A 216,794-nucleotide genomic window follows, 5' to 3' on the forward strand; every position below is an offset into this window, starting at 1 on the left:
GTAATTCCTGGGGAGCAAACAGTTGTGCATCTCTATCAGTGTTATAGAGGGTGGATAATTTATGAGTTTACCCTGTATAAGCTTTATACAGAGTAAAATGGATTTATTTGGGGTTTGGACCCCATTGAGAACTGGGTATCTGGGTGCTGGAGACAGGAGCACTTCTGAAGCGGTTTTCAGTTAAGTCTGCAGCTTTTGAGGGATGTGGTTCAGACCTGGATCTGTGTTTGTAGCAGGCTAGCATGTCTGGTTCAACAAGACAGGGTACTGAAGACCCATGCTGCCAGGGAAAACTGGCTCAGAGGCAGTCTCGGCACATCAGGTGGCAGTTCACAAGGGGGTTTCTGTGACCCAACTCGTCACACCTGGGTCCAATCCGGTACTGCCCAAACACAAGTTAGAGTAGCTTGATGACTGCTCTAATAGGACCAACAATGACACACAGGCCACTCAGGCCTTTCCCCAGGCCACTCAGCACTTGCACATTATCTATGCTGTTGGTGAGAGGAGAAGGTGGCATTGAGCTAATTGTAGTGGCTTTATGCTGCTCCAAAATAACCACACACCAGATGGAAAGGGAGGGGCAGAGGATCCCTATTGTCCATGGACTTCACTGTGCATTGGATCACACGCTAAGTCACCCGTTCAAATCTGACCTTTGTCATTATTGTCTTATAGCCATTTGATACCATGGATTATGTAAAATGTGTTAGTGGACATAATACCGTAGATAATGTCCACATTAAAAAAAAACAGCCATAACGCTTGGTGGTGGTGTCAACAGAGGCACTGCCGGGAGTCTGGATCATCAGCTAAGTCATAGGTAGTCCCTGCTAATGAGGCTGAAAGTAACTGATCTGCCTTGGTGATGCTTACCCTGCCAGTATACATGTCATGTCTGACTTGTGGCTAAACGGAAGATTTCAGTGTCCAGGGCCATCAGTCTTTCACAAGCAGAAAATAAATAAAAGACAATGGGAACTTGAGTTACTTTAGTATATTGGGAAGGGGGACAGTTTGTTGTTTAGTCCCTAATGATTTTGATTAGAAAAAGCCAACCTATACTATGATTTTAGGGCTTGCCTTAATTACAGAATTACCGTAGTTGCTCTTCCTGTGGTTTAACTTGTTGTTTGTGGCTTTACTTTGTAACTCATTAAATTTTATGGCATTAGCAGGGATTTGAAGCACCAGCTTTAATCAATACTTCTTACATCAGCACTTTGGTTCACTTCACTGTATAGTAAGTAACATTTTTAGTACATTATCTGACCTTTTCTTCCTGAGCCTGCACTTCCTAATTATAACTTTCCTTGTTTTTATATGATCTATAAGCAAGGTCAAGTATTGTCACAGCACTTGTAATTTTCTCAAGGGGGATCACAGAGATGGCCTTTCTACTTGCACAAAACATAATTGCAAATACATTTGGATTATTTGCATATTTTTGTATTCATGTGGTTTACAGTTCAAGGATGCAGTCAGAAAAGCTGCTTTGATTTCTTTTTTTGTTTGTTTCTTTTCAATCAATATGCTTACTATCACACACTTTTTTTTTTTAAACTCTAACTACATTTTGCCTGACAATTCCCTTTCTATCAATCCCTCTGTCTGAGGATATCTTTTTGAAATTTGCTGACATGGCAGTAAAAGATGTTTTCTGGCTGACATCTTTGAAGTTTTAATTGGATTAAAAGGTAGGGTTTTTTTCCTTTTTAATGCCTTGAAATAATTTTCATTTCTGTGTCAGAGAAAGACAAAATAAATGAATTGATCTTTACCTTCAACACATCATTATTTTGAAACAGTGGATAGGTTTAACTCTACAGTGTAGAAGTGTGCCTTTGAAGCTCAAATCCTGGCTCAAGTAGTGACTAGCTCCCAAGTCTAATCAGAGGGGCAGTGGAATAGAAAGCACAAATAATTCCATCAAGCTGCTACAGAGGCACTTAGGAAAATGGAAGCTAACATATCTGGTGCGGAGAAAGAGACCAGGAATCTGATGCTGCTGAAATAAATCTAGATGTGACTGAAGAGAGCAAATCAGACATGAATTTCAAATTATATATATGACAGCAAAAGAGATCAGTGCAGGTTTGGACTGCACATGTAAGGATAGCGCATGAGCAAGGAGGAGATAGTCCCTCTCTAAATGTCTCTGGTAAAATGCATGTAGATATTATATTCAGCTCCAAGTAGATATGAGTAAACTGGAAGGAATTCAGAAAAGACCTCCTAAAAGGGCCTGTGTGGGGCTGAGCACCCTCAGTTCCCATTGGCTTCCATGGGATTTGAGGGGTGCTCAGCATCACTCCAGTCATCACAATATTGGGCCCAAAATTATTAGGGACTTGGGAGGGACTGGTTTTTAACTATATATTCTGTGGCTTGGCTAAAAATAGTTATTGTAGGCCAAATAACTGTGTTTAAGTGTCACTGGTGCACAGACTCACCCAACAGCACCTCCTGCTGGTTGTCTCAGAGAATTAGCATCCAGCCTCCAGAGCACCTCCTTCAGGCCAGTGTCTCACCACCGTCTTCCTCCCAGACCCCAGTGCCCTTGTCTTGAGTGATTCCCCCTGGCAGTACCCCCACAGTTCTGGGTCTCCCCCTCCCCGGGGAACCCCCACTCACTATCCCCATCTCATCTCAGTCTTAGGCTACTACCAGTCACCAACTAGCCCCCCGCTCCCTGGGGCAGACTGCAGTATAAGCCACTCATCACAGGGAAGGGGGTTTGGACCTGCTGCCTCTGCCTACCCATGGCTGCCCCTGCAACCCCTGTACCTAATAGGCCTTCCCAGGCCTGCAACCTAGAGCTTTCCTAGGCCTGAGCTCCCCGGCTCCCTTAGCCTTCCCCAACCCTGCTCCCAATCTACGTATTTTTCTCAGCCCTTACAGCCAGGTCCCTCTCTCTCTCCAAGCTAGAAAGAGTCTCTACTGGAATGTCTGTCTCAAAGCCTTTATAGAGCCAGTTGGGCCTGATTGGGGTGTGGCCCCCAGCTGCCGCCACTTCCCCCAATCAGCTGGGGTTTTACTTCCTTCCCCAGCCCTCTGCAAGGTTTTTCCAACCCCTTCAGGGCTAGAGCGGGTCCTCATCCCGCTACACTAAGTATATGAATGGTGTAAGCACCAAGAAAGTAGTGGACTTATTTAGGATGATAAAAGGACCAAACAAGATTTCATGAAGTGAAATGCTAAAGGCAAACTTTAAGCTAAATATCAGGGGACAATTTTCATAACAAGGCGGTTCTAGGGTGGGATAAGCCCTGTCATTTGGGACCATTAAGACTATATTTGTCAAAGTTTGAAAATAACACATTTTCTAATACTAGATTTCAGAGTGACAGCCGTGTTAGTCTGTATTCGCAAAAAGAAAAGGAGTAAGATCTTCTGTACTTTCCACAGTATGCATCCGATGAAGTGAGCTGTAGCTCACGAAAGCTTATGCTCAAATAAATTGGTTAGTCTCTAAGGTGCCACAAGTACTCCTTTTCTAATACTAAGTTCTCTAAGTATGATTATATGAAATGGTTAATGATTCTTCAAATGAAGCCAATTCGTTATAGACTGTGACTGTTTTGACTTCTGGTGCCTGTATGGAAGTCATGAAACCTAGACAGCTGAAAAATTATTTTGACCTTCTTGGCAACTAGCAAAAATTGGCAACAATGGGGTCACTCTATTGAAATTCAATAATTGCCATAAGTATCAGGGGATAGCCATGTTCTTGCATCTGAAGAAGTAGGGTTTTTACCTATGAAAGCTTATGCTCAAGTAAATCTGTTAGTCTTTAAGGTGCCACCGGACTCCTTGTTGTTAATAATTGCCATACTGGCTGAAATGAGAGTTTTAGAGTGGGATGTTCAAAACAGCCTCTGGGTTAGGCACCCAGTTGCCATTGAAAGTCAGTGATAGCCTCTGGCTGCAGGAGGATAATACTGTTTATATATATTTTTCTTAAATCTGATTTGAAATGTGGGAAATGTAGGCCATGCCTACAGTGGTCTGAAGCAAAGACTGAACCTGAATGGCTGTTCAGAGCCTCAAGCTTTCAGAGCAGTTATACCAGATATGAATTTGACCCTCTGACTTATGTTTGCACTATAACCATGCTTTAATAAAAGAAAGTGCTTGCTTAAAGAAACCAAGGGAAAGTGGCTTTGATTTTGGTTTTCTATTTGGAAGGACTTCCAGTAAGTACAGGACACAGAGTGCTGAAGCTAAAAGTAAAAAGGCTGCTTTCCGAAAAGCACAGGATTAAGTTCATAGCTGTGTACTTACAACATGAGATGATGATTTGTTAAGGACAAATACTGTGTTCGGCACTGTAGCAGACACAGTCCTTGCCGCAACAGCTTAAAAGCGAAACTGACAATATAGAATACAAAAGGAGAGCTACAAATCAGTGCTGCTCGCTTCATATTGTTATTTGTTAATGTCTGGGGGGACAATATCTTTCATTATTTGGATTAGCATTTATGGGGTCCACAGAAGTGAATTTAAAGAAGGGATCTGAAAAAGCAAAAAACTCAGAGCCTAATACTCTCTAATGGGGGGGGAGTTCCATGCATAGGGGGAAGCAATGAAGAAGGCAAAAAAATTAGAGTAAGATGATATGAAGGAAGTGATAAGGTGAGCTCCAGGAGTGGAGGAAAATGGGTCAGGAAAATTGGGTCAGGGTGGAATTGTGCAGAGCCTTGAAATGAGGTGAGAATCCTAAACCTAACATGGACGGTGAGTAAGCCAATGGAGAGATTCAAATAGGATAGTAACATGTTCGCAATGATGGGCAAGGAAGACAAATGTAGCCAATGAATTTTGAATTGACTGGAGGTGAGCAGGATAGGAATCAGAAAGGAGGAGGATAACCAAGATATAGAGAAGTATACTAGCAGCAGGAACAGAGAGGAAGGAGTCTGATTTTTGAGACGTTATGGAGAAAACCGACAAGGATTTGGCAAGTACCTGAATGTCAGAGAAGGAGCATGAGTAGACTAATATGAGTTTGCAAGTCTGGGTGATAGGGTAGATGGTGGTGGTCTCAATGACACGTAGAAAGGACGGAGAAGTGCGTGCTCAGGAGCAAAGATGAGAAGCTCAGGTCACTATGTTTACTTCACAGTGGCACGCTATGTCAGAAAGACAACTTTAGAGATGCATGTCTGGACATCAGGGGTGGAAAGACAGATTTGTGAGTCATCAGTACAAAACTGATAGTTGAAGCCTTTTGAGCAGAGGAAGTTGCCCACATATAAGGTCAGGAAAGGATCAGGGACATAGCACTGAGAGGCACTGACAGAAAGAAAGAGTGGGAAGGAGAAGAAACTATCGTTGAGGAGAATTTTGGTGAAATACAGAGGCAAAAGACGTATTGAATGGATATACAGGAGGAAATTAGAAAAGGTAAAGCATCAGGTGTATAAAGTATATGCAAGGATCTAGAGGTAAAGGTGAGGAAAGAGATGGGGTAGTTGCTAAAATCAGACCTTAGTACAGAGTTGTTATTCAAGGTGACATTTGACCTGGCTGAAAGGAAAGCCAATCTTGTATTTTTTTTCAGGCATATTTTTCTTTAATACAAGCCATATGCTGTACTCCTTCAACTGCTTTGTAACTTGTTAGGAAACATTTCAGTAAATAACATATGGACAGAAAACAGACTGAGAAATTTGAAGTGTTTTAGTAGAGTGTAAACTTTCAAAAGCCCAAGAATTGCTATTACTCCACTAATAATAAAGTCTGATTTTAGGAAATGAAAAAGCTATCTGTTGTCATAGAAACAATGGCAATTGGTCCCAGTGTGTAAGCTGATGTTGGAGAGTATCACTGGTTGGCCATTTTCCAAGCATCCAAACTGAGAAATGCTGAATGGCTTAAAAATAGCCATTTAATTTCTGCCAAATAAGCCAATCTACCACTTCCTTCCTCATGCACTTTCAAATATTGCCAATTGTTGTGGGTCAATTTCAAAAGCCCTGGATGTGGGAATGGTCTGAAAAAATATTTTCTTGGCCCAAAAAATCTAAACATTCTATTAGGCAAGAGTTTCAGATAGCCTTACAGTCTATATTCTGTTGCAGAAAGGTTATTAAACCTAAGCACATTGTTTCCAGTGTTCATCAGTGAGGAGATGCGATCATTTTAAGGGGCCTATAATTAACCCTGTGATTAGCTTTTGAAAAGATGTCCCAAGGGTGAAGAAGCAATGGCAAGGACCACCACTATCTGAGTAAAAGGCAATGTGTTCATGACTTCTCCCTTGATTTATGACCATTTTGATGTCTCTAAATGGCTTCACCTGTAAATCATTAAGACAACATGTAATAGTGGATCGAACCATATGAGGATAGGTCTAAATAGCTACATTCTCCTGATGGCTTTAGGGATGCAGAAGGCTTATTACAGAACATCAGGAGACAAGATAAGTGAGGTAATATCTTCTATTGGCTCAACTTTTGTTGGTGTAAACAAGTTTTTGAACTTCACGGAGCTCTTCCTCAGTTTCTGAGCTAAATACACAGTGGAACAGATTAAGCCTAAAGGTGTCACACATGCTGTAGAAGACCATTTTAAAATGATGTAGGCTATTAAGGGTTAGCAGACAGTAGGGTGTATTGCAAATTGTTGTAATGAGCCATAAAAGCGGTGTCTGCGTCTATGGTTTTTAGTGTCCAGAGCATCATAAATTTAAGTTCCCAGGCTTGTCTTGTGACGGTGTTATCTATGAAATATGTGAGTGCTTTGAAAGGTCTTATTTTCATCAAATAAATAGGAAGATCACTTGTGCTGGAGTTTAAATATACTTTTGGTGTCTCTTTCCAACTCTTGGGTTCTTTCACCCCCACTTCCCGAGCAATGCCTCTTGCAGATGGTAAAGTGAAATATTTCTGCAGGTGTTACACCATACAACACTTTTTTTAACATACTTTTCAGACAAATGTCTATGACTAGAATAGATTATACACAAGCAGCAATATCTTGGCTTCATGCAGGCTATGAAAATTAAAACTGATATTGAGTAACAGGTTAGGGTTAGAGTATATGGAGCTCTTCTTGGAGGAGAAACCAGCTCCCTCTTTGGAAGTGATCTTCTACTGGGATGGTGCTCTCCCCAACTCAGATATCATGGTATAAAACCATACCATGAAATATAGCCTAGACGAACCAACTATAAGATGGGTGCACTCCTCATTGGAAAGCCATTTTCAGTAGTTATCAATGGTTAGCAGTCAAGCTGGACCAAAGGCTGAACGTAGGAGGATGCCAGAACTTCTTGTGTGTAGAATCTGCTGGGAGCTTGAAAGAATAGTTCTAGTAAGCTCTGGATAACTAAAACCAAAGCTCTAAAATCCTGAGGATCATCATTAATGATCACACATTCTTCTCTTACTAGAAAAAAGACAGTGGATGATAGTGAGAAAGAACATTTCTGTGCCTGAGTCACATGGTGAGTGCTGCAGTCACAGCTGGAGAATGAAATCAGGCAAGTATATCATGGGTAACCCCACTGGTGCTTCTGAGGGGAGGAGGGGAAATATCCAGCAGAATTGCTCTGCTTTCTCAATGTAAGATGTGCTGGTGAGAACATTGAGGCCTGGAGTTAACTTGTGTTTATGCATCATTTATAAATGTTAAAGCATTATTAAACTAACCAAAGAGGAGCAACTGGAAAGAGAACAGTTGATGTCATGGCTTTCATATATCAAGGGTAATGCACTACAGGGTAATTCTACATGTCAAGTGAATGGCTGATGCTGTGCGTTTTGGCTCCTCTTTAGCTCTGCTTTTATACTAGAAGCTTTTTTACGGTTTTATAATTTATTGCAGCAATACATAAAACTTGCTGCTACTGGTGTTTTTATGATGGAGTTTTGTTTTGCAACTACTTACAGAAGTTGTGAAAGACAAACAGATTTGCACCCTCTGCTGGCAATATGTATCACTGCAGAAGCTCTGCCAGATACTGTAGGTCTTTCTCAGCACAGAAACAGGTAAAAATCTGGTGAGGATGATAACTTTCCTGTTAGAACAGATTGGGGCAATTTAATCTCTAGAATAGTTACACCAGGGATGGCTTTTCTCTGATATATTGAGTGATGACAGATATATGTCTAAAATGTCCAGTATCATATTTATCTGATATGTAAATATTTAGTGTAATACTTAAATGAACATCCAATTTTCTTCTCACTTAAACCAAAGCAAATCAAGAGTAACTCATGGAAGTCAGTCAAATTACACTGCTATAAAGTTGGTTAAGTGAGAGCAGAATCAGACCTCTAGTGTTCTATAGGTATGTGTCCTATCAGATATATTTCTATGCCCTGAGTTATAATGCTTCTAAAAGTTTATCTCCATGTGCATAGTAACAAAGTACTGATCAAAGTGCTTATAATACTTAATCTCTGGAAATAAAAACTAAACTGAAATTTATGAACATGCTCTGGATATTCAACAGCCCAGTCAGCATGCTCACAAAGGCTTCCCACAAACATGTGGATTGAGGACCATTAAGAATGGCTGATTGACATTGAGAAGTGGTGTTGGGAGATGCTGGTCCCAGGATATGAGAGACAAGATGAGTGAGGTAACGAAGTTGGTCCAATAAAAATATTGTCTCACCCACCTTGTCTCTCTCATTAAAGAGAAGAGCACAGGAAGAAATGTGACTCTGCCATAACTAGCATTTGGAAAGGAATTTATCTTCTTGGCCTGATATGGGGGCTGATGTAATGGGAATGTTGGTGGCAGTGGGGAAGCTCTGCCAGAGCTGGGCCTCATCTTCTGTACATGTTCAACACTAATCATCTTCCTTTACACTACATTTTGTGAGGATGCCCCTCTCCTGAGTCAATGTTATCAGAAGATGGTACTTTTGCCTATGTATTTTTAAGTACGTGCTCCTAGATTTTACTTGCTTCTCTGTCACTATCCACAACTCTACATTTATTTAGCGATCTGGGTGACTGAGTGCATGTACCTTATTTCCCAACAGACTTACAATATGACAGAATAACAGCATTGGTGGCAGAGATGAGACAGTACATTATCTCCAAATTTCTTTCAGGCCTGCTTTTTTCTTATCTCACTTTACCCCCTGACATCTGACATTCTACCTTCAAAAGACCCTTGGTTGAGCAGATTTTACTAAAACCACGAACTATCAATCCACTAATTAATATTTAGGATTTGTTCTAAAATTACTGTGAGTCTTTAACCTACTCTGCATTCATCTTGTTTACCCCAGGCCAGGCAAGCCCCAGGGAGTCCTGATATTTTTTCTAAAAATGATCTTATCTGTGGGAATGTTGCTTTAAGCTTTGCTTTCAGGAGTGTTAGAACAATGTGTATAATGGTAGTGCTGAGAGCCATTGAGCCAACCTGTAAACCCTGTATATGATGGAAACCACTTCAAGCCAGGGGGTACAGCAGCACCCCTAGTTCCAGCACCTATGTTAGGTGTGTACCCATGGTCCATTTGTTGTGAGTAATGGCAAATCTTTGATTTGATTATTCTGAGTATATGCTATCATTAGGGCCTTACCAAATTCACAGCTGTGAAAAACGGTTCACGGACCGTGAAATCTGGTCTCCCCGTGAAATCTGGTCACTTGTTTGCTTTCACTCTACACTATGGGGTAAAAGTATACAAAAGTACAGTTTCTCAAGGGGGGTTCCGACCCAAAAGGAGGTCATAAAGCTATTATGGGGCGGGGGTCACAGTATTGCCACCCTTACTTCTGTGCTGCTGCTGACGGCGGCGCTGCCTTCAGAGCGGGGCACCCAGCCAGCTGCTGCTGCTCTCCGGCCACACAGTTCTGAAGGCAGGGCAGCAATACCATGAACCCCCTACAATAGCCTTGACCCCCTTTTAGATCAGGACCCTTAGTTTGAGAAATGCTGAGTCTTACGGGCTTTACATGTTTATATTTTGCTGTTTTTAAATAAATATTAATGTTTTGTTACAACACCGTGAAATTTAAGATTTAAGTATCTGAAACCATGACATTCAAGATTTTTAAAATGCTATGACTATGAAATTTACTAAAATGGACCATAAATTTGGTTACAGCCCTAGCTTTCATCATCATAAATGCAAAAGTATTGTATTTGTCATCATGCCAACACATCATTTCTGGGCTTGGTTTCATCCATTCCCAGCCTTTATGTTCTATTTTATTTACAGTTTAATTCTTCTTGTACTTCAGGAGAAAAAATAATTTAAAGGAGTAAAGTTTGTTTACTGATTGTTACTTCTCTTCAAAGTTTTGATCATGCCAGGTTTAAGACTGAAAAGGAAAATAGAGTTGCTTTCCTCAGGAAAACTTTGCTCCCTGCCATGAGAATTCACACACTCTGATTGAATTGTATCTGGCAGGTTTCACTTTCACAACTAAACCCATATTACAGAAACACAGGACAGTAAATCCATTTTAAATAAAACATCAGTCTTCCTTGACCTCTCCTACCTTTCCTCCTCACCTTGATTACATTAATATTTAATCAAGCCCCTTCCTGAAGCTTAAACCCCAGATGAATTTTCTGCCTTAAATACACCCTTCTCCATGTACTCTGAAGAGGGTTTTCTAAAAGGGCAAGTTAAACACAATGCTGTTTCTCAGACGTTTTCTCCTTCATATCTGTCTCTAGCCTCAGTTGCTAACCACCCTGCTCTTCCCTTTTACAGGCTTAGGGGTGTGCACTGGGTTACAATTCATTTCTGCTTCCTGGGCTGACTAACAAGGATTTGTGTGTTAAGCAGGAGATTTTCAGAAGTACAAAATCCAGTTAGGGGGTCCAACTCCCATTTCTGCTTTAGAACATCTTCCCCTAACTTCTTATGTTTTGAAGACATACAAGTCTCACAAAGCAGATGACTATCTTTTGATATCCTGCTCCATATGACATAATTCCCTTTGACTTCAACTGGAAGATGATTGGGGCCATGTTGTACAGTATATAACTGTTACATCGCCAGCTTTCAGAAGAGATTATTATGGGCAGCGCAGGTAGCAAAACTTACTGTTAAGAATGCCTAATGTTTTCCATTATGAATCCCTATTTTCAGTTGTTTGTAACTTGGCCAAATTTTTACCATTTGGGCTTAAGTTTTCAATGCTGGGTATATGTCTCATGCTAAATATTTTGGAAACGTTCAGCAACAACGTTCAAATATTTCTCAGAATGAGGCTTGAGGAAGATACAATTACCCACAATTAAACATTTTTACAATTATTTCATTGAGACTGTCTAGTGCCTCTGTTCTAGAGCATAGTCTTGGAAGCTGGTAGAGGGGTCAACTGTTGTCATGGATATGCCTTTTGCCATCCCCATCATAAGCACTCAGATTTAGCAATGTTTTATATATATGCAAAATATAAACAAAGGTTGAAATAACAAGTGACTAGTTGATTATAACATTCTAACTTCTAGCCTTGGAATCCATTTTCAATATACTATACCACAAATTTATACTAAATCTCTGCACAGCATTAGGTCTACGTACACCCACTTCAACATGTAAGCTTATACCACCACAGAATTGATTCTTCGCACCAAATAGGTCAATGACTCATAAAATATCCTCCTGCTCCATCAGCACATTATTACTAAGACTATAATTTTGGCATGGCTCCTCACGGAAGTGAGGGGGAGTCAAAGAAAAAGGTGGGGAGTCTGAGAGTGAGTCCATCTTGCATTCACCCTATAGTGGCAGCTCCTGTCTTATAGGGTTGGGCCTGGCTCCCCATTCCAGGCATTGCAACCTAGAGCATGAGGTTGCAATGTCACTCAGATTTGGCCCATGTGTCCCTCTCCCTCCATCTAACGAGGGAGGGATGGACCAAATCTGCATGGCCTTGTGACCCCATGCACTAGGTTGCAACACCTGGAGTGAGGAGCTAGGCCCAGCCCCATGGGACAGGAGCCTCCGCTGCAGGGTGAGGGTGCAGTGGGCTTCTCATGGACTTTATTGAAGTTCACGGTTACAATGAACACAGTCACCTCTTGCCGAAATCATAACCTTAATTATCACACCACCGGAAATCATACAGACTTTGACATACCTTCTTTTTATCCAGGAACTACATTTCTTTTGAAATGTTTACTACATGTTTAGTAAACAACATGCAGTACAATCAGCAGCTTATTTCCCCTACAGAAAAATGAAATGAGGGAAATTTAGGCTGGATTGGTGATGTAAATCAGTGGGAGATAGTGAATGATGGAGTATGTGGCAATGGGAACTGTTAATTTCCAGACATTCCAATGGCTGGAAGATGCAGAATTTTTGCAAGCTGAACCTTAGAATATGAGATGGAAAATTCCTTTTCAACTTCCTAAGTTAAATTTAAAACACCTGGATCAGAGGTATAGTTGGAGAAGTGTCATGACAAGTGCTGTACTCCAGCTAGTGCCAGACACCTAGACATCTTACAATGTCCAACCACAAGAGAATAAGAAGTTGAACTTATTAAGCCGTTCCTTCAGATGGCAGTGGAAGAAAGGTTCAATGGGATTGTTGAATCACATACATGAGTATCTTTCTACAGTAAAGTTCTGTATTATGTCTGTGTTTACCAGTCCCATTTTCTATAACATGCTGTGTCTGAAACTCAAACCATAGGGCCTCTTTCTCTTTCTATGCTTCTTGCCCTTCAAGACTTTCCATCATGACAAATTCAAAAAATTTTCCTGTGACCATCCATTATTACTTAATTTCTGACTATTTTCGTTGATCATTTACCCAGGTTCTTTCTCTTTGACTACTTCAGACTCTCTTTATATGCTGTTGACCTTTTATACACTAGCGGTCACATTCTTATGCTGCAGGATACAAGAAATGTTTACTGATCTCAGTGGGACTTTTCCCTATCCTGCCACAGAAGAGTAGGGCTTTTGGGGTTACAGGCATTGTACGCCTTGACTGCTATTAGCTGCCAAATAAATGGATTCCTAGGTATTTGACTTGCTAAGGCTAGTACATAAAGCCTTGGTATCAGCTGTTTTTGTCTGATATGTAAGAATACTGGGCAATGCCATGATGAATTGCATACGTTGTAAGGCTTTTAAAAACTCTCTGCCTGTGCTCTTTATTGGTAATTAATCCAGACGGGGAAGACAGATACCTGGGAGTATTTAATCAGTTCAATAACATACCAAATAGAGACAAAAAGGGCAGTTCAATAAATAAATAAGGGCACATCCAATAAATAAATAAATAAATAAGGTCACGTCCAATAAAACTGTTCTCATAATTCTGATGTACTTGGTTAAATATTCTCTGCAGCCATAAATATCTGCATTTCTGCAAAAAAAAACCCAAAAAACGAATTTAACTGGCCCCAGAAAAAAATACAGGGGAACTTTAAAAAGCTGTTACTGATTTTTTTTATTTAAAAAAAAAATCCTTTTTTCACTGAAATAATAAGAAGTGTGCCTTTTTTTCTCCATAAAGAGATTTCAGTGCTGTAACCATTTTTTTTTCTTTTCTGGCTTATTTTACATCTTGTGTAAGTAAATTACAACAAACCATAGATGTAAAGCTAAGAAGGCTTCCTAGTTTCAGGCTTTCCTCTCCTTTTGGCTACTTTGATATATAGTACCACATTTTTATTTCTATGAGAGAGAGGGGAGAGTGTGTGTATGATGGTAGGATTCCCCAAGAGCCACTGTTCCACATAGTCTTCCATGTCTCTTTCTTAATGTGTGAGCACATGTTGAGTCTTGGGAAGATATGCTGTTTTGTTAATTTTGATTATGCAAGTTAGAGGGCACTATGTAAGTATCAGAGTTTTCACTCTGCCGTCATCTCTAATTAGTCAATTCGGGGCAGAGTTGCTGTCTGGGAACCAGACATTGGTGTTAAGCTGAGATTCCTGAAAGAAAAGATCGCCTGCATACAGTTTTACCACCTGTGTTCCAAGACTGCTACATATATATAAATAAAATGTTATAATTACAGTATACCAGATTCTGTGTCACTGGTTTCTCCTCCACTGGGAAGACTTACCAGGCTCCAAATTTCTACTGCCCTTTTACCCCGTATTGTTCCCCGTAAAAGAGCTTATCAGATGAAGGGAGAGAAAGTAACGAGAATCCATTTGTTGTCTCAAACTTGATGCTGACTATAATAATAAATATGATCCAACAGTAGTGTTCAGTATTGGTTCAATACAATAGTGCTCACCCTTATTTTACTACTAGGTCCTGTATATAATTTATATAGGAGCTATCAGCAGTGTTCTGGGTGACAACTATAAGACACTATCCTGTTTTCAAGAGAAGCCTAGAAATCTGCACTAACGCATTAATCTGCACAGTTCCAGGCATTTGGCACAAGAACTTGGGTTTGGATCTCAGAGGTGGTGAATAAACTCTTCCTAGCTGTTGGGAGAGAAGGAATAGAGTTTGGCAAGAAGGACCACAGCTGTGTGCCTGCCCTGAAGGCAGAGAGGAGCTGACCAACTATGGAAAATTAAAGAGGGATGTGCTGTGTGGAGTGGTAGCAGCAGAGTCTGACTGTGAGAGTCAGGGAGGAAGGATCTGTAGATAAAAAGCAAATGCTGTAAGGAGAGCAAGGGAAAGCCTCTGGAACTAGACTGAAGGGGGTCCTGCCTTATACCTGTGCTTTGAGCTTTGGTGATGAGAAGCCCTAGTGTAGTGACTGACCCTCAAAAGTGCAGGACATGTTTCAGTGTGCCATTCTGTTCTACCACCAAGGTGTGTATGCTCCTGCAAGGCCTAGCAGTATTGCCAACCACAAATGTTCAAAAATCATGGGTCAGGCTCACCAAAAATCATGAGATTATGTAAATATAATAGATTTGGTGGTTTTTTCTTTGCCTTCTGCTTTTTGAGCCTGTAGGGTGCACTGGGGTCACATTTTGAAGCTTTCTCCACAGCTATGAGAGCTAGAAACTTACCTTTGCTTTAAGCACGAAGGTTGAAATCATCTCATATCCACTTCACTCCAGGACTTGGGGCTTTAAGGAAAACAATAATGATCATGAAACTCATGGCAAAATCATGAGAGTTGGCAACACTGGGTAACCTGTCTCTGTCTCACCCATTAGAGAGAGAAAAGCACAAGATGTGTAATGTGCCTCTAGATCCAAGCTCTTCCATGGTTCAGTGAAGTTTGGATCTGGGATTCTGGTTTGGCCCTACTTCCAATCATTAATTATTGTGAACAAGAGAAGGGGCTGAATGTATTTTCCATTTTGTAATACACTCCTCACTACCCTGGAAAGTAATTCTCAAGAGTTAAAGACCAATTACACATTTTCTTAGAGTGACACAGAATGTAAAATGAAAGGGGGGGAAGGAAAAGTGAGGATAATAGAAAAGACTGTGAAAATACTACTGTTCACTTTGTACTTCAGAGGGGCTGATAGAGAGGATTTAGGGTAGCCTCCCATCACCATATGAACTAAAGTTACAGAGTTTGCTTAGATATGACATAGAAAAAGTCAGTAGGGTTAGCTACAGCCAGTTTTTAATCCTGCAGTCCACACTGCCAGCTGCATCTTCGGAGACGAATGTTCTCCTATTGGGGGGGGAGGGTGTCACTGACTTTATACATCAGTTACTGTTGCCTTTGATTTGCTTAATGAAGGAGATAACCTGGGAAAATAAGGAGAATAAAAGGAAAAATGAGATCAAATAACATATGCAAAGTTAGCTGCTTAAGTGTGAATTTTTGTGAGTATCACGTTCGTTTACACCTGCATGAATCAGGTGGTATTGTGGCCCCAAACCCCACTTAAATAATTTCCTGTAGAATTTGCGGGCCAAGTAAAGGAGAAAGGACACAAGTCCTTTTTCACAGACTCTAAAAGGATTCATGCATCTGATCTTCTCTGATGCAATGTCCTGGAAATATCCACTCTTCACAAGTAAAATGGAGACCGATCCAAAGAAAATCTCTCAAATTTAGTACATGCTGGGACAGAACACTCAGGATATGTCTACGCTATAAGCAGTACAGCAGCACAGCTGCAGCACCATAGTGTAGACACGTGCTACAGCACCGGGAAGGGTTTTTCTCACTGTTGTAAATCCACCCCCTCAAGAGGTGGTAGTTAGGTCAATGGAAAAAGTCTTCCATAGACATAGTGGTTTGTATACCAGGGTTTAGATCAGCTTAATTACGCCTCCCAGGGATATAAAAAATTCACATCCCTGAGCAATGTCGCTAAATTGACCTAAGCTCTAGGTATAGACCTGCCCTTAGGGTCTGAACCAAAACCCAGTGAAGTTAAGGGGAGTCATACCAACGAGTTCAATGAGTATTAGATCAGGACCATAGGGAGTTCATTAGCTGTGAACTAATTCTCTAACAGAGCTGCGTGTAGTTCTTATAGCTGTTTCTTATTTTCTTTAATTCTGAGTCTTCAGCACGTTAAAGCGTACTAGTTACATGGAAAGCAGCATCTGCATTTTCCCCTTTTTATAGCCTATATTACACACATAACTATGTTTAAAGAACATTATTAAGGTTGCAAAGTCAAGTACTCAAAAACTGGGAGATGCCAGAATTAAGTTTGCCTGTGCAATATTACTTCAGTGCATGTGTATTATGTTACTTTTACTCAGTTGGAATTACCTCATATATTTTTGCCACTCTTGAGCTGATCCCGGAACAGCTTGCCCTTCTAAGTGCCCCCAAATGTGGTGCATACAGCCCTGACATCAGGGGCACTCTTTTTTTTTGGGGGGGGGGGGGGCAGAGACTTTATTATATGTAGGCTTGGCAGAATTCAATTTTACCATTTTGAAAATATACATGTTCTTAAGCATTTTTATCAATTTAAATTTTCAGTTTTGGGAAATTATGGGGGAGTCAAACAATCATTAAATGACTGTGAGATTCAAGAAGTTAGTTTTATAACTGTTCAAACTGTCATCGTATTTCAAAATTTTAAATTCTCAAGCAGCATTTTTCTTTCTGCCTTTCTATACATTCTGATTCTTACTGATGGAAATATTTTTTCTTGGTTTTGTGTGTGTATGGTGGAATCAATGGGTATTGACACTTACCAATAAAAATGTAATCCTTCCAAACCTAATTATGCATGTGTCAATGTCAGCATAATGGGGTTCCAAGGTGGATAAAAATCAATTTTTTTTAAAAAATATAAAAAGATTTTTTTAATTTAAATCAGATTTTTTTTTATTTAAATTGGAATTTTTTTTATAAAATGCTTTTTGAGGAAAAAAACCTACCTAAAGATAGTTTTAAAGATACAGTATAGCTCAAAGATATCTCATCATGGACGAGAGATAATAAATTCTAATTCTATAGTATGAGACAATATATTCACGTAATGTTTAAGAAAAGTTTTGTAAATAAGTTCCAATAGTTCATAGATTAGGGACCCAATCTTATGGGCTTCCACAAGCATCTGTATAGATTATTTAGTTTAATCTTTTTCTATCTACCCAATGGGACTCGGGGCTCAGTCTGGAAGATACCATCAGAGATGCTTTGTAGTTCTCAAACTGTGGATTTGTGTCTCCAGAGGTAACATGCTTGTTAACAGCAAAAATGTTTTAAAATAAATTAATAATATAGAGAGGTGAGAAATAACAGACCCTCAACTCTATTGTCCCTCTGCAAATCTGTGTACACAGAGTCAATCCCTTACCTCTCTTTAAAAGTGCAAAGTTTCAAAATGTCCAGTAAATAGAATATTGTTGGGGGAGGAATAGATCTGGACAAGGAGAAGAAGTCTGGAGATAAATGTGAGAAGCGAGGGACATATGCTTGTTTTGTTAAAATATTATATGTTTGCTTTTGAAGAAAAAAAGTCCAGAATACTTAACATTGTTGTCTTAGTTAAATAAAACAATTCAAATGTCTGTCTGGTGATGTTCTCCTCCTAATACAGGATGGCAATGCTCTGTTTAGGGGGCTCTGTACAGGTTTAAAGCAAACACCCACTAGGTGGCCACCACGTCTCATTAACAGTGAAACTTCCTGGTCCTGGAAACCTGATTAGGAATCACCCAGACACTTTGCAGCAAGACCCAAATACCAATTACTTAATTATGCTAGAAGGCAGTTAAAAAGCAATCCGTGTTTGTTATGTTATTGCTAGTCTGCCACCAATGTGTCTGAGGTATTAAGGCTAATCTGCCTATCCATTTACTGGCTGAGGCCATGTGGAATATTGCTGGACAGACTAATTCTAACATACTGACTAGTTTCTCTTGAAAGCTGCATTTCTTCAGCTGCATAAATTCCCCCATCATGGTGCAGCATTCGTAATAGGCTAGGGGGCGTAGGAAGGGCTTTCTCCTTCTGAAGCAGGGCTGAGTTTGGGGAAGGGGCAGGAGGGGTGATGATAGTAGTAGTAGTAGTCTTCTGCTAAACTCTGTCCACAAACCATGCTTCACTTAAAATGCCAAAAGTAGATTGTTTAGCTCCCCATAAAATTATTACCCCTCTACTTTCTTGTGTGCAGATCAGTTAACAGTATAGACATGCGAACTACATCCCTGGGATTCAGGGTGAACACACATTCGAATGATGAGACACAAGCACACAAATGTAAGTATCTATTGTATCAGGCTGTGTGAAGACTAAGGCAGGCATCACTGAATCAATTTAGACTCTGGTTCAAACTCCGAAGGTTGCATTCACAAAGAAAAGCGCTAGAGATTTCATAGTATTTTATTTTGGTTTTATTTTTTTTAAAATTATACTTAAATTCTGAAGCACCAGATAACAGCCCCCGAGAAAAAGTTCTCCAATTTGCCAAGCTGTCATAGGCTGGCCCAATGCAAACTTTTCTCTGAAGTCTCTGTAGGTGAGAGCCAGGGACAAACTGCCAAACTAGACTGATCATTAGTGCTAGTGTTACAGTTCTTAAGTCTCCATGCCTCTACTAGACAGGCAACCTCCTGTCCCAAGAGATGACCCTAAAGCAACTCCCAATGTACTGAATAAAATTGGATTCTAACTTTATTAGAAGATAATCTCTATTGAGTAACTATTTCTTGTCCATTCCTCCAAATGGATAGTTATGATAGATTTCACTGTGTATATGTAGAAGTCTGCGACATTTGGAAAAATGTCCTGGCTTGCCATGCACTAAGTCTCTCTCTCTCATGTCCACACACACATTCCACCTCTCAAAGCCCCAGCATTTAAAAACCCTTTGGTTATGTGTGATTCAGCTTCTACTGAGTGTTTCCATGTGTCTGTGTTTTTGAGTGCTAATGCCATTGTTTCAGCCACCCAGTATTAATGGCTTCTTTACATTTATTGTGAATAGAAGGTGGTAGCCATGCCTGACCCATAACAGTGCTTACCTGAACCTCGCTGACCATCAGTTTCTTCTCATTACAACACTTTGCAAATTCAGTATCCCTGATATTACAAACTATGATTTTATGAAACTCCTGATATTTCAGATCCCACTTTGAGTTTACAGGGCTGACAGGAAGAAAAATCTCTACTTGTAAACTGATCACCTTCTGTATGGAAATCACTGGGGACAAAAAAGATGGAACCCCATAATACCATTTTTACAGAGTAATTTGAGAAACTGGTTAGAGTTGAGAGAGAGCCATGAGAATGATTAAAAGATTGGAAAACATTCCTTACAATGGTAGATTAAAGGAGCTTAATCGATTCAGCTATCAGATTGAGAAAGTCAGGACCAAACCGTGCCATGCTCTGGAAACCCCCAGTTCATGTACAATCTCTTGGGAACTGTTACCATCTGGGGGGAATTTAGAACAGTGCTCAGACTGCCCCTAACCCACCCACTTTCCTCTCGGTGAAGGACACTATTTCACCCAAAGTCTGCAGACAACTTAAAGCACATCAGACTTTCACTGAACAGAGCAGTGGTTGCTTTTAGCTGCAAATCCAGGTTTTCTCCTTAGTAGATCTAGACAAATACTACAAACAATTTTCTCCAAACAGTTGGGAGAATATTAAAATCACTTCACTTTGGCCATGTTCATGCCCATTTTGTGTTCGTTTCTAAAACATTTGAAAGACCACTTTACTGGCACAATGGCCATGAGGAATGAATTTTAAAAAATGTGTGAGTGTGGGAGGAGGGATAGCTCAGTGGTTTGAGTATTGGCCTGCTAAACCCAGGGTTGCAAATTCAATCCTTGAGGGGGCCGTTTAGGGATCTGGGGCAAAAATTGGGGATTGGTCCTGCTTTGACCAGTGGATTGGACTAGATGACCTCCTGAGGTCCCTTCCAATCCTGATATTCTATGATTTGCAGAAACCCAATTTTAATATGCATAGGAAGTCTGGGTTCACTACTCAATCAAAGAAAAGGAACAATGCCATGTGATCTCTGACCAATCACAGGAAACAAAAGTAGCATTAAGTGCAAATACTGAATAATTGTAAAGAACTGGTCATGATCAGTCTACTGAATTAAAAGCAGCCACATACACAATGAATAATTCTGAATAATTCAGGGAAATCATGATCTGTAAGTGGCAGGAAAGGGCTTAATCACTGAATAAATTATAGGTTAAAATTATTTATTCATTTCCAGTCCCTAACATACATGAAAGTGTTATCATGAGCAGGAAAAATCCATGTTTGATTTCTAGTTGACATTGGAAAACTAGGAAACAGATCTGAGATGCCTAGTAGACCTATGTTTATCGTCTTGAGCATGAATACCCTGTGTCTAGGCTAAGAGTTTCCTTTGCTAAACAGGATACTGCTGAACAAATTAGCTGGGGCTATTCAATGATCTCTAATACCCATTCATGTGCACATGTAACACCTAAAGTTGAATAATGCTAAGGGGTGACACAAATTGATGCAAGAAATGGGAATGGAATGCATGATTAAGGAGGAAACATGACACACATCCTTCAGCAACAAGGAGCACAATGAGAACTGAATTTGGCACATCATTGTGATTTACAATATGCTAGAAGAGAGACTCCGAGGAACAATTCAATATTGGCAGAGGGTTTTCATTTCTAACCCATACAGGGAATATTTTCCAGGAAGAGCACATGACTCGGGAGCATGAGATATGGACTCTATTCCTAGCTCAGCATTCCCTTTTTGGGTGACTTCGGGTAGGTCACTTAGGGCCTGAGACTGTGAGACGTTGAGTGCCTCTGCAAGGTTCTGAGCTCCTTCAAATCGTATGGATTTCAGGGGAAATAAGCATGCTCGGAACACTGTAGGTTCAGGCCCTGGGACCTGACTTTTCAAAAGTGCCCACCAGTTTTGAGCACTTAACTTAGGACACTTGAGCATTGACTTCAGCTGGAGCTGTGGATGCTCGCCACCTCTGAAAATCAGACTCTAGCTGTTTCAAATGTAGGCACCCTAAATTAGCAGAGCGGGGAGAGGCTCCAAGGAATATGCTTTTCACTGGTGACATGATGTTGTGTCATGAAGATAAAAATGAACTAGAAAGGGCCTTAGAACTATGGAGAGCTGTATTAGAAGAAAATGGCTTATGAATCAGCTGACAAACAACTGAATACCTGTGATGATTTGTTAAAAGGGACAACGAGAAGCCAATAAAACTAGATGGTAAAACTAAAATACCTTCATTCAGTGTTGAACCATGATGGGAAGGAGGGTGTGGATGTTAGAAGCCACATGAAGAACACTTGGTGTAATGAAGAGAGTTGATGGGAATTCTCTGTGATAAGAATATGCTGAGTAAACTAAAAAGCAAAGTATATACGATCATGATTGGGCCACCTTATGTATATGTAAGCGGGGAAATGGACCCGCTATTGTGGGGAACTTTCCTTGCTTATATACTACCCTGGTGAAATGGGCTAGCGAAAGGATCTGAGTCCTCGCTCCCACTTCCTTACCCGGAGGCCTGCCTGACCTCAAGGGCTCCCGTTCCACTCTCCTGTGTGCCAGAGTCCTCGTAACCCCAACAAGGCTGGGCCCAGGATTCCTGGGGGGCTCGAACTCCAACCTTGTTGTGGTCATTTAGGGCAGGGCCGTGGGTGCCCCCCCCTCCAGGGTGCTCTCTTTGCACTGGATGCTTCCCTGACCCACTGATTATTACATACAGTTCAAAGCAAATACAACTTATTGACCAGCAATAAATTTGAAAAAAAATAAGGAAAAATGGGAAAGGTTAAAGGAAAACACATAACCCCACTCTGTGGCACAGGAACACCACAACCAGCATCTCTGGAATGTAAGGGAAGTTCAGTCTGTTCTTCACATGTCCCAGGCCCCTTCTCATGCCCTGGCTGTGCTGCAGGGATGTTGTGGGTCGGACACTTGCTCTGGTGGTGGCCACACACCCTCAGGTTGTAGGTGGCAGGACCCTTCTTCCGAGCATCACCCCAGCCCCATCGGGGTTACGATCCCCCTCCAAGTCTGGCCTGCAAGGCCTATTGGCTGGGGGCATCTCCCTGCCCTGGGCCTGCTGCCCTGGGTCCCCCTCACTCTTCCCAGCTGCTCACCGCACCCAGCTCCGGACTGCTCCAGCTCCACTCTGCCTCAGCACTGGGGTTGCTCTGCCTCCAGCTCCCTGGGCTGATTCTCTGGCCCCTCTGGCTCTGGTTGCTGCAACTCCCCCCCAGCACAGGTCTGCTCTGTGGGCTGCTTCTGTGACTCTGCTCCCAGAACTGACCTGCTTCCTGGGCTGCTTTTCCTGGATCTGGCATGGCTCTGCTCCCCAGCTCAGCTTGGGCCCCTGCTTTCTCCTTTCTCGGGCCCACTCTGTCTGACTCAGGCAATTCCAGCTCACATGGAGACGGGACCCCCTGGTCTCCTGACTCCATGATTAGTCTGCCTGCCCTGTCAATCAGGCTGACCTGGAGCATTAGCGTCTTCCCATTGCACCAGGGACTGTCAGTCTCAGGGCCCTGATTTCCCATCGACCCTTCCCCTTTCTTTTGGTGCTGGGAGCTAGCCAGCCAAAACACCCCCAGTGAGTTTTAGTAAGGGGACAACAGTCCCCTTACATATAGGTCAGATGGTGGAGAATGAGAATGCATCAGTGGAGGCTGGGTAAAACGAGAGCTGGTAGGCTACGCAACGAAACAGTATGAGCCATGATGCAGGTAGGCCCCATCATGGAATAGCTGAGGGAGTATCAACTGAGATGGCTGGGTCACATGAGATGATGTGGGGCATATGGTGGCTGGGGAGTACAAGAGCTAGTAGTCACTGGGAAAAGACCACAAGGAAGATCTAGAAAAAGGTAGCTTGCGATGCTGAAGGATGACACAAAGAAGGTTGGTGTCCGCTTACAAGATGCACTTGACAAGGGAGTTTGAAGGTGAAGAATAAGAGTTGCTGAACCTGATTGACAGGGCAAACCAAAGGTGATGAAGACATAAGCAGAAACTTTAGAGAATATGGGCCTTAACCTTTGCGTGTCAGTTCCCTATCTGTGAATTGAGGATGATAACCCTTTCCTGCCTCACCAGGGTGTTGTTAAGCTTAACACACTAATGCCTGTAAAGCAGCTTGAGATCCTCAAATAGAAGGCACTAGAGAAATGCCAACTATTATATTCTTGTTTTATTACTTGGGGGGGGGGGTGCCTTTCCTGTGTGCTAGAAACAAGAAATAATTGCAAACACTGATACTGAAGATATTGCTTTCTCTGACCCACAAGTGTCATTCATAATACATTTCAATATAACATGCAAGTGGATGCCCACTTCAGCTGTTAGTCTACCAGTCAGACAGCAGGCTAATAATCACTGCATTCTGGCTATGTTCGTATGGCAGACAGAACCTTAAGAGAGTGGTTGTCAACCAGGGGTCCAAGGTCCCCTGGGGAGCCATGAGCAAGTTTCAGGGGGTCCGCCAAAATAAACTAGAGAGCAGGGCTGCTGTTAGTCACTGTGGCCCAAGTCCAAGCCCCACTGCCCAGGGTGGAAGCTGAAGCCCGAACCTGCTGCGTGGAGATGAAGCCAACTTAGCTTTGTGGAGCCCCCTGTGGAATGGGGCCTCCACCAATTGCTCTGCTTGCTACCCCCTAATGATGGCCCGGGCTGTTAATCTACTGGCTATGCAGAAAAACATTTTTTTGTGGCACAGGTGCACTACAGAGCTTTTATAGCATATTGTGCAGGGCCTCAGAAAGAAAAAGGTTAGGATAGTGCTGGAGCCAAGAACAGTGCAAACCTTCTTGTACTTCTGTCACATGGTGGATCACTCAATAATTGCCCTGTTCTGTTCATTTCCTCTGGGGCACTTGGCATTGGCCACTGCTGGAAGACAGGATACTGGGCTAAGATGGACCATTGGTCTGACCCAGGATGGCTGTTCTTATGAAACCATAATCACCATAGATTAGAAAATGCTGCATTTTTAAAACATTTAAATGCGAATACAGCTCTGAATACTGCTACTCTGTCCTGTGGATGAAATAAGCTTTGTGGGCACGGGGTCTTTGCTATATAAATAAACTTCGAAGAGAGGAGTTTTTACTGAAAAGCAACTCATTTGAGTCTATTTTATTTTCTATTCTGCTTTCAGGAGAGCTTGCAGGACCACAACTATATTCTAATGAATTTTTTTTAACCAGGTGACCTTTGAGGTAGCTGTTACACTGGGAATACATCTGGGTTGGTTACCAAACTCAGGCTCCTTTTTTGCTGATTTGTATTTCCACCACAACACCCCTTTTAGTGCTGATTTCATTACCGGATAAGAAATCATTTGTAACTGATGCGTGGCTTCTTTCTCTGATAAGGGTAATTTGAGGACAGCACTTTTGGAAGAAATCCTTTTAAGCTATCACAGAGATGTTACTCAAATCTGTCCCACGAAGAGTTAAAAGCACTTTTATATTTCTCACTGGAGATTCCTCTAAACTTAAGATAAAGTTTGCAGTGCCCCTTTTTCCTGCCAAAGCTCTTTTTTCTCAGTAGTTAACTAACAGAGTGGAAGGGAAGGGAGCGCAAAGATTATTTCCTTATCTGTACAAATGAAATAATATGGTAATATGGCATCTCTAGTTGGAAATCAGACTAATCTGTCAGCAAAAGCAGGTCTTGTTCAGATTCAACAATAATACAGTGCAGAGTTTTTTGCTTTTCACTAAACTTGCTGCAAAATGCTGAGGCCTTGAAGAGGGTCCAGGGAAGACTAACAAAGCATAAGAACTTTAATAGGATGAGCTAACATAAAAGGCTCGCTGAGCACAGCCTTTTCCCACCAAAGACAAGGAAAGCTGGAGACCTTTATTATTCAGGCCTACTGATACAACGGTTACAGTGGAGTGCATAATACAGAGAGAAATAAAATTATTCAGATGAAATACCCTCAAAATACAGACCAAAGTCTCAGACTTGGGAAACCAGAGACCTTTAAATCAAGAGTTTTTCAAATTAGACTTATCTGAACTTTTGAGGTATTTTTTTTAAATGACAATGTCTTTAAAATACTGTGTTTAAATACCAAAGACTTTTTTTTTAAAATGTGAGTCTAGTTTTTCAACATGGGTCTCTCTATATTTGGGAACTCAAGCCAGCACTTGGATATATATAACAGGTATGTACCAACCTAAGTGCTTAATTTGAGTTCCTAAATGGGGGCTGGGGGTAGTATTAGAACATTTTAGTCTCACATGTGGATTTAGTGCTTGTTATAGGTGATGGATTGACAGCTATTCAGTCCTTCATCTCTGTCATGAGGCAGCCAGCAAGGTACAAATCATTGCCATTGTAAAGTAGCTCCTTGTTCACTAGGAACAGGATTTAAACCACTAAACAGCCCTCAGATGATAACTTTCAGCCATTACAAAGACATGGACTGGATTAGACCAGTGACTTGGAGATGAAAGGCAGTCCCTCTGAGCACTCCAGTCCATTTTCAAGACTACTTAAGTAATTGCTTTCCCCTTCATCCCCTGCCCACTGCTGTCCTTTTGCTCCCCTCTAATTTTTTTTATGATCCTCTCTTCTTTCTATGCTGTTTTTGGCATCTCCTGTATTTTGTTGCCTGTCTCCCTGCCCTCAACCTTTCTCTTCTGCTTTTCCTTTCCTTTCCCCTCCCCTCCTGTGTTGTTTTCTCCCAGCTCTGCTCTATTCTGTGTTGGCAGAAATAAAACTTGCTAGAATCCTGATCCCTGAATCACTGAGCTACAAAGAGCAGGCTCCTTTGAAGTTTTGCTTTGCTGTGTTCACTGTAACCCAGTGGTATTCACTGATTTTACAATTGTGCCCTTGTACCATTTGGAGGTAGGAGGTGGGAATGTAGAGTCTGCTGGTGTATCTCTTACATTGTGAGGCTTTTCATGGAGATAATGAGTCAGGAATTTACAAAACAGAAAGAGACTTTCACTGAAATGCACTTGTACTTCTTGGGGGTGGGGGAGAGCGTTTTGTGATGGGGAGATCAAGCTTACTTGAAGAATTTAAAGATCTTTAAAACAAAAAAACACTAAACTTGCTGATCATTTTAAATACTGATTTTTCCACGTCCACCTGAAATAGCAAAATCAGATCTTTTGTGTCATTTTAAATGGTGATCCTGAACTGCACAATTATTTGCCTCTTGATGTCATATGAGGTATATGTAGGAGAAAAGTTTTTTCTATATGACTGGCACATGCTAAAAAATTCTGCTAATTCAAATTTAGTGTGATGGCTGAACTCTGCAATGCAGTACAATATCATTCAATTCCACCATAGTACGTCATATAGTGTAGAATCTAAGCTTTTGGGTTTTTAAAAAATAGTTTCTAACCCTTATGGTTCTGAAGAAAACTTAAAAATGTGACTGGCACTTGCATCTGCAGAGAACCTAAAACAATCACTCAGAGAGACATGAATGGCCTCTTAAATTCAATGGGGTGTTAACTCTGAAACCTAAAGGTGACTGTGTAAGTGCAGTACTTGCAAGTATTTTACTGCTGATCATTTTAACAGAAACATCAGGCTAATGTGCTTAGCCATCCTTGTTTGGGAAGAGTGCAAAGGGGCATCTCCTTTCTGTCAAGAGCTGTGAGATCAGCATGAGAGTGGGAGCAAAGAAATCACCTTCCCAACTCCGCTACCAAGAGCCTCAACTCACTCCTGGATGCCAAAACCCCAAGCTGCCTCCCATGCCTTTCTGGTGCTAGAAGCCTCAAATCTTCCATGTTTCCCTGTGAAAACCTCCAGGTTTCCTCTGACAACTTTTTAATGTGTTTTCTCTTCAAAAATCTGAAAGATATTGACTATTTGGAGCAGTGTAAAATGGAAAATATCCATGTGAATAACGCAATGGATGCTTTTGTGGTCGGGTTATTTATAATCAAATTTAATTCATTTAGAACCTCTATTTTTGCATTTAGCTGAATCGACCACACAATTTCCAGTTTCTCATTCCATGGAAACCTGACCGCAGACATTAGTTCAGTTTGCTGCACAGCACAAATAGCTCAGCAGGTCTGTAACAGTAGAGGAGCTACTTGGGGAGTATGGAGAAACCAAAGAAAGCCTCACTCCTGTGCTCTGAAAGAGACCAGCATGGAAAACTGTAAGGCTCAGCTCAGCAAAGGCATTTAGGTTCCTAATTTCCATTGAATTCAGTGGAAGTTAGCAGCCTAAATACTTCTGTGGATTTGGGCCTATATGTCCTTTAAGGTGGTATCAGTTGGCAATGGACAGAGATACGGGCAGTGAGTGGGACAGGGTTAAGTAGGACAGAGCTGCGTAAATCCAAGGTCCCTGTGGTATCATTTAGGTTCATGTATCACACAGGAACCATTGCCTTGAATATGGCCTAATTTCTCCATTCAAGTAGCACTGAAAAAGGCTCTGCATATTGTGCCATGTGCGTGCCGCGGCCTTCTCTGTTTTGTTTGTTCAGAGATGGTACCACTGTTCAGAATATGGTGTGAAAAGTGTCAGAGTAGCTAAAAATAAACTCTGTTTAAACACTTCAGAATGTTTACTCAGAATGTGCAATACCTTTACCATAGAACCTCAGAGTTACGAACACCTCAGGAATTGAGGTTGCCTGTAGCTCTGAAATGTTCATAACTCTGAACAAAATGTTACTGTTGTTCTTTCAAAGTTTACAACTGAACATTTACTTAATAAAGCTTTGAAACTTTACTATGCAGAAGAAAAATGCTGGTTTCCCTTTATCTTTTTAGCAGTTTACATTTAACACAGTAATGTACTGTATTTGCTTCTTTTTGTTTATTTGTTTTGTCTCTCGTGCTGCCTGATTGTGTACTTCCGGTTCCAAATGAGATGTGTGAGTGACTGGTCAGTTCATAACTGTGGTGTTTGTAACTTTGAGGTTCTACTGTATTTCAAAATCACTACTAGCAAAAAAATAAAGGTAATTGCCATAATACAGCTGTCAAAAGAGAAATAACATTAATCACAAAATAACAGCAGTCTAATTCCCAGCCTGAGTTTTACTAGGGTAAATTAGAAATTCCTTCACCTAACAATCATCTGCAATACCATTAATCTGCATTGCTTCTTTCCAGGCTCATATTGCAATGAAGCAGGAAGCAAAGGCATTGCCATTGAATCAGAGGTAAGATTGTCAATGATATACTTGCATGCACAAGTTCTTACATTCCAAATCAGGGAACTGAGAGGGAAATTTCGTTAGTTATTGTAATTCCTTACTTATATCAAGCAGCTTGAAGTCTGCTTGAGGTCTAGGGGTTTAGTAAGTGGTACAGTATTGCTTTTTTAATGTATTCAAGGATTTGATAAACCACTATAGTAAGCCTATGTTCTGTGTTTGACTATAACATAGCATCCCCGAAATGTGAAGATCAAATGAATGATCTCCATAGATTTTTGTCTCTCAAAATAGCTTTATGGCTGTGACTGTAATATGAAAATGGTTGCCAGTCCTTGCTATTGATTAATTTTGGTCTACTCCAGACATTCAGCCATAAGCAAACAAAACATTTTTTTATTTTTGCTAATGAAGACTTTTTGTTTCTAATGACAGTTAATTTTGGTGTGACACTGAAGGGTGGAGCTGTGGTTTAAAACGTCACAGAGTCTCATTCTGAAACTCACAGACACAATCAACTTTGCTCCCAGCATGGCAGAGAAATCTTGTAGTGAATGACAGGAATGCAAGCAAAAGTAAGAATTATTTTTTAAAAACAGAGTGATATTCAAGCAACCCAATGGATCTTTATTTTTCACTATGGGCCTGATACTGTTCCCACTGAAGCCAATGCTAAAACTCCCATTAACTTCAATGGTGCAAGATCAAGACCTTTAAAGCCTCAACTAACATCAATATATCCGTGGTTAAACACTGAATATTTAGGGTATGTCTACACTGCAATTGAAAACCCATGGCTGGCTCGTGCCAGCTGACTTGGGCTTGGGCTAGGGGCTGTTTAATTGTGTTGTAGATGTTTGGTTTCAGCCAGACACCCGGGCTCTAGGGTCCTGTGAGGCAGCTCCAGCAGGAATATCTACACCACACTTAAACAGTCCCTTAGCCCGAGCCCAGCGAGCCAGAGGCAGCTGGCATGGGCCAGGTGCAGATGTCTAATTGCAGTGTACATTTAGAGATTCAGACGCCGCTCTGGTAAGTGTCATTCACATAGCTACAGCTTTCACTAGCTCTTCATCCATAGCCACATGGCTGTCAGCTTTTGCTTTTCATGTGTAAAAAGGCTAATTGAAGTGTGCCCTTTAGGGGTTTGTGGACAGCACCTTGTGGTAGAGTGCTTAATGAGAGTTATTATTAGTGGAGTTCCTAAGTGATTTACCTGCAGTGCAAAGAACTTTGGTGGGGGTGAAAAGGAAAAGTCTGATTACCAGGTTCCTGCAGTGTTAATTTCATTTTCATGGCTGACAGGTAAGTAGAGAACAACCAAATTTTGGGGAAACTGAAATTATACTTATAATAGCCGCTCTGTTGACATAACCACAAATAAAAACCACAGATGGAACTGCAGTAAGACATCTGCAATGAAAAAAAACTATATGAGAAGAAGAAAATTAGATCCATGCACCAGAACCTCACGTGAAACTATGGGAGGAAATGTACAGTGCATCCTGTTCTTGCCTTTCTTTCATCACATTTATTCCTTACGACACTTTAATTCTGTGACCTCTAAAATATATGCAAGAGTAACATATTGCGTACACAAGAGTGGCTAAACCACTAAGCATAGTCTCTTTCCTTGAGTTCATTTTGCACAATGGCTGCCTGTGGGACAGCTCATCCTGCTGTGAATTCTAGCACTGGGAAGAGAGCAGTTCCAGGATAGCAATTCCAACTTCAGTAGAGGTGACTTGTAATGTGAACTACACTTGGACTGTCTGGACACTGGTTGGCAGACAAAATTAAATGCTGGAAAGACCTCGTACTGTGAGATTCTAAAGACAATGTAATTCTCTCTACATACTTGGAGAACTGTTAGCTCTGTAGTTAGTTACAATGAGAGATGCCTTAGGGTGGATTGGAGTTGGTGTGGGGAAGGTGGTTTGTCAAGGGGATTGGATGATGTCAAGACCATAGCTACCTTTGTGCCTCCTCAATTTTGGCCCCCCCTTCTTAGCATAATTTACAGCAGCTGCAGGGGTTGCGTTTCCTTAGAATAACTTTGAACATCCCACGTTGACTGCTCCGTGGGCCCCAAACATCTGGAGTATAGAGCACTCTGACCACAACTCCTCCATTACACAATATTCCCACTACCATCCCCTAAAACACTGGTCACTACTGGAGGATGGCACAGCAACTTTGTTCACCCTACCTCACCCAGGGAACTCTGCACCAGGAGAATACCCAGGTGCCAAGATGCAGCTGTTTTCAACCCCTTTATGGCCCAGAAACAAAATGTAAAGGGGCCAGATCACAGCCCTTGGTGACTCCTGTGAAACCCATTGGTTTTGCAGAGGTAACTAATTGGAATGGAATGTAAAATTCTGTTGATGGTGCACAAGGAGGAATACAATTCAGCTCCCTCTCTTGTTGCTGTGTTGGCTCAGCCAGGCTAAAGGAGTAAAAAGCAGTGAAAACTTATTTTTGCCATGAAAGTGAAACGGATCTGACTCCCCGTGTACAGGGAGCAGCTCTGTGGAGTAGGAAGGTGCACGTTCTGCAGCGTAGAATGCTCAGTAGCTGGCATAAACCTGTTGATTTATTGGAATAGATGTCAGTGGCCTAGAGAATCCACATAGAAAAGGGAGAAGGAGGTTAAGTAGATCTGTACGTCTCACTTCCTGACATGAACCCCTAGTTTTTATTATATACGACATCACCTCTATTCCCAAAGTATGAATCTCTTTGAGAATGAGCGGGTATGTCCTAACTAGCCAGGAAGTGAGTTACCAGTCATCTGTATCAGGAGAGTTCCTTCATAAAGGCTGATATACACCCATGTGCAGAGGGGGTTAGTATGAGGCTAACGCATCACTTTCCATTTATTGCATAAAATGCAGTAGTGCCTAGAGGGCCCCAACCAAAACTGGGTCCCCACTGTACAAACACATCATGAAAGGCAGTCCCTGCCCCAGAGAGCTTACAGCTTAAATAAACAAGACAGAGAAAGGGTGGGAAGGGGGAACAAAGGGACAGTGAGAGGAAATTACTTGCCCATGGCATACAGCAGCTGGAAATAGAACCTAAATCTCCATCAATTGCCCTATCTGTTGAGAACATCAGTTCTCATTCCGAGGGCTTAAATGTAATTTAAGTAGTGCATAATCATCATTCCAGCCCTCTGCATGGTGGGGAGGGGAACAAATCATACACAGAGCATTTAGCTTATGTTCCTTATTGCCTATCAGTGCCCTAAGTCACTGCCAAAATGTAGGCCTAAGCCAAGAAAAGTTTTATCTTTTGCACAAATACAGATTTGACGTTTTTTCCAGCTTTGCTCAGGACAGTAATTAAAAAGCCTAGGAAGTGAGTATACATGAAATCATTCCTTCCGTACAGGCAGACAGATGGAGAGAAATTCCAGTCTGTTTCCACTCTTTTGTCTTCAGAGCATTTTTGGAATTTCCTTCAGGAAGTGAGAGGTTCTGACCTAAAGCCTTCCTCAGTTAGTAGGCTCCAGTTTCCCACAGTAAACCTTGCACAGAAATGACGTACTGCATAAGAAGGTGAGGTTTATCTTTACGCCCCAACTGTATCCTGTATAAGCTGAATGAAACTTTTAAAGTATTACCTAGAGAGAATGGCAGCAATAGGGGAAATGGAAGAGTCAAATCTTGGAAGAAATACAGTAGCTACTGAAAAACATTGGCCAGATCCTCAGCTGACAAAGTCAGTGGAGTGACATTGATTTATGCCAATTGAGGCTCTAGCTTTATATTTTAAATATAAACCACCTTGATGTTTGTAATAAGCTAACAGCAAAATTCACAACTATTTTTAAAGATTTTTTCCCCCATTTCCATATATAATTACAACAGAAATGGGACTGATTAATATATGACTTAATTTCTAATGCATGATCTCCTGAATTATATGGTATTTCACTTACTCCCGTCTGGACAGTAACTGCAGTAATCTCCATTATTTGCCATAGTGAAATTTCTTGCTTTGGAGCATAGATATATTCAAGTTCTTTTACTGGCACCCATCACCTTTCTATTGGAGCACCTAAACAATCATGTTCTTGTATCCTTTTATATTGTTTTGTAAATAAAGGTGTCATTATGGATCTATGTCCTTAATTGAACAGAAATGTCATGCAGAATCAGCTTCATCCAATGTCTATTGAAATCAATGAGAGTCTTTCCATTGACTTCTATGATCAATTAATCATGCTCCATATCTTTATGATAGTACAAAAAAATTGTGATAGTAGCATCTTAAAAAAATCAGTTTATTAATGTTTAGAAATCAATAAAGCTATGTGCAAATTGAACAATAAAAGTCAAAACATTTTAAATACTATTTTTTAAAAACAAAGAAAAAAATCAGTTTAATTGCACTGGAAATCATACTACAAAGACAATATTTTTATAGAAAATCACTTCTAGGTTTCGACAATAACTGTACATTAATCAATTGTTCAGCTACCCCGATACACTTTTTTGTTATAGTAATGCTCTAGGTGTTTGAAGACTTCTGCATCTCGTTAATTATATCTATTGAATACATTCAATCCCCTTAATGCAGGTTAGAAAAATACCGTAATAGAAATGATGCCATAAAACAAATACATTCAATTTAAATTAAAGGTATTTCTTACGTGAATTGATAAAATACAGATATCTTTCCTGAAATTATGAACATTCTAATCAAAGAACACAAAGTAAGTGTCAAAAAATGTCTTGCATTTTGTTATGGAAGTACATTTATATGTCATCAATAGCCATTTCACTTGGACAAAGGTCCTTTTTTATTTCTCTGAATCTCATGGTATTCTATACAGACTTTCTAATCAATCTTTACTATGGAAACACTATGGGCCAAATCCTGAAGTTCTTTTTCAGTTTTTACTCTGTCCTTACTCAGGCAAAAACACTGATGCCAATAGTACTTGATATTATATTTATCTTGTCAAATATCACACGTTAATTTTCTCTTTAACTGTAGTTTTATCCTGTAACTATTATGGTCATGTAATTTATTTCATACTCAATATAACAAATCAATAGATCTATCGGGCCAAATGCTATTCTGAGCTCCTCCCATGCAATCCTGTTGACTTCTTTGGGGTTATATGAATGTAATCGAATGCAGAGTCTGGCTCATGATCGTAAAAGTAATATGAATTTTCAGCACAACTTCACAGAACTGATCTTGCTAAAGAAAAGCTTTGGACTCCGCAGATGAAATCTTATTACATCTAAAAAACTCAGGAAAGTGATGCCAGCCTATGGTTGTCAGTGATCTAGATTACATTGGTGTAATCTCTTTCCTGCTGTGTGCCAAATGGCAAACGCTTGTGACCCAGGATAGTAGAGCCATCCCTAAACTTGGTACAGAAAGGTCTTTTGTGTCAGGGCTTTTTCTGCAAGTGAAGAAATAATAACTTCACGTTCTTCACACAGAAAAAAAAATTCATTTTCCCACCCTCCTCCTTCTGCCTCTCAGTCATGCACATACTCGCACACACACACGGCACCGTTTCACCAAGGCATCAGTCTTTCCGAGTTATGAATACTCCTGGCAATCCTGAGTCTGCCTCAGTGCAAAGACAAAACATGCTCCATAGGGAAATGTTTTCAAGCCAGAACAGTCTGTCCCACTTCCTGAACTCCACCCTTGCAAGTGCCCTGCTTGCCTCTTCAGAACTAATGCTACCTTGCTCACTTAGGCCATCTCTTTGGAGTTGCTACAGTGAGCAGGTAGCTTCTTGTCTGTCAGGTTTCAAAGGGGAGGCTTTTAAATATGCCCCCGATGGATACTTCTAAGAAGATGAGTTGACATTGCCTGAAGACATGATTGTCTCCGGGCAGTCACCCTCATCCTTCTGTGGGTGGGAGGAATTGTCAGATTTGCTTCGGCTAAACTCCATCCCTCCTATGATTGGCCTCTTGAATTTGGCCCCAGAATCTGCAGAGGGGCATTTGCAGCAGCACAGGATCTTGATGAAGGCCCTCCGCATCTCTTTGTTGGTTAAGGTGTAGATGATAGGGTTCGTGGCTGAATTGAGCACAGCCAGTACTAAGAAATATTCAGCTTTGAAGAGGATTGAACAGGCCTTCACTTTGCACCCCACATCCAGCAAGAGTAGGATGAACAAGGGACTCCAGCAGGCAATAAATGCGCTCAGGACAATGATGACTGTCTTGAGTAAGGCTAGGGATTTCTCTGAGCTCCTTGTGGCTTTGGTAATGTTTTTTCGAAATGTCAGCCTGCGGCTCCGAGTCCTGACCATGGAATAGATCCTGCAGTAGAGGACAACGATGGATAATAAAAGACCAGTGAAAACTGTAGTGCAAAAGAGAATATAGTGCTTATGGTAGAGAGGCAGCACAGTGGAGCAACTCTGCAGGTGGTCGAGACAGTTCCAGCCCATAATAGGGAGCCCCCCTAGGATCATGGATATCACCCAGCAGGCACTGATCAGTAGGAAGGAGCGGAAGCTGTTGCTCCCATTGTGGAGTTTCATCTTCAGCATAGTGATATACCTCTCAATGGCAATGGCCAGCAGGCTGAACACAGAGGCTGACAGAGCTACAAACATGCTGCCTTCCCTGACAAACCACTGGGCAGGGGTGAGACTATAGGTTTTGTGTCCAGATAACAAAAGGTTGGCAGTATAAGCCACCCCAGCCAGCAAGTCTGACAGAGCCAAATTCCCAATGAAATAGTACATGGGTCGATGAAACTTCTTGGTTTTCCAGATGGTCAGCAGGACAAAAATGTTCTCTAAGATGATAAAGCAGCAAATGATGATAAAAACCACTGAGGTCACTTTTATTCCACTGTCTGCCTTCTCGTTTAACTTCCCTGTGAAGTTGTAATGTTTCTTAATGATTTCAGAGTTGACATAATCGCTGACTGAGTCATTGAAAACTTTCTTCTGGCGGCTGCTGGTAGAGTCCATGGTTCCAGGCTGAGTGGCACTTCTCCAGCCGCCCACTAGAGGGTGAAGTCAAGTAGAAACCTCACCGGCCACCCTTGTGGCAGTATCTTTGAGGTGGAGGCTCCAGTGTCCGGTACTCCCTGGGTAACCTCAGACACCACAGCCCTTAAAGCAGGGGCATAAACAAAGCAAAGAGTCAGAGGAAGGGATGCAAACAAGGTGGCAAACTGAAAACAATGTAAAACAATCTGTTCATTTCACTGCATGTCAGGTTTAGATATTAGATCACAAACGAATCACTAAGGTCCATTCACCCTCTCCCCCCACCATGTAAAAAAAATGGCTCAGCAAAGTAAATAGATAAAGCTCATCCAATAAAATTTTTTTCTTAATGCAGATTTGCACAAATAAGTAAGAGAAATGGGACTTGCACTGAGTGTCTATATCTCACCCAGTGCGAGGGATCCCAAGGTAAGCCAGTGGAAAACACAAGTTCCATCTCTCTCCCTCTCAATTTCTCAAACTTTTGACATAGGAAACACCTTTTAAAAGTTCAGGTTTAGAAAGAGAAAAGGCTTGATTTGTTTTAAATGCAACTGAAAATGCACAAAATGAGTCCGGCATGAAAATCACTTGACTGGAGCGACCTCACTGTTTTTCCACTATTAACATTCTAAATGTGTTGTGAGGGAGGGCAGTTCTGCAATTTACTGATGCCATCTTGAGAAGAGGTAAAGGGGTTGGTGCTCACTGATGTGTGTAAAGAGACCCATCTCAAAGCTGTAAGCAGAAAAGCTGCCCCTACTCACTTCTATTTGGCAACATCATCCTTTGCAAAAGTTGTGCCAGTGTAAAATTCAGAAAAACAAATAAAATAAGCTATCAAACACATTTTGTAAGTCTGTCTGAAACAAAGGAATGAGCAAATGTCAGTTTGGAATTTAGTTATGGCAAATACAAATATAACTTGTATAAACACACAAAAAAGAAAATTTATAAGGCTTGTAAAATTATAGGTGCCACTTAAGGGTGGAAGTAAAACAAAAGCAAATGAATTAGCTGTGTTAAATAATGCAATGAAAGCAGAAAAGAAAAGATTATAGAAGTAGAGAAGCAGAAAGTGGAATCCCAGGTGCCTAGCATGTTAAGGTGTGATATACAAGAGTGATCTATTGAGTGATCAGATCATTACTTCTCTATCAAATTCTCCCAGAGATCTCACTAACAAATTTGTGTAGTTTTACTGTGAAATATTCTTTTGCCTACTCCTGGCCAAACACAGTTGCTGATGCTGAGTAGTTAACAGTTGCTAAGGACACTGGCTATTCTACTTCACTCATCAAAATGAGAATCACAAAGCAGAAACTCTGTGTTTGTATGGTGCTTGGCACAATGGGTCTCCATTCCTGGATGTTTCTGAGGTACACTACTGTAATAAACCTGAGTAATAATAATTAAAGCTAAACCCACATCTACTCCGGCAGAAAGTAAGGGGAGGCTCAGCTGCCGATGAAGGAAGCTCTTGAGTCAGTAATCCAGTATTTATTCTGGGGAAGACTCACTCAGAGCATTGATTTTTAAACGGGGATTTATACCAAAAAGCTGGTTTCTAGTGCCAGCGTCCCAAACTGTGCTCCCAATGCTTACCTTGCTCAGAAAGCGTTCAGTCTCTGAAGCCACTGCACTCCGCATCTCTACTGCCCCAGAAGGAACTCCAACTTGGCTTTGTTATGCAAGTGGCTTTAAACGTTTCCTTTAGCTAGTGGTCTCCACCCCTTCGGTTTCCTATTTTTCTAAAGAGACGATTTAAGCAGCTTTTTAACTCTTCAGTAACCACAGGCTGATTTCGTTGCATCTGCCCTGCTGGGTTCCTTGACACACACAGCTGAATTCGAGATCTGAACCCTAGACAGGGTGCGGTGCCCTAACTGAAATCAGTCAAGCAGAGAAGCTTCGGGCCGCCAGGCTCAGCTCTCCTCCCACCCTTTTCTCCGGTGCCCGAGCCAGCGCTCCGCTGCCGGCGGGGAAGGGTTAATCCCATCTCCCTCCTGCTGCAGGGGCTGTAGCAGCTCGGGGGCTGGGTGTTTAACACAAAACACACATGGGAAGAGGCGCTGAGGAGCCAGCCTCAACGCTGGTGGAAGCCCCTCGAGGAGTCACTCTGGAGCTAGCCTGGTACAAAGCAGGGCTAGCCTCTTCCTCTCCCTTCTACCCCCAGATTTCATAGTCAAGTCAGCGACAGGATGCAGAGCTGGGGAGACCCGAGATTTCCGCCAGAGGAGGTGGGGGGAGACCTAGCACGAAACGACTTCATTCTTTTAACCTTTGAGTGCCTAAAAGACATCCCAGTCTCCCACCTCCCAGAGGCCCCCTGCTTCAGGCACTAGGCAATGTCACCCTCTCTGGGATCCTTGCTCCCCCGGGGGCATCAGTGCCCCACAGCGGGAAAGGCTGTGTCTTTGAATCGTGTTGGCTCCCTCTAGGTGGCTTAGCATGCTTGAAATGCCTGTCGAGATGCCCGCTTTGCTAAGCAAACTGGATTGAGCTAACAGACCCTTCTGCCCGGCAAGGCGGAGCAAATGTGAGGTGAGTGGAAACCTGTACATCAGCTCCCCTGGGAAAGCAGCAGTTTGGCCAGGAGAACGCAAGTGATGGCATCGCAGGTCTTCTTCCTTTTCACTGCTGCCCAAGGAGTACCACAGCAGCAGCCGGGACCCCGTCCGCCCTTCTGCCGCCAACACTAGGATAGTGACGACTGAGGCCTGGGCTCCCCTCTTCCACCAGCAGACATTGGCAGGCTCCTGCAGCTCCAAGTGTTAATGCCAGGACCTGCCTGTCTCCTGAGAGCAGATGGCCTATGCTGTGCGCAGTGTGCTCCACTTGCACTCCTTGACCGTGTGCGATGACAGCATCATCAGTTCAGGGGTGGCAGGTTTGTATAATTTTTGGTGGTGCCCAGAATGGGTCAAAGTCCTGCCTCCCCACCCCCACCTGCATATTGGTGCACATAAAATTAATGGGGTGGGGCCGAAGGGTTTGGGCTGTGGGAGGGGCTCAGGGCTGCGGCAGAGGGTTAAGGTGCAGAGAGTGAGGACTTTGGCTGGGGATGCGGGTTCTGGGGTGGGACGGGGCTGGGGATGAGGAGTTTGGGGTGCAGGCAGGCTGCCCCAGGGCTGGGGCCAGAGAGGAGGGACTCCACAGTCCCTGCAGCCCTCTGCTGGCAACAGCAAGCTCTGAGGGAGGGGCCCCCTCTGCCCCATGGCAGCACACTGACCAGGCACTGTCACTGCATGTGCTCCTAAGGGCCTGGCCCCTCTCAGGTCCAGAAGCCTCCTCGCCTCCCCTGTGGTGAGTGCCGGGGTGGGGTGGGGGCTGCCATCACACATGTGCCTTCTCCCTCCTCAGCCTGCTGCCCCCTTTTGTAGCTGGCAGTGGCCAGCGAGGGAGCGCAGTGCGGAGCAGCAGGGCAGCTGCCCAGGGCGCAGGCAGAGATGCTCCAGGGGAGACGCACAAAAGCAGCAGGCGGCGCTGGGGGATGCTCCAGGGGAGGTGCCCGGGGTGGCTGGCAGGGCCTGAGGAAGAGACCTTGCTCCAAACATTGGTGGAGCCGGGTCCCCGGACTCTGAATTTTCTGGAGCACGGGCACCATGGGCCCATATAACTTGCCACCCCTGAGCATATTGACCCCAGAGCCAACAGTCACAGTCATGAGCCTTTTATGCCAAATAACTAATCTGTCCCTGATTCTTCCCCCTCCTGCCCATTAATTCCAACATCTACCTTTCCTATGCCAGCCAACAATAGAGGACCACGGGTTCCAAACTAGGATTTGTCACAGATGAGAAGGAAACTCCAGCATCTCTTCTGTTCTTTCCCCACCAAGAGATTCTCTAGACGGGGTTAAGAGGTAAAGAAATCAGGATGACAATGATGGAGACCATATCAAAAAATAGTGTCACAGTGTGCCCTTTGTATGTCATTTCATATGCTTCTGTTCCAGCTGTGGATTTTAAAAATAACACTTGTGGAATGAGTTGAATAAAAGGTTTGTTGTTATTGCCTCTAAAAATGGAACATTTCTCATTGTTTTGTGCCACACGGTTGTACTTGACCCCTTTTTGTGGTAACGTTCTTATCTACAAAAGGCAGTGTGGGCTAGTGAAATGACCATATTTTGGGTAAATAATAGCACTTGAGATCTGACACAAACTCCCTGTGTAGCCATGAGTAATTCACCTAAATTCACTGTGTATCAGATTTCCCATCTGTATAAAGGAAAAAAAAAACCACTTACCTTTTGAACTTCCCTCACTGGGTGTGGTGGTGGTGGTGGGGGCATCCTGAGGATTGATTAATATTTGTAAATATCTGAAGATGTGAAGCACTTTCATTCTGAAAAATGCTAAATATTGTAAATTCATTATTTATTATTAGAACAAAAAAGGCAGTGACAGTGACTGGTGCTGAGAGAGAGTTGGTGGATACTCCATGGATAGAGAATTTGTGTGTGTGTGTGAGAGAGAGAGAGAGTGAGTGTTACATGGGGTTTATTCACTCTCCTTTTAAACTTTTGAAATAAATACTATTCTGTAGTGTTTGGAATATTAACCCTTACTTGGGTGGTCAATGTGGCTAACCATGCAGAAACCTTCTTCCCCTCCCTTGCACTGTTCTCTTTACCCCCACCCAAGATCACAATACAAAGGAACATCACAACACGCAATAAGATTTTAATAAATTAGGTCTTTTATTTCACAATATTACATGCAATTCAGTTGGCAATAACACTGCCACACAGACCAGAGCATCTCATTTTATTTACGTTGATAGTCATGTTTCAATTGCTCCACACCTCTCCCTGAATGATTCAGCTGAAATTGTACTTGAAAACAGACATTTACTCATCTACCACAAAACTAGAATCATGAAAGTTCTTGAGACTGGAGGAAAATACAGCGGTTAAATTGCAACTGTCAGAAAAGTCATGCAAAAATAAATCATGCTTGAGGTTGACATATGCATCCCCTTGTAACTGCCTCACATACACAAGTTGCATATTTTAGTGACACCCCTTATTTAGCTTATTTATGAAGACAACTAAGTGGAAGTGAGTTAATAGATATCTTTTTAAATGTGTTTCTTTTCAGGAAATACATTCTCCTGTAACCTTACTCTAAGGTAGCAGTACATGAAAGTAACGTGCTGTACTTGGGGATGACTCAGGGTATCTCTGTACTGATTTTTATGTGTCTGGTCAAAATCCAGCCTAAAATGGTCCTGACTGAAAGTTGTTCTCATCTGACTATTCAGTGGCCTGTGTAAAATGGCTTCGTAATCTCAATCCAGTTCTCAGGAATCAGGTGCCCACATCACAAAATCCAGCATCAATGCTGGTTGACCATCCCTACTTGACATCCGTGTTGGCAGCTCAGCAAACAACAAATGGTACATGGAGGCTGAATTATCTTCTTACCCTTTCAGATACTCTCCCTAGAACAGGCATGACGCATGTTATTTGTCACTATCTTTCCTACACTTCTTTTGTGATCTTTTTGTCCTCCAGGTGCATCTCCTCCTTTTCTTCTCTCCCAGCCTTTTCCTCTGCTTCTGCACTTTTTCCAAGGCTGATTTCTAATGAGTCTTTTTGGTGCATTTCACTGGGTTACAGACTACAGGAGCACAGGCAAAACCAAACTTTTCTGTTTCTGGCTATATTGAACAGGCTGAATAACTCCGGTTCTTATTCTGATATCTGAGAATAAGCACTTTGTCTCATGCAAGCATTATTTCTGAGTCACAATAGCTGATACAGTACTGGAAAAGAAGCAAACTCCAGGGCTACTTTTGGTTTGATTTTGCTACAGGCTGTTTACCTAGCCTGAATCAACTGTGAAAAGACAAGTGGAGATTCAAAGAAGCCAGAGCTAGGCAAGAGACAAAGACTTGTTAATTCTGCTGTGCACCCATTTGTCCAAGGATAGGTTCTCTCCCTAATGAATCCATATGGACAAGGAGAATTCCCCACCCTTCCTTCAGAGGTTCTTACCCCATTCTACTCCCTTTAAACTGTACACTTTCCTCTCTTGAGACAATAAGAGTGCATAAAAAGCTAATGAGTACCCATCTCCAAGGGGCACTGTTACTGCTCCAGGAATTGGCCCGCAGGAGGTGACTGCATATCTAGTGAGTTCCCCATCTACTGAGTTTATCACCTTTGTGATCTCAACAAGATATCCCAAACTGGTTCTGAACCTGGGTACTCCACATCACAACATGAAGTGTTACTGTCCTGTCACTTTTTCAGTATAAATAGTTTTGTTTTGCGTGTATACCAAAATCACCCCAGTAAAGCCAGGCACAATTGCACTGATGTGCTTGCTATTCCATTGCAAGTCACAGGAGAAGCACCCATGTATATCAGGGCTAAGTTTGGCCAAGGTCTTTCTTTTAGCTGTGCTGTGACTTTCTTCTTTTCTTTCACTCTTATTGTACCAATCCGAAATGTAAATGAACATTTTGTGTCAAAGTAAAGCTGCAGGCCAATTCAGATGATTAAGTTCTTGTATAATTGATATCAGGTAAATTTCAGAAGATCTACTGAGATAACGGTTGCCCCATATTTTTTTAAGAAATGAGACTGAAAACGATGACCCAAAGCTTATGTATTACTTAAGGAATGCCATCTCAAAAACAGTGTGAACAGAGATATTGTGAGTTTGTATATTGAATAGGAAATGGCCAGAAATTTCTCTCCAGCTACTGATGAGTAGCTGGCTCTTAGAGGGATACAGTAGGTCACCTGAATATGTATCTGCACTATTTACCATTGTTGTTGTTGTCTATTAATGAACTAGTTTACACTAGCATTTCATTCCGTCCTGGTTAACGATAGAAAGGGAACTTTTCTGTTAGATCTCTTAACTTTCCTAAATTTAAAATGACTGCCGGCTCCACTGTGAAGGAATGCTGTATTGAATACATCCTAAATTATCCTGCTATAAAATCTAACATCTCTGAAATTCCATATATATGGCTCATTTGAACTTTCTGCTCTGGAATCACCTGTGTTCAAGATCAGGAGAAAGGTTATCTTTAGCCCAGAATTAGAGAACAAAGGGACATTGTCCCTGAATCTCAAATATATCAGAAAGCAAATTTCAGTGGGATGGATGTAGTATAGTTAAATGTCTAGCAGTGGACTGTTACAGAGCAGCCACTTCACCCGTATGTTTTCTTAAAAAGTTGGGTGTCAGGAAACCATGCGACTGGGAAAGTTAACTACTGCTTCCAGTAGTTAGAGCAGTGGTTCTCAAACTTCTGCATCAGCGACTACTTTCACACAGCAAGCCTCTGAGTGCGACTCCCCCACTATCCACTCTGTACATTTTTTGTAGACTGCCCACAATTTTTTGCACACAATCATTTGTGCAGCCAAACCTTTGAGTCTTTGAATGCAAAAAGTGCTTGTTTCTTTAATAAGACAAAATGAAGACTGGAGATCAGGCACCATGAGAGCTATCAGGGCTGTTCCTTCAAGTAAGTCAGGACTTGATGGTCCTTGTAAGAGTGCCAACAGCGTAGCTTTGCCCAACTGAGGAAGAGTTCAGATAATGGCCTGCAGTGTCCTGGAAGAATTTACAAAATTAAATGAAAACGGGAGAAATGTAAACTACAGAATGGAGACTCTGAGTCAGATTCTGATCTCTGTTGCACCACTGTAAACCAGGCGTAACTACACCCAACTTCAGTAGTTTCTCTGGATTTGTACTAATGTGACAAAGATCAGAATTTAGCACTCTGTTCACAGTCCAATTGCGGAATCCCAGATTACAAATCAGGATATACTGGTTCTATTCCCAGCTCTGTGATTGACTTGCTATATGAGCTTGCACAAGTCACTTAACCTCTTAGTTTCCTCATCTGTAAAACAGAATAGGGCTACTTACTTCCTTATGGAAAGCACAGATGGATGTATTAAGTACTGTTTTATTTTTTTATTAAGAAACTCACTTTGAACACGTTATAACATGCTGAAGTGAAAAGGAGTTTTACCCATAACTAAAAGCTGGATTGAGGAGACAGTCCTGCTTCCACTGAAATTAAAGTCAGATTCCTAAAGGTATTTAGATTTTTAAAATGTAGCTTTCGAAAGCACGTAGGTGCTTAACTTATTGATTTCAACTAGAGTTAGGCACCTTAAATGCTTCTGGAAATCTCACTATGTGCCTATCTCCATCTTTAGGTGCCCAAATACCTTTGAAAATCTGGGCCGGAGTGCCAGAACTCCAATAGATATAAACTGGTTCAAGTCTTGACTGAAGCAGGGTCCCAAACAGTAGCAGCTGAATTCAAATATGGTGAGGTTGAACAGAATAACTCAAACTATCAGAAGAAAATATTACATAAAGACCTGGACGTCAGAGAAACAGAGTATTAAGAAACGTGTATGTGTGAGAAGAGAGAAACTAAGCCACATTTAATTCACTTTGTGCATATAATAGTCAACATCATAAGCTATTGACAGGAGCTTTAAAGGTAATAGAACAATGTAGATGTGAAACAGTTCTGTGCAGTTCAAAATGTATTAGTGTTTCAGTTGTTGCAGGTTAGAACAATCTGGTTTGAAGTTATCCTTTCCATAACGGATAGGTTAGGTGAATCAGTTTTTTGTTGATGTTCAAAGAATCTAAAAATTCCAGATCTTCTTCCCTCAGACTAAAATCAAAAACCTGGGTTTGAGGGAAATAATACAATGATTAGAGTAAAGCAGGTAAAGATAGATTGTTTACTATAAATATGCTATCAAATAATAAAATCAGGTTTCATTCTATTGTTAAATAACATAATAATATTCATCATGATTAACTTATTTAATGTGTATATGGGTGCCATAAGACCTCTGGGGGGTTAGACTGTAATTTAGCATTAATTAAACTGACTTCTATTTCAAAGTGATATTGAAAAACATATTTCACTTATTTGTTGCAAAGCCTAAATTAGTGTTTTGTGTTTCCATATAATACAACTTATTTTTGTGAACTAGACCAGTAAAAAATGGGTGAAACCAGGAGCAGCTTAGTTCCAAAACAGTAAGAATTAATAAGCGTTAGCACACTAGTGTCTGAATTACAAGTACAGCACTGAGTTTATTAATGCCACTGCAATAGACAGAGAAAGGGGGGAAAAAAGAGAAAGTCAGCAGCAGGAAATGAAAATAGGATTGAAAGGAGTTCAGTAAGTGACTTGAAATACTTTTACCAGAAGTCACTGCATCCTCAGAAACTTTACTATATCCCATCACTACGTATCTTTTTTTGCACTTATTAAAATACAACAGAAGTGCCCTAGTGGTGCAACTGGATAACATAACACTAACAAAAATGTAGTGGAAAGATATTCTCAAACTCACTTTTACTCCAATGATGCATATCAGTCCAGCAAAATTCTACTGTTAGCTTTCTCTGTCTCACCAGCAAACTTGACATTACTGGACAGAGCATCAGAGCTAAACACTGAAGTCAAAGGAGCAAGAATATAGTCTTAATTGAAATATCTGCCACTAATTGGAACCTTGTTTATGTGTAATTCTGAAAGAAACTGAGCAAGAAGACAATTCCCTAGACAGAATGAATTGTGATAATCATCTTCCAGATAAATCAAAGGTGTGTATAGCTGTAGACCAGTATTTTATGATAATCGTGCTACACTGGACATATTATATGATTAACAAAAACATTTGCTGTGCCATTAATATAAGGCCTCTATTAAAACAGCCTACTCTTTCTATGCCAAGAAAGTCAATTTAAGCCACAGTACAGGACTTCCATCTCTATACTCCAGAGAGTGATCATTTACCAACCTTGCCATGCACCCAGTTGAATGATTTACCACAAATTCCTCCAGCAGTGTTAGACTTAATTTATTTTAATGGGATGGATCTATGCTGTGGAGAGCCATTGGGGAATAAAGAGCTCACAGAAAAGAACTCTCCCTTCTCTCTCACCATGAAACTGTAAAAAGTCAGACGAAAAAGGGAAAAAAAACTGTATTTCATAGCTAAGTTATGGATTTATTTAAGGTCGGCGCATCCTTGGTGGAATATTGAAGCCTTAGCTAAAAAAACCTGGAACTCCCTTTTATAAAAATTGGGTGGGGGAAGAGCTAACTATTTATGGAACTATCATACAGCTGATATAAAGTCTTCTTTAGTAGTTCGGCGTCTGAATTGCTCTCAGTCAGCCTTGAGAAGTCCACTCTCAAAAAGTACATCAAAGATGCCCCTGTAAAGGGCTGGCTGTACAGGCTGAGCAAGAGGGCTACTGATGGCAACATGTTAAAAGCAGCAAAGTTTTGTGAAGTTCTTTGCATGGGTGACTGAGATCTGGTACAAGTGGCTTAGGGCAGTAGATCTCCTAATGCTGGCTCTGTTCTGTCCACACTTAGCAGAGATCATTTGATGTTATCACTAGTGGATATGTTAAACAACCACTGGGTGGGGGATGCAGCAGTATTAAAATTGAGCCAAATTAATCTGACGGTCTATGTTGGCTTTTATTTCAGTGGGTTCTGAAGGTACTCAGAATCCTGGAGGTTTGAGCTCTTAACCCTTAAGCCCTGGTCCCCTTGCAAGTCATGAGAGATGTTCTTTAATCGTTCGGCAGTAGTTGTAATTATTCCTGTTTGGTGCTGAGGATGGATAAGTGGCTGTTGAATAAAGATGGCGAGTAAAGTCATGTTTATGTCATAAATATCACATGAGCTCATTAGAGGGAATACAGTTCAAATATCCCTTCAGAAGCATTGCATTCTCAAGGGAGGTTGAGAAATGTGTGCAAGGATTAAGTTCAAGTCTACCAAACAGTATCACGAAATGTTACCACTAGGTTGACCCATCTTTAACTTCTATTGTGTACATTGAAGTCAGGGACCTATTTCTCAGATCTTCAAAGCACTAGGAGGAGATTTAACCATTTTGTCTCCAATTAACGTCAGCAAGAGCAGCGTCCTTCTAGTACAGTGCTTTGAAAGAGTGGTGTTAATGTTATCAGAAAGCAACTACCTTTAAAAGGAAAGGAGATGATGTTTACCACAGTGCACAAGGGTGGCAATATATATTTCTAACTTCTTGACATTGAGGACTTTTGAACTTATAATTATGACAGCCTGTTTATTACATGTTGTTCAGAAAAGCAATACAGATACCTTTAAGTTTAGACTGTGGGGAGAGATGTTATAGAAGCTCTGATTTTATGCAATCACTTCTGCAGCTTGGTCAGAAATGCTTTGTGTCTGCACTTAACATAATGACCACCGGTATTTCTCAACTAAAGGGTCTGAGATGCCTTTAAGCCACATAGTATATAAGCTGCCAAGAAAACAGACAAGCATAAAAAGAAAAGGTTAAAAAAAGCCACTCTTAAAAGATCAGACAGGAAGCTACTTGACTGGGCAGCTACCTCGCCCTTCCCCTTCAATTTTTGTTTATTTTTCTCCTTTCCTTATTTATTGTTTCAAATTAGTTTCCATTCCCTGAGTGATCAGCGTGTTCTAGCAAAGATGGTTGATTAGACGTACATATGCAGTACTTGATTCATCAGTATTTCAAATCAGGTGATACTTAACCCCAATTAAAGGGTCCGCTCTAATAGCTTAGTGTGTTAATAATATACTGTGACAGGGTCGGGCCGGATGGCTACAGGAGAGTAATAGAAGGCAGATATATTAGCCCCAGGTTAAGTAGGTCCCTTTCCCCTGGGTAAGGTAACAGGGAAGGTTCCAGAACAATCAGGAACCTTCTGGAGACAATTAAGACAGACAAGCTGATTAGAACACCTGCAGCCAATCAAGAAGCTGCTAGAATCAATTAAGGCAGGCTAATCAGGGCACCTGGGTTTAAAAAGGAGCTCACTTCAGTTTGTGGTGCATGTGTAAGGAGCGGGGAGCAAGAGGTGCTAGGAGCTGAGAGTGAGAATGCATACTGTTGGAGGACTGAAGTACAAGCATTATCAGACACCAGGAGGAAGGTCTTATGGTGAGGATAAAGGATGTGTTGGGAGGAAGCCATGGGGAAGTAGCCCAGGGAGTTGTAGGTGTCGCACAGCTGTTCCAGGAGGCACTCTAGACAGCTGCATTCCACAGGGCCCTGGGCTGGAACCCAGAGTAGAGGGCGGTCCTGGGTTCCCCCAAACCTCCCAACTCCTGGTCAGACACAGGAGGAGTTGCCCTGGACTGTGGGTTCATGAAAACGGCCAAACTAAGGGCTGTCGTGAAGCTCCAAGGCGAGAAAATCTGCCAATAAGCACAAGACCCACCAAGGTAGAGGAGGAACTTTGTCACAATACATAATATTGGATAACAAGTGCTGCCCTCATCTTTATTTCAGCTCCTATTGGCATGGCTGGGGACTACAGTGACCATGTGCAACAATTTTCTAAGCCTTAATGTATGTCTGTATGAAGGTGAAAGCGTTTACTCTTTGGAGACAGTTGGTCTTACTGCATTCCATCCATTCTTTTTGTGTATTTCAGCCTTGACATTTATCCTTTATCAAAGAGGCACACCATAACTCTGAATGTGTGTGTGCATATACATGCATTTTGAGAAAATCTGCAAAAGCATCCTCTACTGCTGCCCTCTTGGGCGTTGTAATAAGAGGAAACAAGAAGTGGAGTTGGCTTTCAGTTTTCATACCTTTCGTGCTGCTTGTTTTCTTGGTAATTGAGTCGGAGTACACCTGCTTCTAGCACAAAACACAGTTACTCATATCTTGAAAGCAATGCCAAGTGATGCCTTTAAACTAACAGCTCATTTGCCCTCTTTTCCTTCCCCACCATTTCTGATTAGTTGGACAATACTTTAAAGAAATAAGAACACTGTAAGAATATTAGGATATTGGTGTAAATACATCTATATGGAGTTCTGATTCAAGAAAGGCTGAAAGAAGCGCAGAAAATGACAAGAGTTCCCTTTTTAAACAGCATAAAGTTAGTTGTAAAGTCAAAAATGTAAAATATGAAACCAATGAACCCAATTCTTTCATGGTCCAACATGACTGAAGCCAAAAGAGACAAAGAGAATTTGCCCCAGTGAATTAAACTAAATATTTTAGTATTAAGCTTGAGAAAACAATTCACAAGGGAAAGAAAGCTACAGTGGTAACATGCATTATATTCCCAGCAGCTAGGAGATAACAGGATTCCATTCTTATGATACTGCGGGAATTAGTGTTTCCCAAAGGAAACAATGGGTGGTGATTAGTGATGGCACAACGTGCAAAACTACATATCACATCATGCCTGCAAGGAAGATAACATGTCAACTTTGTAACAGCATTATGAAACCTACATAAGCTCAAAGTACTGTGCACTTGACTTTAAAATGATCAGGCAAAAACCAAAAAAATCCTTACACCCATGACAACCAGGTGTAAGGGTAGTTAGAGAAATAAGAATTATCAAGTAAAATAGTTACTTTTAGTAACTGTTCCTTAAAAGGAAGTGGGCTAGCAATGAGCCTTTCCCATACATATTATTTCTATCTGATAATTGACACCCAAGCCTTGTGAACATGTTCCTTGCAAGCAAAAAGAGATTTCATTTTGTACATAAACCAGCCTGTAAATTTAGAAGGCATGATTTTATGATTAGCTGGTATTAAATACTATTCAAGCCACTCAGTAGAAATAAAATGTCTGTGACTAGTTCAGCTGATTAAATGGGCATACCCTTGATATCTAGTCTAGTCCATTTAAAAAAATCAATTAAAAGCAGTTTCAAGTACTACACCTGAGATCAACCCTCTTCACCCTCTTCAATGTTTGGGGGTGTAAAAAACATTTCTGTTCCTTTCAGCTGTGATAAAACCTACTCAACCAGAAGTAAACTGACTATTTGTATCCCTACAGGGAAACAGTGAGACTGTCACAAAATGTATTTAGATTCACAAAGAAATCCCCCCTCTAACTCTTTCAGGGATAGTAATCTTAATTTTTGTTACTTGCCTTGTCCTATGATGTGTCCCCATGTCCTGGGGAACTTCTTTCCACTACCCACCTAAGCATTTGGGTATCGCTATTGGAGGCAGGGAGAGAGCTGATGGTGGACTCTCTTGCTTGACCCCAGATTTGAGCAGAAGTAGAGGCTATGTCAGATGTACAATAGCCTCAGAAGAGTGAATAGTGAGCTACAGCAAGGAAGCAGGAAGAAAGCTTGCCTCTGAAGTGATCACTGCAGCTTGTAATGGGCCTGGAGAGGACACTACAATGAAATCATGGCTTAGTTCTAGCTGCTCAGAACAGTGAGACAAACCACTGGGAATGAGAGCAAAAAATAGGTCCTGTTCTGGCCTAACTAGAACTGTTCACCAGTAAGCTCCCTCGGTCCTTACTCTGACAAACTCCATCAATGGGAGTTTTGCTCGAGTAATGTAACTAAGCAAAGACTTCTATATCTGGCACATTTTTTTTTCCTATGCATCACTATGCTTGAAAAAAGAGGCAATATTTTGGCATGATGGTTGTTTTTTCAAAGTAACTACTGGTAAAACTCCAAACTATTTCCTGTAGTTTTTGAAATATTCCCCAGTGACGATAAGCAAAGCCTTGCAATAGGAGGTATTGGTTCACTTGGGTGGTTCTCTTATGTCTCTCAATGCATATGAGGCCCAATAAATGCATTAACAGCTTATTAGTGCACAATATGTTTTGTTTTATTGCTTAATTTGAATACTCTTTAATGAATTCCATTATACTAACTTATTGTTCTATAAAATGACTTTTCAGAGGTGCATTAGCTGACGCTCACTGGCAGAAATATTTATTTGTGCTTTCTTTCAGAGAACTCTCCCATGCTCACTTTGCCACTGAATTCATTCCTGTCCTCCTTAGAAGATGACTAATAGGCCCAAACTAAAAAAAAAAATGGCTTCTCATTTTGGATGTCTAAATTTTATGTGCATAGAGCCTACTTTGCAGATCTCAGTAACTCTGAAAATCAGGGTCCTAAGCATCTAAAGTTGGGCATCTAGAAACCGAGGCAGCCAAAATTAGAGGCTACTTTTGAAAAGTTGGCCTTTAATTGTTGTTAGGAAGGTTCAAAATCTTTCTTCGAACACAGAGCTGTACGGGTGTAAGTGAGGGCAGCATTTGACCCAGTAAGCTTTACTTTAAAATTCTGGCAAATGATATTGTACTTTCGGAGACAGGCCTCGGCATATTTTTCTCTTGAATGTTTGCAGAACTAGCCAATAGTTCTGAAGGAGCTATAACCAAGAAGAAAACTGTGTCTATATTTCAATTAGCTGTGTAGAAACTAAACTTTAAGGACAAACAACAATGCATGGCCAGAACACATGCTTTGCTATAAGTTGGTTCTTGATAAAAACCAAGGAGCTTTGTTTCATGATATAACTAAAACTGAATGGCAGTGGGAAAACTGCATCAGGAAGTCTAAACACAATGTAAATCATAGTCAGATTTTCCATACCTTTCTAGACACAGGAACTCCTAAAATATCAGACCAACGTGATTATATGCTGAATGTTCTGTTTATAAGAGCTTGCAAATATATTTCCCAAAATATATCTGTAAACGGTATGTACACATTTTTAGCAAAAAAATCAAAGGAACAGTATGTGCTGTGAATGAGATTTCCTGAATGACTGCACCAAAGAGAAAATTAAACTAATTCTTGCTGCACAAAACACTCATGACTGCAGTATGAATAAGAAAAGAGAAATTAGGCAGATATTAGATCTGTCCTGTTTCTGCTAAGTGGATTAGCTGGTTACAAACAAACAAAACAAACTCCTGTGTCAAATTTCAGTTACTAAAAAAAGCAAAGGAAAGAAACAGACATATGCATTTTTGCTGTTTATTGACAATGATTGCGGCTGTGCTTTAAATATTATGGGCCAAATCTGGACCCTGTGTTATGAGGTATCCTGATCTCTTGATCCCACACACATAGCTGTGCACCAGCCTGATTGGCCCTAAGGATGTTCAAGCCAGTGCAGAAGTGAGCCATAGAGAATTGGCTCAAGGGGTGTGAAAATAAGGTGATGTGATGTACCTTTTGTGTAATGGCTGGAGAGTGTGTATGTACATTTTTTATTTAATTTCATTGTGAGTTGAATCTTTCTTGCTATATGCACACAGATAAAACTACTGAATGGACACTCACATGAATAAGGACAGCAGGATCAAACCCTATATTTGCAACGGTGTCAATAGGGATATCCCTATTTCCTACAGGAGTCTATGCCTGGCATTGGTGATTCCTTCATTGCTCTCCCTCACATGACTAAGATTCCCACAGTAGATCTGCCTCAGGAGTAGTTTAACTTGTACATTTTTTGTTCTGTGTTCTGTTTTCTAATTCTGTTTCCACACTACTTCTTAGATTGTAAATTCTCCGGGGCTGGGACTGTCTCTTTTGTTCTGTGTTAGCACAGTGAGGGGTCCTGGTCCATGACTGGGGCTCCTAGGCCCTACTGTAATAACAAATAATAATACAGCTTGTTTTTTTAACTCTCACCCAGCATTCTCTCCTTCACACTTCTAACCATCTGCCTAACAAGTCACCTGAAAAATCACCTGACAAGTCATTTTGCACTGAATCATGTGTTTCTATTAATACCACTTTCCTTTCATTTCTAAAGAAGAGGTGTAGCCTAATATTTTCTGTATAAATGGTCCAGTTCAAAGCCTAATGAAATCAATGGGAGACTTTCCATGAACTTCAGATCAGGCCCAAAGAGCACAAAACACTAAAGTACAATATAAATCATACGCAATTTACCAATAGAGCAATATTTTAGACTGAAATTTTTCACATCTGTTTGACAATATTATCATAAGAAAATGTTCCTTTTGTATGTTACAGATTTTAAATCAGTTATAACTACTGATAGTCATCAAGATAACAATTACGTTCTACTATGAGACTACAAATTTAAATTGAAGCGTGTGGATGGCTGATCACTGACGCAAGAAAAAAAGCTCAAACCTTGCAATTTACACAATAGAGCTTGGGTCCCAGGAAACATGCTGCCCATCATGCATTCCATTTATAATTGCAACATCATCTTCTGCTAGTATAAAATCAAACACCTATGGGAATGCATATGTGGTTAATGTAATGGATACAGAGACAAAGCTGGACACTTCCTATTATTTAAACCCAGATTTAATTTTGTAGCAGGCTTTTATATTTCCTCTGCCCTCAGAATGATTCCTTTTCTGTTTCACAGGAATAGAACTCTAGTAAAGTGGGGTTGAGAAGCTTTCTTAGGCCCTTTCCCCTTTCTTGTGACGGCTATTTACATTTAAACTTTGCTCCACTATTCCCCAGAAGGGGCAGGAAGATAACAAAAAGGTAACATGAAAGCTGCTTGTGACAGCACTCCATATGGCCATCAGGAAAGATAAGTGAATAACCTGATTGCTATCCCTCTGCAAGCCGAAGCTCATCACTTCTCTGTCACATACAGACACTAGGTCCAGGGAGTCACAGCACCTCCCCACAGAGAGTCTCTAAAAAGTATTGGTGCTTTAGTCAAGCCAGCAAACCAAAAGCTTTACACGGATTCCAAAGTACGTATATCCTGTCAGTACTCTTGGGGAGGAGGATATACATTGTGATCTACTAGCAAAGTGTGTCATTGCTTCAGAGCTGGACTTCCCCTATGGCCCACTCAGTGCTCACCAGAGCTCCGTAAGCACAGTGGAATAAGCTGCTGCCAGGCAAACTCCTCCCTCATCCTGCAATCTCTGGCTGCTGGAATGATCCCTTGTAGCCATAAACTCAGTCCTCAGCCTACTTAAACTTAAACAGGGGACCCACCCTAGGACTGAAGATATGTACTGCTGGCTTAAGGCTGTCTTTGCTTCTTTCTCATTCCACTGTGCAGAACGCGGATCAATCATGGTTGGGGGGGCTGGGCCAAAATGTGGAGTGAATGAAGAGACAAAAAAATAAGAAAAACAAAAGCAAGACAGATGTAGTCAATTACATTTAAAAATTACTTAATAGAAAGTTAAATGTGACAAAGTGGTGCATGTGACTAATTTATATCTACACATACCCAGTGTTGTGACTGAAGGGGAATTGATTCCCTTGCTCTGGTAACGTTCATCCTCTTTTCTGCTAACCAGTCTCTGCCAGAGAGATCTTTAGGAGCAAGGCTAAAATTTATTTCTGAAAACTTCTAGCTTTTGTAAAGCACCAGCTGACGCATATTATTAAAAATGGTTCCTGGGGGAGGATAGATGGAAGGACTTCTGCCCACAATTTACGTGTTGAAACACTGACATGAAGGAAAAGGAAGAATCAATTACAAGACAGAATTCTGTATAAAACAAACACTGGATGTCACAAGCTGAGATGATGTCAGTCCCCCTTTGGTTCCAACACCACCTGCTCTGTGCTGGGACCTCCTGCAGAAGGATTGGGAGAGTGGGAGGGAGGCAGCTATGCCAGCTCTGCAGCTTCCACACACACGGTTTCCTGAACCTGGGATATCCCTAAGATAGCCTTTGCAGCCCCCTTTGCACTGCTCAAAGGTGGGTCTCAGTACTACAGTGAAATCCTCCCACTGTCTTCCTATGTGCCTAGTGCAATGGGGCACTGATCCTGGTTGGAGCCTCTGGGTGCTACCATAAACCTAATAAATAATAATAATGAAAACAAAACTCAAAACTTTATTGTTATAAATGATTAGGGGACTGGAACACATGAGTTATGAGGAGAGGCTGAGGGAGCTGGGATTGTTTAGCCTGCAGAAGAGAAGAATGAGGGGGGATTTGATAGCTGCTTTCAACTACCTGAAAGGGGGTTCCAAAGAGGATGGCTCTAGACTGTTCTCAATGGTAGCAGATGACAGAACGAGGAGTAATGGTCTCAAGTTGCAGTGGGGGAGGTTTAGATTGGATATTAGGAAAAACTTTTTCACTAAGAGGGTGGTGAAACACTGGAATGCGTTACCTAGGGAGGTGGTAGAATCTCCTTCCTTAGAGGTTTTTAAGGTCAGGCTTGACAAAGCCCTGGCTGGGATGATTTAACTGGGAATTGGTCCTGCTTTGAGCAGGGGGTTGGACTAGATGACCTTCTGGGGTCCCTTCCAACCCTGATATTCTATGATTCTATGATTCTATTCCTTGATCAAATTGTTTAGATGCAGTGGGTCATCAGACAATGTGTTTTATACGTAATTATGTCTTCCAATTGATTTCTTACATTTGTGCACATCAGAGAGCTGATTTTTCCACTGTCTTACAACAATTTTATGTTGCAGTAGTTGAACTGATTTTAATGGAATTGCACTGGCATAAGATTGGTATAGCACAGTAAAGAGTCAGACCCGAAACATTTTATCTAAAATAATTTGGGCATTAGTCATACGAAGCCAGTAAACCAGATCTTACCTCACAGTTTTCCCGTATCCTTTCTATTTTTGTAGATTTTGGAATAGTGACAATCCCATTCTGAAAAATGTAATCATTTTCATAATTAAAAATAAAAGTTATTTAAAACAAAAACAGAATCACTTTTGAAAACATCTCTTGGAGCAATAGTTGAACCTAAATTTCCTTCTCAGGTTTTGATTCTACTATTCAACTTCACTGGAATTTCTGTGCAGCACTATTTATAATCACAGTTATATACACTATATACAATTCTAACACACTTCACACGGTTTTCTGTTCAGTATCAAACATTAATTCATATTCACTGGTTAGTGCTATATGTTGAGAGAAAGGAAGAGAATGATTAAACTCACTGACTGTAGCATTTATATTGGAAAAATAACTCTTTTCATTTGTATTTCCTTTTATTTTGCTGAAACCAAAGATTATTTCCATGGTAAAGATACTGTCATGGACAGCCTAGTATATTCCCACTACCCAATATAAGCACTTAGTTCATGGGACCACAGCAGCAGAAGATCAGAGGTAAAATCACAATTTTCTGCATATATTTTGGTTTGATGCACAACAAATATATTATCTGAACAGAACTATTCCTTTACAGTTACCTCTCTGAGTAGGCACCATTATCTTGCTGCCCTCTCTTACCTGTATGCTCCAGCGTATACAGATCTGTGCAGGGGTTTTGCCATATTTCTTTGCCAGCTGAATTATATTAGGATGAGTAAGAGCTTCGCCTTTGGCTAATGGGCAGTAGCCTTCAAAAACAATGTTTCTACTTCTACAATAATCCACCAGCTCTTGGGGCCTTTGGAAAGGGTGATATTCAACCTTTGATAAGTAAGCAGAAAATCTAAGTAAAAACTTTGATTAGAATATATTTAAAAGACAGTTTTCTCTTTGATAGTAAAATATGATTGATCTTTCTTTTTTTAAAAATATAATAGAATGACCATAAGTGGAACCACAGTACTGCTGTATAAAATGTATATATATAGCCTTCCATCATCTTTAGAAGACAGTAAGAGGGCATTAATGCACAAACCCACTACATTAACTTACACAGCAATTTTCTTGAATATATTAAGGCCCTTTCCCTTGTGACCATGCCATGTAAAGCAGCTGCTTCCCCATGCTGCAACTGGAGTTGCACTCCTGTTCACATGGAACTGATATTGCACAGTATTCCTGAGGAGGCGTACAAATGGTAACACAGAAGGGAAGAGCCCCAGATCTAGGCATATGTGACTTAAAGCCCCTTTTGCTTTCCCCCATTCCACCTCCTTGCCTCATTTCCACACTTTTAATCCTCTTTTTGATGACACACAACTGAGGGGAGCACAGAAGTCTCTGATCAAAAGTGAATACCTAGCACCATGGCTTGGAACATCAGAGTAAATGCAATGAGCACTGAAACTGCTGGTGCATAGGAAAATCCTATATTATATGTTAATGAGGTGTCAGAGAGAGAAGGTGGTGGATAACAAGGAGAAGTGCTGAGACTAAGTTTTCAGGGTGCCCAGCCTGGGGATAAAGATTGCCAATAACCCGTAAGTGGCTGGTGAAGAGAGGAAGTAGCTGAGAGACAGTGGTATAAAGGAAGGGGAGGATGAAGGGTTAAGGAAAGAGAAGAAACCCTTGGATAAACAATCAAACATTTTGCTGCCCACCTAGCCAAATTGAACATTTGAAGGTTCATCCTATAAAGTTCATCTTTGAAAAGTCATGGAAGACAGGAGAGATTCCAGAGGACTGGAAAAGGGCAATAGAGTGCCCATCTCTAAAAAGGGAAATAAGGACAACCCAAGGAATTACAGACCAATCAGCTTAACTTCACTACCTGGAAAGATAATGGAGCAAATAATTAAGCAATCAATTTGCAAACACCTAGAAGATAATAAGGTGATAACAGTCAGCATGGATTTGTCAAGAACAAAAAGTGTCAAACCAACCTAATAGTTTTCTTTGACAAGGTAACAAGCCTTGTGGATAGGGGGCATCACTAGATGTGGTATATCTTGACTTTAGTAAGGCTTTTACTGTCTTGCCTGACCTTCTCATAAACAAACTAGGGAAATATATCCTAGATGAGATGGAGCTACTGTAAGGTGGGTGGATAACTGGTTGGAAAACCATTCCCAGAGAGTAGTTATCACAGAATCATAGAATATCAGGGTTGGAAGGGACCTCAGGAGGTCATTTAGTCCAACCCCCTGCTCAAAGCAGGACCAACTAAATCATCCCAGCCAGGGCTTTGTCAAGCCTGACCTTAAAAATATCTAAGGAAGGAGATTCCACCACCTCGCTAGGTAACGCATTCCAGTGTATCACCACCCTCCTAGTGAAAAAGTTTTTCCTAATATCCAACCTAAACCTCCCCCACTGCAACTTGAGACCATTACTCCTTGTTCTGTCATCAGCTACCACTGAGAACAGTCTAGATCAATCCTCTTTGGAACCTCCTTTCAGGTAGTTGAAAGCAGCTTTCAAATCCCCTCTCATTCTTCTCTTCTTAGACTAAACAATCCCAGTTCCCTCAGACTCTCCTCATAACTCATGTGTTCCAGTCCCCTAATCATTTTTGTTGCCCTCCGCTGGACGTTTTCCAATTTTTCCACATCCTTCTTGTAGTGTGGGCCCCAAAACTGGACACAATACTCCAGATGAGGCTTCACCAATGTCGAATAGATGGGAACGATCACGTACCACCATCTACTGGCAATGCCCCTACTTATACATCCCAAAATGCCACTGGCCTTCTTGGCAAAAAGGGCTCACTGTTGACTCATATCCAGCTTCTCGTCCACTGTAACCCCTAAGTCCTTTTCTGCAGAACTGCTGCCGAGCCATTCGGTCCCTAGTCTGTAGCGGTCCATGGGATTCTTCCATCCTAAGTGCAGGACTCTGCACTTGTCCTTGTTGAACCTCATCAGATTTCTTTTGGCCCAATCCTCTAATTTGTCTAGGGCCCTCTGTATCCTATCCCTACCCTCCAGCTATCTACCTCTCCTCCCAGGTTAGTGTCATCTGCAAACTTGCTGAGGGTGCAATCCACACCATCCTCCAGATCATTTATGAAGATATTGAACAAAACTGGCCCGAGGACCGACCCTGGGGGCACTCCACTTGATACCGGCTGCCAACTAGACATGGAGCCATTGATCACTGCCCGCTGAGCCCAACAATCTAGCCAACTTTCTATCCACCTTATAGTCTATTCATCCAGCTCATACTTCTTTAACTTGCTGGCAAGAATACTGTGAGAGACCGTGTCAAAAGCTTTGCTAAAGTCAAGGAACAGTGGTTCACAATCAAGCTGGAAGGACATATTGAGTGGGGTCCTGTAGGGATTGGTCCTGGGTCCAGTTTTGATCAATATCTTCATAAATGATTTGGATAATGGCATAGAGAATACACTTATAAACCTTGCAGATGATACCAAGATGGGTGGGGTTGCAAGTGCTTTCGAGGATAGGATTAAAATTCAAAATGATCTGGAAAACTGGAGAAATGGTCTGAAGTAAATAGGATGAAATTCAATAAGGACAAATGCAAAGTATTCCACTTAGGAAGGAACAATCAGCTGCACACATACAAAATGGGAAATGATTCACTGGGAAGGAGGATTGCAGAAAGGAATCTGGGGGTCCTGGTGGATCACAAGCTAAATATGAGTCAACAGTGTAACACTGTTGCAAAAAAAGCAAACATCATTCTGGGATGCATTAGCAGGACTGTTGTAAGCAAGACAAAATGTAATTCTTCCGTTCTACTCTGTGCTGATTAGGCCTAAAATGGAGTATTGTGTCCAGTTCAGGGTGCCACATTTCAGGAAAGATGTGGACAATTCTGGAGAAAATCCAGAGAAGAGCAAGAAAAATAATTAAAGGTCTAGAAATCATGATCTATAAGGGAAGATTTTTTAAAAAATGGGTTTATTTAGTCTGGTGAAGGGAAGACTATATGTTTCAAATACATAAAAGATTGTTACAAAGAGGAGGGAGAAAAATTGTTGTCCTTAACGTCTAAGGATAACATCATAAGAAGCAATGGGCTTAAATTGCAGCAAGGGAGGTTTAGGTTTGACATTAGGAAAAACTTCCTAACTGTCAGGGTGGTTAAGCACTGGAATAAATTGCCATGGGAGGTTGTGGAATCTCCATTGTTGGAGATTTTTAAGAGCAGGGTTAAACAAATACGTGTCAGGGATGGTCTAGATAATACTTAGTCCTGCCATGAGTACAGGGGAACTAGATGACCTCTCGAGGTCCCTTCCAGTCCTATGATTCTACAACAAATGTTATTTTGAAAAACATTTCACAACTAGTGAATTGTAAAAAAACCAAACCAAACTAAAAACGCCTCCCTGTGCATTCATATCAAATTGAGTGTAGTTTTCCCTTACATAGCCACTATATAATCATGTGACATGACTTCAAATCAAACAGTCGTCACTGTTGTTCCAATGATCTAGCTCTTCCGTATTTTGAGAAAAAATATTGTTTAGAACAATTACATCAACATGTGGAATCTGGAAAAATTCCTCCACCATAAGGACAAATGAACATTTCCTGTTTCTCATCTTTAGTACATGTTGTCTTTCAGACAACAATAGGCTGGCATTTGTTCAATACATGCTAAGAAAAACCCTGCCCCTTGAAGGCTGGGCTGAGTCAGCCTAAAAATGCTATGATCTAAATTACTGTGCGGACTGTGGACAAGGTTCAAACAACAGACACATCCATTTCTTCAATCTTTGATGTTTCTTAACCTTTGAGTGGCTTTTGTATTTAATGTTTATATTTATATGGCCAGGGTTCAGGTCACTGTTTTATTCGTTGGCTTACACCTGAACAGACTAGAAAAATACTTCCATTGTTTGTTACACAGAATGTGACAAGAAAAAGAATGAGCCAGCAGTTCCTCGCAAAATACTGTTTAACACAATCCACAGCATATCTACCATTTTTGTTACTTACCAGACAGCACTACAATAAAAACATTTAGAGAGGCAATAAGTGATCACTTGAGGGGCAGGAATGATTTTATACTAGTTATTAAACACTTATTAACTCTAGTGCAGTGTCTCACAAAAAGTATTCCTAGTCGGTGAAATGATAAAACCTTCAGATGCAGTATTCTAAGGATGCATTATTTAATTAATAATACTGTAGTAAAATTAAATAAAAGTAGGAATTGGATATTTAAGTTAGATTCCTACTGGGTAAGTGTGATCAATATGTTACGAGAAATTAAATAAAAAAGTGACTAATTTTCTAATTCAGGACCAAATTCTACTCCCAGTTACACCAGAGTAAATCTGGAATAGCTACTGGCTTCAGATGATGTAGTCCACATTTAGATCAATAAAACTTCAGGGAGAACCTGTCCTTTGGTCTTTTAAGGCTTCAGAGTTACACAGTTCAAGGTTATTTCACAAATATTTAGAACAAAAGTATGGTATGCTGGTATGTCACCCACCAACTTGATGAACTGGATACAGAGCTAATGTTGCCTTTCTTCTGGAGACAATGAACACCGTATCATCCATTGATTAGAGAATCCCAGACGTCATGAGCTGAGTTCTGGGAATTCGTGATATTCAGCTGCATGGCTGGCTAGAGCAGGTAATTTCTTTACAGTTTTTTTTTAATTCAGCCCTAAGCATTTTTTTCTTTTCAAACATTTATGGATGATTTTTTGGTGCTACTGACAGTGAGGGACAAATAAGCTTTGGCTAGAGGAGGCACAGGGAATGACCACTGTGCAAGCTTCTCCTCTACTAATAACTCCTATTTCCTGACCTGCAACACCCCTGCTATTCTAGTCCTAGAGCTTTCTCAGGCGAAGACTACCAATCATAGTTGATGGAGCAAGTCCTGCTGTTCTCTGGCACTGCTCTTTACTGAGCCCTTGGATTTGTGTGTGGAAACCTGGCAGGGATTTAATAGAGGAGCTTGCAGCTGAATGAAATCCTCCACCGTTGCTATTAGTTAAATCACCAGGGAACGCAAAGTCAGCATGGTTTTTGTATAAGCCATACTGTCACGGGGAGGGGATAACTGGGGCTTCATAGACAGCTCCTGTCCCGATGGGTCCAGAGAGTCCATTCCCCATATATATCTCAGACTGCAATATGCAGAGGGGCTTTGCCCCCTCTCAACTCTGTGCTACCTGTGTGGGGCAGCTGCCCCACCACAACTGGTTTTACATATTTCTTAGTTGTTAAGGACCAAATTCTGCCACCCTTATTCACCTTTGTAGTCCATTGAAATGAATGCGAGTACATATGGAATAAAGTCTTGCACAACATGAGGAAGGACAGCAGAATCTAGCCCATACTGGGGAATACCAGTAGAAAGAGTAAAGAGTTTCAAACCAAAAGAATCTTTAAAATGTAACAACTGTATACTGTCATCAGGATTTTCAGTGCTGCCTAAGGGAGTTAGGTCTCTACTTTTTAAAAAGCAGTACATAAATGTGCCAGTACATCCTCAAGTATCTTGTGGCTTTGATGGTGATTTGATACTCAGTATCTAGTTGAACGTTGTTTATTTGCAAACTATCATCATCTGAAATCGAGCCATTGGCCACAACATCAGTCACAAACAGGTCTGGTAAGAAGACAGCTGACCATGTGGGGAAATTATTTTAAAGTTGTGTTTTTTTCTTTTTTTTTTTTTCTGGTCTAACATTAATTTTGACATTTGGATTTGCTGAAAGGGACTGGAGAATTAACGTTTTTTGGGTGATGGGGTTTACTCTAAAACAGATGTCTTAAATGTATTGCATACATACTCACCTGATTAACATGTGGGGTTATCTTACAATCTTCCTTAAGTTGCTCCAAATGATTAATGAGAAAATTGCTTACACCAATAGACCGACATATACCTAACAAAAGGAAAAGGAAATAAAGTAAGGCATTGTACAGTACTCTAGAAGAGGAAAAAGTGCTCTAAGTTTGGGGAGGTGGGGAACAACTTGAGAATATAGCTTCTGAGGGGACAAAATGATTATTCACTAACATCTGCATAACAGACTACTGCAGAGAGTGACAGACAAACCAATACTGAAATCCAGTTTGACAGCATTATCTGAAAGCATGGTACTATCAGAGTTCTATTACAAAAATGTTTTATAATCTAAACACACAGGAGGCTCCCCAGTGTATAAAAACTCCAGGCTAAATTCTGGGAAACGCTAATGTAGTATAAGCAAACAACAATTGGACTTCACCAGAATGAAAGGAAGGAAATGGTGTTCTTAGCAGCTTGCCAAAACTAAAGAAAGGCGGAACATTTGTAGAAGACTAATAGGTAATGAGTAATAAAACACAAGGACACACAGTCTAAACGAACTGCCCACTACTTATATTTAAGGTAGGTTGATACTGTGACAAAAGTTTATATGAAATTCAGTATAAAAAAACTACACTTAAAAATGAAATGTATGAAAAAGTCCGGAAACTCAGAGGATCGAGTAGAGTGTCTGCATTAACACTGGATTTCTTGGCTTCTGTTAGTGTACATTTAAAATATATTAACAAAATTTAAAATGAGTGTGTGTGTGCAAATTCAGTGCTGACTGACAACCCTGGGGAGTCAAATGTCCTCTTTTACCCATGGAAATGGCATAGCACACTTCCCAACACTACCATGCAACAACCCTGACCAGTCTTGGGGGGGCCTGACCAGTCCTGGGGGGGGAAGGGGTCAGTCTTTGGAGTCTCTGTTGAGACTGTTAATACAGGATGTCAATTGCGGTGATAGTTTTTGTGATGTAGACTGGGCTAATAATTCTTTAAATCACTAGTCAGGAAGACAATTTAATCATGGATTTCTACATAAAAGTGCATTCTTGTTGGTTGTTATAACATTAATACATATTCTTCAAAATTCAGAGACAGATGTAGGTTTCATTTTTAAAAGGTACACACTATACATTTTTAAAGTGATTTATTTTGAAAACTTGTCAGATTAGTTTTACAGCTATATCAGAAAATGAACGATTGTTCGGTTATTTCATTTACCAAAGGTAATTGAAGCAGATATTTATGAAGTCATTGGGAGGTGAACTATCTCCAGTTCAACAGGTTAATCATTAATATTTGGAGGATTTTCTTGCCATGCTGCATTAGGAAGAGAACATCACCAGACAGACATTTAAATTGTTTTATTTAACTATTTCTCACCTCTATATATTATATTATATATTTATTTTAAAACTTTTATTTTAAAACATTATATATTTAAAAGCATGTTATCTTGGAGACACAAATCCACAGTCTGAGAACTGCAAAACTAAGCATCTCTGGTATCTTCTACACTGAGCACTGAGTCCCATTGGGTAGATAGAAAGATTAACCTAAATAATCTATACAGAAGCCCCTGGAACCGCATAAGATTGGGTCCCTAATCCATGAACTACTGGAATTCACTTATCAAATTTTTCTTAAACATTACATGAATATATTGCCTCATATTATAGAATTAGAATTAATAATCCCTATTCCATGATGAGATATCTTTCAGTTATAATGCATCTTAATTAAAACTATCTTCAGATAAAATTATTTTTGAGGAAAAAACCTATAAAAATCCGATTTAAATAAAATAATCTGATTTTAATAAAAAGTCCAATTTTTAATTTTTTTTAAAAAACATAGATTTTTATCCATCCTGCTGGTTCGCCATCAGATGTTAACACTTTCACTTGTTACTGACCTTAGTGGATTAGAGCTGGCAACCTTAGAGCTGAAAGTTTCTATGAACCTTTTACCAGTCTCCTGAGCCTTCCAGTTCTTCTAATGTTTGCATTTCTCTTTTCACATTCGTGTGAATTTGGAATTTATGAAACAAACTTCTTTAACCCTTTAGGGCTAGGTCAGTAACGACTAAAAGTCATTACTATCTGTCAGCTCTTTAATGGGGTTTCTGAAGTGAACTGCATCCAGTTCTTTATAGACTGGGATTTATATAACAAAATACATAACCACAACTAGCTTCTTCACTGGTAGTTGGAGAGACCAAGGACTGAATGTGTGGAGAGAGTTTTCTTTTCCCCTCCAAGTTTGTGTGATGGCTGTTGAAATCTCCGACGTAGACAGCTGGGTGTGGCAGGCTTGGTAGAACCTTTTGGTTCCAGCTGACTCTTAGAGGCTTCTAAATATTTGCCAGCCAGAAACCACCAACCTGGATGGTGTCTCAGAATTCAGCAGACATGAGCTGAATGGCATTTGCAATATCGGATTGAATGTATGTGGCTCGGCTGTACCTCTGATACTGTAACGCCTGGCTTCGGCAGTTGCTACGTGTGTCTCTTGCAAGCAAATGATGTTGATAATATGTTGATGAGCAAGAATGCCAAGTAAATCATGCTTGGCAACCAACAAACCCTCCACATTAAGTTGTAACACGCATAGAGCTGGACCAACGACACAGAAGTCACCGGCTGCATGTTGGATTTCTCGGTGACGATAGTGCTGGGATTCGTTGAGCTGGTGCTTGCAGAATTCGGCTCGCTGATTGGAGCATTAGCTTCCCTGACTGCTGTCAGGTACTGGTGGGTGGTGTGATGAGGACGCTGATCCACTGCCTGTTCGTGAAAGTATCACGGGTCCTGCTACCTTGGGTCACAGGCGCCAATGAACTGTTCCCACGATAGGCAGTTCAGAGTCCATATGGGGGAGAAGACAAGTGCTTGGAGATGACAGAGCAATGGGTTACCCCAGGGCTCTGTGCTTTCTCCAGCCCTATTTAACTTTTACATCAATGACTGGCCGACAACGGAGTCACGGAAGTTCATTAATGCAGACGGGATCTGTTGCAGTACCCTGATCCAGACATTTCACGAGCTTGATGTCACCTTAAACCGAGACAAGACAAAGTTAGCTGACTACTGTAAGACTTGGTGCCTCTAGCCAAGCATCATAAAAACAGTCTCCAGTTTGTTCCATCTTCATCACACCAGTGCAACCCGAGAGTTGAATGTTTATCTGAATGGTCAGAAGGTGAAGCATGAAATAGAACGGTCTATCTAGGTATGACCTTAGACTGCACACTGAGTTACCATGCCCACCTGAAGAAGACAGCAGCTAAAGTTAAGACACGTAATAATCTTCTTAGCAAACTGGCAGGTTTCTCATGGTGTGTTTGTGCTCCAACTTTGCAGACGTCAGCTCTTGCCACCTCATATTCGGTTACGTAGTACTGTGCACCAGTTTGGAGTCAATTGTCACACACCAAACTGATGGATACGCAGTTACATGTTGCCATGAGTATCATCTCTGGCACCCTACGTCTGACTCCACTCCCACGGCTTCCAGTTCTGAGCAATACTGTTCCTCCTCATACCAGACGAGAGATACTGGAGAAAGTATGTGCCAACTTAAGCCTGCTGCTGCACAATGACCCTTTTAAAACACCAGCTGCATGTTTGCTGTCACATTGCCCATTATGGTCTCATCTGCCACGCCAGGATGTTAGGGTGGAAACACTCTGGTGAGAGGAATGGATATCTGCTATAATCCCCAATCAGTCCCTCATCGCCGACCCCACAATTTGCCTGCCTAGTTTTGACCTGCCCCGTCATCAATGGTCCCTGTTGAACAGGTTCCGGACCGGGCACGGTCTCTGTGCAGCCAACCAGTACTGCTGGGGCCTTCATGACAGCCCTTTGTGCAGCTGCGGCACAACACAGACGATGACACACACTGTTGATGAATGTCTGCTGACTAGGTTCAGTGGTGGCCTAGAAGAACTGCATCACGCCACTGAGGATGCCATCGCTTGGCTAGACGACTATGCACACACTAAATAAATAACCTCCGGGTCAGGCACATTACTGGGCTCACGCTGCCATTACCCTGGATGGGCCTGCCCTGTGAATAATCAAAGGACTCCAATCACTACTTCTGTTAAGCCAGCATCTCTTCTGAGCACTATTTCAAAAGAAGAAAGAAAACAAAAGCTATTCTGGTCTCTCCAGAAAATACTTCATCAGGCAATTTCACACAACTGATACTAAGGTAATTACGGATTAATGGCCTGATTTTCAGCCGATCCATGCCTGGAGCTGTCATTGTCTTGACTTCAGTGGGAGTTGTGCATGGGGAACAGCCATGGAATTGAGCCCCACAGAGGTATACTTGCCACTCAGTGCACATATATAGCTGTCATTAATACTAATAGGATTCAGGAATACATTAAGGGAAGAATTTACCTTGATTTAGAATTTAAAATAAAGTTAATGGAAATGTGTGAGGAAATTTTGCTACGTAGCTATCTCGTTTTACACACACACACACACACACACACACACACACACACACACACACACACACAATATTTTAAATACCAAAAAATCATAATCCACTAGCAGAGTAAAAGTCTAACTGATTTTGAATTACATGACTTCAATAAATTATCCAGAATTAGTACATCCATTACTTAATTATGTTAAAGCAAATCCAATTACATACTACTATACTGAAATTTTGTAAATCAAGTTACATTATGGTGCTAATTTGTATATCCCTGGAAAATGGCCTATGTAGTGGAAATGCTGATACTTCTTCAACCATACACAAACTCTGCAATTATGTAGCTTTTACATATTCAAGTAGGACAAGTGGATACACTGTAAAGCAGTAAAACCTTGTACCATCATTTTTTCTAACGTGACTTTTGTTTTCAACTAGACTGCTAGATAGCTCTCATTTAGAGAAATGATCATCTGCTCAAGATGTGTAACATTAATTAGGTTATGACCCACACCACAGCAGTTTGCATAATTTGTATTTAATCTGCCAGAAGGGGTCAATCCCTAGCTTTAGTTCTCTGGTGACAAACAATCCTGCAGCATCAATACCAATAAATCATTATGCCAAAGAAGTCTGAAAAACGTTTTCAGTTTAAACACAAAGGGGACACCAAAATATTATACACTATTGTTGTCTATGAAGGATTTAAAAACCTTTCTTTTGTGGTTTCTCTTTTGCAAATGAAAGCATTTATTTGAAGCTATAGTACAATGAAACTCAGTATCATAGAAGCCAAATATGAAAAAGACTTGTGAGATCCTCTAGTCCATCCCCAGAACAAGCTCCCAGGATGTCTTGGTGTATATTTTCAAGTGTTTTGTCCACTCCGGTTTCAAATATCTCAAGCAATAAGAATTCTATAACTTCCCTTGGAAGGCTGTTCCAGTCTCATCAACTTCAATGCTAGAGAGATTTTTCTAGAGCTCTTCAGTTTGACTGAGCTTTGCCCTTAGTTACACTTGACTAGCACCACTGAAGTCAACAGGGTTCCACAAGTATATTTAAGAGGCAGAATTTAACCTTTCCAGTGAAACATCTCAAGGTGGGCAACAGAGCTGGTCAAAACGTTTCTAATGGAAACCTCTGATTAAATCAAAAAGCTTGGTGGGAACATATCACTTTCATGAAAATTGTTGACAGGAAATTATTGAAATGCTTCATTTCAATAAGAGCAAAATGTATTGTTTCACTATACTCAGAATGTTTTGTTTTAACTTTTATGTTTTATATATATAATGAAAGTCAAAATATTTACATTATTATATTATAAATTATAACAAAAATCAAAACAATGAGGTGAAAAACAATCTGATATCAAAACAAAGTTCTATTATAAAAATTAAACATCTGACAAAGGCATTTCAATGTTTCTGAAACAAAATATTTCAGAATTTGTGCTTGGTGGTTAATTTCTAAATTGTGACTTTTTGTTCCGATTCAAAATGAAAAAAATGTCAAAATATTGGAATTTCCCATGGAATGGAAATTCCAAGTTTTGACTAGCTTGAGTAGGCAATCAGCATGGGAATCTGGGTCAGAGAAGACAGCAGTTGTACCAACCCATCAATGGCTCAAATCCTGCGAAGACTTACGCAATATCTTATATAAAGTTACTCACGCGCTTAAGTCTTTGTAGGATCAGGTCATAACCATGAAGGATCAGGTGGAAAATGATGGACCGAAAATCAAGGGGTGGTCAATCCATAGTGTGAGAGACCACTGGTTGGGGCTACATGTACCCAGAAGAGGTGGGAAGGTACCACCACAATGCAAGAAACACAAAAGAAACTAGTGAGACGCTAAGGTGTTTGACGTACATTAATTCTTTCAGTTCCTCAAAATGTACAGAGCCAGATCATAGGCCTTTCTTCCAGCTGGTATGCACTGCTCAGGCATGTCCTGCAGGTGGAGCTCGGGATTCTGTTGGCATAGAGGAATACCCAGATAATTTTGCTGGCTCTATAGCACCTGTCCCTATGCTGGCATAATGGAAACGTCATAGTAGAGTATGCAGAAGGGGAGTAGGGGAATGGGCAGAGCCAGAGTCCATTTGGTTCCAGCCACTCCTTGCTAGTAGAGACAGAAAGGTGGCTTAGGACTTGTCTACGCTTAACACACTACGACAGCACAGCTGCGCTGCTGCTGCAGCACCACTGTAGAGCTTAAGTGTAGACACTACCCATGCCAATGGGAGAGATTCTCCCATTGGTCAAGTAATCCAGGTCCCCGAGTGGTGGTAACTAAGTTGATGGAAATACTCTTTGGTCGACCTTGCACTGTCTATACAGGGACTTAAGTCTGCTTAACCATACTGCTCAGGATAGTGGACTTTTTCACACCCCTGAATGATGTAGTTCTAGTGTTGACCAGGCCTTCAATAAATGTAGCTGAGAACTGAGGCCATATTAAAAAACCACACAAAATCCCACTTCAAATAAATGTATTTTCCAATAATTATATATCACTGAGGTTCAAACATTATGTATCTATGTTTAATCTCAACCCATTTAAAAGTGCATGGTAAAGCTTTACATTGTTTAAAATAAACACATGCTTCCATCTCTACAAAACAGAATCAATGTCCGCAGTCCAGCATTCATGAACAACACCTACAGTAAAAGAGCAATCTGTGCATGCAATGGAGAGGGGGAAATATGGAGAGAGGACACAGATTGTGGCTGCAAGTTTCCAAAGGGCTGCTCTACAAAAACAGTGAATTACAAAGGAAAAGAGGCTTTTTATATAATGGGCTTAATCCTATGGTCTTTACTCAGGCAAAATGCCCACTGATTTCAAAGGGAGTTTTGTGCGAGTAAAAAACTAAGGAAAAAACTAAGTAAAAAATGTGGGTAAGTCATGTTCCTACATGAATATATCTGCACTGGGACCAGTGATCTACTCTCAGGCCTTATTTAGACTGGGGAAAAGATGCTTTTTTCAGTCTAGTTACCATCTTAACTTGATTGAAAATCCCACTTGAAACCAATTTAGCACCATATTAGTAGTTGAAGTTAAAACCTAGGTTTCCCTGTAGCCTTCAGCTTTACCAGGTTAGCATGTCCTAAAGTACAATTGCTTTGTTCTGAGTAGAGTTTTAGAAAATGCTAGGTAGGTCCAGTTATATAGCACAATCTGAACACAAACCTTTACATTGTGTTGACAAAGCCACAGAATTTACGCTCCAGTAGGGGAAGGACTAGTGCACATGTTAAGCAGATTTTGGGAACCACCAGGGACCCTGGCTCATCTGCGTAGAAGCTCTGTGACTCCCCATTAGTTTTGGCCTCACTGGAGTCGTTCCCCCTTCTTTGGCAACATGGCTTCAATGGTCTAAAGGAAAATGTAACAATAATGCCTCTTGTACACATATTAAAAAGTGACTAATAAATGTACAATGGAGAAATGAAAATATTTATCCCGCCTTGAAAAGTGGTCAAGAAATGTTACAAGAGCAGTTACAAAACGTACTGGCCTTCATAATGGTGACTGATGATAATGAAAAAACTAATGCTAATGAATACTTTACTCACCCATCAGGAAAAAAATTCCTTACCCCAAGCAAATGTGCAAGTAATCTTGCTGGACTGTATTAGTCCCATCTGCCATGAGGCAATACATCAAGCTAACAGACTGGCTACATAATGTATCAGTATATTAAGCTTAACACACTTTACCTGACAGCCTAAAAAACTGATAGAGTGTTTTCCTTTACTTAGCAGAAAACCGTTTGAGGAAAAACGTCTTACAAGATCAAAACTCTACAGAGCAAGATGGGCACTGTTAATCTTACCACAATAATCTATAAATATGCTGTTGTGGCACAATAGCATTGTTTTAGTAAAATAGAGCACCTTATCTTTCTTAAACACTGCTATAGGTTTTTATCAGACTCTTGAAACCTTTTGTTATATTAACTGTACAAGGTTCGATCAAAATGTTTTTGAAAGCACGTATTCAATATATTGTGACAGAACTAGATGCTACTTTTGTGGTACCAAGTCCCCTATGTGCTTTAGCCTGTCAGAAAAGGTCAGGAGTCCACTACATGTGGAATGGTGCCCATTCCATTATGTTGGCTCTGGCTAATGCCACAGAATAAAAACACAAATGGATTCACTTTTCACATGAGACCAACTGCAGTAAGTGTGCTTTTATTAAAGAAGGATACACAGGCTGGAAGGCTCAAATTCTGTGTTCCTTACTCACATGAAGACCCTATTGAAGTCAATGAGACTACTCACAGAAAGCACTCTGAGTTTGGTCCAAAGTGGCAACAAAACTCTACGGGATGTTTGGGGGGAAGTCTCTGTTGAGTAACTCTCCCCACAGAGACAACTTTCCCTTCTGCTCCTACTTGTAGTTGTCATTCCCTCCTCCATGAAACACACTGATCACCCTATGAAAGAGAAACAGACATAAACACACCACCATGAAAGACATGTTTCTTCCACATGCTTCCCTGAATCTGTGAAGCACCCAACAGCTCATGTGAAATGTCCAGGCCCCCCAACTCAGACTCAATGAGACAACTTCCCATGAATAAAGTTCCTTGTCTTACACCCATCTTCTCATGCATGCTCCTCTCCCTGTGAATCATAAGGAAAGACCCTTTTAACCTGAGACCCCACTGAAGAAATAGAAACTGAGGAGAAACTCCCATGTCCTGACTTCCCCTTGACACCAGTGAAGTGGGACATCTCCCAGTCTGATCAAGTTCCACCCAATCCTCATGGAAAAGCAGAAGTTATGGGGAGGCGGGGTGGAGCCTCTTCCAGTATGAGCCTGCTTGTCCTCTGATAAGTAGCAGCAAATCCTTTTGTAGCTATTAGATCAGGGCTACACAAAACAGACATTAAAGCTACCAGATCTCATCTCATATCCATGTGGCTTCCCCAGCCCCACTTAGACAAGGATATTCCTGATTCTTGGGTATTTGGTAAAGAGCTTGAACTGGACAGTGCACATCTGGATGGGGTCATCCAGCTGCTGCTCAGCCACCAGAAGGTCATAGAGTTCCTTCTCCAGCACCTGGTGCTTACTAGTGTTCCCCAAACCCTGACTGGCTGCCCAGCCACTGGAGAAATCTAGGGGATTAGGGTTGAGATCTGTACAAAAACAGATTTAAGTGGTTCCAAGTAATAACAGACAGAACCAAGTAAGTCACAAAACACAATAAAGCAAAAACATGCAAGTCTAAGCCTAATACATTAAGGAATTGATTACAGGTAAATCTCACCATCAGAGATGTTTCAATAAGCTTCTTTCACAGACTAGACTCCTTCCTAGTCTGGGCCCAATCCTTTCCCCTGGTACAATCCTTGTTAGTTCCAGCAGACATTTTAGGTGGAAACTAGGGGTTTTCTCGTGACTGGCAGCCCCCTTTGTTCTGTTCCACCCCTTTTTATAGCTTTGGCACAAGGCGGGAATCTTTTGTCTCTCTGGGTCCCCATCCCTCCTTCTAAATGGAAAAGTACCAGCTTTAAGATGGATTCCAGTATCAGGTGACATGTTCACATGTCCTGTGAGACCCTAGCCTCCATTCTTCCAGAGTTGGCCCGCACCTACCCAGGAAGGTTTGCAAGTAAACAGAGCCATTTACAGGTCATTGATTCTGAAGCACCCTTAATGGCTTCCACTTAATATGTTTACATTAGTAATACAAGTTAAAATCTTATTCTCCTAACTCCAGACATAGAAATATTACATGCAAACAAATGGAATAAACACACTCAGTAGATCTTAAGCTTTGCAATGAGACCTTACAAGAGACCTTTTGCATGAAGCATATTCCAGTTACATCATATTCATACTCATAGGCATATTTCCATAAAACATTATGGAGTGCAACATCACAGAGAGGAAGGATGATCTTTTGGTTAAAGTCGAGTAACTCCTTGCTTAATGTTGTAGTTATGTTCCTGAAAAATGCTACTTTAAGCAAAATGATGTTAAGCGAATCCAACTTCCCCATAAGAATTAATGTAAATGGGTGGGCGGGTTAGGTTACAGGGAATTTTTTTTTTCCCGACAAAAGACTATTTTTATATATATATACATACATACACAGTATAAGTTTTAAACAAACAATTTAATACCGTACGCAGCAATGATGATGATTGTGAAGCTTGGTTGAGGTGGTGAAGTCAGAGGGTGGAAGAGGGTGGGATATTTGCCAGGGAATGCCTTACTGCTAAATGATTAACTAGCACTCGGCTGAGCCCTCAAGGGTTATCCTGTTGTTATCCTGTTGCACTGTTGCAGGGTTATCCTGTTGCATTGTTGTTAATGTAGCCTCATACTCTGCAAGGCAGCACAAATGGAGGGAGGGGAGACAGCATGGCAGAGGGAGATAGAGTGTGTGTGTGTGAGAGAGAGACGTGCATTGCCCCTTTAAGTATGCTGACCCCACTCTAAGTACACTGCCTTTTAAAGTAGATCAGCAAGTTGAGACAGCAGCTGCTGCCAGCATGCTCCCTTCATCCTGAGCCCTGTCCTGTCTTCCCCCCCCCCATCGCTCTGTGGAAATGGGGTAAAGGAGCGGGGGGGGCAGGAGCAAGGAGACACCCTGACATTAGCACCCCTCTTCCCCTCCCCTTGCACAACATGCAGGAGGCGCCCGGGAGAAGCTCCAAGGCAGAGGGCAGGAGCAGCACATGGCAGTGGGGGGAGGGACACCTGAACTGCCTGGCACTTGATAGCCTGCTGGGCGGCTGCCGCACAGGAAACTTAGGGGAGCTGATGGTGGGCTGCCGGCCCACCCTGGTTCCAATCCCCCACCAGCTCGCTCCAACAGGCTGCTCTTTCTTCAAGCAGTGGACAAAGCAGGTGGCTGCCAAAGAACATTATAAGGGAGCATTGCACAACTTTAAATGAGCATGTTCTCTAATTGATCAGCAATGTAACAATGAAACAACATTAACCGGGATGACGTTAAGTGAGCAGTTACTGTACTGTGTTGGGACTCAGATCCAAGGTAAACTCTTGGCTCTGCCGTATACTTTCTAGGGTGACCTAGGCACGTTACTTCATCTCTTTGGGTCAGCACCTCAGCTGGTATAAGTTGGTGTAACTCAAGCGATGTCAATGGAACTGTACTGAGTTACATCAGCTGAGGATTTGGCCCTCTGTGCTTCAGTTCCCCATCTGTAAAATGGGGATGATAATACTTCCTTTCTCCCAACTTTTGTTTGTTTTGTTTAGTTACATAAAGTTCTTCAGAGCAGGGACTTTCTCTTTCAATATGTTTGTTCAGTGATTAGACCTATGGGGCTCCAATCTTGGGTGGGAATGTCTAGATACTACTATAATACAAATGATAAATTAAAAAAGTCCTTCATGTAGGTTCACTGTAGTGAGCTCAATAAAAAAAATCATTTAACATTTGTCAGAAAGGGGATTCACATGAAAGTGTACACGAACAGGATGTTGCAATAAATCATTAAACAGAGAGGGCTGAGGGCTCATTTTTGCATTAAGAATTCACTGTAAAACACATTACAAAAAACGATTGCTGCAAAACATGGCATAAGAAGGTTGATATTTCTGTTGGTTTAGATTAGTTCTCTGAACCATACCACAGTTCTAGATTCATACCACAATGAGCCATATATATATATATATATATATATGTCAGTTGCTTATTTTGAAAATGAATGTTTAGGGTTTTGTTCATATTGCAGTTTAATAAAGGCTAATTTCCAATCATTAACTGTAAAAAAAAATGTGGTTGTTATATTTTCTTTCCTGCATATCAACATCCTGTTGTCTTATCTGATCAACAGGGTGTGGTGCAGTCGACATCCTCCCAAACCACATACCTTTGGAGGCCATGTGAAAATCTGTTTGATCATGTTTGACTGGTTTGGTGTTATAAAAAAAGGAGGACCATCTTCTTTATCGGCCTGTGCAAAGAAAGCACTGCTAATTTTAATGTGAAAGAGCCCCTGTGCTGTCACCAAAGTTAGTCACTTGCTTTTAATGACTAAAGCTGCAAGGTGAACACACATACACACTTTATATAGATATATATACACACACACACATTATATGGGGGTGTATGCATGTATATCAACATCCATCCATTTTTAGGACAGAAATAGTTTAGCATTTGGGAATGGTCACAGTTCTTTAGGCTCTGGCAATAAAAATGTAGATATATAGGATTAGAAGAGATGCACTGTCCTCACTAACTACATTTTGTGTTGCCTACACTACACAAAACGGCTGTAATATGTTTACTCAGTTTGTTGCTGTACTTTTGAAAACTGACAGACAAAGGAAGGAAAGGTGCCGGCTGTACTGATCTACACACACAGAAATAAAAGGCAAGTTATCCAGTAAGGGTTAAAGATTTCCACCCTCGATTAGGCAAAACATTATCATGGTCTCCAAAGATACAGAGACCCTGACCTCCGCTATAGGCAGCTAGGTCTAAACAACCTCTGCTAGTCTATGAGGGTGTCTTGAGATAAAACATGGGGAGAAGATGAGAATTTAAAAAATAAAATTCTAAGGTCCTGCTCCTTTTTAAAAAAGCACTTCTCTTTTGTTCATATTGCAGTTTACTAAAGGCTAATTTCAAATCATTGTAATAAACATACCTATGAAGCTGAAATTGACCAAAATGGACTGTGAATTTTGGTAGGGCCCTACACATGAGCTATTCATGAAGTAAGAGTAGTTAGATACAACATCCTCATCTGCCACCAAACAGATCCTCCAATAGCAACTCTGCCAACACTCAAGGGAATGTTTGACTCCATAAATGTTTCTTTGAATGTGCTCTAAAGTCAGCCAAACCAGCATTCTGTTGAATCAGAGAAGATAATTCCACAACTCAGAATGCTCAGACACCAGCCCACAAAAATTCAAATCATAGGACTGACACTAAGAGAACGCTAGGTTAAATCAGCTGTTGCAACAGAGAACTGGGAAATCCAGTCTCTCTAAACAGAAGCCTCACTGTTGAATAATTATGATTTTTTTAAAATGCTGTTCTTTTGGAATGCAGTGTCAGTGATCCCTTGAATAAGCAGAGAGTCTGCACCAGACTGGGGCTCAGAAGATCTGGGATCTATTCCTAACTCTTCCATGTATTTTTTATGTGACCACTGGCAAGTCACTTAATATTTCCGTGCCTCAGTTCTCCCATATATAAAATGGGGATAATACTACTGTCACCTCAGAATGAAAAGTGCTACATAAAATCCTAAGTATTATGATTATTACCATTTAGCTTAAAATTTTACTTCAAAGTGTAAGGCCATATTTTCAAATGCAATACCTAAGATACACCCCCAAATTTTGTGCCTGGAGTCACTTTTTACTAACAAATTATCTGAGTGCACAAATTTCAGGAATTTACAGATGCAATTTAGCCATCTGCCTTTAGGTCTGTTACCTCAATATAATGCTCTATTCAAATTAAGAATAGTGTATCAAAAAGTACTCTCCCTGCATCTCTGAAATAGCTGCAAACAAATTAAAGTGCTATGTTCTCAGGCAGAATACCACATAAAGAAACTACTTTTTAAAAAAAATGTCTTGAATTAAAAATATTGGACCAGATTCTCCTTTAGTGTAAATCTGCATAGCAACATGACCTGTTGTGATGGCAAGTATGAACCCCACACTGGAAGGAGTTAAGGGGCAGTTCTGGGCCCAGGAGAGATTTATCTTGGGAGATCCTGAGTAAGGATATAGAGTCTTGGCTGTTGAGGAAAAGGGTCTGCAAGCAGCAGCTACCCAAAGCACTTGAGGAGGGACTATCCTTTTTCTAGGACTAGGGAACCCTTCACTCTAATTTCTGGTGGATCATCTGAGGGGTTTTTGACTTCACCCTGGTTTGGGAAAGTAAGTGGGAGGAAGTAGCTGAGAAAGGCACCCCTAAAGCAATATGGGGTGTTTGCTACCGCTGCGTCTTGTGGTGCCCTGGGTCAGAGCCCAATAGAGAGGGAGGGCTTGGGCTCTCCTACCAACCACCTTCTCATGAAGGGGGAACAAACCCCTTCTTCCACCCTCCCGGAAGAGAAGGTGGCGATAGAGACACTGTAAGTCCTAAGGCAAGGGCATGCAATCCACAGGAACCTGGAGGTGGGCTGAAGATGCTTTATTTTGCTGGACTCTGTTACCAGGGGTAAGGGGGCAGACTTGACTGGTGACCTGTCCAGAGGGCTGAGTTGCTACCTACCAAATGCCACAGAGAAGGAGTGATTGCTGGTAGGGGACACTGAAGATGGGGGAGAGCTGGGAGCCAGTGATCTAACCATTAGGTGGCACCATTGGTAAGCCCAGCCTCCTCACACCTGTTCTATTATGAATTAACTAGCAATCAGTTTAGTTCTATAGAATTAGCTTATTATCAGATACCATCTCACATTTTAAAACAGTAAAGATAGTTATAAGGCAGGGAGGATGGGGTTAGGTTGCATTTACCTGATATTGTTGGAGACTTCAGATATAAAAAGCTGGGGTACAAAATCCATAGAGGAACTATAATGGGGCACTCAAGCCTCCACGCAAGGCAGGAAAAGGTTAATCAGTTACTGAAAGCCCAATTAGTCTAAACTGAGAAACCTGGAGCAGGAGCTATGCTTCCACGGAGGAGTGAAACAAAAAAACAAACAAAAAAAGGAGGGCCCAGCTCAGGAACAGGCTGAGAGAGAGTGTGTGTGCACATGCGCACAGATATGGGACTCTCATGATGGGAGAGAAGGCTAGCTACAGCCAGGGACTCTGGGAGACTAGTTCTTAGCAAATCTCCAGGAGGAATGGGAAGAACTGATGACACGAAGTTAGCAGGGTGTTGCCAATACTTGGAAGGACAGAGCTAAAATTCAGAGGGATCTTGATAACTTAGAGAACTGGGCTAAACAATGAAATGAAATTCAACAAAGACAAAAGTAATGTGCTACACTTAGGGAAGACAAATCAAATGCACAAATACAGAATGGGGGAAACTGGCTTAGCAGCAGTATAGCTGAGAAGGATCTGGGAGTTGTGAGTTAGCAACATGAGTTAGCAGCGCGATGCTGTTGCAAAAATGCAAATGCATTTTTGGGTTGCATTAACAGAGCTATAGCATGCAAGTCATGGGAGGTGATAGTACCACTCTACTCGGTACTGGTTACGCCTCAGCTGGAGTACTGTCTCCAATTTTGGTCACCAATGTATAGAAAGGATGTAGAAAAACTGGAAAGGATCCAGAGGCAATCAAAAAAGATGATCAAAGGGATGGAATGCAAGCCATATGAGCAAAGGCTGAAGGAACTGGGTATGCTTTAGTTTGGAAAAGAGGAGATTAAGGGGGAATATGATAGCAGTCTTCAGATACTTGAAAGGCTGCCATAAAAAACATGGAGAAAAGTTGTTCTCTTTTGCCACAGAGGGCAGGACAAGAGGCAATGGGTTCAAACTACAGTATAGCAGCTTTAGATTAAATCTCAGGAAAAACGTCCTAACTGTAAGAACAATAGGACAATGGAATAAAGTGCATAGGGAAGTCATAGAATCTCCTTCACTGGAGGTTTTCAGAAAGAGGCTGGATGGCCATCTGTCTTGGATGGTTTAGACACAACAAATCCTGTATCTTGGGAGAGGGTTAGACTAGTTGAACCTTGCCGTCCCTTCTAATCCTATGGTTTATGATTCTATGAAGTCAAAGCACCTCTGGACAGGCTCAGTCAGGGGTCTGCCTGCATGGATCCAAATGCAGGACCGGGGTCTAATGAACTAGACACAAACATAAATAATCAAAAGTGTCAAATGTGTGATTACATTTAAATTTTAAATTTAGCATATGTCTTCAGCACAAATCTGCATTCCAACAACATTCCACCCACGTAGAGTTCTTTAAGAATATGTTAGGACAGTATTATCAACCTTTACAGGCTGACAACCCCTTATTCACAATCTCCTTACATTTGCTATAAAAGTAAAAAGAATGTATCAGTGGTAATAATGATAAGCCTGTATAATTATGTGTCTGTATTTCAAGAGGCTGACAGAAAATACTTGACATTGAAGGACATGATTGTATGAGGAATGGGTGAGCGAGAATTTCTTTGCTTTACATTGTAATAAATTTTTCAATGCTTCAAAACCCCCTGATTGCCTTTCGCAGCCCATCTGGGGGTCGTGACCCATTGATTGAGAAACACTGGGTTAGGAGTTGGAGGTCTTTTTCAGCCCTGTTATCCAACTTTGATACTTAGGAACTTTCCATGGAATTGTAAATGAGGTCTACTACTATTGCTTGAAAATATCATTACTGGAGAACCTCATAATAATACTGCATACATTAGGGGCAAAATCCTCCTCTTAAATTCATGACAAATCTGAATATTCTAATCTTCCTGGCTCTGGAAAAACTCCCATTAAATGTGAATGGGGGATCGGTGCATGCAGAATAATACAGTTGAGAGTCATAAGGATCTGAGAGAAGAATTTTCTCCTTAGCTTTGTAACTCCTTTCAAGGTTAATTAACAAAAACCCCGCAGCTCAATTTCTGTCCCTCATTCAATCAGCTTGCTTGAGTTGACCTTTTCTAAACCACAGACAACAAAGATCCACTAACTACTGCTCTATGGGTATGTCTACACTACGGAATAAGGTCAAATTTATAGAAGTCGGTTTTTTAGAAATTGGTTTTATATATTCGAGTGTGTGTGTCCCCACAGAAAATGCTCTAAGTGCATTAAGTGCATTAACTCGGCGGAGCGCTTCCACAGTACCGAGGCTAGAGTCGACTTCCGGAGCGTTGCACTGTGGGTAGCTATCCCACAGTTCCTGCAGTCTCCGCTGCCCATTGGAATTCTGGGTTGAGATCCCAATGCCTGATGGGGCTAAAACATTGTCGCGGGTGGTTCTGGGTACATATCGTCAGGCCCCCGTTCCCTCCCTCCCTCCGTGAAAGCAAGGGCAGACAATCATTTCGCGCCTTTTTTCCTGAGTTACCTGTGCAGACGCCATACCACTGCAAGCATGGAGCCCGCTCAGGTAACCGTCACCCTATGTCTCCTGGGTGCTGGCAGACGCGGTACGGCATTGCTACACAGTAGCAGCAACCCCTTGCCTTGTGGCAGCAGATGGTACAGTACGACTGGTAGCCGTCATCGTCATGTCCGAGGTGCTCCTGGCCACGTCGGCTGGGAGCGCCTGGGCAGACATGGGTGCAGGGACTAAATTTGGAGTGACTTGACCAGGTCATTCTCTTTAGTCCTGCCTGCAGTCAGTCCTATTGAACCATCTTATGGTGAGCGGGCAGGCGATACGGACTGCTAGCAGTCGTACTGTACCATCTTCTGCCGAGCAGCCATGAGATGTGGATGGCATGCAGTCCTTCTGCACCGTCTGCTGCCAGCCAAAGATGTAAAAGATAGATGGAGTGGATCAAAACAAGAAATAGACCAGATTTGTTTTGTACTCATTTGCTTCCCCCCCTCCCCTGTCTAGGGGACTCATTCTTCTAGATCACACTGCAGTCACTCACAGAGAAGGTGCAGCGAGGTAAATCTAGCCATGTATCAATCAGAGGCCAGGCTAACCTCCTTGTTCCAATAAGAACGATAACTTAGGTGCACCATTTCTTATTGGAACCCTCCGTGAAGTCCTGCCTGAAATACTCCTTGATGTACAGGCACCCCCTTTGTTGATTTTAGCTCCCTGAAGCCAACCCTGTAAGCCGTGTCGTCAGTCGCCCCTCCCTCCGTCAGAGCAACGGCAGACAATCATTCCGCGCCTTTTTTCTGTGCGGACGCCATACCAAGGCAAGCATGGAGGCCGCTCAGCTCACTTTGGCAATTAGGAGCACATTAAACACCACACGCATTATCCAGCAGTATATGCAGCACCAGAACCTGGCAAAGCGATACCGGGCGAGGAGGCGACGTCAGCGCGGTCACGTGAGTGATCAGGACATGGACACAGATTTCTCTGAAAGCATGGGCCCTGACAATGCATGCATCATGGTGCTAATGGGGCAGGTTCATGCTGTGGAACGCCGATTCTGGGCTCGGGAAACAAGCACAGACTGGTGGGACCGCATAGTGTTGCGGGTCTGGGACGATTCCCAGTGGCTGCGAAACTTTCGCATGCGTAAGGGCACTTTCATGGAACTTTGTGACTTGCTTTCCCCTGCCCTGAGGCGCATGAATACCAAGATGAGAGCAGCCCTCACAGTTGAGAAGCGAGTGGCGATAGCCCTGTGGAAGCTTGCAACGCCAGACAGCTAACGGTCAGTTGGGAATCAATTTGGAGTGGGCAAATCTACTGTGGGGGCTGCTGTGATGCAAGTAGCCCACGCAATCAAAGATCTGCTGATATCAAGGGTAGTGACCCTGGGAAATGTGCAGGTCATAGTGGATGGCTTTGCTGCAATGGGATTCCCTAACTGTGGTGGAGCTATAGACGGAACCCATATCCCTATCTTGGCACCGGAGCACCAAGCCGCCGAGTACATAAACCGCAAGGGGTACTTTTTAATAGTGCTGCAAGCTCTGGTGGATCACAAGGGACGTTTCACCAACATTAACGTGGGATGGCCGGGAAAGGTGCATGATGCTCGCATCTTCAGGAACTCTGGTCTGTTTCAAAAGCTGCAGGAAGGGACTTTATTCCCAGACCAGAAAATAACTGTTGGGGATGTTGAAATGCCTATATGTATCCTTGGGGACCCAGCCTACCCCTTAATGCCATGGCTCATGAAGCCGTACACAGGCAGCTGGACAGTAGTCAGGAGCTGTTCAACTACAGGCTGAGCAAGTGCAGAATGGTGGTAGAATGTGCATTTGGACGTTTAAAGGCGCGCTGGCGCAGTTTACTGACTCGCTTAGACCTCAGTGAAACCAATATTCCCACTGTTATTACTGCTTGCTGTGTGCTCCACAATATCTGTGAGAGTACGGGGGAGACGTTTATGGCGGGGTGGGAGGTTGAGGCAAATCGCCTGGCTGCTGGTTACGCGCAGCCAGACACCAGGGCGGTTAGAAGAGGACAGGAGGGCGCGGTACGCATCAGAGAAGCTTTGAAAACCAGTTTCATGACTGGCCAGGCTACGGTGTGAAAGTTCTGTTTGTTTCTCCTTGATGAAACCCCCCGCCCCTTGGTTCACTCTACTTCCCTGTAAGCTAACCACCCGCCCCTCCTCCCTTCAATCACTGCTTGCAGAGGCAATAAAGTCATTGTTGCTTCACATTCATGCATTCTTTATTCATTCATCACACAAATAGGGGGGTGACTACCAAGGTAGCCCAGGAGGGGTGGTGGAGGAGGGAAGGAAAATGCCACATAGCACTTTAAAAGTTTACAACTTTAAAATTTATTGAATGACAGCCTTCTTTTTTTTGGGCAATCCTCTGTGGTGGAGTGGCTGGTTGGCCGGAGGCCCCCCCACCGCGTTCTTGGGCGTCTGGGTGTGGAGGCTATGGAACTTGGGGAGGAGGGCGGTTGGTTACAGAGGGGCAGCAGTGGCAGTCTGTGCTCGAGCTGCCTTTGCTGCAGCTCAACCATACACTGGAGCATACTGGTTTGGTCCTGCAGCAGCCTCAGCATTGAATCCTGCCTCCTCTCATCACGCTGCCGCCACATTTGAGCTTCAGCCCTGTCTTCAGCCCGCCACTTACTCTCTTCAGCCCGCCACTTACTCTCTTCAGCCCGCCACCTCTCCTCCCGGTCATTTTGTGCTTTCCTGCACTCTGACATTATTTGCCTCCACGCATTCGTCAGTGCTCTGTCAGTGTGGGAGGACAGCATGAGCTCGGAGAACATTTCATCGCGAGTGCGTTTTTTTTTTCTTTCTAAGCTTCACTAGCCTCTGGGAAGGAGAAGATCCTGTGATCATTGAAACACATGCAGCTGGTGGAGAAAAAAAAAGGGACAGCGGTATTTAAAAAGACACATTTTATAAAACAGTGGCTACACTCTTTCAGGGTAAACCTTGCTGTTAACATTACATACATAGCACATGTGCTTTCGTTACAAGGTCGCATTTTGCCTCCTCCCACCGCGTGACTACCCCCTCAACCTTCCCCCCTCCCTGTGGCTAACAGCGGGGAACATTTCTGTTTAGCCACAGGCAAACAGCCCAGCAGGAATGGGCTCCTCTGAGTGTCCCCTGAAGAAAAGCACTCTATTTCAACCGGGTGACCATGAATTATATCTCACTCTCCTGAGGATAACACAGAGAGATAAAGAACGGATGTTGTTTGAATGCCAGCTGCATTGCTTTGTTCTACATACACTACAAACATACACTGCAATGCTTTGTTCTACAATGATTCCCGAGTACGTGTTACTGGCCTGGAGTGGTAAAGTGTCCTACCATGAAGGACGCAATAAGGCTGCCCTCCCCAGAAACCTTTTGCAAAGGCTTTAGGACTACATCTAGGAGAACCGCAAATGCCAGGGCAAAGTAATCCTTTCACATGCTTGCTTTTAAACCATGTATAGTATTTTAAAAGGTACACTCACCAGAGGTCCCTTCTCCGCCTGCTGGGTCCAGGAGGCAGCCTTGGGTGGGTTCGGGGGGTACTGGCTCCAGGTCTAGGGTGAGAAACAGTTCCTGGCTGTCGGGAAAACCGGTTTCTCCGCTTGCTTGCTGTGAGCTATCTACAACCTCCTCCTCCTCATCATCTTCTTCGTCCCCAAAACCTGCTTCCATATTGCCTCCATCTCCATTGAAGGAGTCAAACAACACGGCGGCGGTAGTGGTGGCTGAACCCCCTAAAATGGCATGCAGCTCATCATAGAAGCGGCATGTTTGGGGCTCTGACCCAGAGCGGCTGTTCGCCTCTCTGGTTTTCTGGTAGGCTTGCCTCAGCTCCTTCAGTTTCACGCGGCACTGCTTCGGGTCCCTGTTATGGCCTCTGTCCTTCATGCCCTGGGAGATTTTCACAAAGGTTTTGGCATTTCGAAAACTGGAACGGAGTTCTGATAGCACGGATTCCTCTCCCCAAACAGCGATCAGATCCCGTACCTCCCGTTCGGTCCATGCTGGAGCTCTTCTGCGATTCTGGGACTCCATCATGGTCACCTGTACTGATGAGCTCTGCATGGTCACCTGCAGCTTGCCACGCTGGCCAAACAGGAAATGAGATTCAAAAGTTCGCGGTTCTTTTCCTGTCTACCTGGCCAGTGCATCTGAGTTGAGAGTGCTGTCCAGAGCGGTCAGAATGGAGCACTCTGGGATAGCTCCCGGAGGCCAATACCATCGAATTGTGTCCACAGTACCCCAAATTCGAGCCGGCAACGTCGATTTAAGCGCTAATCCACTTGTCAGGGGTGGAGTAAGGAAATCGATTTTAAGAGCCCTTTAAGTCGAAATAAAGGGCTTCATTGTGTGGACGGGTGCAGGTTTACATCGATTTAACGCTGCTAAATTCGACCTAAAGTCCTAGTGTAGACCAGGGCTATGTAAAGGCGAAATGGCACCTTACAGTTAAAAAAAACAAACAAATGGAAGTTAAATTAAATGGCATGGCTTTGAATTTATACCATTTGCAGCCCAGCACAAAATGTACTGTAATCTACAGAATATAGACAATTTCAAAAAAATCATACATAACAGCATTTACTTCTTCAGGACCACAACATGGCAATATGTTATTTACAAGCAGCAGCTAACTCTTTTTGCTTAGCTTGCCACATGGATAATATTGAGTAAGGCTGGGATTTTTAAAGGTGCACAAGTGATTTGCATACCCAAGTGGCATAGAAAGACAATGGGATTTGGGCACCTAACTCTCTCAGGCTCCTTTGAAAAATCCCACCCTATCACAATGTTATTGGATTCCTGAACGTTTAAATCAGTTACAGTCCCTCCTGTAAACAGTGATTTTTTTTACAGTCCTCCCACCTTTCTCATATAGGTCCTCCATGGCTCTCCAGGTTTCAGCTCGGACCTCACGATTACTTTTACCAGGAACTTGTGCATCGGGCCAGTGTACCAAATAAAGATCTAAAAGGGAAACACAATCAATTTGTGTTTATTTATATAAAAATAAAACCCTCCAGTGGTGCAGCAGAGTACAGTAGTTGAATGGCATTCTTCACCCCTTAGCAGTACCAAACCACTCCTAATCTATCTCTATCAAAAAGTTTATGACTATTACTAAGTGACCAATAAATATATTTCCTTTCTTGATTTCATAAACAAAACCCTTTACCACTTTATGCCCCAACTCTGCAAACATTTAATTAATTAATATTATTTGTATTGCAGTAGCATCTAGGAGCCCCAGTCATGGATCAGGGCTCTTACATACACATAGGCATGATGCTAAACTTTGAACACGAGTAGCCCCATTGAAATCAAAGGGCAGTACTGTAATAAATATGATTAATAATAATAATGCTAAACCCACACCAACTCCAGTAGAAATTAACAAGAGGCTAGAACAGTAGGATCAGATGGTTGCCCGAATATCTCAGAAGTGCCCAGCACCCTCAAGTCTGTGGGAGGTGAGGACGCTCAACACCACCGGTGGTGCATAGAACTTTCACAGGAGTGGGCCTTTGTTGCCCACTGAAAAGAATACTACTGTTTATACATTTCTATGGGAAATTATAGTACAATCATTCCTTCATGCCATTGTGTACTAGAATTGGCAGCACTTACATGTTTCTAATGCCCTTTTACCCTAACAGTGTGTTGCAATTTTTTATGCAACACCATTATATATAGATAGATAGATAGATGTTTTGTTAACCTTTTTATGAAATGTCAACACGTTTTTCCAAAACAACTAACATTTATTGCAGAAGAAATTACCCAAATTGGTACCATAGCCATGGGCACTGAAAAAATTAAAATAAGAATGGGCATCCCAGATAGATTTTTTTTGCACCAGATCGGGTACATAGAACCTATAGCGCAGCTCTTTCACCAAAAATGACACATTTCCAATATAGTTTAAAAAAAAGGAATAATTTATACATACTGGCCAACATTTTCAAGCCTGGTTGCCTAAAGTCTGGCTGGTGAATCTGTATTTAAAAACATAACTAGAAATGCCCTCAATTTCAAAGGTGATGAGCAAACTCAGCTCCCTCTGAAATCAATGAGCACTTGCATCTTTAGCGCTTCTGAAAATGGAATTTGGAGTTGCTCAGTACCTTTGAAAATCAAGCCATTTTTATTTAGATTCTCAAATATGGATTCAGGAGCCTAATTTCAAGCACCCAAATTTGAAAATGGTAGCCACTGCCTTGTACTTTTAGTCCACTGATACCCAGACAGCAGCTTGTGAGCTGCACGTGGCTCATTAATGTGTTTCCTGCGGCTCTTTGCAGCACATGATATTAAAACACAGTGTGATTTAATTATTAAATTATTAACCAATCCGGATGCTTTTCTATGTTATTAACCAATTAAATTATCAACTTGCATTAAGTTAACTTATTTGCTATGGTAATTATATATATATAAATTAAATATTCCCCGTCATACTGTTTAAATATGAATATTATAGTAAATTAAACAATGAAGTCACACTACTGTGGCTCTTTTGGGTAATGTTGATCTCTAATTTGGCTCCTGAACCACTGAGTATCACTATTCTAGTCTAAGACACAAACAGGAAAAGGAAACAAGTGATTGGCTTAAGTGTGTGTCATTCATAACCACAGATATTCTTTGTGTTTAAAATAGATGTCTCTTGCTGCTAGTTTCTATCTAGCCTAGATGAAGGAATAGAAATTGTAATTCTTCACAGTGAAAGTATTTTTCAGAATACACCACAACAATCACTTACAATAACTGTTTGTGGAAACAGGACTCCTTTGGCCTATTTTTTTTTTAATCTCTTAAAACTTCAGCCAAAGTATTGAGGATAGCTGGCACACTGAATTGGTACATTAGTCTTTCATTTCTAGGCAAGATAATTCAAAGCTTGATTTAAGGGGACAAATAAAAATAAGTTTGATGTTTTCATCCTGGTCTTCATTTGTGCACAACCTAGCAAAATTATCAAAATATGTGTCTCCTCCTGATAGGTACATGACTAGAATAACAAAGGGTTTTGCATATTAGGACTAAGATGCATTGGCAGATGTATGTAGGGAAAGCTGCATACAAAACCATGAGCCAATACTTCAAATTCCTACTGAGGTGAGTAGTCCAATAGGCTTTCAAATAAGACTGTGCATGTGAGTAAGGACTATATGTAAGGATTTGAAGAACTGGGATCTATCCCCAATTCAGGGATAATGCTATTAGTTCTTTGCTCTTTTTATACATTTATTCCCAAAGTTAGAAAAGGAATTTAAGATCAGTAAATAAAATCTTTAATTTAAATATACAAGACAATTGCCACAACTGAACAGGGACAAGTTATTAGTACAGTTAGAGGCTGACCTCATCTGAAAGAAGGAAATTACACATCTTTAATTGCTATGTTCTCCAATACAGAATAATCAGGACTGCTTGGCAATGCCAAAAAAAGTATGCAGGGAAAGCTCAATATAACTACTAACTGCAACAGTATTCTTGCAAAAGCCTAAATATCCAGCTGTGCACCACAGTCTGTAAATGTTCATGAAAATAGCTGTTCTGCAGATTTCCACATACAAAGATGCTTTGTATTCAGCCCAAGAAATTGCAACACCCAGAGAAGAATGACTTTTAACAGCTTTGAGAACTGTAAGACCTCTGGCCCTGTAGATCTCAGAAATGCAGTACATTTATCCTTCCTTGTGTTAGTGTCTCAAAGACTTCTTCTGATACAAATGGGATTAGCTGTCTTTCAGGAATCTTTTGTTTTAGAAGAGTGATGTTTCCACACCTGTGATGTCTATATCGTATCATGATTTTATTTAAATATAGTTCAGAAAGTCATAGGTGAACTTAACATAAGTTTAGAGTTGGCATGATAAAGCAATACCACTTGCAGATTTTCTTAGTTTGCAAATTCTTTGTGAAATTTACTTCAGTTCAGAGATGATCAAGGCAATATTCATCAATTAATACCTCTGCACTTAAGTGAATTTCAGCCTCTATGATAAAGTAAATGCAATCACAGCAAGCTTATTTTAAAAAGCAAAATATCAAAAGGTACTTAGATGTTGAGAAAAAAATCTATGAAAGACTGTACCATACTGAAATGTTTGAAATATACTTTAAAAGGCAGATTGTGGCTACTTACATGATGGTGTACAAAGGGTGGTGAAGCAAATAAGTAGTCTTCTGAATTCTCCTTCTGTCCTTGTACAGGAACCAGCCCTTGACGCCCTTTCTCTCCTAGGGTAAAATTCATCCCAAAGCAGAGCACTCATACAAAAGCGTATGCTCTATTTAAGGGGCAATTCTGATCCTAAGGAAGTCAATGGCAAAAATCAATAGGGCCTGGATCTGGCCACAAGAGATTAACTGGTACTCTGTGCTCTGGGATGAATATTCCCACCAAGTGCAAGAACCCTTCTAGGCTGGTGCCTTTGACAATGCTTGACATCTCAAAGGTGGATTGCACTTGCTATACCAGAGAACAGAACTGGTATAGCTGGAGGGAGGGAAGTGCATACTGTACCCTTTCAAAGAGCAGTGGTGCTGCCACTCCAGTTTCATCTTTTACAGTTTATTCAGTGGTTATATTTCTTTATTAGTCATTGAAATGGAGATCTGATTATGGTTTATGGCATAATCACTGTGAATGCTGAGCACTTGAAAAGAGATCAAGTCCTGAAATTTCATTTACTATGTGTATGTATTAGGGCTGTCAAGCGATTAAAAAAATTAATCTCGATTAATCGAGAAACATTAAAACGTTAAAACATTAAAAACATAATGTCAATTAATCGCACTGTTAAACAATAATAGAATACCATTTATTTAAATATTTTGGATGTTTTCTACATTTGCAAATATATTGATTTCAATTACAACAGAATACAAAGTATATACAGTGCTCACTTTATATTTATGTTTGATTACAAATATTTGCACTATAAAAACCAAAAGAAATAATATTTTTCAATTCACCTCATACAAGTACTGTAGTGAAGTCTCTTTATCATGAAAGTTGAATTTACAAATGTAGAATTATGTACAAAAAACTAACTGCACTCAAAAATAAAACAATGTAAAACTTTAAAGCCTACAAATCCACTCAGTCCTACTTCAGCCAATCACTTAGACAAACAAGTTTGGTTACAATTTGCAGGAGATAATGCTGCCCACTTCTTGTTTACAATGTCATCTGAAAGTGAGAACAGGCATTTGCATGGCACTGTTGTAACCAGCGCTGCAAGACATTTATGTGCCAGATGCACTAAAGATTCATATGTCCCTTCATGCTTCAACCGCCATTCCAGAGGACATGCATCCAAGCTGATGAGTTCTGCTCAATAATGATCCAAAGCAGAGCGGACGGATGCATGTTCATTTTCATCATCTGAGTCAGATACCACCAGCAGAAGGTTAATTTTCTTTTTTGGTTGTTCGGGTTCTGTAGTTTCTGCATCGGAATGTTGCTCTTTTAAGACTTCTGAAAACATGCTCCACACCTTGTCCCTCTCAGATTTTGGAAGGCACTTCAGATTCTTAAACCTTGGGTGGAGTGATGTAGCTGTCTTTCGAAATCTCACATTGGTACCTTCTTTGCGTTTTGCAAATCCACTGTGAAAGTATTCTTAAACCAACAGGTGCTGAGTCATCATCCGAGACTGCTAACACATGAAATATATGGCACAATGCGGGTAAAACAGAATGGGAGACAAGGAGTTCAGTCACAAATTTAATTAATATACCATTTTTTTTAACAAGCATCATCAGCATGGAAGCATGTCCTCTGGAATGGTGGCCGAAGCATGCAGGGGCATACAAATGTTTAGCATATCTGGCACGTAAACACGTAAAGCCGGCTATAAAAGTGCCATGCGAACGCCTGTTCTCACTTTCAGGTGACATTGTAAGTAAGAAGCAGGCAGCATTATATCCTGTAAATGTAAACAAACTTGTTTGTCTTAGCGATTGGCTGAACAAGAAGTAGGACTGAGTGGACTTTAGGCTCTAAAGTTTTACATTGTTTTGTTTTTGACTGCAGTAACAAAAAAAATCTACATTTGTAAGTTACACTTTCATGATAAAGAGATTGCACTACAGTATCTGTATGAGGTAAATTAAAAAAATACTATTTCTTTTATCATTTTTACAGTGCAAATATTTGTAATCAAATATTATATAAATTAAGCACTGTAGACTTTGTATTCTGTGTTGTAATAGATATCAATATACTTGAAAATATAGAAAAACATCCAAAAATATTTAATAAATTTCAGTTGGTATTCTGTTATTTAACAGTGCAATTCATCGTGGTTAATTTTTTTAATCGCAATTAATTTTTTGAGTTAATCACGTGAGTTAAGTGCGATTAATTGACAGCTCTAGTATGTTCATGTGTTTGCATGTGTGTATATATATGATGTTGTCTCCTGCTTTTTATATATAATGTATATATGATGTTGTCATAATATATATACACACACTACCAAGTGTATATACTGTGACAGGGCATGGCCAGATGACTATAGTAAAGTAATGGGAGACAGATACATTAGCCACAGGCTAAACAAATCCCTGTTACCAGGAGAAGCAAATGGCAGCTACTCCAGGTCAATTAAGAAACCTGGGGCCAATTAAGATCTTTCCAGAAGGCAGGGAGGACATCTAGGTTGACTGGGACACCTGAAGCCAATCGGGGCTGGCTGAAACTAGTTAAAAGCCTTCCAGTTAGTCAGGTGGATGTGCCCGTCAGGAGCTGTAGGAGGAAGTCGCACTGTTGGAGAGACTGAGCAGTACAAACCATACCACGCACAAGAAAGGAGGCCCTGAGGTAAGGGTGAAGTGGATCTTGAGGAAGTGTGGCCTGCTGTGGGGAAGTGGCCCAGGAAATTGTATGCATCCTGTTTCTAAAAGGTCAGCTACCATAGCTGATACTATTAGGTTCTCTGGGCTGGAGCCCGGAGTAGAGGGTGGGCCCGGGCTCCCCTGCTTGCACCCCAATTAATCACTGAGACTGGGAGACAACAGAGACTGTGCAAGGGAGAGTATCTTCTCCTCACCTCCCTTGCTGGCTTATGGTGAAAATGGCTCAGTAGGCTGTGACCCTTACCTCTAGAGAGAGAAGGGGTATGTGGAGGGTCACAGTGAGCCTCTGAGGCTAGCGCAATCCGCCAGGAAACGCGGGACTCATGGAGACAAGGACGGAGCTTTGTCACAATACACATAACACACACACTTTGATTTACCCAAATGTTTTTCTCCTTTGAGGATTACATGAACACAAACATTATTAATTTAACAAATTTATGGTAGGAAATTAGTATTAAATAATACAACAAAATACTCTTGGTCCACTGGACTGGCACATTTTGAGAAGAGCTCCCATGACCAAAATGTTTTGTAAATTGTGAGTGGCCATTTACTAGTTAGCTGTAAATTAAGTAAGTAGCAATGTTAAAACACAGTCTGTTAAAAAAGCAGGAGACAACATCATTTCTAATATTTCTGAATAAAGCAACAGTGTTGAAGATTGAATTCTGCTTCCTGGCCAATAGTGCGAATGGAATCACTAGCTAATTCGTTTTCAAAAACGCTTGCTTAGAAAATCCAAATTAATTTATTAATGTATGTCACTTAAATGCAGAATTAAGTAATAGTTGCTATGATTCCTAGCTGTATATAAAAGAAATAACTTTTTGCATCAAGGAAGAAATCAAAGTCATTAACCACCATTAACTACTGTTAAACACAAGACGCTTTGGCTATAAATTTGTTTCAAGCACCCTTTAAAGGCAATCAATCTGGAATAATGCTGCAGTAAATATGACCCTGAGGCTGGAATATCAAAATATGGCACTGTAGGTAACCCTAATAAAAATCAGTGTATGGAGTATTTTTAGATTGCGATACTTAAGTCACTTGGTGGGTCATTATTTCTTAGTTGTAGTCACGTCCAGAGACAACAAAACCCAGAAAAAGCTCATCTTCATTCAAAATGCAGGCCTAGTTCTACACAGTTAAAAGTCAGTAGCATGCTTGTTAGTGGAACTAAAGTTTGTGATTACACTTGAATTCTCAACCCAATAAAAAGCATACAGCTAACTAGAATCTGAGGTTCAACAGACATGAGGAAAACAAAATAGTTTATGAATTCAGTAACGCACAAACCATACTCAAAAATAAATTATTTGGGGGGCTGTGTCCAAATCCAAAGGAATGTGTTCTCTTATTGCCAAACCTATAAGATTTGCTGCTATTCCATACTGGTTTATCATGGATGCCAGACACTAATCTTAAATGGAAAGAGCAAGGACCACATTTAGAAAACGCAAGCAATGGAATATTTGTTTTAACCACTGCCCATAAATAATACACATTTCTAGCTTCTCATGGATATATAATCCATTAATTAAAATAAAATCCATGAACACTGAAGTCAATGGGGCTTTGTATGGAATCAGGAGTTCCAAGTGGTTAAAGTTTCTGGGGCTTTAGTATCTTTTCAATTTTCAGTCATATTAGTCAGATTTGCGCTATAATATAAAAATATAAATTGTAAAAACAAAGGCATTGTTTAAGTATCTTCCATCTTATTGCATCATCCATGTATCTTTTATAGAAGCTATTAGAAGAAAAGAATTCTTGTTATATTCTAATACAATCAAGAAGATTTCATTTAGTATTTTACCCTGCTCCTTATTCCATATATCCTTCTCTCACAGAAGAATTGCTGGGTTTCAGCAACTGTATCAGAGATGCCCATAACAAAAACAATTTGCTTTCCTAAATAAGCTTGGACACACATTGCCTTATCATCACCAGAACTTTTTTCATCATATATTTTCATACCCTGCCTGTTCATAAGAATGGAGAAGACTGGTCTGTGGAATGCTGACATAAAATAAGGTGCATGCTCATGAATGAAAATAGAGCTGATATATCTAATTTTAAGTCTACTAGCTTTTAACTACATTCCTTTATGTAGGTCTCTGCATTGTTGTTACATTCATAGGATTTGTGAGAAGTTTCAAGTTTGGGGGGGGAAATGTATTCTCAGAAGATTTCATACTTTTGCACTGTCAAAAAACTTGTAATTTTATGCCAGAAGATGCTCCTGATGGTATTTTTTGCCTCAAAGTCCATCAAAGCACCCTAGAAACAGAAGTAAATTGGAATAATGGGAATTCAATCCAAATTTATTCCAGCTAATAAATGTGAAATAATCACAGATTTGCCATGACAAAAACACAGTAGCTCATAATTTTATCTGAGTCTGCCCACCCTCAAAAGCCAGGGCATACACTTTGTCAAACGTATTAAGTGCTTTAATTTAAAAATTTACTAAAGGTATAATAAACCATTCAAATAAGAAAGAACCATAATACACTTAACTTTTTTTATGAGAATTGTATCAATAATCTAACAGGTCTTGTTTTCCTAAGGAATGTTACACGTTCCTACATTATATGGTGTTACAGAATTATCGTAATTTCTAAATGCATCTTATTAAAAAAGGAACCTTCTGCAGAAGCATTATTTGTTGATAAGACAGAGAGAGATAGTGCAGCGTCCGTTTTGACTAGGTTAGTGTTTAGAAGGCTACCTTCACAACCGTAAGGACTATAATCATAAGGCCTGATTTTCAACTCCTATTGACTCTAATAGGATTTGTGAATGTTCAACTTTTCTAAAGGTCAGGTCCCTTTTAAAATGAAAGTTAAAATGTCTCTGAAGGAATAGCCATAATTTTTTTAATTTAAACTGCAAAAAACCATGGAATCTATTAACAAAATGACCAGCCTGAGTTATGACTATGTAACTGAAAAGAGCAAACTGAAAAGAGAGAACTTATATCAGCTAGATTCTGCCTGGCTTTTAGGTGGGTACACAACACACTTAAGAGATGGGAACTGCAGTCTCTGTTCTTTCCAGTTACTCTCCTGGGGTACAAAGGTGGCAGGGAGAGGTGGAACTATGGCTGGAGCTATGGCTAGTCAACTGTCAGCAGAGATGGCTCACCATGCAAAGGGAGTATGCTTCACCCCTTAAAGTAGTGCAGCAGTGTGTGTGCTCCTGTGCACAGTGGGGGACTCTGGGAGACAGTTGCCTCTCTGAGGTAGAATACTTCCTGTGCAGCACAAGTGAGGTCTGGCTTTCTCCTGCCCTCAAAGGAAGGCTGTAGCTAAATATCACAATCTTAAAAGTAAAAGACCTGCTCCATACCTCATTTACACAAGGGCAAATCAATATCTCACGAGATGTCAATGAAATTACACTAGTATGAACATGATGTTAACAAGAGGAGACTCAGCCATGAGGCTCCCGAATGAAAAGATTTGAACATATCTAACAAACACAAGCTATCTCACTCGCTCTCTTTCTCTCATGCCATTCCAAGAACTAGATGGTAACAGCATCTAAAATACTTCTGCCACCTGAAAATAAGCTTTTTTTCAATGCAACCATTCCTGGATCAGCAAACCAAAAAATAATGTATCTGCTGATTATTTGTACAAGTTCTCAGTCTTATCAATTTAGTACCCAAAAAGGATACAAAAGTTTGCAGTATTCAAACAAATGATCTAAAAATTATTTTCTGGAGTTGGATCAAGTTTTCGCTCATCAGCATTCAGCACCAGTGCCACAGCAAGCAGAATAACAAGAGACGAAATACAAAACATGAAGAGCTACTAAAGGGAGAACAGTGATGAAGAAAATATGTTCCTTCTTAATTTAGACAGAAAGTACAAAGTCATGGACTGCAGTTCCTTATTTATGAGAGCATCCTTCCAGTGATCAGTATCTGTACTGCATAGAAGTATGGAAGTGGCTTTAGAACATTTCACATTAGTCTGTAGGAAACCACTGATGGATACATTTGCACAGCTAACAGAACTAGAACACACCATGTTTGCATAGACATATGCCACAATCTTTTAATGCATACACTATGGTAGCTTTCATAAATTATTTGGATTTTCTTTTTGTTCACCTTACAACACACTCAGGGGGAAAACCCTAAGCCCAGCACTCAGTAGGATATTCCACAAAACCTTTGTGTGTATTTTTTTTTTTTTTTTTACAAAAGCTGTTTGTTTCTGCCTTACAGTTTATTTATTGGTGCTGGTGCAGGAAGCGGAAGAGGAGCAAAGGGAAGGTTTTCAGTGCCACCACTGATAAGTTTGACCGTTACATTTATTTTCTTTGGCAGTCAACACTGACATTTTGGTCTAAGCTTCTACAATAAGATAATTTTAGATTGCTATTTTTCATTTCCTCTCCCCTTTCTTTTCCTCCTTTCAGCTAGGAAAGAGAAAGTGCCCCCCAACCCCCCAAAAGCTTTTAAAATACTCTCCATTTGCATTTCTATGACATCCCCCTATTGCTATCTAAAGATAATGGGCAACTAACTAGTGTCCCCTCTACAGCTTCTTCTTGCCTCAGATAATATTCTATGTCATGAACTCTGGTGGCAGCCATTTCAGTTTTACTAATTATGATATACTATACTGTAGGTACATCACTAGGATAAAATTTTCAAAAGTGCCTAAATCTCATTGATTTTCAATGGGACTTAGATGTCTAAGTCACTTGAGCGCTTTTGAAAATTGTACCCAAAGTTTATGGCATCAGATAGCAAGCAAGCAAGACAAATCTTTTAAAACACATTCATAATTTTAGAGAAAGTTTAAAGGGTGACATTTTCAAAGGTGACCCCATATTTTCAAATTGGACATTGCAGAAATTATCATACACCGTGCAAGCAACCAACACTTTAAGAGTGACCTTATTTTAAAGTTTATACAGCAATCTTTGTTTCCTTAACCAAAACTCCTGAACTGTTGTATAGCTGATCCCCAACTTGATTTAACGATTAAACGTAATTTTAGAAAATTCATTCTAGACAATTTAAAAGAGATCTTGCAACAGCTACAATTCTAGGGCCATATTCTGTGCCCTCAGTTACATACATGCAACCCTCATGAAGATCAGTTGGGACAAGAGGTTTTCAGACATATAACGAAGAGAAGAATTTGGCACCTGTGGTCTTCTCTCTGTTATGAAGTCCATCCTAGAATTTATTGATCTTCCCCAACACTCACATGGGAGGCACAGTATATCAACAACATAAAAATGTCATACCGAGGTACTGAACACCAAGTCTTTTGCATGATTCCAGGCAGGCTTGTTTTGTGTTTTCATAGCCATAGTCGGTATGCCAGAGTTTGGTAGTTATCCAGAGGTCCTCTCGCTTCACATCACTTTCTTTGATAGCTTTCTGAAGGAGTGATTCACAGCCGTATCTTTTTGCTGTATCAATATGACGAATGCCACATTTTTGTAGTGCATACACCACAGCATCATGGGAATATCCACCTTGATGGGATGTACCTAAGCAAATGTTAATAGGCATGAATTGTTATTACTTAGTGATAAACAGAATTTTGTCTGATTTTTCAGTGTGCAATTTTTGCTGTTGTGACAATTAACATATTGAGTCCTCAAATAATTATACAAAAGAAATGGGAATTGAACGAGAGAGTATACTAAAAAAAATACAAACCCTAGGAGAACACAGAGTCTAATTCTGATCTCAACATTGGTGTAAATCAGGAGCAACTCTGCTGAGAATATTGGTATTTCAGCAGCGTACAACTGTAAAAAAGTGAGATCAGAATCAGGGCTATAGGATTGCATGACCTATGAGCATACACTACTATAATTAGTTACTTCTGAAACCAGTATCCTTAGAGAAGGACAGAGACCAGTTATATAGAGTATGGCAAATAAACCACATTCATTTGCCATGTGGGGTGTAATATAAATATTTATATGGTGAAAATATTAATTAAATATTAAAGTAAAAAATGAAAGTATCAGTATGTCACTTCTTAAAAAGAATAGTTAGATTCAGCAATTTGCTGTGTAAGAGACAAATCCTGACGTCTTTACTCCATCAAATTCCATGGAGCCCCAGGTAAATATTATACTACAATACTACATACAGGGCTATATTAATCTCCAGCGTAAACAGTGTAATTCCCATATAAATTTCCCAGCCAAATTCATTGAACAGAAACAGTAGTGTAAGTTACAGATGGGATAGCACAGTGTTCAATTGGTAGTCCATGGCCCCCTGGGGGGTCCGCGAGCCCTTTCAGGGGGGCCGTGGAGCTCCGCGGCTGAAACCCAGTACCCTGAGTCCCAGTGCTGAAGCCAGGAGCGGCACGGGGCTGAAGCCAGTGCCTCCCCCACCCCAACCCCTGAAGCTGAGAGCGACATGGGGCTGAAACCGTCAAACTCCCTCCCCCCACCGCCCAAGCCAGGAGCAGCAGGGGGCTGAAGGCGGGAGCCCCAGCACCCCCTCTCCTCCCCACTGCTGAAGCTGGGAGCTGCACTGGGAGGCCACCCCGCCCATACACAGTCCCTAGCTACCCCCCTGCCTGCACACACCCCTACCTACCCCTTGCCTGCACCCTGAGCTACCCCCCTGCCTGCACACAGCCCCTAGCTACCCCCTCCCTGCACCCTGAGCTACTCCCCTCACTTCACACAACCCCTAGCTACCCCCTGCACTCTGAGCAGTTTTCACACTTTTTGAACTGAGTCCCCCCCTTGGAGTTATATATTTTGGTTGCATTTTCCCACAGCTCAAACAGGCTAGGTGGCCTCCTGAGTGAGTCAGGGAGTGGAGGTGGCGCTTCCTCCCTGGACGGTCCTGTGCGGAGCTGGCTCAAGTCCTTCCAGCCCTTGCCCCCCCCCCCAAATAGAAGTAAAACTATTCCTATGCCCAAGGGTGCCCCCCTGGCCTGATCCCTGCACCACCACCCCAATTCCCCTGCCAGGCGAGGGCGTTTTTACAGCATGTTGAGTGGGGCCTCAGCAACAAAAAGGTTGAGAACCCCTGGGATAGAAAATGGACATAAATGGGGTTTAAATGATCAGACAATGTAATTAGCACTACCTAGGCATTCACTGGATGTACTAAATAAATGTATTTTACATGGCAAGGGGATGGAAGGATCAAACTACTTAGCAGGAAAAGCCACTGGCAGAAGGTCTATTAGATAAAGAGTGTTTGTGAGTGTGAGGAGGGGGCTGTTTTATCTTCTATCTTCCTATTAGTAGTTTTTCCTGCTAAGGGCCACCCACCCCTTCACAGTTGTTTCCCAACAGCAATATTTTCCACAATCTCTGTTTGGGGACATGCTCAGTCCACTCATAAAAGTAAGTTTCTAAGACTATGGCTGCTACCAAAGACCCTAGTCCTGCAACTGACAGTGGGCAGGAAGATTGCTGCATCTGCATTAAGGCTCCTCATTGGGGCTCTCCAGGGGCACAGCAGTCTGCCTGCAAAATACAAATTGCAGTATCAGGCCCTAAATGATAACCAGGTCACTGTTGAACCTAAAAGGGATAAAGGACTCCGGTTGCAGAAGAATATTATTCAAGTGACGTATCCCCTGCTGGTTTTCTCCACCCTCCAAACCTGCTTCATTCTACACTGAACACAAAGATCCACACCTTTACCAGATGAGTATACTGTGTATATCAGGGGTGGGGAAACTACAGCCCGCCAGCTGTTTTAAGCTGGCCCTCGAACCCCAGCTGGGAAGCAGGGTCTGGGGCTTGCCCCCCTCCAGTGCTCCAGCTGGGGAGCAGGGCCAGGGACCACTCTCGGAAGCAGCAGCATGGCCCCTCTCTGGCGCTCCAATGGGAGCTGCAGGGGTGGTGCCTGCGGATGGGGCAGTATGCAGAGCTGCCTGGCTGCACCTCCACGTAGGAGCCATAGCAGGGACAGGCCGCTGCTTCCGGGAGCCACTTGAGGTAAGTGCTGCCCAGAGCCTGCACCCCTGAGCCTCTTCTCATGCCCCAACCCTCTGCCCCAGCCCTGATCCCCTTCTCGCTCTCAAAACCCCTCAATCCAAGTCTAGAGCACTCTCCTGCATCCCAAACAGCTCATCCCCAGTCCCACCCCAGAGCCCACACCCCCAGCCGGAGCCTGCATCACTTTCCGCAACCCTGCCCCAGCCATGATCCCCCTCCCACCCTCCGAACCCCTCAGTCCCAGCCCAGAACACCCTCCTACACCCCAAACTCCTCATCCTCAGCCCCACCTCAGAGCCTGCACCCCCAGCCGGAGCCCTCAACCCCCCACCACCACCCACCCTCCTCCCGTACCCTGAGCTCCTCATTTCTGGCCCGACCCCGGAGTCCGCATCTCCAACCAGAGCTCTCACCCACTCCCGCACCCCAACCCCAATTTTCTGAGCATTCATGGCTCGCCATACAATTTCCGTATCCAGATGTGGCGCTCGGGCCAAAAAGTTTGCCCACCCCGGTATATATCATTACTTGGGTTATCACAAGGGAGAATTAAGGGAAATATATAAAATAACAGTGTTTTTTTCTACCCTCACCCTAGTGTCTACTGTTCCTGGATAGGAGCAAAAGTGGGAGTCACTGCCCACCCTGGTCCATGGGACTCTGCCTCTTGGAACTTTCTGAACCCCAGTGCTTGTCAACCCCTGGCCCAAGGGCTGCTTGCAGCCCAATCAGCATACAGATGGGGCCCACGTGACATCCTCATGCGGCCCACATAACACACAAAGAACAGCATATGCAGCCCACAATGGTAAATACGTTGGGAATCACTGTTTTAAACAATTGGTGTTGGAATGAGGGAGTTTAGGGAATTCCTATGTTGCATGAATAAAGCAAGCTAGATTCTCCTAAATTCTTGTCACAGTATGTCCAATCACTATCTCAGAATGAAGGTCATGATACTGTAGCTATCTAATCTCTCCCATTACACCATGCCAATTTTAAACAAAACGGGTTTAACCTGATGTAACACCACTGACTTCAGTTCAAGTAAAATCATAATCAGGCCTAATGAATGGATAATACTGTATTGTAGCACAGCAAATCTTTTACTTCTTCAAATATGAAATAAAGTTTTAATATTTTAAAAGTGGGGAAAAAACATGGGGGGGGGTGATTTAAACACTGGCAGTAAATATGAATAATATGAGAGTGTTCACAGAAGATCAAGAAATGAGTATGCATATATTTGTTTCACATTAAAATTCACAAAGCTAAAATAAATTATGTTCATATACTAGATGTTGCAAAAGCTTCATATTAACTGTTTAAAAATGTAAAATGAATATATATTACCACAATTTAACCATTTAAATAAAATATCCTTATATAATTACACCATAAGATGTTAAAGGAATGTAAATTATATAACTACCACAGAAAAGTTACTACACTTTTAAATAATGATCTCTTCACTTTTAATAAGCTACTCCTGACATCAAAGAAATTAGGTTGTAACTATTGTGTCTGTGGTTGAACAGACATTTCCAAGTACGGAATGAATGAAGTTCATTCAGAGGTCTTGCACATGGGCTCAAACCCTTTTCATGCATAATGGATTCCAGTAAGAACATTTAGGACACACAAACTTTTACTTTTTTTAACCCTCTTATGATGGGGAATTTCGGAAATTTCAGTTTGTTATTGTTTCTCTTCTAATGATGGAGTGTGTAATATGTTCAGATAAAATTAACAGACAATAGGGAGGAATTCTCTGAATATCTGTAAATTAAAATTAGCCATATCATATAGCTACAGTAAATTTAAAAAGTCCCTCAACAATTAGAGAGAGTAGTAAATACTATGAACAACTGAAATCATGAAAACCAGGAATTACAGAACTAATAATGCTACTCACACTAGGGATTCTATGAATTGCAGGCTTCTCACATTATTCATACTGTTGCAGTACCATATGTGCTTTAATTCAGAAGGGTACAAAGATGAGTTAAGGATATAACCTTAACTCTGAACTTATTTTTTCTTTATTTTTGGTTGGTTGGGGTTTTTTATTTATTTTTATTGTTAAGACCGACTTTTACCATTATTTGAATGTACTATCTGGGTCTGGTGTTGTTTAACATCTTTATTTACTACCCAGATATAGGAATAGAGACCACACTGATCAAGTTTGCAGATGACACAAAGCTAGTGGGGGGTTGCCAATACTTTGGAGGATAAAGCAAAAATTCAGAGGGATCTTGATAAATTAGAGGACTGGGCTAAACAATTAAATGAAATTCAAAAGTAAGATGCTACACGTAGGGAAGAAAAACCAAATGCACAAATATAGAATGGGGGGGGGGGAAGCGGCTTGGCAGCAGCACTGCTAAGAAGGATCTGGGAGTTGTGGTGGATCACAACCTCAACATGAGTCAGCAATGCAACGCTGTTGCAAAAAAATGCAAATACAATTTTAGGTTGCATTAACAGAGACGTAACATGCAAATCACAGGAGGTGATAGTACTGCTCTACTTGGCACTGGTCAGGCCTCAGCTGACGTACTGTATCCAATATTGGTCACCAATGTATAGAAAGGATGTGGAGAAACTGGAAGGATCCAGAGGCTAGCGACAAAGATGATTAAAGGGATGGAATGCAAGCCATATGAGCAAAGGCTGAAGGAACTGGGTATGCTTTAGCTTGGAAAAGAGGATATTAAGAGGGAATATCATAGAAGTCTTCAGATACTTGAAAGGTTGCCATAAAAAAGATGGAGAAAAGTTGTTCTCTTTTGCCACAGAGGGCAAGACAAGAGGCAATGGGTTCAAACTACAGTAAAGCAGCTTTAGATTAAATCTCAGGAAAAACGTCCTAACTGCAAGAACAGTAGGACGATGGAACAGATTGCCTTGGGAGGTTGTGGAAGCTTTTTTGCTGGAGGTTTTCAAAAGGAGGCCAGATGGTTTAGACACAACAAATCCTGCATCTTGGCAGGGGATTAGACTAGATGACCCTTGTGGTCCCTTCTAACCCTACGGTTCTATGGTTCTTTAAAGTAATTTCTTTATGGAGCATTTGGGGCTAACTTTTGTTTCAAATTTATAACTAATTCCCACTGAGCTGCATGTATGTATTTCAAGAAAAAATGTGGCCCTTTATTTTTAAAAAGAAAATTAATTGATGCAAAACAAGTTTAAAATAATAATCTGCAAGACTAGACAATCATTCTACCTCTTCTTCACCCAAGAACCTCTTTGCTGTCAATGCATTTTTGCTTTAGAATCCTCTCTGATCAACCCAATATATGAATTAATTATATCTGATTAAGAGTCAACACCAGACAAGTTTGCCTCACTTAAAGAAACCACATGCATGGGTTTTCATGCAATTTGATATTAGCAATTCAATCATTAAAATCTGTTCAGTCAAGCCCTTGCTCTGGCACTCCACGAACAGTGCCGCACAAGAATCCAACTACACCAAAGTTCAGGTGGCCAGAGGAACTATTTTTATAATGTCGTTGGTAAAGGCTGAAGAGCAATTATGAGAGGGATAACATGCTAAAGAGCAAAAAATAAGTAACCTCCACCCCCTTCCCCCTCAGAGTTTGATGTCCAAATCTCAGCAGGTCTACCAAGCAGCTCCCTTACCCTTCTCTCTCCTCCTTCACTGGAAGTTGTAGATATTTTGCTAGAGATGCTTTGGGTCAATAGTAATGTAAAGGAGTACCAGGCACTACTCTTTTTCCTTGGAGAGCTAGATCCTAAAGCTGTGTGTGCTAATATGAAAAATGACCCCATTTCATATTAATTTATAACCTTGTAATATCTAAAATAATAGGGTCTGATTCTCCACTGTACTCTTGTTTTACTAACTTTACGTATTTGAAGTCAATGGGTCTACGTACATGTGTAAGTCTTTACATGACACTGACCATGGGAAAGAAAAGCATATGTAGAGCCCATGAGCATGCTAATTTATCTGACATTATCTGATCTGGTATCTGATTAATTACTCAACCAGAACATTCTTATTACATCAAACTGCATTAAAATTAAACAGTGATATGTCTATTTTTGCATTACTTTTAACATAATGTAAAAAAGTTTAAAAAGTGTAACTAAAGATGCTATCACAGAGCCAAACAGTCTCATGTTAACTTTCTACACCTATTGCAGTACAAACCACAAACACTCTTATCGCTATACGATGGTTTATGTTTCAATTTAACAGGGTCACTTACTACGAAAGCTGTATTTAGCATCCCAGCATAAGTAGTTCATTGTGTCTTATCTACTTTGGAACAGCACAGAGATTTCATATGTACCAGCTGGACTCTGAAAGTTTCATTTTGTTATGAAATTGTCACTCTGTATAATTTTCACATAATATTTATATATTAATCTCATTTTAGGGCTCAATATATGTTCCAAATAAATCTAGATTTTGCTCAAGTGAGGAATACATTGACAACTTGCCAGAAATCCAAGAGCAGCATCTAACATACATATAACGGAGAACTACAGCTCCTCTCTTCTTTAATAGAGAAGTGCAACCCAGAGAAATGATAAGGCTGTAGTAGAACTGGTAGGGACATTTCAACAAAAAACCAGAAACAAATTTTAGATCATTTTCATGTATTTCCCCCCTCATTTCCAAACCAGCTTTAGTGTACAGTCTCTATATGCCACAAACTCTATATTATAAATGAGGAAAGACACTGGTCAGATTGTGTTATATGGACAATGCTTTGGCCAACCCTGCAGAAGTAAATCAATTAAAAAAAAAAAGTGCACAGCCCACACAGATGTTAAGTTATCAGAGGTATACTCAGGCACAGCAGAACTACAGTCCTTTTTTTTTTCCCCTGAGCAGGAAGTTCCCTTTTGTGAGGATAGAGCACTAAGATACCAATGCATTGTTCAACCTGCAATAAAAGTGATGATATGCTCTCATTCCCAAATCCCATTAATGGGGCTTGCCTCCCTTCCTTTCTCCTCTCTGTGTGAAGGGTGGAGGTAAAAGGTAGTAAAGGAGTAAGGAGAGGAAAGCCAAGGGTTACAACAATAAGATCTTGAAGTTACTTTAAGTTAGGCAGGGACACATCTCAAATGGCCAATTACATCTTTTTTATTGTAATTATTATTCCTTACTCACTTCTTGTGGCCATTGTGAAAGATATTAATCTTAAGGAGGGTTCTGAATGAAGAGAATGCAGTGGTTTGGTATATTCCAGTTGGTAGGGTATTCCACATGTAGAGAGCTGTGTAGATAAAGGCACATGGTGACTTGTGGGAGAAATGGACAGTCAGGGTATCTATGGCTGGTGTCATTAGCAGATTGGAAGGGGCAGTGCAGGAAGAAGATTGAGAAGTCAGAAACTAGGTAGGCGGGAGGAGAGAATCAGAAAAAGGAGAGACAAGAAGAGGAAAAAGAGAGCAGAGTAGGCAAACAGGACAGAAAATGGCAGAAAATAAAAAAAAAGGAGAGGTGCTGCAAACAGCAGCTTTTATCCATAGAGACAACGGGCACTGCCTCATCTATACCCAATCCATGCATTTACGCAAACAACATGGAAAATCTACATTGTTCCACTTAAGATAAGGATAAAATCCACTGGGGAGAGGATTTTTGGCATTGAGGCTGCATCTTTTTCAATAATATTTCAGGGAAGGGCAGCTAGATCTCCCCCACTTGTTTTTCCTTCTCTTCCCACACACACATTTAATTTGAAAATCAGCACAATATCAATGTTTATGTGAAGCTCCTCAAGTGGACTTTACCTTATTAAGGGCCTGAACCTGGCAAACTCCTGCTGTGCTCTTGTTTAAAATAAATATTATTTTCAGTTGGTGGGCATAGATATTCCAAACTTCCCAACATAAAAAACTGCTGTTACAGCCTGGCTGCTGTTTAAAGTCTTGTCTACACTACGGGGGAAATCCTGCCCTACTGAAGATGGAGTGGGATTTCAGCCAAGCACACCAAGCCTTTGCTCACAATGGTTTTCAGCAATGATTCCCCCTGAAGTGGTAATGAAAATGGTTTTCAATACCATTTCCAAGGATAGTTGTGGTCTTGTTGGAAGCCAACCTTTTTTTAATCTAAAACTCTTGAGAGAAAAATATTTCTCCTAAGGAACAATGAAGAAATATGTAAAATATAACTAGAGAGTCCAACCTGAACTTTCTTTCACCTCTGGGAGAACTTGAGGAGGAATTTTACATGAAAATCTATTTTTTTTCCAGCTCTGTTTGCAGGATTTAATTTACTGTTGAGTGCATAGATGTATTCTAGAATGTTTTCCTCCTCTGGAGCCCAAGTTAAAATAAAATGGTAGAGGAATATGAGGAGGAATAAAAGGAAGCAACAGGGCGTCTCTACAACTCCACTCAGCCACTGAAAGGCAAAAAACAGTTTGATTCTAGCTGTGATAATGCGGGAGAAGGAAAGACCCTTTTCCCACTTTTTGTGTATCCATGCTGGGGAAAGCCAGAAAGCTGCTGTTTATGCTTCCGGAGAGCAATGGGGCAAAGGGATGGGGGCAAGGGGAGCCATTGTTGACAGAGGCACTCTAGACCCCAGGACGTGGCTGGCAGGGTAGGATAAGGACTCTGAGGGCTGGTCTACACTACTGCTTAAGATGTAACTTACATCATTCAGGGGTGTGAAAAAGACATCCACCTGAGTGACACAAGTTACATCGAGTTAAGCGCTGTCCCCACTGGCGCTATATCGGCGGGAGATGCTCTCCTGCCAACATAGCTTCTGACTCTTGGGGAGGTGGAGTAATTATGTTGACAGGAGAGCACTTTCCCATTGGCATAGCGCATCTTCACCAGATGTGCTATAACGGCATAGCTGCATTGGTGCAGCTGCACCAACGCAGCGCTGTAGTGAAGATTTGCCCTCAGATGTTCTTCTACAAGATTCAGCCCATCTCTGCACATCAGCTAGCATTTCTCTAATCAGGACTTTTGAAAAGAACATATAAAAGCCACTTCTGCGAGTACTCCCCATAGCAACCATAGAGGCCCCGCATGCCTCAGCATTCTTCAGGAAGAATGCCTTCACTCACTGTCACTGGACGCTACTCAGCAACCACCAACCCACTAACGCAGTTCTGTTTTTAAAAGTCACAGTGTGATCCAGAGCAAGCAAAGACTTTTGCTGCAGGGTGACATGGGCTCTGATATGCTATTTGAAGTATCCAGCTTTCATATACAAATGTTTCTTCCTATTGCTCATAACCTCTTTGTAGAGTTTATCTATATAGAAGAACAGCTCTGAAATCAGACCTGGACATTTGAAAGGCAGGCTATGAATGTGTAATCCATGTAGAAATTTCATAAGATGAACTGCCGCACACATTTATTTAAATGCCTTTATGGACAGACTGCCAAATCTTGCAGCCTTTTCTTTCACTCAACACTTTCCCACCATCGTGAGAACTATTTCTCATTAACAACCAAATTGTTTTCAGATGCTCTGCTATAAGATGTTTCCTTAGAAACCATTTGGTAAAAGACTGTGGCTTTCTTCCATAGAAATCTCAAGCAGTGAAAAGGCAGATTTTCTGGCATAAATCAAATCCAATTTCTAGGGTTCACTAAACCTTTTCTTCTAGGAATAATGTTTTGTGACTAGATCTTAGCTGTTAATAGTGCACGAAGAATTGCTGGTGTGAGCCAGTTTTAAATGATTTTCGTTTTATTCCTTTTGTTAACTCAATTGAAATTACTTCCAGTGCTGCTTATACCTTGATGAAACTTTAACTTCATAACTGATAAGGATGATATGTGCAGCACACTGGCAAAAAGTATAAATTAACAGTAAGTAAACTGAACACAAATAATATTAATGTTTTTTTTTTCCCTCGGATACCTTATTTTAGGCTTTTAGTAAATCAACCTGTATTACTCTGATGAAGATCTTGTATGCACTTATATAAGCTGTTACCAAGTAAATTAAAAGAGATTAACTGTTGATCAACAATATTAGATTTTGGAATCCTTCTCCTAGTAAATGAGGCTTGTGACTTTTTGGGGGTGAGGGGGGAGGGCATTTCACATAAATGTATGAGGCAAATGTGATCAATCAAAAGGAGATAATTACCTTTGAGGACAAACATTCCCAGCAGAAATAAACTTTGTATGAGACTAACCATTTTACAGTATAAACTATGGATTTAATATTTGCATAAATGTTCAATGTATCATTTATTGTTATGCAGCTACAGGAAAGAAGGCAATATTTTTAAAAATATTGAACAGCTGCAGGAAAGAGAGTTGATTTAATATGAGGTCAATAATTACAAAACTAATATTTAAAATATCTTTATACAAAGAGAGTTAAAATCTACAATGCTAATATATCTAGATACCTTAGGAGCTGAAAACATAGGTACAATAACGATCATCATAGTATACTTGAGAGCTACTGCTGGTTTAGACCCCAGTTCAGCAAGATACTAAAGCTTGTGCCTAACTTTAACCACAACAGTAGTGCCCCTGAAGCCAATGAGACTACTCATGTGCTTAAAGTTAGGATGTGCTTAAATACTTTGCTGAAACAAGGCAGAGACCCTAATCTGCAAACTGATGCAGTGATGCAGGCTCTTAGACTCACGTGGAATCCTGCTGAGGTCCACTGGAGTTACTGTGTTTGGGGCAAAGATCTGCATCAGCACATCTGTTTGCAGCACTGGGGCCTAAAACTGAGCATTAAAGTTTGACAATAAGTTACCCTTCTGATTAAATGTGTTTTGTTTTTAGTTTCAAATAGGAAAACGAAAAGATACATTCTCAATGTCTCTAAGATGAACTACATTTTTCATACTTCCTATTACATACAGCCTTAGAATATAATTATGTACTAGAATGCAAAGGACTTCCTTTCATGCACTGAGTATAAGGAACTGAGCATATTGTATATGAAACTTCAGTAAATGTGAACAGCAAAAAAAAAAAAAAGTTTCTTCTCTGTTTCTTTAACGTATAAAGACTACCTCAAAGATGATTTGCAAATAACTCTTTTATCCTGTTTTTCCTCTTGCCTGTGTTCTGTATAATCAGGTCTTCATATCACTCTCTTTGCTGGAGGTCCTTAGCAAGAATACTAGAGGACCCGAAGAAAGTCTATGAATCAGCACCCCTTCTCTCTCAGTTGTGGGGGAAGAAGATAGATGAGAGACTGCTGCAGCTTAGGTTACAGCCTCATGTGACATCACTATTCAGCTCTTCCAAAGAACTTGCCAAGGATCTCTGTCAAAGAAGGAAGTGGGGGCTCTATACTCCAAACATGATATGTAAAAGGTGAAAAAAGGGGGCAGGACAGTGAGATGTTCTGTACCTCGGAGGAACACCCTGCACCCCCATGTTCATCCTTATAATATGATTGTGTGGTATCCAATGCAAATATTGTCATGTCAGGTGTCTTTGGAAGGCTCATGATGCACTGAGCATTGTTGTTATAGGTTGTAATTTTGTGTATATAGTTATGAGGCTGAAAATGTGTCCTCATGGCTTAAAAAAAAGCCCAAGCAAAACTCTCCAGGAACTGAGGGGCAGTTCACATCTCATCAGAGCATGTATGGGACAAACCCAGCCCAGCCTCACAGGAACAAAAGACACTGGCCTAGGCAGCAACAAAGGATCTGTAGGACTCTCGAGTGCGTCACCCCCCTTCCCTTGGTCAGTTTGGGACAATGATGAAGTAATGCTCACCTTACCCTAAAGAGGGAGAGGGGGCACAAAGCCAACAGGGAAGAAAGAACATGCCAAAAGTCTCTCCCTTTTATCATGCTGACTCTCTTTTCCACCTCCATCTACAGACACCACCACCAAGTGACTGAAGCGCTGATCAAAGGGGAGAGCCTGGCTGAAGGGCAACCAGCCAGCCTGTGGCGAGAAGCATCTAAGTTTGTAAGGGCACTGAAAGTGTTAAGATCACCTTAGAATGCGTTTTGCTTTTATTTCATTTGACCAAATCCAACGTGTTGTGCTTTGATTTATAATCACTTAAAAGCTATCTTTTTGTAGTTAATAAATTTGTTTGTTTATTCTACCTGAAGCAGTGCATTTGGTTTGAAGTGTGTCAGAGACTCCCTTGAGATAACAAGCCTGGGACATATCGATTTCTTTGTTAAACTGATGAACTCATATAAGCTTGCTGCGTCCAGCGGGCATAACTGGACACTACAAGACGGAGGTTCCTAGGGTTGTGTCCCGGACCAGAGATATTGGCTAGTGTCATTCAGTTGCACAATCCAAGCAGCGGCTGGCCAAAAGTGCTTACTCATGTAACTGGGAGCGGCTTACATGCTAGAGGCTATGTGTGAACAGCCTGGGAGTGGGGGTTCTCACAGGAGAGCAGGGTAAGGTGGCTCCCAGAGTCGAGGATTGGAATGACCTAGCAGATCACCGGTCCAGATAATACCAGGGGAACGTCACAGGCAGAAAAACACTTTTTTAAACAAGAAATTTTAAAACATCTTTCTATATCATAAAAGCACAGTGAACGACTAAAATTAAATATACTTGGTTTGTTTTACTATTCATTTCAAAGTTTTTATGTTTAATTCTTACCACTCCATTGCCCATCTGGAGATTGCTTTATATTTTTTCTTTTATGTAAGAAAGTTGTCAAAGAAAGAAAATACAAACTGGATTTTTATATTATACAAAACCACTTTCAGTTAAAATTACCACTGTTAGGTTAAAAATCACATATTTAAAATGTCTTTATCTATATTAATAACATTTTTAATTATGAAAAGTGATTGTTTTAAAAATCTAAATTTACTTTTCATTGTTAATGTTAATTGTTTACTTTTTGGACTTAACTAATCTTGGGCAATGGAAACTGACTATTTACTGGTGCTATGTTTCATTCAAGTGAGGATCACTTCACCACTGGGTGAGGGCGCAGAATTCTTACTGTCCTCTTACTGTATGGATGAGTGAGTACCAGTGTCACAATTTGTGTCCATGTCACATGAACAAGAAGTGCCAGAGAAGCCAGCATGAGAGTAAGCTAGTTAACTTTCTGCTGTTAAATTACAGATAATTTGTGGAGCTGATCATGAATTTGGACAAATGGAGAGACTGTTCTTGTAGCTAGGAAAGTGTCCACATGAGCCAGTCTTTGTAAAACAATGTCACGGTGGAAACAGAACAAAAATGAGAGCAAAGGTACTTTTAATACTATTTCTCCTTCCTCTTACTCCCCACTAGGTGGCAGCACTCACACCATATATTCTAATCCAAATGGAAATGCAATTGAGGGTGGGATTTGGCATTGAGAGTTCCAGGAGGGCCTCATGGATTTTCTTCATAAACCTCTTTCTTCAGAACATGGGTATGGGAATATGGCTGCAATCAATCAAGAGTCTGTAGAATTCACTTGGGGGGAGGGGCACGCTTGCACAGAAATTCTTGGCACTAGAATGAACTTAGTACAAATATTTATGCCTCCATTTCATATATACTGTAAATTCCCCTGTATTTTTTTCTCTCATTAGATCCAGATGTTTACCACAAATCTCTGAAAAATCATAAACTCATGGCAAAACTCACAATGGCCTCACCCACTTTTTGATCTTTCTTGTGAAAGCAAATCTACAAAGAGAGGACAGTTGTCTTTAGCACAAAGTGATTATCCAACTTTTGTTATACCCACTTCAAAGTCATTTTCTATAGCCTCATTTTCAAAATCAAGTGGTTTATATTTATTCTCAAATTCTCTTCCCATCATGTCTAAGGGAGTTTCCCAACTCTGTGTTCAGTTTAGTTCGGGGGCGGACAACCTGTGGCACGTGGGCCACAGGTTGCCCACCACTAGTTTAGTTGGAATTAAAAATTCAAAAACTGAACTATTCTTTCCAATAAACTGATTAATCAAAGTTACTTAGCTACTGGATGTAAATGTTGCACTACAGTTTGGTCAGTGCTTTAAACTTCTGAAACATTAGCTACATAAGAGTTGTTTGTGGCTGTTTTCTAAACTTTCTAATTCTAAAACCAGAGGGGGGTTAAACGTGACCTGCAATGAGGGAAAAATTTTATTTGTGTCCTCTATTTGTCTGTATGATATAGAAACAAGGCTTGATTAAAACTCCTTTTGTTTCTTTTTGATAACATCTATTTAACTCAAACATTTAATAAATATTTGGGTAGGAAAGGTTTTTTCTGTGAAAGATTTAGCAGTCCCCTACCCTTTCCGACAAGGACAGAGAAAGCCTCTCAGTTCTGTTCTCTAATTCTCCAGCGACTCCAACAAAAGCAGGGAAGGATAGCTTTGAGAGTACTGAGGTGTTTCTAAGAGGCAAGGGAGAGGAAGAAACAACTTCTTCCCCCAAATACAAGACCCTTCAGGCCTGTTTTATACAAAATGGTAGCAAAAAAATGAGCACATTTTTTTCCCATTTGCAGGTACCCTTTAAAATAATTAAATTGGTGTTTGGCAGGTTTTTAAAGTAAAGTAAATAAGCACCAAGTTGGAACTGGGTGAAATCAGGGGAAGTAATGGAGGGACCAGGCCAACAGTTTAGTTAGGATATAACAACATGCTCACTCTGTTACCCGAGTGCAAATATATCGCTGTCTGGAGAGTGGCCATGTTTTGAATGTATGTAGCAAGTGAAATATCTGGAGGGCCTCAAGGATCAAGTACAGCTTCTCTAAGTCAGAGCTACTGAACTGATGGATGAATGAGAGAGAGAGAGATTTGTAGACATGGCATTTAGTTCATCACAAGAGGCTATTAAGGAAACATGGTAACCAAGGGTGAGAAGTAAAATTCTGTCAAGATTACAACAAAAAACTGGTTGAGATAGAAAACAAAGAGAAGGAATAAACAGCTGACGCCATAGAGCTTGGTACCAGGAGCAATGTTCCATAAATTTCTTGATCTGAAAGAGCTGAAAAAAGCAACATCGCAAAATTGTGGATGACACAAAATTAGAGCCCAATCCTTCTGCCACTTCCTTTTCATTGGGAGCAGGAGGCGGCCCTTTCTTATGTTGGTCAGATTAGAAAGGACTGAGCACCTCTAAAAGTAACCTAACAAAACTAGAAAAATGAGTAACAAAACTGCAGGACAGAGTGTGGACACATGCAAGGTAATGCACATTGGAAGGTACAATTTAAAATAGTTGTATGCACCAATAGGTTCTGAATTATCTGTAACCTCTCACGAACAAGACTGAGATGTTATAGTGAAAGAGCAGTGATTGCTCCAGAAATATTAAGCATTTCAATGAAGGGAACAGAGAATAGTCCAGGAAATATTATATTGCCATAATGCAAACTGATGGTACTGTATGCCCTAACCTTGAATGCTGAAATCAGTGCAAGTTAATAAAAAGCATTTTTTTTTATTATCCAAGTCAGTGGATAAGACTAAATTACAGTTACAGAGATCACTTCTGTAGAATAAGGTGCTGGTTTTTTTTACAGTCACTTGCCTGGTTATGGCTACAATTTAAGTTGCCAATTTAAATACTGAAGTCAGGACATAAACAAATAAAGGTTTTTATAGCTGCTCACCTTGCAGTCAGTATATGCTAAGGTTCCATAGGCATTTTAAAATGTCCAGTCACCCCGTGCCATGTGGCCTCCTGACCAAGAGCAGTTTTGGTAAAAGAAAGCATAGCAGCAGAAAGGCAATGATCAGTTGCAGAAAGTGCTCTCTCAACCCCTGTTTGTCTCTCTCTTACTATTTGTTTTCTCTCTCCTTCTCCAGAAACATCATCAGACCTTGAGAACTTTACCAAGTTCCTAACTAGCCAGAGGCCAACACAAAAAACCAGCATGGGGTGGAAACTAACAAGCTCCACGGACAGTGTGATTAAAAAAAACATAGCTCTTCTGCCACTTCTAGTTACTGTGAATGGGAAAGGTGCTGTATTTCTGCCAGAATGGTGTTCTTGGACCCTGCTTATGGGCTCTTTTACATCAGCCTCTGGCTAAAAAGCGTCTTAAAAAATGTGAAGCTCCATCCCTCAGCTGCTCTTCTACCCCTCCAATTTCCTGGTTGCTGTGAGTAGTGAAGCACTGGTCTTTGATATCCAAAGTCCTCCCCACCTTCCAGTTTTGGGGTCCTCCTCCATCCTGAATAACTCAAGTGCCCGTCTGTGCTGCTTGCCAATTAACATGACTCTGGACACTTACACACTGACCCATAGGCTATGTTCATTTCCCTATGCAGTTTAGGAAAGCTTAAGTAGAAGCAGACACATTGGAGCAGTCTGTTCTCTGACTTATGAAGACAGCACTGCACTGGTTAACATTCAGTTCCACAAGGGTTAGAATTTATTTGTAATGAAATCTTAAATTCTGCAGAAATTGGCTTATTCACCCCTCCCCCCTGACCCCCAACTCACCAGGGAAAGTTCCCCACTCTCTATTACTGAGTGGATTTTTCAAGTCCTGAGCACCAGCACAGTTAAGGCGGTACCAACAACCCTTTACTATTATATTACGATTATTATTTATTTATTTGTATTGTGGCAGCATCTAGAGGCCCTGGCATGCATCACTATGCTAGGCATTGTATTTTCAGGAAATAGCAGCTTAGTCAATTTTTATTATATTTATATTTGTGGTTAAGTCTCATGCTTTTTTGCTTGAAGTGTTTTGAGGCATACTTAAGCACTTTTTAATATTGCCTTATTGCTTCTATATATTATAGGGTCCTCAAAATAGCTGGTGAGGTTGTAAGCCATTTTCTATACAGTGCTCTACCTAGGTATTTGGGTTGTATCAGAGAATCAGATTCCGTTGTCAGTTATAATGTTGAGAGACAAGGTGGGTGAGGTAATATCTTTTATTGGACCGGCTTCTGTTGGTGAGAGACACACACATTTGAGCTAACGCTTGTCTCTCTCACCAACAAACGTTGGTCAAATAAAAGATATTACCTCATCCACCTTGTCTCTCTAATATCGTGGGACCAACACAGGTACAACAACACAGTTATAACACTGTAAATCAAGAGTCACTCCTTTGAAGTCATATCTGACAGAAGTTATTGGCCCAGAGTGTTTCAAATTTAGCTGAATTTTCTTGCTTTTCTGTTTTGTTAGTCCCGGTCTTGTGGTTTCACTTAGGAAGTTCTATAAACAATTGTTTAGTACTTATTGAATGACAGAAGAAGCCAAACTATTTTGAAAAGAATACAAGGGAGTACTAGAGAGACTATGAACTGATAGATTCTTCCCCCAATCACCAGCAGTTCCAAATACAGTGATAAACAATTTGTAGTTTTGCAATCTCCAGCGGGAGCTGGTGGATGGAGGAAATAATTTCTGACGCAGTCAGAAATCTACATATTCTAATTACATTGGCGCGATTGACAGCAAAAGAGGACTGTCTGCATTAGTGCACTGTCAATGTAATCTCTAACTCAGTAATTAGGAACTTATTCTTCAATTCAACTATCACAGATCAAAGACAATGCTATGAGTTAAATAAAAAAACCCTAAAGCACAGGGAATAAAACGAGCCATTTGAATTATATAGGCTACTTCATACACTCTCTGTGCCAAGGACAGCAGAATCAAGCCCTTATTAAACTAAGGTTAAACAATAATAACACAGTGATTTTTAATATGCAAAATATTTCAAAAAGATTGAAATACATATTTTTAACTACTGATAAACACTGCAGTGATTTTAAAATAATTTTCTCAATGCTACCGCGTGGCTACAATTTTATAGCTGTGTCAAAATGTTTCTTGGAACTGTGTAGTAAACACTAAAAGTTTAAAAGAAAGATTCTGAGTGAAATCCTGACCCCATTAAAGTTAATAGCAAAACTCCCCTCGACTTTAATGGAGCCAGGATTTCACGCGCTGTCTCTGATAGCTCGCTTCTGAAGCCATTGGGCCTGATTCTGCCCTCATTTATACTGGTGTAAACTTAGGATAACTTCATTGAAGTCAGAAGTGTGTAAAACTGGTGAAGGTGAATCAGCCTCACAGACTTGAAAAGAAACTGTGCTGGAATATTAATAACTTCTATTCTATATTAGAGAAGTGGAAACCCCTTTTATTTTACAGCTTAATTACTTGATGGTTTCTGTTTGGCTTGATTCCAGTACCCCAGACAAAGAACACAAATGTTTTTGGTTTTGTGGGTTTTTTTTAAAATCACAGAGAAGCTGTAATATTTTACTGAAGTAGAATAAATAATGTTTCATGTGGAATGATTTGGAAAAGGTACTTGAGTTTTACAACATGCTGTCAAAGGAAAGAGGCTTTTGGAAAGGTCACAAAGGAGAAGGGGGAAAAAAAAAAAGCTCTGCAAATGATGCATGAAAGCGGATCTGACCTTAATCAAATGGTCAAATTAACTGGTATGCTTTACAACATACAAGAGCTCAGATTTAATTTGCCATAAAACGAGCATAAAAAATTAATAGTCATGAACAAAAATGTTTGAAAAATCAGGTCTGAGATTCCAGGCCTCCATGCTGGGGCGAGGAGAGAGAAATCCTGACTGAAGCGTAGCAGCAGAGCCACTAGACAGCATTTACTATAGCTTCAGGGCTGCAGTAACCCCTGCGGTTTGCTCCCCCTTTGTGGGATCTATTGGCCATGCCTCTGTCCCAGCCCATCCTTGCCCCATCCTCCCATCTGGGAAAGTTCATGCTTTTTGTATGTCAGGAAGATTGAAGTCCTTTATTTATCAACTTAATATGTACAGCATGAGCAGCTGCAGTGCAGGATTACTCATGCTCTCCTACCTACATGTTGCTACGCTGACTTAATGGAGGGACAATCTTTAGGAATAAGAGGGTAGTTCAGGCTGCATGTCAGTTTAATGCTTGGATTCTGCAGAACCATCAGCCAAGGTGCAAATTCTGATGGCTGTGAGTGGGAGATATGTTATTGGGGCAGTGGAGGTGCCAAAAAGAATGTTCTAATCCAAGAGAAACTTATTTTTTCAGGATATTTCAACTGCGGTTCAATGAACAAGAAAATCCTTTTCTCTAATTCTCAAAGAACAGAGGAAAGGAATATCTGCTTTGCTCTGCTTCGCTGATAAGAAAGAGGGAAAACCTTTCTTTCAAACTTTATGGAAACTCTGATGCCTGAATAAGCATAGCAGGGGTATATTCCGGTTAGTTTGTATTCTCAGCTATGCTGATTTTTATGAAGCAGTTTCTCTGACACACCACTGGTTTGATCAAAACAGCTATTATACAGTGTCCAGATAGGTTTCTACCCTTTTTCATCTTTAAGTAAACAAAGCTCTCTGAAGTGGTTTATTAACCCTAGTGTCGGATTGTTTTCTATGCTATCAATAATTTAGATTTTAATTTTGGTATTGACAAAAATATGTTTTCATTATCATTCTCCTATTTTCAGGCACAGAATGTGATTTTTTTTGAAGAAACATGTTTTCATAAATAACAATTATTATTAAAAATCCTAACTTACTCACTTATCATAATCTGACTATTAATAAACTACTAGTATTTGGCCCACTGGATGAATGAACAGTGCAGCCTCAATCCTGCACAGTATTATATGTAATTCCAAAAGTCTCAGAATAAGGCATTAACTTACTAAAGCACAAAGACGGGTTTGATAGAATAAAAAGTAAGGCTGTAAATATAGCAAATGACATCTAGTAGCCTTCAGCAAAAATATTTGTACAGAGAGCCCAATCCAAAATCCCATTGACTTCAGTGTGAGTTTTGCCTGTGACCACAATTTTGCATATGGATCCCCATGCATGAACCCTCATGCCTGACAGTGGTATCTATGTTAAGTTTGCAGTATCAGGCCAAGAACTCCCTTTACAATCACTGGTTGCAATGTTGCCTTCTATTGTGATTTTCTATACTCTTCTTAAAGCCCTAGCTCCCGGAGTTATTTGATTATATGAGAATCTCAGCTTTCAAAAATTTCTAGCCTTCATGGTTGCAGAGCAAAGCTAGAGAATATGACTGCTGAAGACTCAAAAACAGAAAGCAAATATAAAACCCCTCCATTCTTTTTTTAAAGCTTGTGATTTTTAAGCCTCCCTCATGACTCTTGGGGGCCTGACTCACGATTTTTGAACATTTGTGGTTGGCAATACCATGCTTGTATTACAGAATATATTCGTGAGACTTTTATTATGCAACACCATCCCCATCAATGACACAATGTTTACCACAAAGCTCCTGGCCATAGTATTCGTAAATTGGATTTGAACTATGTACTTTAAGCAGATAAATAAAAGTGAGTAACTTTTTTTAATGTCAGGTTTCAGAGTAGCAGCCGTGTTAGTCGGTATTTGCAAAAAGAAAAGGAGTACTTGTGGCACCTTAGAGACTAACAAATTTATTTGAGCATAAGCTTGAGCTGTAGCTCACGAAAGCTTATGCTGAAATAAATTTGCTAGTCTCTAAGGTGCCACAAGTACTCCTTTTCTTTTTTTAATGTGGTGATCCACTTCATTGTTTTCATGCACTGACTAAACAACCACTGAAAAATTTAGCCTAACTTTAACCCAGCAAAGAATATTTGTTTCCACTTTCATGAACCCTCTTTACAGTCCTGCAAATTTATGCATGTGCCTAATTTTACGCACATGCATAAGTCCTGGATAAACAAAGGATTTGCAGGATTGTGTTCTTGATCCTTAGGCACCTGCGTTATGCCTCCTTGCCACACTTCCACACTTTATATGTTAGGAATATTGAAGCATTACTCTCCCCCATCCCACCCTGCAAACTCATGCCTATTTCCCCTTAAGTTTCCCAGAAGAATCAATCCTTCATGGATTTGTTGTTCAAACCAAAGGACCAAACTCCACTATCTGAGTACCGTACAAAACTTCCATTCAAGAGAAGGGGCAAAATTTGGGCTCAAAAGTGGTAGCAGCGAGATGATGACTTAAACTAGGGTGGACTGATTATGTATATGACTTTCTTCCATTAACTAATTTTTGAACATCCAACTTCCTTATAGAAGGGATCCCTTAAATAGTATATCCACATAGTTTTTTGGTGTTCTTAAATCTTAGAATTTTTGTAAGTGGCTTTCTGTTTCTGAATTTCTGATTCCCCAGCTGAAGATTAGGAACATCATTTGGGATGATCTAAGAGCAACACTGAACATTAGGGCTGGCCGATATTTCTTCCACTAGAAATTTAGTCCATCTTTTAAAAAAATGAATTTTTGGGAATTTTGTTTCAAAATGGCAGGACAATTCTTTAGTTTCCCACCCTAATTTGTCTCCACTGGAAAAAAAGGGGGGAGGTAAAAAAAAAAATAGTGTGTGGGGGGAAATAAAATAAGTAAAACTGGAAAAAAAATCAAGAAGTGCTCTGTATATACACCTGCCTGCAATCTCTTCAGTTTCACTTTGGCTATTGTCCTTACTAGTAAATAAATACCCTTTTACAAAATCTGGGGCAGAATGTGCATAAAGGGAAGGAAGAGTGAGTATCTCCCCAGAGCAGTGCATGAGAGTGATATCATCTTGCTAGGGTCTGAGGCAGGAAGTGCAAGTGACTATCAACGAAACAAACTCACTGTATACAAAGTTCGGTCAAATATGCCAAGGCTCCCAAGTGAAAAAGAGCACAGAAAGAAATTATAAAATATTTCTATTACAGTAACCTTAGGTGTTATTTGAATCAACAGCATACTTGTATCAAAACATTGATAAGTTTATTGTATATCAATGGTCAACCCTCTATGCATTTGTGATACCTTACAGTATTGCCAACCCTAAGCACTGAAAATTAATCAATCACCCCGTCACTCCCTCCCCCGACAAAAAATCATGAGATTTAAAAAAAGTAGATGAGTTATTTGCCTTCTGCTGTCTGAACCTTTAGGATACACAAAGGTCACATTTTTAAATATTTGCCTGCAGCCATGAGGGCTAGAAACTTACTATACTTTATGTAAAAAATGAAAGCTGAGATTCTTGGGGAGACTTCTGAATCCAGCAACTGGAGCATTACGAAAAACACCTAATATTGAAAGACCTAAGGTAAAGTAACAAGAGCTGGCAATGTTGCTTTAAACAAATTTGCTGAAACCGGAAAAAAAAAATAGTCAAGAAAGATAAGTCAATTGCAATTTTTTCCCCCTGATCTCTAAGAAGAAGACACACCTGCTCCACATTTTCCCTCATTCTGCAGAGGTGGATGGGTTCTAGTTTTATTTAATGTCCTATACAGAATCTATAAGTACATAGGTGCTGCACAATAGTAATTCAAAATTTACAAATGCTGAAAAGCCATCTTGTTCTGGGGCCAGATGATTTCACTGTGTGTGTTTCACTGTGACATTTAGGACCAAATTTTTATAGAAGAAGGACTGAAGTCTCAAAACTGCACCAGCAAATGCACATGCCTTTACAGTGACTGAATGTGCAAGACACGTAATCACACATGCAAACAGGTACACAACCAACTAGCCATTTATGCACACAGTTACCTGATTTGCATGTGCAATTAAGGGTGCACCCTTGCGAGTGAACGTAGATGCTTTTTGAAAACTCACCCCAAAAATCTCCCTTCTTCCAACCTGCACAAACTCAGATCTGCCCCAAATCTCCCTCAGTGAGGAATACAGTGGTTACCTATAGGCAGTGTTTACAGTCCTCACTTCTGGGGAAAGCAGGGTTTGGTAGGAAAGCAGGGGCATATTCATGCAGTGGCACAGTCTCTCTCTATGAGAAGAGGAGGGTGCATATTTCAATAAGGCCTGTGATACTCTACCTTGGTCTTTCTGGAAGCCTCGCTACAACAGTGGGCTGGTGTGTGGTGTGACACGGGGTGGGGCAGAGCAGTGACACAGGCACTGGACAGTGGGCTGGGGACTCTGTTGTTACAAGGAGACTGCTGGTGCAGGGCAGCGACACAGGCGGGGGGTAGCACAGGCTGTGCTAGGATGTGGGACGGCTGGTGCTGGGCAGTGACACGGGCACTGAGCAGTGACAGAGGCACTGGGCAGCAGGCTGGGGCTGTGGTGTGGGTAGGGCAACGGCACAGGCACTGAGGTGGGGGGTGTGGTGGGGCCTAGGGAGGCGTAGGATAGGGCAGTGACACAGGCACTGGGCAGCAGACATGGGGCCACCGTGTGCTATGGGTAGAGCAATGACAGGCCCTGGGCTGTGGCGTGGTAAGGGCGCTGGGCCGGGGCAGGGCCACGGGCGCTGGGCTCAGCCCCACCACCAGCGCCGCCGGCTGGGGGAGAGATGCAGGGCACTTACCCAGCCCCAGCACGGGGATGTGTAAGCCATTGGAGAGGGGGAGCGTGGGGAGACCCAGCGGCGCCCGCTCAGGCGCCCAGGAGGCCATGCTGAGCCGGGTCCCCATCAGACCGCCTCCTCCGTCCGCGCTAGGCAACTGTCTCCAAGCCCCCGTCTCCTCCTCCCCTGCCGTCGTAAAGCGCCGCAAAGCGAGGCGGGCTTTACGGCTGGGAGCCGGGGGGAGCCGCGTGCTGCAAGGCGCCAGCGCCGATGCGGGGAGGTTCTTGGCCCGTGAGTCAGGCGGGGACCGCCCCCGCTCCGAGCTCGGTGTCCCCTGTACGGAGCCAGCCAGGCCCAGCGCGCTCCGGGGCTAGCCTAGGCTGCTCCGCGTGCCGCTGGTAGAGCCTGGGCGGCGGCCCGGGGCGCGGAGGGAGGGGATGGTACAGGGGAAAGCTGCGGGGCGGGGGCTGCTTTGTGCCCGAGGTCCACATGGTGGAGGGACATCAAACGGCCCGGTGACCCCCTAGAGGGGACTGGGCCTGATGTCTGCCCAGCGCCCCCGCTGATCCGGAGCTCTGCAGGGGAAGAGTCTCCCTGCAGTGCTCCCCTGCGGAGCCACCCGGGTATCCATCCCTCCCGCTGACACCTGTTCCCTTCTTGTGGTAGGTCACACTCAGGAACTGGCGTCTGTTCCACTCCAGGAATTAAAATGCTTTACCTGATTGGACTAGGGCTGGGAGATGCCAAAGATATTACCGTGAAAGGACTGGAGGTTGTAAAGCACTGCCGCAGAGTATACCTGGAGGCCTACACGTCGGTCCTAACTGTAGGGAAGGAAGCACTGGTAGGTTTACGTGCCACTGAATTGAAAGTCTTTACTCTGTTATTTCAAAAAAGATATTAAGGGGGATGCGGGAATGGTGGATCAGTAACAGTACCAGGAAAAATAATAATGCAACTCATCAGAAGAAAGAATAGTAAAGCATCTTTGTGAGTGTAAATATGATCCTGACAAACCAGCATGCACTTTATATGAGTAACTTCCTTCCATAGTTCGTTAATCCACAGGAAATTCCAATATTTCAACATTTGTTTTCATCCCAAATTGTGACAAAGTCCAAATATCAACATTTTTCATAGAACAGAAAGTTAGAAAAATATCAGTTTAGAAATGCTTAAACATTTCATTGTTTAACTGGAACTTTCACCTGGTGCTTTAGTCAGTACCAGAGAAGTGTAAATTTGAGTGCACATTGGTGTGTCACACGATAACTGGCCTGTGTGGACCCTGCTGGTGCATGCTGAAAGATCCTTAGTACAGTGGTTTTCAAACTTTTTTTTTTGGCGACCCAGTTGAAGAAAATTGTTGATGCCCATGACCCAACGGAGCTGGGGATGAGGGGTTTGGAGTGTGGGAGGGGCTTAGGGCAGAGGGTAGGGGTGAGGGCTGTGAGGTGGGGCCAGGAATGAGTGGTTCAGGGTGTGGGAAGGGGCTCTGGGCTGGGGCATGGGGTCGGATTGCGGGAGGGGGTCAGGGCTCTGGGCTGGGGGTGCAAACTTGAGTGGGGTTGGGGATGAGGGGTTTGGGTGCAGAAAAGGGTTCTGGATTGTGGGGGTGCTCAGGGCTGCTGCAGGGGATTGGGGCTTGGAGTTGGGGCACAGACTTACCTCAGGTGGCTCCCGGTCAGTGGCACAGAGGGGACGCTAAGGCAGGCTTCCTGCTTGTCCTGGCACCGTGGACCGCGCTGCGCCCCGGAAGCAGCCAGCAGCAGGTCCAGCTCTGAAGACACGCAAGCAGCTCTGCGCAGCTGTCGCCCACAGGCACCCCACCTAGCCTGCGCATATTCTCCCCCGCCCCCCGCATGTACACCCCCACCCCCTGCATACGCACACACCTTAGGCACCCCTCCCTCCCCCAGCTCCCATTGGCTGGTTCCCGGCCAAATGAAAAAGGGTGACCCTTAGGACATTGCTGACCAAGTTAAAAGTAGGTGGAAACTGGCTGCTTAATGGTTTGGAGGGCAATCACATGTGAGCAGCAATACAGGGAATCAGAAGGCTGTCTAGAGATGAGGACTCTGGCCTGCAATGGATTGCTAAAACCATCCCATATTCTTGACATGTAGGGCCTCACAGGATGTGGGGATCTGGGGTAAAATCAAGCCCCTGCTCCAAATCGGGCAGAGCAGGGATTTGAAAACATCCCCCATCCTGGGTCTCCCCCATCCCAAATGAGTGCCCTTATAACTGAGCTATTGACTATTCTGGGAGACACACACACACTCACTGGAAAAATACCCAGTCTTCACTTGTACAAGGCCCTGACCTGGTAGATGTGCTGTCAGGCCCAACTGGAAAGATAGGAGTGGAATGCTAAGGTTGAGTTTCCTGCTGGGGTTTAGGCATGAGCTAGGGTTCCGAGCTGCTAATTAGCTATGTGGCAGCATAAAAATATAAGTGGCTCTGCAGAGGCCTACCAGCGGGGACTTTACACACCAGCTGAGCAATAACTTTGTGAATGTCAGTGGCACCTAAATATTGGTCTTGGGTGCCTAAGTACCTTTGTGGGTCTCACCCTAAGTGATTTGCCCAAGGTCACATCATAGGTCTGTGGCAGAGCAGGGTATTGCACCTAGAACTACCAGATCCAAGGCTACTGCCCTAACCACAGGACCATCCTTTGTTACTCCTTTATGCTGTGCTCACTGTTATGCTGGTTCTTTTTGTTTTATACACTATCCTTTGTGTGTGGAGAGCAGAGCTGGAATTGATGTCACATTTTCTGTAAAGTCAGACCTTCCTGACCTCAGTTGGCTAAACAATTATGATTTCTATAGCTCCCAAAAATGTGCTAGGTGGCTTACAGAACAGAAAGACATGACATGTCCCTGCCCTGAAGAAGCTTGCTGTCTATGTAACAATAGTACTTACATAGCATGATGAAACTTGAGTTATGAGAATGTACAGATGTGGAAAATAATCACTAAACATTCTACAAAGGAACCAAGTCTCATGGTTCATATGTGAGGCTTAATTTAAAGAACATGTGTAGTCCCATTGACTTCAGTGGGATTGCTCTTCTGTTTAACGGTAAGTGTTTGAAGGATCAGAGGCTAAATGTGTTATCAACATGCATGGAAAGGTATTCAGCATGCAGAACCAGAATTGGAGGGTGAATCTGAGGTGCAAAGAAACCAAGCATCAGCTGTTGGAGTCACATTTCCCTGGGGATACTAATAAAGAATGGTTTCAAGACTGGTTAATTACAACATGATATAAAAAAACTAGGCCATAGCACAGTTTTAGCAAATGTCTAATCTATATCTGGTTGGATGCCGCAGAAGACAGACTAAGACAAATGGAAGTCATCACCAGCTGTCTCATTTTGATGTTTTTCTTTATCTCTAGGAGGAGTTCTATGGGAGAGAATTGATTCTGGCTGACAGAGAAACAGTGGAACAAGAAGCGGATAATATTTTAAAAGATGCTGATCTCTGTGATGTTGCTTTTCTCGTAGTTGGTGATCCATTTGGGTAAGAAAAGGCAATATTTTAATTATTCTTCTGGCTTTGTCATTTGGCTACTTCTAGCTCTTAACAAATGGGAGTTCTCTCATGTTACCATAATTTTCTTAGTGGGAAAAAGAAACATTCCATTTTCATAATGGTAGGAGAGTCCCCCATTCTTTTTCTTGCACAACTGGCTACATTTGAATTTGATACAAATGTAAATAAGTAGTTCACATTTTATTCTCAGTCTTGTTTTGCAGTTCTCGCACCCAAACAGCTTGCAAAACATCCTTATCAGATAGGAACTCAGACCCACAGGCACTCACATAGATATATAAATCTTCCCTTCAAAAGTCAAGCAACAACTGTACAATTAATTGCCATTATCCAAGCTGCACTTCATAAAAAAAATTTGTTTTAGATTTTATCAGCTTAGCAGAAGAAGTGCTAGGCTGTTACAAAGTATGGTGCGTTTCTTGATTATGTATTATTCATGCTTTGTAGTTATAAACCATGCTTTGTATTTTCAGTTGCTTTTTAAATGAATGCTGGGTGTTGGTTGCACATGCTTATGGTATTATCTAGTCTAGTCTTTAAGGATGGCTGAGCCATTATAAATGTCTTGTCAGTTTTGTTTATTAAGCTTCCTATTTCTGTTTCTTATTGCTGCTAGAAGCTATAGCCTTTTTCTTTCTCTAGAAGGATGTCTTTCTGCCTATGTAATCAAGCATCATCAATCTGTAATGTCAAGCCATACAGAAGAGCTCTTTGTCTCCAGCTGGTGATCCAAGACTATGTATCACAGCTTTAAGAGGCACAAGGAAAATTAAATCACTGAGAACAGTTTGGTGGGTGGGTACATTGGGGGGAGGGGCAAGATGTTATAAAGGAGAGGAATAACTTATGTACTACAGACTCTGGGGAAACATTGAGACATTTTTTTTTATTACAGTAGCTGCAGGTGATGCTGGCTATTTAGAAATATTAAAGTAATTATACTTGTAGTGTGCATTGCCATTAGAATCCAGGTTTAAGTTAAGGTGCAGTACCTATACCCTCTTGCTTTGATCCAGAAATAAGTTTAGGCATACAGGCCATATAACGACTGTGTCCATCAAAAAGTAGTTGGAGTTTGCATGGGGGTCACCAGGCCTGCTTCTGCAATGTGTATACCAATGTTTTTAATGACTAGAAACGCATGCTTTTATTATAACATAGTGCTCTATCTCGAAAAAGTATAAAGAATTTTCTAAAACTTTTATTTATGTGGTCTAAATGTGTAGGCTTTTAGGCCCCAATTCTGAAGTCAGGTCCATGTGGACAGACTCTGATGCCTGTGTGGAGCTCCACTGACTTCAGTGGGTCTCCATAAGGGAGGATATAAGGGTCCCCCTGCAAAAATCATGTTGGAGAACCAGGACCCTAAAATCTAACTCCAGGCAGCTTTGAAGTTAATTGGTGGTGGTGATGATCTAGAGCATTGTGCAGTGTATTATATGGCCACAGTTTTCAAAGTTGGATCTCTAAAGCTAAGCGCTCCCCTCCCTCACCGAAAAGTGGCTTGCTGTTCGGAGAGGTTGAGCACCCAGAACTGCTACTATCAATGGGAGCTGCCAGTTCTCAGCATCTCTGAAAAACGGGTCACTTAAGAGCCTCATAATGGATTTTGTGGTTTAATTTAGGCACCTGAGTTCAAAAATTTGTTTGTGTTCCTTATAGAAACTTTCCCTCTAGAGTGGTCATCTAAACTTGGCCAAATCAGTTGGAGGTGGGGGAAACGTAGCAAACAAGAAGTGAAACTAAGGCTCTCGCGCTTATTCTTTCAGTCTATTAATATGTCATTTTTTGATGCTTAATCTGAGGGAAGTATGGATTAATTTTTAGCAGTAGATATAAAATTCGTAAAGCCCACGACAGACATTAACCATTTATAAGCAGGCTAAAAGAGTCCATGGTGTGTATTTCAGTCAATCAGCGTTTGGACTCTCAGGAGGGTTGAGGGCAACTTACTGAAGAACAGTGTTCTGAAGTTTAATGCACCCCGTTTCAGATGTCTTTATTTTTTTCCTAATTACTCCAAGCACACCTGCTCCCTGGAATCTCTGAGGTGATTGACTGGTTGCTCCTAGTAACAAAGGGCAGGATTGTCCTATCCTGTGGAAAACCCTGTGTGAGGGTGACATAGGAGCCAGGACACTCCAAAAGTTGACCTCAGAGTTTTCAAGTAATCTCCTCAAGAAGGAGAGGTTTAGCTAGTGCAGAAAGGAGGTCGGTGGCCTTTCAGCCCCACAGGTAAGGGATGTCCCATCCTGCTGATACAAAGGCACAACACAAGGTGCAGCTACCCTGGAATTTTTCAGTTCTTTTCCCGTCCATTTGCAGTTGTGTCTGCAATATTGGTAGAATGTGTTAATGTAAACCAGGCAACTTTTAGCACCATGTCAAACAATGTGGTGACTGAAATAAATGCCCACCTGCATCCAGTTTATGCAAGTGCTTCCATAATTGCTACTGCCTGGTCTAGCACCAGTAGCATCTTCGCAGTGTGTGGAAAGTGGTAGCGTAGACAAGGGCACAGAGGGCTGACTCCCTCAGGCCCTCTGCTGCAATTGGCTGAGTCTCCATATGTGAGTACACTGCCTGCAGCTGTGCTGCAACCCTTGTAGAGGAGCCAAGTGGGAGCAGATGCTGATTGGAGCAGATTTCAGTAAATAAAGCCAGCTGTTCCCCTGATTCAACTATTAGCAGACCCACAAAGTCTCCAGAGCCCTTATGCCATGGATCTGGAGAGATGGGGATGAGGCTGAAGAGCCAGCCCTCTGCTCTCCCTCAGCAGATGTGCTTGGGTCTCCTTTGCTCATGGAAGGGGATGGGGGGGGGTTAATAGGAGAGAGTTTTGCAGTTAATGAGGGAACTATTCTAAGTCTAGGATTACCTTACTGCTGTTCTCCTAGGTGTTGCAGTCTATCTCGAGCAGTACTTCATGACTTCCCATAATTCAGACTCTACTAGTTAATCTGCTGTAGATGAATGAGCCTTTATCATATTTTTAAAAAACTGACACTTCGTCCCACCCCCACCAACTGCTGCCACATTTCTGTGTCTGTATCTGTGCACTTGAGCTGGCCAACTAGTTGCATAACAGAAATGCACTAAGGTTGGGAAATGGTCAGGCCAGAGATTGAGAGAACTCCATGAGAATTCAGCTTGAACGACAGAGGATGTCAGGGCTAAAACAACCCTCCTATGTAATTAGTCAGCTCAGCCAGATACTAGTACTTTCCCTGTTTCACTTTATGGAATGGGCAGCACTGGCTGAGGTATCTTAGGAGAAAAGGAGACAGCTGAAGCAGTTGTTCAGATTTGACAGCTTTCTTATTTAAATGCATTGCAACATTTCACATGTAATGTGGAGAGTACAGTACTACTTTAACATCTTAACATGCACATGTACCATTTGAAATAAAAATTAATTTATTTTAAATTGTTGCAATTTAAAAATAAGACTAACTTGGATCTATTTGTGCTTCTGACGCTGATCATATTTGGAACTCAAGCCTGCAATTCTTCCTCTGGGCAAAGTTCCCATTAACCTGACTGAGAGTTTTGTCCAAGTGTGAAGATGCAGGGTGCATGTTGACTGATGGGTATATTGAGCCAAATTCAGCTTGTGGTAAGTTTCAAAGGGGATTGCTCCTATTTACTTTTGGAACGAATTTGCATGTTGTTTATATATCCCAAAGCATTTTCCCCGAGTCTTGTGGATTTCAGTACTTAAATATATGAAAGACAATAGTTCTAAAAGCCAGGCTTGGCTTTTCCAAGGTTAATATATAGCTACTGTATACATGTGTATACAATATGTATAAATCTTTAAAACGTTCTGTATACTGTGTAGTTCTGTCTTTCGAGCATGTTTTCACAGGCTTTCAGTGCAAATGTGAGATGGCCTGGTTGCATAGTAATTATAGGAATACTGGAGGCATGCCCAAGTTCTCCGTGCTAAGCTTAGCTGACATTTGCTATTCAACAGACATCCAGCAGACACCTGCAAAAGACAAAGGACAAATGGAACTGTCCTCTTTAAGTTGCTACCAAAAGTTACTTTAAAAAGTAATAAATATGCTACTGTTGCAGTTTTAACTTTGAAAAAGCAACTGAGAGCTGTGAAATTCATGTGGGTCCCTGTGCTTTCTAGCCCTTTTTTTGCTACTTATTGTTATGATAAAGTCAGAGTAAAGCCCTTACTACCACTCTTGGCATGCTGCATAGCTTTACTCATGAAGCATTTTAATTTTACTTTCAAAACAAACTATGTTGATGGTTATGCTCAGTCAGTGTATTTTGTCAATCTAACCCATTTCTTCCTTACCACAGGGCCACAACACACAGTGATCTTGTTTTGCGTGCAGTAAAGCTTGGGATTTCATATAGGGTTATTCATAATGCTTCCATAGTGAATGCAGTGGGCTGCTGCGGTTTACAGGTAACTCTTGTACGTACTGTTCTACAATTTTTTAATGTTCGAATCAGCAATCTCTACCGCTCTGACATTATGGAAGGGCTGCATGAAGCAATCTAAACTTTTAAGGAAGACAGCTGTAGAAATTCTGGCCAGTTCTCAGAATATGTTAACATTTCCTTTTCAGAGTGTTCCATGCATTTATCGTTATGTAACTTAACATTTGGGAGGCAAAATGCCTATTTGTATTGATGTATGTGTGAGTAAATGGGTGACAATTCTGGTTTCTCTCCCCCACGAAAAAACTAGGCAGTATTTTCTATGTATTTCATATGTAAAGCATTGTGTGTGTATGATGATTGTTTTGCCCTGTTAGCTTACTGTTCCTACTGGTGATCATCTGGTGAGAGAAAGTTATCTCCTTGAGAAATATACCATCAATGGAAATAAAATGGGTACATACATGATTCCGTGTGTTATCCCAAACCCAGATGTAAAGTGATGTCAAAAATTTAGCATCAGACACATCCCTTCCCTCCTGAGTTGATCCTCACCTCTTTAATCTTCCTACATGTCTGCCAACAGCTAAGGGATCTTTGATTTTTTGTTTTATCAGAGGAATGCAAGGATGAGAGCCACATACCTTGAATTTTTTTTTAAAAAAAGATATTAGCCTATTGCATGTCCCATAAATTGGTTATTTTGGGCCTTGGAAGCTCATAAAAGTAGAGACCTATTTTCTTTAATATTTTTAAATTTCTGTCATAGTCTGCTCTGCCTGTTTTGTAAAATCTTCCTTATGTTCCCCTCCTTGCTCCTGTCCCTGTCCCAGTTTCCCCAATCAGAGAATCAACTGCTGGCAGCTACATAGTTTCAAGGGAAGAAAAGAAAATAATTCTACTCAAGGCAAAAGCTGGAATATTTTTATTTTATGAATATAGGGAAAATGGTTGCTGGTTGGCTGGAAAACTCACAGGAACTCCCTGACTCAATTGTGGGATAATTTAGTGTCCAATATAAACAGCTTTCAAGCCATGTAACTACTATAGGTCTGGTTTTTCTACTTCTCACAAAGTTAAGGCAGTGATGATCTAATTGGTGTCCAGCGAGCTAATACTAGGCGGTTTCCTTTCATAGATGTCCAGAAAACGCTCTGCTTTTCATACAGGAAAAATGCTAGACTAACATGTATCATCACTAATCATACATATATTAGCTATCTGCAACTTTCCCCTCCGTTACTCTTGTTAATGATGAGCATTGGCAGTGTGCTCAGCCCTTCCCCTACTCTGTCCCCAAGGAACTTATCATTGAAGGCCTGCACATGTGTAGGCCCCTGTGAAGAGTAAGTGAGGTTGTATGTGAACATAGGGGGCTGCTTGTGAGGAGCCAATTTGAGGATCAGGGTGTAAATAAGCGATGAGATGCATGTCCAGGGCAATTCCATCTCAGAAGGAAGAAGTCCTTTCTAGCCTAAGGAAGGGAGAGCTGCCTGTTTTTAACAGAAATAACTGATACCTCCAAAGTTATACCAGAAATACTAGCAGCCTTACTTGAGTAGTTGCCAGCAACAGCATATCTGTACCGGTTGTAGATATGGCGTAGGCTTCAGCTCTGAGCAGACTTCTATGCCACAGGGTGAATCTACACTGGCCCTGGAGGAGTAATTTCCAAGCCAGGGAGACGTACCCATGATCGCTTTGATTGAGCTAGTGTGCTGAAAAATAGCAGTGTAGCTGTGGCTGCACAGGGAGTGGGACAGGCTTGCCATTCCAAATGCAATCCCATCTGAAACGCGAGGTATGTACTGAAGGTGGCTAACCCGTCCCTGTGCCACCACAGCCATGGCTACACTGCTGTTTTTAGTGCACTGACTCAATCAAAGCATGGGTATGCCTACCTGACTTGGAAATTATACCTCCAGCTCCGTTGTACACATATTCACAGTGGTAGAAATGTCTGAGCCCCGTGTGCTCTCATACTTAACTGCTAGTTCAACAGCACCATTCTTAAAATGTGAATGTTAATTGTAGTGTGCCCACAGGGAACGCAACCCGTGACCTTCGCAATGTGATAATTCTCCCCATGAGTTCTTTCTCACAACACCTGTCTGTTGCTGAAAGGAGAGATCATATTATCTTTTAGGGAGGAAGTAGACTTTTGGTGTTACAATCTACATAGGCAGTAGACGGTGGCAGGTGTCGCATGGCTGCACTTTTATGGGTAGGGTAGCACAGGGGTTGGTTCCTTACCCTATCTGCTTTATTATGGTGCACAGCCTGCTTCTATAGTCAAGAGCTGGCAATGGATTCCTACTACTCGTTAGCATGGGATGGTCTTGCTTTCTGTGCCATGAGGAGAGAAACTGAAGGTCTCACCCTCCAATCCAAACTCTGACAGAATAAAAGGAAAATATAGACATCTGACAGTGCAGGTGTCTATATTAAAAATCTATAGTGTTTCTGAAAGTTTGTCCTACCTTGTAGCGGTTGTACAGGGAGAGCATCTAATGCTGCTACAGAGAGGCAATTTCTAATCAGGGACTGCCCTTAAAACAATCCATGCTGTAGACCACATATGCATGTCTCTAGAGTTGTCTTTACTTTCTTTATCCAATGCTGGGGGAACCTACCATGACAGAAACATGGAGTTATTCACCCTGGCAATAGTCTTTTTCCTTCCTAACCTGGGAGGTGCTTCTCTCTCGTAAATCAACATATTCCCATTCTTGTAAAAAGCACTTTGGGAAATCATGATCATGTTATATTACAGGATCGTAACCAGCTGAATGTTTAAATCTTCAGTGTTCTTTGAGGGAGCAAACAAATAATGAAGGGAGATCAAAGCAGACAAGGCACCTCTCATTTATTAAAAGTTGTGGCTGTTACTTCCATCATCCCTTAATACCCTCCACTTCTTTATTTTCATAATTGTCTCCTGTCATGAATTAATTTCATTTGTTTTAGGAGCAGCTGCTTTTTTGAAGCATTTTGTTACTTTTTAGTATGGCGGGGATTCCTCTTATACATACATGACCACAGAACAGGTTTGTTTTTTTTTCCTTTTATTCTGATCTTGATACAAAATGTCTTACTCTACTAGTGAAAAACAGGAAACACCTTTATAGATTGTACTTATGGTTTTCAGAACAATGAGCTGTAGCTGCTGATTAGACTCTGTCTGGGTGAAATGCAGTTACTGCTCAAGCTGCTCACAAAAGAATGCGTCTCTTATAAGATCAGACCAATGTTCAGTTCTTTCTGTGAAGCATAACATGCAGTTAATTGCATATTCTTACTGCACAGAGTAAGTCAGTGGAGAAAGCATTCTGCTACTATACATCACTTTTTGTGTACTGATTTCTATAAAGATGCTGCCATAAGCTACAAACTACAGATCACAGCATGAGCTAGGGTTGGACTTACTGTTTCTGGGACTGAAGAAGCAGAAATGTAATTTTTGCTATTTTACAAAAGCTCATTAAAAGTAAAATATTTTGGAAGGAAAAACATGCCTCCACTCTGAAAACATCTTTTCCGTGCAGTCCAGATCTGCGCTGCTGGTATGGAGAATCACTGTGGTAACAGATTAGAGACTGCATGTGATAAAAATGTTAAAGAAGCTATTGCATTGGTTCATATCACATTAAAGGGGCAAGATCTCCCCCTTTTTTTTAAAAAAAAAAAATCCTTTAATGCTGAGCTTCTGAAAAGCTCTTTCGCTGCAGTTTTTGATACCGTTGGCTGGAGCTTTTTTGAGAGCTGGGTCAGTTAGGCAGATTGAAAGACAGCTGTAAGCACTAGTCACATTGTGCCAAAGCCTCTAGATCCCTCCTGTGCCCATCTCTCCACCCTGTTTGTTCTCTGCCATACTGGTTGTAGTATCAGGCTTTTGTTCAAGATTTGGAGAATGTTCCTTTTTATTTTTCCAAAATGAGACAAACAAGATGGGTGGGAAAGTGCCTTGGATGTGAATTGTCACTTAAACCTGGTACCGCTGGGCTCATTTCTCCATTGCCCTCTGGACTCTGACTGTAATTTGGATGGTCTCAGTGGTATTTGTTAAGTAGCATCACAGTTGCTGGCACTAAGCACCATTCTAAAGGCCCTGCAGTTCTGTGTCTGTTCATGTGGAATGATCCTGCCAGGGAGCCTGGGGCGGGGGGGTAGCCCCACAGGAATGCAGTCCAAAGCCCTCACATAGCACTTCTGTTGGTATCTGCTGGAGCACTGCAGCCTTTTGCCCGAGCAGCTAAGCTGTACTCCTGGTGGTGTTGGGAACCTGTGATTTCAGCTCTTCCCCTGCTCACCTACTTGGGGAAAGAGGCATGGCCTCAGCCCCATTTATTCCCGTGAGTCTACACCACGGGTTCTCAGCCTTTTTCTTTCTGAGGCCCCCCCCAACATGCTGTAAAAAGTCCACGGCCCCCCTGTGCCTCAGCAACTGGTTTTCTGCATATAAAAGCCAGGGCCAGCATTAGGGTGTAGCAAGCAGGGCAGTTGCCCGGAGCCCCATGCAGCTAAGTTGCTCAGGCTTCGGCTTCAGCCCCGGGTGGCAGGGATCTGGGCTTCATCCCCATACAGTGGGATTTCAGCTTTCTGCCCTGAGCCCCAGTGAGTCTAACACTGGCCCTGCTTGGTGGACCACCTGAAACCTGCTTGCGGCCCCTGGTTGAGAACCACTGCTCTAGTCCATGTAGCCTGTAGGTAGAAGGAAGGGAGGAGTCCTTTGCTGTCTTCTACAGGCTTCAGTTTTTCACTCTTAGGCCAACTGCTGGGGCAAAAATGGCTTGTAATTTTCCCCTCCCCCGAATGCCGTAATAAAAAGCTGCTGTAGCACTGAACTGTGAGGCAGGGGACAAGTTGTGGGGACAGATATAAAAACTGGGACCTACAAAGAGGGGGGACAGTAGGGGAGAGGTTGACTAACGAAAGCCAGAGAGTAGGGGGAGAGAGAACAGAAGAAGAAGGGAAGGAACCAACTAAGGGTGAGAGGCTTGGAATAGATGGAGGGAAAAAAAACCATAAGCAAATTGCTCTAGTTTTATCAGTATTGCTTTTGGCAACCACATCCAATTACTGTTCCCATTAATTAGCTGAAAATTGGCCTTGTGTGCACACTTCGTGCACCACCCTAAATTTATAATCCCCATACATTTGAAAGGGACATTCTTTCCCTGTTCATAGGACCAAAACTAAATGAATGCCCTGGTGTGCCTCAAGAAACAGCTCTAAAGAGCCAGTACCTGGGAAGTAGTCCAGACCTAGGCTGTCTGCAGTATGTTACTGTAGTTTTCCTTGCATGCCCTTGCTATGCTACCAAAGGCCTTTCTGTAAGTCATGGCTCAAACTGGTCCTTTTGCATAACCTCTCTTCCCTAGTTTAGGAGCTTCAGTAGAGCTGCTTAAGCCCTCAGCCTTCATCCTTCCAATTAGTGCTATTCATCTCTCTCTTTTTGGTGGGAGTGTACTGACTAACATGACTGACAGCTAGAGTAAGAAGAGCTGCTCAGCTCTGGGTAAACAACATTGTCAAGTCCATAAGCATTTTTTTAAAAGGTAGCAAGGAAAAATGCCTCATGTCCTGGCCCTTTTGCAAGGTAAATCCATTCAGCCTTCAGAACAGCCTCATTTAGATCTGAATAAACGTCTATCTCCTTTGATCCCTCAGTAACTCATTACACTGATAATTTTCAATTACTAGCTACCTAATTAACATTTACAAATGTAACTACAGTGTGAAGTAGATTTACATTTTAACCAATCACTGGTATTTTGTAACTGAAAAATACAAATACAGAACTGTGGTGTTCACTTCTATAGTATCTAAGCACTTTGTGAGGAATGAATAAACCTCACAACATTCATGTCCTGTAGAGGAAGTATTATTTACAAATGGGAAACTGAGGCACACAGTAGTTATGAGATTTGCCCAAAGGTCACACAGGAAGCCTGTGGGAAATAGAACTCTTATTTCCTGACTCTGTTCTGTGCCTTAACCACACGATCATCTGTCTTCCCTCAAATGGAAGAAATATAATACAAACATTTTTCATTCATTAAAATAGTAACCAAATATATCTTACTGTCTCCAGTTCGTTTTCCTACTAAATGCCTTGAGTCTTTATTGTGTAAGTTAGCACTTGTTTTGCACACCCTCTAAATGCTAGTTCAGTGCAAGTGATCCTACTTTATTGCTTCCATGTGCTGTGTAATTTACAGCACCATTTGTCACCACTGAATCTGACCCAGAAACATCCACCTACCAGGGTGAATTTGGCAACTGTGTTTCAGGTTAATACAGGGGAGGTGGGGGAAGAGAGATTTTGAGCTAATGTTTCTATATATGAAGAGCCTAAGAAGGGTTCCAGAGCCTCTAAGGTGACTTTACCCTTTTGGATTATGTCCTGTATCCTTCACATGCTCTCGATGGAAGGAGGCTCTTAATGTTGAGTCCCATCTTACTCACGTGGAAGACATTTCCTGAGCACCAACAGGGAAGGCATCTCAGCCTAGAGAGAGAGAGACTTCCCTTTGTTCTTTTGCCTAAAGTTACTAGGTTGAAAGCCATGGCTGCTGCGTAGCATCAGCCATAGGATGCAGAAACAATCCCATTCAGTGCTCTTTCTCCAACTTGTTAGCCATCTCCCCCCATCTCCATTCTCTGTGATTGACAGCTCCCAGGAATTCTAGCCCAGTCGTGTGTGATGCAGAAACAGCATTTTAAGTAAAAATTTTAATTTTCTATGCTTACAATTTTATAAAACTGGGCAAGACAGTGTGAATGATAAGTCTAAGCCTAAGGCTCATTTTAAATGGCCAAAAGTCATAAGCAACTTCAAATTTCGTTTTTTTGTTTTAATACCTCTGCTGACAGGACTGTAGTTACCCTTGAACTTCCTTGTAGTGGTTACCCTTGAACTTCCCAACCTTGCCCCTAGTTATTAGATATTAGCACAGTATGCCTCCTTTGGTATGAGAAATACCTGGGGAAATCGGGTATCAAGAGCAAAAAATTCCTTTTTTAAGGATGAACATTGTGTAGTATCACAGCCAAAGTCCTGATACCAAAGATGAAGGAAAGGGAATCACTTTCTGCAGCAGTGTTTACCAGCAAGTAAGCACTAAGATCCTATGATGCAAGGTGCTGAGTGGCTCTTAATGCCCATTGACCTGTTTCCACTTACATTATTGGGGCCAAGAGTAGCCCTTTTGACTTAAGTGTGAGTTGAGCTTCACGTACATCTCCCAGGAATAGACTCCATAATGGTATTAGTTGCAGTATATTCTTACGTATTCTTATATACGTCATATAAACCATGATTCTCAACACAGCAAAGAAGATCAAAGGTAGCCCTTGGTTGCATATTGTTCAATTCCCTTTACAGCCTGCTGGGAGTCTGCACATGCGTAAGAGCTGCAGATTTGGGTCTAAAATACTTAACAAGAATGCTTTTGTATTCACCTACTGAAATGTTCCTGGTGAGTAACCCATTTTCTGAACAGCTTCTAAAGCTGTTTTGACATTTTAAGAAAGGAGACAGTGTACATAATTGACAGAATGCAGTGTCATGGTTACAGTTGATGCAGCAATAATTCTGGGAAAAGATGCTGCAAAAATAAACCTTTGCATGTTGAAATATTTCTTTCTTCGTTTCCCTGCAGCGGGTACAATAGTGGCCTTGAATATTAAATTGCATCTTCTCTGCTGTTTGTTTTAGTACACTACTGTGTTTGAGGGGGAAAGAAAAATGTTTTTTTCGTTTACTTTTCCCTACTTAGCCTCTGCTCCTTCTTTTTCATGTTTTGTGTTCATTAGCTATTTGGCCACAACACTAAGAAGGGTTTCTTATGGTCTGGACCACAATAGGATAGATTCTGATCTAATTTAAACCAGTGTGCATAATGAGTAATTCCACTGAAGGTTGAAGTCTTCAGTGGGTTTACACTTCTATAACTGAGATTAGAATATAGCCCATTCTCTCTAATATGCTTCATTCCACCTTGTTTATATTTAGCCCGACAGCTGAACTGCGCTGTTTAAAAATACTGGTACAAAATAACTGCAGGCTCCCTAGTCTTTGGTACAAAAAGTGGTTTGCTTTTCTTTCATTTTAAGTATCTAAATAAAATAGAAAGCACTAAATATATTTGCAGTTTATGCTGGGACAAAACAAAGCAAAGCGTGAAGAATGGGGGGAAACTGACCACCTTGTTTGCACTGCTTTATGATGCATTTTGTGGGAGGCATTCAGGTCTAGCGGATCAGGCACTGGATTGGGAGTCAGGAGACCTGGCTGCTCTTCCTGGCTTTTAGTAGTTGTACTGTAACAGATAATCATAGAAAAGATTTGTTTCAAACATCTACAAGCACATGAAGTTTCTCACTTTTCTGAAGATGCCGCTTTTGTAAGCTTCCCATGAAGATTTTGAACGTTAGAGAAGAGGGAGACTGGTTTGTCTCTACTGCTGCTGATTTGAAAGGCCTGCCCATCCATCCACTAAATCCAAATGCAGTGCCTTCCTCTGTCGAAATTCTAGCTGTGTGTGGGACCCTAAGACAGGAATCCGATAAATCTGATGTTCAATGCAAGTGTGTGATACTTGAGATGTTTGAGCTCTCACATACAAGACACCTTTCCTCCACAAATGCCAGGCTGTGTTTAATGAAGGACACAGCACTATCAAGATTGCTCAGAAATGAATTTGTTTCCTTCTTTAAGGGGCTATTGTTGTGTTAGCCATTTTATGTCTGATTAGTTCGTTGAAGATGTCATTCAGGCTATTATAAGTTTCTGCTTAAAAAAGCTCAGAACAGAGTGTCTGATCATCACTTGTTTTGTTCTGTACAAAATACACAATGAATATGAAAACTGCAATGGTTTTACAGCTATGTGCCAACAACATCAAGTTTTACATTTTGATTTCTAGGTCCTGATCCAAAAGTCCAGTGAGGTCAATGGAAAGACTCAGTTTGATTTCTTTCTGGTTGAAATGGAATATCACAGAGCAGGATCCTTTTAAGATATTAGTGTTGTTTGTTTAATAATATCTATTGCTCCCTCTGCATTAAGGCTTTTCTTGTGAGTCATTTGCTTTATGCTGGATTTCAAGAGGCAGAAATAATAGCATAACATAGTACAGCAGCCTCATGTATCAGCCTCTTGAACCAAGAAAGTACCATATCTTTGCAGGGTGTAGGAAAGAGAGTTAAAATACTAGTTTTATTAAATAAGCAAGTTTTGCTTACAAATGATCATGTTTCTTCAAACTTATGTAGGCTTGTTCTGCCACAGGAGTAGTGTCCAAGTATGTGCTGATGTATGATGTGGGTGGGAAATTTGTGCCTGTGCATATACAAATGTTTGCATGCACAACAGCTGTAATTTATTGAGGTCCTCAATTTATGGACCTCAATAAACTCCATTAATTCTTCGATCGCACAGCATTTTGAAAATGATAGTATACCAGTGAATTGCGAAAGCCAAAAGTAATTTTCTCCTATTTATCCTGCTTCTCCTTCATTTCTAAGAAGGAATATTAAATGTTTGGGGACCACCAGAAAGGCACATGCAGTAAGAATAAGGAAACTTCTCTCAAAATCTAACTCGTACAGGGGTATAAATGACATGGATGGTTGTGCCCCCAATAATACAGTGGTGCCTCGTGTTGCTCTGAAAGCAATTTCTGTGCTGGCCAGTGGTGCAAAAACAGGTGTTAAATGTTTGATGCTGGAAGAATTGCCTCCTTATTGAATCAGTACTTCTTGAAAGTATGCTAAAGTATTTTACATTCATTAACAGTATTTTACAGACTTTTTCCTTTCCTTTTCCAAGATACATATACATCTTTTGGACCTTCAATTTAAATGAAAGACCTATTACTGATAGTGTATAAAAGAGAAGTCTAATGAGTTAGTACAGTTTTGACAACTGCTTACAAAATAAGGTACTCATTTAATGACATCTTAGTGAAAGAGAGGTCTCTGCCACAATTCACTGAGAAGCAGTGCTGTGAGAAATAACAGAATTGGGTTAATTGGTAATGGGAAGTGGGAAGCTTTACCCCCTTGGTCTCTAGTTCACACCTAGTTCAGGTCAGCAGTCATTGTGGAGAGTGGGGTAGTGGTTAAAGGAGTGATTAGCCTCAGTACTGCCATCATATGGTAACGTGAAGTGAGTTGGTTGTTTCCGTTCAGTGCGTAGAGGGATGGTTGTCTGCATTGCAGATATCATCACCCAGTTATCACCCAATCTCTAACCACCCTTTTCTTTGATCTGTGCTGCAAAGAAAAGCTTTTCTGCTCCATGTGTACTTGGCCACCAGTGGCACCACAGGTCAGGCCTTCTTTAGGAGAGGAGACTACTCCTACGTGGGTAGTGAATGATCTTCTGATGGTTTCAGATGTCAGCCCGTAAGCAAGTCCATTCGTGCTAGGCCCATGGCTGACCATGGGTTGCTGCACCAATGACTAGAGGTTGCTGCTAGTTTGTCTGATCACCTTCAGTGATCCCAGTCATATTGGGAAGACTGCAAATTATTAGAGATAATTGATCTGATAGCCAAGATCTTTGGATGCTGCTCATCTCCCAGACTCATCTTCCATATGAGGTGACAAGGTATTTCTAATGTGGAAGTAGAATATACCCAGTAGTGATAATATACAATTGTGTAATGGCTTGTCCTGTTAACTTTGTTCGCCCGTTTTCCGCCAGTGTTTTTTATAACTATAAAACGAAACTGAACATTTATTCATTTACCAAAGTATTTATAGTTCACACTTTAAGGCAAGTGGATCACTAATTAAGCTTTAATATTAAAGGCTAGTCTGTGTCCAGAGCATAAGATTTAATTAAAAAAAGGTGGGGGGGGGGGGGTTGGGGAGAGGGTTAAACCTTTCAACCGGTGTTTCAATAGCCTCTGGCCATGGTTTGGTACCAAATGGAAAGGGTCCAGCTAATTGAAAAATACTTGGTTTTTTTTTTGTTTTTTTTTGTTGGATTTCTACAACATGGGCCTTAAAAAGTTAAAAATTACATGAAGACCTTGTTTACCAGCAGGACCTCATGGTTATAAAATGTGAAATATGGGTTCATGTCTTTGAGTTACTGAAGTGTAATATTTAAATGAGGAAATAGTTTGTGTAATATGCCAAGAATAATTGAACATACTGTCCTCCTATCAGAATGAATGAGTAACCCTTGTGCACCAGTTCTGTAGAAAACTAACTTGTTTCTGCTTTGAAGCATCACAAAAATCCAAGCTGAAATAGCAGACCTGAGTCTCTGGTGCCCTCTGGCCACTTCGTGGTGCTCTGGCAGTGCAAAGGAGCTGTGCTCATGGCTTAAATGGCCAGAGGGAAATCCCCAGATGGCATAGAACCACCATAATGTCTTCTGTGTAAGATTTAAAGAAAGGGTAGCAGAGGACAGAGTGCAGCTCCTCCTTCTCTGCAGAAAGCAGGTAGGAATTCCTCCTCCTGTCCCAGGCTTGAAAAGAGCTCTTCGTACGTACACGTGTACACACACACTCTCTCTATTTAACTGTGTCTTGTGTGCCGCCTGTAGCTAGGAGCCTGGTAAGAGGAGGCAGAGAAGAAATAGTTGGGGAGTTAAGAGATGTTCTTCTCTCATCTGCTTTTAGCAGACAAGGGGGAATGCACTCCTTCCTTTGCTTTGGTGTAGGATTTAAAATAAGGGGAGCAGTTGGAGTGTGTAGCCATGGTGGAGAGGGACGTAGCCAGGCCCTGTATCAGGGAGCTGCAAATCCACCTTTGTTGTCCCACCCTAGACCTGCACTGAGTACAACCTGGCTAAGAGAGGGTCTTGAAGATGTGTTTCTACCTTTTGAGGTGAGACAGTAAACAGATCAGGATTTGGTGTTTATTGCCTCTGCTGCCTTCCGGATCAAATTAACTTAGTGTAGATGCATAAATACATTTTCCAACTCCCAGCCCTGAAACTCAACCTGGGATCTTAAAGCCAAGCTGAGTTATTTCCTTTGTATGAATCAACACCAGTAATAGATTTGCAGGCCAAATTCTGCCTTTAATTACAACTCAGGAAAATATTTCTATTTTATGCTGCCCCTTACAATACCCATCTGGAACTAATCTACAGAACTATATCAAATATCTTCCATGGCACACCTTTCCCATTACTGTGAAGACAGCCAATATATGACGGCAAGACTGAGGGACAAGTGAATGTAATTGCCACTGTGTCTGCCTACAAATGAGGGTGCATGTGCCCACACACAAAATATATCTGTAGCCGCTGTCCTCTAATCCTCATGGTATTGGTTGTCTCTCAAATTCTAACTTCATTTGCACAGGGACAGCATCTTCATATATAGCACACGCATCCTGTGAGCACTATTTTAATACAAATATTACAAGAATAATTTATCCCCAGGCTTGTAGAAGCATTACACAGGCAGTGCAGATGCTACAGCAGTATTGGAGGCTGCCTACCTGCTTCCTTATAGATTTAGGAAATAATCTACTACAGTTTTGCTTCAGTTTTTCAAAAGGGCCTAGTCTACCTTGACTTAACTGGGGAATTTTTCCTGAATAAGGACATGATTGGGTCTTTTTAAGTATAGAAGGAATATTGAAAGTTAATGAAGAATGGTGACCAGAATAAAGAGCTGGATACAAGCCTTAGGGGGCAGCTTCACTACTCATTCTCTAACATGCATCGCTGCCTGGAGGATGACAGAACAGTAGTTAACTTCCTATTCCATAGCAGAGAGGGAACTTAGTTTTTTCTTTGTATCTAAGTCTGGAACAAAGTCTTGTTAATGCACCATTCCAACAACCTGCAGTGCAGCAAGGGGAGAACAGGACAAACAGGACACCTTTTTTAAAAGGAGGTATTAATTTATTCTTTCCTGTGTGTGCAACAAAATCGTTGAGAAAATACCCTTTTATATAAGGGTGCCTTAGTTCCAGTCTGATGCTCCCTCCTTAACACACTCACGACTTCCTCGCTTTTAGTTTTGTCAAACCTTAATTTCCTAATATTTAATGTATAGAAACTTTGTAATCCACACTTAAGTAATTTCTTCTTTGCTTGTGTGGGTTTTTTTCTTTTAGTTGTACAACTTTGGAGAAACAGTATCTGTAGTTTTCTGGACGGATACGTGGAAACCAGAAAGCTTTTTTGACAAGATTCAGAAGAACAAGCAGAATGGAATGCACACACTGTGCTTACTAGGTAACAGATATCTGTCTTTGTTCTGTATTCACTTTTTTATACAACATCCAGAGGCTATGGTGGTAAACATAATACATTTAGAAGAAAAATGTTCTTAATTGTTTGAAGAAAATATACTAAAAATTGCATCCTTTGTGGATTGCTTATGTGAATTTAGAATAGCTTTACTGGCCCTATCTTGTTTAATTGTGGCTTGCAATTTCTAAAAAGGAGTCAAGAAACCAAAAAAACCCCTGTGCTTCAATAGAAGTCAACAAGGATCAGAGATTTGCATATGCTGTTAAAATGCAGCATGAGTTTAAGGACAAGTGTATCTCCTGTTCAAGATCCAAATCAGGTTGCAGTAATTAGCAAGTGTCATCTTTTCCAAGATCTATTAAGGTCTAAACAATTAAAAAAGAGGCATGTCGTATTAGCCAGATGTGTAGTATTTAATTAAATGATTTTCATCTTCTAATATAGCATTCATTAGTCTGAAGACATTTACAGTGTGACAAGGTTACATTGTAATATATAAAAACACTGTAAAGCAAGGATTTAAAACAGATGACTGATTTTAAATTAGCACCATCCTCAGTAGCTCACATTGTTTTGTCTGATCTTTTTATTTAGCCCTATCCTGTAATCCAAATCTTAAATACCAGTGCTGGAAACACATAAGCCTATGTAACTCTAACATGATAATAGTCCCATTGCATAAAATTATACACATGCCTAAGAGCGTGCAGGTTCGAGCCCTTGGTTTGTGACCACTTCAAGAATGAGAGCCTTTCCGTATGTCTCTTGGGCTGAGGAGGGAGCTGTCAGTGCTTAATAAATTACTAGTTTAAGTAAAAACATGCATTCTGTGGGAGATTGGAAGAACCTTAGTCTGGAAACAATTTAAATGTACAAGTGTCATTGCACATTTGGCTGACTTTCCAAATGCACAGGAATGTTTCCAGAGGTGGTTAAAATCAGATTTTTGGTAACTTTTTAAAGAAACATGAACTTAAATTTAAGTTTTCAGAAGTGTAAGTCCTATTATTACAAGTTAACAAACTTAAGAAGGGAAGCAGGAGGGAGATTTTTTTTTTTTTTTTTGGTTCACTTACTCTGCATCTGTTAGCATTTAATCCTTTGCACTGTTTTTCATTTTGTGTTGCTTTTAACATTGCGGTTTTGCAAAACCACAAAGTTCGGGGTGTGGGGAGGGGGGAGAATTCATGGCAGGTATAGGACTTAAATCTAATTTTAAGTCATATTTGAAACTTGATAATTTCAAATTAAGTGTTCCTTTAATACCACTTGGTTGTGGTCTATTTTAATTGATTTAGTCAAATTACATTAAAGGATATTTCACAAATGAGTAAAAGCAAAATGCAGAAACAGTGCTATTAGAATATGGTTGTGATTTGGAAGTACCGTAACTTTAACTTACGATAAATTATACCTCTAGTTCCCACAACTTAAAAAAATAAAAATAAAATGCCAGTTTATGCACAGATCTTGTTATAAAAACCTTTTCCTCAGAATTTCCTTGGCAGAGGCTGATGCTAAAATCTGAACAGCGATTTTAAGACTGAAAACATACCCCAACTTTTACCTTTTTTGTACAGCTTTTTTACAAATTGAATACAGATTTAAGATGTGATGTAAGTCTCCTGCCTACAGATTTGAGTGTAATGCACTATGATTTGAACACCAAGTCAAAAATTGTGAGTCAGTACAAGCTAAACATTCTACTCTTTAGTATATAATTTCCACTGCTACCTATTGTAGAACTTGAGTGCCTGTCAGAGATAATGCAGGTGCCTGAGTCTCCATAAAATTGCAGAGTTGCTCTGTATTTAAAACACACACATCCAGAAATTGTAGCAGGAAGGAACTGCTAATGAATTAGGTTCCTGTGTGGTGGTTAAAGTGAATGCTGTTGTTCAGTTATGCTGCTTTACCTTCTGACTACCGAGGTGCAGCTGAACCTAGAATATATGAATGAAGTGTGCAATACATCTGGCTTCCAGAAACTTCTATGTTTAAATGTTTTAGAACAGTATCATTTTGAGATTTTTCAATCTTATGACAACTGTGCCCATCATTGTAGTACTTAAGTGTTTTAAGGGCTGTTTTACATGGATTCTAGTGCAAATAAGAACAATGCAATCCCAGGTAAAATTTCATCTTCATAAAAGGAAAGGAAAGTTTTTCTTCATAACTACTATTTGAAGCTCAGAATAGAGCTGATACTACTTTGCTAGAAATCCGTGTTTGTAGTTCCCTCACTAGCTAAAATATTGGTGTATGAAAAGCAGAAGAGACCTGCTAATTTAAACTACTAACTAAGCCCTTAGCCGTTTAGACAGTTAAGATGAGTGAGAAGATTACAGTATCTCAGATGAAGTCTTTATTTGTGCCTAATAAATATCACTTTTATCCTGCAGACATAAAAGTAAAGGAGCAATCTCTGGAAAACCTGATGAAGTGAGTCACTATTTTGAAAATAAATATATTGTCAGCATGTTCTAGTGAAAACTGGTTGAAGATCCTTCCTCCTTCTCAGTAATACTGCACTCACTTGTTTCTTAGATGCTCACTTGTAATGAAGTAAAGCACTTAGGCGTGGTTCTGCATTCACTGCAATAAATGAGAGTTTTGCCATTGATTACAATGGGATTGAGCCCTTAATTTGCAATAATTGCACACTAGATTTTGGTATTGTGTTCAATAAACAACATTTTGTCTTAACTAGGTCCTTCTATAAGAGGTTGTTCAGTGAATGAAGTCTTATAATTGTTCAATCTTGCACAGTATAGTCTCTCTCAGCTGAAAGCAAGACAGTGCTCTGAATCATCTCCGTGCACTGGCCAGAAACTGCATCTGGAGTACTGCCATTCCATTCTCTTAACACCAAACAGAAGCATTTTTAATAGTATTAGTTTAACTAAGTTCATTTAGCTGTCTCAAAGAAGTTTGTCATTTCTAAACCATCTTTTTATAATTGGGTCTATAAACTTTTGCTTCAAGACATGCTGTAACTTTTGGCCTAGACTCACATTCATAAACTTCATTTGAATGTAGCCAGAATTGGCAAACTCGCCAAAGAGTTTGAGAAATTTCTGCTTTGTAGTTATCTGCTTACATGATGATTGTTGGAAGTAAATGCAGACGCTGTAGTTTCCAGCAGTCTCACTTGAATCTTAAGATAGCAAAATATCAGCCACTTATGCCCTGCTGCTTTACAAGTGTGCAGAGAGCCCAGGGACTGCAATTGAGCTGAAATTCACCCCCACCCCCACGGCCTATGGATTACTTAAACCATATGGGTTATGTTAAAGCTGAAATGTGCCATAGAGATAATGGAATGAATTACAATAACCTAGTATTCTGTGGTTGAATAGTATTTGGCAAGGCAGTTATTACTTTAGTTTTTTCCATCAGAGGAAAGAAGATTTATGAATCACCACGGTACATGACTGTGAACCAAGCTGCAGAACAGCTTCTTGCCATTGTTCAAAATAGGAGGCTTCAAGGAGAAGAACCAGGTACATATTTAATAGTAGTTTCCAGGTGCTAGTACTCCAGGCTTCCCCTTTCTCTACCTTTACTGAAGAGTCTCTACTACTGCTCAGCTCCTATTCATTAGAGCAGCTCCTGACTTGAAGTGAAACTGGGCTACCCTCAACCCTAGTCAGCTGATCACAAGATGTGTTTGGCAAAGCCCAAGCTGTACTGCAGGCAGTGAGCACTGGTGAATGGGAGTTAGTGGTTCCTGGAGGTATAGTCAAGGTCTTCAGTCTGGTTCAACTGGTATAGTTACCATTCATCTTTCCGTTTGGTACATCAGATTAAACAAGGGGAGGCTGTTTGAATGGATCAGAATGGAGGGTTTATTTACACAGGTTTTTAGAACTGTTAGAATATTTTAACATTGACATTTCCCTTTAACTATACTGTGAATGCCTTAGACAATTGTACCTCAAGATTTTCATATGATAGACACCTAAGTCACTTCACTAGTTATTGGCCAAATTCTTATTTACCCCAGGGTAAATTCAGGTTAATCCCATTGATAGAAGTAGGCTTGGAAGAATTAGATTTGGTGGTAGATGTATATGATAAAATAGACACAAGCTGACATTTACATTGTCAATTTACAGATGAAGAAATACTGCTTGAATTTAGTTTGATTTAAAAATATTTACTGTGTATATTTTGACAGTGTGAAGTTAAAGCTTTGTTTTTGAATCTCAGCATCAGACACTCCCCATAACAAATTTTAAATTGATAAATCAAAAAAAAGTTTAAAACCCATAATTTTGTGGAACTGTAAAAATTGGATAAAATGCATAAACTATTATTGGTATGTCCGTTATAAAAAAATCAAATTCTACCAAGCCTTTATATTAGGTAGCTACTTTACATTTGTACTGTTACTGAGAGCAGAGCTAAAACAAACACCCCCTTAATTCACTTGTATTTCTATTAAAATTTGTTTTGATTTTTAAATTTACAAAATATACATTTTAGAGCAAATTCCCTTCCCTTATTCCTTTAGTAGTTTACTTCTCTCTCCTGAGGTCTGGAAGTAGGAGGGCGAAGGTAGTCTTCTCACCTAGACCAGTATCCTGCTACTGGCACTGACTGAAAGGAGGACTCACTTGGAGAAGGGAACTAGCACCCCTCTTCTGTGCATTTGCCACATCCCATTTTAAACTACAGTTAGTAAGTGGCTTATAATACTGCATCTCCTCGAAGAACAGAGTTCCATCCCATTTTGCCAAAAAACTCTTGGCTTTAAAGCGTTAGATTAAAGTCAGACTGGAATCTTGAGACTCAATGCTTTTGTAAATGTAAAATACATTCATTACTTTCAGTGAAGCAAATATTGCTCAGTAAAGAGATTGAATTTGCTCTCTAGAAAATGAAAGATGAATTATTTCCTGAAATTATATTTTCTTTTTTTGTAGAAGTTACAGAGAGCACACTCTGTGTTGGCCTAGCAAGGGTGGGTGCCATGGATCAGAAAATTGCTTCAGGCACTTTACAACAGCTGTCCACTGTAGAACTAGGTGGCCCACTACATTCCATGATCATAGCAGGCAATATGCATCCTCTGGAAATAGATATGCTTAAGCTCTTTGCTGTGGATGAATCTAGCTTTGAAGACAATGAATGTCAAAGGAACACTTGAATAAAGAGCCTTTACCTGTCCCCTGCTTTGTGGCAATTTTTAAAATTTAGATTTTTTTCCCATCCTTACTTTAAACATACAAACAGCGTAAGTGGACTTATACTCTGCTACCGACAACACTAGGGGAGTATGAACATTCCCTTGAACAGGAGTTCACATACTCTGCAGATGAAGACATGGAACTGCAAGGAAAGTGTCTTGCTGGTTTCAGGACTGCTTATCAGGAAAGTTTCACAGGTTTGAGCTCATCCTGGGGAGAAGCTTCCCCTTCCCAGGGGCATCATGAATGCTAGAAGACCTACCCCTGGAGGGGAGGAATGGCCTCTGGCTGGGAAGTTCAGATGAACCTAAGCAAGATGAACTGGGTAAGTGTGTACAAAAAATAGCTTGCCAGTTCTGTGCACCCTTACACCACATGCACTGTCCCACTAGCATGAGACAGACCTGCACCACATTCTCCCAACAGGATCAGTGCTCTGGAAAACTTTGCTGTGCTTCGCTCCTGTCCTACTATGCCACCCGAAGAATCACCTATGCCAGGGCAATCCAAGTAGCCGTGTAAGGGTTTAGCTACCCTAGCTCTCAAAGATGTAATTAATTTGGCCTATTTATTGTGTGCAATGGGAAAGTGAATGTGGAAAGAAATTAACGGGGGGGTTTGGGAAACAGCCAGGCCTGTCCATAAACCCTGCTCTACCTAAGAAAAGGGAATAAAGGTGAGAACATTGCAGCCTAGGAATCTGTTGAAGTGGTGACTGTTAATCACCTGAAAGTGACAGGGAATGGAAGAAACCATGTGGTCTGTCATTTCAGGGGGTTGCAGCCCACATGTTGGGAGGTTTGGATATGCCAGTAGGCATCAAAAATTATGTATTGTATTGGCGCCCCTTATGTGATTAAAACTGACCATCTGTTCTGAACTGTTCTACAAAAGCTAGTTTAAGGGGAGTTTTCTATCCAGTAGATCTACAACTTGATATTTAAAAGTTCTTGAAAAATCAGGTCTACAACATGGACTTTCAAGATCCTTACTTGTCAGCTAGTCACATCAGAAAATACACAGGCAGGGTTTGTTTTTAAAACCAAGTTTTATTGAAAGGAAATTTGATCCCAAATCTTTTTCAAATACATCAGATGAAATGTTTTACTTAAACCATTCAAGTAGAAAAAAGGTTACATTAAAATTTTAAATATTGCACTTGGGGCGAGTCATAATGGCTTAACGTCAGCACTCCCAAACCAAGTTACAGTATAGTGTCTCCACAACTGTATTTAGAATCAGCAATTTACTACTTAAACATTTGTTTATAGATGTTCTAATACCACACTATTAAATTTAAGCACACCAATAAGTACTTCATGTATTTGAAATTAACTGGAAAGGTGCAAACAGGACTCTGTTGCTGCTAGGAATGGTTTTGGTAATTTTTTCATTCACATTGCTTGATGTGCTAGCCAGCCCTTTCAGTAGCTACTGATTTCAACTCAAACTAGATCCTGGCCCATATTACCATCAAGGTTTTTGTATATGTGGAAGTGAAATATGCAAATTCCTTTACACAACAGTGCTTCTGCCAAACATTCTGTGAAGAGTAAAATTAACCCACAGGAAGGAACTTACACTTGAAGTGTGGCTCACTAAACCTGAAAGGTAGATAATTCTGCATTTGCACATATTGAGATGAATAAAAATTTCAGTTGCTAGTAGATCCTGGGAGAATGACCTGCATCTTTTGACAGGATACTATAACAACCTCCTGCCTGTGAAGGCCAGACACAGATGGTCACCAACACAAGGGCTTTGAGGAAAAGAGAAGTAAAATTAAAAAAAAATAAAAAGCAGAAAGAGGATCCCTGGTCTTGGGGCTGGGGAGAATTAACCACTGCAGGAGTGGGTAGTGCTATTGTATGCAATGCAGCATCCTATTAAGGTAGGGTCTGAGACCACCATATTTTGGTTTTGAAAAACCAGTATTAACAATGAGAGAACTGGGTTGAAGAAAGCTCCTCTGTATCGTATTATTCCTTTACCATCTAAAAATCACACAGTTTAAAAAATAATCAGCTGTCATACCAAATATAATCGTAAAAGCTAACTGAAGAAAACAGGACAAGGTTGTTCATGAATAAAGGTGCTGATCTGAACTGATACTTAAAACAATCTTAGATGTATTCTCATACCTATTTAATAAAAATACAACATCTTTAAAATCTATTTTCCATTTCATACAATCCTCAAGGTCTCATATGACATCTGAATTATGCAGTACCATAAGTCAGTGGGTGTGAAGGTACACGGAGCAGTGCATTGATTGTTTTCCTTGTAAGTTCTATTAAAACAATTTAGCATAATATTGAAGTACAGTGCTATTCTACAGCACTTTCTCCAGGTATCTCATTTGCATCCCCACAATACATTGATACTTACCATCTGTACTGAACTGGTGGGTATTTCCTTCCTCCCTTCTCTACCCAGATTTTTAATTCTTAAATTTTAAAAGTAAAACAAATCAATCTCAAATATAGTTAAAATAGTGAATCTTAGGTGGAAGCTAGTGCTATTGAGTATGAGTTAGAGTTCTTGATTCTGATAATAGACAGGCAGCCTGTCTAAAACATTTTAGATTTTAAAATTTCACAGGTTAATGACTGGAAGATCAAATACAGATTACTGCAATAATGCATTACAAAAACGTACTTGGTTCAATTATTCTGACATGCTTATTTTTTGTACTAGCTTAACCCATACTGTAGTGTAGCAAAGATACTAGATTTACTTAAGCTCCTCACTTGGGGGCCACTCACGCACAGTGTGTAACTTTATTCATGTTTAACTGTTTACAATCTGATCTTATAAACTCCAATGGATGGCCTGTTTTCCTCCACAATATGTTCAATGCCAAGCAACATTGTAGGTAGTAATCTTATACATATTTCTAGTAATGAGATTCACTGTAGCACCTTGCTGTTATGTCTTCATGGAGAATTAGATGGGATTTTGACAGTTATCAGGTTTGTCAATTAGAAAAGTGAAATTTAGCAAGGTTCTACTGTAATTCCTCCCCCCCCAATCATTCTTAAAATAGACCATCTTCTGCAGGGATTCAGGATAAAGTCAAGAGATTACAACACCTCCATTAGTATATTAGAAGCAGAATCTAATGTCATTTGAAACAAAATAGTTGTAAGTAGTCCTTGATGTTCAACATTCAGGGTTTATATCAGCCTGACACCTGTCCCTCACAAGCATCCTACCCCAAAATGGACCAGAGTTAGCCCAGGACAGAGCATCCTGAAGGCACAAAATGCATTTGTTGGCCTCTATGCTGCCCAACCAATGCTGTTTGGACTCCATGCTACAGGAGTCAATTTACACCAACTTAAAATGCAGGGTATGCCATCTATCTTCTTTTGAACAGTTTACTTGCACATTCTTTTAAAATAAGTCTACTCAGCCAAAAAGTCATGTACTTGAAATGACAACACAATCCTGTTGCTGGACAGCAAACAACTGGCTTCCACACACTAGCACCACATTTAAATTACATTTTACAAAAACAAATGTGGAAGTTATGTGCATCTTGCTATAACATGGCAAACCATCCCAAACACGATTAAGATAGTCATCTTGATTGTAAAAATGTGCATTTCTCATGAGCAAGACACCATGGGCCTAATTCCTCTCCCGAGTCTCAAATTAAAGATCTTCCTAGGCAAGAAAAATTTAATCTTTGTTACACGTAGTTTAAAGGGCAATTTTCATTAAAGCTCAGCGTGCAGAAAACAGATTATGTTCTCAGTCAAATACTGATCTTGGCAAGGAAGATTAGCCATATAACCATCTTGAGTCCTTTTAAAATACACAAGAGAAAAAAAAAAAAACAGTAACATCCAAGCAATTGCTCACTTGCAGCAAGACATTTAGGAAGTCACAGCAACTGAAAAAGCATCCCACAAACATTCAGCTAAAACATTCACAATAAGCAGCTTACCCCAATAATTTGGCTTGTGTTAAAAGTATTTTAAGATGATTAGGAAGCTTTGCTCATCAGCCCAGAAACAAATCAAAGCTGTAAGTCTGGAAAGCATAATCACTCCAAAAAATCAGTTTGAGGTTATGGCTTGTACAATTTAGGTGAAAGAGGCTGGGTCTTCCTTTTAAAATGGTGGCTCAAAGTGACAGAGGCCACCATCCTTAAGATCAGTGGATTGTTGCATTATTGCCTGTGTTAAAGACCACCCAAACAAAAGACAATACCCACAGTCCATGTATGTGTATGACATTATGGAAGCAATGGAAGAGGTCTTACCTTCAGGTTTGAATCACAACTTTGTACAAATTAAAAATTATTAGTTCATTCAGCACTCGTATATCTGCATCAATCTGGTGAGCTCAACTCAAGGCACAGACTAGCAACTGAGCAGCATTCATATATATAAAAATACAGACACAGTGAGTCATACAGGAGGAATAACACTGAATTTAAGAAGCTGCTTATCCCTGTAATATAAAAACTGCAACAATACAGTAACATCTGCAGCAAAGCCATTGCACTATACAAACCATCCCTGCAATTCAATCTCCGGTATTTCTGTCGTCTCTGTCATCCTCAATGCTCATCAACTGTCACTAAAGTTGAACTCATTAGAACTACAATGCTCCTTGGTTTTACTACTACCCATTACTAGGTATTTAAATCAGTTACAAGGACAGTGATATCTGCATCAGAAAAATACCTAGAATTCGTACCAGTCAGCAGCATGTTTGATTTTTCAAGTAAGCATCCTTGTCTTGTTTTACTCCACTAACCTCTGTACATTAAGTGTAAATTTATTAATTCATAAGTTTCCGATCAAACAGAAAATTTATTTCCGAATAATAAAAAGGAGACTTCTTTTTTCTTGCTCTGTGTCCTAGTCAGACTAACCAACAGCTTCAAATGTGGAAATCAAAGATACACTTGAGGGATCTTTACTGTTCAGTTTCTGAATTCAAACGGAATGAGAGACTACAGTAATTTTGCACTGATAACTGCAGTAATCTAATTTTAGTGGAAGCATTGCATCTACAGTACAGGTGTTGTAGGATTGTCTCAGGAATTTAACACTCATTTTGAGTTCAAAATATAAATTAATGTAAGTGCCAGTAAAGATATGGACTATGGGTGTTTCTGGAAAGCGCTCTGTGGACAAATCTTTGTGAGTGTGTGGAAACACACACAAGACCTTGATAAGACAGATCATGCTCATGTCAGAATCAAACAGGTCAACTAAGAGAATGTGACCTTACATAGCACATCCAATAGTTCTCATTTCCACTGCAGATACATTTGCCAGGAAGAGCTCCTCTCCCCTCTTCTCCTCAGTTTAGTAACTACTTCCAACCTCTTTAATGGTCTATTAAAGCCTAGTAGACTAATTTTCACAGCAAAGCTTTGACAGAAAAAAGATTAAGTCCGTATTTGAAAGATAAAAGCAAACCAGCTCTTCCATTATTATCATTATGCTGCAACTGCCTTTCTCTATTGCATGGTGACTTTAGGAACATGGTTATTGCAATACAATTTCCAATTACTATAACAGTAGAGAGAAACTTTCATTCATAGACTTAGACCCAGGGTTGAACATTTAATTTGGTTAAAACAACTCTTAGGACAATATATCAAATAGACAGATGTTTTGAAAGCAAGTTTCCCCACAATAGCTTTAATTTGTAATGTAAATTAAACAAATTTAACTCCAGTTCATTTGATAAGATGCAAAAGTAAAAGGGAGTCTAAAATCTACAAGTATGCAAGTACAAAGTCACATACATCACTAGCAAGAATAAGACTGTGACTGTATAAGAACAAGCTGTAGCCATAAAAGTAATAAAAACCCTTCATGTTCCATGTTGATGCTGGCAAATACTTCTTCTGATATAAAGGCACTTTGAGAACCCAATATGGTTTGGTTCATTAAGTTTGCAAAGTACAAACAATTTTACAAACATACGATTATAATGAAGAATGCCACCCATTGTGACATTATGTACAAGACTGCGCTCCAATTTTTGATAACACTGGTTTTGTGGGAACGAGCAGCTTTCAGGCTTGTTCATGTGAACTGGGGTGTGAATCTACTCAGTGCTAGCCTGCCAGAGACTAATGGTCGATGTGGACCCTGCTGACATGTGCTTAGATCTAGTCCTCTTTAGAGCAGGACTAGATCAAAGTGCACTAACAAACCGTTAATGCATATAACAGGAGCCACATGGGCAGTTAGTCTGCAGAAGGCTAGTGCAGAGTAGATTCACACCCCAGCTTCCTATGAACAAATTTTTTTTTAGACAAGCCCTTCATTAAAGACATGACCAGGAATTGCAGTCCCACAATCTTAGTTTCCTGTTGGAACAATTGTAGTAAGTAAAAAACAAAAAAACAAAAACCCACAAAAATGAAAAAAGTTTGGGGGCCACAAAAGACAAGACCAGAAGTCCAGGACATATCCTTTCAGTTTTTACTCCTTAAACGTGAACTCCAGAAGTAGCCAAAAGGCAGCAGTCTATTTGGTCTTGGTTAACTGGGGTGGTGGTGGCTCTGTCTTGAAGAGTACTATGTTTTATATCATTACAGTACCAGAAAACTTTGGTCCAAAGAACACAATTTATGATGTTCACTACATGGCTGCAAAGTCAATCTGTACATAAAGCTGTCTGACTCCTGCCTGTAAACACAAGAGGGAGAATTAGAAAACTGAACAATTATGACCCACACAACTGTACCCCAGTTCCAAATGCTATCATACGTACACCTTTTTGTTTGTGTACAAACCTTTGTGTTTGTGAACAAACAAATCTACTGGATAGCTTGTTCTATAGTAATGATTTTACGAAACATACTCAAACATCCATTAAAAATGGATGTATGTAAGTGCATGAGTTGAAGATGTGTAGGGCTTCTACAATGTTAAAAAAGCTTATCTTAAAGCACAAGTTCTTCAACCACAATCTAAAGATCACGTGACATACATTTTTAAAAAGTCTAATGTGTGTGTTTTAACCATTAGAACGGATGCCAGTTCAAGTGAGGCAAAGCATTAGGATGTGACGTAGTTTGAACTATGAAGCTGTTCTACAGCAAACAGGGATTTGTAGAGAAGAGAGGCATGGCAATGGTGTATTTATGTGAAACACCAAAATAACTTTTGGCAATACTCTATGAGCACATAAATTACAAATCACCCCTCTGCTCAAAAACCTCAAGAGATTAAACTTTCGTTCCGCCATCATTTTATATCAAATAAGGAGTAAATTATTTAAGAGACTATTAACCCTTAAAGTCATGCTGCTAGGCTGCAAAGATGGTGTGCGTAGTTCCTTATGCAGAATCATCTTCAGGAGAAAGATAACAAACATAGAATGAGAACACATTGCTGAGAATCAGATTAATGTCAACTAGCCTCTTAGATGGCTACGGCAGTGGAAGACAACTTTTAGCGAGCTCAAGATCTACACAAAAAATGCTCAGCTTCCATGCAAATAATCAAAACATCCACGACTGCCTCTCAGAACTTGTCTACATAGGAAGTTATACCAGTATAGTTAACTGCTACAGTCACCATGTGGACACTTATGCTGGAATAAGGAGTAGCTTTTTGCTGTTTAGCTTAAACTACTTCCAAAATGGCATAAACTAAACCAGAAAAAGCCATATTTACTCTGGAATAAGAATGTCCACACAGGGTGTTATAGCAGTTTAAATTGATACCTTACCTTACACTGGTACGACTCATGTAGACAAGCCCTCAGTCAAGGATGTGCCATACTCTAGAGTAAACGTGAGAACTAGAATCACTTGACTTGAGTCTTTAGGAACAGAACCAAACTCGAGAAAATGTAATATGTCTGGGTCCCTGAAGTGTATAGGACTTTGTTTCAGCAGTAATGTATACAGACACTCCCCGGGTTACGCAAGACCCGACTTATGCAAATTTGCACTTATGGAAAAAGTTCCATAAGCTAGGAATAGGAGGTTTTTTTGTTGGGTTGGGGTTTTTTGGCGTAACATTCGGGTATACGTTTCCAACTTAACGCAAAATTCAAGTTACGCAAGGCTTTCCGGAATGGAATGATTGCTTAAGTCAGGGAGTGTCTATATTGAACATCCGAGCTCACTTTGACTAACCTGCCAATTACAACTTTAAGAACTATGATCTCCGGTACTGCTCAAAAAATGCTTGCTCCACCTACTACCACATATCAAAGGGAAAGAAGATGTATCCTTTATCCTAAGTCCATTTGATACCAACCCCTAGAGTGAACATATAGAATAGGTGACATCTTGCTAGCAAAAAAGTCTCTTTCACTGGAGATTCAAGAGATTTGAGATGACAAAATAATTACGAGGCTGTCCATCCAAACAGACTGCCCCCACAGCCAAGCTAACCTTCCCAAGAACTGGCCCTCCCACATATGTAAGCCGTCTCCAGACTGAACTGTTCAACCTATTAGCTGTTTTAACTGACCAAGGCAATTCCTGTTTTCCTCACTGACATTATAAATATTTGGGCTCAAATAAAACTCCCTTCCTTCGGCATCTTGTCCCTCTCTATTGATGATCTCCTTGAAGTTAATCCTAGGTCTATGGGATAATCAGTTCATTATCATGTAATGTTGTGTCACATATTGAATATCACCACTTTAGTAACAATCTGACAAGATTTTATTAAACCTCCAATAGTTAGAAAACGGGGCAAGAAAAAAGTATGCAACAACTGAAAGGTAAATTAAGTTTGAAGCCCATGTATAAAAGGTTTCATCCCTTACTATTTACCTAAGTATTTATATGCTGCTCTCTCCCTCTCCCCACTATCACGGTGCTTCTGAGTGCATCGGAAGGATTTAAGACCAGACATTACAACAATCCCTTACTTTCTTCAAGCCTTGTAACAGAAGTAACTTGGTTAGTTTACAGCTTTGTTTTCAAAGGTGCACGTGTGTTCACTGCACACAACTTTTTTTTTGCAGAAAAGATTAAGCCAAATAAATGAGTTTTGCATTAAGTTTCCCGTCAGGAAACTGCGTTTTCTGCCACCATGACTAGTTATACATCTAAGTGCAAGTTGGTGAACCAAAAATCTGAGGGCAGATGCCCTTCACTGTGAGATAAGTTCAGAGAAAGCAAGTTCTTGGAAGCATTCCCATCTTCCTGTCTGCATCACCTCAGTTTTGCACAGGGTCAACGTTTGGAATTAAAGCCTCCCTTTAATGCAGATGCACTGTGCATTCTTAAGTAAAACAGTGTGGACACAAATAAGTACATGTAAGTTCCTATCTGAACTCTTCAAACAATGCTACTCGAATTTGATGAATTCTAGAATAGAGTTAACTCTGGGGAATATGGACAGGTAGAGGCCAATTCAGAGCTGAACTGATGCTACTCATCATCTACAATCTAAGAATTTCCTGTGTTGGAGAGGCACAGGTATCTGAAGGAAGGTATTCCTCCAACAGACCAAACATAGGATGGCTCTTAGTCTGACAGTGGTACATGGGATGTCTATCCAGAAACATCATCAAGAAGTCAAAAACAGGACACAAGCCTGGATTCTTTGGAAGCTACAGAACAGAGAGGGATAAGTATGTTGGCTTTTATTCATAAAATATGCAAAAGATTTCTTTTTTTCTGGAGAAAACTTCCTATTTCATTAGAGTGAAATCAGGGAAGGAGAAACATTGGAACTCTATATTATTTCAACTGCCCAAATATATACCATTTTTAGAACTGAATGGTATACAGCACCTTGTAACACTTGAGCGTCAGATCCTGGTCAAGGTAAGATGTCTTGTGACTTAGAGGTTAGATACAACAAGGTGAAATGTAGCTTGTTAGAGTAAATGCAGCAGATACCATTAATTTTTTTTTAAACTGTGGCATCATATGTTACGGACTTCAGATATTAGCTATAGACAGCCAATTGAATCTCATTGCCTTTCCTTTTAATGCATCAGTTAGTGATAGAAAACTGGCTTTGGTTGTTGATTTTTCTTCCTTTAACAAGAGAATATCAATTTCTAATGAAGTGCCCATGTAGTCTGTATTGATTTTGGCAGTCTAACCTCAGCTGGAACCACTTTTACCACACAGTTTAAGATACAGAAGTTATTTCTTAGCCTAAGAAAAGGGGAAATGCAATGATCTCAAACCAGCATATGGTAATGGTTGGTAAATGTTGACTTTAGTGGCTACCACCGCCTGGAAGTTGCTAGAAGGCAACAAAGCATGCAGAAAATGTGGCTTCTTAGAGCAACAGAAGTGAATGCCAATACAGAGGCATCACAGTGGATGCAGAAGTAGGGTTAGTCTCTGTGGTCAGACATCTCATCTTGAAAGCCTCATCTGTTTTCTTGGTCCCTGGTATATCAACATAAGGCTTCAATGCACCTCTAAGACTACAGCATTCTGATGTCATGTCTCCCTTTAAGAGGCAGCAAAGAGACTGATGAAGAGGAATGAGCCACATATATTGAACAGGTTTCAGTTTAACCATTCTGCTTCTGGTAGCTGGAGTTAATCATAAGTTTAACAACAGTGTTTGGTTTGGTGTTAAAGACAGAACACAGAACTGTTACTTTTATAAACATTTTGTTGCTCCACTTTTATTTTTACATCCATGTTTTCTCCATCACACACACACACACGCACGCACACACCACGGTATCCAAGCATGCTACTGTGTTCCGAGTTTCTAACAAGTAAGGCAGACATACCTGAGTAAAAATATTGTGAGTTTGGCTTAGAATCCACTTGGCGTCAGCATCAGGAGCTACAAATAGTTTCAAGGTCCCTATGTAAACATCACTACAAAGGGTCCAGAAGTGTGGATCATGTAAACTGTAAACTCCTTGCAACTGCTGAACCTAAAATACCAATGACAGACATTTCAAAAATGATTTCTGAAAAAAAATACATTACCACACACTGTGCTTTCCTTTATAGCAAATAGCTAATAGCTAATATAAATGTCAGGCATAAAGTACTCATCTTCATAAGAGCATTTAGTGAGGTCTCATTTAAAATTAGTACTTTTTGTCTTCAAAAGCATGAGGAGGAGAGTTAAGTGGAAAGGTTCTATTACATATCCGCACAACTGCTGCACTAGGCTACAGTTGTATTACACATTCCCTTCACTGGAACCTGGTGTTTGTTCTTCACTCCTTTCTAAAAACAGTTTTGTTTGAGGCAAGGAAGGCGGCACATGTACAGTTGTTTCAGGGTGTGCAAGATGCACCCAATTCTCATCTCAACCAGGAATTCTTTTTGTGAGATGTTTAGTGCTACACAGCAATCCCATAAACCACTGGGGGAAAAAAACAAGGACACTTCTTTGGTACATGCATCATGCTAGCATTCCATAAGAGACATGAAATGTATGCAACACATACAATACTGTATAGCTATCAGGGACACAATTCCAAATGCAAACTATGTTTTTAATATGCCTCACCACTTCTTACGAAAGGTTAAGGTAACTGCTCTAGAGGGGGAGAGAAAAATACTCCTTTTTCTATTCAAAGGATCTTCAGCAATGGCTGCTGAACATCAGTTCAGAACTGGAGAACGAGCAAATTCTACAGACAAAGAACCAACTGGTCTTCTTGTGAAATTTCCATTATACTGCTCTCTAATATGCACATTAGGCTTACACCACTTTTTTTTAAAAAAATATATCGTGTCAAAGGTTTTGAGATCTATTCCAAGCCAAAAAAAGTGTATACTGTGAAGGTTAGGTTAGGACTACAGAATATGTAGAATTTGTGACTTCAGATAGTCAAATCCAGGTTTTTTGTTATGCTTTTGAGCATTTCCAGATAAGCTTTCATTCATATGTATGTGTTTAGGATAGATTTAAGGAATCCTCTGTGGATTTACTGTTAGGAAAACATTCCAGAACACCCCCTAGAAGTCCAAACGTACGTTGCTTATTCATTTAATAGTTAAGTCTTATGCAAACATGTCCTGAACTGGAACAGCTCACCCTCTGATAGCACTGAGGCAGGGCACTTTCCAGGGAAGGCGGAGTTCGCTGCATTAAGATTCCAATGGACTCTCTTAAAAGTGGAACAACACTAGAAAGAAAGTAAGAAAGAACGAACGAACAGTTAATTACAGCCACATCTTCAAAGGATGCAGAATACAACAGCATTACCACCACTTTCTGATAGAATAAGTAAAATCAGTCAGGATGCATGAGACAATACACTGAGGAGAGAGCATTATTACAGATTCACCAGAGTGGGGGAAAAAAAACGTTACAATGACATCACAGTAATACAAAAGCATGAATCTTTATCGCTCAGGCATTTTCTATAAAGACCGTCAAGCAAGAGTAACAGTTTCATTTTGTGGGATTTAGGATGGAATCTTGAAACTATGTTCTAAAACATAGGGAAGAAAAATCATATGGTAAAGTGTAGTTTAGAACCAAGATCAATTTCAAACAGCAATTATAATAACCATAAAAATGTGCAAGAAAAGTTAAATCATTCTTGCTTTTGTCTCTGGCTTGAGACATATTTTTCTTATGAACTAAGATGGGGGCAGGGGAGGACATCATAAAACAAAATAAGCATGAACCAGTCCAGCCAGAACAAAACGATTTGTCAAGAACAGCCAGCTTAGCAAATTCTTGATGTTAACAAAATGTGGGGGCCTCATCCAAGCCCAAGCAGTGAACATTTGGAAGCAATTTGAGGTTCCTTCCTGGCTGTCTACTCTAGTGCAAGGAGCAAAGAAGGAGCATTGTACCAGCTAGGACAGAGGTTTCACACAGAACAAGTTTTACAATTCACAAGTTTTACAAATTCACTCCTCATGAGCAAATGCAATAAGTTCACAAGCTCTTAAAATACATCACCTTACTGCATATACCAAGAATAAAAGTACCCTGAACACCATCTTAAAACGACTACACCCTTTTGGCTTAGTGTAGCATAATGAAACTTCACAGATGAAAAGTAGTTTGATCTTGTACAATGTATATATATTTCAGCTTACATTTAAAACAGACTGCACTTGTAAACCACCTGACACGCTCTGACAGTAGGATCAGCAATATCTGAAACTGGAAACCAGATGCCAACACCAGTACAATAATTGGAATAAATGTATTGCTTCCGAGTGTCACAATCAGAGGAGTGATGGGATGAATGTAATCAGAGGGAATTTAGAATGAATCAGGAAAGATTTTGTAAGAGTGAGATCAATTAGACCATTTGCCAAAAGAAATTGTGGAAGCCTCATTTAAAGCCAAACAAAGCACTGGAGACACATTGTAGAGAAAATTCTGTTTTGGCACAGGGGATGGACAAGATGATCTCATGGGTCTTTGCCATTGCTAATTTGTTAGTCTGTGGTAAGTTTAAACAGTGATGTGTCACGTCTTTCAGACAGTTTGACCTATAAGTGTACAGGAACTAAGCTGTTCCCGACAATGGACCCCTATATTGTGTGTGTCACAAACATCACTTTTCAAGTGAGAACAGGCATCCCTGAATGGATCTGAAGTTAACCTGAACTATAATTCATAAATTTACTTCCTGGTATGTGACCTTTTACAGTACTATGCAGAATAGGGATACAACTTGAATACCAGCTTACTGAGAACTCTACATTTCATAGTGACGTGCTTTGTCAGTATTTTAACATAAGGCTCCGACACCTAAAGCTTTAGATAAACTACAGGGACCAGGACTGCACATTCTTTCATAGAGGAGGGCAAGAAGGCCTATTAGCTGGTCTTCCTATTTAAACAGAAGTGTCTTCCTCAGCCAGAGAAGGAGGCCATACCAGTCAGCAAAACAACATATGAAACTGAACTTTGCTGGAAATATTTATGACTTCCTAGAAAAATATAACTATTGATAGCATAAAATGGTATTTAACTTGTGTCATTTGAAATTGGGAGTGGAGGTGAAGTGTCTGTTGAAGGTCTGGGTGTATCTACCCTCTTGAGAGTCTGAAAATTTTTGTCATTTGGTGCAAATTAGTCCATTCTAAAGGTTGGGTTTGGCTAGTCCGTATGGCTGGATCAAACCAATTTTTAAACATGGTGCACACTGGACGAAGGAAACACCCTGTTAGAAAGCAATTTAGCAGAAGCTATCTTTAAACCACGGTTGCTTAACTCTGCTGGGACCCCAATGTAGACAGGATTTAAGAGATTGGACATTTCTAAAGTTTTGTAATTATGAGTCCCCAAAGATAGCGTGTGAAGCATCCCCTTGACAGATAATAAATCCAGTTGTAGCAACACTTAACACAAAAAGAACTATCTTCCCAACCTCAATTCTTACACAAGTAAGGGACTGAAAAATGAAGAGATTTCAAAAGATGAATGGGAAAAAGATGACCCCACTATCTTCCCAGCACATGCAGTGTGACAGGAAAGTCTTACTGAAAAGCAAAAAGCCATCCCTAAAAGGAAATGGGAGGAAGAGTTTAAAGACAGAATCTCACCCCTGTGAGGAGACTTGCGTTTTCATTACTTGTATTTGTGAAATGGTCCTAACAAGGCTTTGAAACAGACATGTAACTAGATAGTTTTAGGCAATAATACATTTCACACCTTCGCCTGCTGCCTACCTAGACAGAATTTTCTGCAAAGCAGCACTGCATTTATTAAAAGCCCAACCACATAACCAATACAGCTGTGTCAAGGAACCTGGTTACTATGTTGTTTCAGTCTGTAGTGTACAATGGAGCTGAAAAATGTTCTATAATCAAGCTAATGTCTTATCCTCCATGTCCCTCTAGTGTGGTCACTGAACTTAGGTTAAGAATATAGCTTAGTTATGGAACAGTGTTGAAACAGACCAGGGACAATATAAGCTCATCTCCACTGCACTGCGGATTACGGGCTGTGAACTGTAGTGTAACCTACTGTGTTGTGCTCTAACTACCCCACATAGATCCTGCTGGCACGAACTAAAAACTATCCTGTTCGCACTAACATAGTACTGTTGGAAATGGGACTACATCAAGGTGAGCGAGGTACCTTTTAGTTCGACACAGGGAATTTAAAGAGCACAATAGGTTAGGATGCTCTACAGTTCACAACCCCTTTAGTCCAGACCGTGGTGCCATGTAGACAAGCCTTATGTTGAGGTTGGGTTCCCTGACTCAAGACATAGCTGTAGTGCAGAAAGTTGCATTGTGAAAGTCATCTTTGCAGCAGAAAGGGACAGCTATTATTTCAGGTAAGTGAAAGTTCTGATTTGGCAGAAAGCCAGCTGTGATAAAGTGGGGGTTTTCAGAATATTTTGTATGCATATTGTGCATGCCTCCATTTCCCCTATGTACTGCAAGTTTAACTAGGGGAAGGGGAAAAAGGTGTTTCTTTGCAGAAGAATCCAGAGATCCAGATAGGCCCTGGGTCCTGACAATTGTCTGGTGATTTGCTATCAAGTACCTGCCAACCCTGGCCCTCTGCAGGAAGCCAGCCGGTGGGGCCAGCTATAAAACAAAGAGCAAGTCAGGAGGAGACCAGGTGACCCTGTTAGCCTGGGAAAAGGAACAAAAGACTAAGAAGGGGCCAAGGGGGTAGCTACATGTGGGCCATGGTCTGCTGGAAGCAGGGATGCTGAGGGTCTGAGAGAGCGCACCCTGGGCTCCAGTCAGCCCCAGAGGGACTTGGCTGTTTTCTGTTCTCCATGCTAACCTAAGGGCCCCCATGCTGTATTCCAGACATTTAACAAATCCTTCTGTTTTACATCACTGTCTCAGAGTCACTCTAGTCTAAAGAGGTCAGGGTTCCATTGCTCCCTTGGGATGTGCAAGTCTTCCCCTGGAGATCCAATTCGAGTGGACTCACTGAGGGGAGCTCACAGACTGAAGGCTTGAAGGTGCGGTCCCAGGAATGTGGTGAAGCCAAGTGGCTTACCCCAGTGAGCGGGAGTAACCCTCAAGGAGGGTTGTCACACTGAAGGGGTTCTACCAGCCATGTGAAAGCACCACCATATGTGTGGTTCCATGATACCAATATTAGTCAGCCTCTAAAAGTGAGAGAATCCAGAGTTTAGGGCCAGTGATTTTCCATTCCCCCCCCCACACACACACACCCCCCCCAGGGTAAGTTTTAAACAAACAATACTGTACACAGCAATGATTGTGAAGCTTGGTTGAGGTGGTGGAGTCAGAGGGTGGGATATTTCCCAGGGAATGCCTTACTGCTAAATGATGAACTAGCTCTCGGCTGAGCTCTCAAGGGTTAACACGTTGTTAATGTAGCCTCATACTCTACAAAGCAGCAGGAATGGAGGGAGAAGACACACACACACCACATGCGGGGGGTGGAGAGGGAGAGACATGCGCATTGCCTCTTTAAAGTACACTGACCCTACTCTAAGTACACTGCCTTTTTAAGCAGATCAGAAGTTGAGACAGCAGCTACTGCCATCATGCTCCCTCGGTCCTGAGCCCTGTCATGTCCCCGTCCCCCTGCTCTGTGGAGATGGGGGGCAGGAGTGTGTGTGGGGGAACAACACCCTGACATTACCGCCCCCTCCCCCCCCACAGCAAGCAGGAGGCTCCCAGGAGCAGCTCTAAGGCAGAGGGCAGGAGCAGTACATGGCAGTGGGGGGAGGGACAACTGAACTGGCCTGCACTTGATAGCCTGCTGAGCAGCTGCTGCACAGGGAACTTAGCGGACCGGGGAGCTGATAGGGGGGCTGTCGGTCCACCATGGTTCCAATCCCCCACCAGCTCGCTGCAACAGGCTGCTTTTCCTGCAAGCAGTGGACAAAGCAGGTGGCTGCCAAACAACATTATAAGGGAGCATTGCGCAACTTTAAATGAGCATGTTCCCTAATTGAACAGCAACATAACAACGAAACAACATTAACCGGGACAACATTAAGTGAAGAGTTACTGTACTAGAAAGCATTGAGATCGTGTTGACTCTATGCTTGTGAGAGTACAATTACTTTCTGGGCCAACCCATCAGGAATGAGGGTAGAGAATACTAAGAGGGTAAAAAGTGGAGTTTGGCCAAACATCACTAATATTTTGATTTTTTCCACAGTTTTTTTAATTAGTCATGGTGGGGCTTGAAATTCTTAGGCTTTTTTCTCATGAGGTAGCTCATACACTAGAACTTCCATTCGCTATGATTAGTTCTTGATGGCAACAGACTGAGAAGGAAAGCAAACAGCATGGAAGCGTCCTGGGGAACAAGCCACAGTGTATTCTTAAGCATTCTTGCTTAAGCACACTCTGCAAACGATGCAACTAACAGAAGATGCAATTTCCATAGTGACCGCATCTGGGAATAGAAAAGGTTGAGGCAACCATGTCACACTGCTGGATAGTGTAATGGAGCTGTAAAGCAGCACTAACTAAGCAAGAGATAGGGCCTGAACCTGCTGCCTGAAAAGAACAGTTACATAAATGTCCAAATGTGTGTAGATCGTGCAGAAGCAGCAAGCAGTGAAGCACATCACACTCTCAGATACAGAGGAAGTGAAAGGTGTTAAAAGGATCAAACAGAAAACAACGTATGAGATATTTACAAGATCAAAACACCGTTTGTGGCTAACAAGATTTGGTCAATAATCTAAACGTACCAAAGATTCGCCAGATTAAACAGTGATCTAGTTTTCTGCTTCACTGTCAAATATTGATTTAATTATTTGTAGAGTTTCATCACACATTTCTAAAAACACCTGAGCTCAGACTGCATTACCGTTTATGGCATTGTCAATGTTGGTGCAGCTGCATCATTCTTGGAAAAGAAGTGAGTTTTTTAGAATAGACAGCCTTGGGCAGCAAGAATGAAAAAAAATATACGCAGAACACTGCATAATCATACACTTTATTTACACCACAAAGAGGAAGTTAGATTAAGGCTGTCAGCAATTTAAATACTAAAGGAAACTTGTGACAGTCTGCTGAAGGCAAAACAATCCCTGCTGAGTTTCAGGGACCAACCCTGGTCTTAAAAATCTAAATTCAGATTTCAAATCATTTCCTTCCAGCAGCTAACCCTTTTCATTTGCAGTATCAACAAACTTACAACTGCACAAATATTTCTGTAATTTTTTTACCTTTAAAGTTTTGAAAAAAAAAGGGTTGATGACTTTGTCTAGATGATGAGTTTTACTTATATCGCCAGGTACCACAATTAAGCTAATTAAATTTGTGAATAAGTTTTTCCTTCTTGTGCTTATTCCACTTATCTTACAGCACTGTTAATATCCATCCATCTTGGATTCCTTTTGTGGGGCAGGTTTTGGCCTTGTAGGTGACAAAGCTTACTGAGGCACTGAAACTCAGGCACTGTACAGCTGCCACAGTTCTGCCCCTAAGTATAGACAAGATCAAGCTGGGATCAAGCTGCACTGAGCTAATTTGAAGCTTTCCCCTGTACTTTTAAATGGGCCAACCTCAATTAGCTTAATCTATGCAACCCCCTGCTCGTCCTTTTTACACAATTCAGGGTGGCTCCAGTACAGCTATACCATTTGCTGGCCGGCCATCCCGATGGCTGCGTAGTTGGGGGCCGTTCAAGCTCTTTTGCTTTGTCTTCACTAGGAAAAATGAGTTTAAAAACTCAAGTTAGCAGAAGTAACGTGCTACTGCAGTAGAAATCATAAAATCCAAGTGTCAGATCCTATGTTTATCAAGGCAATGGATGCAATTTAACAACTGTGGCCCATAATAGATAGTACTGCAAATGGTTTAGGACACTTGCTTCAAAATTTTCTTTCTGAACATCAGTGAAAGCAGATCTTTGCAAGCACCGTTAAGGGCCATCTGCTCAAAATTCCACACCAAACATAATCTTGGGTTTAATAAAAAAATTTGGTAATTTTTTTTCTTGATTTTAATCATATAGTTAAACAACGTGATTAAGTTTTGCCATTGTAATAACTGTTCAGTTATATATGTAAATTGGTTATGTTTTTCCAAACCTGAAGAAGAGCTCTGTGAAGCTCGAAAGCTCATCTCTTTCACCAACAGAAGCTGGTCCGATAAAAAGTCTCACCCACCCTGTCTCTCTCATATATGTAACCTTCAATTTAAATGGGGTTTCATAAGTCTACATTTATAACACTACTTCTTCCTCCATAGCGGATTTGTACCATTTCATGACCAAGCAGTTTCAGTTCTTTCCTAAAAAAAGAGGGGGGGTGAAAGGGAGGAGGGAAAAAAATGAAAGCGTAATCCACTGGAAAGAACTTCTCTGGTAAATTAAATGTTTGTACCCATTCAGTCACTGCAATTAAATGCCTTGTTCCTTTGACTGCTTAATATGCAGTCCATGTGCTTTCCCAGATCCAGTACCGTATTTAGTATATGGTATCTTGCTGTAATCGCTGTAGCTTTGAAAGTGGTTTCTAGGAGACCTCTTGCTTTATGTTATGGTCATGTTTTTCTGTTGATTAATTCTATACAGCTGCTTGACCACACTGTTTGGTATTAAAATTGCTTCAACATTTTGGAATATTTGTTGCCTGAGACTACAAAATACACAGTTTTTATATTTCCATACTTAACGTAGTTAAGGACCTGCACAATAATTTGTGGCTTCTGAAACCCATTAAATTTAAGTGGATCCATGCAGGAAGACCAGAAGATAGTTTGAATACCAGGAAACTTAAGAGGTACTATAATGTTCAAGCTTGAGAACAATTTCAGATAGGGTACTTGCTACATATTTTAAAAACAAGACCATTTTAATCTAGACATTTTCTGTTTAATCTTGTGAACAGATGCTGTCGGGGGTGGAGGAGTAGAAAAAAGTTAAATCTTTGTTTTCATTAAATAATAAGACCAGCAGAATTAACCCTCAGTTCCTGAGCAGCATGTACTGCAATGCTCACTGCATGGTCCCTTTGAGCCGCCAGCCTTGTTAGTGAGCAAACAATTCAGATTCATGAACATCTCACTCTCTTTTGAGGGAAAACCACTATCTTGGCAGCAAAATAAGTGTGCTCTGAGCTCCCAGACATACCTTGATAGTATACTATCATTAACTACATGTGAGAGGGAGTACAACAGTTTTGACAACACTGTTTGACAACCTGGCAAATCTCATGAGATAGGCAAAAGATCCGAGTGGCCCAAGAGTAAGATGGATATGGATCTGTCCACCTTTCAGAATAAGCTGTGTTTTTCATATTAAAGTTTACTATGATCTCCACAACCCCCATAAAATTGGCTTTGAACAGCTTGGCCACTCACATGGAAGGAGCTAAACCGTGTTAAACAATTTTCAAAAACATGTACCGGAATCTATGCAATCAGGTAATACATGCACAAAAACAGTTTAGGGAGAATCTGTATTTCAGTATTCTAATGAGTTTTAGAACATTCCCAAAGCTGTGAACAGGGCCGAGATGGGAGAGGATATGCCAGAGGTCCCCAGTATGATCAGGAATGTCTAAGGGTGAGAAGGGGTTCCTGATGTCAAATCAGATCAGCTACTTACAGCATCTTTACTCAAAACTGGTCTTCTGTGAAGCAGAGGATTGAGAAAAACTGCAGAATGTAGACAACTTTCCTAACTGAGAATGCACCCCCTCACACCCACCCGTTTGGCAAGGCACCAGAAAAAATCATCAATGGAGAATGGGCAACTTTTGCTGACAAGTAACAGTATTAGTACAATGAAGTTTACAGGGTCAGTTTTATCCCTGCAGCCAACAGTTGAACAGCAAGAGTGAAAAAAGTCTCCCTCCTTCTACCTTCTTTCCCCAAGCCTCTGCTTCTCTATGTTTCAGAGCAAAAGGGAAAGTTGGGCTATGTCTTCACTCCCCAAAAATGCAAAATAAAAACTAGCATTAATTATCTCACAGAAAAATCCTAGTGGAGACAAAACACTGGTAGTTTTTATACCTATGTAATTAGGTGAGGTCAACATCATTCCCCGCACACACACGGGGGGGGGGGGGGGTGACCTCTCCTAGCTACATGGGGTAAAAATTATCAGCATTTCAACTCCACTAGGATTCTAAAGTGAGATAACTAATTCTACAGTGAGGTAACTAATGTGATTAGTTATTAGTGATCTTGCTGTCAAAACATACCTTTTTTGGGATGAAGAATCTTAGGCTGTGTCTTTAAGGCAGACGACTGTGCTTATTTCTACAATAAAATTAACCCCTCTTAAGTTAGCCTCTCTCAAGTGAGAGCAACTACACAGAAACAACATTCAACCTGCACATAGTCATTGTGTTGGCAGGTGCCTCACACCATAACCAACCAACTCGAGTTGAGAATACTACCACACCTGAATTAAGAGCTTGTGCGTATGACTCAAAGTAGGAGCAACACTCAAGTTATAGAACGCTAGTTAACTCTGCAATGAAGACAAGCTTAATTTCACTGCAGCTCATGATTTTCTTGAGTCTTGCACTGTGCCATTGTGGAAAGCTGTGAGCAGAGCAGAGGTATGTAGGTCATTAATAGAAAGGGAACAAGAGATTGCTCCAAAAGCTACATCAATGAGAGCTGTTCACACGGGTACCAGGATTCCCTAACATTAAGTGAAAAAAATCTAAATTGAAGTGGACATTTAATCCAAATCAGTTGCTCACCCACAGAGGAAATGCATCAGCCAGCAGTAGGGAGATTAACATCTTATTTGAAAAGGGTAGTGTCTTTGAGCATACTGTTCCTTTTCTACCTACACTTTGTTTCAATTAACCCACTGCTATATTGTCTGAACAGATTAGCACATCTTCACTGGAACAGACTGTCTTCCTTTTCAGAATGAATGGGTATTGTACAGTATGTCTGGACTCCTTTCTGGTTTTGGGTGAACGTAGCTGCACTGAGAGGTAGGGTGGATAAGATGTAAACAATTTACATAAACCAAAACAGCAAACCAAGATCACCAAATATTCCAGCAACAGATGCAACTTCTAACCCAAACCCTAAAACAGTTTCACTTCAGAGGTGAGAGTTAATTGCATATATACAGTTGAACTCTTACCCTATAGACATAAGAATGAAAGGGAAAAAAAACATTAACTAAAACTGATTGCCATCAAGAATCAAAATGTGATAATCATCATTTATTATGCTGTAGGTTCTTTACAAGGTTTGAACTTTCATTTTTCACATCTGCCTTAGCTTTCACTTCAATTCTTGAGCAGTTCCCTCCTAAAAAGCAGCATACTATAAAAAGACATTTCCCTATGCAAAGCCCCTCACTATACAGTCTTAAAGAGCACCACATTGCTATCACTTTTTTCAACACCACTTCAAGAAGTTAACATGAAGTCCTGTTTAAAGACAGGAAATCAAAAACAGTGCTTTAACAGTGAAAGTGTACAAGATAGGCAAACTCTTCACTTTACAATTCACACCTTTTTCTGACACTTCCACCCTCTACAAACTGTGTATTCCCCTGCAAACTTTTTGGTTTAAGCTCTATTTGTTATTCAAAGCCTTGTTATTCCTCTATTTTGAATGTCCTTCTAGAGTAAGCACTTTTATACGTTACTTTAAAAACCACATAAAAATGTGCAGCGCAGTATATTGCCATGATGTGGAAGTTGTCAGGTTGTTACACAATAAAGCTCCATTATGTTGCTCAGATGTTCATGGCATTACACTGGCATCAAGCCAAAGCAACATGACAGTGCAATTTGATGTCAACTGTGCTTCAAAATAAAATGATTTGGGGAACCACTTTTAAAAAAAGGAGTGCTTATGTTTCCCAGTTTTTTTGTTCTTCCAATCTAAACATCCATAAGTTGTGTTGTCATCTACAACACTGCATCAAAACAGTTATAAAAAGTTGTATATGGTCAAGCAACAAGTTTTGTGGTCTCAATGGCTCTGTCTTGAGGGGCAAAAAGAGTGTATTTTTCAATTGTATTAGCTCAAGCTGATGGAAAACCCTCAATAAATATGCATGTTAACACATCTGAAGTCATGTTCCAACCTAGGTTTGATCGAGGGCTCCGCAGTAGGCTACAACATGGTCTGTTAATATAGTGGCAAAAACATACATTTTATAGGGGCTTTTCAACAGTATTAGGCTAACCTGCTTGACTGAATGAACTTGATTGAAATACATGCCCCTTTTGCCCAACAAGACATACCTTATGGGCATACACATCCAAAAGATTTTAAATTTGTAATGCTGAAAAAAAGTAATTTATTCCCACTATCATGGACAGCAGAAATCGAAGTTTGGGTTACATGATGAAGGGGATTTCAGGATCATACTTCATGTAGTAAATCAGTTTTATGAAGTTATTGATGCATGTGCTGAGTTGTCATCTGATTTACAAATCCCATTTCAAGTGTTTAGTCTTAAAATGGTAATTTGCATGAGCACAGGGACGGGGGGCCAGAGAATTCAGGACTCAAGTATAGGCTGTGCCTCCTAATGAAGGCATTTTCCTCCCATTTCCTTGGAATTTGTCAGTTTATTCTAAACTAAAAAAATACGTAAAAATAGGTAAAGACCAAAATAGAAGGGCAGTGTGGGTGGAGGAGAAGGCTGCTCAGCATTCACAACATACTGGTCAGGTGGTCTCGGCTGCCAGGGTCTTGCTCCCTGTCCCTCTTGCTCCCCACTGCTCAAAGAAAGCAGACAGTGCCACACTGAAGAGCCAGGAGGGGTGCACAGTGGTGAGCTGGAGCTGGTTCACTGGAACCGGCTGTTAAATTTAGAAGCCCTTTTAGAACCGGCTGTCCCACGAGGGACAACCAGTTCTAAAAGGGCTTCTAAATTTAACAAACGGCCAAAAGTGGCGCCTTTGGCGCCAACTCCGTGGGTGCTCCGGGGCTGGACCACCCACGGGGAAAATTTGGTGGGTGCAGAGCACTCACCAGCAGCTCCACGCCCCACGCCCGGCCCCAGCTCACCTCCGCCTCCTCCTCCTCCCCTGAACATGCTGCCCCGCTCTGCTTCTCCACCCTCCTCCTCCAGTTTCCCACGAATCAGCTGTTCATGTGGGAAGCCCGGGGGGGGGGGGGGGGAGGGGCTGAGAAGCAAGCAGCGGCTTCGCGCTCAGGCCCACGGAGGCGGAGTGGAGGAGAGCTGGGGGAGGGGGCAAGGAGGGTCGCCGGGGCTGCAGCAGGTAACCCGGGGGGGGGGGGAGATAGGGGAACCACTCCCCACCCCAGCTCACCTCCGCCTCCCTGGGCCTGAGCGCAAAGCCACCGCCTGCTTCTCAGCCCTCCCAGGCTTCCCGTGCAAACACCTGATTCACAGGAAACCGGGGGTGGGGGGGTGGAGAAGCAGAGCAGAGCAGCGCATTCAAGGGAGGAGGCAGAGGTGGAGCCGGGGCCAGGTGGGGAGCTGCCAAGCACCCACCAAATTTTCCCTATGGGTGCTCCAGCCCTGGAGCACCCACGGTGTCAGCGCCTAAGGCACCATTTTTGATGTGATCAGTGGGGGGGAGTGGCCGCTCCCGCTGCCCCCTCCCCCCCCCAGGAGCCAGAGGGACCTGCCAGATGCTTCCTGGGAGCTGCCCCAGATAAGCACTACCAGGACTCCCCACCTCGCCCCCAGCAGGTCCCTCTGGCTCTTAGGGGCAGGGTGGGCACCCACTACAGTGGCCTACAAGACCCTCCTGCCCAGTTCAGTCAGGGGACAGGGGAGGGAGGTGGATGGGGCAGGCGTCCTGGGGGTGGGGGGGGGCATCAAGGAACACGGTGGGTTGGATGGGGCAGGAGTCCCAGGGGGCAGGGGTGGGCCACGACCCCCTCGTGGGGTGAGGAGGGAACCGGTTGTTAAGATTTTGCCAGCTCATCACTGAGTGCACCCCACGAGTATGAACCAATCCCCACTGGAGAGAGCACTTCCTACCCTGGCCCTGCAGGATGGAGCCATCCAGTTCCCCTGCCACTCTGAAAGGCCAGGAGCTACTACTCACTGGGTGCAGCCTTCTGCTCTGCTTCAGCCCCATCTGCTTCCTCCACAAAGAATTCAAGTCCCCCAAAAAATGAAGTTCGGGCAGGGGTGTTTGAAAGTTACTAAAACCGGAATACCGGCTTTTAAAAATCCAGGATTGTTTTGGAGAAATATCAGTAAATACAGAAAACAAAATGCCTTACTCATAATACAATGATACTAAATGATACACTAAATTGGAGGTTTTTTTGGGAAAACCAGATACTCACTGAGACTTGCAAGGATAGGTGAGGTAGAACTCCAACAGGAGTCAAGATAGGCAGATGCAGCTATTGGCTCAAACTATTAAAACTCACAGAGAAGTAGTTTCCCACTCAAATGACCTAAAAGTGATATGGATTAACCAGCACTAACACAAGCTCTCTCATCCAGGTCTTCTTAACTGGAACAGAAATGTTTTCACAGTGCTCACATAATCCTGCAGCATTTGACTTTGTTTCTCTAGTGGAGGGGGAGAGAAGTAGGGGGGAAGAGACATTGCTCTTAACTAGTTACTCGGTCTCCATGCATGTGTAGAGAGCAGGGCAGGCGTAATTCAGTTGGAAAGACAGAACAGGATGTGGTAGCCACCAGTCATGCCCAGAAACTTTTCTGAAGCTGTATAAAAAAATGTTCATAGTGGCAACCCAACCGACTGGTCACACTCTAGTCCCTCTCTGAGAACTGAGCCAACCAGAGAGCAAGGGGGGGGGGAGGAGGAAGAGGTCAAAAATAGAGTTAAAAACAGTCCTGTGGACTCAGCAGAAGATCGACATAGGATCAAATGACGTGTTACCTGTGTGGGCTGTGTCCAATACCAACAACACGGATACAGGCTGCAGACATCTGCTCACCAGCAACTGAGAGGATCAACCAGCTATTAACCCCAGGGCTGTAATGCTGCTAGCTGTGGCTTTGAAGAGCCAAGTGGCACACGTTGCATACATACACACAGGCTATAACACTTTTTGGTGGCTATGCAAATACTGTAGCTGATTTCCATCTTGCCCCTTAAAACTTTTCATTTAAGTATTTAATTGGCCAGGTTCTTTTTTCTTCTCTTTGCTCTGTATGTCTCAGTCTAGCCCAGTTAGGCCAACAAGCTACATCCACCTACTTAAAGTAGGTCTACACAACAACTGAGACTATACTAGCATAACTATGGCATAGAATAGAATATCAGGGTTGGAAGGGACCTCAGGAGGTCATCTAGTCCAACCCCCTGCTCAAAGCAGGACGAATCCCCAATATTTGCCCCAGATCCCTAAATGGCCCCCCTCAAGGATTGAACTCATAACCCTGGGTTTAGCAGGCCAATGCTCAAACCACTGAGCTATCCCTCCCCTCGCATAGCCCTGTAGCTTGGACACAGCCTACACTAACCAGTGTTTTTTCTCACCAACTGCCTGAAGGGCATTAGCCCTCTTCCGTCAATACAGCTGTGTCTACACTGAAGTTCATATTGGCATACCTACACTGGTGAAAGGTGTGGTTTCCTCACACCCCTGACTGACATAGCTATGCCAACACAGCTGCACCTACATTGAGGGTTATGTTGATAGAAGAGGGCTTCTGTTACTATGGCTAACTCCGTTCAGGGAGATGGTGTCCTATACAATCATCTGTCAGCATATGCTGTGTCCATGGCTATGTCTACATTGCAGAAGCTACAATGATGCTGCAGTGTCTGCAGCATAGATGCAGCAATGGAAAGTGTATCCTGTCTTCTCCTCCCGCACATCGCTGTAGTTAATTCACCTCTTCAAGAATTCTGCTGTCAACATAGGTGCATCTACACCTGGGGTTAGGTCATCTTAACTATGTCACTCAGAGGAATTTTTCACACCCCTGAGCAATGTAGCTAGGTTGATTTAAATTTTAGGTATAGATCAGGCCCACGCTATAGGGCTATGCCAGAATAGGTATGCAGGTATAGTGTCCATAGTGGAGACATAACACAGTATACTAGATCAGAGGTGGCCAAACTTACTGACCCTCCAAGCCACATATGACAATCTTCAGAAGTTTGAGAGCCGGGGCACACCTACCCAAGCTCCGGCTGGTGCACCCTGCAGGGCTGAAGCCCCGAGACCCTCCTCCTCGCTGGACAGAAGCTCCTACCTCACCACCCCACTGCAAGGCAGAGGTCCTGAGCTCCCTCCCTAAACCTCCCCAACCCCCCCAGTCTGGTAGGTGGAGAATAGGGGGGCTTGCAAGCCACACTTTAATGGTAAAAGAGCCGCTTGTGGCTTGCAAGCCAGTTTGGCCACCCCATACTAGATGCTGAACACCTAGTTAGACATGGTTAAGGTTACAATTTAGTCATAGATTCCATGACTTTACTGGACATCTATGGCTGAAGTCAGGGCTGGAGGTGGAACTGTACGCCCCTGCCCGCCGACGGCGGTTGGAGCTGTGGCTGTGCCCACCCCCCCAGCTGCAACTGTGATTGTGCGCCTGTGGCTGGGGTTGGAACCGGGACTGCGTGCCCCTGTCCCGCAGCTGCGGCCACCTCTGGAGCAGGGGCTGTGTGCCCCCACTGTGGCTGCGGCAGCTGGAGCGACTGCTGTCCCCCACCCCCGCCATGGCAGGGGCTTGGCCTGTCAGTCCCGTCTCCCCCGGCCCCCCACACCCATATCATCACCATGGGACTTCAGCTGTCATTATTCCTGCCCTACCTAACCCTGTCCCCCGGTTATTTTGACTAAAAGTCAGACAGGTCACAGGCTCCCATGAATTTTTGTTTATTGCCCGTGACCTGTCTGTCACAGTTATTTTTAGTAAAAGTAATGAAATCTTAACCTCAAACATGGTCCCTACCCCAAAAGAGTTTAAAGTCATTTGAAACCAGATGCAAAAGTGTGAAACAAAATGAAGCAAAAGATTATGCAGTTACACAGAAGGGAGAAACTGAAGCTGACCTTTCTCCTATAAAAAAAATAAGTAAGATCAATTATTCTTTACTGCACACAACCTAGCCATCATTGAATGGCTGATTTCTTGTAGTCATGATTGCAGAAGTGAGTCCTGAGGAGAAGAGAATGGCGTTACAGATTAATTCAAGAAGAGAGTATCACACATCTCACTGACCAGGTCCGCAGCAAAAGCACCAGCGGCTTGGTTTCCAACTTCAGATTTTTCATTATATGAAAAGGCATTTAATCTGTCCCTGCTGCAAAAGGCTAGACTGGCCAAGACTGAAACACAAGCTGCTTTATGCCGAGGATGTGGCCAATTAGTGGCCAACCTGGGCAGTGCAAAGACCCCAGAATGATCCTGGGAAAGCAAAGTAATATTTAAAGCAGCCTCTCACGAAGACATACACAACCCTGCCAACTGCTCCATTTTTTTCTGTCTAAGCATTATGTCACCTTGAACAGGTCTCCAGCCCTTTCATCACATGCTACAACAGCCTGGAAATTCTCTTATCTAAATAGGACATGCTATTCCTATGCCCACAACATAAACTGATATAATCTCTACTAAAGTAGCAGCAAACAGCTTCCAATATCCAAACAATGTCATTTATTGTCCCCTCATTCCCACTCCACTTAAGTGGTATTTTTTGCTTTGTGCACAGTGCTAAAGTTAAGCCCACGCACTAGTCTCCACAGGATTGGACCCTAAAAACCATAGAATACTAGTCTACAAAAATCATAGCATTCCACTAAGCTTCCACTTTAGCTGTATCTTTTTCCTATTGGTCAACTTGAATTTTCTTAGTTATATTGTATTTTAGCAGTTTCATTTGTACAATTGCTTAGTTAAACTTATTAAATAATTTAGCTAGTGTTGATAAAAGGAGAAAATAATAAGTATACTGTTATAATGCCTGTGTATTGCATGGGTATTAATAAATGCAGTCAAAATAGAACAGTTTATTAAAATTTACTATTATAAATCGTTTTAGGCATCCCTGAAAAGTTAATGCTTAAAACATACTATCCGCAAGTCTCAAAGATACCACAGGAGAGTCACATCAGACTGCCGCCAAATATTGCCATGTATTACCATATATGGTAATAGTACCCAAGTACAGCTGCAGCCATTCAAATACTGGATAACACCTGCCTGTTAAACACTAGAAATGCTCTGTTATAGTAGTTGTCTGAAGCTGAAATACTCTGCCCTCTACCATCATTGAAGAAATTACCAGAAGAGTGCCACTGAAAACTCTGGTTTCAATTAGCTTCTATTTACAATCATTTCAGTAAACAGCAGTAATGGGGAACTATATGGCACTTCATCTTCTACTATTGCTGGGTCATTTAAAAAGTTGAGGTATGCATGTGCTATTTAAAAGAGTATCCACAAAGCCTCAGAATATAAATACAGAAGGGTCAAGCAACATTCTCTGATGAGCGTGAAAGTTTAATTCAGCAAGGACCAGGCCACATCTTGTACCAGCAAGCTGCACCCCGCTACACTAAGCTATTCTGCTCCACTTCCTAGTATAGTACATCAGCTTATATTATCATGTACTGCACAAAGGGAGAGAAGCGTTTTACAACATGGATCAGAATATATTTGTAGCACTAGGCTAATAAAACAAAGAGCTGTAGATTTTATGTAGCAGCAGTGGCGATTGCTGAAAAAGATCAAGATGATTCAAGCAAGAAAAACCAGAACAGGTACAAAGAATGGAAAAAACCACCAAAGAGAGGAAACGGTTTATTTGAGAGCAAAAGATTCACTGTCAAGACACAACATTGTAATTTTGTTTTTAAAACAGACCTACCCCTGTTTTTAGGCTTGTGATTCAAACAACGTAACAAGGGTCACTGAATGTTTTATTATTTAGTCATTTGTATCAACACTTACCTTATTCCTATAAGTAGAGCTATGAGCATTGAACAGATAGGATCTGCTATCATTAGACCGTAGTTCTGCATCAATATAGCTGATATGATTACACCAACACTTCCAAGAGTGTCTGCGACAACGTGTAAAAATACACCTACAAAAGAGCATTAAAAAAAAAAAATCAAAACACTTAAAAACCAAAACCCTTAAAAAAGTTGGTGGAAACATTTTGATGAGAACTCTTAAAAGCAGACAACAACATGAACTGTGCTAGCGAATTTGATGTTGATTTAAAGGGCTTCCTGTAAGTCAGCACAGAATTAGGTCCTATACCCTGAAGAGTAGCTAAGGCATTCAGAGAAACTCTTTTTTAATGTGGCCATGCCATGGAATATTCTTGACTACCACCATCAACTGAACTGGTGACTAAATGTCAGAATAGATTTAACCAGTTAGAAGTCCTTCATCCAATGGCTAGGCCATAATACAGCAGATGAGTCAAATCTCTACCCCCAGTGATCCATAAGCAACATTTCTATCCGAGGAGATAACAAAAGTTTCTCTAGCAGGAGCTCTGCAAAGCTTTGCGAGATATTTATGTTTTACAAGTTACATATTCACTGTCAATACAAATTAAAAATATTTCTTGCATTAATAAATTATGATTATATGTGGGCAAATATAGCTTTAGGTTAAAACAGTTGAGAGCCAACTCTTTGTAGCAAGCCAAAGATAAGCCTGTGGAGCTCTCTGCTGGCAATTATTGGTACAGTCACAGTTCATCAGCTGCTGTTAAAATAAGTAATTGTTCACAGCTTGAAGTATTTCACCCATAAACATCTAGCCAGATTAAAAAGAAAAAAGATTGGCATTTGATTAAGAAAAACATTTTCAACAGAATTAAAATCTCAAGCTAGTTTTTAAATTGTTTGCATAAGGAAACACTAAAGCTATAAACAAAACACACAGCAACTTCAATATCTTTACTGAGAGTTTCAATTAAAATTTTTCAGCCAAAATAAGAAAGGTAAGATAACTGCATTAGTGTTCATTTCACGATGCACTGTTTGCGCAACAAGCAGGAAGATGGCTTCCGAGGTATGTAAAATATATTCTAAATAATCATCCAGTATCACTAAGTTTTATTAAGATAAAACACGTAAGAAAACCTTCAATAACCAGTCTTGTTAAATTCACGTTTCATTCTAATTAATATTCTATGTTAAGACCAACAGGCCAGAAATTTGCCTTAAAGAATTTTTTTAAAATTCTTGTTATATATTTGCTTCTGAAACATAGCCATTCACAAACACTTTAATGTGCGGGGGGTGGGGGGGGGATTTTAAAGTAATACATATGGTGGAAGAGATCAGATAAGACTATTGCCTTGCAAGTGATATATCTGACAACTACAGGATAACCCCGGAGCCACAGAAGTATCCGATAAGAGACACCACAAGTATACATTTCTTTATGTCAAGTATAACGCAAGGAAATAAAGTTGCATGTCACATGCTGGCTTCCCTGTGGTTTGGTCAGGCCAATGGTGATTAAATAATCAATTTTAAAGTAATTATTTCTCTTATTATTCTTGTTTAAGCAGCACACAGGCAACCAAATGTCCCCTTTGGAGCTCATGTATTGTTGTGTATCATCAACAGCCAGACAAGACACAGGACGGTGGCAGATAGAGAGCCTTTGTGTATGCCTTCCATAGGGATCTGGCAGACCTTGGGGAAGAGTAAAAGCATCCTTTTCTTATGGTGATAGAGCATAAGTGGAAAACTAGGTAAATGGGGCCAAAGGCTGCGGGGCTGAAGAGAGGGGCCCACAGACAGTGAAGCTGCACAAGCCACTGAGTTTCCTTCTACTCTCCCTGAACAGATTGTAGCAACTGCCAGGAGGTAACCTTAACAGTCTTCCCCAAATCCCCTCAATTACTAGAGATCACCCAAATCCTTCATTCTGAGAGGAGGGGTAGAGGTCAAGAGATGACTGTGGTTCCTGCCCAGCAGCAGACAAAACCATGGAATGGACCGTATAGACAACCCAGCAGCTGCTGCAGAATAGCTCACAGAAAGCCAGAAAGAGCAAAGTACTAAGGCAGCTTCGTTGTCAGCCCCTACCTAGCCTCCCCAGCAGCTCCTAATTTCCCTCCTCACCCTTCCATTTATTTGGAGACGGAAGAATACAACACTGTCCCGCACTGACGTTTAGACTGCAAGATGCCCACGGGGACATGGCTGTAGAGATGTTCTCTACCAGCCCCAGTCCCTATTCCCAATTTATGTTATAAGAAAAGAATTGATCCAGGTGTCCAGAACAAGCTAAGTTACTGGGGGTTTTGTTTTAGCTAGACAAGATGGTTATTCACTCACCATATTCTCACTTTCCTGAAAGGTGAAGTTAAGTACCGCAATCCTCAACCTTTAAAATCCAAAATATTGGCCAAAGCTTTCCAAATTTGTTCCAGTATGATATTACTTACTATTTCATTACTTTCCAGAGCATGTACTGCCATAGGAGATAAGCACTTAAAATACAGAAATTATGTCACTTGTATAAACTTTTCACATTGAATTTCTGAAGAAAATAAACCAGACACTTAACACAACTTTCTGTTCATTATTAATACCTATAATAACAAACAACACCACTGAATTTAAAGCCAGCATCTAAATGGGTCTATTATCTAACCTAACAACCCACTATGGTTATTCTTGTCATACCTTCTAAAATCTGTCTGTTGGATCCTGCAGCCCCTTCAAGAGAGTGATCATCTGTAGAGACAATTATTGGCAAGTTAAGCCACATACAATGTATCCTTCTAAACTTATCAATTCTGTTAAGCTTCAGAAAGAAAAACTACTTTGAGTGCACCATAAGGTTATTCATGATGACTAGTCATAACTCTGGCTAGAAAATTTAGTATTTGCTGTACCAGAATGAAGGTAAAGAGCAAGCTAAAATTTCAAGATGGGGAGAGGGAGGAGAGAAGGGGAAGCCTGTGTATATGTGTGCGTGTATAGGAGTGTGTGTATATATTATATTTTACACATACTCTACTCCTGTTTATCCAAAACCCTATTATCCAGATCTCTGCAATATCCAAACTCTTTCATTGTCCCTCAGTGAGAGACACGTGCTGCTGAAGGTATGTATCTCATGCTGGGGGACAAGGAGGGAATCTGAATAATGATGAGGTTCGGATAATGGAGCACAGGCCCTCTGCAACGATTGCAAGGACGACGAGGAGCAGGAGCCATTGCTGCCCTCGGCTAAGACGGAGACCACCTTGCTACTGCATGGCTCCTGTAGCAGTGCAGGGAGCCCTCTGCAGCCCACCTGTGGATTGAATGAGCAGGGCTATGGCAACAAAGGGCTCCCTATGAAGCCTGGGGACAATGAAAGGGGCAGAAGTTGGGATAATAGGGTTTTGAATAAATGGGACTATACCCTTTAAATGCACGTGTACATAAAATGTACTATAAAATGCCGATCCCTGAAGGCACAAAGTGTGGGGGATTGCAGTGGAGGCTGCAGCCCTGACAAGAGAAAGCAGAAACTATACTTTGAACCTTTGCATACACATGTGAATACTTAGGTGGACACATCTTTTTTAACGTAACCAAGCTGTATGCATAGCTAAACCAATATAACAGGTATACTTCTTTTTTAAAGTAATATGAACTACATGACATAACTCGAGCTGGTTTTGTTACGGGCTTTTTGAAAAGCTGATACCTTTAAGTTTTCCTTTACACAAACAAGTTTACAGTTAAAGTTGCATATTTACTACCACAAATATTAGTATAATTCACAAGTATTAGATTAGTTCTCATTATTGCAATGCTTAATTTACTACAAAGCTCACAATGAAACAACAATTATATGCCGCAAAAAGAAGCGGCACTGACTCGGATGTACCACAAGATGCATTAGGTGGATAAGAACATGCCACTAGCATTCTCCTTTTAGAAACATTTCTTCCATATGTGCTGGCTAAAGCAAGCTGACAGTATCTTCTCATCTATCCACAAAGATCTATGCCAGTAAAACTTAATGGCACATATCATCTCTGGTGCATGGCCTTTGTTTTCAGACAGACACTTACCATGACAATAATCCTGATTGTGCGAGTCTCTCTTCCCATGACTGTGATCATGAGAATGCCCATGGCCATGTTTGGATTCATGGCTGTGACCGTGACCTCCGTGACTGTGTCCATGGCTGAGAACACCATTAAACAGAGAATGACTGTGCTCATGCCCTATAAATAAATATCACTGTCAGAATACTGTGTACATGAATATTAAAGAAAAGTATGCTTTCATTCATTTCTAAAGTACTTAATATCTACCTGCTCCTCACGGAAAAGAGAAGATTTTTTTTTTCCATGTAGGTCACATAGAGAAAAACTAGTACACATAATTCAAAATCTAAATTAATCCAAGTTACGTTGCGGCATAAAATATTTACTGAACTTGAACAAGGAAGTCAAAATGATTTATATGTTACTTCTTTTTGAGCCAAGCCATTTTAGACCACCACTGAAATATCCTGCATACATTTTTGCATGACTGTAACACACACTTCCAGCTCTGTGAGGTGAATGTGGCCATACTTTTCTTGCGTTTATACTATGATGTTTTTAAAATCAATCACATTAAAAAGTGTGTAAAATACTTACACTACTTCCACCTGTCAGGATGAGTTACAGTTCACAGACTATGTTAGAAAGTCTAATGTCAGCAAAAAAACAGATATTTGTGTATATAAATCTTGAATTTAATTTGAAAAACCATGCCAAACAATTGCAAGAACTACTGAAAGAGTTTCTTCTTCGATTTAAGATTTTTGTTCAGCTATTCTCCTGTAAAATGCTCCACCTGAGGCCATTTCAGTCTCCTATTTAAAGAGAAAAATCTTTTGTAGAAATGAAAATTCTTGCAAGTCTCTTACAATAAACTACAAGTTCCAGACAGCAGATTAATGTCTTTTTGGGTTTCCAATTATTGGGAGTTCAATAAGGAGGAAAAATGGACACTATCTTAGTAATACTGAAAAAGCCAAGGCTGTACATGACTCAATAGGCTTGCTACTGAAAAACATAAAACATACAACATGCAGACCCTGGTTGGAGGGCTAACTGTAACTGAACACAAATGAGGAAAGGATAATGAGAATTACAACGGTCATACCAGAGCCATGTGAGTGTCCATGGCCTCCATGTTGAAAAACAAATATTCCTATAAGATTCACAAGGAATCCTAATACAGACACAGGAAGAAGTCTCTCATGATGCACATCAGGAGGCTCCAGTGCTCTCTACAAAAAGAAGAAAGTTTAGTGTATCATTTATAATCCTACCACATAATTAGAAGCAACTCCAGAAAATAGACACAGTATTACATATCTGATTTGATGCAGGAGTTTTCTGATACAATATCCAAATCCAGAGATTAATGATAATGAATTAGGAATGCTGGTATTCTAGAAGAATTATGAAAACTTAAAAAACCTCAATACCTATATTTCTCCTTGTTTGGAAGTGAGTCACCAAATATTTTGTATGTCTCTTTTCAAATGGTATTAGAGCTACATTTCACTATCATCTTCTACATTATATTCTGTTAAGGCATTATTCAGCTCAAAACAATACCCAGACATTTTAGTTCTCAGTTATACTGGGACTACGTAAAATTATTTCTCAGTCTGAAGAATACCTCTTTTCTCTCAAAAGGTGAGGCAAGAGGAGCAGCTGAGAGTCTATTTTCTTGGAGTTTTAATTACCCCTAAATCCTATGTTAAAAACGGAAACAAGTTTACCAGAACCTATTACGGACATCACTAAAACACTCTAGAATTACTTTTTGTAGTTAGCAATGCTTCCTCTGACACTGTTTAATCCTGCAAGCCTCTCTAACAGAGTAGGAAAAGGGCTAAAAAGGGAAGAAGTGCCTGCTCATTTAGCATGTGAGTGGGTGGGAATGAACCAACGCTCCAAAACTGGACTGCCTATTACCAGAGGTCAGTATAAAAAGATGAGGCCTCCAGCATGGGCCAGGGGGAGCACTCTAACGAAAAACCCACTCCCACATTCCCAGCAGAAAAGACAAGCTGCCATTTTATCAGGAGACTGCTTTGAGGCTTCCTGGTGGTCTCCATACTGAATATCAGGCTTTGGGTTAGTATTTTTTCTGGCTAGCTTTTGTAGTCTTAGAGTAAAGTTTTCCAAAGCATTTAAGTAACTTATGAGCCTATGTCCCATTAACTTTTGATTAACTAAGTCACCTGTGAAAATGGGACTTCCTGCTTTTGAAAGTTTTACCTTTTGTTACTATCAAACAAATAAGCTACCTGTCAATAGAAAAGAAGAAAACATACCTGCAAGTGTTCAGATTGTTACTGTGTGACATTTATTCAAGACCTCTTCCAGGCAAAAATTAACACTACCTCCTAATAGCATAAAAGCCAGTTTCTCTGCTCACTCATTTTTCTTCACAACCTAATCAACACTACCGCTGCTGTTTGACAATCTTATCCCTTTTTTTCCTTCTGACAAATGTCTAATCCTAACTTCTTACTTAGAATGCTCTGTCCACATAAAATGCCCAAATGGCTTCCTTTTGTTTTTCTAGCCTTATTTTTCCTTTAATAATGAAAAGGAAGAGCCATTCCATGGAATACTATACTGGCTGCTGAAGAAACGGGTAGATCTGACAGAAGTTAGTATCATTCATGCAATCAAAATACGTTATTCTGAAAGCTAATACAGACACTCTGAAAAAAGAAGATATTTATACATGTACATCCAACACTGACTCCAGCGGATTTTCTCTATTCTGTTCAGATGACACAAGTTTAATTGGTTGCAAATATGACTACTCATCATCCATTACAGTATCGGTTGGGTTGTCCTCTCCCCTTAAATATACACTCCTAAACAGAAATGCAGCTTCTGCAAAGGTAAACATTTTTTCAGAGGAGATTTATTGACTGCAATTGACCTCAGAACATACCTCAACGCCTTCAGAGAAAATGAAGAATGCAGTGAAGATCAGAAACAGACCATTTACAAAACCAGCCAGTACCTCTGCTCGAACATACCTAGAATCAAATCAGCAATACCAGATGTTACCTCTCCTTTTTATAAACTGAACGTCCAGAAGTGTTGAGAGTTTTTAATTTCAGTATATCAGAGGCAGGATGGTGCTATGGACTAGACTATGGTTTATTCCTTCCTCCCCCTACTGTAGCTTATGTATAACCAAATTTTTGAAATGAAGGACTGATGTGTGAATTGACGGGGAGTTTTAAATGTCAACCAACCTGATTTTTATTGGCTTGGATATAAAATACACTAAATTATTTTCCACACTGCAGCACACTTTTCAGATGATCTCAAAGTGTATTACATAGGAAGGAGAGAATCCCCATAATACAGATGAGGAAAATGGCACAATACTAAGTGACCTAGACGGTCTCTCAGAAAGCCAGTAGTAGAGTGGGGAATAGAACTGATGTCTTGACTCCAGTCAGGTCTGAAAGTAACTGAGGCCACTTACTGGGGCGGGGAGGCTCCGGCCCCAGAAGGGGTGGGGCCTCGGGTGGAAGGGGTGGAACTCGGGGGGGGGGTCAGCATCCCCCAGTCAGCCCTTCCAGTCCAGCTGGCCCACGCCACCCAGGGCTCCCGTGTTGATTTAAAGGGCCCAGGGCTCCAGACGCCACTGCTGCTACGGCAGCAGCAGTGTCTGGAGCCCCGGGCCCTTTTAAATCGCCAGCTCCAGGGCAGTTGCTCCCTTTGTGCCCCGCCCATCGGCGGCCGGGGGGGCCAAAAGGGGCAGGAACATTAAAGCGCTACAGGGTCCTTTGCCGCGGCCCCGCCAACGGGGGGGGCACAGCAACATTAAAGCGCAGCGGTGGCAAATGACCATCCTTAAAGCGCTGCCGCAGGAGCACTTTAATGTCCCTGCCCCTTTTGCCTCCCCTGTCGGCGGTCCTGCTGGTACGGACCCACATTAAAGCACTGCCATGGCAGCGCTTTAAGGACGGTCCTTTGCCGCGGCAGCGCTTTTTAACGTTGCTGCCCCTTCCCCCCTCCTCCGTTGGCGGCCCTGCCAGTACGGACCCTACCAGCAGGGCCGCCGACAGTGGAGGCAAAAGGGGCAGGGACATTAAAGCGCTGCCATGGCAATGCTTTAATGTGGGCTGGGTATGGACCGGTGCAGGTTCTTAGCAGTACACAGTACTGGCCCGTACCAGCTCACTTTCACCCCTGACTCCAGTCCACTGATATAAACACTATGATAGGCTGCTTCCCCTTCCCCAGTTGTTTACGGTTTTTCAGATATTAGATCTATATAAAAGAAATGGTTCCTTATCTTGTGGTAAGTGTTTGAGATATTCTGTGCATGTGGATCCTACTTATGGTGCAGCAGCGCCCCTTGCACAGGTGTTCTGAAGTTCAAACAACAGTGTCCAGTAGGGATCATGCATATACCCTTCATGCCCACATGCACCTCCTCACAACTTGTTCTCCCTCAGTTCCTTCACTGCCCAGAGTCTCAAGAGGAGTCTCCAAGCAGCAAAGATGGAGTGGGTCTTGGGAGTCATAGGCACAGAACCTCTTGAAGAACAACAGTTTACCACAAAGCAACAGTTTCTTCATGTTCCTGCACATGTGGCTCCCAGTTACAGTGATTTAGGTAGTGGGAGCTAGGAGCTTATCTTCCAAGCTGAGCATATCCCAATCAGCATGCATTCCAGATGTTGATACTAGGGAGAGTCGTGGTTGGTCAGTGGGTAGAGAACCATGTCACAGCTCTATAAAATTTCAATGACTGCAACTCTGCTGAAGCATGCTGCCAAGGTAGCTTGAGTAGAACTAGCAGTAACTTAACTTGGTATCTGTAATTTATGGATGACAAATTGATACAGTCCATATAGATAATCTCCAAGAGGAGGCTGCTCTGCCTTTAGATGCACTGCCACATGCTTTAAGAAGCCTAGGAGATTTTCTGAACAAACTTGTCTTACTAAGATAGTACTAATGTACCATCTGACATCTGAGGATGAGTGCGGCCATGGAAAAAAGAGACCAAAGTGTATATATTGATTAACATGAAGGTCCAATACAATCTTAGGGATAAACTTAGGGTGAAGTTGCATGGTGACCCCGTCTGCATGGAATATTGCATACGGTGGATTAGACAGTGTGTGGACTGATCTTACTCTATACGCAGAAGCGCACAGGAGAGCTCCAATAAATTCTATGGATTGGGATGGAATCAACAGATTTCTTTAAGTTGATTTTCAATCCTAACTCTGAGAACAGGCCCAGAATCCATTTTACCAAATTGGAGACCTGCTGGCTAATTTGCCTCGGATTAACCAACTGTCAAGGTGTAGGTGCATAAATACTTTGACAATGTAAATGAGTGTTTACCACCACCAGACACTTCATGAAAATTCAAGGTACAGCTGAGAGACCAAATGAGATGACCCTGATGTTCCTTCAGTACTGAAGTGAGGAGAAGCTTTGTGTGTAACAGAAATACAACCACATGAAAGTGTGCGTCTTGCAAGTTGAGAGTACTGAATTAGTGCATTGGATCTAATGTCATATGCCAGAGTCACCATGCAAAACTTTGGACTGGCCATATATATGTTGAGGAGCCTGAGAGCTACTAAAGACTGCCACTCCCCTTTTCCTTTGGTATCAATAAGTAAAGGGAATAAAATCCTTTTCCTCTGAAGTGAAGCACCTCTGGCTCTACAGCATGTAGCTCTAATAGAAACTGTATCTTTTGGTGCACAAGATTCATGTGAGATTGGTCCCTGAAAAGGGGTGGGGAGGAGGTATGGTGTACCATGGCAAAATTGTAGGGCATACCTTGTTGAATGATCTGCAAGACCCAACAGTCTGAGGTTATTACAGTCTAGACATCCTTGGGGTGGGGAGGATACAGATCCACAGATTGGGTTGGTATCCTTGACTAAAGCATTATATTTGTTGTTGGGATGGTTGAGAAGTTTATAAAGAAGTTGCTTTCTGCTTTAGGAATCTCTGTCCCTTTCTAAACTGATTTAGTTGTTTCTGATGGTGCAAGGATGTAGATGATTGAAATCTCTGTCAAGTAGTATTCTAATATATTGTAACCTTTTAGAGTTGGAAATATAAAAGCCACAAGATCTAAGCATGGCCCAAGAATCTTTCAAAGGGTGCAGTGTGTCACTAAACAGGTCTTTTCCATCAAACAGTAAATCCTGTACCATAGTCTACAGTTCTTTAGGTAGACCTCAGGCAGGCAATCAGGAGTCTCTCATCATGGCAATTCCAGTGGCCACTGACCTTGCGTCTGTAAAGCTCTGCATGGAGAAAGACTCTAGAAATCTAACGTCCCTCTGAGCAGATCAGTTTAAACTCCTCCATTAAATCAAGTGATAGTTTGTTGGAAAAATCTGCTGCCTTGTCCCACTGTATAGTTACTTCTAGTCAACAGAGCTAAATAGTTCACCATCCTGACCTGAAGGGATGTTGAAGGGCAAACCTTGCAGCCAAGGGGACCTTTTTCTCATATGACAGATTTGTAAGCTTGTTTGGCTCTAACTAAGTGTTGTGACTAACGATGACGACGGCAATGAACGCGAACAAAAATATTCAAATCCTTTAGGAAGGACTCGTTACTTTCGTTCAGCTCTTTTCAAAGTATGGGCTTGCCCATAATTCTTTGGCAGCAGCGAGAATCTTCATCAATTGGAAGAGCTATTCTGCTCTGAGCAGCTGGTAGCAAGATATCAAATAACTTGTATGTCGTCCTAGAAGTTCCTTTGGAGCTGTTTCAGGATGTCTGCCATTCTTTTTAAAAGTTCTTGATAGGTCTTAAAATCATCCCGCAGATGAGGTTTCATCTGGTGTAGGTATAGCAAGAGGTGTATATGAAGGGTTATTGTGAATTTCTCCGCACTCTTCCTCAAAGGATTTTGTGATTCCACATTTGGTTGAGGTATTGGCAGAGAGCAGGGTTTTGACGGCTTTCTCAAGGAGATTCTTGGGAGACTAAAAGACTTGGTAGCCATGAATGAGGCGACCCAGGTGGCCAATAAGGCCTTAGTTGAAATCCATAGGCAACGGGCTTAAGGAGGCTGTCCCCAGGGAATGAAAGCTGATTCTTGCAATGGGGGTCTAAAGGTAGAGTCCTTAGGATAAACTATTTTATCCTAAAGCTTCGCTCAAGAAGGAGACAGTGAAGGTGGACGAGGTTCTGGTGAATGGTCTCTACTGGGTGCTTGGGAAGAGTCACAGATGACAATGAAGAGTCTTCAGAGTGGGGAATTGCACAAGAAGGCATTGCTAAAGTATGTGGAGTAGACAATTTACCATGACTATGGCTCCCAGAATGTAGTGATATCTTCATGATCGGTATCCTGGGCTGTCCAGATAGTCTTCAATCCAGCTGAAAGAGGGGAATAAGGCAATAAAGGGGAGCATAACTCTGGAGTTATTCTCATGTCATCCATGTCCCTAAAATGGAGAGCTGAAAGCATCTCTGGCAACACTTACGAGAAAGGAGGAGGAGTCTGGTACCACTGCTGACAGGTTCTTCTTGCCTGAAAATTATAGCCTCACTGTATTAAATTTAAAAATAAATGTATTGTTTAAACTAAGTAGCCAAGAACTAAATAACTAATACAAAGTTATAAGGCTAATAAATTGAAACAGTAAAACTATACTAACAGCGAAATCATAAAAAAATGTCCCCACTCGCTGCCGAAAAGCGGTTAGAAGGAACTGAGGATGAACAGGTAATGCTGCCCCTTTATGCCCATAGAGGAGGAGCAGGGTGAAGTGCATCAGAGGGCATGAAGAGCTCCTGCGCAACTCTTACTGCAAAACTCCTACGCAAGGGATGTTGCTGCACCATAAGTGGGATTTACACGGACAGGAACTAGAATAAAGCTTTCCTCAATACTCTAAAATCTTCCCCACTAAGATCAGCCACTAAGGGGAAGACTATTTTCATGCCGCAGGTAGATGGTTAGAGCCACAAAAGCAATATTTTGCCCACTGTTAACAGTTTTATTTGGATAATTGTTCCCACTAGCACGTGAGCAACAAGTTAATTTTCATTTAGGACCGCCACTGCTGTTCTTAAAATACACAACCAGCATTTCAACCACTCCATTTTTCAAAAAGGCAAGCAGAATCAGCTTAGTGTGGTATGCAGTACTCCAATATAGGGAATATTCAAGTTAAGATTGGGGAAAAACGAAGTCCAAAAAGAAAAGCTGTTCCAACTTTGGCTATCACCCATTACGGTGGATGCTATCAGCTGAACAATATGCAATGTGACATTTTGTTTTGCAACATGATTTGTGATTCCATTAATATCAATCAGCAAACAGTTCTTGGAAGGGTCTTAAACTTCACCCCAGAAACACAACACTAATTTTATTTATAATTATGCTACACTTCTGTAGGAGACACACTTGGCTACTTATGTGCCAATTTCAAGAAGTTCAAGTTTAGTTCAATATTCTTCCCCCTGCCTTCGCCTTTTCTTTTTTTTTTTTTTTAAATGAAGTTGATTTCAATAGTTTCCCCAAAATTTTTCAACAAAAACTAGTAATGCTACACTTTCCTCAGGCATGGCAACAGGAAGTGCTACCAATGCACTTATGAAAATATATTTCCTATGCTATAAGAAGCTAAAATTTCTTACCCATATGAGAAAGCATCATTTGATCTCCACTTCGAAATGACTGAAGCTGCTAATCCAGCCAGTAGAGCAGTACAGTCGAAAAACATATGAAAGGAATCTGATATTAGACCTAAACTAGAAAGGAGCAGAAATATTTCAGTTAGTTCCATAAGGCCATATTAAGTTTGAAATTCAAAATACTTTTAACACTCCACCCCCGCCCAACACCCACCCTAGCAGTGCACACTCCTGTTCCTTTTGTGTCTGAGATTATAAATACTATTGAAAATTACTGAGCAACTGTCAGGTGGTGGGGCTATCTGAATCTGGCTTACCTATTACAGAACTCCCATATAATGCCCTTAAGAATAGTTATGATGCTTTAGACAACACATGGAAAAATTCTACTACTGGAAAACAAGGTTAGACTTCCTAAGTCTGTACACATAACATTTAGAAGCCAAAGTTAAAAGGGTCATTATATGCTAAAAACCCAACAAGGTTCCATGTTTATTGTCTCAAGAACTTGATCATAGTCAGTTACAGGCAAAAAGATAGCAGTTAAAAAAAGTAGGCAACTCTGTCAACTCAATATAGAATTTAAAAATATATAAAAGAAAATCTGATTGTGCATCATTTAGAATAAAGATAGGACAACTGAAACTTAATTCTCTCAATATAAGAGTCAGAAAAGAAGTCCACTTCCTTCCCCCCTCCAATAATTCCATTGATCCTATTGTGCTAGCAGGAGAAAAATGTGTCAAGCAAAGCAAACACATGAATCATTACTATATTTAGTATTACTATTGTGGCAGTGCGTAAGGATTCAAACAAAGATTAGAGTACCACTATACTAGAGACTGTAGAAAAGCCACCACAAAGACAGTTCTTGCCACAGAAAGCTCACAGTCTATGAGATGCAACAGATTGTAGTTATTAGTTAAATAAAAATATCTTAAATGTACTTGATAGGTAAGTCAAACGTTTCAGAAAGTTTTTAGATAAAAAGGTTTTGCACTTGAAATTAACTGATTTATCAAGCAAACGAAGTATTATTTGTAGTTAGTGAATTGAACAGATAGTTTTGGGTCATCATGTCCCTCAAAATTTTAGAACTAATAGATTCTCATTCTCTCAGTTTTTATTAATAGGTTTATTCCATTTTTTCAGCTCCCACTTGGTTTCTTAACTTTGAATGAACAAGTAATTGAACTAAACTAGTCGAATAAACTGTAAAGAGAAAATATTCTCTCTGCACCTGCTGAAGAGACTACTGCTGTCAAAAGATGGTTTAGTCATTTAGCCAGTGACTTCCACCAGTTTAGTGGTTTGTCTTTCTTTGCTTAATTTCTTTTAAATTATTTAATATATGACAGTTAGTTTAGGCCTTACCATAAGCTGCCATAATTTAAAAAATAAGCCTGTATTTAATTTAAATTAAAAAATCTCTCTTTTAGTCATCCATTTTTTAATCCAACCTGTAAGGACCCGCAGGTCTACACCCCAGGTTTGCAGAGTCGTGGGTGACCAACACCTCCAGAGTGCCACTAGGGAGTCAGGCAAAGCACCATCTATTCATTATGGGAGGGGTAGTCACTGCAGAAAGTATTGCCCAAAGATGTCAGCGCAACTGAACCCAGTGGTCGCCTGATCGGTGCACATCAACTATTTAAGCCTGGAGGCTGCTCCAAGGAACCATCTGACCAACGATGCAGACTCTGGCTTGCCGCTGCTACAGACCTTGTCTTTTGTCCTCCGTCTTACTCCTGACTTAGATCCAATCCTGGCTTGACCATGCTACCTGCTTTCCTGACTAGTCTCAGCTCTTGCCTTTTACTCCAACTCAGCAGATGTCACTGGCACCAACACCCTGCCCATTATACAACCTGGGACAAGTCAGCAGTTCTACGTGGTTGACAGCGTAACCAATGCATTGAGTAAGGTGCAGATGCATTGAGTAAGGTGACACTCATATGTAGTCATTTTTCAGAGTACAAATTTACTTTTAAGCTTGAACCAAACATGTGATATTGCTCCCAATACATTCGGACAGCACACAATCATTTCAGGCAACTAATTTTTTTAAATGTGCATACTGGGTACTATGCATTATCAGGACGGCATGTAAGGTGTGCACCATAAAATGGCATTCCAATGCCCCTCTACAGTGCATATGAGCATCAGAAGCCATTATGCATTACTGAACTGTGACAATACAGAGTCTCCAGTAACTCAAGCAGCCAGTGTTTACAGAAGTGCTAACATAGCAGGGAACAAGCACAATAGTAGGGTAGGTAGGGCATGTTCATGTTAAAGACTTTTATAAAATCTAATAATTCAAAAATGTTGTTGTTTTAGGGGTGGGGAAGAGGAATCCCAAATGACAATTCAAGCAGCCTGCAACTTCTTTTAAGTCTTTGCTTGGTCCTGAGTTCATGAGCAGTAAATTGAGCCTAATGTACATCATGCTGCCAGAAGCTGCAATAGTGTGAAGCAGCAAGCTGGAAAGACTTGCAGCTCCTTTAGGAAGAAATATTGTATTTTTAACTCAGCGATAACAGATATTTTCTGAAGGAGACTTAAACCAATATCAGCATCTGCTTCAAATCATAATTAATCTTTCACAGCAGCACCTGGACTAGGGTGAAATGAAACAGTACCCACTTCTTAATGCCATTCAGTGAAAGCAATGGATTCCATTCAAATGTTGGGTTAGACTCACTTGTAACATTACATTTAGAATAAAAGGAAGTTTTCCTACAAGGCAATCCATGTGCATACATCACAAACATAATTAACCAAACAGCTTTCTTTGTAAAGGCCAAATAACAGAAAGGTCAGTTCTGTGGTTCTTTGAGGAAAAGTTACTTCTGCACTTTCACACATGTCTGATGTACCTTCCAGTACTAATGCTTTCATAAAAGCAGTGAATGATGAGGGTCACATTAGTACCATTTCACAGAACTGAAGATTAGGAGCTAAGCTTACATGGAAATGCAGAGGCCATTTCAAAGAATCACCAAAAACTTCCCCCACGCACAATTACAAAATATTTAAGGGTCAGAAAATGTTTTTAAATGGACTTGTGTACTTCTGTTGATTTATGATGTATAACAGCCAGATTTATTTTAAAGTTTGCTTTTGTCTTTTTACCTATCAAGAATAGAAAAATCTATTCTTCTCTGATTGTGCTGCAAGACATCTGGGAGTTCCTAGAAATGTTTTCTGTTACATCTAACACTAAATTTAAGGGGAAAGGGAGTTTAATATTTGGGCAAAGAAACCTTCTATTATAGATTACTAATTAAGGTTAAATAGATGTTAACTAAAAAACAAATCCAGAATTTTAAGTAGCCTTACTTAAGACTTCTCCTGAAATTGCTCAACTTTATCTTGGCTCTTGTGTGGTCCTCCAGTTAATCTTTAAACACAGACAGGACCTGAATTTCTAATGTAAAAAAGGCAAACAAGCAATTTTATAAAGAGATCTTTCAGACCTTCTTTACCTTAAAAAAAAAAAGGTCAGCAACAAATGGCACAAACCACATTTTCCCCTTTAGCAGGTTACCTATACAAAAACATAACCGTTTTCAATTAACCTATTTCAGACTCTAGAATATATACTGTTTTGCTAGATATATATGTGAACACTGGAATTTTCAAAAGACCCTAAATGAGGTAGGTACAGTACTCAATCCCCTTTGTATTTCAGTGGGGGATAAACACCCAACTTGTTTAGGCTTCTTTGAAAATCCCAGCCATATATCAGATATAATTAAATTTAGATAATCTTGCAATATAGGAGCTTCTGTTTTACATCTTAGTAACCATTCAAGTGAGAAGTACAAAATGAAATCTACTTAGCAAGTTTTGTTTCCTGTTGCGAAAAAGTCATTAATTCCCTCTTTTTAAAAAAATCCAATACAATGTATCGTAAAGCCAGTATTTGAGACTAGTTAATTTTACAGTTCCTCCTCAGTGAATTGATTTTAAAATACTGCTTTTGATTATAGGGTACATACTGAATATTTCTAGTTTGTCAAGAGAATTCTTAAATGTGTTTTGACAAAAGGGACTAGAACTGCTACATTGCTAGCACACTGCTCAGTAAGAAACTTGTCTTTCATTTTTTTCAGAAGTATATTTTGTGAGCAAGGGGGCACTTTGGAAGAATTTATAAACACACAAGAACGGATACCAAATTATTGCATTTGTACCTGGAAAAAATATCTATCATATGCAGTTGGTTGGCATAGCAGCAAAAAGATTCTGAAGTGTGAGAAGTTGCAAATCTTTTCTTTTAAAAGGACAGTACATCAGTTTAGCATTTTGCACAGCGAATGTCTCTCCTAAACTGCCAAATTCAATTTATCCAAATATATTTAGATACAACTGTCATAAATATAAAGGAAAGGGTAACCACCTTTCTGTATACAGAATTATAAAATCCCTCCTGGCCAGAGGCAAAACCCTTTCACCTGTAAAGGGTTAAGAAGCTAGGATAATCTTGCTGGCACCTGACCAAAATGACCAATGAGGAGACAAGTTACTTTCAAAGCTGGGGGAGAGAACATGGGACAAAGGGTTAGGCTGTCTGCGTTATGCTTTTGCCGGGAACAGATCGGGAATGCTCTTCAGAACTCCTGTAAAAAGTTAGTAAGCAATCTAGCTAGAAATGCATTAGATTTTCTTTAGTTTAATGGCTGGTAAAATAGCTGTGCTGAATGGAATGTATATTCCTGTTTTTGTGTCTTTTTGTAACTTAAGATTTTGCCTAGAGGAATTCTCTATGTTTTGAATCCGATTACCCTGTCAGGTATTTACCATCCTGATTTTACAGAGGCGATTCTTTTACTTGTTCTTTAATTAAATTCTTCTTCTAAGAACCTGATTGTTTTTTCATTGTTCTTAAGATTCAAGGGTTTGGGTCTGTATTCACCTATGCAAATTGGTGAGGATTTTTATCAAGCCTTACCCAGGAAAGGAGGTGTAGGGCTTGGAGGGATAACGTCTCCAAGTGGGCTCTTTCCCTGTTCTTTGTTTAACACGCTTGGTGGTGGCAGCAAAGGGTTCAAGGACAAGGCAAAGTTTGAACCTTGAGGAAGTTTTTAACTTAAGCTGGTAAGGATAAGCTTAGGGGGTCTTTCATGCAGGTCCCCACATCTGTACCCTGGAGTTGAGAGTGGGGAAGGAACCTTGACAACAACCCACTACATTTAGAAGCTAATCATAATTAGGAAGCTTTTGTAGTCATTACAAAGATTTTTTTAACAGAATGATGCTATAAAGACATGTTCTAAATGGCTAGGAGGCTGTATGTACATAGTCATTGCAAGAAGCATGGTGCCACTAATTCTTAAATCAAAGCAAAGTAATTTGTCACGGTGTATAAAAACAGCAATAATGTATGGCCTAAAGGGGGCGGGGGGAAATGGGGGGCAGAAAATTTTTTCCATAGCTAGTCATAAAGAAGCACCCTTTAAATTCAGTGACATACCACAAGGAATATCACGCTTCTGGAATCATAATCCCAAATCCCACAGCAAACATTTGAACCTGTCATATGTAAACATAGCGGTAAAGAAAAAAAATGCTAAGTCTTACATATATTTAGCTTTTCCCATCAGCCATCAATTGTATAGCGATATCAGAATAGCTAAACTGAACAATAATTTTATTTGATGCTGCTATACCTGCAGTGACCACTGCCAAGTAGAAACTTTACCAGAAGACTTAATTTATCAAGTACCTCTAATATTGCACAATAACAGATTTGTGTGTGTGATGATCAAGACCCATTTTCAAAAGACAAGCAGAAATGGTAGTAATATTGTTCTCAAACTCACTGGCAAAGTTCTACAATTACTACTATTTACATCCATTATCCTTTGGCTGCTGTAAATAGTTGTGGCCATATGAAAGAAAAACATCGGGGAGGGAAGGTATTTTCCTATTTTAACATCCCACACATAGGTTAATGGCATAAAGAATCCTTGCTTTTTTTAGGGAAAGTAAACTAGCAGGTAAAGCATGAAGATGTTTTAATTAAAAACATCTTCACAAAACTGGGTCATATACATGAAGACAGGCAAGGTAAGTGATCCAAAGCAGTGAGAGTATAAGTATCAGGCACAAGATCATTTTGGATGTTTAAAATGAGATATTATTCAAAAATATGTTTTCCGGCACTTTATTTATTAACATCTCTCTGAATTCTGCCATTCATTACAGTATGTAAACTGAATTTCCCCCCACTTTATTTAAAAAAAATGGACAATGAACAAAAAAAGATAGGTAGCAACCAACTGCTTGTTTTCACACTCAGTAAACCAAAGGTGTCCACATTCTCTATATTCCCTTTTCAGACCTCAGACCAATATTGGGAAAACATGCATATCTGAAATACTTGTTACTCTGAGTAAAATTCTTTGCCAGAATTCTTTTCTAAAAGGCAACGCCTTCATTCTAGGAGATTAAAAACAGACATTTAAGATATAAATAGGCATATGCCTATTTATTTGGCCTGTGAAATGTAATTTGAATTTGGGCCTATAAAAGTTATCACAATAAGCATCATGTTACTAGTGATTTAAAAACTTATTTCCATTGTTCCATATTACAAGTCATTCATACACAATGTTCTGTGCAGTTAGTTATTGCTGTATTAGTGCTAGAGATTGCAAAAGTCAACTGTGAAACTGCCAAGAACTCTATACAGTCATATAAATCCAGAAGTTGAAGATAACAAGCTGTTACATGGTATGCTAAGTGGCTCATCTCACCATGACCATGTAACCAGTACTTCATAGGCAGCCTACTGGTTTCCAAATACAGTTTACAATGCTGATTTTGATCTAGAAAGCCCTAAATGGCTGGGATTCACCTATTTGAAAACTGTCACTTGATCATTGCTATTTTTAATTGTTTTCACTGCACTTTCCAGGTGAGATTTTTAACAACACTCAGCACTGGTCTAACTTTAATGTTTTGGCAGAACATTACAGTCTGGCACGAATATTTTATTTGTTAAGCTTACATAAAGATCAGACCTTCTAAGATAAAAACCTTCTAAATGCAAACGTGTCTGATCCTTAGCATCTACCATCCTAAACCAACACCTGGTTTTCTAATCCTTTTCAATATAAAACTATAAAAGCAGTACAAATTTAGACGCAGATATCCAACCACCACACACGTACTCACTTGTAAATTTACCGAAATTGTATTGTACATAAGATTCAGCTCTTACCCTTACTGTAGTCTTCTTCATTATAAGATTTTTTTTAAAGATGTGATAAAGCTGTACGGATGAGTATTAAGACTATTCTTGATTTATATGAACATTTTAATCTTCATAAACAATATTTTAGCCACTTTTAAAAATCTAGCGGACATTTACTTCTGAAGATACTACTAAAGGAAGCGGGATTAGTAATGAAATATATAGCCTTTTATTACTGATTATCATTTCAAACTCAACCCAAATCAGAAGTAAAGGTTGTTTCTATTTCTGACTCTTTGACGGTCTACATGAAATGGGTTTGACTGTCTCAGTTATCAGTAAACAGACCACAGAAGACCACCTCTACAACTAGCACACCTGTTGGCAGTTTCACTAAAGGAAGTCAATGAACAGATTATTCTTACATTTTAAGGTGAGCCTTCCAAGCCACTATGGGCAAACTTGAATTGTTGCCATTTGTGTTGGTCCTATTCCAAGCCTGTCACTTCAGCATCTTTTGTCAACATTAAATTCACAAATATTGTTAAAAGAAATTAGGAAAGACACGCTACCCAAATTTAAATGAATAACATTATTAACTACTTTATAAATTAATCATGTGGTTAATATTTACCAAACAGGATACAAAAAGATCTAGATCAGCTGTTCTCAAACGGAGGGTCGGGACCCCAAACTGGGTCATGACCCCGTTTTCATTGATCAGGGCTGGCATTAGACTTGCTAGGACCCAGGGCCGAAGCCCCACCGCCCAGGGCCAAAGCCTGAGAAGTTCAGCACTGGGTGGCAGTACTTAGGTTGCAGGCCCCAAGCCTGGGGCTGAAGCCCTTGGGCTTTGGGCCCCGCCACCCTGGGTGGCAGGGCTTGGGTGTTGGCTCCCCCTTCTCCCATCTTGGGTGGTGGTGCTCCGGCAGACTCAGGCTTCAGCCCCCCCTCCTTGGGTCATGTAGTAATTTTTGTCATCAGAAGGGGGTTGCAGTACAATGAAGTTTGAGAACCTCTGATCTAGATTAAAAATAATCCCCAAAACACTTGGTCTGTAATTTTAAATTCAGAACAAAACAGGTTATAATCTTTAGGAGTGAATGGGTTATACACTTGAAAATTAGCTACCAGTGATTAAAATGACACTGAAGTATATTTTCAAATGTTGTTCTGATAGGTAACTTTGTAGTCCCTGAAATATAAGAAGTACAGACTTTATAAATCAATCAAGTGTACTGGGAATTAGGATTACAGTTCCAAAAGTCTTTTTTGGTCCTACCAATTATCAGTTCTCATTCCTCTTACCCCAATTAAAAGCTGGAAAAGCAATCCCACTATAGCCATAACACTTATTGCACACAGGTTCAACTACCTTAGTTAGGAGGAAGATCACAGGAAGGGTGGTGTTAGGACTACTTTACTGAAGAATCATCCTCCTTTGAAAACTAATCCCTCAAACAAGGTTATTTCTAAAACTTTTTAAATCTGAATTGAACATTTCTTTCTCTAACTAGTATCTAAGGAGGACTGTTCCAAGATGCCTAGAATGGGGAGGAAAACAAAGGCTTCTACCTTCTTCCTAGTTGTTAGGAAAAAGTTAGCATATCAAATGAAGCTGCAGTGCAATGTCCTGGAATCCCGAGACAATATTTTTTATGACATAGGTACATCTGCTGCTCACAGTCTCCAATTATCAAAGATTTTACACTCAAATAAGGCTCTCTTCCCAAAGGAAAGATCATTTAGATTAAGGCAGGGTTCAAATTTAGGAATAGCTATTCCTGATTAATTCCCCGTGGGGAATTATTCTAATTCTGAAATAAGATCACCTTCCAGAATAACTTAGTGTATATACAAGCTCTAAGTAAAGAGGTGAACATCTTTGGCCATCAAGTGTGCTTATGAAGAAGCAGCTTCCTAAATAGGACAGGATAAAATATATTCTTTTGGCAAACAGCAAGGGATTGCAGAATAAAGACATAAAATACAATCACATATCTGATTACAATATACACTCAGACCTGGTCTACACTTAAAAGTTAGGACAGCAGAGCTTTGGTGCTTAGTGGTGTGAAAAATTTACATCCCAAAGCAACGTCCTCAGCATAGATGCACTAGGTCAGCAGATTCTTCCAGTGACCTACCTACTGCTGCACAAGGAGGTGCATTACCTACAGCAATGAAAAAACCTCTTCCATCATTGTAGGAAGCATCTACACTATAGCGCCGGAGCAGCACAGCTATAGCGCCATAGCTGTGCCACTGTAGCACCCATAGTGTAATCAGGGCCTTAGATAGTATACTAGGATAATGAAGGTTGGCATCTATCAGAGGCTATAGAAAAGCCTCTGATAGATGCCAACCTTTCGGAGCTTAATTCTACAATGATAAAACAGCTCAAACACAACTCTCTCTGACCACATCTATTCTAGTGAATATTTCCAACATCTGAGACTTTGCTCTTAGCTTCTCCCATCAGGACAGAGACGTGAGCAGAATATTCGGACATACCTAAGGCAACAATATCAAGTATCAGATTTGAAATCCTTTGATCACCTGGCCCTGTTATACATCCTTCAAAAGATCAGTTTTAGAAATCTCTAACATCAACCCTTCCTCCATACCAGAATAGTCTAATTATGCCCACAATTCACAATTCTCAAAATAACTACAAAGTCAAAGTCAGGCGAATCTAAAGGATTAATTGCCATTCTGTGCCATCCGAACCATGCTGAAGTAGCAACTCTTTTGATGAAAGCAAAGGGTTTTACCATATGTTGAGTGAGACATTTAAAAACAATCATAGGAGGGTAACAGGAAAAAGAGCTTTTCACCTCTAGGTTAGTGCTTCAAGTAAGGTCCACAATAGAAAACAGTTAGTCTGATGGACCTTTTACAGTTTGTGAAGTCAGACCAAAATCTGAGTTCAGAAAGCAGGGATCCACTGTTAGCACTGACAGACACCTTTGTGGTCAGTTTCTGTAGAATCCAAAAACTGAATATGCGAAGACTGAAATCTCTCATCTTAGGAACAGTCTCTCTGTCAACAGAGAGGCACATCCATGGTGCAAAGAAATCTGCCACTGTTTGTACTCTGCCTTTTAAAGGGGACAGATTATTTCTATTTACACTGGTATCAAATGAGCACCTTAAACCAGCACCAAAAATCACTTCACTTTTTTTTATTTCAATTTTTACTATTGAAGTATTTCATTCTGATTCTTAAGCTTTTGTCCTGTCTGTGTCTTGTCTAGTTTTGAGTCTGTGAGTTAGTGGCATGTATTGTTTACCTATTCCAGGATGTTTCAACTCCACTTACCGATACAAAGATAACGGCACTCTATTCAGTGTTACTTCGGCCTCTTGGCTATCAGTTTATCAACACTTTCACTTTCCCAGATAAAGGATCCATGTGGTAGGTAGGGGACAGGGGAGGGCAACTGCAGCAATCCCCATATGGTGCAGTGCACCCCAGAGCCACCACTACTCCTCTGCCCTGAGCCCAGCAGAGGAGACGGGGTCAGAAGCCCTCTTCAGCAATATGCAGGATAACACCTGAGAGATGGACCCAAGAGACCAGAACTGGCTACCCGATTTTTATACCTATTTTCTGGGGTCTAAGCATGGCCATTATACACCTTTCAATTCACACCCTTCCTTAATCCGAGTTAACTCCCAGGTGTAGACAAGAGCTCAGACTAGCAGGGTGCAATGTCAGGGAAGAGGGAGTCACAACCCCGCCATCACAAAGCTAATGCTGTAGGAATCTTTCTTCAATCATTCAAAAGCCCCACTCAAGCCTGGTTATCAATCTGAGACATAGAGCCATTGCCCTGCCCGGGGCTTGAGAGACAAGCATAGCCCTGAAGCTGATGGAAGCTGAGGGTGGGAGGGGGGCAAGGTCAGGGCCCCTGACTTCCCCCGACTCAACCTCCCCCACTTCAGGGGCACCCCCGCCCGTAAACCCCGCCTGCCGGTGCTCGCACTCCAAGCCCAAAGCCGGAGGAGCCGCCGCCTGCGGCCCAGTAGACGTGGCACTGGCTGCGGCTGCCGCTGCGGGAGCCGCCCCCCCGCCGCGCCGGTACCTGTTACTCCAGATGCCGTAGAGCAGCTCCACGAAGGCGAAGGAGAGGTTGAGGCAGAGGAAGAAAAACAGGTTCCGCGAGGTCTTGTCGGACAGGATGGACCTAGACACACGGCACAGCGGTCACTCGCTGCCGCGGGCCGGAGCAGGGCAACGGCGGCCAGGGCACGGCGGCTGACAGCGTCACCCCGGGGGGGAGCCGCCGCCGCCCCTTCCCTCCGCAGGTGGGGGGGGGGGGTCCCCAGGGCGCCGCTTCCCGGTCCCCTGCTCCCAGGCACAGAGCCTGGGGCCACCGGTTCCACCCCGGCCACTGCCCCCAGCCCCGGGGAGCGCGCCCCAGGGGACCCCCCCGGGCCCCGCCGCTCACCTGAACCAGCCCGAGACCTTGCTGAGCAGGTTGAACTTAGGCGGCTTGTACTCATCGTCCTTGATGGATAAAGGCAACATCTTCCCGGAGCCGGCGACCCCGGAAAGGAGCAGGGCAGGCTGGGAGCGGCGCGGCTGCCGCGCCGGGATCCGCCTCCCACACTTCCGGCATCTGCTCTGCGCCTGCGCAGGCGCCACGGGAGCGAACGGGCGGGGCCAGAAACCTAGTTCCACGTTTGGGGGCGGAGCTAGACCAGGAGACGGGGGCGATTGGCAGGACAACGGCCCCAGACTCTATCCGGAAGGGGCGGGGGTGGGTGAGGGCAAGCTAGTGCCTGAGCCTGCCGGCGCGTTCCCTTCCTCCTTGCTTCCCGGCGGGCCTGCGTGGGCTCGACGGGCTGGCCGTGGGGTGCTGCGGGCCTGTGTTTTGAGGCTCGCAGCAAAGCTCCTTTAACCAGAGCCTGCGGAGGAGATATGCCTCCGATCGTTCCTCCTTGCTGCAGCCGTTTACACCTTGCTTCTCCGTCCTGAATCCTTTCCTGGATGTTCAAAAATGACCTTTCCTTGAGTCTGCCCTCTCTCCGCACCCGGAATCCTCTGTGTGGTACGCCCATAACTACCTCCTTTGTAAATCAGAATGATCCCCTTTTTACTGCATAGCTTCGCTGCTTGACCCAGTCCCCTACACACCGCAGCTTGACAGCGCAGTTCAATAAAAGCAAGCCTTTGCTTGCAGATCACCTTCATCTATTGATAGGCGAGACAGCTGTATGGAGCCTCCCTCCGCCCACACAGACACCAGTCTAGGGACGCATTCTATACAGCAATTTCTTTAGCTATTTCATTTCCATGCATTTTAGTCAGAGTTCTCAGAGGCAGCCAAATCCTAACGCTTTCTTGAAAGATTTATGCTGTTACTAAATAAAACCTACTGAAGGTGGCGGCAAAATCCTCACTGTACTATAATATCCTATAGGGTAAAACAGTATTTGTATCAACGAAGGCGTGAATAGGTTAGATATGTACATTTCCTCTTTAATTTTCTATCCAAATGAACTTCACATAATTATATCTTGTTTTTCTGTGTGACCAGCAATCTATAGAGAAATATTTGTATTTGAACTAGAATGAGGAAGAGATTTAATAAAGACTATAAGGCAAATTAGGGAAATTTAGTTTTATAGATTCTCAGGTCCATTTCAAGGTGAACTTCTCCTCCCATAAAATAGACGGGTACCATTTGTGACACTGAAAACAAACACATGCAAAAAATATCTGATTCTCTGTAAGAATCAAAGCTTGCTTGAAAGTAGGGTTGACAAACTGTTATGGTCGGGATAACGCATGAACTACAAATTCAAGCCTGCTGGGAAGAGGAGTGTTTTCATCCAGCAGGAAGTACTATGCCACAGAAAGGGAAGGTAGTACGGGCTTGTTCCAGCCCTTCTGCTGAGTCTCTTATGTTGGGAGGAGGAAAGGAGGGTTTTTCTATCAATGTTGTTGACTTAAAAATACAACCAGTGCAAGCTGACTGAGTTTACAAAAAATGTGCAGGCTTCTTATGTTCGGTTAAAAAATCTCTATTCTTCCTTAGGTAAATCAAGGCTTAGACAAATAAGCTGTCTGGCTCACGGTCTCCAGCATTCTAGGTAAGGATACAATAAAATGCAATAATATGGAAGGTATTTTTAATTGGGGCAATGATGTGAAGTGGCTGTTCTATGAATCATTTATTTGTTTTTTTTAATGAACTGTTTTCATAAAATTAGTGCTGATTATTAGAATGGGTAGGGAGATACGGTCTAGGCAGACAACAGCTTCAGAAGAATTCTTTCTTTAAAGGGGGGTTAAAATCGCATATCTTGACTGTCTCAGTATTTGTATTTTATTTTTGTTTAAAAGAGGTAAATATTCCTTACAAAGGAATGTTGAGACTTTCAGTGTGGGAAGAAGTCCAATACAGTTGCAGTGGAATTTTATATCCTACTTGCTGCATTGTTCAGCACATTCATACATGAAAGCACCATGATACTAATTCTAATTTAATATCTTAAATTGAGATTCATCTATGATATCCTTATTTATCATTTACAGCCCATTGTATGTTATTAAGTAAACACAAATGTACAGAAACCCAACAGTTTTAAAATAACACATAGCACTTACGTTTGGATTTTCATTGTGCTTTAAAAATATTAACTAGTTAATCTTCACAACAATCTTGGCAAGTATCACAATGCCTGTTTTGAAAATAGGGAATCTGAGATACAATTTAAGGTCCACATTTTTAAAAATGCACATTGATTGCAGCTGTATCAGTTTACGGCAGACCATCTTGAGACACCTCTGGGCCGATAAGTTCTGATAAGCAGCAGCTACTATTGATTTCATTAGGAATTGCACTTCCAAAAGTTAGGCACAATGGTGTCTCAAGCTGGACACCCACAAATTGAGGCAAACAAAATCACGGGTCACTTTTGAAAATGGTGTAAGTGATTTCTCCAAGGCCACACAGAATCAGAACCAGAACCTAAACTCAGGAGGTCCTGACTGTCTGTCACATGTTCAGATCACTAGACTGTGCTGTAAATATACAGACTTTCCAATTTGCATTTCTATCAGTAAAGTTTATATAACCTAAAATAAGTTATTTTGTTGATACGGAAGCATAGGTTCAACAACTTAACGCTAGCTCTTTCTCTTCTAAGTTCCCATATTTCTATTGTCCAAACATAGAAGCAGGTATCTATCTACGTTCCTCACACAGACAGATTTAACAAAAAAAACCCCTCACTAATTTTCCTCTTAGTCTGGAGAAAAGTAGACTGCGGGGGGTGGGGGTGAGGCATACTAGTTTTCAAGTACATAAAAGGTTGTTACAAGAAGGAGGGTGAATATTTTTTCTCGTTAACCTCCAAGGTTAGGACAAGAAGCAATGGGCTTGAATTGCACCAAGGGAGGTTTAGGTTGGACATTAGAAAAAACTTTCTGTCAGTGTAGTTCAGCACAAATTGCCTAGAGAGGCTGTAGAAACTCAGTCATTGGAGGTTTTTAAGAACAGGTCAGACAAACACCTGTCAGGAATGGTCTAGTTATTATGTAGTCCTACCTTGAGAGCAGGGGACTGGACTAGATGACCTATTGAGGTCTCTTCCAGTCCTACACTTCTATGATTGTCTTCCATCCAAAATGTATGAAATGCTCATTCTGATTTGCAGGCATGGAAAATGCCACCTCTGCCGTTCACAGATACCCCATAAAGTGCTCACCCTTATTATTCACTATGAGTACTAACTAGAGGCTCCAACAAAACTTGTGGCCCTATTGTGCTAGGCACAGTGCAAAAACAGAGTATAAATAACCCTGCCCCAAAGAGCTTATAATTTAAATAGAGACAGAGAGAGGAAGTATTTCCCTTTCTAGACAATGAGGATGCTACTAGACAGAGAGATTAAGGCTCCAATCCTGCAATGACCTGCAGGCAAGGAGATCCCTAGTTCCTTCACTGGCACAAGTGACCTGTCCAATGTCGTGTGGGAAGTCTGTGACAGAACTATGAACTAAACCTGGATCTCCTGGACTGCAATCTAGTGCCTTAACTACAAGACCATCCTTCTTTTCTGCCCTTTCACTTTTGCTACCAACCCATCTACCCTCTTGCACCTGAACTTTTATTGCCATCTCCACCTCACCTGCCTTCAAATGAGACAGGAAAAATCGTAATGATCACCATACATGCTTCCCCTTTAACCTCTAAATCAACCAATAAACATGGGAGATGGAGAACATGAATGGCATGCACTGGAAAAGTGGGAGGCTATCACCTGAACCAGCGGTGATTATGGTAGCCCACGATGTACTCTAATGTGGTCTAGTGGATATGACATATTGGACTGAGATTGAGGACACTGGAGTTCTTTTCGTAGCTCTGCGTCACCAACCTGATGTTTCATTTTGGGCAGGTCACTTCATCTTTCTGTGCCTCTCTTTCTCTTTCCACACTATCTTGTTTATTTAGATCGCAAACTCGTCCAGACTACCTATCAAAATGGGGGCCTGTAAGTATTACTGTAATACAAATAAATAATATTGCAATGAGCAGCTAAATATGCTTGAGCTAAGAACATTTTTCTTTCTAACATACTGGTTTAGCAATGCATTTTTATAGTGGTCATGAAATCCAATGAAAACTCTTCAGCTGAACAACAGGAAAAGATGGACAGTTGCCAAGAATGTGTACATTCATCAGTTGTTGAGATGTTGTTTTATACACAAATATATGACTGTGACAGGATCTTGGGTGATTGGTGAGCAAATGCATGATCAAAAGTTACATAATTCCTTTCACCTCCAACAGATCCAAACAGAATTGATTTCACCTAATCAGCACCATCCTTTAAAACAAACCAAAATATACCCAGTCCATCTTGGCAAAAATGAGGTAAGTACATTTTTTTTAAAACTAAAAGTATGACTTTATTAAATTGTTTCATGCTAATATTGTCTAAACTGGTCTGTTACTGTGTAATTAATTAAGCTTGCATTTATTGTACCCAGAGGAAAGTAACATCCCTGTAAACTTTAATACTTTCTCTAGGGTTTTAAACATGAAAGATCATCACGTCTCACCAATTTTTAAACAGAACTCCCCACTGAAATCAATGGGGGGGAGGGGGGGTCTCTGCTTAAGCAAAACGCCACTCCCAGCATGGCCCACTAGTTGTTTCTTTATAACCTTTATTGATCAGTAGCAAGCTTAGAAAGTTGCATCTGACTGATATGTCTTGAGAATAAATGAGAGCAAAAGTACATAACAATTTAAAAAGTTTACCTAGGATACCCACCTCATAGGGCGTACCTGCCCTATGAGAAAGAAACAAGAGGCTATTACAGAAGTGGTGGCGATGGTTCCTAAGAGATGAATCAGGATATCATTTAATCAAATCAGCTGTATTCAAAGTAAGAATACAGATGATTTTGCCAAGATCCTATAGCAACAACCAAAAATCTCAATGATGAAGCTAAAGTTATATCAGCAAAGTCATTTTACATATTGGATGCTCTCAAGTTAGAGTTGATCAAGATATGTACTAATATAGTCTTAATACCCAAGATATTTGGGGTTTTCTCCTCTTCTGTACACATCATGTTTGAAGAAAATATTAATTTAAAAGATTATTTCAAAATAATATTTTTGTGTCTCAGTTCATACCATGCAATGATACGAAAATAAAAAGTACAAAGACAACATTAATAAAGGCACATTGGGATACTGCATATTTCAGTAAACAAATAAATGCAACTAAATCTCAGAGATGAGGTGTGTGAGGTAATATTTTTTATTGGACCAACTTCTGTTGGTGAGAGAGACAAGAGACCAACACAACTAAAACAACATTGCATATAATAATCTCAGGTCCATCAAGATATTTCAGAAATAACAAGACACAAAGCTGATGAGTTTCTTTGGATTGATCTGCTTCAGCATATTCAATGAACAATAGTCAAGTAACTGGCATATGAATAATTCTTACGGAAAATATATTATTTCAAAATGAGAGTTGAAATGAATTATATGTGCCAGCAACCAGACTGAACACATTAAATAATAGCTACTTAATACTATTAGACAACACCCCCACATACAGTGTTCTCCATGCCGGATGTAAGTTTTGAGACAAGGCCCTCTAGTTATTGTGGTGCAGCAGCACCACTAGATTGTGACTAATTGATTGTGTGACTAAACTATATGGTTGCCTTTCCATGGCAGCATAAAATAAACAGAAGAACATTGAAACACAGGGTGATTTTCTTTTAAAATTGAATTATATATTAAAATAAATAACCAGTAATACTGCACTGAATTGTAGAATATAGAGATGTAAAAGAGCTATCTGGGCATCTCAGCCATCTTCCTTCCAATTCATGCTCATTCCTTGTCACATTTTCTTGTGTTTTGTCCAAGTGTATTGATTCACTCACCCCACACTTTGCCTTTGAGCGCTTTTATCACGTCACTGGTTGGTTCACATACACAGTGATGATGTGATTCCTATCCAGGCTTTATCTGCCTCCTTGTAGACATGCCCAAGAATGTGCTCAGTCTGTCTGTAGTATTGAAATTCACTGCCTAGTATCATAGTTGTGTCCTTACCGACTCCAGCCCAATGCCTGCCACAGGAAGGAGAGGCTCTGCACCTCAAATAGTCAGAATATTACAGAGAGGAAATTAACCCTGTCACTGCCTCTGGCTCTGGCTCCTTTCCCACACAATGCAAACATGGTTTAGTCTTTCCCATCTTAAGAAAAAAAAAAAAAAACCCACAATTGACCATTGACACCACTTGCCTCTTCAGCTCCCGCCCCATCTCCCCTCTTCATTTACTCTCTAAACTCTCTGAATGTAGTATTTGCAGTAGCTATCTGGAATTCATCTCCAGTACAATCCTAAACCCTCTCCAATCGAGCTTCCACCCCTTGCACTCAATTGAAAGCACTCTCACTGAAGTTTCCAATTACTTCCTCTCAGAACTAGTACTCCATTCTCATCCTCTTTGACCTGTCAGCTACTTTCAACACATGCTCTTCTTCTTGAAATCTTGTCCTCCCTTGGCTTCCCATAACTGTGTCCTCTCCTAGTTCTTTTCCTCTCTCTCTAATTACTCCTCCTACCTCTCTGATTGCTCCATTAGCATGTACTTCAGAGGATCCTTGTCTTCCCCCTCCAGATTTCTGTGGGGGTTTGCACAGGTCCTTAGTCTCCCTTCTAAATGTCTTCCTCTATGCCTTAGCTCTGTGTAATCTCACTTGCAAACACAAATGCAACTACCATCTCTAAGCTGATGAATTACAGATCTATCTCTGCTCCAGATCTGTCTCCTTCTGACCAAACTAAAATCTCTGCCTTTCAATGACATCTCCTTGTGGATGTCCAGCCAGCAGCTCAAATTCAACATGGCTAAGAGAGCTCTTACTCTTCTCACCAAAAACCCTCTATGCTATCTCCTTTCTCTTTCACAGTGGACAATACCACCATCCTGCCTTCACTCGGACCCATAACCTGAGCATTATCTTCAACTCAGACTTCTGTCTAGGTCCTCACATCCAGGCTATGTCTCATCTTGCAGATTCTTTCTGCATAAAATATCTAAGATATGGCCTTTCCTATCTATCTACACAGTTAAAACTTTCGTCCAGGCTCTCATTATCTCACATACTGATTACTGCAACTTCCTTTTCTCTGGCCTTAAATGCAGTCTTGTCTACTCATATCCATGCAGAATGCTGCTGCAAAGATCATTTTCCGAGCTCATCGCTTGGACCATGTCACTCCTTTCTTTGCACCCCTTAGGCTACCCCTTTAATAAGTAATTAAATATTAGTTACTTGTTTTCACTTTCAAGGCCCATCACAACACATCTCCATCTTACCTATCATCTCTCGTCCGGTATTGAGAGGTCACCCCTCCTTCCGATCAGCCCATGATGCAAGCTTCTATCACCCACTTGTTAAATTTTCAAACAAGCACCTCTGTTCTTTCTCCCATGCTGATCGTCACACTTGGGAGGAACTCCTCATATACATCCACAAAGGCACTTCATTGTTCTCCTTCAAATCTCCTAAAATCTATCCTTTGTTGTGATGCCTACAAATAGCTTGACAACAGTTAGACAACTACCTATCATGCTGACTAATACTGTCTCATTGTATCCTTGTACTCCCTGGTTTGTCTGTATCAGTTGTCTCTTATCTTACAATCTAAGTATAAGGCCTTTGCGGCAGGGACTGTCTTTTTGTTCTGTGTTTGTACAGTGCCTAGCACAACGGAGTTCTGGACCGTGATTAGAGCTTTTAAGCGTTACAATAATATCGATAATAATAAACCAAACTTCTTGCTGCCTCCTGTCCTGGATGGCAGAATCTCTAATGATGGATTTTCCCTGCCATTCTCTTCCTACAAAAACTGTCAACTTTTTCATGATTTAGTAAGCAGAGTCAGGAAGCAGTGCAGTGGAAGAGGAGAAGGGAGTGGACAGAACTGAGCATTGAGGTCTCTGCAGAAAAGTCATGCCTTGAAGAGGCATAGAGGCAGTCCTACCCTTTCATCCCTAGTGATGATTCCTTTCAGTCAATTTGGGACAGTTTAGTGAAGCTTGCCTATAACTATGCTGTACCTGTTACATTAATAAACAAAGGACTCTGGAGTTATTAATCCAGCACTTTTCATAAGAATTAAAATTCACTTAAACCCAAATAATTATGGATAGACTATAAGTTCTTTGGATCAGAGACTGTCATTTGCTATATGTTTGTAAAGCCCTAGCAAAATGGGTCCCAGACTGGTTGGCCTCTAGGTACTTTCTTAATATAAATGTTTAGTGATGCAAGGAGGAGGTGGTGGGAATAGGCAGTGGGCAGGAGGAGGCATTGGAGTTGAGGGTTCAAGTGGGAAGAAGGAGGGGAAGATGCTCCTTGATTCTACTTTCATTATTCTTGGCACAAGCCCCACCTAGTAGAGTTAACATACATGAGTGTCAAGGTAGACTTCGTATGGGATTCATGACACATCTTGAGTTTTGCTACCACTCATGTGTCTATTGCCTCGGGCGGTCATCTTTATTGCTTCTCCCTGGTACCAGCCCTATATCTGTCATTTTGGCCATCATTGTGCATCACACTTCTCTGGAAAAAAAACCCCTTTTGATCCGTGTTCAATCATCTGCTATTTCTCAGTGGGTGACCTCATAGGTAACATCACATGTAGACTTAACTCCTGGTGTACTTGCAAGACAAGAGTACATTCATGTGTAGTTTTAGAGAGGATACTAGAATATTATCTCATGTTTCACATAATGATTATACAAATAAAGTTTTTAAGGACCATCTCAGACTATTTGATAAGGGGTTTTTTAATACAAATAGTAATTATTCTTTCTATCACAGGAGCACGTAGAGGCTCCAGAAAAGATTTATTCATTTACTTGGACAAAACTCCAATTTACTTTAATTGGAATTTTGCTTGAGTATGAGCTGAGTGAGGTCTATGTTAATTTTACAGTGAACTGACTATGTAGGTAGATGACTGATGAATTTTCTCTTCCCATTTCAATTTTTGTTAATAAAGATGTCATCACATCTGTAAGCTACCAGGAAGAGTTATGGGAATCCGACTACTTCGCTTCTCGTCTGTGGTGATCTTTGTCTTACTCCTTGTGGCAGGTGCTTTAATGGCTTTGCTTCCTAACAGTAAAGATGACAAAATGCCCAATTTGCGAAGGGAACCAAAATCCCAGAGCCAGTCTGCCTTGGATTCATTTACTCTTGTTATGCAGACATACAACAGAACTGACTTATTGCTGAAACTCTTAAATCATTATCAAGCCATCCCCCATCTACACAAAGTAATTGTTGTGTGGAACAATGTTGGGGAGAAGATGCCAGAAGAAATGTGGAATTCTTTGGGACCACATCCTGTACCTGTTGTCTTCAAAGTGCAGACCATGAATCACATGAGGAACAGACTCCAGATCTTCCCTGAATTGGAAACAAAAGGTAATGAATGCCTCACTCTTATAGATAGCATTGTTGCTAACAATATTATTTCCACTTTTCAGGACACTTATCATTTTATCTATCACTCAGAACAACTGCATATTTGATCATTATGGGAAAACTCCCACTGACCACGTGGATCCAGAAACCTCTGAATCCACCAGCTGTTGAGCAATTCCACTTAGCAGAAAACAGCAGCAGGGAAGATGTAAGCAGCAGGACACATGGAGATGATGTAGCATGGATGTTAGACACCCTCCACCCCTCAGAGGCTGTATTAGCAGCACTGGGTGGAGGAGAGAATGGGGGGAGGGCCCTTGCTGTACTCATGGAAATATGGCTGCTATCTCAGTTTCTTCTTTCAGGCAAAGGTGACTAGATAGATTAGCTTTCCAGCCAAATCCAAAAATCCTCCCTAATCCAACAAAACTAACATAAAAAAGTCCAAATCAGTACAGGGGTTCACATGCCTTTTTCTACAGCCCTTTGGTGGAAATCCAAAAGTATGTGCTGCTCTCTATATTCCCCCCTTAGCCCAGTCTGATTCTTTAGCCCAAATCACTACTCCTTCTCTGGGTATTTTTCCCTGCGTTTTGGCTTTTCATCCAGGCCTCTTCCTCAACTCTTTGCAGGAGAGACCCGACAACAAGTCTTGTTTCCTTCAAGTAAAAAGACGCACAAGTCCCACCTCTTTTGTGGGCTCTTTCTTGTTTGTAAAAAGGAAACTTTTATTTCACTACCCTCTACGCTAGCATACGTTGCTACTCAACCTAAAATTCCCAGAAAGCCTCTGAGCACTACAGCCCCCAGAATGCCCTGCTGCTTAATCAGGGTTGCACTGAGCCATAGCATTGCCGTAAAGGGGTCAGCACCCCATTATGTTTCCTCCCTGAGGAACTGACCTACGTGCATCCTGCTTTCACCCCTACATGCAGCATGTTTTCAGGTTCTAGGATCTCATACAAGGCCAGAAGGGACCACGAAATCATCTAATCTGATCCCTTGTATATGACAGATTACCCATCAAATCCACCCAGCACTCCCATACCACACGCAACAACTGAAATTCAACCATAGTATTACACATGAAACTAGACTATTACATGTGACACGGAGATAACAAGAGGGACAGAGGTGCATGAATGCCTGAGACTTCTGCAATGTCAGGGAACTGATTTAAGTGAGATATACCCAGTTAATCCCTCCCATCTGAAGCAACAGGCCTTATCCTGCAGTTAATAAGAGGGAATTTTTGCCTATATAATATGCTCTTTTTGCCTGTCTAGGTCCCAGAGAAGTGGTGTGGAAATACTTATGTCTTGGTGTTTCCTTGATGTTAAGAAATAATTATTATGTGGAAAATCATATAATGCATCATACTGGACAATATGGGATCTGATTATTTTTCCTTGATTTTTATAGTTGTCCTTTACACAGTATTAAAAAGCTATTAGGACTCCAACGTGACCTGCAATGAGTAAAATCTGTTGTATTCCTTTGCCAACCCCTCTTCCCCCCCCGCCCGACCACAGATTTTCCACTGTACAGCTGTTCAGCTATGCTACACAACTTTTAATGCTATAGTGATAGTTTGTGATTGATAATAGCAATAATGTGCTAAAAATTATGTTTGCTTCAGGTCAATTAATCATCTGTTACAACTGCAAAGTTAAACATCCTTTTCACTGTAACCTTAATATCTAAGTATACATTTTCAGCCTGTTGCATGGTGATTTAGCTATGCACCTCACCCTAATGTTTATAGGAGTTGTCTGACTAGCTTGTCATTGCACATAGCACAGGTAAATTCACACATACAGACAGTCCTCGGACTTATGACACAATTGGTTCCTGAAAATTGCATCATAAGTCGAAACGTCGTAACTCGGAACTGCAGGCGTCGTAAAGTCAAAACCAATGGTCGTAAGTCAAATCAGGGTGTCAACCTAGAAGGGTCGTACGTGCTGTTTGTCTTAAGTCAAAGCTCATAAAGTTGAGGACTGCCTGTATTTATCACTGAATGATTTTAAATTTTTCTTTACCTTAATTAAAAAGTGTAAATGTCTTTTTTCCTCTCTCCAGCTGTTTTAATGATGGATGACGACACACTGATTAGTGCCTATGACCTTGCTTTTGCCTTCTCTGTTTGGCAGGTAATGTTTGTATATTGCATCCTGCATATTTATAATGGAGTTTATATCAATTTTATTAAATGGAAAGATTAAATCAGTTCATTGTTGCTATTTCTAGGACATACTGTTATCATCTGTCATATAGATGATCAGCTAAATTCTAAAAGGCAAGAGATGCTGAAGAATAATATTTTAATGATACAAAATTACAGACTGCCGGTATAAGCGATGTTTTTATCATTCCTCTGCTTAAAAGGCAAATTACAAAGTCACAGCTATCAGAAAATCTAATTGGTTAAATGCAGCAAAGAAATTTTAATTTGATCTGGAAGCTGTGCACCAGAAATCAATAGTAATATTTCTCTTTACCGTGCAGAGATTATCTGTAGGCTTATTTTTGATCCCAAACATGTGACTGCAAATTAACTTTGGCCAGATGCTACTTGGCATTGTATGATGTGGAGGGAAGCACAGTCTATCAGCTTTTGCAGGTCATTGTGTATTAACTTGCAACAATCTCCATGTGGTGCAGGCCAGCAGACCACAGAACTGATTATTTTATATTATCTGCATCTTTCATAGCAATTAATTTGCACTTCTATCAATAATAGCCTCATAAGGGATACTTCTATTAAAAGGTTTTGTATTGCTGTATTGATTAACATTTTGACTGTAGTGCGGAACTTTAATTTTGCTATATTTTGATTTTCTTACAGCAATTTCCAGATCAGATAGTGGGATTTGTTCCTAGAAAGCATGTTTCCACTCCTTCAGGTATATACAGTTATGGCAGCTTTGAATTGCAGACCCCTGGATTTGGAAATGGGGACCAGTACTCCATGGTTCTCATCGGAGCAGCATTCTTCCACAGTGGATACCTAGAACTCTTTCAAAAGCAGCCTGACGCTGTTCATGCTTTGATAGATGAAACTCAAAACTGTGATGATATTGTCATGAATTTTCTAGTGGCAAAGCATACCGGAAAGCCTTCAGGAGTGTTTGTGAAACCTGTTGACATAAGGAATTTAGAAAAAGAGACTAACAGTGGTTATTCCGGAATGTGGCACCGAGCAGAGCACTTGCTACAAAGATCTTACTGTCTAAACAAATTGGTTAATATTTATGACAGTATGCCCTTAAAATATTCTAACATTATAATTTCTCAGTTTGGGTTCCCTAATTATGCCAATTACAAGAATAAAATGTAAGAATGTATAGTACATGGGGTATATGTTACACATCAAACAGTGAATTCAAGTCAGTGTAAGTTAAATGCTGAAGGGCCAGAAGAAGGCATACATTACTCCAGCTTGTCCTCCTTTACACATAGCCTCTGAATTTTGCCCACAGTATTTTCTTTCCCCAGTGTAAGTTATTGAGAAGTTTAAAGAACAGCATATGTGTAATGTTCACTTATAATAAATTCACCTTCATCTCTTAATACTTGAGAAGCTGCTGTTGTCGAAATTACAGGGCTAGACCTTCAAAAGCATGTAGAGAAAAATGGACAATCACTTGGTGCACACATATGGAAGAACTAAACTTCTGTTTCTTTAGAATGGTATTTTGGCATATTTGTGTTGTTATACATATTTTTTTTTTGAGACTGTTCTATTTTTCTCAACAATTCCTAGTGAAAAGTTTTAAGGGCTACACTGAACTGTTTGCGAGGATATTAGACTTGGTTATAAAACTCTTCACAGCTTGTATGTTAACTACTGTTCTTCAGCGTGAAATGTTCCTGAGGTTCCAATCAAACCATAAACCTAACAAAGTCATGGAACAAAGCACGGTCTCTGTATCAAAAATCTCTAGATGCCTCACATATAACAATGGCCACTGAGGGGTTATGGAGCATAATGTTGCTGATACCGCCTTTTTTCCTATCATTACTTTGCCCACAGTCACTGGGAGGCTGCTCAGGAACTGAAAGGTAAACGTTCTAATTGTTAACTTGGGAAAGATAACGAACATGAAAAGCATATATCATAAAAAATGTAGCTTATGTTACCACATATGCAGCCAAAAGAGACAGATGCCATATTTGCTACTTACTACGGCCTTTAGAACTTACTCTTATTTCAGTATTTTGCATATACAGTAGAACCTCAGAGTTATAAACAACCTCCATTCCCGAGGCATTTATAACTCTGATGTTCTTAACTGAACAAAACATTATGGTTGTTCTTTCAAAAGTTTACAACTTTGATTTAATACAGCTTTGAAACGTTGCTATGCAGAAGAAAAATGCAGCTTTCCCTTTATTTTTTTTTAGTAGTTTACGTTTAACACTGTACTGTATTTGCTTTTTTTTCTTTGGTCTTTGGTGCTTCTGGTTCCAAATGAGGTACGTAGTTGACTGGTCAGTTCGTAACTCTGGTGTGCGTAACTCTGAGGTTCTGCTGTGCATTGTGCTGGAGAAGTGTGCCTGAAAAGCAACTCATACTTCTAAAAAAATGTTTTAAGTATAATTCATGGTAGTAACTACAGATATATTTTATGTCTGTCTAGCTATTTTTGCATCTGATCCAGAAGGTACATTTTGTAAGCGTACAGGTCTACTTTATTTTGTTTTACTGTTTGAATTGAATATATTCTATTTTTATTTCCTTCACTTATTTTCAAATGGCAAAACTAATAAACGTCTATGATAAAAATAAAATGTTGTGTAGTTTATGGAGACATTAGGAAATATGTTGTAGGCTACATTTCCTGGCGAGGACTGTATTAGATGACTAGTTGGGTCTTTTCAGTCTCTGAATTCTTTGGTTGTACCTATGTTAAATGGACTTGTTACCATCAGCTGATATCAGCTTTGGACTGCTGAACTAGTACTGGAAACATTTTAAATATACATCCTAAATATAGGACAAAACTATTACAAAAAATATTCTTGAGACGTGGAAGAAATAATCTATGGCAAGGTAATTTAGACACGGACAGATCAGATCATTGAGCCTTGGTGGAACCAAGTCTCAGAACTAAAAAAGGAGTTAGTCCCATCTGCACTAGCAGTAAATATTGTTCTAAATGCTGGTTCAAGGGGATCTGTGGCAGACAACCATTGTCAGGAATGAGTCATTTTCCTAGTATAGACATGATTTATGACTATCATTCTTGTAATAAGTTAGCTGAGAAAAAAGGACTCTTGAGTAATGTCAGAAGTTCTTTACAAGTAGGCTGATGATGACCATGTTTTTTACACTTGTTCTATTAGTTGTATTACAGGATTTGTTTTAGATAGTGTAATCTTGTTAGCTTTAGAAGTTGTCAAATTTTAAGTGGCAAAGCATGTTTTAATGTGAAGACTAAAACTCTGCTGACTTATCTTGTTGGAGTAATCGAAGTAGATTTAATGATAGTGATAACAGTGATAAATAGTATATACATATCTGTGGTCTTTCTACCAATGCAGACCTCCTTGCAGTAACTCACTGTGCATCACTTGCTTATTGTTGCTTCTGTGACATTTTTCTTTTCTGTATCAGTTGTCAATTAATAAAATAAGTGTTTCTCATATTGGTAAATTAATTTGTAGCATTGTTATACAAATTATATACTTATGTACTTTTTTGTCTTATAGTAGTACTATTGGCAAAGTTTTAAAGTGTTAGGTACCTAAGCTGTGCCCACAAAATTGGTGTACAAACCCGCCCCACCTAACAAATCTTGCCTTTCTACAGGCAGTTTGGGCAAATAGGTGCAATATGTACCCAAAGGGTTAGGTTAGGCCCCCCCATTTGAAAATTTTGGCATTAAGCATCTGGTTTAAACCTAGAAATCAAAGAAAATTAAAATCTCATGCTGCAACTCTAGTCCTAAATCATCCTCCTGTGCCTAGGAGTTCAAAGTTTTACTACTGTATCTTCCTTCAATTGGTGTGGGTAGTAGCTCCATTTGCCATATATTAAAGTTCCGTAAGGGACAGGGTAGTATGACTCTTAGTATGCTGCAAGTCTTAAGCACAATGAGCAGTGTAAAATTTACATTTTAGCCTTAACTGTATTTTCTGATATTTGTCAAACCCAGATTACCTACCTCTCCGAAGAAAAATAATAACAGATAGGGAAAAGGAACCCTTCCTGGACAGATGATCAGGCAAGAACCCTATAATTTTCCTCAAGAGTTTTATTTTTTTTTTAAAGGAAAGCAGTCCATATAAAGCCCATCCATCCCATCTTCAAATCTGTTTGAAGCTTCCAACACTAGGACTGGACTAGTCAGTGGATGAACAAATTCTGAAAATCAGTAGTAGTAAAACATGGGAGGTAGAGAGTTTTATTTACATGAGTTCTTGCCATCTGAAGTTTTTAAACAACTTACTCCCAAGGTACAGGGTTTGTGGGGAAGTAACCCACTTAGGCAACTTTTACTCATGCTGAAAAGTATGTACTTGTGCAAGTAGTCCCTTTAAGTCAGTAAGTGTGAAACTGATCCCTCTGCAAAGGGCTAACACAAGGTGTATGCACCATGTAAATCCCAGTTAAAACAGGGTTAAGTGGGACTAAGCTATTACTATTCCAAGTTAATAAAAGGTTGCAGAAAGAGGTCCATAGTGAGGTCAGAACCAAACTGTTTTGCTCTCTTCCCCCACCAACAAATCCTTCATGAAAATAAAATAACTAGACATATGCACATGTAAAGAGTGGTATTTCTGAGCTGGTGGGGACTGAATTGGAGGGAGTGGGAGTTGATGGGGAACGGGAAGTTCTAAAATGACAAGGGGCTGGGCTGGTGCACTGAACATGGTAGTCTTTTAAGGCAGGCATGGCCTACCATGGCTGTTGCAGGGCCTCAGACCCTTTAAGACCTCAGGATTGTGGCAGCTTTGGTCTCCAGACAAGTTATGTGACTAATCATATGATGAAACTGAGAAAAAGGCCTGATAAGAAGAGAGGTATGTCTTATGGCTAAGTCTGAAAAAGACCCAGAGCAAGAGAATTGCCTCTCAGACCTGCCAGTGAAGCAACAGCTGTAACAGTTTATCCTCCCCTGGTAAGGATTTGGGAAAGGAGCATAAGTAAGGTTTTGGCCAGCAAGTGGGTCAGAGACCACTTGGAACTACTGTAGATGTCTGCAACTGGGGGGAGAGGAGGAGACTATACACAGAAGGTGGTGAAGGGCTGGGGGAACCCGTATAGCCAAGGGTGAGGAAGACTGTTGTGGACCCTGATATGAGAGGAGAAGGACTACAAAGAAAACCTAAAGGCTTCACAGCCCTTTAATTAAGGACAAGTTGGATGACAGGGAGCTTCCTGTTCAAGTACTCGAATAGAACCAGTATATTATTAAACAGACCCCAGAAAGGGACATGCTATTTTGGAACTTTAGCCATGCAGTGTGTGAGTAGCCCAGATGTATGATTGGAGAGGAAACTCAGGCATAGTGGTGTGCCTGAGAGAGACTAGGTAATCTGAACTACCCATATTTGGGCTGGCAAGGGAATAGAATCAGTCTGTGAATTGTGGGGGAGGAGGGCAGTAAG

The 216,794-nt window shown here is 41.0% G+C and overlaps 5 protein-coding genes and 1 long non-coding RNA gene across 21 annotated transcripts; 3 read left to right on the top strand and 3 right to left on the bottom strand.

Annotated features, from left to right (window-relative positions):
• Positions 1 to 32,752: 32,752 nt before the first annotated feature.
• On the bottom strand, positions 32,753 to 37,540 carry S1PR1 (sphingosine-1-phosphate receptor 1). The gene is made up of 2 exons (XM_048861869.2): positions 37,071 to 37,540; positions 32,753 to 35,588 (listed from the first exon to the last, which is right to left on the bottom strand). The coding sequence occupies exon 2, from the start codon at positions 35,442 to 35,444 to the stop codon at positions 34,302 to 34,304; it is 1,143 nt and encodes a 380-aa protein (XP_048717826.1). The 5' UTR covers positions 35,445 to 35,588; positions 37,071 to 37,540; the 3' UTR covers positions 32,753 to 34,301.
• Positions 37,541 to 44,061: 6,521 nt separating this feature from the next.
• Positions 44,062 to 119,384, bottom strand: LOC125641798 (putative oxidoreductase ZK1290.5). Of its 8 annotated transcripts, none has more exons than XR_012669683.1 (9): positions 119,215 to 119,384; positions 95,305 to 95,553; positions 84,022 to 84,123; positions 61,649 to 61,740; positions 55,495 to 55,677; positions 54,844 to 54,903; positions 48,114 to 48,159; positions 46,626 to 46,788; positions 44,065 to 44,152 (listed from the first exon to the last, which is right to left on the bottom strand). XR_012669683.1 is itself a non-coding variant. In XM_048862239.2 (8 exons), exons 1-8 carry the CDS (start codon positions 119,318 to 119,320, stop codon positions 44,145 to 44,147), a joined length of 903 nt encoding a protein of 300 aa, XP_048718196.2. In that variant the 5' UTR covers positions 119,321 to 119,384; the 3' UTR covers positions 44,062 to 44,144. The 8 variants fall into 8 exon arrangements, 6 of the variants coding, with proteins under 6 accessions (XP_048718196.2, XP_048718200.2, XP_048718199.2 ...); XR_012669682.1 differs by having other exon boundaries at positions 48,114 to 48,162; XM_048862239.2 differs by lacking the exons at positions 46,626 to 46,788; positions 48,114 to 48,159 and adding an exon at positions 44,833 to 44,935 and having other exon boundaries at positions 44,062 to 44,152.
• Positions 105,665 to 114,196, top strand: LOC125641800 (uncharacterized). 2 transcript variants are annotated; one of them, XR_012669684.1, is made up of 4 exons: positions 105,665 to 105,822; positions 107,065 to 107,913; positions 109,054 to 109,182; positions 111,734 to 114,196. It is a non-coding gene; the product is annotated as an uncharacterized LOC125641800 (long non-coding RNA). The 2 variants fall into 2 exon arrangements; XR_007358152.2 differs by lacking the exons at positions 109,054 to 109,182; positions 111,734 to 114,196 and having other exon boundaries at positions 107,065 to 108,061.
• A 3-nt stretch (positions 119,385 to 119,387) lies between the features above and the next one.
• DPH5 (diphthamide biosynthesis 5) lies at positions 119,388 to 145,569 on the top strand. 3 transcript variants are annotated; one of them, XM_048862247.2, is made up of 8 exons: positions 119,388 to 119,484; positions 119,860 to 120,037; positions 122,602 to 122,726; positions 127,080 to 127,197; positions 140,259 to 140,379; positions 142,800 to 142,839; positions 143,797 to 143,900; positions 145,326 to 145,569. In XM_048862247.2, the coding sequence occupies exons 2-8, from the start codon at positions 119,903 to 119,905 to the stop codon at positions 145,547 to 145,549; spliced, it is 867 nt and encodes a 288-aa protein (XP_048718204.2). In that variant the 5' UTR covers positions 119,388 to 119,484; positions 119,860 to 119,902; the 3' UTR covers positions 145,550 to 145,569. The 3 variants fall into 3 exon arrangements, with proteins under 3 accessions (XP_048718204.2, XP_048718201.2, XP_048718203.2); XM_048862244.2 differs by having other exon boundaries at positions 119,461 to 119,591; XM_048862246.2 differs by having other exon boundaries at positions 119,463 to 119,591; positions 127,080 to 127,188.
• Positions 145,570 to 146,618: 1,049 nt separating this feature from the next.
• Positions 146,619 to 199,790, bottom strand: SLC30A7 (solute carrier family 30 member 7). 4 transcript variants are annotated; one of them, XM_048862234.2, is made up of 11 exons: positions 199,627 to 199,790; positions 199,261 to 199,362; positions 187,972 to 188,085; positions 182,269 to 182,356; positions 180,448 to 180,574; positions 179,361 to 179,516; positions 177,976 to 178,026; positions 175,265 to 175,400; positions 157,568 to 157,658; positions 156,300 to 156,449; positions 146,619 to 152,254 (listed from the first exon to the last, which is right to left on the bottom strand). In XM_048862234.2, exons 1-11 carry the CDS (start codon positions 199,704 to 199,706, stop codon positions 152,207 to 152,209), a joined length of 1,143 nt encoding a protein of 380 aa, XP_048718191.1. In that variant the 5' UTR covers positions 199,707 to 199,790; the 3' UTR covers positions 146,619 to 152,206. The 4 variants fall into 4 exon arrangements, with proteins under 4 accessions (XP_048718191.1, XP_048718193.1, XP_048718194.1 ...); XM_048862236.2 differs by having other exon boundaries at positions 187,972 to 188,080; positions 199,627 to 199,788; XM_048862237.2 differs by lacking the exon at positions 199,627 to 199,790 and adding an exon at positions 191,311 to 191,398.
• Positions 199,791 to 199,982: 192 nt separating this feature from the next.
• EXTL2 (exostosin like glycosyltransferase 2) lies at positions 199,983 to 214,828 on the top strand. Of its 3 annotated transcripts, none has more exons than XM_048860224.2 (6): positions 199,983 to 200,229; positions 201,220 to 201,274; positions 203,983 to 204,066; positions 208,750 to 209,177; positions 211,260 to 211,330; positions 212,026 to 214,828. In XM_048860224.2, the coding sequence occupies exons 3-6, from the start codon at positions 204,062 to 204,064 to the stop codon at positions 212,515 to 212,517; spliced, it is 996 nt and encodes a 331-aa protein (XP_048716181.1). In that variant the 5' UTR covers positions 199,983 to 200,229; positions 201,220 to 201,274; positions 203,983 to 204,061; the 3' UTR covers positions 212,518 to 214,828. The 3 variants fall into 3 exon arrangements, with proteins under 3 accessions (XP_048716181.1, XP_048716182.1, XP_074987696.1); XM_048860225.2 differs by lacking the exon at positions 199,983 to 200,229 and adding an exon at positions 203,644 to 203,683 and having other exon boundaries at positions 201,026 to 201,274; XM_075131595.1 differs by lacking the exon at positions 199,983 to 200,229 and having other exon boundaries at positions 201,026 to 201,274.
• The last annotated feature ends 1,966 nt before the right edge of the window (positions 214,829 to 216,794 follow it).

Source organism: Caretta caretta, chromosome 8 (genome assembly GCF_965140235.1).
Source record: "Caretta caretta isolate rCarCar2 chromosome 8, rCarCar1.hap1, whole genome shotgun sequence".
In the NCBI taxonomy this organism is placed as follows: Eukaryota; Metazoa; Chordata; order Testudines; family Cheloniidae; genus Caretta; species Caretta caretta.

Excerpts from the sequence above, each read along its gene's own strand:
- EXTL2 (XM_048860224.2), top strand. Across the intron at positions 209,178-211,259 it reads CCCTGAATTGGAAACAAAAG|CTGTTTTAATGATGGATGAC; the intron begins GTAATGAATGCC and ends TCCTCTCTCCAG. Across the intron at positions 211,331-212,025 it reads TTGCCTTCTCTGTTTGGCAG|CAATTTCCAGATCAGATAGT; the intron begins GTAATGTTTGTA and ends ATTTTCTTACAG.
- LOC125641798 (XM_048862239.2), bottom strand. The coding sequence starts at position 119,320 with ATGGGGACCCGGCTCAGCATGGCCTCCTGGGCGCCTGAGCGGGCGCCG. Across the intron at positions 55,678-61,648 it reads TAACCCCACATGTTAATCAG|GTTGAATATCACCCTTTCCA; the intron begins GTGAGTATGTAT and ends TACTTATCAAAG. Across the intron at positions 54,904-55,494 it reads GTATACGCTGGAGCATACAG|AATGGGATTGTCACTATTCC; the intron begins GTAAGAGAGGGC and ends TACATTTTTCAG.
- S1PR1 (XM_048861869.2), bottom strand. The coding sequence starts at position 35,444 with ATGGACTCTACCAGCAGCCGCCAGAAGAAAGTTTTCAATGACTCAGTC.
- SLC30A7 (XM_048862234.2), bottom strand. The coding sequence starts at position 199,706 with ATGTTGCCTTTATCCATCAAGGACGATGAGTACAAGCCGCCTAAGTTC. Across the intron at positions 188,086-199,260 it reads TACGGCATCTGGAGTAACAG|TTTAGGTCTAATATCAGATT; the intron begins GTACCGGCGCGG and ends GCTCCTTTCTAG. Across the intron at positions 156,450-157,567 it reads TGCCTCAGTGCTATCAGAGG|GTTCAGCAGTTGCAAGGAGT; the intron begins GTGAGCTGTTCC and ends TTGGTATTTTAG.
- DPH5 (XM_048862244.2), top strand. The coding sequence starts at position 119,464 with ATGCGGGGAGGTTCTTGGCCCGTGAGTCAGGCGGGGACCGCCCCCGCT. Across the intron at positions 122,727-127,079 it reads GTAGTTGGTGATCCATTTGG|GGCCACAACACACAGTGATC; the intron begins GTAAGAAAAGGC and ends TCCTTACCACAG. Across the intron at positions 140,380-142,799 it reads GCACACACTGTGCTTACTAG|ACATAAAAGTAAAGGAGCAA; the intron begins GTAACAGATATC and ends TTTATCCTGCAG.